This window comes from Schistocerca nitens, chromosome 1 (genome assembly GCF_023898315.1).
Source record: "Schistocerca nitens isolate TAMUIC-IGC-003100 chromosome 1, iqSchNite1.1, whole genome shotgun sequence".
NCBI classification, from domain to species: Eukaryota; Metazoa; Arthropoda; class Insecta; order Orthoptera; family Acrididae; genus Schistocerca; species Schistocerca nitens.
In genome coordinates, this window is record NC_064614.1 from 232,473,365 (window position 1) to 232,761,722 (window position 288,358).

The 288,358-nt window shown below is 40.2% G+C and overlaps 2 protein-coding genes and 1 non-coding gene across 4 annotated transcripts; 1 reads left to right on the forward strand and 2 right to left on the reverse strand.

The window, feature by feature from the left end:
* Positions 1-15,573: 15,573 nt before the first annotated feature.
* Positions 15,574-232,818, reverse strand: LOC126246235 (mitogen-activated protein kinase kinase kinase 4). Of its 2 annotated transcripts, none has more exons than XM_049948380.1 (24): positions 232,628-232,818; positions 232,195-232,401; positions 227,506-227,630; positions 196,465-196,646; positions 196,176-196,361; positions 186,965-187,125; positions 183,839-184,130; positions 172,023-172,213; positions 171,458-171,836; positions 148,363-148,623; positions 134,243-134,404; positions 126,766-126,911; positions 100,216-100,329; positions 97,361-97,541; positions 90,015-90,176; positions 84,054-84,269; positions 69,535-69,868; positions 63,254-63,424; positions 27,081-27,268; positions 26,233-26,401; positions 16,890-17,012; positions 16,628-16,734; positions 16,251-16,430; positions 15,574-16,023 (listed from the first exon to the last, which is right to left on the reverse strand). In XM_049948380.1, the coding sequence occupies exons 1-24, from the start codon at positions 232,699-232,701 to the stop codon at positions 15,940-15,942; spliced, it is 4,395 nt and encodes a 1,464-aa protein (XP_049804337.1). In that variant the 5' UTR covers positions 232,702-232,818; the 3' UTR covers positions 15,574-15,939. The 2 variants fall into 2 exon arrangements, with proteins under 2 accessions (XP_049804337.1, XP_049804336.1); XM_049948379.1 differs by having other exon boundaries at positions 232,195-232,404.
* LOC126246261 (angiopoietin-related protein 2-like) lies at positions 27,595-46,462 on the forward strand. Its single transcript, XM_049948381.1, has 9 exons — positions 27,595-27,833; positions 28,272-28,423; positions 30,032-30,225; positions 34,265-34,418; positions 38,211-38,490; positions 38,578-38,709; positions 38,791-38,923; positions 38,997-39,123; positions 45,993-46,462. The coding sequence occupies exons 1-9, from the start codon at positions 27,597-27,599 to the stop codon at positions 46,306-46,308; spliced, it is 1,725 nt and encodes a 574-aa protein (XP_049804338.1). The 5' UTR covers positions 27,595-27,596; the 3' UTR covers positions 46,309-46,462.
* Positions 232,819-256,042: 23,224 nt separating the features above from the next.
* Positions 256,043-256,117, reverse strand: Trnas-uga (transfer RNA serine (anticodon UGA)). The gene has a single exon. It is a non-coding gene; the product is annotated as a tRNA-Ser (tRNA).
* Between the last annotated feature and the right edge of the window lie 32,241 nt (positions 256,118-288,358).

Here is a 288,358-nt window from a genome sequence, read left to right on the forward strand (position 1 = left end):
TGAACAGAAGCTCTCAATCCTCTTAGTGATTTTATGTGGGGGCCAGAATTTTCTAGGATTCTTGGCAAGATCTTTTGCTAACGTATGATGGTGTATGATGAGGTTGTTGTATGCTTTGCACATTGAACTTCTTATAAACGCACAAATTTTTACGAAGTTCATTCAGATGAAACCTGGTCAGTGCATCTACCTTTGCCTTACATGTAAGGTGGCACCACATAACTGCAGATAAGGTGGCACCATCTATTTTGTAGAGAGACTGACGCATGCGCACCGTTTGATGTTGCATAGTGCCAGTATGGTTTCATGCCAAAGAAAAGGTGGTCACACAAGTTACCGTCCATTACCGAACATGCAGGCAAGTAAGTAAGAATGAGGAGTGATTCAATTTTTGGCAGTGGGAGCTGGAAGCCACGAAATGTATTGACAGACGAAGGCTGTGTATGGTGAGCACAGTCTGGATCGTTCAAGTGTTGAGGGATGGTGCAAACGATTCCTTGAGGGGCGCAAGCCACTGGAAGTTGATCCTCATCCAGGACAAGCTCATCATGTCATCACATTGGAAATGGTTGCAGAAGTGAATGCTTTAGTCTTGGACAACTTCAGAATCACTGTGGACGAGATCCATCGGTTACTGGGTATTAGCGTGGGCACTGCCCACGTCATAATGCATCAACACTTGAACTTTCGAAAAATCTGTGCACAGTGGGTTCCTCACCAATAGACCGCCAAACAGCACAGTACTCGAATGGCGCTGTCTTTGAGTCATCTGCTATATTATCATGAGGAGGAATATGGCTTTCTGTCGCATACTGTCACAGGTGACGAAACAGGGTGTCAACATTTTGAACTGGAAAGCAAGCATCAGAGCAAGCAGTGGAAACATGCAACTTCACCATCTCCAAAGATATCCAAGGCCGTGCACACCAGTTCTGTCTGGTAAGGTCATGATGTCCTTTTTTTGACCACAAGGGCTTGCTGCTCGTCGAGTGCCTGGAACAGGAACCACCATCAGTGCCCAACATTATCAAGCCACTTTACAGAACCTTACACAAGCCATTCACTCGAAACACCGAGGCATGTTGTCCACTGGCTTTATCCCCCTGCATGATAATACCCACCCACACAGGGCCAATGTGGTGAAGATGACACTGCAGCAGTTTTGGTGGGAAACTGCTGGAACATCCACCGTACAGTCCCAACCTTTCACCGTGTGACTTTCATGTGTTTTTAACTCTAAAACAAGCTATTCGCAGACATTGATTCACAACAGAAGACGAAGTATGTGACTGGGTTCAGGCCTGGATCCGACAGCAGCCTACTAGCTTCAAGCATGGAATCAACCGGTTTGTGTTACAATGGGATAAATGTACCAACAGTTTTGGTGACTATTTTTGAGTATGTGTACTGTGTATAGCTACATTTCTCTGAGTTAATAAAATTGTTACCATTACCTTACACTAGTGACCCAGTTTCATTTGAATTCCCCTTATACTAACTTTGTGCTGTTGACATTTTCTGAATTTTTGTTATTAAACCATGGTGGGGTCTTTTCTGTCTTTAATCCTCTTGTTCACCATATTGGAACTATTCTAACAACTGTTTATCTGCTCTTTGCAGCATAAAAACTCTCCTAGACTTCTTGATAGAGTTATTAACTTCAGTAACCATTATGGCTATGGTAACATTGTAACACTAATCCCCGTTTCTATACTATCAATAAAGTCAGGTGTCAGGCCTATTTGTAGCTACAAGGTCTAAAATATTTTCAATACACATATGTTGCCTCACTAGTTGCTCAAGGCAGCTTTCAGAGAAAGTGTTCACAACTTCTTCACAGGACTCTGTGTCTGTACCACCTACAACAATCCAGAAACATCCCATCCATACTCGGTAAGTTAAAGTTGCCTCTACAGCACGTTCAAGGTACTTTTAAGCTTCTGCGCAGAGACTTTCTTTGAATGCTTCTGCAATTGTTACATTACAATCGTTGTTTTTGTTGTGGTCTTCAGTCCTGAGACTGGTTTGATGCAGCTCTAGGTGGACGGAAAAAGATCCAATGATTAATTTGACTTCAACTAGAGCAGTTACTCCTGTCCAGGTAACTTCGCAGTCACATTCAGAATCAACCTCACTAATCATAACATTTTTGTCGGTGCAGTGTACACCCCCAGCTCTCCCCTCCTCTGATCTCCAACCTGTCTTTCTGATTACATTTCACTCTTAACTGAATATTTTGGAACTTTTTACTGTGGTTCTCATCCAGTTTCTGGTTCCCAGCATAATTTGAACACAACAGCTATCCTAGCGAATGATAAACGCAGGAACTTTATTAAAAATACTTCAGCAATTTACTGTTAAAATTTTGACATTCGAAGTGTGTGTACCTTGTATCTGATCACATTTTACTCTCTGCCAATTGACTGGCAAGCGTTGATCAGAGATCTTCAAACTACTGTCCATCTCCTAACAAAAGGACATGTGTGCTCCACATGTGTTCTGCAACCCAAACAGCCGCTTTCTCGTTTCAAGGCTGAATTCACACTGCTCGCAACACGATGCTGAACCAAGCTGAGCAATGACGCACAGAAATCTTGTGGCAATGGACGGGTTTGGTTTAACAATGGAACAGCCTGGTACACCTTTAGATTTCAAACGGAGCCAAGCGATGCGAAATGATGTAGTCACAAGCAGGTTTGTGTTTTGTGCGATTGTATGGAGTGGTTTCTTGCAATGGACATTGAAAGGCTCATTAATAATGTGCATTACCTCCCAGAAAAACAAACACAACAACAGGTATCCGGTATACCAAGCTTGGAATGAAGAAGCTCAAGATTGTGGAGCAGACTGTAAGTACACAATTTAAAATAAATGACTACAAAAGCATGAGAAATAAGTAACGCAAAAAAGTGTTGTGTATTATCACATCTAATTTATGTATAGATTTTATCATTATGACAAAGAAATTGATTCCTACAATAGTTACAGTATTCGATAAACTGTCATGAAATATGTTTGCATTAATGATTGTTGACATAGAGAGGCATTCAAAAACTGACACTCCTCGCTCTTCTTGAAGCACTACTGTTGTTCTGCCATTTTGATAGCATGCTGCAAAATCGTAGTTTTTGATTACAAGCTGGTGAACAAACAACTAAGGTAGGTGTCCTGCCCATCTTTATCGATTATTACATCACACAAGACACAGGTACACTGAATAATAACATCTTGTGTATTCTACAGAAGTTTCTATTTCCTTTCAGAGAAAACGTCACTTGCTGGCCATAATTCCAACACCATCGTTCTAGTCTTTGATAACCTCAAGTTAAATAACCTTTATCCCTCACTCAGTGACAGTCCAGGAAATGGACACATTAAATTTTCTAATAGGGAAAGGCTTCATCTCCAATAAACACTAATGGGGCTTGTACTGAAGTACTGGAACAGGGTGTATACATGGACAAGGAAAAAAAATTCCTGGATTTCCCGGTTGAAAATAAACTTTCTCCCGGGTGAAAATACACTTTTTCCGTGTTAAGTGACAGTATACTTTTCCTCGACACTGTAAAACTTATCAATTCTTAGAATGTTTATGGTTTTCTACACAGATGTAGAATTTCCCGGCACTTTAGAAAACGAAACCCAGGTGGGGAAAAACACATTTTGGAAAGATCTTTGAGTGCAGCAACATGTACGCTGCATTTTTTCGTTTTACGGAGGTATAAATTCGAATTCCACCAAACACAGCATGTTATTTTCCGAAGCAATGAAATCGAGATTACGGTGCGCTTTTGTAAGCAAGTGATAGCTCATGTCACGTGATCTCGCCAGCTGATGACAGCATAGGAAACGTGACGTGGTCAACCAATAGCAAAGATCAATCTTCAGTAGCGCGAACACAAAAGAAAAGTTAACGGTTTAAATTAATATACATGGTGTTGCTAGAAGAAAAACAAAGCTTTCACAAATAATATTGGTCTCTAAGATTAATAAGCTGCAAGAGAAGCTAAGCTTCCACATATAATGCTGATCTTTTTGCGCGTGTTACACTTTAAGATACATCACACAAATGTGCCAGTAAAATTTTTAATAACGACGTAAATGTCTGATCTTCTGGGCTCGAAATTCTTCTAAATGGTCGTCCTCAAAGAGTTGATTTTTAAATGAGAGTCAAACGCTCTGTGATTTAAGAAATTCATCGTACATAGTTCATCTTGCGTAGATAAAATTTACTTTGAAAGTAACACTTTTCAAACCACCATTCGCAATATTTTCCCGTGACGTGTTAGAAATTGGTTCCTTTCAAGGTCCGGTTCGTTTCAGCAGTTGCCAGAGAGCGCCAGATACTAGATAGGCGTCACTGCGCCTGCGCAGCTACGATGACGCAGGAAGCCCCCATGTTCGTACGTGTAAAACATTGAAAGATCTTGCATTATGTCATAAAAGAAACAAGACATCAAAGGATACTTCAAGAGCATCGGAATTTCGTGAACCATACTAAAATGCATAATTCAGCTTAAAGTGCGCAATCGGATGTCCAGATTCGGATGTAAATTTTCGGAGTACCAGTACTGTTCGGTTGTAGCATAATGCCATACGAGCTAGAAGATGGAAAACGTGCACTTGAAATGCAGAGCGAGCAGTTGGAACTAGCCAACAGTGTGAAATTAAACACTTCGTTTCAAATAAACTGACTGCCTCAGCGCAAAAGATTAATGAAAGTCAAATCTCTTTATCAAACCGACAAAAATAACTTCAGTGTTCTGCAAGGCGATTGATGCTTGACTGTCAGAAAGGTGGAAATCAAACCTGAAACTACTGTAATTATGCGAACGTATTTTAATTCATTTGGTAGCTCTCGGCCAAAGAAATTCGTTTTGTTTTCATTTAATGTGAGACCAATAAACGAAGAGGAAAAAGCAAAATCACTACACGTAAACACAGGTCACTTGGAAACTACCCACCTCCCCACTACAACTCAGACCGCTCTGTGCGTCAGCCCCGTATCTACGATAGTTCCTAACCGGAGCAATTTAGATAGTGGCGCCCAGCCATACATCTGTAACCAGAAGCGGGAGAAGGTACTGCTCATACGCGACTCAACTGCGCTGCGCAAGAGCCCGCCCGCAACTGCTTAAATGAATCTAACGTAAACAGCTGTCACGTCCCGCTCATCGGAGGCAATTTGTTGTTAGGAAGCACTGCATATTCTTCCTAAAGCCTTTGACACACTTTGGTTCGCAGACGCTTGTATGAGAACTGTGTTTTGTTGTTGTATATGGCGCATTTACTTTGCGACTTAGGGCTTTTTTTTTTTCTCTCGTTCATGTTTTGTTACTGCAGTATTATTCTGCAGAAGCGGGATACAGTAATATCCTTCGTTAGAATATTGGTTCTTAACAGTCAAAAATCACAAAAATTTAACTGGTAAGTTTTTCACGGTTTTTCTCCCGGACGAAAAAATTCCCGAGTTTTTCCCGGATGTCCCGGGTCGTATACACCCTGTGGAAGTTCTTTCAGTAGTAACTAGTTTTGAGGAACGTTCAAAATATTATTGTACAAATCACTTGCCCTAAATGTGCAGAAATATGATTTCTTGCTGTAACCTTCAATGTCAATTGCTATTAATCTGCAGTTAGACTCAGCTACAGCTAGTAAAGCAAGCAGGGGTGGGAGTGGGGATGAAGGGGCCGAGGGAATGTAACTGTTGTACACTGTCACAGAATCAGCGGGGCACTTAACATGAATGTGGCTGTCATCAATGGACCCCATGTAATTTGGAAAATTCCACCTGGCATACATGTGCTACGCTGTGCTGTACTCTGGTTTGAAGCTGTGGTATAGCACGAAGAGGCAGGTGTACAGGGCTGCTCAAAATTTCCCTTCTTGTGGCACACATTTCATGCATATGTTGAGCGACTGTAGTTAGACCCATCCAAAATGACTGCAACAGTGCATTGAAAGACATTCCTGACCAAAAATTAACTGATAAAGAATGAAATGAACCAAATTGAATGACAAGGATCTTTTCAGGATTTGCAATAATGTGCTAAGGACAAAAATATATTGTATTCAGTATGAAGTCTACTAAATTATTTATGCCAATATTTATGTCTGTATTTCTAGGTGAGGCGGTGAAGATTAAGTGGAAATATTTAAATGATATGTTATGCATGGAAGTGAAAAAGCCCCACATAGAATGTTCAGGAGTTGAAGGTGTGCCACTCCAGCATTCCAATGCAATTGGCCATGGTACAAGGTGCTGGTGTTCTTGACAGACTTGACTCCAAGGCAGATGAACAGCAATGCTTTCACACAGGGAAAGAACCAGATTTCAAAACAAAGACATACAATTGCCAGCGGCTGTTACCGACACACAGACTGTTTCAGATGATGAGAGCATCTCATCATCTTTTCAAGTATCTCAGACAGTTCCAAGAGCTGCATTTCAGTACCTTCAGCTTACTCTCCCCACACACAGACAACCAAAGTAAGAGGCCAAGGAAATCTGCAAACAAATTCAGAGTTGCTAAATATAGAAAAATGAAAACTAAAGATTATTGAGCAATGAATGTCAAAATAGGAATTTCAAGATGATAGTTATCATGCAGTTTTTTTTCCATTATGTGAAAATTATGACCTGAAACTCAGTTGAGAGCTAGAATTAACATGCAGTAGATTTTAGGAAGTGTTATAACATTCAATCCCTTCCACTGCACATTCTTTCATGTCACGTTATGGACCTGAAAATCCTCAAGCTGAAAGTGTTATTTCAAACCCCAAGCATATGGAAACTTTGATGCTTTACATGAACTCTTGAGAACATATTTCATCTCCTTTTCAGCTATGTTATAATTTATAAAATGTGGTGGCTATATCACAAATTGAAAATTTATGATAGTGAAAAGTGTTTTGTTGACTTAATGATGTGTACTTACCTGAGGATGACCATAAGTTTCTCTTCAGTGGTAATAGCCTTCCCGTAATTTTTGTTTTGCTTCTGTGATCTAAATGAAACAGATGACACTGTACTCACTCTGAAATAATTCTAAAATTTATCTTCAAATTATCATCATACAAATGATGAATTCTGCAACAGTCCTCTTCTTCTACTTTATTTTATGCGTCCATTCATGACTGTCTGAATTCTAAGAGCACTGTGTTTTATCAAAAATGTATTTGTTGGGTTGACGACAAATAACGTCATGCCAAGACTGTTCAGCAATTATTACCCCTCACTCGCCAGATCACGCCATCACTTTACTTTGTGGATACTGCTTCGCATTGAATCACCTGCAGTATGAATGCTCCATTGCACCACATCGTTTTGGGGAATCTGCTTCGCATCACGTTGTATTGCATGGTTGGTTGGTTGGTTAATTGGTTTGGGGAAGACCAGACAGCTTGGTCATCGGTCTCATCGGATTAGGGAAGGATGGGGAAGGAAGTCGGCCATGCCCTTTCAGAGGAACCATCCTGGCATTTGCCTGGAGTGATTTAGGGAAATCACGGAAAACCTAAATCAGGATGGCCGGACGCGGGATTGAACCGTCGTCCTTCCGAATGCGAGTCCAGTGTCTAACAACTGCACCACCTCGCTCGGTCGTTGTATTGCATGCTGTGTAAATTCTGGCTAATGCGCCCCAGACCTGTCTAGGGAAAACCTACAATTTTTCACCTAATAATGCAGGCTCACAAAGACAAGGAAACATGAAAATGGGTGCTGACATTGTTGTTGTTGTTGTTGTTGTTGTGGTCTTCAGTCCTGAGATTGGTTTGATGCATCTGTCCATGCTACTCTATCCTGTGCAAGCTGCTTCATCTCCCAGTACTTACTGCAACTTACATCCTTCTGAATCTGCTTAGTGTATTCATCTCTTGGTCTCCCTCTACGATTTTTACCCCCCACGCTGCCCTCCAATGCTAAATTTGTGATCCCTTGATGCCTCAAAACATGTCCTACCAACCGGTTGCTTCTTTTTGTCAAGTTGTGCCACAAACTCCTCTTCTCCCCAATTCTATTCAATACCTCCTCATTAGTTACGTGATCTATCCATCTAATCTTCAGCATACTTCTGTAGCACCACATTTCGAAAGCTTCTATTCTCTTCTTGTCCAAACTATTTATCGTCCATGTTTCACTTCCATACATGGCTACACTCCATACAAATACATTCAGAAACGACTTCCTGACACTTAAATCTATACTCGACGTTAACAAATTTCTCTTCTTGAGAAACGCTTTCCTTGCCATTGCCAGTCTACATTTTATATCCTCTCTACTTCGACCATCATCAGTTATTTTACTCCCTGAATAGCAAAACTCCTTTACTACTTTAAGTGTCTCATTTCCTAATCTAATTCCCTCAGCATCACCCGATTTAATTTGACTACATTCCATTATCCTCGTTTTGCTTTCGTTGATGTTCATCTTATATCCTCCTTTCAAGACACTGTCCATTCCGTTCAACTGCTCTTCCAAGTCCTTTGCTGTCTCTGACAGAATTACAATGTCATCAGCGAACCTCAAAGTTTTTATTTCTTCTCCATGAATTTTAATACCTACTCCAAATTTTTCTTTTGTTTCCTTTACTGCTTGCTCAATATACAGATTGAATAACATTGGGGAGAGGCTACAACCCTGTCTCACTCCCTTCCCAACCACTGCTTCCCTTTTATGCCCCTCGACTCTTATAACTGCAATCTGGTTTCTGTACAAATTGTAAATAGCCTTTCGCTCCCTGTATTTTACCCCTGCTACCTTCAGAATTTGAAAGAGAGTATTCCAGTTAACATTGTCAAAAGCTTTCCCTAAGTCTACAAATGCTAGAAACGTAGGTTTGCCTTTCCTTAATCTTTCTTCTAAGATAAGTCGTAGGGTCAGTATTGCCTCACGTGTTCCAACATTTCTACGGAATCCAAACTGATCTTCCCCGAGGTCCGCTTCTACCAGTTTTTCCATTCGTCTGTAAAGAATTCGCATTAGTATTTTGCAGCTGTGACTTATTAAACTGATAACTCGGTAATTTTCACATCTGTCAACACCTGCTTTCTTTGGGATTGGAATTATTATATTCTTCTTGAAGTCTGAGGATATTTCCCCCGTCTCATACATCTTGCTCACCAGATGGTAGAGTTTTGTCATGACTGGCTCTCCCAAGGCCATCAGTAGTTCTAATGGAATGTTGTCTGCTCCCGGGGCCTTGTTTCGACTCAGGTCTTTCAGTGCTCTGTCAAACTCTGCACGCAGTATCTATCTCCAATTCATTTTCATCTACATCCTCTTCCATTTCCATGATATTGTCCTTGTATAAACCCTCTATATACTACTTCCACCTTTCTGCCTTCCCTTCTTTGTTTAGAACTGGGTTTCCATCTGAGCTCTTGATATTCATACAAGTGGTTCTCTTCTCTCCAAAGGTCTCTTTAATTTTCCTGTAGGCAGTATCTATCTTACCCCTAGTGAGATAAGCCTCTAAATCCTTACATTTGTCCTCTAGCCATCCCTGCTTAGCCATTTTGCACTTCCTGTCGATCTCATTTTTGAGACATTTGTACTCCCTTTTGCCTACTTCATTTACTGCATTTTTATATTTTCTCCTTTCATCAATTAAATTCAATATTTCTTCTGTTACCCAAGGATTTCTATTAGCCCTCATCTTTTTACCTACTTGATCGTCTGCTGCCTTCACTACTTCATCCCTCAGAGCTACCCATTCTTCATCTACTGTATTTCTTTCCCCCATTCCTGTCAATTGTTCCCTTAAGCTCTCCCTGAAACTCTCTACAACCTCTGGTTGAGTCAGTTTATCCAGGTCCTATCTCCTTAAATTAGCACCTTTTTGTAGTTTCTTCAGTTTTAATCTACAGCTCATAACCAATAGATTGTGGTCAGAGTTCACATCTGCCCCTGGAAATGTCTTACAGTTTAAAACCTGGTTCCTAAATCTCTGTCTTACCATTATATAATCTATCTGATACCTTTTAGTATCTCCAGGATTCTTCCATGTATACAACCTTCTTTCATGATTTTTGAACCAAGTGTTAGCTATGATTAAGTTATGCTCTGTGCAAAATTCTACCAGACGGCTTCCTCTTTCATTTCTTCCCCCAATCCATATTCACCTACTATGTTTCCTTCTCTCCCTTTTCCTACTCTCGAATTCCAGTCACCCATGTCTATTAAATTTTCGTCTCCCTTCACTACCTGAATAATTTCTTTTATCTCATCATACATTTCATCCATTTCTTCATCATCTGCAGAGCTAGTTGGCATATAAACTTGTACTACTGTAGTAGGCATGGGCTTTGTGTCTATCTTGGCCACAATAATGCGTTCACTATGCTGTTTGTAGTAGCTTACCTGCACTCCTATTTTTTTTTATTCATTATTAAAGCTACTCCTGCATTACCCCTATTTGATTTTGTATTTATAACCCTGTATTCACCTGACCAAAAGTCTTGTTCCTCCTGCCAACGAACTTCACTAATTCCCACTATATCTAACTTTAACCTATCCATTTTCCTTTTTAAATTTTACTGACATTACTGATTCAAAATTATACGACTGTTGCTTTGCAGCTGGCACTAAAGTACACTATATAAGTTGGTTGACATTGGGTAGAGGAAAGATGTACTAAACTCAGTACTTACACTGTGAAGAGGAAATCAGTTGCTAACTTGAGAATACTTCATGGCTGTCCAAAAATAAAAATCAACATCATATTTGCTCCAGGAATATTAGTTTTGAAAGCTGAAATGTAAGAAGCATGTTTTGCCATTTGGAGAATGCTGAAACATTTTGAGACAGTTAGACACCAATAGCACTCTTCTTTTCTCGTGCACATATGGCGAAGAACAGCATTTTACTCATTTTTAGAGAGAAAAGTTATTTTTCTTTCTTTTTATATATACATTAGGGATAAAAATTTTTGATTGTCACCACAAGTATGGAACCTATGCTTTATGTTTTATTTGTAGTAGCCTTGTATAATTACTTACTTACCTCTGCATGTAAGAAATGTGTGTGTGTTTGTTTCTTTATCTGATGAAGGACTTTGTCCAACAGTTGAATAATATCTTAAACTCTGTTTTTAAATATGCCTGTCTGTTGCTCAATGCCTCATCTGTGTGTTGAACAGGAATATATCCTAATTCATACAATTACTGCTATTACATCTCAGATTTTCCATTGTTCAATTGGTCCAAAAGTCTAGAAACACCATCATAAAATCCTGATGGAGTAGCAAACAGTAAACCAAAGTTCCTATAAATGAGGAAGGTGAGGGAGGGTGGGGGGAACTTACAGGCTATGTCAACAACACAGTGGCCAAATTGAAAGCTGCTATCTTGTACTCAAATTGAAAATATCCAATGGGAAGGTGATCATATGACATATCAGACACAGCAAGAATTTCACCAGAAAAACAATGACATTGTTGTTTTGAACATAGGTTTATTCCTTCACGAGTTGCAACCAATTATGTGTGGCAGCAGTGACACATTCGGCTGTGTGAGCATTACGTACCGGAAAGGCATTAAGCCAAAGTTACACACTCCAGAGAAAAAACCAACAGTCACAGGAATGATTCGATATGCTATCCATTACCTCAGAGTGTTAACGGTATCATCTCAACAAAGTCCTGGTGAACTTTGACCAACCCATCTGGCTGAATTTGACTGCATGCATCAACTAGATACTGTACTTTCACCATAAATCACTGCTTTGACATGACACTACAGTTAAAAATCCAAAGGAGTGAAATTTAGTGAACATAGCAGCCACTCCACTGCACCACTACGCTCAATCCACTACTGGGGGAACTGCACATTCAGGTATGCCTGCACACTGTGTCAATAATGTGGCAGGGCTCCACTGTGTTGGAAGAATTCCAGAAATGTCCCCTCCTCCATTAACAGTTAAGCAAACACCTCTTCATCCAACAACCTCAGATAACTACTGGCTGTTAATGAACCTTTTAAAAAGGTTACACCACACAACACACCAGACCATCACTTTTTGGCAACCAACCATTTTAGAAGCATCAGTCCAGTGTAGATTTGTGTCTGACCAATACCTTTGATTCTGCTCGTTCACCTCACCATTGATAAAGGAACTAGCTTCATCACTGAACATACCTGATAGGGAAAACAAGAGTTTATCCACAGTAATTGTTTCACCCATTCTGCGAATTGTACACAAAGTCTGGGTCATCCTGCAATAAAATTCGCAGAATTGAGGTACAGTTAACACCACATTCTTGCGACAGGCGACGAGTGCTCCGTTGCGGACTCTTGCTAAATAGTGCCAACACACACACTGTTGTTGCTTCATTGGTGGCAGATTTTGGGCTTCCAGCTTTCAGTTTATTAGCAATGGAACCTGTTGTCCAGAATTTAGCCAAATGTTTGGCAACTGCACTGTGAGCAAAAGGTTGTATGGTTGGGTGGTGACATTTGAAATCTTCAGCAATGACCCATGTAATGTTACGCGTGTTTAGGCGAGCTGATCAGCCACCCAGTATTAATACAAGGTAAGATGTATTTGTGGTATGGCTGAACACTGCCGGGCCCAAGTCCCATGGCATGCCATAGCAGTTCCAACTTCTGGCTAGCTGATCGGTACGGATGAGTCCAGATACAAAGACTAGCAGCATCACCTGAAATGGGGAAAATCTCTTATCTGGGAATTTGGATGGCTGTTAATTGCACGGCCTTTGTGCAGCATGTGCTTCCAAAAATGGCAGCGTGTCAAAAACTCTTAAAGACGGCTAAGTTACAGTTCTTTGAGATTCGACAATAACTAACAGTCAAATGGTAGTGCAAATGTGAATACACCTGCAATCTCAGAAAAAATGAGGCACATCCAATGACACAACAATATTTCAATATCTTCAAAACTACAGGAGTTAAAATTTAACAGTGAATAGACATTTTCACAATGAACCTCTGAATTAAGAACTTTTAAATACTTTGTGCTGTTTCAACATGCAATATCTCAGATGATAGTTATAGTAAAACTATCATCTCTGTAAGCCATGTATCTTTATTTCTTGAGTTATTATGTCTTTCATATCTTTATTGCACAAATGTTTGTCAGAACATCGACTTCTCCACACTTACACATAAAATGAATGCAGTATGAATGCTTCTCATTTTGTTATATGTGTGTATTTATTTCATGAACAGTTTACTATTTATCAGAAAATTTATGTAATTGTTGATTGCATGCTATTAAAAATTATACTAATTTAAAAGTGGTCAATCACGTGTCCGTGGACAAGACAGTTGAAAAAAGAATCAAAAGATGCTTCTGTTGAGAAGGCATAAATAATTGTTTAAATAATTTTTAATGACAGTTCATTGCCATTTAACGTGAGCAAACTTTCACAAGAACACTAGCTTATTTAATTATGAACACACTTTTTTATTTGTAATTATTATGAATGGCCCGAGTGTGATCAAATATTTATAATATTTCTTTATTTAAATTTTGTTGTAATGTATTAGTTTAGTCTGGGAAATGGTCAAAGTTGAGTCAATTGATGTCTACAGCATCTATGAATGCTGTATTTTTGGTGGGGATGGTCTTCAGCCTCTGGGAAAGCTGAAGGTAGCGGGACACTACGGGAGTCCAATGAAGACTGGGACTTTTGCAGTGAAAGCTCAGGGGAGTGATTCTGGTCACTTTATGTTGAGTGCTGGAAGTAAGCAGACCTGCCTACGGTAACTTGCTTGATTCAGTTGTATAGGTGACTGATACCGGTTAGTTTTCATGTATATGTTTGATTAGAATTTAGCTTGGAGATTTTGCTATCATTCTCATAACACTTTCAGTGATAGCATTACTGCATTTGGTAAGGGTATTTTTTGTCTGTATTTTAAATGAATATCATAAGACCACTTCCTGTTTATTCATGATGTCCTTTCTTGAATAAACATTATTCAACATAATTCTTTGTTGTCTACATCAATTACAGACATTAGAATAGAACTTTTATTTTGTATTTCTGTATTTTTATTACCTTGCAGTTCTAGCCAATGCATGGACTATGACTGCAGGATCACAGCTAAATGTTGTTATTTGCATTGAACTGGCTGCAGGGTATGAAAGCAGACGTGCTCGGCTCAACCCTATGACTACATCGAGCTATTATTTTTAAACAGTACCGTGCACAGCCTGACTACCTAAGGTACAAGCATTACCAGGCAAAGTTGCAACTGGTTTGCTTGTATGGGATGCTGTCCGGAAGAGTGACTACTTAGCGGCAACTGTTAGGAATCATTGCTCCCATGCGCTTCACTCTCCTGACATCAAGATGATGATGATTTGTTCATGTGTTAATGACATTTTTGCAACCTGTAAATGAGGAAGCAACGGTTAAAATGTGAGCATGAGTAAATACTACCTAACATGTTAATGTTACCACATGTAACATGTCAGGCATGGGAATTGCACTTTGCACCATTTAGAACTCCAGTTGACGCTTATTTGGTAGGTAACACTCATTATGCTGAACTCTACCACTGCTGCAACGCATAACTGGTTATAACTATGTTCAAACAAACAATTTCATCATTTTTCTGGTGAAATTCTGTGTCCGATACATCACATGACCACCTTCCCATTGGAAATCTACATATTGGATGCAAGATGGCAGCTTTCAAGATGGTCGCCATGTTGGTGACATAGTGTGTAAGTTTTTCTCACTACTCTTTCTCATGTGCAGGGACTTTGTTTTGCTGTTTGCTAATCCATTTGGATTTTATGAGGGTGTTTGCTGAACTTTAACTTTAGACCACCATCTACATTTTTAGACATGCACAAGGACATAAAAAAAAGACAGAACTTTGTTAGGACAAATCCTTTTCTAAGCTACAATATACACCTGCCCCCCCCCCCCCTTACACACACACAGGTGGCTACATTGTGTGTCCAATATGCATTTCATTCAGGATTTATTTCTGGTTTCAGTCAACTTACAACTTAACCAATGTTAATACGTGAGACTCAGTTCTGGGACTTTGCCCCTTTAAGATCTCTGCAGGCCCACTCATATTTCTCTAGTCTAAAAACCCACAGTGTTCACCAGAACTTTCTCTTCTATTCATATAGCCAATTCCTGTGTACAGTGCATGCCTGACCCTTATATGGGGTCCCTTTAAATCTCTTCTCAATTAACTGAAGCCAAACTGAAAGGAAGGAGCGCCACACAAAAATGGCGTCAATAACCAATCAAGTGCCCACAATGTACCACAGTTAAGGTACAAATTTGTGAAAAATCAGTAGATTTTCCCGGTTACATAAAAATCATAATGTTACACAGAAAATACATTTGCTGTATGATGTAAAATGAAGCTTTAGCTCACATATATTTAAAAAGCAGCGCATTTCACATTTAACAATGTCTGTAATTGTTACTGGGTGCACTAAAGTTTTCTCCTTTTTGGACACTAGTAAACCAACAATAAGCACAAACAAATGTGAAACAAAATCATTAAAATGGTTCTCACTCATGTTCATCTACATACATTCTTTAATCTTATGGAAACCACAAACTTCCAAACATCAAATTTTATTTCTTAAAACATACAAGACTGTCTGGCAAATATAAATACACATAAACATGTACTCCAAATACATAGGACATATTTTATCACAAAATAACATTATGACTATATACACATGTTCAACTGACAACAATGTAGTACACAAAAGCAATATTAAACAAGTCATAGCATGTTTCTGAAGACAGTTCGCTACCATAAAAAGGAACTCCACAATACCACCTCTAGAAGCCCAGTAAAAATTACTGACTTTCTGGCATCTTCAACTTGATCACTCTATGAAACAATCAACCGGTACAGAAATATATTAATTTTATGTGTCAGCAGAACAGTATTCATTGTTCAGTGACAAAATGTTGCAGTTCATTCTTTTTAAAGAATCCTTGGGTTGATTTTTAAGTAATCTTCAAACATAGATGGTAATGTTGAGGACAGGTACTCTTCATCTAGGTCCACCTGCAAATTAACACAAACATAGAAGTCTTTACAACAAATGGAAACAACATACAATTAAAATTCCCCTCTCAATTATGACTGTATGTACCTGCCACCCCCACCCCCCAACAACACACACACACACACACACACACACACACACACACACACACACACACACACACTCTCTCTCTCTCTCTCTACATTTTATGTGGGTGATTACCACTGTAATATATTAAATAACTTACTCTGACAAATGTGTGATAAAGGAGCTCTTTGGCTGTTGCACGCCTCCGTGGATCATGTTGTAAACAACAGTCCACAAATTTGTGACCCTCTTCAGACAGAGTGGGAGGGGCACTTGGAGTTTCACCCATGCCAACTTTGTACATGATTTGGTAGTTGGAGTCATACTCTGGCCAAGGTCTCTGCAGAAAAAAAACCCTCAAATGCTCTTATCAAGTAATGATTGTAAAAATAATAACTTTATATGTATATAAAATTTACTGTTCGCTTACCAAGATGCTAACATTACTCAAAAACTTACAAAAATGACACTTTATGCACAATAATCAATATCTTTTTAAGAAAAGCGTCCACAAACTGAAATAATAGCTGTACTTACTTTTCCAGAAGCCATTTCAACAACAACGCATCCAAGAGACCATATATCAGCTGCCCTGCCATGGCCTCCTGTATCAGTCTTCGTGAAAACTTCAGGGGCCATGTACGCTGGAAGCAGACAAATACCCATACATAAAATACAGTGTTTACAAACAGTGAAATCTCTTGCAAGCAAAAAATAACTTCTTAAGACAAACAGTCCTAGTATTCCAGTTAAACGCTATTTAAATACTCTTCTTGATATTGGAATTAAATATACCAACCCTGAGTCCCCACAAATCCTTGAAGTTCTCCTGGCATTGTTGTATGGGCTTTAATCTTGACTGCTGAGCCAAAGTCACCCAACTTGAGATGGTTGCCACCACCAGTCAGGAATATGTTTGCACCTAATGACCAAAGATACTAATTTAATTCTTCCGCACAGCATTTTTATACACTAAATAAGTTTAGTACCCTCCTTCTGCCCAACACGTGAGAAGACCACTTTACCTTGCTTCCTGAACTGAGTTGTAATATTGTGTGTTAAATGTTATGTAACTGTTTTGCTTATCAGATCATCTGTCCACAATTTCTGAATACATTAGACCAAGCAATATTTCCATACGAGTAAATATACATCGCAATTTCATTAAAAATTACAAAATAAAAGAAAATGTCCAGCTGCTGCTAAGGAAGTGACTGTGATTCTGGGAAATATTAAAAGCAATATTTGAATCCTGGATTGTGCTTTTGCTAAGTGTTGAGGTAGCCGTCTGAAAATGTCTGTCTATATGTACAGAACATTAATTTAAAAAAATCTAGACAGACATAGTAAATCAGTGACTTGTTTGGATTTTACATGCAACAGAAAGCATAGTCATTCACAGAGGCACTTATGTTCTACAGTACATCAACAATCAGTGTTTTTGTTTTTACAAATGTAACCAATTGTAACACAAAATGTGGCATCATTTTTTTACAATCAAATTATCACATACACTTCACATGCTCTGCTTCTACTCAACTAAACTTATTAGAGGGTCCTGTAGAGGACTTTTATTGGTTATACTATTTCACGGAATCAAGTCTTTCACTTTCATGACATTTTATGGTCTGATGGCAGGCAATGGCTACCTTGAACTGATATGACCACAACAACAACAACAACCACCACCACCACCACCACCACCACCTGATCTTTGGCTATTTTGAAACATTTTGCCTACCATACATTTGTTTCTGGCCTCAATTATACCAAAAGCAGGCACTTCAGTAGCAGTTTTTCATTAAAGCTTTATAGATACATGCTGTTTTCTGAGGTCAGCCATTTCAGAGTCACAAAAACATTGAAGCACGACAGAGTAAATACGTTTTGTAAAGACAAAGGCAGAGTGTGTGGATGGCACTTAGTGATGTTTCAGTGTTCAGATAACTATTTGCTTACAACATTCAAATTTTAGCATCTTTCTGATAGCATCATGTATTCAGCTGTTCATATAGTTTCCTTCACAGAATTTGTCTACAATTTCATGAAATTATGACAATTCTTATACTTGACAAATTGTTTGCTCTTATTTAAAAATACACAATGCTGTTGAGAGTTAGGTCTGTTATTATGCTGAATGATCTGTCACTACAAATAAATATTTTTGCAGTCAGTATCCTAAGAGCACAGAAAGAAAATAAGTTGTCAAACACAAACAGCACTCTTCTACGTTTGGTAACTGTTGCTCCTCCTCCTGTAGTTTAGTAAGCCCATCTGATTCTGTTTGAGATTCACATACAGCTTTCTTTACTGAGGTTGGAATGCTAGGGATCTCAAATTGAGTGCAAAATGAAAATCATTAAGTTTAGGCACAAAAAGTTCTTTAATGAAATTTAGCAATTTTGTTTTGTAATCATTATGTTAACTGTGTTAAATAGCCAGAGTTGCCTAAATCTCTCTTGCTCTTTCTCTGATCAAGTTTCTTTAACCATGAATCTCTAGCAAATATTACAAAGAACTCCTTCCACTAGCTGCAATAAATTCTACTCTCATTTAGTTGGGCAATGACCTATTGCTGCATTCTCTTCAGATATGTGGCCATGTATGAGTGTCTGTGTTCTTAATCCATTCCTGCCTTTCCTTCTTAAATCCTCGTGCAGTATTTATTTGTCTTCTCTTTATTTACATCATGTTCCTTGGACCATAATTGTTGTAGAATGTCCAGAAGGGCTGATACTGAAGTTCTAAAAACACCATGCTGTCGAACGTGTTTGGAAAGTAATCCTCTATTTATGAGAATTATTCTAGAGGACTGCTGTAATGATAATGTTGCACGAAAAAAAAAAAAAAATAAAAATAAAAACATACACAACAAAATTTACTGTATTTTCAAAATAAATCACTTGGCTATTTAATATTAGGGTCATTCCATGTGAAGTCACCCAGGCCTTGACACCAACCATGTCAGATTTTGATGAAACTTGGTACAATTACTTCTTTTATCATCCTGAAAGCACTTGTAAAATTTTTTTGGTCTATCTCTTATAGTTTTTTTTAATAAATTTTTAAAGTTTTTAGATTTGGCGTTGTTTCAGCAGTCGGAAATTGTAACTTAACATGTCCTCACAACTAAAAAAATTTGTATATTAAAGAATACTCAAGATATCAGTATGAAATTTTGGAATAAGTTTGTGTATTATATCTAAATGTTAAAAAAAATTACCATAAAGATATATTAAAATCTTCCAAATGAAAAAAAATTTACACGTTTTTTATTTTTTTTTTAGCTAACGGATGTTTAGTTTTACAAAAACTGCAATATCTAGAGTCTCAGACCTGATAGAAAGCTCAAATTTGTTTTAAAATACTCTTAATTGTATAGGCTATTAGATAAAAGAAAAGTTATGTTGGCTTTTTAACCTGTTTAATAGTTATCTAATTTTTAAAATAATATTAATTATATTTTAAAAACAAAAAATACCAAGTGACTTAGACACCGAAAATAAGTTTTTGTCTTCTTGGAGTAGCAATGTACACTTGGATTTTGTTTTGTTACTCCTGTGTTTTGAAGTAAAAAATTATTACAGTGTTAAATAGTGCTTGGATAGTATTTTATTAAGTTTATTCGAACTCTCAGTAAGTACTGTTACTTAGTTTACAGAGATTCTTTTCCAATATCCTATAAAAGTAACCAGAACAGTAATCAGACCAAAAGTGAAATCAGTATGTCAGATATTCAAACCTGTAGTGTAGGGTTATTTAAAAAATCTGACTGTTTCCAAACAACCTACACACCTTCAAAAAAGTTACAACCAGTATCAGAATTGAGTGAGGAAGAAAAAGATTTGATCCACTTACGATCTGGAATTAATCTGTGTGAATTTAAGAATATATGTTCACACCACAGCTACTACTTTTTAAATGTTTTTGAAAATAATCAAACAACATGTGTTGACCCACTAAAAAAACACAAAAAGCCCATCAAAAAATCGTTGAGAAGTGTAGGCTTGGATCTTTCTAAACAATTACTGACAAAAAATATTAGCATAAAACCCGGACAAAAGCTTTGCTCAACATGCCGTAACTTTTGTGAGGAAAAATTAAGAGTTAAAGTCAATGAAAGTGAAACAGATGATGAAGTCATGGTTGAATTAGAATCATTGGAATCCAGAAATGAATCCCTCGTACAAACAAACATTGCTCTTGATTATTTAGGTTTAACACCGATAAAGCTTCATGGCTTGTCAGAACAAAGTAAAGGGTCTTATTTTAAAAGGAAGGTTAGCAGTATTGAAAAGACGGCAAAAAAGGCAGTTTCAAAAGCATTAAAATATGATGCACCAAGTTCTGATGATGACGAAGAAGATACAAGTGTGGTTGAGAAAGCAAAGGATTTTGATGTAATGATTTCTCTTATGAAAGAGAAGATTTCATCTGTTGGGAGGTCTAGAAAAATCCAGATTCTGACCTTGGCTCCAGATTCTTGGAGTCGAAATAAAGTGATGAAAGAATTTAATGTAAGTGAGTACATGGTGCGACAAGCTAGAAAGCTAAAATCTGAAAAGAGTATTTTGGAAACTCCTGGTCCAAAAAAAGGTAAAACTCTTTCTGAAAATACAGTAAGACTTGTAACAGATTTTTATGAAAAGGATGAAAGTTGCAGAGTGCTACCTGGAACGAAAGACAAAGTAAGTGTTCAAGAAAATGTGTACATGCAAAAAGACACATTTTGTGTAACTTGAGAGAACTCTATTATTATTTCAAATAGGAGAATCCCGAGGTAGAAGTAGGATTTTCAAAATTTTGTTTCTTGAGACCTAAATGGTGTATCCTTGCTGGTGCTGCAGGCACACACACTGTATGTGTATGCAGCATCCACCAGAATGTTTAACTATTACTGGATGCTGTGAAAATTTAAGAATCTTATAAGGACCTAATTAAGATGCTTGTGTGCAACACAGAAAACCAAAACTGCATGCTACATCATTGCAACAGCTGTCCTGCAAATACTGCACTAACAGAGTGCTTCACTGAAAAACTAAGTGAATATTATGATTTAGAAGAAGAAATTGTAATCAGTCAGTGGGTTAACACAGACAGGGCAGAAATGATCAAACAGTCTATCAGTGTTGAAGACTACATTTCTTTATTGGTTAGGTCATTGGAAAAGCTCACCCCGAACTCGTTTATAGCAAAATCCCAATCAGCAGCCTTTAAAACATTGAAAGAAGACCCACCACCCCAAACAGCAATTATTGTGATGGATTTCAGTGAAAATTATTCCTTTGTTATACAAAATGAGATCCAAAATTACCACTGGAATAGAGATGGTTGTACTCTACACCCAGTTGGAGTTTTTCTAGGAAATGAGGAAACAATGTTTTTGTTTCCAACCACTATTTTATTAGTGATGACGAAGAACGTGACACTGGTTTTGTTAACTTTGTACAAAAAGAAATTACAAAGTCGCTGTCATTACATCATACTGACATTGACTCAGTTCACTACTTTACAGATGGTTGTGCTGGGCAGTACAAAAATAGAAACAGTTTTAAAAATTTGACTGAACACTTGAGAGACTAATTTGAAGGCCCAACACTCTTTTTTTGCAACAAGTCATCGGAAGTCAATTTGTGATGGCCTAGGAGGAACTATTAAAAGAATTTTAAGGAAAGCCAGTCTACAGCTTTCAGACAAAGAACAAATAATGACAGCAATCGATGTGTATAAGTTTTGTGAAAAAAATATTGAAAACATTCATTTTCACTTTATTGACAAAAAAGAAGCTGATTTGCTATGGTTAAAACTAGAAAAACGTTTTTCAGCAACCCGAACCATTCCTGGAACAAGAAGTTTTCATAACTTCAAACCACTTCCAACAAACAACCTTGAAATTAGAAGGACTACAGATAGTGTAAAACCCTCCTTAGTCTTTTCTTTCCATTCTTCTTCTGATTGGGTTCGTGTTGAACCATCCATAAATAGCTATGTGGCTGCAAATTATGATGGTAACTGGTACTTTGGACGGGTAAAAACAATATTCAATGATGAAGAAGATGCAGAAATTCTATTTCTACATCCTTCAGGACCTGCTGCATCATTTTATTGGCCTGAAAGAGAAGATTCCTGCATAGTGCCTTTGGAGCACATAGTCTGTGTAGTAGACGCACCTCAATCAAGCGGCACTGGGAGAATGTATTACTTCAAAAAAGACTGTATCAAAAGAACTGAAAGCTCTTGGATGAAGTGGAAAAACAGTTTGAATCAGCATTAATGTTTATTAAAAAGACAAAATTACTCAAAAAATTCAATGTTTCAAGCAATCAGTTGGGTTATACATAAGTGTCGTAAGTATCTTTGTACATAATTCTAATGTAATCTACTATAATTAATAAACATGTTAAAAAGCCATCATTATTTTTGTTTTATCAAGTAGCCTATATGTTTAAGAGTAAATTAAAACAAATTTGAGCATTCTATCAGGTCTGAGACTCTAGATATTGCAATTCTTATAAAACAAAACATCCGTTAAAAAAAAAAATACATATATATTTTTTTTTCATAGAAAATATTAATATATTTTAATAGCATCATTTTTATCTTCAAATATGTATAATAAATAAACTTGCTGCAAAAATTCATGATGTTATCTAAAAGAGTTTTTAAGATAAGCAAATTTAAAGTTTTGAATACAAATTAAATTGACCATTTCCGAAGGTTCAGAAAACACAAAACATAAAAACTTTAAAAATTTATAAAAAAAAAAACTGTAAGAGATACAGCAAAAAAAATTGCAGGTGTTGTCAGGATGGTATTAGAACCATTTGAGCCAAATTTCATGAAAATCTCAGGAGGTGGGTGTAAAATTTATTTTTTATTGGGTGATTTGATATGGAATGACCCATTACTTCTTATTTAAACTCAAAGAATAATTAAAATGCTCTGTAAAATGAAGTGAATTTAACTGGTAAACTCAGCCCAATGGTTCTTAATCTGTACACACATTTCTTTTGTTTTTTTAAAAATATTATGTCAAGTATCTATATTCCAATACAAAAAGGCCTCTTTAGGATCCCTTTCATATCATACTGCGCTTCCTGTATAATAACATTTAGCAAATAATATAATATATATTTCCTAATCACCTGTCACCATCCTCACTGCTGATCACCTTTTTGTTGCTATGAAACTCAATAATTAGGTGCCTGTCAAAACACTAGTAGTTGTATTCTGATAGAATCACAAATACATTGCGTTCAACATTACTACACTTGTCTTCAACATAATTACTGCACACACATGGGCCACACACAAAATTACAAATATAAATCAATAGCAACAGCAGAGTGTACCATCACTTGATACCTAGAGTGTACCAATGAAATTCCTTTTGCAACCTCCTCTACATCATTCTCATCAATAGTGAGACACCCAGTTGCTGCTCAAGCTTTCTGTCAGCATGATGGTCACTAAATATTCAGTAATGATGAATGGATACAGGAGATGTGCCTACATTTGTAAAACTAGATCCTTTCACATATGACAACAAAACAACACAATGGTAATGACCTAGAATCTGCTTTGGCATTCTGGTGATTTTGAAAGAAAAGGAAAGTAGATTACTGTCAAACAGTCCAACAATGAACTCATTATGGTCTCACACAAAGTACATTTATTCAAATATGAATCTATGGGTGTGCTGAAAAATTGCAGCATCTTTTCTAGGACAATATAATACTGCAATAATGCACACAGCTTGGAGTTGTTGGATGTCATTTTAAGAGACAGTATCTGCAATAATTTTACCTGTGGTTTCAACTGGTCAAGGGATGTTATTAGTAATACATACCACACCAAATGCTACTATCTCATTTCACAGACATACTCATTTGGGGATAGGTCTGATGACTGTGTTGATCAGGAAAGCTGACAAATGTCTTGGCGAGTGTGTGCAAGGACATTGTTTTATTGGAAGAAAACAGCTCCCTAACAAGTTGTGAATGGCTACAGAATGGGCTTCCCCGCTTGTTCTATCTGTGAAGTTCATGCAAAGAATGATTGTTCATTGTCACTGAGCTTGAATTTCTCTGATTGTTGCCATCATAGACATTGTATGGGATATAACTCAGAGGAAGTAACATGCTAGCTGACTCTCTTCTTGAGACATGTATTCGCAGATAGACTTCATGATACACATTGCATCTTGCCGTATCTGCTACTGAAGTTGGAAGAGAACATTCCAAACAAACCTGAGACAAAACACACTATTATTCATTGTATCGTTTCTACATCCTATGTTAAACCAATCTGGTAAAATCAGACGAATCAGCAAATGAGAGTTTCATAAACTACCTCTTAATGGATGAAATAATTTTCCTTAGGATTCTTGCAATGACTCTCACTCTGGCATTTCACTTTCCCATAACTAGTTTTCTGTAGCATTCCACTTGAAACTGCTATGGATACATACAGCGTAAAATACAGCACCCACTCACATATAGCAGATAAATGTGTGGAGCACAGAAATAATTAACAGTAAACAGCATTCACACCAGCTTTCGAAGATTAGCTCCAATTCTAGTGCTAGTAAATACATACATATACACCCCCCCCCCCTCTCTCTCTCTCTCTCTCTCTCTCTCTCTCTCTCTCTCTCTCTCACACACACACACACACACACACACACACACACACACACACAAAGCGCGCACACATTATCATGGTCATGCCAAGATTACTGTCTCGCTGTGGCTACCGGAATGTACGTTTGGATGTCTGCATGGTTGTGTGTGTGAATGTGTGTAATGCCACCAGAAGAAAAGCAAGTGCTCGAAAGCTAGTGTGAAAACTATTTTCTGTTAAAGAGTTTCTGTACTTCACACACTGATCCACTATAGGTGAGTAATTGCCTTTGCCTTATTTTATGTATTGCTCCATTCAAGAATTTCCATTATTCTTACTCATCCTGATAACATACTAAGATATCTTACAGCTGAGACTGTTTCCAGCGACTGACAATGAGCTGTTCAATAGGGCCCTGCACCAACCGAGTATTGATTCACTGAAAGTCTTCCTGCACCTCACAAAAAATTTTCTGGTGGCATAACTTTTCTATAAGCAACAGCATCATCCAGACAGTCCAGAATTATCCACCATGTCATTTTATGTACTTTGAATGGATCCTTCAGTGTTCCCTAAACAAACAGAAAAATTGTAGTGTCATCTAGAATAGTACTCTCTACAGACTAATCCCTGAGTTGGTCCCATGTACTGCAACATGATACACTCCAGTAATTGTTATTTAGTTGATGGTACACCTACAAATGACCATCGCCGATGACAAGACAAAATCTAATCACTAAATACAACTGTTTGTTTTCATCCATCTGGATGAGTCTTTTGCAACATCACTGGAGGTTTGATGACGAAATGAAACAGAAGATCTGATGGTCTTGAAAGGCACAATTGAGGCCATATTCACCCTAATTTGTGCCATAGCTGCTGTTCAATCAGCAATTATGAAATGTCCAATGTGGCTATCCTAGCATGAATACGATTACAACAGTTGCTCAGAAACACGATAACAGGCACATACACTTCCTTTGACTACCAGCAGCCAAAATGCCGTACAGTGGACATTTATTGATCAACATGTTGGTCCACAGGACCATGAAATTATTTCACTGAAAAAATATTTACTGATGTTTTCTGGGATGTTTACTGTTCACCTATGATGCTGGAAATGACACAACTCTTCTGGCAACTCTAATGCAGTTCTATGGTTTAATGTTATCAAGATCCATAAATGATTTCTACAATGCCTAAAGCATAGTGCACTGAATCACTGCTTCAAATGCCTACTATCAATGCTCCATGTACATTAGGCTTTTCTACCTCACATCTTTGGAGATGTTCATTTGCATATTCCTCTAGTATATTTATGCACAACGTAAGTTTTCCCCAAGTTATTTCTTTGGCAGTAGGTAAGTGATTCTCAGTGGATCAAAACACTATTCCCGTTAATAATTATCAAATATTAAAAATGTTACACATTATATAGCCTCAATGGTAACTTGTACAGACTGAAACAAAATGTTTCGATAAAAAAAGGAAATATGGGGGAGAGAGAGAGAGAGACTTACTTTTGATATCTCTATGTACAATGCCATGATCATGTAAAGTTTTTACAGCTTGTAACAGCTGATAAGTGTAACGACGGATTAAGCCTTCAGGTAAACCATTTTCAGTAGCAGCTACTAGGCTCTCCAGAGTCCCCTCAGCACAAAACTCCATGAAAATCAGCATCTCATCCTTGAAAGAAAGTAAGTTAGTTATTTTTTATATATGAACAATACTGACAACTGTAAAATTAATAGCAACAGACACTAAATTTCAATTCTGTCCCCTTTTGATGATCGCCCCCTAAATGATGTCAAATGCAGGTAACAGTACAACACAAAACTAAACAAAGAACATTGAAAAAATGAATGCATGTACAAAATGGAGTCTATATGTTTATTCTTTTTTTACATACCTGGAAATGCTTAATTAGCAAGAGGTTCATTCACTAAGCCAATCATTAAACTGAACTACTTGCAGAATGCACATACATAATTTCCGGAAAAAAACCAAATCAATAAATGCAATGTGCCTTAGAATCTGGGGAATAATGAATAAAAAACAAGTCTCACTTACTACCACAGAGCAGCAACAATATTTACAAGCAATGGCAGAAAGTTTAATATATTCCTGAGAAACAGTGCAGATAAATTTGTTTAGTGATGTTAATTATTGAAAACAATAATAATAAGCATTCACTCTATTTTCTCTTATCTCCAGATTTTGTGGTCAGTTAAAAGTGCTATAGCACATATAGCTCAATTCCAAAACTTAAATACATCATAGGACAGGAGCAGAAGTAAAGAAAATGTCAAACCACAACCAGATGGAACAAAAAAAGCCAAATAATATTTAAGTGTATTACACTTACAATATGAATTTCCACACCATAATATCGCACAAGTCCTGGGTGTTGTATTCCTTCAAATATACGCAATTCTTCAGCAACCCGGCGAATCGTCCGATGATCATTTGGTTGCAGCTGAATTTCTTTCATAGCCATTAATTCACCAGTCTGGTTGTTAACAGCTGTATAAACCTTTCCAAATCTGCCCTGACCTAAAAAACAAGAAATGAGCATACTTGAGAATATATGTTTCTCACTCACAGAGATCTTGAGGAGTGTAAAATACAAACTGTGTTTCAGTTACCAATAATACTGGTACACTAGAGGACTTACAAAAAAGAAGAAAATTGTAACAGATAAATATGAAACTACATTGCAAGAGTACTACCACAATACAAAAACTTGAGCAGGCAGATGTTGTGTGACAAAAACAGGGAACATGAGAGCACGGCAAGTCCCATGGAAAAATAAAGAATGACCGGACAGCAAAAAACGTGTCTGCCATATGTTTCAGTAATGCATGCCGCTATATAACAGGCAATGTCACAGTACTTTCTCAGTTGTTTGATAACAGCAAAACACAAGAGCACAAATCTGCCGATGGAGATGAATGTAATCTTTTCCCTCTTGTGGTTCAGCTGCTTTATTTCTTATACATGTTCTGCTAATCATGAGACTACAACAGAAGGAAACTTAGAAACAACGGTTAAAGTGCGCAATAGACGAAAACTGCCAAGGGCACGGGACACTTTAGGAAGATTTACAAATGCGACTGAGGTGGGTTTTCATGTCAATACGTTAAATAAATCATGTAAGTACATTATTGCTTAAAGTATGAGGTCAATTATCTATCATTAGAGCAGGTCATCAGATTGAGGGCTAGTACCAGCAGACAACAACAAAAATTATGACCTTTCATTCAGGTCTTTATAGTCCATTGTTTGATTCAAGAAACGAATTCTGTCACTTCTCACTGATGCCAGAAACATATAAATAACCTACAGTAGTTATTCTTTCACTCAAATTGTATTTTGATTTGCATAAGAAATGCTTCACACTGCTGATGTAATAAATTAAGGTTAACAATAACTGACTCTCCTTGTAGAAAATGTAAATAAAAGAAGAGATTAGTTTGGTTACTGCCATTCCAACATTTCAAATATTATGTTTTGTTGCTATTACCACCTTTTTTTTCAAGACCGAACAATGTTTTAGATGTACAATGAAAATGATGCCAGTGAAAATAGTGAGAAAGAAAACAATGCGATGCAAAATACATTACTACTTCAGAGACTACAAGATCGTCTTACAGCTGTTTTGACCATGGAGGAACAGATTCTAAGGAAAACAGAAACAATTGAATACCGGTAATTCATTACATTTAATATTATTTATTAATTAAAGTTAAGTAAATTACATTCAGACATAGCATTAAGTAAAATGAATAATTGGAGCACAGACATTTACTTCAAAATAGGAGCTAATATTGTTGTAAGCTAAAAAGCTCATCTCATATCTTGTAAGTGCAAATTTTGGATCTGAAACTTGCTTTGTGAATATGGGATGAAGTTAACCCAATACTACTTTCATGTCCCACTGGTAGAACTTATTACCAGTTTGGGGAATGAATAGGAAGAGGGCAAAGTGATATACTGACAAGAGTCAGTTGTTCATTTATTCAGTCACATCCTATGTTCTGTAAGTAGAACGTGAAGCCCAAGTCTTCTGAGATACTAAATGAGTGAAACTGTATATTAACAGGCATTGCAGGTCTCTTCAGTATACTAACAACCAATTACAATTAGTGCTAATCTACTCAAAAGAACTACTTCTTGATTACTATTTCCTAACACATTATAAATCAGGATATTATGTACATTACTTGCAAAGGATATACTGTGAACAATGCCACTCTTCTTGTTACAATATTCAGCTGTCGTTTTCATCTACTACATAACTACTGATTTTACAGAACCTGTGTAATATGATGAACATTACAGCTAACTGAAACTTATATCTCCAAGCCAAATAGTCTGATAATTTTAATAAAAATGGTTGAGTATTCTCTTGCTTTATTTTTAATGATAATAAAGCAACAACAGAAACCTTCAATCAGGAAGGTCAGATGGGAATTTCAATTCCATTTTAATATGAAAATGAGTCCAGTGCTTTGGCCATTTTATTGCCAAACTCGATCACAAATGTTCTCTTTATCTGGTTAGGACAATAATTCTTCCCAAAATCTGACTTCATGTCTTGTATAGATAGGAAAAATTATTCACAATGTTTTTGTCAGAATTTCCAAAAAAAGATGCACAAACAACCCAGAGTACAACACAAGCTGAATAAGTTGTCTTGACTAGCAAAGGCATTTTTCAGAAATATTGTGCAAGAGTTCAAAATTTGTGGCATCTGTTCATCATCCTCAGTGCTTTTCTTTCTATAATGGACAAAGTTTAAAACAAATAATATATTTCAACATATTGGGAAACAAAGAAAGTCTTACTAGAGCTCCACTGCTGAACTTCACGTATGATCCAAGCAATATATTTAGCATTAAGTTAGGTAGGCAAATCTTGACAGGAATTCACTCACAATTCTTATATTTCCCTTCTACCCCTTCCTGATGATTCCAAGTTTCAGTACTTCCAATTAATAACAATTCCACATTTTTGTGTCACTCAAGATATTTCTTTTTCTATCTTCTTAGCTTCCTGGCCATAAAACATGCTATCATTTGAAGGCTAATACATAAACAGCAATAAAACTACTACAGATTTTTCTCTGATATGAAAGGTAGAAGTTGATGAGCAGCTTCACAAATTCCAGTGTCACATGTTTATCACACAATCAGTATGAAATGAACTGCCACTGATATAGCTAATTAATATATTAACACAAAATGTGATACAAAGCCTATTCCACCAGCATACATCCTTCTCTGTATTGACCCATCAGAAGACCATTTATTTCAGGCTAACAAAGCTAGAGGTGCAGATGCAGGAAAAGAGTGAAAGTGTGAAGTCAGAACTCCGGGAAGTAAGTCGAAGAGTACAACAACTTGATTGGCAGAGCAGTAAAATTGATTCAGTTCTTGAATCTATAAAAATGGATACAAGTGCCCTGAACCAAGGACAAGAACATCTGCGAGGGATGTTCTCAGAAACAAGTAAGAACCAGCATGAACATGTGTGTCAAATATATATTCTGGGCATTGGTAAGCCACATAGCATGCAGCAATTGGTAAACCATGAATAAAATAAAATATTCTTTGATTTGGTTGCTTACTATAGAGTATAGTGCTTCAACCACATGAAGGAACATGCAAAGTAAACCAGAAATACCAATGTTTTATTTACAAATCTAATGAAAATGTTATGATATTGTCAGAGTGAATGGGATATGTGAATTCAAATGGAGATGCTCCACACAAAGTACTGGATGTGATTTACATATTAGATCACTAGCCTATTTGGTACTTTCTCATATTTCTTTCAATAAAATTTTTCTGTACATGAAAAGTAAATTACTTGCTTTTACTGGAAGCACAAGTTAAAATTCTCATCTATAGGAACTTGAATTTTAACTTCTCAGATTAATCTCATGTTGACAGACCATGATCTGGAGTCATCAAAATGAATGGTACACTCATCTTAAAATACCACTTCTTTGGGAAGTACCATCAAAACTTCACAGTAATAGACCCAATTTTTGCCACCTAACAATGTTTTTCACACTCGATGATACTTAGTTTCAAATTATTTCTTCGTATCAGTAGACAAGGAGTGTCAACAACTCTGTATAATGTATTTAACAAAGAATAATAATTTCTCAGTTTATGGTGACCTTGCACAACTATGTGAAACAAAGATGTTGATATGTTCTATTAACTGAGGATCACAACACATCTCCTTGGCTGCTAGCATCTGCCCTTTTGTTCCCCCACATTATCCATGAGCATTGCCACCCAGCAGAAAGACACCTCCTTCCCCTGCCTTTTTAATCAGAGTAGGGTGTCCATGGATATTCTGGGCTACTTTATCTGCTAGGTACACAAGTTGTATAGAGTGAGGGGCACTCAGGGAATCTGAACAAACACGAAATTTACCGCTCTTGAAATGCCTCACCTGCTCCATGCCCTAAAGATCACCTATAATTCCACTTCGAAGACAGTAAAATCTTGAGGCAGTCTGATCTTGAGGATACGATGGGGAAAAAAACAACAGAGCAACCAAACTGAATCCCCCTGTTTAGACCCACCTGTAAATACAGCTACAGTGTTGTGGTGCTCAATTAAAATGTCACAAAACAATGTATTAAAAACGTAAGTAGTAGTGCAACCTCTCCTGTACACCTCAGGTCACAGGTTTTACTGAATAGAGTATCTACCAAAATTCAGTTCAAATTAGAGCAAGCCTTCTGGGAAACAGAGCACTCATAACCTGGTTGTTTTTTCTTTTCTTGTTTTACCACACCACTATCTTTTACAAATTTTATCTTGTGCTGTTTAGATTGCTTCACAGCTTTAACAATTTACTGGTTTTCTTTGATATCATGACCCTTTTGATCAGAACACTTATCTTTTAACAATATTGAGTCAAGCACATAAATTCAGTTATTTTTTTAGGATGTAATAAATTGTACTTTATTTAATACACAGGTTAATTTCAATGAATTACAAAACCTGATAATTTTCTCAAATATCTCACTGTCTTCAACTATAGTCATTGCAGCAGGTCTAATAAATGTATAAAAACTCCAAGACTTAGTATAAAAATCTAAGTAAGTGCATTGTAATTCATTCCTTAGCAGTGAATGTTATTGATACAGGTTTTTTTAATGACCAGAATGAGCAACAATCAGAGCATGCCAGATTTGATGAAAGGATGAGATAGCCAATTTAAAACAAGTTACAATAAAATACTCAGCATGGTTAAAATCACACAGATGAAATGAATTTCACCCCAATTTTACTTTTCTTGACACTGTGTATATTGCACTATCGTATAATTGAACATCATACATCATTATGGACTAGGAGGGATGGCTAGAGGACAAATGTAAGGATGTAGAGGCATATATCACTAGGGGTAAGATAGATACCGCCTACAGGAAAATTAAAGAGACCTTTGGAAAAAAGAGAACCACTTGTATGAATATCAAGAGCTCAGATGGAAATCAAGTTCTAAGCAAAGAAGGGAAAGCAGAAAGGTGGAAGGAGTATATAGAGGGTCTGTACCCGAGTTCGAGTCTTGGTCCGGCACACAGTTTTCATCTGCCAGGAAGTTTCATATCAGCGCACACTCCACTGCAGAGTGAAAATCTCATTCTTCTTCCTCGTCCTCGCTCTTGTAGTTCTTTTCCCACTCTCTCATGACCTTAGAACATAAGGCAAAGGTATATATTATATTTTCCTTCTTATCTTTCCAGAACTACCACATGCGTTGGCTGATGGCCTGCCTCTGTTTATTTGCCGTCATCTTGCTAGATTGTGATTTTTGTTGTTGGATGGGAAATTTCACAGTACTGATCAGTTCCCTTGTCCTGTATAGTGCCTTCTGTGACATTAAGTTTTCTCAAGTCCCTTTTGTATCTTCCAGCCATCCTGTGATATTTTTTAATTTGGAAATTAAGTTAATTTTTTTGTTAGCTTATTGTCATTCATTCTGTAAATATGGCCATTAATCAATCTCTTGTGATTGTTTCTATGCTTCTGTATTGATCTTCATTTCTCTTCTTCATCCAGTTGTTATCTTTGTTCTTTTGTGGTCCTAAAATTTATCTGAGTCCTTTCCTTTCTTTCTTTTCCAGTTCTTCTTATTCATCCCTTTTATTCTGATCACCCCTGCTATTCATTGTTAGGCATTAAGATCCGCAAAGTGCTTCTGGTTTCAGTATAGTTGTGTAGTGTTTAATTTTTTGCCTGGAATGATACTGACCTTTTATTAAATTGGTTTCAGGCAAGTTTGTATGCTACTTCCATTTTCTTCAATCTTTCTTTACTTGTGGTGTTATCTAACTCATTCGATTGTGTCCATTCTCCCAAATACTTAAACTTAATCACTCTTTTAATGTCTCTGTGTTGTATTTGTCTATATTTATACTTATATCTGTTGTTTTTATGTTCAATGGGTGAATTGTTTTTATCATTATCTTTGCACCTGTTTCGTCCTTAGAAATTACTGCAATATCGTTAGCAAAAGCGAGACATTTCACCTCAAATCTTCTTCTTCCTTGAAACTTCCTGGCAGATGAAAACTGTGTGCCGGACCGAGACTCGAACTCGGGACCTTGCCTTTCGCGGGCAAGTGCTCTACCCACTGAGCTACCCAAGCTTGGGTAGCTCAGTTGGTAGAGCACTTGCCCGCGAAAGGCAAGGTCCCAAGTTCGAGTCTTGGTCCGGCACACAGTTTTCATCTGCCAGGAAGTTTCATATCAGCACACACTCCACTGCAGATTGAAAATCTCATTCTTCTTCCTCGTCCTCGCTCTTGTAGTTCTTTATCCCACTCTCTCATGACCTTGTCTAAGACCAGACTGAAGAGAACTGGTGAGAGTCCGGTGTCAAACACCTATGTTAATTCTGAAGGGTTCGGAAGCTTCCCGTACAAATTCTTTCTGTTCAATTAATTGTCTAGCGATATTATCGATACATGCTTCTTCCAATGCTAGGAAATACTAAAAATGTAGACTGTGGCCACTGAACACTTAAACAGAATATTTCAGAGCCAAACACTGATTATGACGAGATCAAGAAAAACAAAGGGTATACAAAAGATTCATGAGGATAATAACAAATTGAGAACAAGAAATATGCATATTTTCATATTAGTGGCCACTGAACACTTAAACAGAGTATTTCAGAGCCAAACACTGATTATGACGAGATCAAGAAAAACAAAGGGTATACAAAAGACTCATGAGGATAATAACAAATTGAGAACAAGAAATATGCATATTTTCATATTATACGTACACTGAATTTCTCTCTTTCTCAACAGCATTCATCATATAAATTAATGGCACAGACTACATGACTGAGTGCTTACTGTTTGATGGTAATCTGTGTTTTGTTTTTTCCCCCTTCTTTTCTTTCTTTTTTTTTATTTGCTTTTCATCATACATAATTTTTAGTATTACTTCCTCAATTTCTTTCTGGGAAAATCTGAACATCCATACTAAAAATTCATATGTTATGTCAACAACAGGAAGCAGAGCAATAAATGCAGCAGAAACACGATCAGACAATCAGCTAAGCATTGTTCGAACTTCCATTCTCAGTATCCTGGGAATAGTGAAAAACTTACAGAATGTTGCTGTTAACACACAGAGAAACTTCACAACATTAATAAATGCAACAAAGTAAGTATTTTCTTTGTAATAATTACTATAGTGTGCTATAACCATCAGTTTATGGCAGATCTTCAAAATGATACACTGTTGTAACCAATTTGGAAACTTTTACCGAAAATATTCATGAAACCATACAAAAACGGCTGCCTTCTACTCATTTTATTCCATGTATTAATCCTCTTCCTAAACGTTTCTTCATTGCAGACCCATTCTCAATAAAAATTGCCTGACACATTTCATTGAACATCTAACAAAGTGTGGTCACCAGGCGTGGGATCGACTTTTGAAGCCACCTATACCACGGTGTTTAGTTATTTTCCTAGGTTTCACACCCTAAAGCTATTCACCAATGTGAGCCCTTTGATGAAAATGACTTTTGAGTGTTGCACTAGTACACGGTAGTTAACAAGTTTATTCCACGTGGCAGCACAGATAATGGTTAAGTCTTATGACTGATATGCTGAATGTGGTGGGTTCTAATCCTGTTTGATGCTTTTAAATTTTTATGTTAAATCTTTACTGAACAACAATAATTAATTTTAATTCAATTAAGTAGTTCAAATGTAATTTTATATTTCTAATCAGTTACTCTATCATTTCAATCATTATACTGACTTTTTTACTTGCTCTCCTTTTTTCTTTCTATCATTCTTTTTCATTTGGAACAATTGTGCATGTAATTTTAATTATTTTTATTTACCTACTGTAATGTTTAATAGTTTGAAAATGTCGATCCACCCACCAAACAACAAAAGGTGAAATAATATATCAGTATTTATATTTGTTGCACAATAGTAAAGAAAATTAATTTTTTGTTGTGCAATTTACTTTTCTTTCTGAGTGATAACAATCATTATGTAAACATTTAAAACATAAATTCTATTTACACTATGGACAAAATAATGCAGATGAAGATTTAAATGAAAGAAAGGATTGCATAAATAAAATGAGGAATAGAAATAGTGACGAAAGTAACATGGACAAAAATATAAAATGACAAAAACTAAAGAAATTAAAGAAAAGTTGATACAAAAAGGTAATTAACATGGGCAAAGATTATAAACAAAAATGGGTTATTGGTAGAAAAAATGAAGCAAATAAAATTAAAATGGGGATTAAAATGATGCAGCAAAGGATTAAAAATAAAAAAAAAAATAAAAATAACAAAACAACATTTGAACAAATTACATGAACAAAATATAATGATGAAAGCCATTTCAATAAACATTTATGATTAAGAATTTAAAATGCATGTCACAGGACTCAACCCATCGCTTTCAGTATGTCAGTAACATATCTTAACCACTGCACTAAGTTGTTACTCAGAACAAACCTCTTAATTACACTGAGGTGACAAAAGTCATGGGATAATGATAAGCACATATACAGATGGTGGTAGTATCACGTATACGAGATATAAAAAGGCAGTGTACTGGAGGACCTGTCAGTTGTACTTAGTGATTCACATGAAAATGTTTCCGACATGATTATGGCTGCACAACAGGAATTAACAGACCTTGAACATGGAATAGTAGTTGGAACTAGATGCATGGGACATTCCATTTTGGAAATCATTACAGAATTCAACATATTGAGATGCACAATGTCAAGGTTGTGCCGAAAATACCAGATTTTGGGCATTACTTCTCACCACGAACAATGCAGCGTCCGGTACCCTTCACTTAGCAACTGAGAGCAGCGACGTTTGCATAGAGTTGTCAGCGCTAACTAACAAACAAGCAACACTGTGTGAAAAAAACACAGAAATCAATGCAGGTCATATGATGAACTTATCCATTACGAGAGTGTAGCAAAATTTAGCATTAATGGGCTATAGCAGCAGACAACTAATGCGAGTGCCTTTGCTAAAAGCACAACATTGCCTGCAGCACCTCTCCTGGGCTTGTGACTATACTGATTGGACCCTAGATGACTGGAAAACCATGGCCTGGTCAGATGAGTCCCAATTTCAGTTGGTAAGAGACGATGGCAGGGTTTGAATGTGACACAGGCCCCATGAAGTCATGGATCCAAGTTGTCAACAACACACTGTGCAAACTGGTAGTGGCTCCATCTGAGCCAATCACTGACTGGAAACGGTTATATTCAGCTAGTTTGAGACATTTGCAGCCATTCATGAACTTCATGTTCCCAAACAACGATGGAATTTTTATGGATGACAATACATCATGTCACTGGGCCACAATTGTTCGTGATTGGTTTGAAGAACATTCTGTATAATTTAAGCAAATTGTCTGGCCACCCAGATCCCTGACATGAATCCCACGAACACTTATGGGACATATTGGTTGTTTAGTTCTTGCACAAAACCATGATCTGGCAACACTTTTGCAATTATGGACAGCTACTGAGGTAGCATGGCTCATTATTTCTGCTGGGGGCTTCCAATGACTTATTGTGTCCGTACCCATGTTGAATTGCTGCATTATGCTGGGTAAAAGGAGGTTCGACACAATATAAGGAGGTATCCCACAACTTGTCACCTCAGTGTATAATGCTGTAACATACCATGCAATTCCCCCCCCCCCCCCCCCCAATCAATTACTTGCAAACAATGGCCCACTTTGGTGAATGGCTTCAGGAGGTGATACCTGGGAAACTAAAGTACAACACAATACAGAGGGATTCACTCCCGGGAACCACTCATCCTAAAAGATGATAAGCAGTCCCCCCCTTTCTTTGCAACGAAATGAAAGTAACAAACGAGCACTAGCAACATAGGGGATGGAAGATCAGCTAATACTTATTTGCCAATAGCTAGTTACACTTGGCTGTTCTATATCAAATATTGTAAATCTTAAAAACTGTACACTTTAAGTAGCTGCTAGAAGAAGTAATGGAAACAGATATTTCAATCTGGAAGTATATCCCAGAAACAGACCAGTATTTTATAATTACGAAGAGACATGATGTTCAGGCAGTGCTTACCTTCCGGATGCACAATTACTGTACCTCCAAAAAAAAAAAACAATTGAAGCAGAAAATAATAATCATACTTTCCAGAAATACAGAGTGCTTCTTCAGCGAGAAAAGACAGATTTGTTGAGGAAGGATCACAAGGGGTGGAGGGGCCACAGGACTCTAAAATCCTACATTGAGAGGAACCCACCAGTCAACAACAGCAATTGGTGAAGTATTTTATTATGCTAATTCTTTAAGTGCAGGCTCTTGATTTTCTGACTCACTGTTGCATTAGTACACCATTACACTAATTCGCACTGTTTCTCTCTGCTTAGGCTAATTGTTATCCTCTTTGTTAATGTCACTATTCCAAATTTTCCATTGTAGTTTCTACCTCATTCCTGTTTCCACTGTATAAGGTTTAATTTTCATCTCAACTGCTTCTTACTGTACTGTGGCACGACTCTTAAGGCAGTTGCAGTTTCCTCATTTTACAACTTTAATCCCTCTTTCAGGTGTTCTATTTCTCCAACCAATAACCTAGAATGCAGCTTTGTACACTGTCTTTCTTTAGATGGTCATTTGTACAGTGAGCATCTCTATCAACACATATACCTAGATTTTTTTAAAATTTTGATGTTGTTGAATGAACTTTTCAAATCTCTTCCTATAAGCATCTTAGCTTCATTTCATTATTTTCTTCTTCTTCTTCTTCTTCTTCTTCTTCGTCTGCTGCTAGTAAATGTGCACTTAGCTAAAAAATCACTTGTCTAACAGCTTTGAAAACTAAACACCCTTTATCATCCTCAACTACTTGCTTTCCCTATACAATAGCAAAAAAACAATAGATTGTATCTAACAGTAAGATTATAATTTCAGATCATTATCTTCAATAAGCACCAAATTGGCTACAAAGCAAGATATTCATTCTGCTACCATGGAAATAAGACAGGATTCTTTTCTCTCTCCTTTGATGAGAGAACAATTTACTCCACACATGAAACTGCAAGCTGAAGAAGATGAACAACTCCCTGAAGATTGCAAAGCATTGCAGCAATATGGTAACAATATTTCTGGGGTGTATAAAATAAAGCCAAAATTATCCACAAAAGGATTCTTTGTCTACTGTGATCAAGAAACCCACAATGGAGGTTGGACAGTATGTAGCATTACCAGCAAATGTTTTTAATGAACTACTGCTATGCAATGTTTATGAATTAAAAACTAACACACTGATTCCATTCAGGTTATCCAAAATCGGTATGAAGGTTCTGTAGAGTTCTTTCGGAACTGGCATGACTATAAATATGGATTTGGGAACTTAGCTGGAGAATTCTGGCTGGGACTGGAAAAAATACATATATTATCCAATGATGTGGTAAATTAAAAATTTAGAAGTACATAATGACGTGATCAATCATGTTTTTATGGCCAGTATTAATTTGTTTGCATTTTCCAGATACATGAACTATTAATTGAAATGCACGATTTCACACTCACTAAGACGTACGCCCTCTACTCTGCATTTTCTGTTGGAACAGAACTTGAAGGCTATCCAATCTCTATACTTGGAGACTATGATGGAGATGCAGGTATCAAGACTAAGTAAGATATTGTACCTATAATCCAATATATGACAGAACTTATGGATATGAACTTTTCCAGGTGATTCACTAATTTATCACGCTGGAATGAAGTTCTCTACTTATGACATGGATCACGACAACTGGTCTGATGGAAATTGTGCTGAGTCTCACACTGGAGCTTGGTGGTATAATGGATGCGATACAAGGTGGAAATAACAGTAGCTACATTATTCCTACTACTATTATTGCTGTTTTTCTACATACAGTATCTGCCCAGCTTTTACAGTTCTTGAATTGGCTTGTTCTCAGTTGTTAGAAATTGGAATATATCCATAAGATAAGGTATATGTGTGACCAGAAATCACCCTTTGTCGTCAAATAATACTTCAGCACAGAGTCATTGTGGAATCACTATCTTAAATTTCTAATTTTGAGAGAATCAACATTCATATTATAGCAAGACACACCATTATAAATAATTCTTCATTTAAATTACAGGTGACTATTCAACTGAAACTTCCTGGTATATTAAAGCTGTGTGCTAGACCTGGACTTGAATCCAGGCCTTTGTCCTTTGCAGTCAACAGCTCTACTAAATGAGTTATCTGAGGACGACTCACGACCCATCATGCTCAGGTAGCTCAGTTGGTGAAGCGCTCACCTGCAAAAGGCAAAGGTCCTGGTTTCAAGTCACAGGCTGGAACAAACTTTTTATCTGCCGGGAAGTTTTGTATCAGCATACACTACGCTGCAGAATGAAAATTTCATTCTCACTATTCATCTGTCCACTCTGTATGGTTAGTCTTATCCTTCATAAGTACTCTGCACAAAGAAAAATTTGCTGTATCCCAATCTTTCTGAAACTATCTGAAAAACGTGCATGCATGGTACTCATTTATTTCTGTTAATAGTTCACAGTAAACTTTTACTGACAATTTTTATTTCTGACTTTCCATCACAATTATAAAATCCTTCTGTTGCTTAGCAGTTCCATTCCCAAACCTCACTGCAAGACCGAGTCTCAATTTATATTTTTTAATTGTTTCATAGAATATGTACCTTCTGCATTTATGTCAGATTCCACCCTCATTACTGTGACACTGAATTATCTCACTGGCTCTTTCTCATTTTCTATCACAATAAGTCAACCAACCAGCAACTGCTATTAATTTTGCTTCTGAGGAACTTTACATTTATATTTACCATTACAAGGGAATAACAGATGTTGCTCAGCTATATCATCAATATGAAAGTGAAAGATGATAAAGAGTTCCACGTAAACTGTTCATACAAAGGCAAAGCACTGCAACAAATGTCCCATAATTTGTCCCCCCCCCACCCTCCCCTCCACCCAATTCTCCGGTGTGCGCTTTTCTGTGAAATGTGTTTGCTTATTATATATCTGTGATATTAAATCAAAGATGTTCCCAGTCACAATAAATTCATCAATACAGGAAACTGCCAGTTGCAAATAAATAATCTTTCCTGGATAGCTTCACTTCAATTTGAACTTCTGTGAGAATAGCCTGCCTGGCGTCATACAGAGTGTTCTGAAATTTCTGTTGCAAACTTCTAGGGCTTGTAGAGGAGAGTGAGCACATAATATTTTGAATAGGAACCCTTGTCTGGAAACATTATCCAATAACACTACAGAGCATCAAGGTTATAGATTCTACCACCTGTAAGTGTATGTATGTGCAGGGCGATTCCATGACGATGTTACAAACTTTCTAGGATGAGGGTGAAGGATGAAGGATGAACGTAGCTATTTGAGATAAGGGTCCCTGTACCAGGAACAAATGAAAGTTATACGTGAAAACGATTCTGATACCTCTGACAGTTAAATATATCTACTGATATTGTTGATGCTAAGACTGTAAAGTAGGCAACTTTCAAAGGTCATAGTATGGACCAAAATAAAGAAAAAATGGCCAGTAAACATGGGCTCAGAGATGAATACAATAAGAGCTATGGGCAGTTGTTCATCTTCGCTACTGTGATACACACCTTGCTATTTAACAAGTACTCATAGCTCTTAAGGTATGTGGTTCAGAGCCCATGTTTACCAGACATCTTTTCATTGTTTTGGTCCATACTACCACCCATGAAAGTTGCTGACCCTACAATCCTAGCAACACCAGTACCAGTAAATGTATTTCACTGTCACAGGTATCAGAATGGCTTTGGCTTATAACTTTCAACTCATTCGTTTTCGGTCCAGGAACCCTTACCTCAAATTGCGCACATTTACAGACATCAGCGCCTATAACTTTGATGCTCTGTATCATTGTTAGATGATGCTTCCAGAAAAGGGTTCCTATTCTCACTCCACTTTACAAGTCCTAGACGCTTGTAATGGGAATCTTCAACCACTCTGCGCAGAGTTTACTGCTTTGTGTGTTTTATTATTTTTTCACAGGTCACACAAAAACTAAAATTTCAATCATTTATTTATGAGGGTTGCAATTTCACAGATGGCAGTGTATGACTGAAGTTGAAAAATGCAGCACTGAAATTTCTTTCAAGCAGAAAAATGAAAGTGTTCTCACATGATACCACACTAAAATATAACTTATTAATTAGCAGCTATGTGAAGATTATGATTTTGACATGTCCATAGATATGAGTGATACATAACCCATCAATCATTTTCACTGGTCACTGAACACTTGAAGTCACAAGTTCCAAAGGCAGCCTTACCATACCACCCATCATAGTTCTTGTTCTTGTAGACAGCACTGATGTAAAATACACTCCTGGAAATTGAAATAAGAACACCGTGAATTCATTGTCCCAGGAAGGGGAAACTTTATTGACACATTCCTGGGGTCAGATACATCACATGATCACACTGACAGAACCACAGGCACATAGACACAGGCAACAGAGCATGCACAATGTCGGCACTAGTACAGTGTATATCCACCTTTCGCAGCAATGCAGGCTGCTATTCTCCCATGGAGACGATCGTTGAGATGCTGGATGTAGTCCTGTGGAACGGCTTGCCATGCCATTTCCACCTGGCGCCTCAGTTGGACCAGCGTTCGTGCTGGACGTGCAGACCGCGTGAGACGACGCTTCATCCAGTCCCAAACATGCTCAATGGGGGACAGATCCGGAGATCTTGCTGGCCAGGGTAGGTGACTTACACCTTCTAGAGCACGTTGGGTGGCACGGGATACATGCGGACGTGCATTGTCCTGTTGGAACAGCAAGTTCCCTTGCCGGTCTAGGAATGGTAGAACGATGGGTTCGATGACGGTTTGGATGTACCGTGCACTATTCAGTGTCCCCTCGACGATCACCAGTGGTGTACGGCCAGTGTAGGAGATCGCTCCCCACACCATGATGCCGGGTGTTGGCCCTGTGTGCCTCGGTCGTATGCAGTCCTGATTGTGGCGCTCACCTGCACGGCGCCAAACACGCATACGACCATCAGCACCAAGGCAGAAGCGACTCTCATCGCTGAAGACGACACGTCTCCATTCGTCCCTCCATTCACGCCTGTCGCGACACCACTGGAGGTGGGCTGCACGATGTTGGGGCGTGAGCGGAAGACGGCCTAACGGTGTGCGGGACCATAGCCCAGCTTCATGGAGACGGTTGCGAATGGTCCTCGCCGATACCCCAGGAGCAACAGTGTCCCTAATTTGCTGGGAAGTGGCGGTGCGGTCCCCTACGGCACTGCGTAGGATCCTACGGTCTTGGCGTGCATCCGTGCGTCGCTGCGGTCCGGTCCCAGGTCGACGGGCACGTGCACCTTCCGCCGACCACTGGCGACAACATCGATGTACTGTGGAGACCTCACGCCCCACGTGTTGAGCAATTCGGCGGTACGTCCACCCGGCCTCCTGCATGCCCACTATACGCCCTCGCTCAAAGTCCGTCAACTGCACATACGGTTCACGTCCATGCTGTCGCGGCATGCTACCAGTGTTAAAGACTGCGATGGAGCTCCGTATGCCACGGCAAACTGGCTGACACTGACGGCGGCGGTGCACAAATGCTGCGCAGCTAGCGCCATTCGACGGCCAACACCGCGGTTCCTGGTGTGTCCGCTGTGCCGTGCGTGTGATCATTGCTTGTACAGCCCTCTCGCAGTGTCCGGAGCAAGTATGGTGGGTCTGACACACCGGTGTCAATGTGTTCTTTTTTCCATTTCCAGGAGTGTATGACCTATGCATCCTGTCAGTATCACAATAAAGTATAGTTGCAGCACTGATAAATCATACGTATAATGGGAAGTGTTAACTGTGAGGGCACAAACATGTCCTCTATTTTTTCATGCAGATATTGCCCCGAATGTTAGATTCATACAACAAATATCATGAGAATGAACTGTGACAGACAAGTGCCAGTTTCTGAGCATATTACGGAACACAGTAGCTGGTAAACATCAATCTAAGACCATCCCACCAAAGGCAGAAGATAAACCCAAAGCATTTCTGCCATTCTGCAGAGCGATCTCAAGTGAGACTGGGCACATACAATGTAAACTTAGAATTAGAATAGTATTCTGAACTTTGTGGAAAACTAAGGATTTGCTGCATCCATTCCATCCTTTAAACCCTCAAAATATATAAACACCAAAGAAAACAGCACAGGTCCATCTTAAAGGATAAAAATGACAACATTTACAATATCATCATCTGTGTCTTAATCCCCCCCTCCGCACTCACAAAACCTGCACTCTACTCTTCATATTTACCATAAATAATTAGATACACTACCCTGACATTCCCCAAATTAACAATGGATTGACGTCATTTACAAATATACCAACACACCAATAACTTTTACACCCTATCAGCTCAAAACTATGTATATATCAATTAATGGCACAAAAAATGAAAACAATCAATTTTTGACAAAATAATGTAATTAGATAGATAAAAAAATCTACTTACCAAGTGGCGGCAGAATACACACATAAAAGGAGGTTATGATTAGGCAAGCTTTCAGAACCAGTGGCTCCTCCTTCAGACAGAAGGGTCGAAGGGGAAAGAAGACTGGTGAAGGAAAAGGAATGGAGAGGTCTACAAAAAGGGGTATATTTTGGGAAAGTCACCCAGAACTGCAGGTCAGGAGAGACTTACCAGAGGCGATGAAGAAAAGTCTGTCTGTCTCATCGTCTCTGGTAAGTCTCCCCTGACCTGCCATTCTGGATGACCTTCCTGAAACCTTCCACGTTTCCTAGACCTCTCCATTCCTTTTCCTTCACCTCTCTTCCTTCCCCTTCAACCCTTCTGCCTGAAGAAGGAGCCACTGCCACCGAAAACTTGCCTAATTAGAACCTTTTATGTGTGTGTTCTGCCGCCACTTGTTGAGTAGATTTTTTAATCTATGTAATTACATTTTTTAGAGGGAAACATTCCACGTGGGAAAAATATATCTAAAAACACAGATGATGTGACTTACCGAACAAAAGTGCTGGCAGGTCGATAGACACACAAAAAAACACAAACATACACACGACCTGCCAGCACTTTCGTTCGGTAAGTCACATCATCTGTGTTTTTAGATATAATTACATTTTTTTGTCAATTAAAGGTATAAGTATTATATCTATCTCCATATTTTAAAGCATAAGCAATGTGCTACTCCAACCTTTGCTGAATTATAACATGTAACAGATATAATCTAAATAACCTCCAGATCTGAAAAACTTTACTCTCCTTCAATCTTTCCTTCCTTTCAACATTTGTATTTGAAAACTCTCTCTCTCTCTCCTCCTCCTCCTCCTCCTCCTCCCCCCCCCCCCCCCATTTTATAATTTCCATGAATTAATTTAGTTATTTGCATGTTTCTGTGGATATTTTCCAAATGAATAATAACTTGCCTAAATCACAAAACTCATAGATCTTGCCTCAATAAAACAATCTGTTTGTGCCCTATGCCATCCTGATACTACATCTATCTCTTTGTATTGTTAAGAGTGTAAGTATATCTTAATGCATATCTTTAACACAGTACCAATGTATAACTTCAGCATTTACTTAATTATAACAAATAACAGATGCCAGTTTAACAATCTCACAACTCTAGCACATACGAAACTTAGCTCTCTTTCTTGCAATCCTTTTATCTTCTATCTCTGAGTCCCAGCCAAAATTGTTATTTATGTATAATTTTACCACAGTTGGGAACATAATTGATCCACTTAAGTTTCATAACATGTCACCCGATTACATACACGAGAACAAAAGCTAAGCTATATAAACTGGACAGGAAAGGACTCCTACTACTTGAAATATTTACTCCAAGCTATGTAATCAATAACTCGTCCACAGATCTCCACAATGCTTTGCATCTTACTGTAAAATAATAAAGTTGTTTACTATAAGTTATTTGTACTTTGAAAGATTGCTTCTGTTTTTGATGTATGTTCTTTCGACCTAGTAGTTTCCAGACACCATCTTTGTTTACATAACTTAACAGTTTATATGTGATGTAGTAGAACAGAGAAAGGAGCTTGTGACCACTTGAAGCATTCCACTTACATTTACGTTTTAGTCAAAAACCTCCCCAAAACCGTGTCCTGAAATAGTGTTTTGTTTCTCCACTAGACAGTGCCAGTGTCAGAGGTTATACCAAAAACAGAACACAACATAGATGTCATATTAACACATACAAATCCACCTGATGGTGGACGTTTAAATCCTTGAAATGTGTTGTGGATATAAACAAACAGTGACTGGAAAGTAAACTTCTTATTTCATTCAATATCAATAACACTCAAATTAAAATGTGAACATTTTAAGTTAAACTGACTTATCTTCCCTTCAGTGTTTGTAAAACTTAGAATTTTTTTACTGTTTCCCTTTTGTTATATGCTGGAAAACGATTTTTAAAAATTTCAAAGTCAGAGATTCATCTGCACCCTCCCTTTCTTTAATGTCAATTTTAGTCCAGTTGCTGGTAACTAACAACTCCCATCTTAACTATATTTAGAATACATATACATACAATTTATTATATTTTATTGATATTTTATACTAATGATAACAACAACAACAACAACAATAATAATAATAATAATAGTATAATAGTAATAATAATGCTTTTCTTTCATTAGCAATCTGAATGGGCGTTATCTTGGTGGTGAAGTGCAAAGCACTCATGAATACCAAGGAATGTACTGGTATGACTGGCATGGCCCAAGCTACTCACTGATGAAGACACGAATCTCAATTAGACCAAATCCAAAAGCATACATTTATGTGAAAAATAATGGAACACAATCACAGCACAAAAAACCTAAAAATAGAAAGCATGGATCACAAGGAGAAAAGCTGAAGATAACAGAATCTAATGCAGCTAATGAAACTGAATCTCTGGATGAAAACAGTCATCATTCAACTAGCAAAATATCTGACCAAGAATCAAAATGAATAAAATAAAACTCAGTCTACTCTGACCAAGTGTAACATTCCAGTTCAATAACTGGATCGTTAATGGGATAATGAAATGTATTGTAGCTTGCAAAACTGAAATAAAGAAACCATAAACACGCAAAAGCCTACCAAAACAGAAACCAATTGCTAACTTCGTGATTCTTTGACTTTACTAGTTCTTTAGCTGTTTTATAGTTTTCACTAGGCAGAAGTACTGCACCTCATTCTTTTTTACTTGTAGTACATGTTTTATGATTACTTAAATTTCAAGGAAATATTTTTTTCATTCTTTACATAACTATTAAACAATGGAAAATCCAAGACGGAATGTAACAATATTATGAGAAGGAAAGTTGCTACTCACCATATAGCGGAGATGCTGAGTCACAGATAGGCACAACAAAAAGATTTTCACACTTAAAGCTTTCAGCCCAAGGCCTTTGTCAACAATAGGCAAATGTATGCGCGCACACGAGCAGGCGCAGGCACACAGAAGCAAACGCAACTCACACACATGACTGCACTCCCAGGCAACTGAAACCACACTGCGAGCAGCAGCACCAGTGCATGATGGGAGTGGCGACTGGGTGGGGGAAAGGAGGAGGCTGGGGCGGGGAAGGAGAGGGATAGTATGGTGGGACTGGCGGACAGTGAAGTGCTGCAAGTTGGGCGACGGGCAGGGGAGAGATGGACAGAGGGGGGATTATTTATTATTTATTTTTTTCTATTTCTCTCTATATCTCTCCTTTTCTGCTACCCCCCCCCCCCTCCCCACCTCTCCCCTGCCTACCGCCCAACCCGCAGCACTTCATTGTCTGCCATCCGCCATCCCCAGCATACTAACCCTCCCCTCCCCTCCCCACCCCAGCCTAGACCTTTCCCCCATCCAGTCGCCACTCCCATCATGCACTGGTGCTGCTGCTCACAGTGTGGTTTCAGTTGCCTAGGACTGCAGTCGTGTGCGAGAGTTGTGTTTGTGTGAGTGTGTGTATGTGTTTGTGTATGTGTGTCTACTGTTGACAAAGGCCACTGGCCGAAAGCTTTAAGTGTGAAAATTTTTTTGTTGTGCCTATCTGCAACTCAGCATCTCTGCTATATGGTGAGTAACAGCCTTCCTTATCACAATATTGTTTAAGTAACTATTGTTATACATTCTTTAACCCTTCGGTGGGCATGCCTTTCATACTTCCATGAGTTGGCGCATTGTAGCTTTTACACCACAATTAGTGTTACATTTTTAACCTAAGGAAAAATAATCTTTATATAATCGCCAGTTACATTTTATTGGAGAAAACACAACATAACATAACATTACATGGCTCTATAAAAATAATCTTTTATTTATTTGTTGCCTTCACAATTGTATATTATTGTCATTGCAATTTATAACAAGCTGATATTCTTTACTGCCTTCATGTTCTTTTAATTATATCACTTAATTGCACTGATTCATGTGAAAAGAAAGTAACAAGGGAACATGTTATGAAATAATGGAGCATTCATAAACTCCCACTTGTGTTAATGCTTGTGAATAAATTAGTCAACTTCCATCTGCAGCTCACTTTCACATTTCACACATTTTGTATCTGTGACACTATGTTTCTTGCATTTCATACATACTGTTTTGGTTCTGTTGTTTCTATGTCTGCCACATATGTAACAAATTCCAGGTTTTGTTGGCTCCTTGGTCTTCTCTTCTTTGTGCCTATACTCGGTCAAGAAGGTGTGAATATCCTTAGGAAGTGTCTCAAGTAACGCTTGTTGATTCAAATGTTCTTCCATTAGGTCCAGAGCAAGATGTTTCAAAAAAATTTGTCTTCTTTCTTTATTACTAGGATTGTTGAATTTGAAAATAATGTTTGCATTTATCCCAGCAATTTCTAGATGTCTGTAGAAAAGTTCAAATAGCCATCGTCGTGTTATTCTGGAAGTACTGTAGGATGAGCACATCTGATCTACAGTGTCAACTCCTCCTTTGGTAGTATTATAGTCCAAATTCACTCTAGATTTCTTAGTCTCTTGATTCATTTCATTTGTGCCGTGCATTGTCGATAAAAAAAAAATCACAACTTCACTCTTTCTAGGAACAGTCGAGACCATAAAATACCATCTTGAAAACCGAAGAGGCATGACTGAACTTCTCGGGTTTTATTTGCATAGAATTCTTGAGGTAAATGCATCAATTTCTTTTTCCGTAATTTCAGCACTGGCTTTTGGACCTGACAAAACTTTTAGAATGTTCTTGGCCTTTGTTTTTAGAAGAAGAAGGAAGCGGTTCACTTATCCAAATAGTTTCTTTATTTTTTCCTATATGAAATCGGTAATCATCTGACAATTCTTGTAATTCTTCTTCTGACAATTCTTGCAATACTTTCTCTTAGTCTTCAGGGCATACAATTAGACGGTGGCTTTTGAGACCAAATGAAACACATGTTTTTATGAAAGTAATATACTGTAATAAATCAGTATCCAAGACTGTAAAAAGTAATGAAAATTGCATACGGGAACTTTGTTTCGATTCAAATATTCATTATATGCTAATATAAAAGAAAGATTTCCTTGAGGCGAAAGATAAACACAAGTACAGAAAATACTTACATCACAAGGCATGTAGCGGCGAAGGCCGCAAGCACAACATTCACGTTTCAAACAACAATAGCGACCAAACTACTGAAAGCACGAATTGCGCAAATGTAGTACTTGGTGACATCTGTTGAGAATAACAAATACATATCTGGACACGGACGCAACTGTAACACTATCTGTGATACTAACAGAAAACCACATCTTGTGGTTAACTGCTGGAGGCGCGCCCACCAAAGGGTTAACAGAGGGGAAAATGAAAATGTCTTTTTTTTTTATTTTTGCCGTGAGGATCAGAAACATGGGAAAAAAATCTGAACTTAAACAGAAAGTAGCATATAGTTTTAGTGTGCTCAGATTGCTGTGCCTGCACAGGGTACCACACAGGTATGTATTGTAAGATAAGTATAATTGTAAGGAGGAGTTGTTTATAATCTTGCCAAACTGAACAATTCTGCAAGAGAAAAACAGTTACATGGTTGATAAGTGAAAACTGTTAAATAGATTCTAGACTGAACCTCAGTCAGGAGATGAGATACACTGAAGCCACTGAAATGTTGTATGAAAAGACATCAATAAAAAAAATCTGATTTCTGCAATTTATTTTATTGAAATGACAGTAAGGATATAGAAGAATTCATGGCCAACAGGTAGGAACATCTGACATGGAAAGTGTGTTACTGTCATAATGCAAATAAAGTTTTTCTGCCCTATGTGGTGTAACACAGGAAAGAGTAGAAAACCCTCCTCCTATCACACAGCTGAAGAGGGTACAGTATTAAGAAAAAACACACCAACATAACTGTCATCTTTCTGAAGCCATATAGATCACTTAATCACTTATTGACACACAACAAAACATTGCTTAAAATTTATTTATTTCCTTCTCACCTATTTGAAAACTAAGCTGATTATTTAAATATAATTAGACAAGGTACACTTTCACAGCTAGTGTTTACTTCAGTTAAAACTTCCACAGTGATCAGGCATGGTTGATGTAAGGAGGTATATGGAAGGGTATAAACACCTACATTATTCTGCAATCGTTACCTCCCTGACAGTAATATAATTAGCAAACAAGGAAAAATTGCCTATGTTGAATAATGAATTATCATGAAATTCCTGCACAAAAAAGCCCTGAAATCAAGAAAGACATTGGTCTGAATTCAAGCACACAGCTTTGGAATCTTATCCCAATACTAGAAGGGAAGCACAATCTATTTTACAGATATGGTTCAGTCTTCTTTGCATAATCTGTACACAATTTTACAGATATCTCATCAGTTTCAATTGTCTTTTTTTTTGTTGCATATTTTAACTGATTTTATCTGTCAGTTCAGCGTTAATATGATGATTGAAAGGACAAACCATATTACGTACGATCTTCTGCAATGAAACAATTGTGTGTGTGTGTGTGGGGGGGGGGGGGGGGGGAGCAGGTCACTCAGGCCCCAGGTTGAGAGGGGACTCAACTACCGTGCTGACAAAGGCTTGCTATTACATCTGATGCATTTGCCACAGTAGCAGCATATGAGAAAATTTAAAATTGCTGTTATATAACTAAATAAAACAGTGTTTACAAAATGCACACAGTGCCCCAATCAGCATAGATTTCAGAGTATCTAGTCATTACCAATGTGACAGTCATATTCGAAGGGGGGCGGGGCAGGGGGTTATAAATAAATAAAGAAAAATATAACAAAAGCCTGTAGAACACAACAGACTCGTGCTGATAATCATCATTAAGAATGACTACAGAATAGGAACCATTGTCTACTGAATTCAACTCATTTGTTCTGAAACACAAAAATTGTACATAAGCAAGGGCAGGAAAACTAGTTATATTTTTAGCTTATTTCATAGTTATTTTTTGTAAAATGCATGCCAGTCATTCAGACAATCATCTTCAATTGACGATTTATATGAGTATGATGTACAGCAAAAATAATGAGAAGGCAGAAATGTTACTTGTCTAAGGAGAGCATAAGTTAGCAGAACAGTAATTGCAATAATGTGAGAAAGTAGGTTTCTCTCTAGAGTTTCTCCACCTGAGTGGCGTTATGCCTGATTTCAAACATAATCAAAAAAAGTAACGATTATGAAGTTTTTAATCACGGACTGCACTTACTGTGCACAGCATAATGTTTAAAAGTTCTGCAGTACTGTACTCCTCATACCTTTACCCTGAACAAGAAAGCATTATTGCAATTTCTGTTCTGATAACTTACATTCTTCATGGATGGGCAGCAGATCTACCTTCTGTTCATTTTTACACAGTCTACTCTTCCCCATCGATGCGCAAGTCGCTTAAGTGGCATCACATCAAAAGACTTGCACCCGGCGTAGGGTCTACCCGACGGGAGGCCCTAGTCACACGAAATTTCCATTTTTTACTCTTCAACTGAAGATGGTTAACTGAATGACTACTGTGCATATTCCTTGTGTTTCCATTTGTTTATTGTCAGCTTCAGCAACTGGATGAATTATGTTGTTCTGGCTACCTGCACCTTGTGCTAGTACAGAGGAGTCAAAGTCAGTTTTGTGTCAGTTTTTTAACAACGTCATGTTTACATGAATGTTGCCTTGTGGTACATTTCTGAGCAGGTTGAAGAAGGAAGTTGATAAAAAAAATAGGATGCTATTTTTTTTTAAAAAAAAGAGACACCCTACTGTCCATATTTTGTAATTAATCAGGTTACAAGAGAGGAAATTACGATGATAGCTAAACAATTGCTTGACACATTTTTTATTTGCTCCTGGACAAAAAGTTATTTGGAGTGGTCAAGATAAATGAGACAATCTGTGTACTGTGAAAACTGCCACTCTGAGTGTACATTCGAACATGGAAGCCAAATTGCCTTCAGTACAACAGCAGACTTTTGACAATGTCCATATTTTCCACTGGCATGAAAAGCTGCTATTTAACTAAATTCTGAAGGAATTTGTATTGTTACTGAATGTCTACACTACAGGGACCTGTCATTCCACGTATACATAACAAGCTCTTTGCCAGGCCATCATCATCCTAAAGTTGAAACTAGAACCTACTGCTGTAAACACAGATCTTCATGTATCTGTGACCATAAGAGTTGACAGCCTAATTCAAAGATGCCACCCAACACTTTTCACAAGCACAATGCATTTTGCTGTTTCCTTCACCTCTACCTAAGAACTTCTCTTCATGCTTTTCATCAGTCTGCTAGTTTCATCACTAAAAATTCCTTTGCCCATAATTATGAATCTGCCTTCAAACTATTTTAAACAGGAAAAAGAGTTAACAGTTTTACCCGAAGATGTCTTATTTCCCAATACTTTTTTTACAGTAAACTGTATCAAACACAATTTATTTTGGAGAGGGCTTTTATTTTCCACATCAATTAAACTGCATATTTTCCTAAGACATAAACATGACAACTGCTGAAAACAGCATTTCAGTTTCAAAAACACACAAAGCGACATGGCACCTGGTTAGTTTGCTCCTATCAACCAATCACCACAGAACAAGTGACATCATGCAAATGTGTTTCTGGGGGTACAAGAGAACACTCCGAATGTTTACCACAATATTTACTCAATATTTTTCTATTATTTTGTGATATGAAATCTATGGTGGCAGCGTAATTTGTAGCATGGCCTGAGTAACTGAATGAAGCAAAACAATGATTTATGTGATTGATAAAGCTAAAGTGTTGTACTTGGTGGCTTTTGTATTTGCACTTAGCATACTATGAAAATATGCAGTTTAATTAATGTACCACATTAAAGATATTAAAGATTTTTCTAAAACAAGATGTTGTTTCTATGATGGCGGCAAGTATAGATGTACATGATGTTACTGCTAAACTAAATTACAGAGATATAGTTAAAAAGATCACTTGTCTGAAGTGCAAAGATGAACTTAAAATGTATAGTGAACGTATTTCAAGTTTACAATCAGTAATCTTAGGATTAAGAAGAGAAAATGACAGCCTAAGGCATGGAAATATGGAGCTTAGGTCGAAACAGAGAATGAGTGTACTGCCGAAAGTTAGTAACTATTAGTCAATGGAATGGAAGACAGTGAACGGCAAATGTAAAGCACAAGGCAAAAAAATGTCACCTACAGTGAGTAAACCAAGTTTCGAGTGTGAAAACAATTTTAATATCCTTTATTCCGAAAACTGTAGTAAAGTGACTGGATCGAAATATGAGGTAAATTCGAGTGTCTCTATGGAAAACGTTACAAAAAGTAATCTTCACAGCAAAAAAAGTGAAAACTCACGCAAAACAGTTAGATTTGCCCTACCTGTGCCTCACCTCTTACCACAAACCAATAGTGATACATGTGAAAGTGTGAAATGTGGTGAAAACGAATTTCATAAACTATGCGGTGGAGAAACAAACAAAAAAATGGTAAAAAATACAATCGTCAAACCGTTGAAAAAAAGGTGCAATGTTATCTTATTAACAGACAGCCACGGCAGAAATTTGGCGAGTGTTTTACAGGACAATTATAAAGATATCCAAGCAATAGGAATAGTGAAACCATGTGCAAGTACGAAATCTGTTACTGATGTCGACCTGTAGGGAAACAAGTAAGAGGAGAATGAATATGTAGTGTGTATAGCTGGTGCCAATGACATCGCAAGAAATGAAGAACAAAACTGCCTAGAAAGCCTGGAAAACTTCGGAGAAGCAAATGAATCACGAAACACCATTATTACAACGCTGCCTCACAGGTATGATCTCATGTACAATTCGTGTGTAAATAAGTTGATTTGAAAAACAAACATTAAAATGAAACAAATGTGTGCCCATTTTGGCAAAGCTAAAATATTAGATATAGGCAAACTGAAAAGAAGCCTACAATACCAGACGTGGTATGAACCTAAATTTTGAAGGCAAAAAATTCTTGTGGGACAAAGTATGGGAAATTATCAAAGAGAAAGACGATTTAAACAGAATTCTCAGTCACAAAGTAGACAATGATGTTTTTTTTTTTTTAGAGGAAAGCATAATAAATTAACCCTTGCATATCAGAATGTCCAGTATGTAACTAATAAAACAGAGCAGCTGAGTATTTACCTAAATGAAACTAAGCCACATCTCTTCCTAGCGAGTGAATTGGGATGCAAGGAAGAGGAAGCATATGGTTACAGGCTAAAAAATTACGAATTTATAAACTTGTGCTGCAGAAAGACACACAAAAGTGGTGGGGTAGGTAGGCATTTATAGTAGAAATGGTGCAAAATGTGAAAAAGTTAAATGGATAGATGATCTGAGTACTGAAATGGTATTTGAGGTTGCAGCAGTAAACCTGAAGTATGGAAACAACAGCTTATTATAGCAGCACTGTATAGGTCACCTGGAAGTAACACAGAAGAGTTTCTAAATTACCTAGAGGACTTGCTGGAGGGGACAGCAATGTATAAAAAACATTTGTTGCTTGTTGGAGACATCAACATAGACTCATTAAATAATAATGTTAACTATTTGCGCTATATGGATTATTACAGTGTTATAACTTTAAACAAATGAACTCAGAACCTACAAGAGTCACTGCAAATATGAAGACATGTATTGACCATGTTCTCACAAATGTAGGAAAAGAGAAAGTAAATGTTAACACCTTAGAAAACTACATTTGTGATCACAGAGCCCTTACTATGGAAATTGATGTTGGGAACATTGATGTAACTGAAAGTGATACATTTATATATAAAAGAAAATTTAATTATTCTAAACTTAAGATGGCATTAGGGAATGAAAAATGGGCACCAGTGTACAATGCAACTGAAGTGAATGAAAAATGGGAATATTTCTATAAGTTATTCAGTAACACTTTAAATGAAACCTGTCCTTTAGTTAAAAAAGTAAATAAAGCCGAGAATCTCCTTTCTGAAATTATTGAACTGAGGGAGAAAATGAAAGATTGCTATATACTTTTTAGAGATACTAAACTACAATATTTCTCAACAAAATACAAACTGCTCAGAAAAATATACAAAGAGTCCTTGACTAACCTAAAAGCACAGAAATATACCTCTGAAATAAGGAACTCTAGCTGTATCAGTAAAACTGCCTGGAAAATAATGCATAAAGAAAGTCGGAAACAGAATTCTTATGGACACAGCAACATAACATTAAAAGAAAATGGTGAAGAAATAAATGACCCAAAAGAAGTGTGTGAGAAATTTATACAAAAGTTCAGTACAGTTGGTACAAATGAAGTTCATGTCAAGCCACAAAATTTTAGTCTTGGAAAATCTAGCCAGCCCTTTTATATCCACGGCATTACTGAGAGGGTCGTCCTAGCAATCATATCAGCACTTTGACCAAAAATGTCTTGTGGCTGGAATGATATTTTTCACCTAAACTGCTAAAGGAATGCAGGGATGAATTAGTGAAACCCCTGACTCACTTGATAAATACCTCCCTCAGAAATGGAGTATTCCCTGACCTTTTGAAAATTACTAAAATTATACCAGTGCATAAAAAGGGATTAAAAACGGACACTAAAAACTACAGGCCAATATCATTAACGTCAGAACTAGGCAAATTGTTAGAGAGAGTAATACTAAATCAAGTTGAATCATATTTCACCAAACACAATCTGTTAAACAACCTACAACATGGATTCAGAAATGGAAATCTACTACAACAGCAGTAGCATCTTTTATACATGAAATATTACATAAGCTGGACAAAAGTGACAAGGTAATAGGTACTTTCCTACGTATGAGTAAAGCCTTTGATACTGTGAATCATACCATTCTTCTGTGTAAGCTAGAAGAGTTCGGGTTGAGAGGACTAGCCTTGAAACTACTTCCCTCCTATTTGAAAGACAGGAAACAGTGTGTAAAGCTAACTTATCAAAATAATGAGCGGCTCCTAACAACCAAATCAAACTTCAGGACACTTCAATATGACATGCCTCAAGGAAGCATACTAGGGCCTTTTCTGTTCCTTATATATGTAAATAACTTATTTGAACCTCAAAATTGCATGGTTGTAAGCTATGCCGATGACATATCCTTCATCAGCTGTGGCAGTGATATGCAGTCTGCAGCTAACAGTAGCGAGATCAGTTTTAATACTCTGTCCACATACCTTACAGCAAACAAGCTTCTTGTAAATAAAGACAAAACGCCAATAATGAAGTTCATCCACAGTTATAATGCTGCCATAACTGATACTGTATTTACATCTCCATTGGGTCTTGCATATGCAAATTCACTTAAATTTTTGGGCATCGTTGTTGATGAACACTTATCATGGAAAGACCATGTAGATAATATTTGCAAGAAAATCAGTAGAAATGTGTATCTACTGAAACGGGTCTCAGCCTTCTTGGACCATGATACTTTAAGGCAAATATATTTTGGGTTAATTCATCTGCACCTTCAGTATGGTATTGAGATATGGGGTGGGGCATCAGCAGTTCATATAGATAGTCTTTTTAGATTACAAAAAAAGGCAGTAAGAATGGTAGCCAAGGTAAAGAAGAGAGAGCCTTGTAGAGACATCTTTAGAAAATATAAAATTCTTACAGTGTACTCCATGTATATACTGCAGACAGTCATGTTCGTGAAACAAAATCCTGAATTTAATATGAGAAACAGTAATATACACAACTATGATACACGGGGAAGGGAAAATTTTCATAGAATTGTGACCAATAAAAAGGCAATGGACCACAGCCCACACAGAATGGGAGCAATTTTCTACAATGCACTACCCTGTGAACTCAAGAAAGTAAATCTAAATATGCTAAACAGAAGACTGAAGCAATTATTAATAGAGAAGTGTTGTTACTCTATAGAGGACTTAAAGTTGTAGTGCCATCTTGGAAAACAGTGTATATAGACAATGTATGAAAGAATGTAATTATACACTGTATTATGCGTACTGTACCATTATAAATATAAGCTAAATTGTGTTACACTATAGAGGAATCTACTTGTAGTGCCCTTTTGAAAAATAATGTGTACAGACATGTGTCTGATCCATATGTTGTTATGAAAGAATGTAAATATTTTACTGTATATGTGTAATGTAATCTAAATTTTACCGACAATGTCCGAAAACTTTTTGTTATAGGAACAGAAAATAAATAAATAAAAAATAAATAAATGTGTTACACAAAAGAATCAGGAAATTTTACTTCAGCAGAAAGAGCTGTTACCAGCTGACCCACATCTAGGCATTAGCTTTTAATCACAAAATGAATGGCCAGTTTAAGGTTATATAGGTATCTAAGTGCTGAGGACAAATATCAAGATCCAATTTCAACATTAACAGTTATCAATATCAGTAAAATCCTTCACATTTATTAAATTTTTCCATTTGAATGTGAAAACAATGTCAATTTTAACTGTAATTTGTAGAAACTGTTGATTTGTGTTACATCAGTATGAACCGTCGATTTTGAATTATTTTTTGTGCTATCTTTTACGTAAAATTCTCCAGTCCCTACACACAAGGTTTTGCAGGGCTTCCAAGATCAAAACAGACTGCTTGATCACCATTCCCATTTGAACCAGATCCCAGCTCCATTACTGACAATATGCAAACATGATATTCCAGCTTTTCAATACACAACCTCTGGACCTGTTGAAATAAAAAAGCCATAGGAATTGCTAGAGGAACATTCAGTCTCCACCTTTTCTCTCAGCCTTTTCAACCCCATTCTCAGAATTTTTTATTGGCTATTGTTTGACTCCTTATTGCCTTATCATTGAATGTGTTCTCTGACCAGTTTCGTTCGCTGATTTTCATTTGATAGTGTTCTGTATGGCAACACTATAAATATCTTTGAAATGCTTCTCCTGTTCTATTTTGCAGATACTCAAAACATAAAAATCCCAACATTTCACATACTTCTAGGTATGAACAATACCTGTGATAATAATAACTGTGTTGTATAGCCCATCAGTAAGCCTCCGATTTCCCCAATTGTGCCCATTTCCTTTAAATGCATGAAATGATCAGAATACTTCATCTGCTTTCTCAAATTACAAATGCTCATGAACTATGGATAGCAGCATAAACCATTTTTTTAATGGGGTGTTCTCCTAAGCATCTGCTCCACATGTCCCACCATAGTTGAACAGAAAAAAGCTTAAGGTCACCTGGACGTCATAAGGGCCCAACAAATGGTTTCTTTTCTTTTTATAAATGTCTATGATTCTTCCCAGTTCTAAAAATATATACATTATGGATAGTGCTTCATCATTTTTATGTTTAAGTGCCTTTCTGCAGATGCCGTGCACAAATGCCTAGCTGTCACACTACTGTCAAACACAAAACATTGCCTACAATGTCTCATTATTTTATTTTTTCATTGCTATTCCCAAAGCAACTCATTTGTGTAATATTCTTGAAGAACATATCGACTGTCCTATGAGCAAGGATTTATTGCAATCGATCTTTCTGTCGATAAAAGTAGATTACTTGAGTTCACTTATGTTTTTCGCATGCATTCATGCTGTAAACTTGTCATCGTAACTGCGTGTTTCAACCATTTTACATTGTGAAATGCCAAAAACGAAGGTGTTTTATTGCACTCTTAAATTTAATGGTAATTAACATAAGCACATTGTTGGAAATCATAAAAATGAAGAAATTGTTATGCCGCAGAGAAGCAAAAGTACACCAGTGAGAGCTTCCGGCAAGCTTTAAGAATTGCTTTTTTCAATTGCTAAATGTAAACACTGTAACAGTGAAGAATCCCTTACATCTAGTGAGAACATACATAAGAGAAAAGGCCTAACCAGCAAAATTGGAGCAGAGTATCAAGTGTGCTAAGTAATGAAATGTGCAATAACATCTTCTGTAACATGCACAAAATATAGTGAAGTGAATTTTTGCCTTGCTTATGCCATGGCATCTATTGCGAAGGGAACAAAAGCAGCCCAGATATTTTGTGGTATCCTGGATCTCCCGCTGCCACCATTCACATTTCAGAGCTATTATAAACATTAGAAGAACACCCTAATTGAAGTCACTGAAACATCTAGGCAGAATATCGCAAGAGAAACTGTTATTTGACAATCTACAGATACTGAGGCTACTTTGGATGGCACCTTGTGCTAGAGATTCCACATATCACTGAATGGAGTTGTCACAGTTTTGTCTGTAGATACAAGCAAGGTGCTGGACTATGAATGTCTTACAAAACACTGACAAGGTTATGCCAATAAAAATCAAGGTTACACCAATAAAATAAATGAACACAAATATGACAAAAACTTTGAAGGTTACAGTGGCAGTATGGAAAGCTAGGGAGAAGTCTGTTTTTAGTAGGTCAATTGTTATACATGGTGTGCAATATATTCCTTATCTTGGTAATGGTGACTCTAAAGGATTTAATACTGTTGTGACTGCTATTGTGGCTGCTACACCATATGGTGTAACTGAAATTTAAGGACCGGGATGTATATGACACGTGCAGAAGAGAATGGAGGACATAGGAAACTCTGCAAGGACATGATAGGGGGAAAAAACTCTCTGTTGGTAAAGCAAATACCACCAAGGGAGACTCACTGAATCATGACCAGAAAACCTCACAGAATACTATGGTCTAGCGATCGGCAGAAACAACCGAAATGTCAGTGAGATGAGAAAAGCAATTTGGGCAAGAGCCATCTGATTGCATTACATTATCTTGTTCTCACCTTATTCGATTTAACTATGTGGCTCATTGAACAACAGAGACATTTCTAACTCACTTTGGGCTTTAAGTTAAAAATCACCCAGTCGCAGTTGTATATTCCAGGGTAGACAGCTTCCACAGTACACTTTTAACAGGCATTCAGACTTGATCCTATTCAACATTATTAAATGTGGTCCTTAGTCCTGGTGGGTGGAAAAATGTAACATGCACATCTTGGTTTTGACAATCAATATTATCAACTCTGGCAATCCACCGCTGTTCGCCATAAACACAAGTCACTGAGTTCTTATTTTGAAGTGTCATTGGTACAATTTTTCCACATTGATGATGCTCACTATCAGAGGAGGTATAAAACAATGAAAAGATCAAGTGCCTTTTGTCTTCCGATAAGTGTTGAACCTTTCCTCCAAGTATCTGGTGTAGAGTTCTTGTATTTCCTCACAATTTACAATCTGGTTCTCATAGGTCTGCTGCAGAATAGCTTCTTATCAGAGAAGTAGATCAGTTCATTTATGGAAGGGTGGTGCTGTTTTATGTAGTTTGTTAACTGTTGTTGAATAGCATGCACTGCTGTAGCATTGTGTTCAAGAAGTCACTTGCGACACAAAAACTGTGACCCTTTACTAATCTTGATCTTTATAATAGAGCACAAATTGATGAACAGTGGCCTGTTTCTTTACCCAGTGGTACCATTGTACAACACAGGAATAGGTTTTACAAAAGTCGGAAAGAACTAAGCATTCATCAACTGCGAACGTTTGCTTCTTGTCCTTCAGAAATTTACTCTGAGCTTTGGGAATAAAATGATGCATTTTCAGGTTTTCAAGGTTAGCTACTAACACTTCAGAAAACTCGTTTGCATTCTATATTGTCAGTCACCAAATCTTCTTCTTCTGATTCTTAAAACATGTCATGTAAAAGTTTGTTTGCCTGGACAGTCTTGACATTTTCCCATGATCATAAATTGTGACTGTCAATATTGCAAACTACAACTTCCAATAGGCCTTTATTGTCAATTCTAAGATTGACCTCATCTGCCATCAACTTTACGTTCTGGTGATACAAACAAAAGCAAACATTATGGGTGCCACAGGCCCCTACAACAATACCCCATTTCGGTCTCAGCTCACAAAAGTTTGACCTTCCAATTTTAACGTCAGGATTTTCTTGTCGGGATTCTATGACTAGTTCATTTAAATTAAACAGTATTAATCTTTTTTGTCGCTGAACCTTACTACCATTTTCTTTCAAAAAAAAAAAAAAAAAAAAAAAAACCAATCTTTTTAGAAAGGTATCTAACAGCTGCTATTTCATCTTCATAAAACCTAATAACCTTTTTGATCGTGTTTTTATCTACGAAATTAGATGCATTTTTCTTTTGTAATGCAAGTAAAATTCCATGCTCATTTACAAACTGCCTTGTTAATTTAAGCAAACGTTCTGACACACTAAATTCATAACTAAGTTTTGCTTGACTCAAAGAATTTGGTAGTAGCCTGATAATTTTAACTTTATTCTCTCTGTTTGAAATACAACATTTCGTGTATAGTTTTTCTATCAAATCATCATATTCAGTCATAGAATTGTTAGAACTTCCATTTGGTTTAGTGCAACTTTTCTTTTGAAATGAAACTCCCAAATTCTTTTTGCCACTTTCCCAATTTTTGCATTCACTGCAAAACATCTTTTTTCTTCACTCAGTTTTACAATTTCACTAACAGGTGACACATACAGGGTTTTACAAGCTAAATTTACTTTCTTTTATAGTTTCTGATGAGTCACAGAATTCTTTACCTGAACTATCACAATCCCTTTCTTTGTTGATCACAAATATCTTAGAGTAACATATTGGACACAATGACTTTCCTGGTATTATATTGATAAAAGGGCTTTTATTTTTAGAATAATGATCAAATGTTATTTCTCTTTGACGTTCAGATATAGGGTTCTTTTTTCTTAAAGGGTCCAAGCAAGACTGGCCAAAAATGTGATGACATTTCTTTAAGTATTTAATTTCCTCATACTTGCAAGTTGAATTAACCTCTGAGTCATCTCTTAAGTAAAACAGCACTTTTTCTTCTTCAGTTAAAATACTTTCTTTAGCAAACACTCCATACGAACTTCTACAGCAAGCTTCATTAATAAGAACACCAATAGAACACCGTGACTCCACTGTTAAACTGCACACTTCACTTCAAGAGCTCACTGGCAACCGAGTGTGAGTGAACAGATGTTGGTGGAGGGGGATATACAACACACAGACTTGTACAGGCTTGTCTGTGAGCCTGTAAAGACTTGCAGGTGCTGTCTGCCAGCCTGCTGAAACTTTCTGCAGATGACTGTTCCAACAAATGATCATTTGCTGCTTGAATTTCATGTGTTTTTTCATGTGTTTAAATTATAAATTGATACACTTTACTCCATTAGTTCAGATACTCTAGATATTATGAAATATATTTCTTACTCATATTTGCGATTTTTTTTTTTCATAACTTCCCACTAAATTTCAAAGTTTAAATTTTTACTGGAGTTTGATATCATAAAGGTCTATTAGTGTGTAATTTTTATATTTTTATCCCATCCCTTAATGAAGCTTTTCACTATGGATACACCATAAAAAGTAACTATACTATGTATGCAATAAAGTGTGAAAAATTACACCTCCTCTGAAAAAGTACTGTTAAAAAACTGAATATTTTAAAAATTTATGAGCAATAACTTTGAGGAATACATTCAGCTAGGTAATCAAGGTTTTAATTTCCAGTCTAGTTTGTGCTGAACTGAGTGGTTCTGTTTGAAAGGTCTGGGGGCAACATGTTACTTTTTAAAAAAAAAAAGAGAGAGAGAGAGAGAGAGAGAGAGAGAGAGAGAGAGATGAAAAAAAATGAAAGAAAAAAAACTTTGCAGCCTGAAACAAAAATTGCTGGTGTTTCTGAATAATAAACAACAAAAAATTTTAAAAGTGGTTTTGAGCCCACTGAACATTAGGAAATTCAACCTGCAAATATCAAATTTTTCTGAGGATTTTGAGCAACCAATTATTTTGTTTTCCTGGGCCACTTGGTATGGAATCACCAAATACACAACACAACAAATTGGTAAATAATCTTGATTTACTGTTTCAACAAAATAATAATTAAAAGAATAAAATTTGTTTGGATCTTTTACTTTAAATAGTGTCGAAGTATAGCGTACCTAAAAGAAAAATTACACGTAATTCAGTCCTTAGGATAAAAATCAATATTCACTCCACGCTGTATTCCACAGTTTTGAAATTTTTTTTCACAAAGAGGTTGCAACATACTAATTATTTGGTTAAAGTTTCATTCCAATATGTACTCAAGTTTTTGAGTTATTTAATTTCAAAATATTAGTACAAACTATTGGCCACGATATCCAGGTCCCCATAAGTCACCCCACTCCTCCAATTACCTTATTATCATAATAAATTAAAAGCACCAGTTTGCTTTTGTTCTACAATATTACTTTTATTGTTAACCGGTTTTCGGCTTACCTTATTATCCCTCACATTTTCACATAGTATCAATAGCACAACAATTTTGCATGTAAACAAAGCGTTAATACAATAAAAAAATGATAAGTCACTGAACAACTTAACTATTTTTTTTAAAAAAAATCACTTGTTGCATGAATTCCATCACAGTTTACAATGAAATATGAAACAAAAAATAATCAGTTCCTTACCAATTTTAATCCCTCTCTGCCAACTAAACGTAACACTGCGTGCTTTAATATGAATTTTATCTTCATACTCAACATCACTCACAGAACCTATGAGCTCCTTATTTCTTAACTTTTCATCCATATCTCTTTCTAGTTTCCTCACAGCATCATAAACTCTTCGGATTCGTGGCACTGTAAGAGAAAACTTAGTAATGAAGAAGTGGTACTTGTTTACACAAAGGCATAAGAATTTTTTACCTCAACAGTCATGAGGAAAATGGCACAATTACTGCTCATATTAAAATTTTGAACATGAAAAACAAATTCATTTAAAAAATTTTAAATCATAATTTTTTTTAGCATACTATTATTAAAGTGATATTTTTCCACACAGTTATTCTGTCTTAATTTTTCATACCCCTCAACAGACAAAATGCTATTCTACAAAAGTTATATGACTCTTCAAACAATTTACTCTCCTAAATTAGCACTATTAAGTGACAATTTCTTCGTTCAAACTAGCCTTTTTAGGAGCAGAGTTAGGTCAATAAGCAATGTCAAAACAGTAAAGAAGGCAAAAGTCAAAGAGTATGTCAATTGGAATTATAATTAAGCAGCTCACTATAATACAGAAATTACCTTGAAATTAAGCATTCCAAAAAGCAGAGCTTTAGTATCACATATAAAGTGTAATAATTAACACTTAGGAGACAAAAGTTACAAGTGTAGGTAACTGGGCTGCTTCATAAATGTTATAAAAAGATAAACGAAGGTGGATAAAAAAAGTGAAGATCTGGAAAGACGAAGAATTAAACCAAAATAATTTTCTTTGCTCTATACATTGACACACTGTTCGCGTGGATACTTGTCTTGCTGTAAATAAGCCCGACTTAAGGTACGCAATGTGACTGTTCAATCCTATACAGCCAAGAGAACAACATGTCTGTCTTCTCGAGTGCTAGTCATGTGGGACCATTGAGATTCTGCACTGGGATTGAGAATGGCCCTCTTGAACCAAACTATTCAATATTTTCATGGAAGTAGCGTGATCCCAACCATCACATCCAGCAAAATTGCAAAAGGTGTAGCCTCTATAGGCCACAATCCTGTCACTGTTGAATTTAGATGAGGAATAACACTACCTCACACACAATCAACATTCCAATGCAATGTCTGAATGAGAAACCCATAGCTCTGGCTCTGAGCACTATGGGACTTAACTTCTGAGGTCATCAGTCCCCTAGAACTTAGAACTACTTAAACCTAACTAACCTAAGGACATTACACACATCCATGCCCGAGGCAGGATTCGAACCTGCGACCGTAGCGGTCGCGCGATTCCGGACTGTAGCGCCTAGAACCGCTCGGCCACCACGGCCGGAAATATACAGTGTGTACATGGTGTCACTCCTACTTTGCTCATCAGATTATTATAAAATGCTACCGGTAATCATTTGCATGTAGAAAAGTATGTAGTACATTCATGCCAAATTAACTTTTGTTGCATGATGTCTTCATAGTATTGCAATTATAATGTGCAACAGTATACAAAAACTTTTGTTACCCTTGCTCTATTTGCTTTTTAATTGGTCTAAATAATGTGGGCTTTATTCCCCAAATACACAACAAATTTAGGCCATTCTCTCTATCAGATGGACATGTGCAATGATTTTAAGAAAATATATTTCTTCTTGGACACAACAGTGGAGAATGAAGTAGGAATGTAGCGACCATCTGCCCTTATGTAGTGTTGTTTTGCATGCACTTTGGACATGTGTTTACAAACACTGCACTGTCAAATATTTTGTGGCACACACTAGTGGCAGTGTGCTTTATAAATGTGTTTTAGTTTTGTTTATTCTTTGATTTGTGCTTTCTATGTTGTTGTAGCTTCTGTGCCTAGTTATTAGTGCATGTGGTTGTTTGTGGGAAGAGACCAAACAGCGAGGTCATCGGTCTCATCAGATTTGCAAAGGATGGGGAAGGAAGTAGGCCGTGCCCTTTCAAAGGAACCATCGCAGCATTTGCCTGGAGCGATTTAGGGAAATCACGGAAAACCTAAATCAGGATGGCCGGACGCGGGATTGAACCGTCGTCCTCCCAAACGCGAGTCCAGTGTGCTACCACTGCGCCACCTCGCTCGGTGTTATTAGTGCATACTGACAGGGTAACTTTGATGTATTGTTCCTGGCAGATTAACTTTAAGTTGAGAGTTGTATTCTCACAAGCTGTAATATTTATTCATTGATTCTCCTGTGACCACACTGAATAAAGCCTGTAGCCCAGTTTTCCTGTGCTGAGATATATGCAGGCTTACAGATTCTTGCAATTTCAATGATTTTCAAGCACCACGAAAACAAATTTTTCCTGAGGTTTCTGCAGCTCCAACACTTCTGTGTACTATTCTCTACACAGTTCTCTTCCCTACACATGCTTCTGTAGTTCATTCCCGAGTCTCCAAAATGTTAAAAATGGAAGTATCGCTTTCAGACTCACATTTGAAGAAGTTATAAATGCGAGACATAAAACTCCTCAACTGCTTGTGAATCATCTGCATCTACATCTACATCTACTCTGCAATTCACAATTACCAGTAAGTGCCTGGCAGAGCACTCGTAGAACCATCTTCAAGCTATTTCTCTACCATTCCCCTCTTGAACAGCATGAAGGAAACAAGAAAGCTTTAATCTTTGTATGCAAGCTCGAATTTCTCTTATTTCATTATGATGATCATTCCTCCCTATGTAGGCGGGCACCAACAAGGTATTTTCACATTCTTGAGGAGAAAGTTGGTGACTGGAATTTCATGAGAGAATCCTACCACAAGGAAAAACTCCTTTGTTTTGATGATTGCCACCCCAGCTCCTGTATCACATATATGGCAGTCTCTCTCCTATGTCGCGAAAATATGAAATAAGCTGCCCTTCTTTGACCTTTTTTGATTAATCCTATCTGCTGTGGATCCCATACTTGATAGCAATACTCTAGAAGGGGGCAGAAAAGCATAGTGTAAATGGTCTCTTTAGTAGATGTGTTGAATTTTCTATGTGTTCTACCAATAAACCACAGTCTTTGGATTGCTTTCCACACAACATTATCCATGTGATAGATGCATTCTAAGTTATTCGTGCCTGTAATCCCTAAGTATTTAGTTGAATTTACAGCCTAAGAATCATGTACTTTATCCTGTAAACCAAATTTAGTGGATTCCTTTTAGTACTCATGTGGATGACTTCAGACTTTTTATTACTTAGAGCCAATTGCCACTTTTCTCACCATGCAGATATCTTGTCTAAGCCATTTTGTAATTTGTTTTAATCTCTGATGACTTTATAAGACAGTAAATCACAGCATCATCTGCAAACAGTCAAAGAGGGCAGCTCAGATTGTCTTCTAAATTGTTTACTAAATCAGGAACAGAGGAGCACCTACACCACTTCTTTGCAAACGCCAGATATCACTTCTGTTTTACTCGATTTTCCATCGATTATTAAATACAGTGATCTTTATGACAGGAAATCCTGAATCCAGTCACACAACTAAGATGATACTGTGTAGGCACACAATTTAATTTAAATTTTCTTGGAGGAACTTCACTTTATTGCTGTCACATGATATTTTCATTTGGAAATCACACCAAACCGTTTACAGATACACATTCACAGCTATACTGCTAGAAGAAAGTAACATCAACATCTGAACGAATAATTCGGTAGCTCTGTGAATGAAACTGCACTGTCGCAAATTACGAAAACAGTGCAGCACGTGGAAGAGAGATTCTCACAGTCTAGTTTGTAACTTGCGGTTAGCTGCTCGGAAAGAGAACGAATTTTACTGGCTGCTAGCAGTTAATGGTAGGGGAAGCGCAAAATGGCTGAAAATAGGTCTGCCTTACTACATGACACGAACTATAGTGTTTAGTTGTGCAGATGCTTCCAGTGTGGTCAAGAAAGTCTGACTAATAAAGAATGAAGTGACAGACCTTATCTCTACGAAGAACTGTGAATCGCAAGTAAAGGGAAGGTATTGATGCTCATAGACTTACTTTAAAACTTGTTCTATTAATTCATACCATTCATTGATGTTTATATGCAGTAAATGCAAACAGCAAAATGTTATCAGCCAATTGGATATGGTTCATGCATCTTGCATTACTACATATTCCTTGCTGGTTTTTGCAGTTCCAAAAATCTGAAAGATTCATTTTGTATTCATGGTGTCCTGTAGCTTTTATGACTTTAATGAATGACATTGTATGTATATAATAAAGGAAATTCTTGTATGTATATACTTAGACAAGGCTGCTTGCTTTAGTTTTTATTTATATAGGTCAGGCTACATGCCCTACTGAAGTGGTCACACAGGAGATACACAATACATAATACTATGTTTTATCTTGAATATGTAGTTTTAATCTTGGAAACATTCATAATTTCAGGTTAGGCTACCAAGTACTTAACTATAATTTACACTCGCACCCTCACAGAATTTCCATAAATTCTTTGGCAATTTTAATTTTTAGCTGGTTTTTAGCATGCTCTCGTTTAGTTACAATACCTACTTCAGTCGGAAGTTGTTGAGTTACAGATGAGGCAGCAAGATGTACATTACCAGCAATATATTTTGTTGTCAAAATGTACATACTCTGCATAATGTGGGTACTTTTTTCTATGACTTAGATGATGTGTATATTTACTTTATTTTATTATCTGATTGCTTCAACTATTGAACATAAAATACAATTACTATAACTTAAAATGATTACCTGCAAATACCACATTTATGCAATAAATGCTCAAAATGATGTCCGTCAACCTGAATGCATTTGGCAATACGTGTAATGACATTCCTCTCAACAGCAAGTAGTCTGCCTTCCGTAATGTTCGCACACGCGTGGACAATGCGCTGACGCCTGTTGTCAGGCATTGTCGGTGGATCACGATAGCAAATATCCATCAACTTTCCCCACAGAAAGAAATCCGGGGACGTCAGATCTGGTGAACCTGCGGGCCATGGTATGGCGCTTCAACGACCAATCCACCTGTCATGAAATATGCTATTCAATACCGCTTCAACCGCACGCGAGCTGTGTGCCGGACATCCTTCATGTTGGAAGCACATCGCCATTCTGTCATGCAGTGAAACATCTTGTAGTGACATCGGTAGAAAATTATGTAGGAAATCAGCATACATTGCACCATTTAGATTGCCATCGATAAAATGGGGGCCAATTATCCTTCCTCCCATAATGCCGCACCATACATTAACCCGCCAAGGTCGCTGATGTTCCACTTGTCGCAGCCATCGCGGATTTTCCATTGCCCAACAGTGCATATTACGCCGGTTTACATTACCGCTGTTAGTGAATGACGCTTCATCGCTAAATAGAGTGCGTGCAAAAAAATCTGTCATCGTCCTGTGATTTCTCTTGTGCCCAGTGGCAGAACTGTACACAACGTTCAAAGTCGTCGCCATGCAATTCCTGGTGCATAGAAATATGGTACGGGTGCAATTGATGTTGATGCAGCATTCTCAACACCGATGCTTTTGAGATTCCCAATTCTCGCGCAATTTTCCTGCTACTGATGTGCAGATTAGCCGCAACAGCAGCTAAAACACCTACTTGGGCATCATCATTTGTTGCAGGTTGTGGTTGACGTTTCACATTCGGCTGAACACGTCCCGTTTCCTTAAATAAATATCCCAGCAAATGGTCCGGACACTTGGATGATGTCGTCCAGGATACCGAGCAGCATACATAGCACACACCCATTGGGCATTTTGATCACAATAGCCATACATCTACACGATATCGACTTTTTCCGCAATTGGTAAACGGTCCATTTTAACACGGGTAATGTATCACGAAGCAGGATACCGTCCGCACTGGTGGAATGTTACGTAATACCACGTACTTATATGTTTGTGACTATTACAGTGCCATCTATTACAAAGCGAAAAAAGTATCCTAACCTGACACTGTCATCCATCTGGTGAAATCTGAAGCAAATGTTGTTTCTGGCAAATATCCACATCACTGAGAAGTAAATACTAGGTCAAAATGCATACTGAAAGATCCGTGGTCGACTACGATTCAATCCCTCATAGATCCAGGCACACTATTTTACCTCTAGACCACTAGGTCCGACAATATATTCTTGTCTGTTATAGGCATCGTTTAAAAGATGAAGCTGCCTGTATTTTACAGTGCCTCCTCACTTGAATATGCATACTTCTACCTTTTAACTTACATTCATTCACCCTCGCTAATATTTATTCCTCAATAGTAATAGTATTATTACCTCCAGATGGGATATTTACTGTCACTGCCGTTTTGCTATTCACAGCATCAGTCTCATCCACTGGAGCACTGACACAGGCTGAGATTGACCTCTGTGCATGAGGAAATGGCGGTGTTACACTTGTGTCTTGTAAGGAACGAGATGATCGATAAGATGGTGACTTAGTTCGTGCTGGGGAACTTCCACGAGAACGAGGAAACTGTCCATCAAAAGAGGCACGTGGCAAATGTCCATACAATGGATTATGTTGCTGATTCAATGAACATTTCTCATTGTTTGTCACTGCCGTGCCTATTACATGTGATATGCACCCATCAATGCTTCTCTTCAGATCCTGAAATACAAAGAATTGACTCAGGAAATATGTAAATGCAATGGAAATAATGTTGAACTCACAAAGTGATACACAATTTATCTTAAACAAATGTCAGGCACCATTATACAATGTTACTGAACTTCAGTTATAATACCGGAAAATTGTGTTGATGCAAAATATCCAATGAAACTACAGTTTAAAAAGGAGGAGGAGGAGTAGGAGGAGGAGGAGGAGATGTAGTAGTGTTGGCTTCTGAAGATAATGTAATTTTTATCTGTTACCTTAAAAAAAATCAACCAAATGAAAAAATTTAGATCAATTTGTATGCAATTAATGCAAGACAGAAGTTCATGATTTACAGTACAATAAAGGCATTAAAATAAAATGTAATTTGCAATGTTAGTCGAAAGAATGGCCCTACACATAATAATCTACATTGCATGTCCTCATTTCCTGCTTATAGCCATTAACTTACTGTTTTTCTAAGAGATCTATGCAGACTGTTACTTCATAGCAGAATCGGTTAAATATCACACTAGGAATCCAATGGTGTAATCCACTGATTCATACCAAAAATTCCCCTTGTGGTTCCCTGCAGTTCACTCGTAGTGCAAGTTGAGAATACTTTAAAAATTCCCAAATTTTCTAAAGCTCATTGGTAGCAATGCCACTACAGACTGATCAAAAGTTCAAATAAAAACTCTGTATGGCTGAATGGAGATTAAAAAGAAACCTCTCAAATGATTGTCCAGTGATTTAAACAATGCTCAACCTCTCTCAGTAATTTTACAGAACAATTAATACAGAAATCATTTGCAACACAATTATAGTTTCAGGAAGAATCTATGCAGAGCAAATAATATAAGAATTGGTGAAAATGTATGGAAAATACTCTATGTTAACTGAGTAACAAAAAGGACAGATACTTTAAGAAAGAATGTGATGACAATGCTCCATGGGTTCACTGCAAAACTACTTCAGTTATAAGTATCAGCTTACTGAAACTTACCAATACCCCAGAGCAATATTTAGCTACAATTCTGTGTAATATCATGCACTTACTTTGAAACAATCTATATGTAATTATTATTAACACATTATTATGTCAATGATATTTCCAGTACATACAATACATTTTCTTAAACAATCTTTAACAGCAACTCTGTACTGCTGATTAATTCATCAATTATCTTCTACTGCAATATAATCCTACAAAGATCGTTTTTACCACCGTAGTGCTTTACTAGGCATGGTCCTGTAGGAGATGGTGAGTTGTTGCCTTCATCAAACCTTTGAAGTGACTTACACAGCCAGTTGTAGGGGCCTACAGCTTAACATGGATTCCAAACCACAGTGCAACTTGGCATTTCTCAAAAGATGGTAGCCTTTTGATTTCTCTTTTATTCATAGTCTTGACATCGGTCTACTGACTGGTTTGATGTGGCCCGCCACGAATTCCTTTCCTGTGCTAACCTCTTCATCTCAGAGTAGCACTTGCAACCTACGTCCTCAATTATTTGCTTGACGTATTCCAATCTCTGTCTTCCTCTACAGTTTTTGCCCTCTACAGCTCCCTCTAGTACCATGGAAGTCATTCACTCATGTCTTAGCAGATGTCCTATCATCCTGTCCCTTCTCCTTATCAGTGTTTTCCACATATTCCTTTCCTCTCCGATTCTGCATAGAACCTCCTCATTCCTTACCTTATCAGTCCACCTAATTTTCAACATTCGTCTATAGCACCACATCTCAAATGCTTCGATTCTCTTCTGTTCCGGTTTTCCCACAGTCCATGTTTCACTACCATACAATGCTGTACTCCAGACGTACATCCTCAGAAATTTCTTCCTCAAATTAAGGCCGGTATTTGATATTAGTAGACTTCTCTCGGCCAGAAATGCCTTTTTTGCCATAGCGAGTCTGCTGTTGATGTCCTCCTTGCTCCTTCCGTCATTGGTTATTTTACTGCCTAGGTAGCAGAATTCCTTAACTTCACTGACTTCATGACCATCAATCCTGATGTTAAGTTTCTCGCTGTTCTCATTTCTACTACTTCTCATTACCTTCATCTTTCTCCGATTTACTCTCAAACCATACTGTGTACTCATTAGACTGTTCATTCCGTTCAGCAGATCATTTAATTCTTCTTCACTTTCACTCAGGATAGCAATGTCATCAGCGAATCGTATCATTGATATCCTTTCACCTTGTATTTTAATTCCACTCCTGAACCTTTCTTTTATTTCCATCATTGCTTCCTCGATGTACAGATTGAAGAGTAGGGGCGAAAGGCTACAGCCTTGTCTTACACCCTTCTTAATACGAGCACTTCGTTCTTGATCATCCACTCTTATTATTCCCTCTTGGTTGTCTCTCCCTATAGCTTACCCCTACTTTTTTCTGAATCTCGAACAGCTTGCACCATTTTATATTGTCGAGCGCTTTTTCCAGGTCGACAAATCCTACGAAAGTGTCTTGATTTTTCTTTAGCCTTGCTTCCATTATTAGCCGTAACGTCAGAATTGCCTCTCTCGTCTCTTTACTTTTCCTAAAGCCAAACTGATCGTCACCTAGCGCATTCTCAATTTTCTTTTCCATTCTTCTGTATATTATTCTTGTAAGTAGCTTCGATGCATGAGCTGTTAAGCTGATTGTGCGATAATTCTCGCACTTGTCAGCTCTTGCCGTCTTCGGAATTGTGTGAATGATGCTTTTCCGAAAGTCAGATGGTATGTCGCCAGACTCATATATTCTACACACCAACATGAATAGTCGTTTTGTTGCCACTTCCCCCAATGATTTTAGAAATTCTGATGGAATGTTATCTATACCTTCTGCCTTATTTGACCGCAAGTCCCCCAAAGCTCTTTTAAATTCCGATTCTAATACTGGATCCCCTATCTCTTCTAAATCGACTCCTGTTTCTTCTTCTATCAAATCAGCCAAATATTCACCCTCATAGAGGCTTTCAATGTATTCTTTCCACCTATCTGCTCTCTCCTCTGCATTTAACAGTGGAATTCCCGTTGCACTCTTAATGTTACCACCGTTGCTTTTAATGTCACCAAAGGTTGTTTTGACTTTCCTGTATGCTGAGTCTGTCCTTCCGACAATCATATCTTTTTCGATGTCTTCACATTTTTCCTGCAGCCATTTCATCTTAGCTTCCCTGCACTTCCTATTTATTTCATTCCTCAGCGACTTGTATTTCTGTATTCCTGATTTTCCCGGAACATGTTTGTACTTCCGCCTTTCATCAATCAACTGAAGTATTTCTTCTGTTACCCATGGTTTCTTCGCAGCTACCTTCTTTGTACCTATGTTTTCCTTCCCAACTTCTGTGATGGCCCTTTTTAGAGATGCCCATTCCTCTTCAACTGTACTGCCTACTGTGCTATTCCTTACTGCTGTATCTATAGCATTAGAGAACTTCAAACATATCTCGTCATTCCTTAGTACTTCCGTATCCCACTTCATTGCGTATTGATTCTTCCTGACTAATGTCTTGAACTTTAGCCTACTCTTCATCACTGCTATATTGTGATCTGAGTCTATATCTGCTCCTGGGTACGCTTTACAGTCCAGTATCTGATTTCGGAATCTCTGTCTGACCATGATGTAATCTAATTGAAATCTTCCCGTATCTCCCGGCCTTTTCCAAGTATACCTCCTCCTCTTGTGATTCTTGAACAGGGTATTCGCTATTACTAGCTGAAACTTGTTACAGAACTCAATTAGTCTTTCTCCTCTTTCATTCCTTGTCCCAAGCCCATATTCTCCTGTAACCTTTTCTTCTACTCCTTCCCCTACAACTGCATTCCAGTTGCCCATGACTATTAGATTTTCGTCCCCCTTTACATACTGCATTAGCCTTTCAATATCCTCATACACTTTCTCTATCTGTTCATCTTCAGCTTGCGACGTCGGCATGTATAATTGAACTATCATTGTCGGTGTTGGTCTGCTGTCGATTCTGATTAGAACAAACCGGTCACTGAACTGTTCACAGTAACACACCCTCTGCCCTACCTTCCTATTCATAATGAATCCTACACCTGTTATACCATTTTCTGCTGCTGTTGATATTACCCGATACTCATCTGACCAGAAATCCTTGTCTTCCTTCCACTTCACTTCACTGACCCCTACTATATCTAGATTGAGCCTTTGCATTTCCCTTTTCAGATTTTCTAGTTTCCCTACCACGTTCAAGCTTCTGACATTCCATGCCCCGACTCGTAGAACATTATCCTTTCATTGATTATTCAATCTTTTTCTCATGGTAACCTCCCCCTTGGCAATCCCCTCCCGGATATCCGAATGGGGGACTATTCCGGAATCTTTTGCCAATGGAGAGATCATCATGACACTTCTTCAATTACAGGCCACATGTCCTGTGGATACACGTTACGTGTCTTTAATGCAGTGGTTTCCATTGCCTTCTGCATCCTCATGTCGTTGATCATTGCTGATTCTTCCGCCTTTAGGGGCAATTTCCCACCCCTAGGACAAGAGAGTGCCCTGAACCTCTATCCGCTCCTCCTCCCTCTTTGACAAGGCCGTTGGCAGAATGAGGCTGACTTCTTATGCCGGAAGTCTTCGTCCGCCAATGCTGATTATTTATCAAAATTTAGGCAGTGGCAGGGATCGAACCCGGGACCGAAGACGTTTTTGATTATGAATCAAAGATGCTACCCCTAGACCAAACTTAAAGGAATACTTAACTAACACCATCTTTAAAAAAATCAAAATAAAATTTCTGATGTTGTGCGTATTTTATTTTCAAGCAGGGCAGAAAGAGGGTGGGGGGGGAAGTGGGGGGGGGAAGTGAGGGGGGAAAGTGAGGGGGGAAAGTGAGGGGGGAAAGTGAGGGGGGAAAGTGAGGGGGGAAAGTGAGGGGGGAAAGTGAGGGGGGAAAGTGAGGGGGGAAAGTGAGGGGGGAAAGTGAGGGGGGAAAGTGAGGGGGGAAAGTGAGGGGGGAAAGTGAGGGGGGAAAGTGAGGGGGGAAAGTGAGGGGGGAAAGTGAGGGGGGAAAGTGAGGGGGGAAAGTGAGGGGGGGAGAGAAAAGTGAGAGGGGGGAGAGAAAAGGGAGAGGGGGGAGAGAAAAGGGAGAGGGGGGAGAGAAAAGGGAGAGGGGGGAGAGAAAAGGGAGAGGGGGGAGAGAAAAGGGAGAGAGAAAAGGGAGAGGGGGGAGAGAAAAGGGAGAGAGAAAAGGGAGAGGGGGGAGAGAAAAGGGAGAGAGAAAAGGGAGAGGGGGGAGAGAAAAGGGAGAGGGGGGAGAGAAAAGGGAGAGGGGGGAGAGAAAAGGGAGAGAGAAAAGGGAGAGGGGGGAGAGAAAAGGGAGAGGGGGGAGAGAAAAGGGAGAGGGGGGAGAGAAAAGGGAGAGGGGGGAGAGAAAAGGGAGGGGGGGAGAGAAAAGGGAGGGGGGGAGAGAAAAGGGAGAGGGGGGAGAGAAAAGGGAGAGGGGGAGAGAAAAGGGAGAGGGGGAGAGAAAAGGGAGAGGGGGAGAGAAAAGGGAGAGGGGGAGAGAAAAGGGAGAGGGGGAGAGAGAGGGGGGGAGAAAAGGGAGAGAAAACGGAGAGGGGGGAGAAAAGGGAGAGAAAACGGAGAGGGGGGAGAAAAGGGAGAGGGGGGAGAAAAGGGAGAGGGGGGAGAAAAGGGAGAGGGGGGAGAAGAGGGAGAGGGGGAGAAGAGGGAGAGAAAAGGGAGAGAGGGAGAGAAAAGGGAGAGAGGGAGAGAACAGGGAGAGAGGGAGAGAAAAGGGAGAGAGGGAGAGAACAGGGAGAGAGGCAGAAAAGGGAGACGGAGAGGGGGGAGAGGGAGAGGGGGAAAGGGATAGGGAGAGGGGGGAGAGAAGGGCAGAGAGGGGGAGAGTGGGACAGACAGAGAGAGGGGGAGGGGAGGGAGGGAGGGAGGGAGGGACGGAGGGAGGGAGGGACGGAGGGAGGGAGGGAGGGACGGAGGGAGGGAGGGAGGGACGGAGGGAGGGAGGGAGGGTGAGAGGGAGAGAGGTAGGGAGAGAGAGAGAGAGAGGCCTACATTTGATATTAATGTGCAACAACCACTCACAGACGGCAGGTGGCAGCACTAGTAGTGGATGGGATTAAAGCATGTTGAAGGACATGGAAAACGGTGCAGTCGTCATTATGTGAAAACAGTGCAATATATCTAAAGTCCGAAAGTGCTTGACCATTGGCTTTTGAGTTAAGAGTGGAACCATCCACTATCCACAACTGGTGCCCAGGCAATTGTGATGCACTATGGGCCATAGATGACAGGAGTGAATGACGGCTGCTGTGAACTGCAACTTGCAACTGGTGATCAACAGATCACCCAAATGAACCAAGGGGCTACTAGGAGTCTCCCCTCAATGCCGGATTAGCAAATATTGCTGCGTGTGGGCCTCTGCTGCAGGTGCATGGTCCATAGCACCAAGCTGACTGCAGTTTATCACCAAAACAGGCTGGAACTTGCACACCAATACCACAACTGGACATCTCCTGAACGGTGACAGATGGCCTTGTCGGATGAATCACATTTTATACTGTTGGGGTTTGCAACGTGAAATGTCTCACAGCAAACAACCTGGAACAATCGTCAAAAGGGTTCAGGAACAACAGCATACTATGGGTGATCTCGTCATTGTGGCAGACATTATGATCAACATAAGTATGACTCTATCCTTGGGGACCATGTCCACCCCTACACACAATTTGTTTTTTGGGTCAATCCATAGCAAGTGGTCCAAGAAAAAAATAATTGGTTGCTTGACCATCTCAGAAAAATTTTATATTTGCTGGGCGAATTAACCAATGTTTAGTAGTCACAAAAATATTTTTTTAAAAAATTCATTGATTATTATTTTGAAATTGCGGACATAATTGTTCCAGGCCGCATGCGTTTTTACATATTTGCAAGCATCTACATTTTTTTACAATTATTCAGTAGTGGATTGTCCTAAGCCTTTTAGACAAAATGCATTTAGTTCACCACACTCTGGGCTACAAATTAACATCATTATCACTTAGCTGAATGTATTCTTTAATATATGTTTAACAGTTTGAAGTTATCAGCCACAAATTAAAAAAAACTCAATTTTTGAACAGTAGTTTTCCAAAGGAAGATTAATTTCTCAGCTTTAATATTTTTTCTGCAATTACACTCTATAGTATAGTTACTTTTTATAGAATATCAATGGTGAGAAGCTAACAATTAAAAAATACACTATTTTAAAAAATGATTTTTTTTTAAATTTTTCCCTATTGTGGCCTGTAATATCTTTGATGGGGGACCAGATAAAAATCTGAACATTTCACAGTTAACAGACCTTTATGATATCAAACTTCAGTATAAATTACAACTTTGAGATTCAATTGGAAGTTATGGAAAAAAATTACAAACACGAGTCAAAAATATATTTTTTAACATCTGCTATATCTAGGCTTAGGGAATAAAATGTATCAGTTACAGTACATAATTTAATCATATCTATGCTCACTTACTTTTCTTATTGAAAATAAGCCTACTAATTACATTATATTGTTCTCATGTTATTTGTTTTTAGTACATCACTCACTGAACATTTGAGAAATTTGTTCACTCAGTTTGGGTGTTAGATTATAAGTTTGCCCAGTCGCAGTTGTAAATTCCATGGGAGACAGCTTCCTTAGTACATTTTTAAGTGGCATCCAAACTTGATCCTTCTCAATTTTTTAAAAGATGTCCTTGGTCCTGGAGGGTGATAAAATACAACATGCACATCTTGGTTTTGACAGTCAATATTAGCAACTCCGCCAATCCTCCACTGTTCATCGTAAACACAGGCGCAGTTGATGTGATCTTACACTTCAGTAAGTTGTGTGAATGGGGTACAAAACAATGAAAAGATTGAATGCCTTTAATCTGCTGACAAGTGTTGTACCTTTCCTTCAAGACACTGTCATAGACTTCTTGTATTTCCTCACATTGTACGAAAACATAGGTAATTCCTTTGATATGTTTTTTACAGAATTCGAACATTTCTGGAGGTGTTATGATTGTCATCGGCCCACTGCAAACTTGCTTTTATGACAGCTCGCTTTGTTGTACCCTCGACACCATCACAAGCATTCTTCCCATGGCATGAAGTGTAAAAGTGCCAGTCTACATCAAACCCAAAATCTTCTTTATAAAGGAGATGTTAATAAATTTTTGTTTTTATATTGACTTGCAGGCCCATCCGAAAAGTAAATCAGTTTTTTTAATGGAAGGGTGGTTCTGTTTAATGTAGTTTGTTAATTTTAGTTGAAAAATGTACACTGCTGTAGTGTTGTGTTCAAGGTAGTCACTTACGACACAAAAGCTGTGGCTCATTAGTTTATCTTAATCTTTACAACAGAATGCAAATGTATGAACTGTGGCCTGTTTGTTTACCCAGTGGTGCCGTTTTACTTCATCTTGAACAACAAAGGAATAAAAGTCAGCAAGAACTAAGCATTCATCAGCTGCCAAGGTTTGCTTTCTGTCTTTAAAAAATTTACTTTGAGCTTTTCCAATAAAATGAGGCATTTTCAAATTTTCAAGGTTAGCCACCAACAGTTGAAAAAACTCTTCTCGTGATTTTATGACTGTCACTATTTCAGTTCTGTCTTGTCACCCATTGTTTGTATTTTATACTGTCAGGCATTAAATTGACTTCTTCGGATTCTTCAAACATGTCAAGTAAGGCCTGTTTGCCTGGACAATCTTCACATCATACAATTGTAATTGTCAATATTGCATACCACAACTTCCGAAAGGTCTTTATAGTCAACTCTTAGCTTGGCCCCATCTATCATCAACTTTATGTTCTCATGATACAAACACAAACATTATGGGTGCCAGATGTCCCTGCAACAATACACCATCTTGGTCTCAACTCGCAAAACTTTGATCTTCCAATTTTAATGTGAGGATTTTCTTTTTTAAATTCAGTGAATAGTTCATTTAAATTACACAATATTAACCTTTTCTGTCTTTGAATCTTAGAAGCATTTTCTTTCACAGAAACACAGTCTCTTTTGCCGGACATCAAACGGCTGTTACTGTCATCATCATAGTACTTAGTAACTTTATTGATTGTTTTTTCATCTACCAAATTAGATGCACTTTTCTTTTGTAATGCTGGTAAAATTCCCTGTTCTTTTACTGATTGCCTTGTTAACTTAACAAGACATTCTTGCACATTAGATTCATCACTAACTTTTGCTCTACTCCAAGAATTTGGCAGTAAACTGATAATTTTATCCTCTTTGTTTGAAGTACTGCATTTAGTTTTAAGTTTTTCTATCAAATCATAATATTTGGTTGGTGAAGTTTTAGAACTTCCATCTGTTTTAGTACAAATTTTATTTTGAAATGAAACTTCCGAATTATTTTTGACTGTAGTTGCCAATTTCTCAATTTTTGTATTCAAGGCACTTGGTCTTTTATCTCGACTTAATTTTCTAATTTTACTAGCAGCCGATATACTCAGGATTTTACAAGCTGTATCTACTTTTTTAACGGTTGCTGATAAGTCACAAAATTCTGTATCTCAGGTTTCACTATCCATTCTCTTGTGAATTACAAATACCTTAGAATAACATGTTCGACACAATGCTTTTCCTGGTATGAATGTTATTTCTCGCAGGCCTTTTGTTATCGGTTTCATCGGTTTCTTATGTTTCTCAAAAGGGTCCACACAAGACTAACCAAAAAGGTGATGAAATTTTTTAAGTATTTCATTTCATGGTACTTGCATATTGATTTGACCTCTGGGCCGACTAATAAGTAAAACAACACTTTTTCTTCTTCGCTGTAATCTTCGATTAAAGTAATGTCTTCAGGATACACTCCATACACACTTTTATGACATGCTTCATTAATAATAACACCAACAGAACACTGAGACACCATTTTTCAACTGCACGCTTCAAGAACATCTAGCTAAATAAGTGTGAGTAGACAATTGTTGGTGTAAGGGGGAAGGCAACAATCAGACTTGTATAGGCATGCAGATGCAATTGATAGCCTGCTAAAACAATTACCACAGCATTGTTTCGACAAATAATCATTAGCTGGTGTAATGTGGTGTGTTACATTATGCAATTGGTATACTTTATTTGATTAGCCTTCCAGATAACACAGATGTCAAAAAACATATTTTTGACTCGTCTGATCAATTACTGTACTGTAATTTAAAAAATCCATTTTTTAAAACAGTGTATTTTTTTAAGTGTAAGCTGCTCACCATTGATGCTCAATAAAAAGTAACTGTACTATACAGTGTAATAGCAGAAAAAATATTAAAGTTGAGAAATTCATCTTTCTTTGGAAAACTACTGTTCAAAAATTGAGTTTTTTTAATTTGTGGCTGATAACTTTAAACAATTAAAAATATATTAAAGAATACATTCAGCTAAGTGATAATGATGTTAATTTGTAGTCCAGAGTGCATTGAACTAAATGCATTTTATCTGAAAGGCTTAGGACTATCCGCTACTGAATAATTGTAAAAAAGTAGATGCTTGCAAATACGCAAAAACGCATGCAGCCTGGAACGAATATGGCCACCATTTCAAAATAATAAACCATAATTTTTTTTAAAAAATATTTTTGTGACTACTAAACATTGGGGAATTCACCCAGCAATTATAAAATTTTTCTGAGATGGTCAAGCAACCGGTACTGGACCAGTTGGTATGGATTGCCCCTTTCCTGAGCCTGATGACATCCACAACCAGAACAACGCAACATGTCACACAGCTTACAGTGTACATGTGTGATTCGAAGAGTACTAGTAGTAGTTTATCATACTCCTCTGGCCACCAAACTCCTTGGATATAAATCCAATCGAGAATCTGTGGGACCTCCTCGATCAGGCTGTTCACACCATGGATGCTCAACCAAGAAACCTACTGGAGGTGACCATGGCACCAGAGTTGGCATGGTTCCATATCTCTGTCGGTACCTTCCAGAACCTCACTGACACACTTACTGTACATCTCACAGTGAACAGTGCTGCAAAAAATAGTTATTCAGGTTTCTGATAGGTGGTGCCATTAATGTGACTGGACAGTTGGTCACCTAAACAACACAGTTAATCTAAAATATATCTTTTGGTGAGTTTAGATGAGAATTGCTATTTTATCATTTCAGAAAGAATGAAACACATTTATTATACAATAATGTTTAGTCGAAACACTTCTGCCAAGGAAAGACAAAAAGAAAATTTACGAAGTTATGTGCAAAGTTAGACAGTATATCATATCCTGTTGCATCTTTCTCGGCTTAAGGGCTTGGATGAATGTGACAATGGAATAATAAAACCTCTTCTTCTATATACATACTAAATCATTTCAAGAATTAAAGTGTTGAGAATGCTTACTAATAATTTCCATTTATGTAACTTTACATTACATTAATGAACCATGGACCTTGCCGTTAGTGAGAAGGCTTGCGTGCCTAGCGATACACACAGCGTTACCGTACGTGCAACCACAGTGTAGGGGTAACTGTTGAGAGGTCAGAAAAACATGTGGTTCCTGAAGAGGGGTAGCAGCCTTTTCAATAGTTGTAGGGGCAAGAGACTCGATGATTGACTGATCTGGCCTTGTAACATCAGCCAAAACAGCCTTGCTGTGCTGGTACTGTGAACGGCTGAAAGCAAGGGAAAACTACAACTGTAACTTTTCCCAAGGACATGCAGCTTTACTGTATGGTTAAATGATGATGGTTTCCTCTTGGGTAAAATATTCTGGAGGTAAAATAGTCCCTCATTCAGCTCCCCTGGCAGGCACTAATCAAGAGGACGTCGTTATCAGGAGAAAGAAAACTGGCATTCTACGGATCGGAGCATGGAATATCAGATCCCTTAATTGGGCAGGTAGGTTAGAAAATTTAAAAAAGGAAATGGATAGGTTACAGTTAGATATAGTAGGAATTGGTGAAGTTCAGTGGCAGGAAGAACAAGATTGCCGGCCAGGTGAATACAGGGTTATAAACACAAAATCAAATAGGGGTAATGCAGAAGTTGGTTTAATAATGAATAATAAAAAAAAAAAATAGGAATGTGGATAAGCTACTATGAACACTGTAGTGAATGCATTACCGTAGCCAAGATACACATGAAGCCCATGCATACCACAGTAGTACAGGTTTATATGCCAAATAGCTTCACAGATGATCAAGAGATTGAAGAAATGTATGATGTGTTAAAAGAAATTATTCAGATAGTTAAGGGAGATAAAAATTTAGTAGTCATCGGGGACTGGAATTCGATAGTAGGAAAAGGAAGAGAAGGAAAAGTAGTAGGTGAATACGGACTGGGGGTAAGGAATGAAAGAGGAAGCCACCTGGTAGAATTTTGCACAGGGCATAACGTAATCATTGCTAACACTTCGTATATGTGGAAGAGGCCTGGAGACACTGGAAGGTTTCAGATAGATTATATAATGGTAAGACAGAGATTTAGGAACCAGGTTTTAAATTTTAAGACATTTCCAGGGGCAGATGTGGGCACTGACCACAATTTATTGGTTATTGTAGATTAAAACTGAAGAAACGGCAAAAGTGGGAATTTAAGGAGGTGGGACCTGGATAAGCTGAAAGAACCAGAGGTTGTAGAGAGCTTCAGAGAGAGCATTAAGGAACGATTGACAAGAACAGGGGGAATAAATACAGTAGAAAAAGAATGGATAGCTTTGAGAGATGAAACAGTGGAGGCAGCAGAGGATCAAGCAGGTAAAAAGGAGAGGGCTACAAATCCTTGGGTGACAGAAGGGATACTGAATTTAATCAATGAAAGGAGAAAATATAAAAATGCAGTAAATGAAGCAATATAATAATTCCAAGCCCAAAGGAAGCAGGTGTTGACAAGTGTGAAATTACCCAAGTATCAGTTTAATAAGTCATGATTGCAAAATAATAACAAAAATTCTTTACAAAGAAATGGAAAAACTGGTAGAAGCCGACCTCGGGAAAGATCAGTTTGAATTCCATACAAATGTCGGAACACGTGAGGCAATGCTGACCCTACAACTTATCTTAGATGATAGATTGAGGAAAGGCAAACCTACATTTCTAGCATTTGTAGACTTAGATAAGGCTTTTGAAAATGTTGACTGGAATACACTCTTTCAAATTCTGAGGGTGGCAGGGGTCAAATACAGGGAGCGAAAGGCTATTTAAAATTTGTACAGAATGCAGGTAGCAATTATACGAGTTGAGGGGCATGAAAGAGAAGCAATGGTTGAGAAGGGAGTGAGGCAGGGTTGTAGCCTGTCCTCAATGTTATTCAATCAGTATAGTGAGCAAGCAGTAAATGAAACAAAAGAAAAATTTGGATTAGGAATTAAAATCCATGGAGAAGAAATAAAAACTTTGAGGTTTGCTGACGACATTGTAATTCTGTCAGAGACAGTAAGGGACCTGGAAGAGCAGTTGAATGGAATGGACAGTGTGTTGAAAGGAGCAGATGAACATCAACAAGAGTAAAACGAGGATAATGGAATGTGGTCGAATTAAATCAGGTGATGCTGAGAGAATTAGATTAGGAAATGACACACTCAGAGTAGTAGATGAGTTTTGATATTTGGGGAACAAAATAACAGATGATAGTCAAACCAGAGAGGATATAAAATGTAGACTGGCTATGGCAAGGATAGCATTTCTCAAGAAGAGACATTTGTTAACACTGAGTATAGATTTAAGTGTCAGGAAGTCTTTTCTGAAAGTATTTGTGTGGAGTGTAGCCATGTATGGAAGTGGAACATGGACGATAAATACTGTAGACAAGAAGAGAACAGAAGCTTGCAAAATGTGGTGCTACAGAAGACTGCTGAAGATTAGACGGGTAGATCATGTAACTAATGAGGTGGTACTGAATAGAATTGGGGAGAAGAGGAATTTGTGGCACAACTTGACTAGAAGAAGGTACCAGTTGATAGAACACATTCTGAGGCATCAAGGGATCACCAATTTAGTACTGGAGGGAAGCGTGGAGGGTAAAAATCATAGGAGATCAAGAGATGACTACGCTAAGCAGATTCAGAAGGATGTAGGTTGCAGTAGCTACTTGGAGATGAAGAAGCTTGCACAAGATAGAGTAGCATGGAGAGCTGCATCAAACCAGTCTCTGGACTGAAGATCACAACAGCAACCACAACAACAAAGACATTAATAATAGTAGTACAGAAATACTCACATCAAAATCATTGTCAGAAAGATATTGTGTGTTTTCAGGTTCACATACAGTCATCAAAAAATCAAGACCCTGGTTTGCCCACCGTGGTCGAAGGCCTCTTCCTCTTTCACACCGTTCTCTAACAAACTTCATCCACTGCTGGGCAAAACAGATCAGGCCATGTGATAGTTCTGTTCTCACTTCACCTGTTACTAAACGACAGACTTCTTTGTGATACTGAAAGACAAATAGTAAAACAGTTACAATTAATTTTTGAAGTGATTAGAGGAAAAGGGCAAATATCAGGTACTGGAACTTAAGCTCCTCACAGCAAACAAGCAACTGTGTTGATGTTCTTCATGATAAGCAGCCAGATTTCATTTTCCCGACGAGACAATACTTCGATGTCCCAACTGGTCACCATCTTTCAGTGAGATTGCAGGTTCACAATCATGCCAGCATGATTGAGCACCTGCAATCCCACCTGAAGTGGCGGCCAGTTGGACCGTCAAAATATGGTGTCGTCAGGGTAATGAAGTATGGTGGCGTACCTGTGAAAAGCAGCAACATTTACTATGCCAGAAAAATCTGTGTATCCACAAGCAACTGTGTTAATTGAATTATGTTTTATTTTTTCCTTTTGGTTAATATGTGCAAACATCATTTTAAAATAAACAAAAAATACAAAATTTGAAACCAATTACATAATGAGGTCATTTAAAGGGATCTGTCTGGTGAAATAATGTTCATCTAGCTCTACACATTTATAGTGTTCTAATCATGTATATCGGATCACTGAATACATGCTAACCACAACAGTGGAAGAACCACTGAATTTTGGTAAACAGTAAAATGGTCTTAAAGTTTCAGTAATCTACATGCAGTAAAAAAAATTAGCCTTTTAACGTAACATATGTAATAGGTTTCACATGAGTCTCAACAGTAGAACATCCTTTATTTTATTGTTTTAAGAAACATACCAATACTAGGCTTCAGAAGTTTTTATATTTATAACATATTACTGGTTAGATTTACTTACAACCCGTAATATATTTTAAATATAAAAGCTCACCACATATAGGAGCTAAAGAAAACTGTTAATTTGCACAGGCCAACTGCAGCATTCAAACTGCGTCGATGTTTTAATGACTTATAACTGAAGATTAAACATGTATTATGGCAACTGAAGATGGGTGAAATCTCAAAAAGCATATTGGTATAATAAAAAAATACATAAAAAAGTGGTTGGTTGCTGTATTTCTTAAATTAATATAATCGACAGCTATGGAGTTCAACAATCAATAAAACTGATAAATTATCCTTTCATTTTTTAAATGTACACTGTGGTGTAACATTTTAGTAACAAAAAGAGTAAAAATCCTAAAAAATTTATAGATTCACTTCCATAATTCTGCAAAGGTAGTACATTAAATTTAAAGGACAAGCATCTTTCTGCTACAGGCGTGTGTTACTTCAAAGTGGAACTTGGAACTCTTATAATAACCAGAAAATTATTAAAAAAGAAGTTATGACTATCATTTTGTATTTTTCCCTTAAGTAAAGAAATTATGGTACAGAATCAAACAACATCTTGTATGTGCAATAGTGATGATATTACAAAACAACTCTCCTCCTCATATCTACTTCTGAAATATCAGTGTTTCCTAAATAACCTGTTTGACGTAAGGAAGTGTTAGAGTGAGCTTAGTGCCCCTTATCAGGTATTATAAAGAGAACACCAGCTCAGATTTGGGAGACTGGTAGGAGGAATCAACAAGGACCTTTCTGAAAGAACCATCCTGGCATTCACCTGCAATAATGTAGGGACATCAACAAAAATCTACCATGTTTACCCAAGTACAAGACAACCCTGAATATAAGAAACCTGCATCCCCCCTCCCCTGCTCTCTCTCTCTCTCTCTCTCTCTCTCTCTCTCTCCCTCTCATTTTTTTAAGAGGCTCCTTGAGAAAACTTTACTTTTTTTTACTGACAAATTATCTGCCTAAAAAGATAACATTATACCTATTCTAAATTTATGTCATTTGTTGATTCTCTACATTTTGGTAATACGAGGACAAATACAATAAACAAAAAGAAATGGTTTGCATTAATCTGTGGACCGTTTTCTTTTCTATCTTTTTTGCTTGCTAAGCCCTTTGTTTGTACTATCACTATCCTAACACTGCTGTGAAATTTATATCTTCATTGTCACAAATAATTAGCTGTTTTTACAAATATATTGCAATGTCTGAGGTTGTGATTACTGTGGGACGTGAGAACACAGCTGTTTTTATCTGAATGCATATGGTGAAACCCCACTTTTACACTTTTCCAGGGACTCAAAAAAAAAAAAAAAAAAAAAGTGTAACACATGGGAAAATGTAAAATGTGGGAAATAACATTTTAAGATGTAAAAGTTAGGTATAGGATGCCTCCTTGCATTTTTGCACTTCATGTACATAAAAGGCATCAAAATACTTGTCAAGGACTTTATTATTACTGGACAAAGGTTTATTATCAAATAATAACCGCTGATGAAACGGAAACTGATAACTGTCTGTCTGACTCAATTTCATACGTCATATTCGATGTTTTTGGCAAGCTTGCAGCTGCCATTTAATATCTAAATAATGAAACATTGCACAATTATGTATTTTTTCATGCTTAGCTTGATGTGTTTCGAGAATCTCTCTTACAATGTCTCTTACTGCCAAACATATTGTATGCCAGCTGTTCTCTCTCATTAGCTGTATGGGAATGAAACGAGCATGTGGCATTGTTGGCCGGGAGGCCCCATCCGGCGAAGTTCAGCTGCTGAGTGCAAGTCTTATTAAAGTCGACGCCACATTGGGCAACTTGCGTGCTAGTGATGGGGATGAAATGATGATGAGGACAACACAACACCCAGTTCACGAGAGGAGAAAATCTCCAACCTGGCCAGGAATCAAACCCGGGCCCGCTGCATGAGAGGCAAACATGTTACCACTCAGCTAAGCAGGTGGACAGCTGTATGGAACTAGCAGGTAACACACACCCTTTTTCTCCTGTCATGTGTCACGGTGAGCACTGACACCACTGCAGCACGAAACAGTTTAGTACACCACCACTATCTAGGCTTTTACTGTCTCCTGCAGAAATAAATACTATTGTTGAGCATTTGTCCAATTTTAAAGTCAATGCAGTTCTGACTACAAATGGAGTCAGGTAAACTGCAGTTTAAGCATGATAGATGTTCCTACAATGCCAAAGCACACAGTATAGATTCCTATATTTGACAGCGTAATTTAATTTGCTGCCCACTCACTACTCCCCATCCTGCACTTACCCTAGTTCTCAGCCACAGTAGTATCACTATTACCCCTCTGTAGTGCTGTGCTCGACCTACTGTGAAACACAGGTTGCAGTATCTTTTAGGGTGCAAGTGATAAGTAACAGCAGCAGCTAATGCATAAAAAAAAAAGACTGCAATCATGATTCAGTCCAATTCTCAAACTTTTGCTCGTCCTGTGAACTACTGATGGCTGTTAGTACTATCTACATGATGGGTCCCCGCTGTAATTTTTTCTTCCACCAACAATTATAGTCAGTTTAACATGATTTATTTCTTCTGTTAGATATTTCATTCAGGATTAATTTTACCTCTTGCTTCACCTTAATGTCACCATCATGTTCTGATTACAAGCAGGCAACATTTTAATCCAGTATTCTAATACTGTGAACAGCGACTGAATTTCTCATTCGCAGTCCACTTCGTAACTCATTGCAGTCTCTCATAATCAAATAAAATATTGATACAGAATCAAGTAATGGTTTTTGAAGGACAACATCTTTACTTTTCAATCTTATCTTTACTTAAAGCATTTATCAGATGCCCAGTATGGTATCCACACATGTTCGAAACCATTGCAGCACAAAACAATTTTGGTACACCACCGGCCCCTGTCTTAAGAGCTTGTAAGATAATAGAATTTAATACTATTTCCTTCTGTGTTTCACAAAACTGTCATATTTTTTAAGCAGGAGAGAGAGCTGTAGTGGCTAGTTCATAGTTCCTCACATATCCTTTGCACCAACACCACCTAGAAGTGTCATGTGATTGATTGAGCAACGTCGATATTGTTTTGAGCACAACAGTATATTGGGAAATCATGAGCCTGTTCAAACTTGGCTATCATTTGTCCATCCCTGCCCTTCCAAATTCCTCAAAATTATTCTGCTTGTGACCTCAATAGTCAAAGCTTCATCTGTAAATGTAAGAGCATTCCTAAACAGTCTATTAACCAATGTAAAAATATTGATATCTGCAGCAATAGTTCAATCTGTGAATATTAGATGACATTGTATTTTTTCAAAGGACTAATTTGGGAAAATACTTCCTCTTATAATCAAAAACAATTAATTATTGACAATATACTGTAATTGAAAGGATAAAATAAATCTACTCACTAAGCAGTGGCTGGGGACACACACATAAAACAAGAATTTCTCACCAGAGAAGTGGCCTACATGATGCGAAAAAATGATTGGAAAAAAAAATCGTTAGAGAGAGTCGTGAAAAAAGACAAAATCTTACAAAACCTGGAAAACATACAAGAAAGTGCAAACTACTTTTCTTGGCCAAGAAAGTAATGTAGGAAATGGCAGAAAAAGTTGATCATATTGGTTTGGTGGAAAACAAATGCATAAAAATGTGAAAAAATGTATAAACAAGGTAAGTGGAGGGTGGGAAAGAAAATAGCTGTCAAATATACAAATTAATTGACAAGAAGCAATTGGGAGAACATCCTGCAGTGTAGTGAACCATAAACAAATCGTTATAGGAAAATTTGTAAAAGTAAATAACAATGGACCGATCTATGTCCAATGAAATCAGTACTAGAAAATATGCAGGGGTGAAGTGTTGATTAATCTGGATGGTAGAGATAAATAAATGAACGGACTAGCACAAAGGAGTAGAAAACAGATGACAGTTTGACCAAGACAGATGATAACAAAGACTGACAAAAGGGTTACATAAGGAGGAACACTACTGAGAAAACTTAGAGAAGCAGCAATTGAAGCTGACTGCTGAATGATTCTACTGCCGTCTACATACATTGTGCCTATGGGTCACAAAGATAAAGATACTAGAAATTAGGGCTCATATGGAGGCTTGCAGACAGTCATTTTTTCCTCACTATATTTGCGAGTGGTACAGGGAAGGAAATGATAAGTATTGGTACAGGGTGCCCTCCGCCACGCACCATATGGTGGCTTGCAGAGTATCGATGTAGATGTAGATGTAGGTGACCATATGGGCTAATACAACAACGAAAATAATCAATTTTTGACAATACAATGTAATTGGACAGATGTCTGTTCAGTTCTTTATGAACTGTTTGTGTTAATCTATTAATGCCACACTGATGAAGTGCTGACATAGTTATGTTGTTACAGATCTTTGTTATATATTCCTTGCTACGGGCTTTGCTACCCTTGGAACAGAATATTCTGAGGTCAATATAGTCACTAAGCAAATAACTGTTTCACTTTTCAGCGACTAACTACTGGGACATTCTTGCTTTGCAGAACACATAAATCAAGTTTTCTTTCACATTTAACGATGTTAAAGGTTGCAAACACAATTCTAATCCCAGGCTTTACAGTCTGTTCTTTTGCAGATATCATTACATAAAGGTCCTGAAATGTTGTTTTAAATTAAAAATGAAACATGTATCAAGAACACACTTCTCAGCCACAAAACATTATTAATCATAAATTTTCAAATCATTACTACATTATCCTTTAAATACCTGTTCACTGGTATCATTCAGCAAGGTGTATGCAATTGACATTTACTGAAGTAATAATATGTAGTGAAAGGTAACCAACAGAAGACGCACTGAAGTGCAATAAACATTATTGAAGTTTGTGATTCTTACTACTTCAAAGAAAATAAAAATTGTTTATGATATGCATTCAACCAAATGAAGATTGCTTACCTCAAATCCAAATTTGTACCCAAAATGTAAGACTTCCCTTGAGCGATTCAGAACTTGTAACCGGTCACATTCCTCAAGGTCAGTCATGTCATGAGCATCACAAGTATCTTCCACAAGTCGTATAGTAGTAGTAATGTCAGAACAGAGGGAAACAGCACGTGCCTACAAAATCCGCAGTTTTGTTTATATTTCAGCTGTAAAATAACATTACAACATCTATCTCCACACAATTACACAGTACAAATCAATATACAGACTACATTATGGAACAAGTTGCCTCTCTGTTTAATTCAAGCTGAGAAAACATATAATTGTAACCAATAGAAAAAAAAAATGTGCGTTTTGGATCATGTGAATAATAATTGTGACTATAGTAATAGTTCTATGATTTATTCAACATAATTGCATGTGAAACAACTTCTGATCACTTTAACAAGTACAGGACACAAGTATGTCAACTGTTTCAATACCTTCATCACTAACCTGTACCATTTTCTTACTGGCACATTGATTTTATTGTCCTTTTTTTGGTCTTACTGTGCTTAATACTGTCATACAAGCGCTTTTCAACATTTCAACCTTGGCTAATGATGGCCTGGAAATCTAACGTGTTTCAGATAAGATTCATTTATGCATAATTGCAGTTTAATGATATGAAAGCTTCTTCCAAAGCTGCAGGTAATCGTTCTAGTGAACTCAAGTCATCGTTCCTAGCTCCTTTCTCAACTCTGAATTTTTCATTTTCTTGATGCAATCGCAAACCACATTACTGTGTGTGGTGGAGGGCACTTTGTCTACCACTGTCACTTCCCTTTTTCCTGTTCCAGTCATGTATGGTTTGCGGGAAGAACAATTGCTGGCAAGCTTCCATGTGGGATTGAATATCCTTAATTTAATCTTCATGGTCTTTATGCAGTACATACATAGGAGGAAGCAAAATACTGGCTGACTCTTCTAGGAACATGTACACTCAGAATTTTAACACAGATCATACCATGCTGCAGAACATCTCTCTTGCAATATCTGCCACTGGAGTTGACAGAGCATTTCCGCGACGCTTTTGCACTTACTAAATGAACCTGTAATAAAATGTGTTGCTCTTCTTTGAATCGTCTCTAATGCCTCTGTCAATCCTATCTAGTACAAATCCCAGATTGATGAGCAGTATTCACGTATTGGTCAAACGAGTGTTTTGTGAGCTACTTCCTTTGCTGATGGGCTGTTTTTCCTGATGATTCTTCTAATGAATCCCAATCTAGCATCTGCCTTACCAGTGATCAATTTTATGAGGTTGCTCCACTTCAAACTGCTCCATACGCATACTCCTAGATGTTTTAGGGAAGTAACTGCTTTCAGTGATTGTTCTAGATGCACATGACCATGTAATATTGGGTCTCTTTTTCTCTATGTATCTGCAATATGTTACATATTCTGATTAAACAAAATTATAAACGTTCTCTACCTAAATTGTTAGCATACATCTATTTGAAACTTATACCATTTACTGACTGTCTACCTTTTTAATACAAGGAGAAATAAAATAAACAAAATGAAACTTTTTACATTAATTTTTAGCTTCACTGCCTTCTTTGTTTACTTAGACTGTCATCTGTGGTATCACTATTTTTCATCCTCATCATCGTTATTATCCTAACAAGACAGCTATGAATCTTATATCTTCATTGTCACAAATATTTGGCTGTTTCTCCCAAATATGTTGCGATTTATGAGGTTGCGATTCTGGTGGGGCTCGAGAACACGGCTGTTGCGTCCCCCCCTCGAAAACATAGTGATTTTGAATTTTGCTTTTTTACTGATGTGATAATGATACATCATCTCTTGCTTCCTAACATATTGTCTGCCTGCCACTCTCTCGTTGGCTGTGTGGAACCAGTAGCCAATACACCTCCAATTGTTCCTGTCAAACATCACGATGATTGTCAACAACATTGCTGCATGAAACATGTAAGCATGCCACTGGCCCCAATCTAGACTTTTAGCACATGCTGCAGAAATGTCTACTACTGTTGAATATTTGTCAAATTTTAAAGTAAATTTTATTCTGAATGCAAATGGATTCAGACAAAATTCAGCTTAATGCCATAGATGTTCATAAAAAGCCAAAGTACGCAGCAGTAGACATTCCCATGGTTGGCAAGATGAAGTAATTTCTGCTCACTCACAGCCAAGCTTGTTTCACTGTGCACTATGCAATGTTCAATAGTGCTGCTCTTGAGCAACAGTGAAACATCCTGGAGAGTGCACATCATTTGTAATAACAGCAACTAATGCATAAATAAAATACTGTTTAGAATCAAGTAAGGTTTCTGAAGGAGATTTTCGCCTTTGAATGCTACCTATAATTAAAAAGCAGCCTAAATGTATGTATATGGTATCCATATATATGAGAACTTTTATTACAAACCTGTTCAAAAACAACAAAAGTTTGTACATTGATACAATTTAATGTTATTTCCTCTGGTGCTTAAAAAAATTGACAATTTTTAAGCAGAGCATTAGACTGTTGCAGTCACTAGTAGACAGTTTCTCGCATATCCCTTGTGGTAGTGTTCACAGAATTGGTTGAGCAAGGCTTATTAGGAAATCTCAAGCCTATTTGAACGGAAGTATTGTTTGCTATGCTCTACCCTACGGGACGGTTCAAAATAAATTTGTATGGAATTTTAATAGTCGAAGCTTCATCTGTACATGTAAGACAATCCCTAAACTAATCTATTCAACAATTTAAAAATGTTGATCTCAGCAGTAATTGTGTAATCTGTGAATATAAGATGACCCAATATTTTTTGAATGTTGAATCTGGTAAAAAAATCTCCTCTTAAAATCAGATAAATACATTACCACTTCCTGCACCAAGGGTCAATCCTCTGCAGACCTTCCTGGACCTTGCCACAATTTCTTATCATTGCAGTTTCTCTGATTGTGCCAGGGTTGGCACTGTTCCAATGTAAGACCTAACTTGGCAACACTTCCACTGTCTGAAATTTATGAGATTGCTGCCAGAAAGAGGGTTTATCTGTGGGCCACTAAGGATGAAGTTGATGATGACAGTAGAGATTGAGAGGAGAAAGAGGACACTTGTGATGGCTTTGCTGATAAACAGATGTCTGCAGCTGGTTTGGTTAATGCCCTGAAGTTTATGCTCTGCAAGATTGTATATCGGATGTTGGTATCCTGCTGGGCCTGTGGGATGGAAGAGTGCGCATTTGTGGTGTATGCAGCGAGCCTGGGCTGTGCTTGTTCTTCATGTTAAAAAGCAATGTGTACAATGATGACTAAAATTAAAACAACAAACAGAGATTTTGCAAGGTTTATTTTGAAACAAAATAGTATAAACAGGTGAGAGTAAAGTAGAAACAATGTACAGAACACACAATGTAAACAACTGCAATATTCATAACGGTAGACAAAAATGTTCATTTTTTTCCAAATTAACAGATTTGCACACACATTCCAACAATTGGTTAATGTGTTCAGTATGGGGTGTGACCATCTTTGGGAGTAATACAGGCCTGCTGTGAATACCACCAATCTCAGGTTGAGGCAATAATGCCCATTCTTCCTGGAGAGCTGCTCACAAGTCTTGTAGAGTGGTCGTGGATGCTGAAGTGATGCAACCTGTCTTCCTAGTGCAACCCAGACATGCTCTATTTGATTCAAAATGTGAGAGCAAGCACGTCGGGCCATATGTGCAATATCTTCCGTTTCCAAGAAAACATCAACGGCTCTTCCCCTATGAGGTCAATCGTTATCGTCCATCAACACAAAGTCTGGGCCCGCACCAGCTCACAACAACCAGACGTAAGGTCGCAAGATCTCATCACGATACCGGACAGCAATCAAATCTCCGATTCATCCATACAATTTCATGAAGAGGTGTTAATGTGGTCAACATAATCTCTGCACACAACATTAGAGATACTCCTCGATATCAGTCTCTTTCCATAATGTTTGGGGCCCAAAATCATGTTCCACTTTCCCTTCAGGTGCAAAAGTGTCAAGAATCGCTCTTCAGACCCAATCAGGACTCGTCTATGAGTAGAACATTGGCCCACTGTTCGACTGCCCAGGTGGCACATTGACGACTCCACTCTATACATTCCCTTCTGTGAAGATGCATCAGAGGTACACATACGGCAGGCCTCGAACAATAAAGGCCACTCTGCCAAAACCTTCTGGCTTTGTCTTGATACAAAACATCCAGTGGATGCTTCAAGGTCAGATGCCAATTGCCTTGCAGTGCTAAGGCAGTACCATCGTGCCCTTACATCCAAATAACGGTCCTTTCTTTCTGACCTCATACATGGTCAGCCCTGCCCTGGTATTTGGGGTACTGTTTCAGTCTCTATAAATTGTTGCCGCATCCGAGAAACAACAGCATGGTTCACATTAAGCTATCGGGCCTCATCAGTTTGCGACTGTTCTGCCTCCATTCTTCTTATTGCCCTCCACTGCAGGGAGTCTGGTAGGTGCCTTCTTTGTGACATACTGCACTGTCAGTGACTGTATACACAGTGATTGTGGATGTGGTACTACCTGATAAACATCACCCCATTTGACAGGTGCCCTGATGTCATCGTTGATATGGTTGTCCATTGATCGGAGTGCCATTTTCCGTGCAGAAGACGATTGTACAGACATCTGCTGATAGTTTGTATGATTATAATGTGAATTAGACACAGGACGGGGAAATAGTGTTTTGTTGCTTTAATTTTGGACATCAGTGTAGTTGCTGAATTCTGTATTGGATGGTCGTGAGCTGTATGGTACTTAGCTGTGTTCCTGTATTAAAGCTCACACAGTGTTTCTTAGGACACTGATATTTCTGCTTGCTCTTTTTTTTTCCAGAATCCATGTTGTACTCATGTCATTAACTAGCAGTTACTAGGCTGTGTACTGGTATTTACACCGGTCAGCAGTTGTAGTAAAAGGAAGAAGTGCTGAAATGCCTTGGTGTTAAGAACAGTGATCGCTGGCTATTAATTACAGTCTGTTGCAGATTCAATTCCCTTTCCATGTATTACTTGAAAGAATCGGTACACTAAATGGCTGCCACATGTGGGAAGGAAAGTGGCGCTGGTGCAGCACACAGCGAACAAAGGAAGCTAACACTGATTATGCATTATACTATTGTAAATGTAAGGTATCTATTATAACAACATTTTCTAATGTTAGTTGGAAGTGTTGAGAGATAATTTTCCTTACGATTGCTGGAAAAGTCTTTAAGCAGCTTCATTCCCTACATCTGCATAATAATATGCCGAAGACAGCCACAGGATGAAAGTTCATATTATATGGATGCATGGTGTTGTCTGTTCTTTTGCACATGCATGAAAGAAAAACACTATGTGGAATCTGCAGCTATGATACAGTATATGTAAACTGATGGTGGAGGGGGAAGAAAGGAAAGGGACTATAGATGCCAGCTGCATCGGGACTATACGTGGAATCGGCAGCATTGAGTGAAAATGTGTGCTGGATTGGGAATCGAACACATGGTCTCTTGCTTACTAGAGATCTGCATTAACCACTGTGCCACCCAGACACAGAGTTTATCGCAATTGCGTAGACTATCTCGGTATGCTTCTCAGCCGACCAACGTTCCCACCTTGTGCCACCTACCCACGGCCCGTGTCCACGTCATCCACAATCGCTACTGAGAGATTCTTGCAGGGGTCACATATAAATGTGCATCCACACTGAAGAAGGTAGATTAGCTGCCCATCCAGGCAAATCAATTACATGAAATTGTGGAGTCTGTTCCTTCAGACATGTTATTTGAAGAACTGTTTCGTTAAGTGATTCTCAAGCATGAAGACTCAAGTTTTTTAAATAATGCTGGTTTGGTCTTAAATTCATATTTATTGAACTGTGAGCCCATATAAATTGGTTTTGGCAAGCGGCGGTGGATTAGTGTTAAATTTAATAACAGTTTTATTAAATGTTTTATGTAAAATGTATGACCCAAGCACAATCAATCTCTAAGTACTTTTAATCCTGACACTCCACTAATATGCAACAGTACACATCATCATCATCATCATCATCATCCACAAGAAGCCTCATGGAACTTCCAAGGTTAATTACTACGTCATTCATACAAACTGCAAAAATTAATTGTCCTATAACTTTTATGTCTGAAGACTTCCCCCTTGCTAGAAGCTATTCAATCCAATCACAGTTTTTGTTGTGTCAAGTGCTTTCTCATAACTGATAAAAACTCCACAGGAAGCAAAAACTGATTTTTGGTGCTTCTTTTAATACCTTTGTTGACAACCTGTAAATAGTACATTGTGTTGCACCACCTTCAGAGGCCAGCTAGGTATTTTCCAGTTTAAAGTCTTTTTCGATACAATCAGTAAAGATTTTTGTAAAAATCCTATATATCACAAAGGATTAATAAGCTGGCAATTCATATCTTCCCCATTCTCTTTCCTGTGGATTACAACAAATACTGCATTGTTCCAAATATTTGGTATTGCCTTCTTTGTAAAAACTCTTGAGAAAAATTTTACACATTTTGCTTTCACCATCACTCCCCCTACTCTTATCACTTCTACTGATTTTCTTTCTCTTTGCACCTGCCAAATGGCTTTTCTTACTTCTTCTGGTAGTATCTTTTACAGTCTTGTCCTCCTCCTACGGTAACTAAACATGAAAATTTGATGCATGGGACAAGCACATAAAATTATCATAAACTGAACACATGCACTTAATGTACATAAAGAATAAATAAATGGATTTCAGAACTATTAGTGGCTGCATTCAAAAACTTTTCAAAGAAAGAAACAGAGAGAGAGAGAGAGAGAGAGAGAGAGAGAGAGAGAGGGGGGGGGGGGGGGGGGGGAGATTCATTCTGTTAATGTAATTGTTGCTCTTACATTTTGAAAGGCAAGAGAAAGAACACAGATGTGAGCTTTATATCAAAGAGAAAGGTGCTTGGACAACTCAGATGGTATGGCACTAAATTGGAGAGGACATCTGGTCACATACACAGGCTTTATCTCTCATTTCTGATCACATTTGACTACAGGAAGTGAACAATTGTGTTAAGGAAATGACACATATGATGAAGTGCCACTTTTCTACATGCTGTGTTTACTTACAGTTACTTGGTTAAAACATGAGGCTCTTGATGATTCCTATACTTCGGGTGTGGCACTAGATACAGTAATGTACGTTAATGAAGAAGTAGGATTAGATAAATCATAAGACACGAAAAAATAATTAAAAACTTATCAAAAAAAAAAAAGATCCACATTTCATATCATTTAACAGCTGCCAAGGCTACTAGTTACAGTGGTGGGAGAGTATCTAATACAAACCTTAAGTTCCTGCAGCGAACCAGCAACAATAACGCTGCATGAAGGGTGGATGCTGCTCAGGAACTCAGGGTTTTCTAGGTCTTTCCTCAATGTTTTTGCAAATGCCAGTGCCTTTAATGCCCTATCACGTGCTTCAGTGTAAAGGAACTGGATTTCCCTGCAGACGGACAGTGCTGTTTGCCTGTGCAAATGTGCATAAATAAATTTTAATTATTTCTATTTTGAATACATGACAAATAAAACAATCAGTGCATCAACACATTCAACACATACCGCCACACAAGAAGAAATAAATAGGTAAGGAAGAATTACATAAAATTTCTTCAAGATGAAAATACTTTATTGCTTAAAATATTATTGTGAACATACAGTGTGTTTTTTTCTTAAGTATTCCTTTAGAAATATGAGCGCTTGTTCATTTTCAATACTATGACACACATCTCTTCTACCACAAACTCTTTGCTTTTCATATTTTGGGAGGAGGTTGTATGGACCAAAAAAGAAATAAATTTTTAATGAACATGGGCTCCAGAATGCGTACCTTAAGAGCTAAGAGCACTTGTTCACTAGAAGAGATGTCTTCACGTTACCGAAAATGAACAAGTGCTCATAGCTCTTCAAGTATGTGTTTTAGACCCCATGTTTACCAAACTTTTTTCCTTTCTTCTCCCAAAACATGCAAAGCAATGACCTTACAGCAGAAGAGATCTGTTTCATAGTACTGAATATGAACAATTGCTCATACCTCTTAAAGTACGCATTTTATAGCCCACGTTTACTAGACATTTTTCTTATTTTTGTACAAGGAACCTGTCACAAAAGGTTGTTGGTGCTTGCTTATTATGGTCCCATTGTTAATTTCTCATAACGCGTATGCGGCAACCGCACATGCTATGATGCTTGTGCTGTGGCAGGTAGGGATGATGATGACTGCATGGTTATCAGCACCCATCTGTTTCACTGTCCAGTCTCACAACTTTCCCGAATGATGATGATGATGAAATGATGAGGACAACACACACACACACACACACACACACACACACACACACACACACAGCAGTCTCTGGGTGGAGAAAATCCATAATCGAGATGGGAATCTAATGTGGCAACCTGTGATCCAGAGGCAGCAACATTAGCCACTAGGCCATGAACTGCAGATGCGGCACGTATGGCTCTACTGCCACTGAAGAGAGTGGTCTTTGGCATTGGGTGCAATTCTGCATTACTCCTTATATAAAACTGAAAAGCATATTCTGATACTAGGTTCCACTGAAAATGTTTGTCATCACGAATCCATCAACATCAATGGTGTGAATTTCAAAATTAACTGGCATGACACTGAGTTTTCAAAGGAGTGAAATGATTACTTTATGGGGTTTATCAACACATAATAAATTTACCATGGACAACACCACCTGCTCTTCAGCAAAGAGTTTAAGAGACCTCGAATATGCATTGATGGTACACCAACCCACACAGCATTATTCAGTCACAAAGAATGAGCTATTACACTATTAAGTAACCAAGCCATGTTTAACAAATTACAGATGAGACATTACATCCAATAAAGCAACGTGCTGTCGACTGTAGATAAGGTGATCAGTTTATAATGAAAACTGTATCAACTTCAGTCATCATCATAATTCTGCTAATTAAATGAATGCTAATTTCTGCAGCAATTTATTTCCTTCTGCAGAGTGGAAAATCTTACTGAAGGAAGCATCTTTCTGTGGAACACAGTGTTTACATCTACTGTATAAGGAGAAAATTGTGAAAAAAGTACAGCGCTCTACTCCAAAGTATCAATTGTGAGGACGCTCCAAGAAATAGCAAGATACTGGGCATCCCCACTATGTAGACTGATTTCAAGCTACTTAATAATACCATATCATTTTATTCAGTATCATGTATCAGTGTTCTAATACTGCAAGTCAAAAGGAAGCTGCTACTGAACGATCTGTGACTGCTTACAATGAGTTATGTGATACAAAGTCCTGTCACCTGTGAGGTCTGAGATGTTATTCAAATTTCAAGGATGGAAGTTGAAACAGGCACAAATTTACCATCTGCTTAAAGAAGTGTATGGTGAAACAGAAATGATTTGAAGAAATGAGAGAAAATAGTGTGAAATGCACAACAAATGAATAAATATGCATCATAAAACTCAATCTAGAAGTCCATTGCTCATCACAGATGATCTGAAGAATCATCAAGAAGTTCATAGACTTCCGGGGATGTAGTTTTGCAATTTGTGAAATGAATGAAATGAGGAATTATAGTACAGTCTCCTTCAGTGAAAACATCTATGTAAGAAGCAATTCAGTATTTCAGCTTTCGTCCTCTGCTTCAGAGTCCAAGTATGACCTTTAAGTGTAAATGATATTTCTGTTGAGCATTCACTCAGTGAATGAGTCTATATAACTAAATACACACCTCATGAGGGAGTATATGTATGTTAATAGAAGGCAGTTCGGATTTTTAATGTAGTCTACAAATAACAATTACACTTTTATCTTTTCACATTTTGTGTGCAATGCTACGAAGAAACACTTGGGAAATCATTCTCTACGGCTGATAGAATCCTTTCAGATTGTGATAAATTTTTCTTTAGCTGATGGCTAAGTATAATTACCTAAAAAGATACCAAATTTTCAAGTGACGTTGACAGTAATTTCAGGTACACATCATGAATTGTAAAACAAACACATTTATGTAAATAAATTCATAATGTGCACTTGAGTATTTACTCGAGTAATAATAGAGTAAATACTAATTAAGCCACGTGTCATGAATGTCTTTAAATGTTTGACAACTGCAAACAGTCAGCTAGTAAAAATATCAAACTGACTTACTTCACTGAAATGTCCTCATCTGATTCATCCCCATTGTGAATTATTTTTGTCAGTTCTTTTACTCTCGTAGTGAGATATTCTCCAACAGCTTCCAACATCCCCCTTGCAATGCGACTGAAAATTAAATTGCAATATTTCCTTTAAATCTGTGTAACTGCAGAGTAAACAGGGGAATAACTATCAATTAATAAATATCTGAAACTGTGCGTCACACAATACTAACATTGCACATAAATCTTATTTACAAACTGAAAATAAATATGACCAACAGATCATATCAAATCAATGTAAAATGTGCGTAACTAATCATGTGTAATACAAAGTTGAACTCTCTCCACATATAAACAAAACATTTATTTTATTTCTTATCTGTAAATCCATTTTCCTGAAGTAACTGAAATCAAAAACATATGGCAGCACATTAGTGAAGTTCACAGCTAAATTTTGGCACAATACTCCAATAAAACAGTATAAGACACAACAAATGTACATGGAGGTAAAATGAAAATATTGTGTGACATTGTTAGTTGTGGAGTTCTACTGCTCTAATCAGCATCTTTTCACTGTCGAGTGTGTGTGTGTGTGTGTGTGTGTGTGTGTGTGTGTGTGTGTGTGTGTGTGAAGTGTAACTTTTTTATGGTTAAACGTCTGAAGTACATGACAATTGTAGCATCACTTTTGTGTTGTTGATCAGGAAGAGTGAGGAAAAACTCATGCTGCCATGTAAGTTGCTGTCCTTTAGTAGCAATGGGAAAAAAGGGAGGGGGCATTGTCACCTGTAAGGTCTCCATCTGACTAAAGCATCACACTGAACAGTGACACATGCTGACACTTCAAGAGACACTGCAAAGAGATTTGTGATTCAAAACTGTACATTGGTGCACTGGTGGCAATCATGGTACAGCATTCTCTCTCTTTCTCTTACTAACAAATATGTGTGATGAAATCATTTTAATCACCAGGATTCAGAAAGGCTCCTGGTAAAATTGGCTCCAGGTCAACTGACACAGTATTAGTTAGTTAAAGAGTTAGCTAGCTTGGCAACACGAGCATGTACATTTTGGTCATCAACCATAAAACACTCTGATGTCCCTCATTTAATCATCCCCAGTATCACTGAATTTTATGGAAGTATTTTTTCAGTGTCTTTAGTTTGCATCATAAGGTACAATTGTACCAGTACAATTTTCTCCTTTTCCTACTCCAGTCATGGTTGATATGCGGGATGAAACACTGCTGGTACCACACTGTATGGGCCCAAATCTCTCTAATTTTAGTGTTGTGGTCACTACATGAGACAACATGGTATCTTTCTTGACTTTTTCTGGAATGTGGATTCTCTGAATTTTGTGAGTAAGGCTCTCTGTTTTGCAAAATGTCTTCCTTTAATGTCTCCAACTGTTATTTGTTTGGCATTGCTGTGATACTTCCACATTAAATAAAAAACTAAGTAAATACATCAAATAGCTTTTCTTTGAACCTTTTCTATTGCTTTCATTAAGAGCCTAGACTGATGAAATTTACTCAGGAATTGGTTGAATGAGAGTTTCGTAAGCAACCTCATTCATGCATGTATTGTGTTACCATAGTACTTCCTTAGAAGTATTATAATAGATCTAAGCCTAACACCTACCTTCCCTACAGCATGGTGTTCCACCTTAAAGTCACTGCAGGTAGATACTATCAGGTACTTGAAAGTTCTCACTGGTTCCAGTGACAGTATGGATCACTCAGTCAAACAATATCAGATCTTTTCACTCATTTAAGCGGATTGCATTACATTTATTCACGATTTGAGTTAGTTGGATATCTCTGTCCTACGTGCTGATTAAATTGAAGTCTCGTTGCATTTTGGAGCAAATTTCTAGCTATGTCTCCTCTCAGTATATGACTGTACGATCACCAAATCACCTGACAGAGCTACAAATGTTATCCATTACATCATTTATAAATCGTGAACAGCAATGGCTGCATCACACTACCTTCAAGTACACTTGACATTCTGAGCCTCAGACTATGCCTCCCCATTTACAACAACATAATGCCTAATGAAACTTCCTGCTGAATTAGTATTTGAACTGGGGACACCTTTTAACAGGCACATGTGAATAAGCTATTCAAGTACTGTTCACCACCTGCACTCACAGACTTATTTTTGCCAGCACCTTCTTTCCAATTTTTCCTGTATATCACTCCTGGAAGAAAAGATTGTCTGAAGAATTGGTTCAGCAACAGTCCATGAGAATAAATTTTCATTCTGAAGCAGGATGTGCACTGATTTGAAACTTTCTAACAGATTAAACCAGTGTGCTGGGCCAAGATTCAAACTTGGATGGGTTGGGAGTGCACTTGGATGGCTCAGGAAGTAGATCATTTGCCTACGTGATGCAGAGATCATTGGATCGAGTCCCCGTCTGTCTCAAAGTTTTAATCTACCAGGAAGTTTCAAATTGCTTCAATCCTTAACAGGTATGCTCATCAGTGAAAATCAGTTTCTGACATTCAATTTTCATCTTCTGGTAGTTACATTGCTTGTAAATGTACAGGGTGGCGCAGATGGATCGGGTGGTTTTGAAGTGGACTGTACGTCTGGAGGGGGGGAGCCAGGTGTTCGGCGACTTCGTCCTGTGGTGGGGGGGGGACGGGAAGTTTCAGTTGCAGGCTGGCAGTCAGTCGCGATGGCTACGTGGTCCGTTGAGCATCGTGTTTTCGCAGTGGAAGAGTTCATACGCAATAACGAGTCAATTGTTGCTGTGACGCGTGCCTTTCGCCGGCGTTTCAACATCCCACCTCGCGGTAGTGTTCCTAAGCAAGATACGATATTGAGTTGGGTGCATAATTTCCGCACTACTGGTTCATGTGCTCCAAAATGGACGCCTAGACCGCCAACAATAACAACGCCTGAGAACGTGGAGCGTGTGAGACGCGATGTCACTGCGAGCCCACGTCGATCAACGAGACGTCGTGCTCAAGCTCTTGGAATGTCACGTCGGAGCCTTCAAAGGATTCTTAACGAAGAACTGAAATTCCACCCCTATAAAATCCTGTTGGTACAGAAGATTCTCCCAACAGACCATCTTCAAAGGCTTCAGTTTAGCCAACAGATGTTGGAGTTATTGGAAGATGTAAACCTGATTATCATGATGTCTGACGAGGCTCACTTTCACATTAACGGATACGTAAACAAGCAAAATTGCCATTACTGGGCCGACACTAACCCAAGAGATCTACACCAACGGCCTCTCCATAGTGACAAAGTGACGGTTTGGTGTGGGGTTTCTAAGGTAGGGATAATTGGTCCTTACTTTTTTGAAAATGAAAGGGAGCAGGCGGTTACTGTTAATTCGCAGCGTTATGTGAACATGATTGAAGATTTTCTTCTCCCACAACTTGAAGAGAACAATTACGACATGGGCAATATGTGGTTCCAACAAGACGGGGCAACTGCACATACCGCTAGGATATCAATGCAAGCTGTACGCGCTCTGTTCCCTGGCCGTTTGATTTCCCGTAATGGAGATGTCCATTGGCCCCCTCGCTCGCCAGACCTCACGGTATGTGACTTTTTCTTATGGGGCTATTTAAAAGCAAGGGTCTACATGAACAAACCCCGGACCATTCAGGAGTTGAAGGCAGCAATTCACACCGAAATCACATCAATTCCTGGTGATGTGCTTGAGCGGGCAATGCGGAACGTTAAGGACCGACTCCAAGAATGCGTCGCTCGAGAAGGAGGGCATTTGATGGATGTAATTTTTAAAAACTAACATTACTATTTTTTTGTTAATAAACTTCCATTGTAACTACACGTTTTGCACTTTATTTCAATCCAATACCTTTACAATTGACAGTTTGACAAGTATTTTAAAACCACCCGATCCATCTGCGCCACCCTGTACAATGGATGAATTGAAAGGATATCTTTAACTAGGGCAGTGTGGATAAATTTGGATTTGGGTCTGGAAAGTAAGCCTTTTGACACAAAGGACATATTTGGAGCAGAGGGGCACCTGGAGGAGATACGTACAATAGCATGTGAGTCAAGATTGTGATCTATGGGTATGAGTATTGTTCTGAGTGGGCCTTCCTGAACTGCTGAAACGTGACTATGTCTAATGTAGCACAATGCACAATGAAAGCATCCCCAGGTAATATGCTTCAAAATAAGTAAATCTATTTCACATGGTGAAGAAAGAGATATTTTGTCACACTGTTGTAAGTACTGGGGCTAAAACTGTCATCCATCTACACTATGTTCAAAATTTTGACCTTTGCAAGTAATTTTGACTTCACAAATACGAAGAAATGGCTCAACAGGAGGACATTCACACTAACAAGATCACAATTTAAGTAAGTACGTCTTCTGCAGACTTCAAGAAATTTTCAATGTTTTGAAACTTAAATACACCATAAAAAGCCAAATAAAGTATACTGAGGTAAAAGGAAACTATTTTATGAAACGAAGAGGCTTCTGACAATTTTTTGATCCAGTAGTCATTTATTTTTCTGTCTTATTTCACAAAGGATTTTCAGTTTTGTTGTGGTCTTCAGTCTAAAGACTATTTTGTTGCAGCTCCCCAGCTACTCTACCCTGCACAAGCCTCTTCACCTTCAAATAAGTACATGAATCTATATCCATTCATTTGATCCTGCTTACTAAATTCATCTCTTGGTCTCCGTCTACATTTTTTACCCTCTGAACATCCCTCAAATACTAAATTGATGATACCTTACCTTGATGTCTCAGAATGTGTCCTATCAACCGATCCCTTCTTTTAGCGAAGTTGGGTCAGAACTTTCCATTTTCCTCAAAATTATTCAGTACCTTCTCATTACTGATCTACCCATCTCATCTCCAGCATTTTTCTGTTACACTACGTTTCAAAAGCTTATGTTATCTTCTTTTCTAAACTGCTTATCGTCCACATTTTACTTCCATACACTTCCAGACTATTACCTTCAGAAAAAAGCTTTCTAACAATTAAATCTATATTAAATGTTAATAAATTTTTCTTCTTCCAAAATCCTTGTCTTGCCATTGCCACTCTACATTTTATATCCTCTCTACTACTACCATCATCAATTATTTTGCTGTCCAAGTACAAAAACTTGTCTACTACAACCAGTGTCTCTTTTCCTAATCTAATTCCCTCAGCATTGCCTAATTTAATTCTACCACATTCCGTTATCTTGGTTTGCTTTTGTTGATGTGAATCTTATGTCCTCCTTTCAAGAGACTGTGCATTCCATTCAACTGCTCTTCCTTTAACCGATAGGATTACGTGTAACTGACAAACCTCGAAGTTTTTATTTCTTATCATTGAACTTTGAATTCCTACTCCAAAATTTTCTTTGGTTACCCTTAATTTTGAAGTTATGCACTTACTTACAATTGTGGTGTCAACTGTGTTTCAGTGGACTATTATTTAATATATTTAATTTTTCTTTCATAAGGATTTGGGTTTGGTTGTTTTTATTTTATTTCATATGAGATGACTGAGCATTTCATCTGATTGGCATTCATCTTCTATGTATCACAGACTGACAGACTGGCCACTGTTGCGCTTGCTGCATGAGCCCAGGATGTTGGGGTACAAGATCCACAACACTGCATAGGTGCAGTTCTTTGTTTCTTTTTTCTTTTAATAATAATGATTGTTATTGAGTTTATTGGGAGAGGTTTGCTTCGAAGTGTTGTGTTGACCACTGTATAACTCAGATGAAGAAATTCATATTATATTAGCAAAAAACTGGACTGTATTTTTATGAAATAAAAAAAGACATAATTAAATTTTTTTCACTTACAATTAGCTCCCCGTTCTAAAAAACAGGTCACTGAATCTGCTACTGAGAAAACGACAGGGAAAGGGAGGGGGTGGGAGAGAGGGAGGGAGCGAGAGAAAGAGAAAGAGAAAGAGAAAGAGAGAGAGAGAACAACTATATCCTGCAACTAAACAGAAGACTAAGGAAATGGGAGGTTAACCAAAAAGAAATGAGCACTCAAGAAAAGTAATGTTTTGGAATTAATAGTGTTCCATCATAATAGTCTAAATAGCCTACATTAGAACAACTGGAACTGATGTATTTTGGAGACTGATATTTATGGCAGCAATGGATGCCACCAAGTGCCTCATCCATTCCCTCATTGTATTTACTACGTTTTGCAGTCACGAACCGTCACTGCAGTTGCCAAGTGATACTAGCACCGACGCTGCTCTTGCCCAGTTCTGCCACTGCCTACTGTCACTGCAGAAGCAGACAATGACAACAACAACAACAACAACAACAACAACAACGACAACAACAAGCCATAAGGTGATTATAATGGTAAAAGAAGCCAAAATAAACCACTGGTGAGCCAGTGTTTGAAATTTTATCAGTGAAAGAATATCAAGAACAGACAAAATTACCTATTTCTTGTTAAAAATTAACAGTTCAAATAATAGTAAACATGGAAGAGTTTTTGAACATATTTTCAGTTCAAGTATAATGATTTCCTCGAGACAGAGAATCTTAAGCTCACACATCAGCAAGGGTTCAGAAAGCAACGCTCCTGCGAAACTCGGCTTACCCTTTTCTCACATGATACATTGCAAAGCATGGATGAAGGGCAACAGGTATTCCATACTCCTAGATTTCCCTGAAAGTGTACGGGGTTTGTATAAAAAGTAATGAGACTGATTTTTTTCTGATGTGACTGTACTTTGCAGCGTGCACACCCCGGAGGGATTTGTGGTGAGGGATGTCTGACCAAAAATGCGCGGCGTGCCTGTCGCCAGCGGGCTCTTGTCTCACCAGCATCGTGCATTGAGTGGGCATGTTGCAAAGTCGTCGGTCTTGGCACAACATGCAGCAAACGATCAACCAATTTTACGCCATCAAGTTTTGTGTTAAACTAGGAAAATTGGGTATTGAAACATTGGACATGTGTTGGCAAGCCTAAGGTGGTGATTGCCTATCAAAAGACCAGGTTTTCAGGTGGGTGAGGAGCTTTGAAGAGGGCCGGGACAGTGTTGAGGATGAGGACTGTTCCAGACGCCCGTAAACCAGCAAAACTGATGAAAACATCGACCGTGTGCACTTTTAATTGAACACTTACTGTCAGATGAATGTCAGGATGATAGCAGAAGACCTCAGACCTGATGAAATGACAGTGCACATCATCATCGCCAAAGAATTGTCGATGAGGAAGATCTGTGCCAAGATGGTTCCGAAGATTTTGTAAGACGTTCAGAAGCAAGCACATGTGCACGCCTGCCAAGACCATCTCCAGAGCCTTGAAGCTGATCCGGAATTTTTAGATGTTCTCACCAGAGACGAAACCTGTGTGTTTCAGTACAACCTGGAGACAAAGCGTATGAGTGTCGAATGGCATACTGCAGCATCCTCACGTCCAAAAAAGGCTCACATGTGCAAATTGAAGGTGAAAGCCGCGTTTTTTGACATCAAGGGCATAGTTCATCATGAATTTGTGGCCCAAGGCCAAACTGTCGACAATGCTTTTTATTGCAAAGTGCCCAAGAGATTGAAAGACAGGATCCAAAGCATGAGGCCAGCCATTGTCGATTAATGGAAGCTGCATCATGACACCTGCTTCATGGTGGCCAGCTACCTGGCCAAGAAAGGGATTCCAACGATTCCCCAGCCCCCCTACAGTCCTGATGTGGCCACACCAGATTTTATTTTGTTCACCAAACTAAAAACTTTCCCGAAGGGACACCGTCATGGGACCCTGGAGGAGGTCCAAGCCGCCACAGTGAGGACTTTGAAGGCCATCCCAAACTCAGTGCTCACGGCAGCGTTTGAAGAGTGGAAATCTCGCATGCAGCAGGTTGTTGACTCTCAAGGGTCATACATTGAGGAGTACTGAGTGGCTGTGGCGATATCTACAATAAATTTTGATTCACAAGCTCAGTCTCATTACTTTATATAAACTCTGTACAACACGGTGTCCCACTGCAGACTGTTAAAGAAGGTACGATCATAAGGAATAGATTCCCATCCATATGAGAGGCTTGAAGAGTTCTTAAGTAACAGAACCCAGTGTGTTGTCCTCTACAGCAAGTGTTCATCAGAGACAAAGGTATCGTCAGGAGTCCTCCAGGAAAGTGTAATAGAACCACTCTTGTTCTCTAAATAAAAAAATGATCTGACGGTAGGGTGATCAGCAATTTGAGGCTGTTTGCTGATGATGCTACGGTGCACGGGAGGTGTCAAAGATGAGTGACTGTAGAAGAATACAAGATGACTTTGACAAAGTTTCTAGATGATGTGATGAATGGCAGCTTGCTTTCAACCTACATCTACACCTACATGGATACTCTGCAAATCGCATTTAAGTGCCTGGCAGAGGGTTCATTGAACCACCTTCACAATTGTCTATTATTCCTCACAATTGTCTATTATTCCTATCTCGTATAGCATGTGGGTAGAACCAACACCTATGCTTTCCATATGAATTCTTATTTCCCTTATTTTATCATGGTGACAAGGTCGGCAAGAAGGTCGGCATCAACAAAATATTTTCGCATTTGGGGGATAAAGTTAGTGATCCAAATTTTGTGAGAAGATTCCTCTGCAGCAAAAATAGCCTTTGTTTTAATGATGTCCATCCCAAATCCTGTATCATTTCAGTGACACTATCTCCCCTATTTCACAATAACAAAAAACATGCTGCCCTTCTTTGAACTTTTTTGATGTACTCTGTCAATCCTAGGTGGTAAGGATCCCACACCACAAAGCAGTATTCTATAAGAGGATGGACAAGTGTAGTGTAGGCATTCTCCTTAGTAGATCTGTTACATTTTCTAAGTGTCCTGCCAATAAAACGCAGTCTGGTTAGCCTTCCCCACAACATTTTCTGTATGGTCCTTCCAACTTAAGTTGTTCGTAATTGTAACTCCTAGATATTTAGTTGAATTTATGGCCTTTAGATTTGACTGATTTATCATGTGTAACTGAAGTTTAATGGATTCCTTTTAGCACTCATGTGGATGACCTCACACTTTTCGTTATTTAGGGACAAAGTGCCAATTTTCGGACTATACAGATATCGTTTCTAAATCATTTTGCAATATGTTTTGATCTTCTGATGACTTCACTATTCGATAAGCGACAGCATCATCTGTAAATAATGTAAGACGGCTGCTCAGATTGTTTCCCAAATCATTCACATACATAAGGAACTGCATAGGACCTATAACACTACCTTGGGGAATGCCAGAAATCACTTCTGTTTCACTCTATGACTCTCCATAAATTACTACGAACTGTAACCTCTCTGACAAGAAATCACAAATCCAGTCACATAACTGTGACGATATTCCATAAGCACGCAATTTCACTAAAATCTGCTTGTGTGGTACAGTGTCAAAAGCCTTCCGAAAATCCAGAACTACAGAATCAATTTGAAATCCCTTGTCAATAGCACTCAACACTTCATGCGAATAAAGAGCTAGTTGTGTTTCACGAGAACGATGTTTCCTAAATCCGTGTTGACTGTGTGTCAGCAGATCGTTTTCTTCGAGATAATTCATAATGTGTGAACACAATATATGTTCCAAAATCCTGCTGCATATCAACATTAATGATCTGGGCTTGTAATTTAGTGGATTAATCCAACTACCTTTCTTGAATATTGGTGTGACCTATGCAACTTTCTAGTCTTCGGGTACGGATCTTTCATCGAGTCAACAGTTGTATACGATTGTTAAGTATGGAGTTACGGCATCAGCGTGCTCTGAAAGGAACCTAAATGGTATATGGTCTGGACCAGAGACTTGCTTTTATTAAGTGCTTTAAGTTGCTTCCCTACTCCATGGATACCTAGTTCTACGTCACTCATGTTGGCAGCTGTTCTTGATTTGAATTCTGGAATAATTACTTCATCTTCTTTTGTGAAGGCATTTGGGAAGGCTGTGTTTAGTCACTCTGCTTTGGCAGCACTGTCTTTGATAGTATCTCCATTGCTATCGTGCAGGGAAGGCATTGATTGTGTGTTGCTGCTAGCATACTTCATATGCGACCAGAAACTCTTAGGATTTTCTGCCAGGTTTCGGGACAAAGTTTTGTTGTGGAAATTATTATAAGTATCTCACATTGACGACCATGTGAGATTTCAAGCTTCTGTAAAAGATCGCCAGTCTTGGAGATTTTGCATCTGTCTAAATTTGGCATGCTTTTTTTGTTTTTTCTACAACAGTGTTCTGACATGTTTCGTGTACCAAGGAGGATCATCAGAAAAATGTAAATTAATGCAGGTGAGCAAGAAAACAATCCTGTATTTTTCGAATACAGCATTAGTAGAGTGTTGCTCGACACAGTTCCATCGATTAAATATCTAGGTGTAATTATGCAAAGCTTTACGAAATGAAATTAGCACGTCGGAACTGTAACAGGGAAGGCAAATGGTTGACTTCAGTTCACTGGGAGAATTTTAGAAAGAAGGATTCATTTGTAAAGGGTATGGTACATAAAACATTAGCGTGACCTATTCTTGAGTACTACTCAAAAGACGTAAAGAAAGACATTGACACGATTCACAGGCTGGCTGCTAGACTTGTTACTGGTAGGTTGAATGAACAGGTTAGTATTATGGAGATGCTTCATGAATTCACATGCGAATCCCTAAAGGGCGTTATTTTCTCGGAACAATGCTGAGAAAATTTATAGAAACTTAATCTGAATATGAGTGTAGAATGATTCTAGTGCTGCTGATTTACAAACTGCACAAGAATAATGAAGACAAAAAAAAAACTGAGGCTTGTATGGGTACATATAGACAGTCATTTTTTCCTCGCTTTATTTGTGAATGTAACAAGAAAGGAAATGACTACAAGTGGTATGCCACACTCTCCACCATGCACCATGCAGTGGCTTGTGGGGTATATATGTAGATGGCCAGTAATGACTTAGATGATATTAAAAAATTGATAGTAGGTTTTAATGAGGAATTACACATACAGATATCAAATCAAACCAAGAATTAAATCTCAGAATGGACAATTTAAATAAAGAACTAAATCATCAAAACAGAAAGTTAGATAATTTCATCAGCTGCCTTTGTAGCTTCTACCAACGCAATACATAACACACAGAACTGCTGAATTAAATCTTAATATGACAAATGACTGTAAGATTATATTGCCAGGTTGAAAATAATAAAAAAAAAAAACAATTAAAATGAGATATTAATATGATTAATGATCCATTAAATAATTTAAAATTAACATTAGAAGAAGAACTGATTAAAAATTACAGATGTTTTAATGAGGAGTTTAACAATGATTTATAAGTATAATGAAATGAAGTCATGGAAATTGTTCATTAAGTGTCACCTGATGTAAATGCCCAAAGAAAATTACTGGGAGATAGTTACATGGATATAGCAACTGAGTTAAGGAAAAACTGACAGGAATTCAAAAGTATAAAGAAACAGGCAAACTGTAATAGTAACTTGGTTACTGAACTGAAAGAAACATTCCCAACAAAATACCACTGGGGCAATGGGTGCAGTACATTCAATATGTACAGAGTATTGAACATACTGAGATTAGGTTAGAGGAAATTATTAGGCAGATGGCAGAGATGGTTAACCATACAAGTTTTAAAGGTACTTAAAGGACTGCTAGTAAAGATAATGGGAATAGAGACTGTAAAGCAGTGAGGGAACAGAATTTCTGCATAGTTAAATATGAGATATTTCCCCCATAGGCCACAGTTAAACAGTCTGCTGTACCATTGTTTTAATGCTCCTATGGGTAACTGTGTCATTTATTAATGTTATGTTACAGTGTTGGTTTCAAATAGTGCACAGCTCCACAATTTGGCATAGGATTTGCTCAGTTAGTGCAGATATTTGTTGGTGTTGTGTTGCTATATGTTTGAGGTACTCATTGGGCAGTGTACAGCAGTTGAGAGTTCACCGGCAGATGCTTTTTACATCACAGCAAGCACGTCACCACCTTTACAACATTGTACAGACACTGAAGAGGCCCTACATAAAAGATAGGAAAGAGAATGACCATGGAAAATAGCACACACACACACACACACACACACACACACACACACACACACACACACACACACACACTCTCTCTAAAAGAGCCTCATATATGGAGCAGTTAGATTGTTGTAATGAAATAACAGAAACTCCACATAGAAATATCAACAACGTAGAAAATGACAGATTGCTACTCACCATAAAGAAGACACATCAAGTTGCAGACAGACACAATTAAAAGACACTTACATACACACAAGCAAGCAAGCACACCTCACGCACACACGACTGCCAACTCCAGCATTTCTGGCCAGAGAAAACGGGAATAGTAAGCAAAACTGGTTGCTATGTACAGTAAAGAAACAAAAAACTGACAAGCTATACAAGGAGTTCAAATAAAAAAGGAGAAGAGAAACTGGGGAGGGATTTAACGAAGGCGAAGGATGTACAAACAGAATTGTTGAAGTTATGGACAGGAAAACTCTTTGTGCATCAACAATGGGCTTGGTCCACGGTAGTGCATAATGCAGAGCAAATCAAGAGGTATATTGGAGAAATGCAAACAACACCAAGTGTCACGGAACAGTCGCCAGTTGTAGATCCTAACGATTATAGCTACAGCTATACTTTTGTAAGCTGTTGACAGTGAGTTCTTGTAGTAAAACTAGTGCAAGATATAATAACTTTGGGTCTCTCCATTATTTGTTGCCAGAGGCCATTACCTGCTAACTGTTCCAAGTTTTTTCCATTGTGATAAGAGAGAAGGGAAAATGCTTTGTAGGACAAATAGTAATGAAACCATGGCAGCATCTAACCTCTCACAGCCAGTGACTGATAATACTTAATTCTCATAAAATTCCATCGTATGAAATATTTGTTCCCATGTGATAAGCCCAGTCTTATCTGAAATAAGTAACCCATCACTAACTCGAGGCATTTTTCCATAGAGACTGAAATATGCCATTGTTAAACCCCTATTAAAGAAAGACGACAAAAGTAAATAGCTACCAATCTGTTTCACTACTGGCATCACCCCCCAAAATTTTTGAGCAGATGATGTATTCCAGAATAGTGTCTCACCTCAACAACAACAGTATCCTTAGCAAATCAGTTTGGGTTTCAGAAAGGTTGCTCTACTGAGAATGCCATTTACAAGTTCACTCGCCTGATTTTACAAGCACTAAATAATAAAATACTGCCAGCTGGTATTTTCTGTGACCCCTCTCAGACATTTAACTGTGTGAATCATAGTATTCTCCTAGGTAAACTGACATTTTATGGGATTGGTGGTACAACCAACCAACGGATAATGTCATACTTAACCAAAAAAATGCAGAACGTTGCACTCAGTAATTCAAGCAATGTAGTCCAGGGACATATTTCTGACTGGGGAAAAATCACGTGTGCAGATTCCCAAGGTTCAATCTTACGTCCACTATTGTTCCTTCTTTTTCCAATTTTCTCATGTACATAAATGATCTTCTGTCTAGTATACAACATGCAGAATTATTTCTTTTTACACATGTCACTAGTATCATAATCAGTCCAAGTACGCACATACAGTAAAAGAAGAAACGGTAAAAGATATTCTTAAAAGTACATTGACTAGTTTTCTGCGAATGGTCTCACCCTAAATTTTAAAAAGCTACAACATATTCAGTTCTGCACACCTAGAGGTACTACACTGATAGTAAGTGTAACACATGGTGATGAAATAACAAATATGGTGGAAACTTCAAAGTTTTTAGGGGGCCATGCTGATGAGAATTTAAGTTGGAAGAAACATATTTTGGAACTCTTGAAAAAACTTTGTTCAGCGACACTTGCACTTAAAATCATTGCAAACCTCAAGGAGAGACATATTAGTTACGTCGACATATTTTGCATATTTTCATTCAATAATGTCATATTCTGGGGTAACTCATCTTTAAGAAAGAAAATCTTCATTGCACAAAAACGTGCTGTGAGAATAATATGTGGTGCTCACCCATGATCATCTTGTAGACATGTGTTTAAGAAGTTGGGCATTCTGACTACTGCTTCCCTGTATATTTATTCCCCTCATGAAGTTTGTTGAAAATAAAACACTACAGTTCGAAAGGAACAATGAGCACATAATTACAATACCAGAAGGAAAAACGACATTCATTACTCCACATTAGGGTTGTCTTCAGCGCAAAAGGGAGTACACAATGCTGCAACAAAATTTTTTTATCACCTACCCAGTGACAAAAAATTTCTGACAGATAGAAAAAGTAGTGGGTAGGAATCATTAACTTACATCTGTATATCTCTTTTTCTTTTTGTAAAACATCACAATTTAGGAATGTTCAGAAGGTAACCATATGTACAAATTAATTTGTGATGTGAATGTAAAATGACTCATTCCACACCACTACAATCTATGTGCAAAAGAATCCATGGAACATGTAATTAACTAATCAACCTGATGGTCCATTAAGTTTTTGCAGATAGTAACATTTTGTGTAATTTTTATGCTGGGAACTTTTATAGTGACAGGTTTGGTAATGGCTTGGAATTATATTTGTTGTTTGTGTACAGGTTAATCCAATTTGCCTCTATTATAGTAAGCTTTCTACGTAGAATCCACTTGTAAGGATCTGGGACGATCTACATACTTGACTCAAAACTGTCAATGAGGAGTATCATCTTGTTGAAGTAAGGTGTCTAACAGTTCTCCAGTACTTTTCTATTGAGGACACTATTGTTTTCCATATGATCTGTTCCTGAAAGGGCATAAATATTTTATTGGGCATAGAAGCATCTGGAAATGCTCAATAAAGAGACCTCCCACGTTCCTGAACAGATACACAATGCATTTTCCAAAGTAATTAACACAAAACATATTTAACAACATAAACACTTTCTATTACTGTCCCAGTCTAGTATTTTTCAACCTACAACTGGCATTGTCATGGAAATATAACAAACTTTATGTGGTTGGAAAGTGATATCTTAGTCAGTGACAAAATATTTTAGCACATTATCCAAGAGGATACAATACACTCCGTCAGAATGTTATTAAGTTTCTGGCAGGGTGTACTTCTGATTCAAGCTAACATACTAGCTTAAAAACAGCTTTGTAGATGATGTCTACACAGACATGACACAGTGTTTGCAATACTGGGTGAAAATTCTGTTTAATATAAAATTTTATATTTGATGAGGAATTGTCTAGAGACTTTTATGTTCCAGATGCTAACAAAATTGCTTCGCTAAAACATTATCTTCTTATGGAAGGCATTTTCGGGTTTGATTTGTAGGAGCTGCAGGGTTTCTTTGGTATTTCTAGACCACGGCAATGTGGTTTTGGGGACTGAATCACACAAGTGGAAGATTGTCATAACCAATCTGTTCCTGTCCATTCGTTTGAGGTGTCCATAAAGTCTCACATATCTTTTGCAGATTGAGTTTTTTTTTTTTTTTTGACACAGACTTCCTTGTTGGATATTTTTGGCAGATGCCATTCTTATAATTGGATACCATGACTGCTCTAATCATTCTCCACTCTTTTTTCTCGAGCTCTTTGAGAAGATCTCTATTTGCATTTAGGTACAGGGTTTCAGCTGCATACATAGCTAGTAGCTTCAAAACATTCCCAAGTGATGTATCTTAGTATTTTGTGAAAGACATTTTTTGTTGTAGATTGTGTACAGCATTTGGTAGGCTATTTCAAGCTTATGTATTCGTTCTGTAACTGCTAAAACGTCCGGTCCATTTTTCATAAAATTTCACACAGTAACTTAATTTTTTTTGATTCTGCTGATGTCTTTATATTCAATCTGAAGTTTAGCTGGAATATCTTTGATGTTAGTCATTACTCCTATTTTTTCAAATGATGCCTGCAGGCCACCAATTCATTAAGAATCTTTAACAGAACTTCACTAGCTATAGAATCATAGGCTTTCTTGAAGTTCACAAAACTTGCTAAGTACTGCTTTGACCTTAATGCAAAATATCTCGTGTCTGATGATGCTTTTGTGGTTAAGGATCTATTCAGCTGTTGAACAACCTTCCCTGAAGCTGCTTGGTATTCTGCTTTTTGATGGCCGAGTAGGGCTTCTAAATGCTCCAGGATGACAAAAAGTGAGAGAATTTTGTAGATTATATAGCAGGGATATTACCCTATAGTAGTAACTGGTGTTTTTCATGCTGCCTTTCTTATGCACTGGATGGATTAGGACTATTTTACAATCTTTGGCTGGGATTTCTTCAAAACAACATTTTTCATTTGCTGTTGTAAGATTTCAACTGGTTCCTCAGGGGCACATTTCCTCAGGGGCACAGTTCTGAACTACTGAGTCGTCTCCAGGCACTTTGTTGTTTCCGAAACGGACAACATGGTGCTTTATTTCATCTTTGTTAAGCAGTTTCTTCAAGTAATCTGCTATGTTACAATTTTCTTCATTTGAAAATGTCAGTGTACCACCATTTTGCTGAAAGCATAGAGATGGTGGCTTATAGCCCACGATTTCTTCTTAAAGGTTCTATAATACACTTATGTTTCATTTCTCATAAAGTTTTGGTCTATCTTTTCAAGAAGTGTTTTTCCATATTTACATTTCTCAGTTCTGAACACACTAGCAGGCTGGGGCCATTCGATTTTGTAAGCTTCCTAGTCAGATTTGGTTCTTTTTTAACTTCACATGAATCAAGCAAGCGCTGTCAGCTACTGGGGTTGATCCACTCCATATCACAGACTGGCCATAGTTGCGCCAAAAGATGTTTAGAGACGAGCTCCGCAACACCGCATAGACACAGTTCCTTGTTTTTATTAATAATTACAGGTAATAATTTTTTACTAATAAATATTGTTATTTGTGTGTGTGTGTGTGTGTGTGTGTGTGTGTGTGTGTAAGGGAGGGGGGAGGTTTTATTAGAAAATGTAAATTAGCTCCATTGAGTAGTGTATAGCTCAGATGAAGAAATTAATTTATTATTAGTATATGCAAATAAGCCTATTAGGGCTATGCAAAGTAATTACAGAGGTGGACATCCGCCTTCCTTTGTACCCATATTTCTTTCATTCTCTGCCTGTGGGTTTCCTTTCTCTCTCTAAGTCATGTTGTTCCAGTATTCTACTTAGGTTTTTCCTCTTGTTTGACTTGCCATTTGCAAATTTTGGAGAAAAAGATTTCGCAGTTTTGAACAACTTGTGGTGTAATTCAAGTCAATTTCAGATCAGTTTTGATCTCGCCAATCCATTTCATAGTGCTCATTTTGGTTTTACTCCCGTTATCAAAGAATTCTACTATTTATTTTGTATTTTTGTATGGATTCATTCATTTAATGTTATTCTAGATATTTATGTAATGTCTGATTTCCCTGAGTGCCTCTGAAACGATATTGTTCTACATGTAATGAACTTAGAATTGTTTACTTTTTATCACTGTTTTCAATAGCTGTTTTCCTGTTCAAAATTAGTGTTTTTGATTCTGGCATAACTAGCGTATTGTAATGTCTTAGTTTTGTGTGCTTGGAGATACACTTCTTGTTGCAAGTATTTTGTGCAAAACGGCTTGCAGTTTCCACTTTTGGCACTTAATGTTGTTTGCTTTTTTATTCCATTTTCCTGATATGTTTAAGTTGTGAAATATGTTTAATTTTGCCATATTTCATTTCCATAAATTTCCTTTTCTTTCTGGAGGTCACATATTCTATCCTTTCAAAAGTTATTTGGAGACCAACTTTTACTGCAGTTCCTTTAAGGCGTTCTATCTGATTATGGGCTGAATATCACATGTTAAGACTAGGCAATCTACAGACAACTTGCCTCACCCTGAAGTGACTTGACTCCTCGTTAATTCTGAGGATTGATTTCTATTTTAGATCTTTCTTGCATCACTTTCTCAAGGATACAGTTGAAATATATAATGTATTAGCAAAAATTGGAGTTATTTTTACATAACAGTGGTGAAAAGGAGATCATAAGATTTTTAATGTATCATCAGTATTCTGACTGATTCGATGAGGCCTGCCAGACACGATTGGCCAAGTGATTCATGCATGCACAGGTGTGTAATAGTGCTGTCTACAGGGAAGCCTATAGTAGCTGTGCTGCACATGAGTAAGCAGAGCGGTACCTGTCAGTGCATTTGCCTAATGGTGCAGTAATGGAACAGCCTACTCTGTGGTTTCTGCTATCACGATTGAAGTCATTCCCTGATGTCTTAACACATGTACTGCCATCCTGTCCCATCTTCTTCTTGTTATTCTCCACATCTTCCTTTTGTCTCCAATTCCGCAGAGAACCTTGTCATTTGTTACCTTAAAAGTCCACTTAATTTTGACATACTTCTATAGCACCCCATCTCAAACTCTCTGATTCTCTTCTTTTCCAGTTTTCCTACCATCCATGACTCACTTCCATACAGTTCTGGGTTCCAAATGTACATTTTAAAAATTCCTTCCAAATGAAGGCTGATATAAAATACTTGTAGAGATTTTTTGCCAGGAACGCTCTCTTCACATGTGCCAATCAGCTTTTCATGTCCTTGTTTCGTCTGTCGTGTTTTATTTTGCTTCCAAGATAGCAGAATCCCTTCACTTCATCTACTTCTCGCTCACCAATTTTGATATTAGGTTTTGCACTCGTGCCATTTCTGCTAACCCTCATTACTTTCGCCTCTTTTTGGTTTACCCACACACTATATTTTTTACTCATTAGATGGTTCATTCCATTTAACAGGTCCTGCAATTCTTCACTTGTCATCAGCAAATCTTATCATTGATATCCTTTCACTCCGAATTTTAATATGACTCCTGAATCTTTCTCTTCAGTCCATCATTGCTTTTTCAATGTTCAGGTTGAACTGTAGTGGCAAAAGACTGTTTCCCTGTTTTAGACCCTTTTTCATCCAAACACTTCTTTCTTGGTCCTCCATTCTTATGGTTCCCTCTTGGTTTCTGTACCTACTGTATATTACCCATCTTTACCTATAACGTACATCTATTTTCCTGATCGAACATCTTACACAACTGTACATGGTTGAATGAGGTTGACAAATCCTATGAAAGTGTCTTCACTGTTCTTAAGCCTTGCTCTCATTATCAATCACAGCATCAGAATTCTCTCACTAGTGTTGTTACCTTTCCAAAAGCCGAACTGCTCATCATCTAACAGGGCCTTAATTTTCTTCCCCATTTTTCTGTATATGATTCTCGTCAGCAACTTGGCTGCATGAACTGTTAAGCACACTGAACAATAGTTTTCACACGTATCTGCACTTTCTGTCTTCAAAAATGTGTGGATGACACTTTAAGTAAGTCTGAGGGTTTAGCTTCTAAAAAACCAAGCTGAATAGTTGTCTGGTTGTCACTTCCCCCAATGGTTTTAGAAATTCCAAAGGACTGTTAGCTATGCCTTCTGCCTTATTTGATCTCAAGTCTTCCAAAGCATTGTTACCAAGGTGTATATACAGACAAGGAAAAAATATTCCCGGATTTTTCCTAGTTAAAAATACACTTTTTACCAGTGAAAATAAGCTTTTTCAATGGTAAATGAAAAACAAAAATGGAAAGATCTTTGATGTGCAGCGACATATACGCTGCATAATTTTTTTTTGTTTTGTTTATTACAGTAAGCTGCATATTTTCACATTACAAAAGTATAAATTTAAATTCCACCAAACAACACACTGGTTTCTGAAGCACTGAAATCAAGATTGCGTTCAGCTTTTGTAAGCCAATCATGGCTCGTGTAAAATGACTTCACCACCCAATGATAGCAGATATTCAGAGCATAGGACATGTCATGTAGTCAGCCAGTATCAATGTCACTGCAGTGTGAACTCACAAATTGGAAAAGTTAATGGTTTAAATTAATAGACATAGTGTAGCTTGAAGAAAAGCCAAGCTTTCGCATATAATACTGGTCTCAAAGATTGATAAGCGACAAGAAAATCTATAATATTGGTCTTTTTGTGGATGTTACATTTCAAGACACATGACACAAATGTGACAATATAATTTTAAATAATGACGTAAATGTCTGGTCTTCTGGGCTCAAAATTTTTCTATGTGGCTGGTCGGTTGGTTGGTTGGTTTAGAAGAGGGGGAAAGGGACCAAACTACGAGGTCATCAGTCCCTCGTTCCTAATAAAACAATGCCACAAGTGTGAAAATAAAACAGACGAGGTATACAACACAAAACAGAAATAAAGAAAAACTGCAAGAACTAAGGAAAGGCAACGAACACTAAAAGAAACAAAAGAGGACAAGAAAACAACAGAGAGATGCAAGAAACAGATAGAAGAGAATAAAACAAGGAAGCAGATTACAGTGGCTGGCCGACCTCAAAAATAAAAAGGAAAAGCCAACCACCCTGCATTACATTAAAACCTCCACCATAAAAGCACTAGGGTGGAGGACAGAGAGGGACAAAGGACATGCGCTAAAACTCAGATCGAATAATAAAACCCACCCTCACGGATGAAATGTGAAACCAAATCAGCTGATGAGGTGTTGTCTGCTAAAATCAATGATAATGAGTCCGGCAACTGAAGATGAAGTCGCAGGGCAGCCAAAGGACAGAGCAGAAGAATATGGGTCACTGTCAACTGGGTGCCACACTGACACTGAGGTGAGTCTTCACAGAGCAGGAGGTAGCCGTGGGTCGCCCAGGCATGGCCAATGCGGAGCCAGCACGGAACCACGGAGTCCCTGCGAGAGGCCGTCATCGAGGACTTCCACACATTTGTGGTCCCCTTAATGGCTCTTAGTTTGTTGTGCATGCCGATATTTTGCCATTCCGTCTCCCAAAGCCAAACACCTTGCAGCGTAATAACGAACGCAGGTCAGTTGCAAGGATGCCCATCTCCAGAACCACAGATATTCAGATTTATATTATGACATGTTTGATATACCTGCCATCATTGGCGATAATGTGGCGCAGATGAATAGCGAAATTCTGCAAGACCCGCTGATGCTGTCGATGACCTCCTGAATGGCTGCTTTCAGCTCAGCAAAGGTTTTGGGGTTATTGCTATACAACTTGTCTTTAACATAGCTCCACAAAAAGGAGTCACATGTATTCAGATCCAGGCAGCAGCTGGGGCATACAGACTTAAAACTGGCCAAAACTGGGTCTCATTCGGATCTCCAGAATCACACACATATATAGTGAGTAAGGTAACTATGGGTATGGCTGGGGAAATGCCCACCAACTCTATAACAACTCCGAACTGCTTCAACAAGCCTTACAACATAATAATTGGAAGTAGGGAGCAGTGGGAGAGAACAGTTCGGCATCGTACGGGGGACATCGTTTGGTTCACAGATGGGCCGAAAACAGATCAAGGCGTTGGGGCAGGGTTGTACGGGGTTCAGCCAAGACTGGAGAGCAGCATCTCTCTAGGGAAACTGGCCTCTGTATTCCAAGCCGAAATTACTGCAATCAGGGCATGTGTGGAGGAGAATATGAGTAGGTGCTACAATGACCGTAGCATCTACATCTATTCAGACAGCCAGGCAGCCCTGAAATCATTGGCAGCTCCTGCAACAAGATCTAAGATTGTTGCAGATTGCCATAGGGCTCTTGTGGCGCAAGGGGGAAGCAATAGGGTGTACGTAGTGTGGATCCCTGGCCACTCAGGGATCTGTGGCAATGAACAAGCCAATCGATTGGCTAGGATGGGGGCAACAACTCCATTTACTGGACCAGAACCGTCTTGACAATCACCAAGGCTATGATCAAATTAGAACTACAGAACTGGCTTAGGAAACAGCACATAGGATATTGGACCAAGGACCATAAACAAAAACATGGTAAGTTAATGATGCACAAGCCATGTTTTAAAAGAAGCTCTGTAATCCTGGGATTGAACAGGAAAGAGATCAAACTCATGCCTGGGCTGATGACCAGCCATGGGAACTTCAAAAAACACCTACACATAATGGGTATAATAGAAGAGGACCCTGCTCTACTCTACTCTACTCTACATTTATACTCTTTGCCTTTACAAATGTCTGCTTGTGTCTGTGTATGTGCAAATGGATATGTGTGTGTGCGAGTGTATACCTGTCCTTTTTTCCCCCCAAGGTAAGTCTTTCCGCTCCCGGGATTGGAATGACTCCTTACCCTCTCCCTTAAAACCCACATCCTTTCATCTTTCCTTCTCCTTCCTTCTTTCCTGACGAAGCAATCGTTGGTTGTGAAAGCTAGAATTTTGTGTGTATGTTTGTGTTTGTTTGTGTGTCTGTCGACCTGCCAGCACTTTCATTTGGTAAGTCACATCATCTTTGTTTTTAGATATATTTTTCCTATGTGGAATGTTTCCCTCTATATATATATATATATATATATATATATATATATATATATATATATAATAGAGGGAAACATTCCACGTGGGAAAAATTATATATAAAAACAAGGATGAGGTGACTTACCGAACAAAAGCGCTGGCAGGTCGATAGACACACAAACATACACACAAAATTCTAGCTTTCGCAACCAACAGTTGCCTCGTCAGGAAAGAGGGAAGGAGAGGGAAAGATGAAAGGATGTGGGTTTTAAGGGAGAGGGTAAGGAGTCATTCCAATCCCGGGAGCGGAAAGACTTACCTTGGGGGGAAAAAAGGACAGGTATACACTCGCACACACACACATATCCATCCACACATACAGACACAAGCAGACATGTTTAAAGACCAAACATGGGATTAAACATGTCTGCTTGTGTCTGTATGTGTGGATGGATATGTGTGTGTGTGCGCGCGAGTGTATACCTGTCCTTTTTTCCCCCTAAGGTAAGTCTTTCCGCTCCCGGGATTGGAATGACTCCTTACCCTCTCCCTTAAAACCCACTACCTTTCATCTTTCCCTCTCCTTCCCTCTTTCCTGACGAGGCAACTGTTGGTTGCGAAAGCTAGAATTTTGTGTGTATGTTTGTGTGTCTATCGACCTGCCAGCTCTTTCGTTCGGTAAGTCACCTCATCCTTATATATATATATATATATATATATATATATATATATATATATATATATATATATGTGTGTGTGTGTGAGAGAGAGAGAGAGAGAGAGAGAGAGAGAGAGAGAGAGAGAGAGAGAGAATCATTAAAACTATGAGGCTGTTTTTATCTGTAGATGAGAGTCATAGTGACGCAATAAATGTATTACATAGCACAGCATAGCATGAATGTAATTCAAGTGGAAGTACATAAGGGTAAAGACATGGTACTATGAACTTCAGCAATAGAAATAATTAGCTTCCCTAGGTTTCATCATGCAAACAACACTGAAACTTTACCATCTGAACACCTGTTAATATTTATGACTGAGCCCTACTTCATTTATCAACTAAGCAATGATATTGGCTATGACTGACAGATGACTGAACCAATCAGTGACTATTAGCTACTGTTGTTGTTGTTGTGGTCTTCAGTCCTGAGACTGGTTTGATGCAGCTCTCCATGCTACCCTATCCTATGCAAGTTTCTTCATCTCCCAGTACCTACTGCAACCTACATCCTTCTGAATCTGCTTAGTGTATTCATCTCTTGGTCTCCCTCTACGATTTTTACCCTCCACGCTGCCTTCCAATGCTAAATTTGTGATCCCTTGATGCCTCAGAACATGTCCTACCAATCGGTCCCTTCTTCTCGTCAAGTTGTGCCACAAACTCCTCTTCTCCCCAATTCTATTCAATACCTCCTCATTAGTTATGTGATCCACCCATCTAATCTTCAGCATTCTTCTGTAGCACTACATTTCAAAAGCTTCTATTCTCTTCCTGTCCAAACTATTTATCGTCCATGTTTCACTTCCATACATGGCTACGCTCCATACAAATACTTTCAGATGTTAGCTATTGCAAATTAAAATTATTTTTTTGTACTGTGAAATATGTTGTTTGAAACAATGCCCCTCCCGTATAAATAAATATGTACATACATGAGTGCAACTGTTTAATACTGAAGTTATTTAAACCACTCCATACAGTTTATGTCCACCATTAACCTTAATGGCACTGTAGTAAATATAACTGAATTGGTGAGTTGGAAAAGGGGTTGCATCTCACAAACTAAATTTTTCAGGATACACAAAAATCTGCTTTACTACACAATGGATTCAAGCAAGGTGTGTGGAGTTGCTGTGTAGCAGTTGGCCCCAGGCTGAAACAATATACACAATCATAACATACATTAGCCATCAATTGTGGTCAGTAACCCTGTTGGAGTGTACTGGAGGTGACCCTTTTCCAACCCTGATGATGCTGATTAGGCAACTAGCATTCAGTTCGTTGTGAAGCATTATGTTCTGCAAGTTTATATTATTTATCTTCATTATAACAATGAAAGACTATGTTGTGATCATAAAAGTTTATTCCTAATGTATCAGGTTTATTCATAACGTACCTAATAAATACAACCACAAACAAAATACAGCACAGCAACACTGGTGCATATACTTCCTCTTTATCTTCTCCATCCTTCACTGGGTACTGGCAGATACTATTGTGAAATGATTCCTTCTTGGCAAGTATTCACAGTAGAATTTTCATTACAGTGTCTAGTTTCTCCTTTTTTATTGGAACAGGTCTACCACACGCTTGTTTACTAAATATGGCCCCACTAACTCAGTGCACATATAATGAGCACGTCTGCTTGTGGGATATGAGTCCTTGCTATACCAAATGATGCATGCAGATAAATAGATGATTTGTCACTCATAATTTTAAAAAAGAAGAAACAAGTGGACATGACCCCTGTGACATCGCGGGTTAATGCACGATAACAATTATTTCAATAAGATAAATTGCAGTACAGCCCACAGTATTGCAGCCGGAGGCTGTGAACGAGACCGCAAGTTGTGTCCTACCTATGAGTCATATACACCTGCTGCTACTGCAGTGTGAGAACGGCTACTGTGTCACTTCGAGCGACTGTATATTCATGCCACCTATGAACCTAAATAAATGATATTAAATATTATTCAATTATTTTCAAAATCGGTACACTACCTTTTGTCATTCAGGAGAAGATAGTATAAAAATTTCAACATTGTAACTATCATAGTTTCGGAGAAAAAAAATTGCTAAAAAAGTAAAAAACCGGCACTTAGGGAACTAAATTCAGTTATTGGTGTAGTTGGGAAACATAAACAGAACTCTCAATGTGCAGAATTAATTAATTGGGATTTTCATATTATAACTTTAATTATTTTTCATTTTCGTAATATAAAAATCAGACAAAATTATTATTTATGTCTAATATTGTTGTTGGAATAAATGTGAGTAAATGAGAGTATGTACATGGGACATTCATCAGATTTAAATTTGCATGATATACCGTCTTAAGTAACCTAAAAGAGTGACATAAGCCTGTCATGGGAAAATGATCCTAGGGAATTTACCCACTTTGCTGATGACGTATGTCTAGGTGTGATTGCTATTGTAACATTGTAACACAGCAGCCAGAAAATCAGCTGGGGTAAAATCAGTAACTACAGAATATTTCCAGAATTATTGCCTTTTCGTTTTCATTTATTAAACATTACTTTAATATTTGTACGTCAGAATGACGTAAATGCGTCTGTGTATAAGGATTGGTGCAGGCCAGTTTTGGCACGAGTATGATCATAAGCGAGCATTCTGATTGGTAGCGAGTATGAACAACCGATCAGAATTGGGACAGTTCCCGCTCATTACCTGATAGTTATACTGGGAGTGAGGCTGAAAGAAGGGAGTCACTCGTTAGCTCTGAATGCGGACGGTCATGTTACTAGTGAGAGTCAAAATAGCGTGTAAAATGAAGAAATATTTGGCTTCTTGCATCCAGATTGTGTGGCCGTAATAGCAGTTGCATTTGCAGACACTTTTGTGGAGTTTGGAAGTTTTGGAATTGTTTTGTTGGAAAGATATTCGCGTGTGAAAATTTGGCCTTCATAGTATCCGCGTGGCATGTTTCAGTATTCAACCACTGAGCAATTTTGGCGAGAAATTTCTTTTTTAGAAATCCACAAGAAGGACCGAATGTAATAACTCAAATTAGTGGTGAAATTAATGACTGTGAAAACATTGTTTAGTTCGGATAAGGTCTGGACAGATTTCTGGCTGCTATGCGTATGAAATGTGTGTATGAATTGTGAACTGAATAGTACCATTTCTTTGGCTATAAGGACAAAATAAAAATTTTTGTGTGGAAATTTTGGAAATCATTTTCCAGATGCTAACCATTTTCTTACTGCTCAATAAAATTGAATGACTGTTTATCTACAGATCTTTCTTTCATTACTAGAGTTGTGCGGCCTCAGTAATTGTAGATATTAGATAGTGTTTTTTATCAATGCTGCTTTTACATCATCTTGTAAGTATCTAAGTTGCCAAGTGAAGGGACATCGAGCAGACGCCGATCTGAGGTAGGTGAATTTTAACTTGCAGCCTGCACAGACAAACCCAGCCCCGCCACACCCCTTTTCCAACTCACCAACCCAGTATTTTGTATTAACTTTTTTCTTTTTACAACTACTCAGCTTCTTAACAATATTAGAACACCAAGTTAATAGAATTATGCATCTCACCAGAAGCTAGTACTTGCTGCACCCTCTCCACATGGAATATAAGGACACATTTTTTTAATAAAAAGCCACTCTTCTTCAAGAAGATTCTTTTGGAACTGCTCATGCTGGACCATAGGCACCCATTTTTGCAGATATTCCAAATACAGCTACAAAATAACGAAACAGGAACATTAATACCACTGTAACATCGTGTTTGAGATTTATGCTTTTCAGAAAGTCAGGTGAACAATAATGATAAAATAATTTTTCTCTGTTCAGAGGAATATTTCATGGAATTGTCGAGGTATTGTGTGGTTACATGGCTTTAATGTGCCATTCCATTTATGTATAGTGTACTACACACAACTGACAAGATTACGAGACAGAATTGCTGACCAGTACTTACCTCCAGGAAGTGAAACCTCAGTATTGTCAGTAGGAACATAGGTATAAAAATGCACAACACCACAATACTATCCTAGCTTTCAGAACTAGTAGGAAGGGCAGTGATCTTTGCCTTTCCTTACCAGATCCCTCATCCTGGAGTCTGTATAACCTGCCATTCTTTTTTAACCGTCCCCATCTTATCCCAATGTATGAACAATTAGTTCCGAAAGCTAGGATATTGTCATGTATTTTTGTACGTGCCTATTGGTAGTACTGATATTTTTCCTCTTGAAGGTAAGCAGTTGCCAGCAATACAGTCTCATAATTTTATAGTTTTCTAGAGTGAATTTTCCTTTTGATACTATGTACAACGTTAGGTAAAAGAATAAAGGCAGTTACCGTATTGCAAAAAGGATGAACATGACACATCAACAAACATACATAACTGTCATGATGTCCTTGCAATAAATGTATCACAATTTTTTATCAGACTACAGATCTAATTTCCTTATGAGACATCAAACTGGGATACTAGCTTTTCCACCAAGTGTTTCAGTGGACTGGAAGCATCTAGTCATAGGATGTACTTGGGCAGGTCAGAGGCTACATAGCAGTGTCCGGGTTGTGAAAGTTGTAATTTGCTGTGTTCACTTCAGCTAACAAATGCTATTGCAGACAGATTATATATATAAAGAAAGATGATGAGACTTACCAAACAAAAGCGCTGGCAGGTCGATAGACACACAAACAAACACAAACATACACACAAAATTCTAGCTTTCGCAACAAACGGTTGCTTCGTCAGGAAAGAGGGAAGGAGAGGGAAAGATGAAAGGAAGTGGGTTTTAAGGGAGAGGGTAAGGAGTCATTCCAATCCCGGGAGCGGAAAGACTTACCTTAGGGGGAAAAAAGGACGGGTATACACTCGCACACACACACATATCCATCCACATATACACAGACACAAGCAGACATTTGTAAAGGCAAAGAGTTTGGGCAGAGATGTCAGTCGAGGCGGAAGTACAGAGGCAAAGGTGATGCTGAAAGACAGGTGAGGTACGAGCGGCGGCAAATAGAAATTAGAAATTAGCGGAGATTGAGGCCTGACGGATAGCGAGAAGAGAGGATATGCTGAAGAGCAAGTTCCCTCCTCCGGAGTTCTGACAGGTTGGTGTTAGTGGGAAGTATCCAGATAACCCGGACGGTGTAACACTGTGCCAAGATGTGCTGGCCGTGCACCAAGGCATGTTTAGCCACAGGGTGATCCTCATTACCAACAAACACTGTCTGCCTGTGTCCATTAATGCGAATGGACAGTTTGTTGCTGGTCATTCCCACATAGAAGGCTTCACAGTGTAGGCAGGTCAGTTGGTAAATCAAGTGGGTGCTTTCACACGTGGCTCTGCCTTTGATCGTGTACAGCTTCCGGGTTACAGGACTGGAGCAGGTGGTGGTGGGAGGGTGCATGGGACAGGTTTTACACCGGGGGCGGTTACAAGGGTAGGAGCCAGAGGGTAGGGAAGGTGGTTTGGGGATTTCATAGGGATGAACTAAGAGGTTACGAAAGTTAGGTGGACAGCGGAAAGACACTCTAGGTGGAGTGGGGAGGATTTCATGAAGGATGGATCTCATTTCAGGGCAGGATTTGAGGAAGTCGTATCCCTGCTGGAGAGCCACATTCAGAATCTGATCCAGTCCCGGAAAGTATCCTGTCACAAGTGGGGCACTTTTGGGGTTCTTCTGTGGAAGGTTCCGGGTTTGAGGAGATGAGGAAGTGGCTCTGGTTATTTGCTTCTGTACCAGGTCGGGAGGGTAGTTACGGGATGCGAAAGCTGTTTTCAGGTTGTTGGTGTAATGGTTCAAGGATTCCGGACTGGAGCAGATTCGTTTGCCACGAAGACCTAGGCTGTAGGGAAGGGACCGTTTGATGTGGAATGGGTGGCAGCTGTCATAATGGAGGTACTGTTGCTTGTTGATGGGTTTGATGTGGACGGACGTGTGAAGCTGGCCATTGGACAGGTGGAGGTCAACGTCAAGGAAAGTGGCATGGGATTTAGAGTAGGACCAGGTGAATCTGATGGAACCAATATATATATTTTCAATATATATATATGTCTGCTTGTGAAATGTCTGCTTGTGTCTGTATATGTGTGGATGGATATGTGTGTGTGTGCGAGTGTATATCCGTCCTTTTTTCCCCCTAAGGTAAGTCTTTCCGCTCCCGGGATTGGAATGACTCCTTACCCTCTCCCTTAAAACCCACATCCTTTCGGCTTTCCCTCTCCTTCCCTCTTTCCTGATGAGGCAACAGTTTGTTGCGAAAGCTTGAATTTTGTGTGTATGTTTGTGTTCGTTTGTGTGTCTGTCGACCTGCCAGCACTTTCATTTGGTAAGTCACATCATCTTTGTTTTTATATATATATATATATATATATATATATATATATATACACACACCATTCTGGAAGCTATGTTATGCCATGATAAAGACATTAGCCATGGCACAGTTTTAATCACAGAGATGCCTGTTCAGATTTAACAATAGGAGAAATCTGTTGTTCAGAACACTCAATTACATGTTCATGACGAATTGTCTCACGCCATTTAACAGTCAAATCCTGTGTATTAATGAACGGTTAGACTTACAGAAACTACTAATTGGAGTTACTCTACACCAAAATGGAACGGCACAGAAAAGCGAGCAACATTAATATTGCCATTACTATATTTCTCTCTCCTAATGTCTATTCAGTGGTAAGGGATATTCGTTTTCATTATTCGGCAAATTTATTTTATTTAACTTAATGGCCAGATGCTCTTCCTGCCATAAAAGTCCTCAAAGGACTTAAAGAAGGGAAGGCTTTTGCATCACCCGTCTCTGAATCATACTGTATAAGCTTTGTTCTATGTATTAATGTACATTAACTGTTTGTGTACTGTATTTTCTGAAGTGGGGATTTAGGACCAGCCCAACATTTGTCCAAACAAGAGTGAAACAACCTAAAATCCACACTCGGGCTTGCCAGTGCTACGGACCAATGGTAGGACATTAATATGCTGGACAGATTCAATGCGAGTCTGGATCACTACCGTATAGCAAGTTAGCATGCCGCATGTTAGGCTATACAAGCAGCTTTTGTTTTTGGCTTGTATTAAGGATCTAAATAACATGGAAACAACTTTGTTCTTCAGGAACTATACTCATTGCCTTTTAAAGAAACATACGATTTCCATTTGCTTTGTAGTAATAAAACTATTATCAACAAAAAATACATAAATTAACTTAATTTTAATCATAAGTGATAAGCTAAACATACATCAAGAGTATGAAACTATTTAGATACAATTTCTTCCAGCACAATAGAAAGGGACATTCACAGACTGGCCTGTGCTCATCTTTGGACCAACCCAGCCATAAAAATACAGAGTTGTTCTGCTTCTGTAACTTCTTCATGTACTCTGCTTGAAACATTCACCAAGCACCTACCAACAGTACTAGGGTAGTTTGTAATGTATTCTCAGGGACAGATGAACAAACATCTTTTCTAAATTATTATTTGCTATCAATGCATAACTTATGAATTAAATAAACAAACAAACAATGAAATGGTTGATGTTTCTGATGTGGTGGCAAATCCCCTTCAAAATCTGACAACAACAAGTTCTAGTGTTCAAATGTTCACATCTCCCTTTGTGAAAGGTAGCAGTGAGGTGGTGTTGTAGCATTCAGTGAGATAAAAGCATACAGAGAGTATCAGAAGTTCAATAAAGACTGAATAACAGGGTATTTTCTGCAGGTTTTGGCAATAAATCTAGGTGAGTAATTTGCCAAGAAAGCTTCACAATTTTCAAAGAGCACAATCACAATGAAAGTTCGATACAAAAAGTTTCAGGCTTAGCAGTTAACTTTCCAAAGACACAAGGATGCAAATTCATTCCACATAATGGTGAAGCTGAAGAAGTAACTTAACATTTTTTGAAAAATACAGCCAAAACTATCATATGACAAAAAAGCTAGTTTTGTTGTTGCATACAATAATGCAAAAGAGAACAGGCATCTCCAGGCAGTGAGTTCAATAAATGCCTGCTGGATGTGGTCGAATTTGTCTGTCTAGAGAGCCTAAATAAGTTTGAAAGTATCTGTTTATCAAGTGGGTAAAAGTGATAAACTGATGACACAGAACACACTGTATGATCCAAAAGTTTATGCATACGTGTGAAAAATTTGGCTGGTTTCTCTTGCAGTGGATAAAGTACCATAACTGACATTGTGTAGCTGCTCTATTTTGTCCATGTTCTTTAGTGGAAACTTCAGTATAAGCTAGTTAGTGCTTTTATACACCACTAAAGCAAATGATTTAGTTTTGAAAGTTAAAGGATGTGTCGAGAAACTCAGCTCTCTGTGGGGAAAGTTGAGCAGCATTACTACAGATGGATCTCCAAATTCAGCTGGCAAGAATGTTGGGTTTGGACCAGAATTCATGCAACTGTTGTAAAATATCTTTGGGCCAGAAAATCACATTGATTCCTTGTATTCCAGGAGGCACAGTATAAGTAGGTACTGAATCGTCTTGTAGAAACAGTCACCCCAGGAGAAATTATGCAAACACCAAGTAATCACTTCTAGACTCAATAAGGGCCTCAATTTGGCAGGGGAGGGTGTCTACACATTTCTTCTGAATATTTCATATCCAACTGAAACCACTCATTGATCCATATCCCATAGAGCCACCAAGTAGAGTGGATTGAGTGGATGTTGATCGGTACTTTTCACCTGCTTTGCAAAATAACTCCAGACATTTTCTATTGAATGATGATTGGGTAAGTCAGTTAGCCAGTTAAGGTGTGATACGGTGTCTGAGAGTCTGTCGACTCGGAAAAATATGCATGCAGACCAGTGAACACACCTTTTATCATCTGTGAAGAAGGGTGTTTCACAGTGTACTTATTATGAAGCTGTAGAAATGACTCAGTCTCTGAGAAAGTTTAAGAAACGTAATGGTACATATTCGCACTGACTTGAGTGAGTGCGCCCCCTGAAACATAGCAGAACCCTCCAGACTGAACCTCACCCTTCACACAAAGCAGGTTAAACACCTCATTCATTCGCCGTTGCATTCAAAGCTTTGATCATTTGAAAAGAGGCAAAAACATGACTCATCGGACCACACTACAAGCATCTAGTCTGGAAAGCTGCTATGTATTTTCTGTGTTGTTTGGGCCGCTGAAGATGTACAGCTCCATGTGCCACATGATCAACAGTCTTGTGCAAGTATCTGAATCCAAACAAACTTTGCATGCAGTTCTTTATGCAGCGTTCATACAGAAACTGATTGAATGGACCTTCATTCATTGAAAGCAGCAGTTCCTGTTGGGTTTAAAAACAACTGTCACTGACAAGTTGTGACATTTGTCTCCGGTCCCTGTCGTTTAGGACCTTTTCACAACCACCCTTCTTATACTGCAAGTAGCACACGATTTCTTGTAGACAGATTGGACAGACCAGATTGATACAACAACAAATCAGGTGACTTTATTCATGGTGTGGTCATGAGCATGTCCAAACACAATAGCTCATTTCTGCCATTCTGTAACATCTCCATGTTGACCCACACTATTGTGCTGATTCCATATAACTGACTGGTATATTCACACTTCACTGCCCCAACTCACAGCAGCAGTGGAGAGTCACATGACTGCCCAGTACCACTTTTACACCATCTACAGTGCTCATGACATTTGTGCTCTTTTAAGGTAATGACTGGTGACCATATTACTCATAAGCATTTATAGAATTTTTAAGAACACTGATATAAAATAGTTTGTAGTTATTAGTATCATCCTAGTTATTAGCATCATCCTTATTCCCCTACTTGTACATTGAAAGCATCATACATATTTTGACTTTCCCTGGAAACATTAGCTCTCCGAAAGGACAGTTTTGTCATATCTACCAATGATGTGACCATTTGTTAACTTACAAGCTATTTTATGTAATATAATGTAATTGGATCGATAAAAAAATCTACTCACTAAGGGCAGCAGGAGAACACACATATATAAGAAAAGGTTTTACTTATCAAGCTTCCGAAGCCAATGGCTCCTTCTTCTGGCAGAAGGGTTGAAGGGGAAAGAAGAGGGGTGAAGGGAAATGTAACTGGAGAGGTTTAGGAAAAAGAGTCCAAAACTTTGGGTCAGGGGAGACTTACCAGACGGGATGAGAAAGAAAGACTAATTCTGTCTTTCCTTCTCATCCTGTCCAGTAAGTCTCCCCTGACCCAGGGTTCTGGGTTAATTTTCTGAATTCTACCTCTTTTCCTAAACCTCTCCAGTTCCTTTCCCTTCAACCACCTTCCTTCCCCTTCTAGTCTTCTGCTGGAAGAAAGAGCCACTAGCTCCAGAAGCCTGCATAAGTAACCTTTTCTTATGTATGTGAGTTCACCTGCTGCCACTTGTTGATTAGATTTTTTTTTTCTAAGCTATATTATGTGATATCCCAGCTGATTTCTAAATCTTTAGTTTCTGTATAGCTTTTCTTAATTCCTCTTCTGGCACAGGTTTCACAAACATGAACTTGTGATTCTGTTGATACCTTAGTGCCTTTCTTTTTTTGTCTTAAGTCTGTGCCACATATATATAATTACCAGTGAGTACTTCTGCTAGTTTTTTACCAACTGCAACCACTGTGTTCTCTATTTTCACTGACTTGATCTGGTTTTTTTGTTTAATCCACGTTTTTCTTTGAGCAATGATTATTTTTTCAGCTACTTGTATCTACTTTTCTGGCTTTGTTATAGTGCTGTTAACTTCTCATGCTTTTGTCTCTCGCTTTAGTGTCCTGTAGTTCTTTCGTTCACAGTTTTCATATTGGAGAAGACAAGAGTCAAACCAGTGTCAGAAAAAAAGCTTGGTAAGGTTTCAGCTTTTAAAAATAGAATGAAAATGTAACAACAATAATGACTGAACTCAAGATACATGTTAATACAACAATTCACAGAGCAAAGTTTGAAACCAACAAACACAACATCATAGAGTACTGAAGATGCAGACCACTTCACTATATGAAAGAAGCGTTCAGTGAAATAAGAACATAAGTATGTTAAAAGCTTACCTCTAACACCATCTTCACACTTCGGTCAAATTCTTTGACACCTTCTTCAAAGCCTTCAATAATGTCCTTTTCACAATCCCAAAGAACAGCATGAACAAGTGACAAATACCTCTGCCTATGGAGAACAGCTATTCGGATACCCTCCTTCATTTCACGCATTAACTGTAAATCATAATATGTATAGACATATATATTTAACACGCAAGTACATGCGAGCATACAGTGCAGTTTTCTATAAAGTAGAAAAATGACACGCAAGAAGTAGAAAATGAAATGTAGAAAGTAAAAAACCATGAACATATACACGACTAACACAAACCAGGCATAATATTGCATTAGGAGAACACAGTGCATATCTTGTAATTGAATTTTTGTGTTACATATTTCAAATTCAGGTCACACAAATGGTATCATTACCATTTTCAACTTCTCAGCAAGGGATGATGATGGTCTGTTGAAAAAGAAAGAAAAGCGGGTAGTAAAATACTAGGACACTAAATTACAAAACCAAAGTAACTCCTACATAGGATTACACACTCTTGAATATGTTACATAGTAACTCACCTAAGAACAACTGAACAGGCTGCAAGAGATGCAAACAATGTAAACATACAGGGCGATTCGGTGATGATGTTGCAAAATTTCCGGAATGATTGACACAAGTAAATGTATCAATTTGAGGTAAGGCACCCTAGTTTAGAAACAACCAAGTCAAAAGTTATATGCAAAAATTATTCTGGTATCTCTGACAATGAAATACACATACTGGTACTGTTGTTGCTAAGACTGTAGGGTAGGCAACATTTGGATGTGGTAGAATGGTCCAAAGCAAGAACAAAATGTCTAGTATACATCGGCTCTAAAATGTATACCTTTAAAGAGCTTGAGCACTTTTTCATTAGAAGATACATGTTTCACGATTCCAAAGATGAAGAAGTGCTCACAGCTCTTCAGGTATGTATTTTAGAGCCTATACTTAATGGAATTCTTTTCTTGTCTTGTTCCACACTAACTCCTGCAAAAATATGGAAACCAAAAAGCTTGCAATAGAAGAGATGGTTTCACAGAGTCGAAGATGAACAAGTATTCATTGCTCTTCAGGTATGCATTTAGAGTCTTATGTTTACTAGACCTTTTTCCTTGTTTTGGTCCGGACTACCACCTCTGAAGGTTGTCTATGCTTCAATATTAGCAACAACAGTCCCACTGCATGCATATACTGTCAAAACGATTTTCGCTTATAACGTTCGACACTGTCATTTGTGGATCAGGGTCCCTACCTCAAACTGATACATTTACCCTTCTCCATCATCCCTGAAAATTTATAACATTACCACGAAATCAGCCTGTATCTGTGTTCTGATTGTTGGGACTGAAGTCTACAGTTATCTAAGTAACAGTTTACAGTTGGTAACTTTGAAACCAAAGGTATAAGGTAAGTATTGAATCTACTTCACTCTAAAATAAAATTGACATCATCCATTCGTTAGAGCTTACTACATGGAAACAGAGTATCAGACAAAGTTTTGATGTCTTAACATACGTTAATCTGTTCAGGTGCCATCATTGATCAGAAGCCATTGCAACCGCCTGGCTAACATCTCGATCCAGACCAGCATCAGTCACGGCAGTGTTTCCCTACTACTCACAAGTCGGCAAAGCGTCAATTTTGCAACCCAATGAGATGATACTTTAATGTGACCAATGAGAGGCGAGAAAAGAGACAATGAATTTCTAGTCTCAAAGTTGAAACCATTTCCTTCACTGTAAAATATATATATATATATATATATATATATATATATATATATATATATATATATATATAAAAAAAAGCGCTGGCAGGTCGATAGACACACAAACAAACACAAACATACACACAAAATTCTGGCTTTCGCAACAAACAGTTGCTTCGTCAGGAAAGAGGGAAGGAGAGGGAAAGATGAAAGGAAGTGGGTTTTAAGGGAGGGGGTAAGGAGTCATTCCAATCCCGGGAGCGGAAAGACTTACCTTAGGGGGAAAAAAGGACGGGTATCTTTTAGATATATTTTTTCCACGTGGAATGTTTCCCTCTGTTATATATATATATATATATATATATATATATATATATATATATATATATATATATATATATATATAGAGGGAAATATTCCACGTGGGAAAAATATATCTAAAAACAAAGATGATGTGACTTACCGAACGAAAGCGCTGGCAGGTCGATAGACACACAAACAAACACAAACACACACACAATATTCAAGCTTTCGCAACAAACTGTTGCCTCATCAGGAAAGAGGGAAAGACGAAAGGATGTGGGTTTTAGGGGAGAGGGTAAGGAGTCATTCCAATCCCGGGAGCGGAGACTTACCTTGGGGGAAAAAAGGACGGGCATACACTCGCACACACACACATATCCATCCACACATATACAGACACAAGCAGACATCTCGTAAGCAGACATACACTCCTGGAAATTGAAATAAAAAACACCGTGAATTCATTGTCCCAGGAAGGGGAAACTTTATTGACACATTCCTGGGGTCAGATACTTCACATGATCACACTGACAGAACCACAGGCACATAGACACAGGCAACAGAGCATGCACAATGTCGGCACTAGTGCTGTGTATATCCACCTTTCGCAGCAATGCAGGCTGCTATTCTCCCATGGAGACGATCGTAGAGATGCTGGATGTAGTCCTGTGGAACGGCTTGCCATGCCATTTCCACCTGGCGCCTCAGTTGGACCAGCGTTCGTGCTGGACGTGCAGACCGCGTGAGACGACGCTTCATCCAGTCCCAAACATGCTCAATGGGGGACAGATCCGGAGATCTTGCTGGCCAGGGTAGTTGACTTACACCTTCTAGAGCACGTTGGGTGGCACGGGATACATGCGGACGTGCATTGTCCTGTTGGAACAGCAAGTTCCCTTGCCGGTCTAGGAATGGTAGAACGATGGGTTCGATGACGGTTTGGATGTACCGTGCACTATTCAGTGTCCCCTCGACGATCACCAGTCGTGTACGGCCAGTGTAGGAGATCGCTCCCCACACCATGATGCCGGGTGTTGGCCCTGTGTGCCTCGGTCGTATGCAGTCCTGATTGTGGCGCTCACCTGCACGGCGCCAAACACGCATACGACCATCATTGGCACCAAGGCAGAAGCGACTCTCATCGCTGAAGACGACACGTCTCCATTCGTCCCTCCATTCACACCTGTCGCGACACCACTGGAGGCGGGCTGCACGATGGGGCGTGAGCGGAATACGGCCTAACGGTGTGCGGGACCGTAGCCCAGCTTCATGGAGACGGTTGCGAATGGTCCTCGCCGATACACCAGGAGCAACAGTGTCCCTAATTTGCTGGGAAGTGGCGGTGCGGTCCCCTACGGCACTGCGTAGGATCCTACGGTCTTGGCGTGCATCCGTGCGTCGCTGCGGTCCGGTCCCAGGTCGACGGGCACGTGCACCTTCCGCCGACCACTGGCGACAACATCGATGTACTGTGGAGACCTCACGCCCCACGTGTTGAGCAATTCGGCGGTACGTCCACCCGGCCTCCCGCATGCCCACTACACGCCCTCGGTCAAAGTCCGTCAACTGCACATACGGTTCACGTCCACGCTGTCGCGGCATGCTACCAGTGTTAAAGACTGCGATGGAGCTCCGTATGCCACGGCAAACTGGCTGACACTGACGGCGGCGGTGCACAAATGCTGCGCAGCTAGCGCCATTCGACGGCCAAAACCGCGGTTCCTGGTGTGTCCGCTGTGCCGTGCGTGTGATCATTGCTTGTACAGCCCTCTCGCAGTGTCCAGAGCAAGTATGGTTGGTCTGACACACCGGTGTCAATGTGTTCTTTTTTCCATTTCCAGGAGTGTATTTAAAGACAAAGAGTATCTTTGTCTTTAAATATGTCTGCTTGTGAGATGTCTGCTTGTGTCTGTATATGTGTGGATGGATATGTGTGTGTGTGTGCGAGTGTATACCCGTCCTTTTTTCCCCCAAGGTAAGTCTTTCCGCTCCCGGGATTGGAATGACTCCTTACCCTCTCCCCTAAAACCCACATCCTTTCGTCTTTCCCTCTCCTTCCCTCTTTCCTGATGAGGGAACAGTTTGTTGCGAAAGCTTGAATTTTGTGTGTGTGTTTGTGTGTCTATCGACCTGCCTTCGACAGACACACAAACAAACACAAACATACACACAAAATTCAAGCTTTCGCAACAAACTGTTGCCTCATCAGGAAAGAGGGAAGGAGAGGGAAAGACGAAAGGAAGTGGGTTTTAAGGGAGAGGGTAAGAAGTCATTCCAATCCCGGGAGCGGAAAGACTTACCTTAGGGGGAAAAAAGGACGGGTATACACTCGCACACACACACACATATCCATCCACACATATACAGACACAAGCAGACATATTTAAAGACAAAGAGTTTGGGCAGAGATGTCAGTCGAGACAGAAGTGCAGAGGCAAAGATGTTGTTGAATGACAGGTGAGGTATGAGTGACGGCAACTTGAAATTAGCGGAGATTGAGGCCTGGTGGATAACGAGAAGAGAGGATATATTGAAGAGCAAGTTCCCATCTCCGGAGCTCAGATAGGTTGGTGTTAGTGGGAAGTATCCAGATAACCCGGACGGTGTAACACTGCGCCAAGATGTGCTGGCCGTGCACCAAGGCATGTTTAGCCACCGGGTGATCCTCATTACCAACAAACACTGTCTGCCTGTGTCCATTCATGCGAATGGACAGTTTGTTGCTGGTCATTCCCACATAGAATGCATCACAGTGTAGGCAGGTCAGTTGGTAGATCACGTGGGTGCTTTCACACGTGGCTCTGCCTTTGATCGTGCACACCTTCCGGGTTACAGGACTGGAGTAGGTGGTGGTGGGAGGGTGCATGGGACAGGTTTTACACCGGGGGCGGTTACAAGGGTAGGAGCCAGAGGGTAGGGAAGGTGGTTTGGGGATTTCATAGGGATGAACTAACAGGTTACAAAGGTTAGGTGGACGGCGGAAAGACACTCTTGGTGGAGTGGGGAGGATTTCATGAAGGATGGATCTCATTTCAGGGCAGGATTTGAGGAAGTCGTATCCCTGCTGGAGAGCCACATTCAGAATCTGATCCAGTCCCGGAAAGTATCCTGTCACAAGTGGGGCTCTTTTGTGGTTCTTCTGTGGGAGGTTCTGGGTTTGAGAGGATGAGGAAGTGGCTCTGATGGAACCAAAGGAGTTGAGGTTGGAGAGGAAATTCTGGAGTTCTTCTTCACTGTGAGTCCAGATCATGAAGATGTCATCAATAAATCTGTACCAAACTTTGGGTTGGCAGGCCTGGGTAACCAAGAAGGCTTCCTCTAAGCGACCCATGAATAGGTTCGCGTACGAAGGGGCCATCCTGGTACCCATGGCTGTTCCCTTTAATTGTTGGTATGTCTGGTCTTCAAAAGTGAAGAAGTTGTGGGTCAGGTTGGAGCTGGCTAAGGTAATGAGGAAAGAGGTTTTAGGTAGGGTGGCAGGTGATCGGCGTGAAAGGAAGTGCTCCATCGCAGCGAGGCCCTGGACGTGCGGGATATTTGTGTATAAGGAAGTGGCATCAATGTTTACAAGGATGGTTTCTGGGGGTAACGGATTGGGTAAGGATTCCAGGCGTTCGAGAAAGTGGTTGGTGTTTTTGATGAAGGATGGGAGACTGCATGTAATGGGTTGAAGGTGTTGATCTACGTAGGCAGAGATACGTTCTGTGGGGGCTTGGTAACCAGCTACAATGGGGCGGCCGGGATGATTGGGTTTGTGAATTTTAGGTGTATACCTGTCCTTTTTTCCCCCTAAGGTATGTCTTTCCGCTCCCGGGATTGGAATGACTCCTTACCCTCTCCCTTAAAACCCACATCCTTTCATCTTTCCCTCTCCTTCCCTCTTTCCTGATGAGGCAACCGTTGGTTGCGAAAGCTAGAATTTTGTGTGTATGTTTGTGTTTGTTTGTGTGTTTATCGACCTGCCAGCGCTTTCGTTCGGTAAGTCACCTCATCTTTGTTTTTATATATAATTTTTCCCACGTGGAATGTTTCCCTCTATTATATTGATATCATTAATTTGAATCCAACAATTGCGTTTGTTATTGTCACATTTCGAAATCTTTTCTGTCGTCTTATTTTCCTCTTTCTGTTTTTGCCAGTAGTTTCACTTTGTTTTCACCTTCTCCTTTTTTACCGTAATCTGCAATACTATTTTACCCGCCTATATATACTCTATAATACATAACCCACTTTCAAACCATAACCAAAAAAATTTTTTTGCCGCTTTCAGCACTACCGCCGCTATAATATCCACCGTTTCTAGCTCACAAACAGTTCCTTTCACCTTTTAAACAACCATTTCGGCCAGTCCTAATAATTTTCGCTTTATTTCCATTTCCGTTTTTCCCACATCACTTATAATTTTTAGCCGCTTCCCACAGGTTTTAACGTCATTATTTCTTCGCCAGACAATTGTCAGCCTTATTTTCATAATCTGCCACCACAAAACCACTCCTTTTAATATACTACACGCAGTTTTTTCGAAATTTTCCCGAATTTCTCCGTCCTTTAACGTGTTTCGGCGGCAACACAACCACCTAACCTTTATGCACATCGCTGTCTACCAAACCGAGTCCAACATAGCCCAGCTGTAACCAACACCTTTTCGCCTTTTTTCATTCCAGACCTCCACTTACTTTCCAGTTCACCTTTATCTCTCGCCATATATTTTTACTTTCATTTTCATTTCACCTCATGTTACACTTTCCACCTTCTAATACCACGTCACCCTCACAACATCACCACTACGACCCCATTAAGTTTTATTTACATTCCCTCCGCAGACATGCCTTCGCCCTAGCCAGATTACGCTCCCATATTCTATTTTCTCAGGCTTGTCTGACATTTGGCATTACCCCCAAAGGCCTCACACTTAAAGTTCCCATCTCTGGCTGCAACCCTTCCTTCCATCAGTCCCTATACCAGTTCCAAACTGAACAATCCATTGCCCTCACCCACCTACACATCAACTCAGCCAATGAGCACACCCACCAACTCCTATCCTTAATAAAAGTCCTTAATCTTTCCTCTCCCACATCCACACCGGCTGTTCAGAGCATCCTCCTACAGGCCAACCGTAAATTAGAGCAGCATGCCACCCTCCACCTCAAAAAACTATCCAATCTCCTGGTTTCCCACCTCTGGAAAGGCAACTCACTCACCCTTCACAACCTTTCCAGCAAACCTCAACCTCCTCTCATTGCACACAAACCCAGTCTCTCCCATCTACTCAATCTCCCACTTCCAGCTCCACTCCCTCCAAAACCTCAAAATTCCGATCAACACAATCTGGAACCACAACACCCTAATTCAGTAGTTAACCTTTCCTCCAAACCTCTCTCCCAATCCGAAACCTCTGTCCTATCCAAAGGCCTCACCTTCAGCCCCACTCCCAGATTCAACCAAACAGCCCTCGTCAAAGATTTACTGTCCTACACCCGTACTCTCTGCTGGAAATATCACTTTGCCACGAAGAAAAATGATCCTAATCCTACTCCTAATGATCCAACTCCCCAAGACACCATCCAAATTGAACCCTGCCTGGAACAGTTCCGTCCTCCGTCACAGCGGGACCCACCTCCTCTTCCTCAAAATCACCCTCTCCAAACCTTCCAGGAATTTCTGACTTCCAGCCTTGCATCTCAATCCTTCTTAAAAAACCTTATCCTACACCCAACATCACCACTGCTGAAGCCCAGGCTATCCGTGATCTGAAGGCTGACCGATCCATCGTCATTCTTCCGGCGGACAAGGGTTCCACGACCGTGGTACTTGATCGTCGGGAGTATGTGGCTGAGGGACTGCGTCAGCTTTCAGACAACACCACATACAAAGTTTGCCAAGGTAACCCCATTCCTGATGTCCAGGCGGAGCTTCAAGGAATCCTCAGAACCTTAGGCCCCCTGCAAAACCTTTCACCTGACTCCATCAACCTCCTGACCCCACCGACACCCCGCACCCCTACCTTCTTCCTAAAATCCACAAACCCAATCATTCCGGCCGCCCCATTGTAGCTGGTTACCAAGCCCCCACAGAACGAATCTCTGCCTACGTAGATCAACACCTTCAACCCATTACATGCAGTCTCCCATCCTTCATCAAAGACACCAACCACTTTCTGGAACGCCTGGAATCCTTACCCAATCTGTTACCCCCGGAAACCATCCTTGCAACCATTGATGCCACTTCCTTATACACAAATATTCCGCACGTCCAGGGCCTCGCTACGATGGAGCATTTCCTTTCACGCCGATCACCTGCCACCCTACCTAAAACCTCCTTCCTCATTACCTTAGCCAGCTTCATCCTGACCCACAACTTCTTCACTTTTGAAGGCCAGACATACCAACAATTAAAGGGAACAGCCATGGGTACCAGGATGGCCCCCTCGTACGCCAACCTATTCATGGGTCGCTTAGAGGAAGCCTTCTTGGTTACCCAGGTCTGCCAACCCAAAGTTTGGTACAGATTTATTGATGACATCTTCATGATCTGGACTCACAGTGAAGAAGAACTCCAGAATTTCCTCTCCAACCTCAACTCCTTTGGCTCCATCAGATTCACCTGGTCCTACTCCAAATCCCATGCCACTTTCCTTGACGTTGACCTCCACCTGTCCAATGGCCAGCTTCACACGTCCGTCCACATCAAACCCACCAACAAGCAACAGTACCTCCATTATGACAGCTGCCACCCATTCCACATCAAACGGTCCCTTCCCTACAGCCTAGGTCTTCGTGGCAAACGAATCTGCTCCAGTCCGGAATCCCTGAAACATTACACCAACAACCTGACAACAGCTTTCGCATCCCGCAACTACCCTCCCGGCCTGGTACAGAAGCAAATAACCAGAGCCACTTCCTCATCCCCCCAAACCCAGAATCCCCCACAGAAGAACCACAAAAGTGCCCCACTTGTGACAGGATACTTTCCGGGACTGGACCAGACTCTGAATGTGGCTCTCCAGCAGGGATACGACTTCCTCAAATCCTGCCCTGAGATGAGATCCATCCTTCATGAAATCCTCTCCACTCCACCAAGAGTGTCTTTCCGCCGTCCACCTAACCTTCGTAACCTGTTAGTTCATCCCTATGAAATCCCCAAACCACCTTCCTTACCCTCTGGCTCCTATCCTTGTAACCGCCCCCGGTGCAAAACCTGTCCCATGCACCCTCCCACCACCACCTACTCCAGTCCTGTAACCCGGAAGGTGTACACGATCAAAGGCAGAGCCACATGTGAAAGCACCCACGTGATTTACCAACTGACATGCCTACACTGTGATGCATTCTATGTGGGAATGACCAGCAACAAACTGTCCATTCGCATGAATGGACACAGGCAGACAGTGTTTGTTGGTAATGAGGATCACCCGGTGGCTAAACATGCCTTGGTGCACGGCCAGCACATCTTGGCACAGTGTTACACCGTCCGGGTTATCTGGATACTTCCCACCAACACCAACCTATCCGAACTCCGGAGATGGGAACTTGCCCTTCAGTATATCCTCTCTTCTCGTTATCCGCCAGGCCTCAATCTCCGCTAATTCCTAATTTCAAGTTGCCGCCACTCATACCTCACCTGTCATTCAACAACTTCTTTGCCTCTACACGTCCACCTCGACTGACATCTCTGCCCAAACTCTTTGTCTTTAAATATGTCTGCTTGTGTCTGTATGTGTGGATGGATATGTGTGTGTGTGTGCGAGTGTATACCTGTCCTTTTTTCCCCCTAAGGTATGTCTTTCCGCTCCCGGGATTGGAATGACTCCTTACCCTCTCCCTTAAAACCCACATCCTTTCATCTTTCCCTCTCCTTCCCTCTTTCCTGATGAGGCAACCGTTGGTTGCGAAAGCTAGAATTTTGTGTGTATGTTTGTGTGTCTATCGACCTGCCAGCGCTTTCGTTCGGTAAGTCACCTCATCTTTGTTTTTATATATAATTTTTCCCACGTGGAATTATATATATATATATATATATATATATATATATATATATATATATATATATCTAAAAAGAAAGATGATGAGACTTACCAAACAAAAGCGCTGGCAGGTCGATAGACACACAAACAAACACAAATATACACACAAAATTCAAGCTTTCGCAACAAACTGTTGCCTCATCAGGAAAGAGGGAAGGAGAGGGAAAGACGAAAGGATGTGGGTTTTAAGGGAGAGGGTAAGGAGTCATTCCAATCCCGGGAGCGGAAAGACTTACCTTAGGGGGAAAAAAGGACAGGTATACACTCGCACAAGGAACATAGAATAAAACACTCGCACACACACACATATCCATCCACACATGTGTGGATGGATATGTGTGTGTGTGCGAGTGTTTTATTCTATGTTCCTTGTGCGAGTGTATACCTGTCCTTTTTTCCCCCTAAGGTAAGTCTTTCCGCTCCCGGGATTGGAATGACTCCTTACCCTCTCCCTTAAAACCCACATCCTTTCGTCTTTCCCTCTCCTTCCCTCTTTCCTGATGAGGCAACAGTTTGTTGCGAAAGCTTGAATTTTGTGTGTATATTTGTGTTTGTTTGTGTGTCTATCGACCTGCCAGCGCTTTTGTTTGGTAAGTCTCATCATCTTTCTTTTTAGATATATTTTTTCCACGTGGAATGTTTCCCTCTGTTATATATATATATATACATTTGGATACGTCATGAATTCATGAATTACAAGGTTGTGGTAGGATGGAATGTGACAGTAGTGATGCCAATGAAGGTTAAAGCTGAACTACTTGTTTGTGGTAATAGACTGATCTGCTGCTTAGACTAATGCCTCATTTAGGTTGGAATACAGTTTCGTTTGTAAAAATTAATTAATAATTTTTGTTGTCACATGTATTTGTTTCTTCCAAATATGCCACCAACTACAAGGATGTGATGAGGTTGAACCTAATAGCACAACTTAAATTAAAGTAATAATCTTGGTTGTCAAACTATTTGCTTGGTTTTTTTTCCCCCTGAATATGTTACGATTACAGACAGACTGACATGGGAATATGACACTATTGCTTAGAAATGCATTGTGCGTCTGCTGCTCTCTCATTGGTTGCATAGACAAAGCAACTGTCTTACCATCTTTCCTTTCCATCATACTTCACAGTGAAAGCTAAATAACTTTGCTACACCAAACAGGTAAGTACACCACTGGCCCTGATCTAGACTTTTACCAGGAACTGTTGACCCTGCAGTTTAGTCCCTTTACTCTCCAAACCAACCAACCAACCTAGACTTTTACCCACCCCGCTTAATATACGTGGACATATTTAGTTCATGATACACAGATTACAAAGTCTACCCCTAAATTAAGAACCTGATATATTAAAACAGGTAGGTGGGTCTATCAGTTATGAAGGAACGAGTGTCATTAAAATGCATGGGAAATTATGAAGTGGATGAGTAGTGTAGACGACAAATGTCAAGCACAAAAAATTGTTGCACTGACTTGCAGAGGAAAATCATTTGAAGAGATTGTTCATTCTTTCACTAAGAATAAAACGAGAGCAATCTTCTGTAAAGACCATCAGCTTCAGCATAAAATATGCCATAAGAAAAGAGTAGATCATAATGAACACTCAAACTCAAACTCAGGTGTATAAGATAACACATGTTGCCTGTCCAACATTTTACACAGAATAAACACACAGATCTTTTAATATGCACTTTCGACAACATTGTAATATAAGATGTAATAATATAGCGATCAGTACTCATTTAAAAAAGAAGAAAAAATAGCAGATTAAAATAGGAAGCAAAGATAACCATCTATATATCTGTCATTACATTCCTAAAGGACGGCATCTGCATACACTTTAAAAAAAAATAATAAAAATTTCAATTTCTTAAACTGTCACATCACTTCCAAACAAACAAAATAATTCACATAACAAAGCCTATTTTGAAGTATTTCTTGATCTGTTAAGATGCTGGGTGACCAACGAGAACTGGACATCTTTGAAATGATTAGTATGACACCCCCGCATAGAGATGGAGTGTGGGAACCTTCAGCAGTGTTCTTGCTATCAGATGCCTTTTCAGTAGTGATGCTGAAGTGGACAGTACAGCACTGCCTGTTTAAGTATGACATACATGTACAATATGCTGGGTATGTCTTAGCAGTGTAGAGCCGTTGCAACTGTGGATGCTGAGATACCATTTCTAACCGCAATATGATTCTCAGGTGGGTTATTGGTCTTAGGCCACCAGGAAGTATTACACAGAACCCATGTGGTTCTAAGAAGCCTGCAATGACACCAGAGAACATCAAGATAGTGAGAGAGGTGTCGATTCAAACCCCAGAGTGGCCTGCACAACGATATGCACAAGGTAAGTTTAAGTCGTGAATTGCTGCACACTATTTTGAAGAATAATGTAACATCTCATCCAGACAAGATGAGTACTGAGCAGCAGCTGAAGGGTACATATTATGAGCAATGAGAGGACTTTGTCATTCAAATGCAAATGCTGCTTGAAGACAGTGAAATTACAATAATTATCAAGAGTGATGAGGCTCATTTTCATTTGATTGGGAGGTTAATAAGTAACATTTCCATTACTGGGCTTCTGAGAATCCATGCATCATTCATAAGACACCACTCTCTTCAGAGCATGTAATGATACGGTGTGTGATTAGCAATTTTGACATCACTGGACCACCATTTTTTTTTTTAATAAAAATGGTGCCACTGTGACAGACAACACTGCACATTACATTTACTTACTTAACACTTTCTTGCATCCACAGCTGTGACAGCAACATCTACAAAACAAGAATAATGTTTATTCTCATCAAGACGGCACCACAGTGCATTTTACAAATGTGGATCTACGGACATGATTCATCGCATCTTTCCAGGGAGAGTAGTTCCCCATTTCAGAGACATCATATGACTTCCAAGATCCCCCAATACAGCACTTGCAGGTTCTTTTTGTGGGGATGCCTCAATTCTCTTGTGTATTCCCACAAACTCTGCACCTTGACTGGTTTGAAGGACGCAATCATGCAAGAAGTAGAGGTAACTGATCATGAAATGTTGGCCCGTGCTTACACGGATTTACAACACAGACTTGAAACCTACAATCAAGAAAGTGGACACCACCTGCCAGACATTATCTTCCATTCATAATATGCATTTCAAATGACATGTAGTTACAAAGATGCTATTGTAGTAAATTCACTTTTGCGCTACAAATTAAGCGTGTATTGTTCATTTCAAAAATGTCTAATTCCTGTGACTCACCCTGTCCCTGGTTTTTGCCTTTCTCCTTTTTTGGGCATCCTTTACTGCTGGTTCCCAATTGTTTAACAGTAGCTGGATTTGTCAGTTCTTTCAGACTGGTTGGTTAGTATACTCGTGCAACCATCAGTGATCAATTTGCCACTTGCGAATCACATCAGTAGGTAAGCGTCATTACACTTCTTGTGTATGTCTTGCTTACATACACCAGTAGTTAGATGATTTTTAAAAATAGTTTTCACTTTGATAAGGCTCTACTTCACAATCAGTGATTGAAAAGCTACCAGCTTTACACTGTTATGTACTGACTCACATATGAAAGAATCAGAATGCAAATGTGTTTACACTGTTAGCGCCTCTCCTGGAATGTTCAGTTGTACTTTGACAAGTTACTATGTAACTTATTCAAGTGCATGTGGTCGCCTATAGAAGTTAGTTTAATTTCATAATTTAGTTTCCTAAACATATTTTGCTACCCCCTTTTCCGTGATCATCTGATGATGACTTTCTAAAAAAAAAAAGGGGGGGGTGGGAATTGTCTGAACAAAGGTTCGAGTATTTCATAGACAAATTTAGAATTTCCTCACTATTGTCCTTACAGCAAATATTTAAATTTACATTTACTTAGATTTTTTACATAAACTGTTTATTTTTGTTTTAGCCATGTCCTGTAAACACAATTACTTGTTTACCTATGTTTCCTTGGTCAAAGGCAGGCTGATCACAACTATAGTTGTTAACCATAGCGGTTAATCAACATAATTTATGTAGAATGCATACAATTCAAAAACCACTTACCTGTCGAATACACAAAGCAGAAGGGTTTTCTGGTTTCTGTTCAAGTCGCATACGTAAAAATTCATGAATGATTTCCAAAGGAATTCGAGACAAGAAAAGAAATGCAGAACGGTATGAAGGTAAATGCAAACTGCGTGCTTCTGCGCTCCAGTACCCATAGCGAGACAGTTCTTCTTGTTCATGTTCTGGTAACTCAAAAGATGTGCCTTTGAAAGGACACGAATTTTGAGGATTAATAAGTGTGCTACTGGATTCTGCACCCTGTATAAACATAAAAAGAAAATGTATTAATTATAACATCAACTTTGACTTACATAACAAATTGCAAAAACCAAGCGTATCATCACACTTAAATAAATAAGTGGCAAAGGTGTTTTTATACCATGCAACAGCAGTTCACTATTAATGTGTTATGTGCATGACACATTATAGATAATATCAACAGTTCTTTCAAATGGTGCTGAGAACCACAATACAAACTGAAAAACAACAACATAAACCGATCTTTTTTGTCATGGGGACAAACGATCCTCCTTACTTATACAGGGTGAATTAGATGCCCCTACCCAATCGTTTTACGCAACCCACGCTATGTCTGTAACAGGAACAGCATCCAGACAGGCGACAGCCGTGTAATCAATATTAGTTCCCTTTCAGAGCTCTGGGCGACTGTTAGTAAATAGAACCACACCATAAAAAATACAACTGAGGAGTGGTCATGAATTACACAGTATTTTTTTACCAAGATATACCTTACTTTTGCCACACTTATCCCATTGTCTCCAATCTTTCTTTGTGTAACTGGTGGTGTAGTCATAAAGGTTTTGGAAGTCTCTAACTTTATTCTGAAATGTTCCTTATACAGCGACAATGAAATTAATAGTAGATATCAAAATGGGAAGCATGGAAGTAACAACTTTCTGGTATATAACCTCAAAACCATTTACGTATGATTAAGTACTATAAACATAATATACTTACAGAGACATCCAAAACCTGACTGATTATAGTGTCAATTACACAAAGGAAGATCGGAGGAATTTGTATATTTATGGCAGAAATAAGGTAATTGGTCCAAAAATACTGAATAACTCATGGCCAATTCTCACCTGTATTTTTAACAGTACGATCCTGTTTCTGACAGTTGCTCAAAGCTCTGAGAGGGCACTTACATTGACCACATAGCCGGCACCATTTGGATACCGTTCCTGATACAGACATAGAGTGGGTTGCATAAAATGAATCAGTAGAGGCAGCTGAGTCATCCTGTATAAAAGCTTACTTACGTTTAAAACATAGCCTGAAAATAGGAATAAACTCCAAAAAACAGTGCAATGTAATAATAATAGTAAAAATGTTGACTAAATGAGAACTATGGCAATGGAAGGAGAATATTCCTGCTCACTGATTTTCAGAACCTTTATAAATATACCATTTTTTCAATGGATTCATGCACACTTTGTGAACATGAAGCAAGACTTGTGGTAAGATGTTTGTGTTCACACACAAGTAGTCTTTAGACTCAAATAATGTGTAGTGACAGTGGATGAAATATTAAAAATTGTTACAGCTATCAACTGATTGTGAATATGTGGCAATGCCACAAAACAAACCACAGCCTGGTTGTCTCTGCTGAAGGCAATCTCTTGAAAGGAACAGTGTTAGCCACTTGACGGTATCTATAGATAGGGATGGGAAAATTTTGTGTGGATGATAAAGTGGAAAATAACATTCAATCTGCAGTTTATAGCAACATAACACAGAACTGGTAGTTTTTGTGAAACGTCATGGAATGACATATTTTTTCCCCTTTCCATGTAAAATGGTAAATCTGAGGTCAGCAATTTATTAATATTGGTAACTAAGAGTTACTGAATGTTAAAATTATAATGTACCTCGATGGATAAAAAAAATCTACTCACACACATATAAGAATAATTAAAAGTTTGCATGCTTCCGGAGCCACTGGCTCCAAAAGCTTGCACACTTTTAATAACTTTTATACATGTATTTTCCTGCCACCACTTGGTGAGTAGACTTTTTTGTCTATTCAATTACACTGCATTTTCAAAATGATTATTTTCTTTGAATGCTGAAATTGTATTTTGACTTTTTCTCAATTCTGAGAACTATATTCTTAAAATTACAGTGGATTTTCCACATGAAATCCATGGTTCTAGATGTGACGACAAAGAACTACATTCCAGTAGCAATTTTAGTCATCAACATGAATGTACCTGACTATTTTGCACAGCATACTGTACAAACAAATGGTGCAATGCATTAATTGAACTAGATATTTTCATTATATGCAAAATAAAGAACACCACATATGGCATCTTAGTTTTGCAAAAACTTAAATTAACATGGTATCTGATACCTTTCAATCTAACCTAGGCCCTGGTCCACACAATAGGTCACGCTGTCACCCCATACTTCATTCACAAAATTAAAAAAAGATGAATAAAAAGTGAAGTAAGTATTATCAGTGGTTTGTTTTACCACCCAAAACACGTTTGCATGACATCAAATTTCCTATGGTGTAATTGGGTGACAGAAGCAAACTGGACAGGCGTGATGTTGATTTGCGTGGTTGTGAAGCTGGAGTTCCACATTTAGTGATTTTCGAATATGCAGTTTAATTGATGCACCATGTTAAAGATATCTCCAATCCACATCAGTTTTGGTATGATTTGTTGTGCAAAAATATTGAGAAATCTGACGTTGCTGGATAAAATATTACATTTATTCGAAGTTAAGTTTCCTTCATTACAGGGGAATATGAATTTTTGGTTATAAAACTGGAAACTTTTTGAGAAATATGAAGGGATGAATACTTCAGGCAGAGGTGGAGGGTCGCTGAAATGCACTGGGTTGTTCTTTCAAATTATTCTAACAACTACTGCTGCCACAGATCCATTTATTAAGTCAGTCAGTTAGTAACATGTTCTATAGATCATTTTGCATGATAGATTGTAATGATGTCGAACAAGCCCTTATACATTCACATCGCAAACTAATCTGTACATAAAAAAAGAAGAAACAATATGTAGATTAGATGTGAGTTAGTAATTCCAACCCACCACCTTTTTCACATTGCAATAATAGAAAATCTTCTACAGAATAGGAGGAGTTGTCACGAAGAAACTTTCTCAATTCATTATAATATATATATATATATATATATATATATATATATATATATATATATATATATATATCATTCTTTCATTCCACATACAACACACAGAATTAGTTCTTTTCCAGATGACACTAGCAGATGTCCAAACACACATACAGAAACAGAAGAAATGATAAATAAACTTCTTAGAAGTATCACTGACTGGTTTTCTGCAAATGGTCTCACCCTCAATTTTAAAAAGACACAACATAATCGATTCTGCACATCTGGAAGTACCACACCAATGATAAGTGTAACACATAGTGAGGAAATAATAAATAGGGTGAACACCTGAAAATTATTAGGTGCCCCTACTGATAAGTCTTTAAATTGGAAATAGAAGGAACAGTAGTGGACATAAGACTGAACCTTGGGGGACCCCAAACATGATTTCTCTCCAGTCAGAATAATGTCCCTGGACTACATTGCTTGAGTTATTACGTAGAATTGTTTGTAATCTTTTGGTTAGATATAAGATTATCCATTGGTTGGCTATACCATTAATCCCATAAAACATCAATTTATTTACTAGGAGAATACTGTGATTCAAACAGTCAAATGCCTTAGAGAGAGTGCAGAAAATATCAACTGGAACTATTTTATTATTTAGTGCTTGTAAAATATGGTGAGTGAATGTGTAAATGGCATTCTCAGTAGAGCAACCCTTCTGAAAACAAACTGTGAATTGCTAAGAATACTATTGTTGCTAAAGTGAGATACTATTCTAGAATACATAATCTTCTCAAAAATTTTGGAGAATGATGTCAGCAGTGAAATAGATCAGTAGTTATTTACGTCTCTCTTATCACCTTTCTTAAATAGGGTTTAACAATGGCATTTATCAGTCTCTCTGGAAAAATGCCTTTAGTTAGTCATGCATCACATATTTCAAGACTGGGCTTATTACATGGGAACAAATTTTTAGTATTCTACTGGAAACACCATCAAGACCAAGTGAGGTTTCATCTTTTGAGAGAAAGTATAAGTTTCTTAATTTCAGAAGGAAAGTTGGTGAAATTCCATTTTCAACACTCTACTGTGATTTTGCTCAAACTGTTTGTCCCTATGAGTGCTGCTGGGTTGTTCTGTGGCTCGTTGTCCTATATCTCACTTCACTACATTCCATGTTGCCGTAAGTTTGTTATTGGATGTGCTGATTTCTGACATTATGTGCATGTTCTTTGATTTTTTAATAACCTTTCTTGGTAATTTCGAGTATTTTTGTAGTGTTCAACTACTGCAGAGGCCCTACATGTTCTTGCCAAAAGATATATTTTCCTTTTCCTTTCACAAGATACTGTAATCTCTCCAGTGATCCATGGATTTTTACCTGGCTGTTTAGTGTCCTTTCTGACTAGCTTATGCTGAAAGCTATTTTCAAATAATGATATGAATTTATCACGGAATAGATTAAATTTTATGTGAGCATTTGGTTCATTATAAATTACCTCCCATGTCATATTCTATAAATTATTCTTAAAAACATTTGCCCTGAAGTCATCAATTATTCTAAATGATTTCCACTGAGGAGTATCCATATTTAGGCACTATGTTATGTATTCTAACTAACTGTGCATCATCGTCAGAGAGACCTTTTTTACTAGATAAACAGTTATTTTCTTACTTTGAGCTTCATCAAAGAAAATGTTATCAATTAGGGTCCTACTGTCCTTATCCACCAATGTTATAAAGTTAATTACTGAGACCAAATTGTAGGATCCAAATACAGTTTCCATATTTTTCCCATCAGTTTCCTTCAAAAAATCTACACTGAAGTCACCAGAGACTTGCTGCATATGACAGATAGGACAGTAAGGAAGCCAGATTATCTAAACAGTTCAAAATTTCCCAGTGGAGAACTATGTACAGCTACAAATAAAAGTGAACTTTCTTAGTATTAATTCACAAGCACACACTTCTATGTGTTTAGCACTACAAAATCTATTTGTCTCAATGTTTCTGAGCTTGTTTTCTGTCTTAATATATGTAGCAACACCTTTTTTCCTATATTATTTCTGCAAGAGTACACTGCAATGTGTAATCTTTCATAAGTAACTTATCTAACCCTGTGATTACATAGTGCTCAGTCAGGCACATGATGTATATCTTTTCAGAGCTCTCTAAATTTTCGAAACAGACAAGAAGCTCTTGTATCTTATTACTCATTCATCTAATATTTTGATAAAATAAGCTACCCTTATTTTTCTGTGCGTTATTAAGCATTTTGTGAGGCTCTTCTGATATTTTCATTTCTTTCAAATCAGGGTGCCTGAATCACACAGCTCACAGCAGTATTTGCCCAGGGCTGGTCAAGGTGCTGCAGGACCTCCACAAAACTCACATGTGTGTGTATAGTTGCTACTCCTATTTCATCCAGGTCACACCTAAAGTGATAATTACTGTTCTTAGCCAGGCTATTCCCTGCTCCACCAATTATAAGAACCTGATTTCCTTGCCAAAGCCTTTGCACGAAATACCCACACCCTCTGTCACCTGGCTACTGCTAACTAGCTCTTGGCTTCACAATGCTTGTGACATGGCACCCTGTGTCTAATTTGTCCTCTATCATCTGGCCTATACCCCTCCCATGACTACTACCTAGCAGCAAGACTTTTTTCCCTACTCTCTTTCAGAACCAAACTACATTGAGTTTCTTTGCTAGAAGTCTGCTGCAGCCTACTGTGATGTACACCTGGAAGAGGCTCTGTTAACAGCTCTAGATTATTGTTTCATCTATAGGTTGAAAATGAACTCTATTAACCCCTTAATATATTGACTTTTTCAAATTAGGTTTCAAAAAAATAATACTTTTTATTAATGAAAAACATCCTATAAAGAATGAAGTTACATGTAGACACATGAAGATAGCTTTTAAAGCTCAAAACGATGAGTTACAAAATTTTGAAGATCAGCAATGATAAAATCCGAAGTATACTCATGCACTGGACTTTGACTAAAATATCATCAAATTTGATATTTTTAATTTCTGTGTAGCTATGAAGTCCAACCATGTACTTCACAATGGTTTCCTGTGAACATTAATCTTGGAGGAGCTGGCTAGAGCACAGTGAATGTATTTATCCCATACCATTGGCAAGCACTTGTCACTCAACTGATTAACAGTCTCATCACTTTCAGTCTCTAATGAAGTAATATTAGATTCTTCTTCACTTTGTGAGGTGCTAAATTTAACGTCAAACCCAGGACCACTATAGCCATCCTTTTCAGAAAGCACTGCCCAGTCAAAAATACAGGAAAATGGCTAAAAACATGTTATTTTGTTGTCAAATATCCAAAGCTGCACACAGTATAGACAATATCTAATAACGATCACCTCAACCAAAACATGTCAGCCATGTTACAAATGAAGGGCCAGATGTGCTCAAGCAGATGAACACTTATCAGTGCTGAAACGGATATAAATGGGGTTTTATTTTTTTGAAGGTCTGTTCTTAAGTTGTCCAAGTATACCTGGGATTTTAAGTTTGTGTCAAAATAATGAAAACAAAATAACTTCGGGTTTTGTGTTAAGTGTTTAAGGCCTACATGGTAAAGCAGGGATAGCCAAGATTTCGGCTCATGGGCCATGCCTGGGCCCGAGCGCCAAGTGCTCAGCCCTGCTGCACGCTTTTCCCACTGCCACGCCACACTGTCTCAGTGCAAGGAGGGGAAAGAGGGGAAACTGCAAACACACCACATTTAAATGGCAGTGTATTCGCACTACATATGACTTTGTTTTACATATCGCATTTCTCAAAATCATAGATCACAAACAAAACAAATTTTCAGTGTTAGTTAATTATTCTTGATGCCCTGAAGACCCAATATAATTTTAACTGGTACAAACATTTGGTATTGGGACAGACACAATTTCACAGAGTTTTGCACTCAAGTTGCCAAGAAATCTTGATTTATTTAGTTTCATAATTGAAAAATTTGTTTCACACAAATATGTCGATCGAAATAGTAGCACTTTTGCACCCTTATCGAGACTTGGAAACTCTACTTGAGGACGCAATCTAGACATCCTGGACAGTTTTAATGTAAAAAGATTTGTCACTAAAACCAAAATTATCCAACTGGTCAATCAAAGACATCCGCATATGCATAGGGGTACTTCCAACTGAAATGGCAAACAGTCTCGAAAACAGCATTCAAGCAGGCATATGGTTGACAGTGTTCTGAAAAGCTTATGAAACTATTGTAATTCTTTCAGGGCCACAATGAATTCTTCAAACCTCTGATTTTCTATGCCAGTGAGCTTAGGGAACTGGACTGTGTTTGTCAAAATGTGTCCCTTCTACAACACAATTTTCTTTTTGAATGCATCCCCATCAAATCATACAGAAGTTACCTAGCAATGTCTTACTGTGCTCAGTGGGCACTCAAGTCCACTTAAAATGCGAATTCTGCAAACCATTATGGATGTTTTAATTTTCATTCCTGTATTTCTTTTCCCTTCGTAACTTCAACAACAGTGAGTTTTAAATCAAAAAATTTTTCCAGCCATGCCCCTCGACTTAACCAACCAACTTTGCAGTAATATATGATGCTTCCATACACTTACTTCATTTCCACTGCAAACGGTTGCAACTGAGAATGGAATAATGCATGCGACTTCAGAAATTTTACTATTCGTAGCATGAATCTCTTCATAATTTTTTGCTCTTTCATTGCCAACTATATCTTTAAATTCTTTCTGCATGGTATAGTAATGTTGTTTCATAGCAAATATGCAGTACCCGTCGTTTATGCGAATTCAGAATTCTCATCCATTTCTTCTATCATTCCCATTCATTTTAAAGGATTGTGATGGCAGAATGCTACATCGTGTCTTTTTGTGCAAACAGCCACTGAAGCTGTGAATGTCCTTCATACAATGAACGAACAGCAAAGGGTAAACAACGCTGATACCACAATTCTGCTAAACTCGGAGAGCTGTACTGCCAAACTCAAGAGAGTTGCACAGGCCGAAAAATGCCACACTGCAATGCTAAATGAAATGTCGTGCTTTCCCAGGTGCTTCTGGGAAGGACCAAGCAAAGCCAAGTAATAGGCAGGGCCTTGGCCCGCACAAGACCTGCACACGGTGCACGTGTGAAGTTTGGCACGTCATGGCCAGCCTTGTGGTAAAGCGTACTATGTGTACCTAAAATGGCAGGTTTGAGTCATGAAAGATATTCTTTAGGGACACAATTCCTTTCATAATTTAGTGGAGAAGCAACTTCAGATACCACTAGGATAGAGGACCTTGTCAAATGTGATTTTGTGTTGAAGGCAATTTGTCTTCTGTTTTCAAATTTAGACCCCATTATACTGAAGTACAGATGGGTCTGAAGAGAAGTCTCAAGAGAACTTTGCATTTATTACAATGCTCATTTTTTAAAAACTTTCAATAGTGTACAGTTGTCAAGTTACTTTTTTCTTTAATTGATTAGATTTAATACGTACAATAAAAATGAATTATTTAATGAAGTAAATAAATATGATGTGAATAATTATAACGCAATTCAGAGGGATATTTTCACTTTCAACATAACACTGAAAAACAACAAAGAAAGACAAAATAGCAATATACAGTGCTTCAAAAATAAGTCATAAGAAAAGAATACCAAAATTGATAAAAAGTAACAACATAACTGTAATAAAATAACACCAAAATTGTTCATACAATAAAACAATTTTTTCCTGTCCCTGTCTACAGACAATTTCTCAGTTAATGTATGAAATTATTTGTGTCAATTCTTGATACAGATGTGAAAGCTCTTAAGTGCTCCCCCCCTCCCCCAACACACACACACACACACACACACACACACACACACACACACACACACACTCTTCGCCTACATTTCCTTTACCAGTTTTTACTTCTTCCACTTTACGTTCATTAGCAATTCCAACTTCTCACATCTTTGACTATCATTTTATACTGATATTTAGCTCTTGATTCCAACCCCCCCCCCCCCCCCCCCCCCCCCCCGTCTTATCCTAATATGTGACTCTAGACACAGAACTCTACTTAAGTTTTACACCCAATCCTAGAAACCTCCTCTCCCTTCCTCCTCCCAATGGTTAGTCTATTATATGTAAGATTAAGGAAACTTTATTAGCATTGAGCAAAAATGTTACTATTTTTAGTGGCTCAGTTCTCCTTAAATTTTAACGTTCCTTTTGCTTTTAAATAAACTAAAATCAATGTAATATTACTGGTGAATTGCTTTTACTGTTAAAGCATGAACTTTTTGCAATTACCTCCCCAAATTGTATATCCAGAAAAAAGGCGACTAATGGAGTCCTGCAACTCAAGGGAAAAAATAGCCAAACAGTGGAGGGATAAAAAAAAGTTTTGTTGCGATTTTAAACTGCAAGTGGGTGTGTACATTAGTGTCACTTCATTCCCGGGCATAAAGAATCAGTTGTACATATGGAGAAATGAGGCATAGAAATAAAGTTGGTTTGTAACATGAGAAAACAGATAGTACTTGATGAAAAACAAGGGCATACACTTTTACTGAAAGCTGGTTGGTTTTATTCAGGATTCCATATATCACATTATTCCCCACTCTTTTAGCTACAAAACACCATTTTTCACCATAATCTATGGTGGAGGTCCTTTATGCCTGCATGATACCACTCTACTGGTCAACATCAGAGCAACGTCTTCCTGCATCCATAGCGTCCCCATCGTCCATGTACTGCTTCCCATAGAGCGCATCCTCCGTTGGGCCACACTGATGGAAGTCAGAAGGCAAGAGATCCGGGCTGTAGGGTAGATGAGGAAGAATGGTCCAATGCAGTTTTGTGAGCTTCTCTTGGGTGCACAGACATGTGTTAGAACATGCATTGTCACGGGAGAGGAGGAGGAGGGGGAGAAGGAGGGGGAGGGGGAGGGGGGAGGGGGAAGAGGAGGGGGGAGGAGGAGGAGGGGATGGGGGGAGGAGGAGGGGGAGGAGGCGGGGGAGGAGCGGGAGGAGGCGGGGGAGGAGGAGCGGGAGGAGGCGGGGGAGGAGGAGCGGGAGGAGGCGGGGGAGGAGGAGCGGGAGGAGGCGGGGAGGAGGAGCGGGAGGAGGCGGGGGAGGAGGAGCGGGAGGAGGCGGGGGAGGAGGAGCGGGAGGAGGCGGGGGAGGAGGAGCGGGAGGAGGCGGGGGAGGAGGAGCGGGAGGAGGCGGGGAGGAGGAGCGGGAGGAGGCGGGGGAGGAGGAGCGGGAGGAGGCGGGGGAGGAGGAGTGGGAGGAGGCGGGGGAGGAGGAGCGGGAGGAGGCGGGGGAGGAGAGCGGGAGAAGGCGGGGGAGGAGGAGCGGGAGAAGGCGGGGGAGGAGAGCGGGAGAAGGCGGGGGAGGAGAGCGGGAGAAGGCGGGGGAGGAGAAGCGGGAGAAGGCGGGGGAGGAGGAGGCGGGGGAGGAGGAGGAGTGGGAGAAGGAGGAGTGGGAGAAGGAGGAGGAGGAGGAGCGGGAGGAGGAGGAGGAGTGGGAGGAGGAGGGGGGAGGCGTAGGAGGAGGCGGAGGGAGAGGGGGAGGGAGAGGGGGAGGGAGAGGGGGAGGGAGAGGGGGAGGGAGAGGGGGAGGGAGAGGGGGGGAGAGGGGGAGAGAGGAGGGGAGGGAGAGAGAGGAGGGGGAGGGAGAGGGGGAGAGAGAGGAGGGGGAGGGAGAGAGAGGAGGGGGAGGGAGAGGGGGAGAGAGAGGAGGGGGAGGGAGAGGGGAGAGAGAGGAGGGGGAGGGAGAGGGAGAGGAGGGGGAGGGAGAGGAGGGGGAGGGAGCGGGGGAGAGAGAGGAGGAGAAGGAGGGGGAGGGAGAGGGGGAGAGAGAGGGAGAGGGGAAGAGAGAGGGGGAGGGAGAGGGGGAGAGAGGGGGAGGGAGAGGGAAGAGGGGGGTGGGAGAGGGGAAGAGATGGGGAGGGAGAGGAGGAGGAGAGAGGGGGAGGGAGAGGAGGAGGGGGAGAGAGGGGGAGGGAGAGGAGGAGGGGGAGAGAGAGGGGAAGAGAGAGGGGGAGGGAGAGGAGGAGGGAGAGGAGGAGGGGGAGGGAGAGGAGGAGGGGGAGGGGGAGGGGGAGGGGGAGGGAGAGGAGGAGGGGGAGGGAGAGGAGGAGGGGAGGGAGAGAGGAGAGGGGAGGGAGATGAGGAGGGGGAGGGAGAGGAGGAGGGGGAGGGAGGAGGAGGGGAGGGAGGAGGAGGGGGAGGAGGAGGAGGGGAGGGAGGAGGAGGGGGAGGGAGATGAGGAGGAGGGGAGGGAGGAGGGGGGAAAGGGGGAGGGAGGAGGGGGAGGGAGGAGGGGGAGGGAGAGGGGGAGAGAGGAGGGGTGAGGGAGAGGGAGGGGGAGAGGAGGGGGTGGGAAAGGGGGAGGGGGGAGGGAGAGGGGTGAGAGGAGGGGGGAGGGAGAGGGGGTGAGGAGGGGGATGGAGAGGGGGAGAGAGGAGGGGGGAGGGAGAGGGGGGAGGGAGAGGGGAGAGTGGAGGGGAGGGAGAGGGGGAGAGAGGAGGGGGGAGGGAGAGAGGAGGGGGGGCGACAGGGGGAGAGAGGAGGAGGGAGAGGAGGAGGGGGAGGGGGAGAGAGGAGGAGGGGAGAGGAGGAGGGGGAGGGAGAGAGAGGAAGAGGAGGGGAGGGAGATGAAGAGGGGAAGGAGGGGGTGAGGGGGAGAGATGAGGAGGGGGAGGGAGAGGGGGGAGAGGAGGAGGGGGAGGGAGAGGGGAGAGGAGGAGGGGGGAGGGAGAGGGGGAGAGGAGGAGGGGGGAGGGAGAGGGGGAGATAGTAGGAGGGGGAGGGAGAGGAGAAGGGGGAGGGAAAGGAGAAGGGGGGAGGGAGATAGTAGGAGGGGGAGGGAGAGGAGAAGGGGGGGGAAAGGAGAAGGGGGGAGGGAGAGGAGAAGGGGGAGGGAGAGGGGGAGAGGAGAAGGGGGAGAGGGAGGAGGAGGGGGAGGGAGAAGAGGAGGGGGAGTGAGAAGTGGGGAGGGAGAAGAGGAGGGGAGTGAGAAGTGGGGAGGGAGAGGAGGGGGAGTGAGAAGTGGGGAGGGAGAGGAGGGGGAGAGGGAGGAGGAGGGGGGAGAAGGGGGGAGGGAGAGCAGGAGGAGGGGAGGGAGAGGAGGAGTGGTATAGAGGGAGGGAGAGGAGGGGGAAGAGGGGGAGGGGGAAGAGATGGTGGGGAGGGGAGATGTGGAGGGGAGGGGAGAGGTGGAGGGGAGGGGAAAGGTGGAGGGGAGGGGAGGGGAAAGGTGGAGGGGAGGGGAAAGGTGGAGAGGAGGGGAAAGGTGGAGGGGAGGGGAAAGGAGGAGGGGATGGGAGGGGAGGGGAAAGGTGGAGGGGAAAGGTGGAGGGGAAAGGTGGAGGGGAAAGGTGGAGGGGAGGGGAAAGGTGGAGGGGAGGGGAAAGGTGGAGGGGAGGGGAGAGGTGGAGGGGCGGGGAGAGGTGGAGGGAAGGGGAAAGGTGGAGGGGTGGGAGATGTGGAGGGGCGGGGAGAGGTGGAGGGGCGGGGAGAGGTGGAGGGGCGGGAAGAGGTGGAGGGGCGGGAAGAGGTGGAGGGGCGGGGAGAGGTGGAGGGGCAGGGAGAGGTGGAGGGGAGAGGTGGGGGAGAGGTGGGGGGAGGGGAGCGGAGGAGGGAAGGAGGGGTGGGGAGGGGAGAGGAGGAGGGGAGGGGGCGGAGGAGGGGATGGAGGGGACGGGGAGGGGAGAGGTGTAGGGGAGAGGAGGTGATGGGGGAGGAGAAGGGGATGTGAGAGGAGGAGGGGATGGGAGATGAGGAAGGGATAGGAGAGGAGGAGGGGATAGGAGAGGAGGAGGGGAGGTGGGAGGAGGGGAGGGGACGGGAAGGGCAGGGGAGAGGCGGGGTGGGGAGAGGAGGGGATAGGAGGAGGGGAGAGAAGGGGAAGGGAGAGGAGGAGGGGCGGGGAGAGGAGGAGGCGAGAAGAGGAGGAGGAGGGGAGAGGAGGACGGGCGGGGAGAGGAGGGGAGAAAACTAGGGACGAGGAGGAGGGGAGAGGAGGAGGGAGGGGGAGGGGAGAGGATGAGGGGAGCGGGGAGGAGGGGGAGGAGGAGGGGGAGGGGGAGGGCGTGGAGGAGGGGGAGGAGGAGGGGGAGGAGGAGGGGGAGGGTGAGGAGGAGGGGGAGAAGGGCAGGAGGGGGGAGGAGTAGTTCATTTGCATTTTTGTGCAAAACATGTGCTAACATTGTTTCTTCAGATTCCTGAGGGTAACACAATAAGATTATTGCACATGAGGGAGACCATAAAACAGAATATCCCCTTCAGTGCCCCAGAAGACTACCGTCATGACTTTACCAGCTGAGGATGTGGCTTTAAACATTTTCTTCAGAAGAGAGGTGGTGTGGTGTCACTCCACAAATTGCTGTTTTGTTTCTGATTAGATGTTTCATCACCTGTGACCGAGGTTCAACAATAAATTGTCAAGCTCAATCCCGCAATGTGGAAGCAACTCTGAAAAGACAGTCTTTCATTACTCTTTGTGGTCTTCTGTTAGGCAGTGAGGGACCAGTGGGTACATACATTTGAATATCCACACTGGTGGATGTGTGTGTCAACACTACCGACGGAGCTGAGCAGCGAGGTGTTTGATTGTGATCCACTGATCACATCAAATGAGAGTGTTTGCATATTCCAGCACAGCAGGAGTCAGAGCTGTGTACAGCTGGCTGGAATGCAGGAGATCATACAGGTTTCCGCGACCTTGTTGTGACGACGACACTTCACCCAATGACTCACCATGATTTTGTTCACTGCCAGGCTTCCATAGAAATTCTGCAAGTGCTTATGAATATCTGCGATGCTCTTGTTTCTTGTCAAATGAAACCCAATGACAGCTCTCTGCTTGAAATGCACCACCATTAAAGAGGCCACTCTGAAGGCTTCGTATGGTGCCACCACCTATCAGAAGTTCATGTAACTACAGGGACTGAAGTGGGAACATTTCCTGGTGTCTTACAGATAGTTCCACGTTTTTTCAACCAAAATAGGCTGGGGAAAAAAAGTGTTGCATTACTTATTGAACAACCCTCTTATATTTCCTCACGATTAAAGGCAGGATATTTTCTATTTATTGGCCTATTTTGGTGTTATTTTTAGTCAATTACAATGTTATTTTCTGAAAGCTTGTTTCTCAAGTGCATTTTTTAATTGATTTCAGAGTTATATTTCCAATAAAAATATATATCTATGAAATACATTACTTTATTGTCATTGCATATTTAATTAATTTCCATTATTGGAAAAAACAAACTACATATTAAATCTATTAAATCTAATGAAAAAGAAAGCTGCTACTCACCATATAGTGGAGATGCTGAGTTGCAGATAGGCACAACAAAACGACTGTCACAAATTAGCTTTTGGCCAGTCCGGCCTTAATCAAAAATAAGACCACACACACACACACACACACACACACACATGGCTGCAGTCTCTGGCAACTGAAGCCACACTGTGAGCAACAACACCAGTGCATGACTGGAGTGCCGACTGGGTGGGGGTAAGGAGGAGGCTGAGGCAGGGGGGAAGGGATAGTGGGGGGGGGGGGGGAGGCAGTGAAGTTCTGCTGGGGAGCGTGCAGTGATGCGGTGGAGAGAGGGTAGGGCAGCTATGAACAGTTGGGAGGTTAGACGGGGCAGATGGTATTGTGGAATGAGGTCTGTATTGCTGGAATGGTAACTGGGAAGGGGTTGAATGATGATTGAGGACAACGGCTAACAAAGGTTGAGGCCAGGAGGGTTATGGGAACATAGGATACACCGCAATGGAAGTTCCCATCTGTGCAATTCAGAAAAGATGGTGTTGGTGGGAAGGACCCATATGGCACAGGCTGTGAAGCTGACATTGAAATGAAGGATGTTACGTTGAGCAGCGTGCTCTGCAACAGGGTTGTCCACTTGTTTATTGGCCACAGTTTGTAGGTGGCCATTCATGTGGACAGACAGCTTGTTGGTTGTCATGCCCACATAAAATGCAGCACAGTGGTTGCAGCTGAGCTAGTAGATCACATGACTCGTTTCACAGCTAGCCCTGCCTTTGATGGGATAGGTGATGTTTGTGACTGGACTGGAGTAGGTGGTGGTGGTGGGAGGATGTATGGGACAGGTCTTGCATCTAGGTCTGTTACAGGGATATGAGCCATGAGGTAAGGGGTTGGGAGCAAGGGTTGTGTAGGAATGGAGGAGTATGTTGTGCAGGTTCGGTGGACTGCAGAATACCATTGTGGGATGGATGGAAAGGATAGTGGACAAGACATTTCTCATTTCAGGGCACAACGAGAGGTAGTCAAAACCCTAGCGGAGCTTGTAATTCAGCTGCTCTAGTCCTGGGTGGTACCGAGTTACGAGGGGAATGCTGCTCTGTGGCCAGACGATGAGACTTTGGGAGGTGGTGAGAGACTGGGAGGATACAGCACGAGAGATTTGTTTTTGTACAAGGTTGGGAGGATAACTACAATCTGTAATGGCTCCAGTGTGACCCTCGGTATATCTCAAGAGGGACCTCTCGTCACTGCAGATGCAACATCCACGATTGGCTAGGCTGCATGGAAGGGACTTCTTGATATGGAACAGGTGCTCCCCAGCAGCACTTCACTGTCCCGCACCCCAACCTGCTATCCCTCATCCTCCCTACCCCAGCCTCCTCCTTACCCCCACCCAGTCACATCTCCCATAATGCACTGGTGCTGCTGCTTGCAGTGTGGCTTCAGTTGCCAAGTTGCCAGAGACTGCAGTCGTGTGTGTGTGTGTGTGTGTGTGTGTGTGTGTGTGTGTGTCGTCCATGTTCGATGAAGGTCATACTGGCCGAAAGCTAATTTGTGACTTTTTTTTTTGTGCCTCTCTGCGACTCAGCATCTCCACTATATGGTGACTAGCAACTTTATTTTTAATAACATTGTTACATTCCATCCAGGATTTTCCATTGTTTGAGCTATTAAATCTATTCATTTAAAAAACAATTAACTTTGTAACAAACAATTATGAAAGTTTTCAAAAGAAGCAACTGTTATAACTTCACAGTTCTCTTTCAATGTATTATGCTGCTGAACTTTCAACATTTCACTTAAGGGTTATGCAACACTTCAGAATATCTATATCGCAGATGCTTGCTATTCGAGGTATACATACCAGGATCTTTGCCATGTGATCATTAATACATCTACATCCATACCCTGGAAACAACTGTTAAATCATGGAGGAGGAGAAAGAGTAGGACGAGGAGATTAGTATTTAATGTCCGTCAACAACGAGGTCATTGGATATGAAGCACAAACTCAGATTACGGAAGGAAATTGGCAATGCCCTTCCAAAGGAACCATCCCAGCATTTGCCTGAAGTTGTCTTAGGAAAACATGGAAAACCTAAATCAGGATGACCGGATACAGGTTTGAACCATTTTTGTCTCGAATGCAAGTACAGTGTGCTAACCATGGCACCACCTCGCTCGCTTTTAAATCATGGAAGGGTACTTTGTACAATAGCACTTATTAGAGCCTTTTCCCTTTCCATTCACATGAGGACAGCGGAAAGAATGATTAAACTCCATTGGGTGCACCGTGATAAATCGTCTAATCTTACCTTTGCAATCCCTACGACGGTGATAAGTAGGGGGCCATATTATATTCCTAGATTCATCATTTAATACTGGCTCTTGAAACTATGTAAGTAGGCTTTCATGAGACAATTTGCATCTATCTGGAAGAGCCTGCCAGTTCGAGTTTCTTAGCATCTCTGTGACACTCTTAGGTGTGTCAAACAAACACATGACTATTCTTACTGCACTTCTTTGTGTACATCCAATATCCATGCTAGACCAATTAGATACAGGTCCCGCACCTGTGAGCAATATTGTAGGATGAGTCACATGAATATTTTGAAACCAATTTCCTTCAGAGACTGACTGTATTTCCTAGTTTTCTGCCAACAGATCTAACTCTGCCATACTAACAAGCCTATGTGACTCTTGCAGATTTTATAGCAATAGGATACTATGTTTTTCATTTTGAAAAGTACAAAGTTTCACATTTATTAACATTTAAAGCAGGCTGCCAATCTTTACGCCACACTGAAATCTTGTCCAAGACGTGACTGAACATATGTAGTTTTCTTTGAACAGTATTTCATTATAGAAAACTGCAACATCTGAGGTTACTATCACTGTTTTCTGAAAGGTCATTAATATACAATATGTACACAAACAGTCCCAGCACACTTCCATTCGGCTTGTCTTAACTTATTTCTTCACCTGTCAATAACCATCCATCCAAGATACCACGCTGCATTCCTTCCACCAACAAATCGTCAAAAGTAGCCACAAATTTCACTTGATACCTCATATGATCATACATCTGGTAATAAACGTAGGTGTGGTAATGAGTCGGAGGCTTTTTGGAAGTCAAGAAATATAACATCTATGAGACTGCCTTAATCCATGGTTTTCAGGTGACTCATTACATCTAAGCTCACAATATGTTACAAGATTCTGCAACAAATGGATATCAAGAATATTGGATGACAGTATTGTGAATTACTTCTGCTACCTTTCTTGTGCAGTAGTATGTGATCTATGCTTTCTTCCAATCACAAGGCACTGTCTTTTGTTCTAGGGACCTACAGTATCTTATGGTTAAAAGAGTAGCTAATTCATCTGAAAATTTGGTGTAGAAACTGGTTTTCATCGAACCCCAGAGCTTTATTTAATTTAAATGATTTCAAGCTGTTCTCAACCCCACTGACACTAATATCTATTTTGCTCAACTAGAGCAAGAATTAAATGGGAACAATACTCCTGGATTTTCCTTCATAAACGAACATTTGGAAACACATTTAAGGTGTTTTTGCTTTTGCTTTGCCACTCTCAATTCCAGTTGCCTGTCTTGTCCACAAATGTATGAACAACTACTTTGGTGTCACTACCTGCCCTAACATATGAATGTAATTTCCTTGGGTGCTGTGAGAGATCTTTAAATAATATTTTGCTACAGTAGTCATTGCATTCTTCTCCACTACCCTTTTGACAGCAAAACACATTTCATTCAGATCTCCCTACCTATAACTCTATGCTTTATATTACACTTATCATGCTGTAGTCTCTGTTTCTTTAGAAGTTTCTTTACAGTGACTGGAAACCCTGAGCAGTACAATCAGTAATGAACTGTTCTATTTGGTACATATCTATATACTGCATATTCAACTATTCTTTTAAATTGATCCACAGTTCCTCTATATTTCCCTCTGTTGAACTAAATGAAATTCCTCATCAAAGTATGACATTACTGCATCTTTATCTAGTCTGCTGAACATATAAATCTTTCTGTTTTAGCTGCTCTTTGTACTTTGGTAGTCACTGTTGCTAAAACTAAATCACAGTTACTGATAACAGTTTCAATGTGAGCATCCTCAAAGATGTAATGTCTACCTCTTTAGATCCTATTTATTTCTATCGTGAGCAGGTTTCTGAACTATCCATCTTAAGTAGTTTTCAGAGAACACATTTAGCAATGTTTTGCAGAATGTATTGTCACATACATCACCTACAAAACTGTAACCACAACAAATGATTACTCTATGATTACAGTCACCTCCAATGCTGGAAGTACAACTGGGGAACTTGTACACTGTCTAATAATTGTGCTTGGGTCTGGTGGCTGATAGAAAGATCCACTTATAATTGTATGTCCATTATACAGAGCCTTGCCCAAGCAATCTTGCATACAGTTTCCATTTCTATCTCAGTGAATTTGAGTTTCTTGTCTACTGTGACAAACAGACCACCTCCACTATAGCTCATGCACGATACGATGGCTAATGCGCAGAGACCAATTTTCGTCCAAAGTGCTGGGTGAGTTCATTCGTTTGTTTGTTCGGAAGGGGAGGCTGACAGTGTCTGAAACCTTTCGGCCGTTCGGCGATTATAGAATCTAGATGCAGGCCTGCAATCTTTCTCAAATGATTTTACAGAAATTATTCGGTAAAGAAAATTCATTTTGCTTTACTTATAGCTTTATATGTCAGGTTGATGATGACATGCCCATCATCACGTTAATGGTCACAGTTATTGTGATATTTAAGTGAAAGTAAGACACTGCATGAATATGAAAAAGTTTGCAATGAAAAGCAGATGTCGCTACGATTTTGTGTTTGGTGCATACTACATAATATTTAGCAGCATATGGAATTTAGCTAATGTATTGAATTTTTCATTAGACTTGGGTGGAGGTCTCCCTCCCACCAATCTTGAGAAATTTGATCTGACGTAGCACACTCATTTGTGATTGCGGCGTGCCAGTTATAAAGCCAGAGTGAAATATCCAAAGCATTCCTCATATTTCATAAATTTTTTTCAGATATCGAAATGAGATTTTGGCAAATGATAGGATGCAAAGAGGACAGTATTTTGCTGTAAGGGTCTTATGCAAAATTTCATTATCTACCATGTTATTTCACTAACTACAGACTTTTTCGATGAAAGTATGCAATTTTTAAGGGCCACCAATAGCTGGTGAAACAAGAAATACTAAGGGTTTTGGAACAACATAACTGAAAACATTACAAATTTATTTTGTACCACAAAAGTGCTATTTCATAAGTCACATTAGTACTCTACCTTAACTATGTTCCTACAAACCCCAAAGCCAAAATCTCCATTCATCAATGTCTACCTCTTCCGCTCCCTATATAATTTGGTAGCCCCACATCACTAAAGTTTGAGAAATGATTTCTTCCTTTTATCTAGTAGTAGTAGTAAGTAGTAGTAGACACAGTCTAACTCAGTTAATCATCTTAAATGAAAGCTTTCAAATAAAAGCGCATTAATTTGGCAAAAGAATGGGATGAGTTTGTTAAAATAAAAAACATCAGTAAGTAAATGAAGTAGTCACCAAGAATATTGAGCCAAGGGATACATACACAGCAAGACAGACTGAAAGAAAATCAGTGTGAAAACAAGGAATCCACACTGCTGCTTATTAAAGTTCCAACACCAGATACGATGGAAAATAACAAAATTTTACATACTGTGTGAATACAGTATGGCATGAAGAATACATGATTACATTTATAGGTGATTTGAGGATATACAGGTGTAAAATGTAGGATACCGAGCTGCCTCTTCTGGCAGCAAAAATAGTTCGTAAAAGGCGTGAGTCGATCTGAGCTTGAAAGAAAGATACAGACATGTATGACATTCCATACTGCTCAACATTCCACCAGAGTTCATCAATCACAGAGGTCGGCAAGTGGTGATATATGTCAGTCTCTCAGCAATGCATGACCATACGTTTTTAATAGGAGAGAGATCTGGAGAATGTGCTGGCAAGGTAGGTCCAGATGGCACAGGCATCACGCAGTCTTGCTTTTGCTTGTTGAAAGATATGCCACAAAGCCTTCTACAAGGGGAGACACCCACAGGCCTTAAGACATCAGAAATTTAACATCTGCTGTTCAAATTAGCAGCTATGCAAACCTGAGGTGATATGAGTTGTGTATCTAGTGCCGCCTGATACAATCGCAAAGTATTAGGCACATATCACGAAGTTCAATCTGACAACATTTGTTCTCTTCGGATGCTCCACAAAAAGATACAGACACTGTGATGCTTTATGCAGAACTGGGACTAACTCCTTTCTCTGCTGCCATGTCCAGGGAAGCTGCAAGAATGGTTGCCATGTTAACAGGCTGTTGAGCTCCAGACAGCATCACACTGTTGTGTGCGTACTTGTCTTGCTCCACCAAGCTCATTTCCTGATCAAGGTATACACGCCACAATCCTGCCCATATCAAAACGGTACATGTTGACAGATGTTTCTCCTTCTTACATAGAGCATAACACAACATTCTCACCAACAACCAATACTCAAACGTGATTTCTGAAAGAGAAATCCCAATGTACAGATAACATTATTCCTGCTTACTTCATGTGGCTTGTGCTGAAATGTTTTAATCATTTGCATATCCTGACACATCATGCCACTGTGTCATTTGTTAGATGTTGCCTTCATGCTGTTACAATTTTATTGGCTGGCAGTGTACACGAAGAAACACTGTATATAACAAAATTAACAATATTTGCAATTTATTTGGCGTATCATTGAAAGGGTGCAGATTAATTGTAAGTCACTCCATCTCACTGTCACACATCTCTCACTTATCGCTTTTCTTATTACATACCAAAGAAGAAATGTTTTGCCCTGAAGATCAAGATTTAGTTGGTCTTTTTCTATTTTATTATTAACCACATTTTTTATAATTAATATGTCATGGATATGTTGCACTTACGTCTGTTTCAAATTTTCATACCCTCCTTATTTCTGACTACTGCATAAATTATTCATTTCCTTTGTTCAAGAGCACTTACACAGTTGCATCATATCCTATTCACAATGCAAATACACTCCTGGAAATTGAAATAAGAACACCGTGAATTCATTGTCCCAGGAAGGGGAAACTTTATTGACACATTCCTGGGGTCAGATACATCACATGATCACACTGACAGAACCACAGGCACATAGACACAGGCAACAGAGCATGCACAATGTCGGCACTAGTACAGTGTATATCCACCTTTCGCAGCAATGCAGGCTGCTATTCTCCCATGGAGACGATCGTTGAGATGCTGGATGTAGTCCTGTGGAACGGCTTGCCATGCCATTTCCACCTGGTGCCTCAGTTGGACCAGCGTTCGTGCTGGACGTGCAGACCGCATGAGACGACGCTTCATCTAGTCCCAAACATGCTCAATGGGGGACAGATCCGGAGATCTTGCTGGCCAGGGTAGTTGACTTACACCTTCTAGAGCACGTTGGGTGGCACGGGATACATGCGGACGTGCATTGTCCTGTTGGAACAGCAAGTTCCCTTGCCGGTCTAGGAATGGTAGAACGATGGGTACAATGACGGTTTGGATGTACCGTGCACTATTCAGTGTCCCCTCGACGATCACCAGTGGTGTACGGCCAGTGTAGGAGATCGCTCCCCACACCATGATGCCGGGTGTTGGCCCTGTGTGCCTCGGTCGTATGCAGTCCTGATTGTGGCGCTCACCTGCACGGCGCCAAACACGCATACGACCATCATTGGCACCAAGGCAGAAGCGACTCTCATCGCTGAAGACGACACGTCTCCATTCGTCCCTCCATTCACGCCTGTCGCGACACCACTGGAGGCAGGCTGCACGATGTTGGGGCGTGAGCGGAAGACGGCCTAACGGTGTGCGGGACCGTAGCCCAGCTTCATGGAGACGGTTGCGAATGGTCCTCGCCGATACCCCAGGAGCAACAGTGTCCCTAATTTGCTGGGAAGTGGCGGTGCGGTCCCCTACGGCACTGCGTAGGATCCTACGGTCTTGGCGTGCATCCGTGCGTCGCTGCGGTCCGGTCCCAGGTCGACGGGCACGTGCACCTTCCGCCGACCACTGGCGACAACATCGATGTACTGTGGAGACCTCACGCCCCACGTGTTGAGCAATTCGGAGGTACGTCCACCCGGCCTCCCGCATGCCCACTATACGCCCTCGCTCAAAGTCCGTCAACTGCACATACGGTTCACGTCCACGCTGTCGCGGCATGCTACCAGTGTTAAAGACTGCAATGGAGCTCCGTATGCCACGGCAAACTGGCTGACACTGACGGCGGCGGTGCACAAATGCTGCGCAGCTAGCGCCATTCGACGGCCAACACCGCGGTTCCTGGTGTGTCCGCTGTGCCGTGCGTGTGATCATTGCCTGTACAGCCCTCTCGCAGTGTCCGGAGCAAGTATGGTGGGTCTGACACACCGGTGTCAATGTGTTCTTTTTTCCATTTCCAGGAGTGTATTCCAAAAATAGAAAGCTCTTGCATATGATTGTATGCTTACGTGTAACACAAATGAAGAAAGATGCATATGATTATACGCTATCGTGTAACACAAATGCAAAAAGAAAAAGATAATAACATATTAAACTACCTTATCTTGTGACTCTACTTCATGTTTCTTATCTCTTTCAACTGGTTTGCAAAGTGTTGCTTTTGATTTGATGAGGATATGCCGATGCAATTTTTCCACAAAATTTAAGGATTTTCTCAGACCTTTTGTCTTCAACATGTCTTCAATGTATTTACGGTATGGATTTATTGGCGACGGTTTTTTGCTGTGTGTCGCAGGATACGATTTGTTAATTGAACTTGAATAATATTCCATTACATTTTCCTCCTCATCACACGAGTTTGTTGAACCATGAGATGATATATTTGAATTATTTGAATCTGATGGACTGCTAGTTTCGGCATCAAATTGAATCCTGTTTTTGTTCTTGGGGATCACCTTCCTTGGAGGTGATGTGGACCTGCAAAACACAGCCCAGACTAACAAGTGTATTTAATAAAATGAGCACTATATCTACTGGTTACTAAAGATTACCATAGTAAAAAGTTCTGTGAATATTAAAACCTTCTAGCATAAAAATTTGAAGTCAAAATAATAAAAACAACACTAAATAATAACAAAAAACAATAATAATAATCAGAATTACCTAGTATTTTGCTCTTGTGAGGTGCTGGGCTCTTCACTTGCAGATGTGTCAGTAGCTATGCCTGATGTATTATCATCTTCACCAACATGAGGCCAGTTTATGCCTTTGGACTCTAATCGTAACAACAGTTTGCCCAGAATTATTAATACTAGACGCTGATGTTTAGTCATGTTGTACCAAAGACACATGGCCTGCAAAAAGAAAAAAAGTAATATAAATGCATGGGGAAAATATCATCAACTATCAGGCTACATTCTATCGAGAGAAATCATTAACCACTAGAAGTAGTTTCAGTAGTAGTTGTTGTAATGTGCTTCCTGTTTGTTTTAGAAAACTCAGTGGTGTTATTAATGCCAACCCAATAAGAACTGCTTGTCGAAGTATTTAAAAAAAAAAAAATAGTAAAGTAAAAAGGATAAAGTTAAACACTGATGAAACATGAAAATTAAAAGTTACATATATGTCAAAGTCCTACTGATCAGGCGGTTATGATGCAATGCATTTGTTGTCAACAGCATAATTAGTAATTCTTTCTTTAATAAAGTGATCAAATTTCCAGTCAAACCATTTAATGGCTTCTGATCAGCATACAGACCACAGTTGTTAAAATGTGATGCGCTGTTACAGTTGACAAACCTTCATCACACTCTGATGATTCTTTCTGATAAAGAGTGAAGCACTAGCTGTAAAAGCAGTACCCTATGTATAAGCAAGTTAGTACTTCATTATTTTGACTAATTGGCTGAAAAGGTGTATACAGTGGTTGGTTGTCAGTTCAAATAAAGCAAAGATTGTTTTCATTATTTTTCAAGAGGAATTGACTGCTGGCGCTGATATATTGTCCTTAAAATATGAGGTCAAGTTGCTGAAGTTTCCTTGTTTGTCCACTACCTTACAAAACTTCATTCTCCTCAACAAAGTGGTTCGACAAAGCATTGCCAATACCATAGCAGAAGTACAAATTCCAAAGTAAAGAATGAATACGAATAGGCAGACATCACCATAAGCCCCTTTCATGAAATAGATGAAGTGTGTTGTATTTTCATCGAGCATCATATGCTTTCTCAAAGTCATAAAACAAACAGAAATCTTATACCTCACATGGTACTGATGTATGAATGGTGTAAATGTTTCGTCAACAGCAGCTGTTCAGTTCGTTTGTGCCACAATCAATAGTTAAGTTAATGATTACTTCTTTCCCAAGGTAAGTCAACAATTTAGTTTATCTCGATAAGCTGAAAAACATTTTAATTCACAGACTGATGGGAATGATCAAGAATGCTATATACACACACACATCCATCAAGACAGCATACTGCAGCAGTAACTTTAAAAGGTCTGTTATTTCCTTTCTGGGCAATTCCCCAGTCAGTGGAAATGTCACACTGAGCCCACTAAATGGTTACCTCGTTCACCAGCTGACACCTTTTTATTTTACTTCAAGAGATTCAGTAAATAAAAAGATTTCACACCTCCCTTACTGCCTACAATCACTGTATCCAAAACAAGAACAAGAATTACAGTTCAGGGCATTAAGCCCAATACCCAACAACCAGTTTAATAAGAAACCAAATTTAGATGGACTATATCAAAAATGGAAGTTGCTACTCACCATAGAGCGGAGATGCTGAGCCGCGATATGCACAATAAAAAAATTCACACAATCATAGCTTTTGGCCATTAAGGCCTCTGTCAGCAGTAGACACACACACACATGCACGCACGTGCACGCAAGCACGCGCGCGCCCCTGCGTGCGCACGCGTAGCGCACGCGTGTGCTCACGCGCGCGCGCCCCCCTGCGTGCGCGCGTGTGTGCAACTTGCACACACATCTGCAGTCTCAGACAGCTGAAACTGCACTGCGAGCAGCAGCACCAGCACATGATGGGAGTGGCGACTGGGTGGGGGTAAGGAGGAGACTGGGGCAGGGAGGGGGAGGGATAGTATGGTGGGAGTGGCAGACAGTTAAGTGTTGCAGTTTAGACGGAGGGTAGGAGAAAAGGTGCGGAGGGGGGAGGGGGTAAGTAGCGAAAAGGAGAGAAACAAAAATAAAAATAAAAGAAATTAAAAGACTGGGTGTGGAGGTGAAATGACGGCTGTGTAGTGCTGGAATGGGAACAGGGAGGGGGCTGGACAGGTGAGGACAGTGACTAACAAAGGTTGAGGCCAGGAGGGTTACGGGAACATAGGATGTATTGCAGGGAAAGTTCCCACCTGCGCAATTCAGAAAAGCTGGTGTTGGTGAGAAGGATCCATATGGCACAGGCTGTGAAGCAGTCATTGAGATGAGGGGATCATGTTCGGCAGCGTGTTCACCTACAGGGTGGTCCACTTGTTTTTTGGCCACAGTTTGTCGGTGGCCGTTCATGCGGGCAGACAGCTTGTTGGTTGTCATGCCTACATGCCTACATGCCTACATAGAATGCAGCACAGTGGTTGCAGATTAGCTTGTAGATCACATGACTGGTTTCACAGGTAGCACTGCCTTTGATGTGATAGGTAATGTTAGTGACCGGACTGAAGTAGGTGGTGGTAGGTGGATGTATGGGACAGGTCTCACATCTAGGTCTATTATAGGGGTATGAGCCACGAGGTAAGGGATTGGGAGCAAGGGTTGTGTAAGGATGGACAAGTATATTGTGTAGGTTCGGTGGACGGCGGAATACCACGGCAGGAGGGGTGGGAAGAATAGTGGGTAGGACATTTCTCATTTCAGGGCACAATGAGAGGTAATCGAAAGCCTGGCAGAGAATGTAATTCAGTTGCTCCAGTCACAGATGGTACTGAGTTACAAGGGGAATGCCCCTCTGTGGTCAGACTGGGGGATTTTGGGAGGTGGTGGGAGACTGGAAAGATAAGGCACGGGAGATTTGTTTTTCTACAAGGATGGGAGAATAATTATGGTCAGTGAAGGCTTCAGCGAGACCCTTGGTATATTTAGAGAGGGACTGCTCGTCACTGCAGATGCGATGACCACAGGTGGCTAGGCTGTACGGAAGGGACTTCTTGGTATGAAATGGGTGGTAGCTGTCGAAGTGGAGGTATTGCTAGTGGTTAGTAGGTTTGATATGGACGGAGGTACTGATGCAGCCATGTCTGAAGCAGAGGTCAACATCTAGGAAGGTGGCTTGTTGGATTGAGTAGGACCAGGTGAAGCAAATGGGGGAGAAGTTGTTGAGGTTCTGGAGGAATGTGAATAAGGTGTTGTCACCTTCAATCCAGACAGCAAAGATGTCATCAATGAATCTGAACCAGGTGAGGGGTTTAGGATTCTGGGTTTTTAGGAATGATTCCTCTAGGGGGCCCATGAATAGGTTAGCACAGCATGGTGCCATGCGGGTGTCCATAGCTGTACCGCAGATTTGTGGTAATGCCTTCAAAGGAGAAGTAATTGTGGATAAGGATATAGTTGGTCATGGAGACTAGGAAGGAGGTTGTTGGTTTGGAATCCATAGGGCGTCTGGAAAGGTAGTGTTCGATAGTAGTAAGGCCATGGGCATTAGGAATGTTAGTGTACAGGGAGGTGGCATCAATAGTGATGAGCAGGGCACTTTGTGGTAAAGGGAGAGGAACTGTGGAGAGTCGATCGAGAAAATGGTTGGTATCTTTTATATAGGAGGATAGGTTCCGGGTAATAGGTTGAAGGTGTTGGTCTACGAGAGCAGACATTCTCTCAGTCGGGGTACAGTAATCGGCCACAATGGGGCATCCTGGGTGGTTGGGTTTATGGACTTTAGGAAGCATGTAGAAGGTGGGAGTGTGGGGAGTGGTAGAGGTAAGTAGAGATATGGACCCTGGGGAGAGGTTCGAGGATGGGCCTAAGGATTTGAGTAGTAACTGCAGATCCTGCTGGATTGCTGAAATGGGATCACTGTGGCATGGTTTGTAGATGGAAGTATCTGACAGCTGATGGAGTTCTTCTGCCACGTAATCCTTGCAGTTCAAAACTACTGTGGTGGAGCCATTGTCTGCAGGTAGGATTATAAGATCGGGATCAGTTTTTAGATGGTGGACTGTGGTTCTTTCTGCGGATGTAAGGTTAGTATGCATGTTGAGGGATTTGGGGAATGATGGTGAGGCAAGGTTCGAGGATAAGAAATTCTGGAAAGTTAACAGGGGGTGGTTTCTACATCTACATCTACATTTATACCCTGCAAGCCACCCAACGGTGTGTGGCGGAGGGCACTTAACGTGCCACTGTCATTACCTCCCTTTCCTGTTCCAGTCGCGTATGGTTCGCGGGAAGAACGACTGTCCGAAAGCCTCCGTGTGCGCTCTAATCTCTCTAATTTTACATTCGTGATCTCCTCGGGAGGTATAAGTAGGGGGAAGCAATATATTCGATACCTCATCCAGAAACGCACCCTCTCGAAACCTGGTGAGCAAGCTACACCGCGATGCAGAGCGCCTCTCTTGCAGAGTCTGCCACTTGAGTTTATTAAACATCTCCGTAACGATATCACGGTTACGAAATAACCCTGTGACGAAACACGTCGCTCTTCTTTGGATCTTCTCTATCTCCTCCGTCAACCCGATCTGGTACGGATCCCACACTGATGAGCAATACTCAAGTATAGGTCGAAGAGTGTTTTGTAAGCCACCTCCTTTGTTGATGGACTACATTTTCTAAGCACTCTCCCAATGAATCTCAACCTGGTACCCGCCTTACCAACAATTAATTTTATATGATCATTCCACTTCAAATCGTTCCGCACGCATACTCCCAGATATTTTACAGAAGTAACTGCTACCAGTGTTTGTTCCGCTATCATATAATCATACAATAAAGGATCCTTCTTTCTATGTATTCGCAATACATTACATTTGTCTATGTTAAAGGACAGTTGCCACTCCCTGCACCAAGTGCCTATCCGCTGCAGATCTTCCTGCATTTCGCTACAATTTTCTAATGCTGCAACTTCTCTGTATACTACAGCATCATCCGCGAAAAGCCGCATGTACCTTCCGACACTATCTACTAGGTCATTTACATATATTTTGAAAAGCAATGGTCCCACAACACTCGCCTGTGGCAAGCCAGAGGTTAATTTAACGTATGAAGACGTCTCTCCATTGAGAACAAAATGCTGTGTTCTGTTTGCTAAAAACTCTTCAATCCAGCCACACAGCTGGTCTGATACTCCGTAGGCTCTTACTTTGTTTATCAGGCGACAGTGCGGAACTGTATCGAACGCCTTCCGGAACTCAAGAAAAATAGCATCTACCTGGGAGCCTGTATCTAATATTTTCTGGGTCTCATGAACAAATAAAGCGAGTTGGGTCTCACACGATCGCTGTTTCCGGAATCCATGTTGATTCCTACAGAGTAGATTCTGGGATTCCAGAAACGACATGATACACGATCAAAAAACATGTTCTAAAATTCTACAACAGATCGACGTCAGAGATATAGGTCTATAGTTTTGCGCATCTGCTCGATGACCCTTCTTGAAGACTGGGACTACCTGTGCTCTTTTCCAATCATTTGGAACCTTCCGTTCCTCTAGAGACTTGTGGTACACGGCTGTTAGAAGGGGGGCAAGTTCTTTCGCGTACTCTATGTAGAATCAAATTGGTATCCCATCAGGTCCAGTGGACTTTCCTCTGTTGAGTGATTCCAGTTGCTTTTCTATTCCTTGGACACTTATTTCGATGTCAGTCATTTTTTCGTTTGTGCGAGGATTTAGAGAAGGAACTGCAGTGCGGTCTTCCTCTGTGAAACAGCTTTGGAAAAAGGTGTTTAGTATTTCAGCTTTACGCGTGTCATCCTCTGTTTCAATGCCATCATCATTCCGGAGTGTCTGGATATGCTGTTTCGAGCCACTTACTGATTTAACGTAAGACCAGAACTTCCTAGGATTTTCTGTCAAGTCGGTACATAGAATTTTACTTTCGAATTTACTGAACGCTTCACACATAGCCCTCCTTACGCTAACTTTGACATCGTTTAGCTTCTGTTTGTCTGAGAGGTTTTGGCTGCGTTTAAACTTGGAGTGAAGCTCTCTTTGCTTTCGCAGTAGTTTCCTAACTTTGTTGTTGTACCACGGTGGGTTTTTCCTGTCCCCCACAGTTTTACTCGGCACGTACCTGTCTAAAACGCATTTTACGATTGCCTTGAACTTTTTCCATAAACACTCAACATTGTCAGTGTCAGAACAGAAATTTTCGTTTTGATCTGTTAGGTAGTCTGAAATCTGCCTTCTATTACTCTTGCTAAACAGATAAACCTTCCTCCCTTTTTTTGTATTCCTATTAACTTCCATATTCAGGGATGCTGCAACGACCTTATGATCACTGATTCCCTGTTTTGCACATACAGAGTCGAAAAGTTCGGGTCTGTTTGTTATCAGTAGGTCCAAGATGTTATCTCCACGAGTCGGTTCTCTGTTTAATTGCTCGAGGTAATTTTCGGATAGTGCACTCAGTATAATGTCACTTGATGCTCTGTCCCTACCACCCGTCCTAAACATCTGAGTGTCCCAGTCTATATCTGGTAAATTGAAATCTCCACCTAAGACTATAACATGCTGAGAAAATTTATGTGAAATGTATTCCAAATTTTCTCTCAGTTGTTCTGCCACTAATGCTGCTGAGTCGGGAGGTCGGTAAAAGGAGCCAATTATTAACCTAGCTCGGTTGTTGAGTGTAACCTCCACCCATAATAATTCACAGGAACTATCCACTTCTACTTCACTACAGGATAAACTACTACTAACAGCGACGAACACTCCACCACCGGTTGCATGCAATCTATCCTTTCTAAACACTGTCTGTACCTTTGTAAAAATTTCGGCAGAATTTATCTCTGGCTTCAGCCAGCTTTCTGTACCTATAGCGATTTCAGCTTCGGTGCTTTCTATCAGCGCTTGAAGTTCTGGTACTTTACCAACGCAGCTTCGACAGTTGACAATTACAATACCGATTGCTGCTTGATCGCCGCATGTCCTGACTTTGCCCCGCACCCGTTGAGGCTGTTGCCCTTTCTGTACTTGCCCAAGGCCATCTAACCTAAAAAACCGCCCAGCCCACAGTTGGATGGAGGAGTGAACTGAGTTAGGCAAGGTTCAATGTTGGCCTTTGGTTGAGTCTGATTGGATGGGTTGGTGGCAAAAAAGTGTTTCCACTGTAGGGACTGGGAGAAGGTCTTTAACTAGTCCTGCATGGTTGAATTTGAGAGCGGGGCAAAAGGTGAGGCCTTTGGAAAGGACTGATATTTCTGTGGGACTAAGGCTTCCGGAGTAAAGGTTCATGACTGTGTTGCGGGTCTGTTTAGGATTTGAGTTGTGTGTAGTGGTGGGAGGGAGTTTCGGAGGGTGGGGTAAGTGTAGTAGGTCTGCGAGACAAGGTTTGTCAGCTATGAGGGGGTGTGGGGGAGGTTTAGAGGTTGTTGTAGAAGTGGTGGACAGTGGTACTCCAAGGCGGGAGTAGGAAGTGAGCAGGATGGAGAGCTTTTTGTGGTGGCGCTGTGCATGTTGCTCAAGTTCCTGCATGACAGCAACAATGCAGGAACAGTATGTGGGACTGGGATCTGGCTAGAGATAAGGAAACTTTTCTGTATTGACACAGATGGAAGGAGCAAGGACTCATGGTGGTGCAAAAATGCGAAAAAATACGTAATAAAGTAGAATTACATCCGAAAAATTACGCAAAAATACACCCAAATACGTGTGAAAAGTACGAAACAGATGCACAGGGGGAAAAAAGGAGATGAAATCTGAGGAAGACGACGATAGTGGAAGGCGAAAACACACTAAAATTGGCGAGAAGTCACAAAGGTCAAAGTAGAGAACAACTAATCATTAATAAATATAAGTATATTACTGTGGTTAGCAGTAATATACTTACTTCGTTAGCCACTGTCCTCACCCATCCAGCCCCCTCCCTGTTCCCATTCCAGTACTACACAGCCATCATTTCACCGCCACACCCAGTCTTTTAGATGGACTATATGCAGATATGAATGGAAGTCAAAGAAAATTTTAACACATGTAAGATAAGAACTTGATGAAATTTGCTAAAGAATAGTATCAAAATCAGCTTTGTGACTCTTAATAAGAAATTTAGTTTTTTTTTTATATAAAGTATAATGTTTAATGGAATATTTGATGAAAGACAAAAATTTTACTACTCGCCCTGATGAACACAACTATCTACAGTCTCACAAACAACATTGACGATTGGTTTTTTTAGTGTTGCACGGGTGCTCCTGTATTCAATGTATTGCATTCCATCCTATTCCACCAACGCACCCAGTCCTTTTACTTCTCTCCTTTTTCCACTACTTCTCCTCTCCCCCTCCATCCATCTAACCACCCAACTGCACTTAGTTGCCCTACCCTCTCTCCACCTCATCCCTGCAAAATACCCAGCAGCACTTCACTGTCCACCACCCCTACCCTGCTATTCCTCTGTCTCCCTGCCCCAGCATCCACATTACCCCCACCATGTTGCCTCTTGTAAAAGAATTATATTAAAAAAATTTTATGGATATATAAACACTAGTTCAACTACCAGAGTTTAATGCGTAAAGCATTTGCTGAACAAAAGAAGCTTTACGCTCTTCGTTTATTATTTTTAGAATAAGTTACGTTTCGCTGTCATCCTGTCCTAGTGTTAAGAAGTGTTATGCCATTTCTTACTGATAACATTGGGTTAAATAATGAAAGTGATTCTGAAGCAGAGTGATTTCGTATTTTGTGATACCATGAGCCCCAGCTCCTGAAATTCTGGAAAATTGTTACTGTTATTTTAATTTTATGCAGAGAATTTAGATGGAGGCGATGATCTTCACGGCGACGCTGCTCAACAATAGAGGTACGTGAATGTGTTCATCTTTTTCCTTTCGTGGCCGCTACCGTCAATTTCAATATATTTGCCGCGACATTCAGAACCTGCAGTCTTTCTTTTCATTTAATTTCGAAGTCCACGCATTTACGTTCTAAGATGAACAAATGCATTTCACTGTAATTCTTTTTATCCAGGCCACGGGGGATGATTACACTCAAAATGTACCTGCCTCTATCCCGTTCGTTATGTTCGCATACATTTGAGTGTGTACAAGTGTAATTATATTTCCTACACAGTATATGCTTTTTATTTATTTATTTATTTATTTATTATTTATTTTTTCACCACTCATTCACGAATGTACGTGTCCTCTTATTTGATGTAGTCAGTCAGCTGTATTCTTTAATAACATTATTTGTAATATTCAGTGGCTTAGTTTCCACAATTGATCTTTGCCTGTGTCGAAACAGCGCTTCATGCGAAATATTTTTATGTGACATCCACAATAACTTTTACTTCAAAATTTCGACGACCGACTGAATAAAGATTTTTCTAACAACAACAATAGCAAAACATAATAATATAAGAGGACACGTTACACTCTCCATCATGCACTGCTGCTGCTGCTTATAGTCTGATTTCAGCTGCCAGAGACTGTGGTCAGTGTGTGTGTGTGTGTGTGTGTGTGTGTGTGTGTGTGTGTGTGTGTGGTCTATTTTTGACAAAGGTCTTGTTGGCCAAAGCCTTATTCTGTGAATATCTTTTTGTTGTGCCTATCTGCAAGTCAGCATCTCTGCTATATGGTGAGTAGCACCTATCCTTTTCCAAGGTGTGTGTTATATGAGAGAGAGAGAGAGAGAGAGAGAGAGAGAGAGAGAATAAGAGAAAAGGCAAGAATCTATGGAGAAGATAGTATAGTGTAATATACAGATTACCTAACCGACAAAAGCAAATTTGAAGATAGTCAACTTCCTTATTTTAAGATCATTTACAGGAAAAAGTTGAATGTATTGGACATCCCATCATTTCCAGTTACGTTATAATAGATTTTCTGAAATAGTGTCTGAAATCAAATTTTAAAAGAGGTGGAATGAAGACGACGATCATAAAAGAAGGTCAGTCTTGAAAGAAGAAGAATATGATCTAAAATATGGAAGTTGAATGTGTTTAAATTTGCTTTTGTCACTTAGGTATTTTGTATGTCATCACATCATACTATCTTCTCTCTAGCTTCCTGCCATTGGTTGCCTCATGTGCTATTCCTCTTTATTTAGATGTACCTGATAATGCTATTCTAACTTTGTGAAACTGGTAGTATTATTAAAGGATCATACAACTGTTGTTAGTATTTTCAAGAATGACCAGTTCAGTCCATAGATCCTTCCAGTGTTGCACATCAAATCATTCATTACATTTAATGCACTTACTTTAATGATCCTTGGCTGCAGTAGCCAGTAGAGCCTCACATCCTTAAAACTAAATGAAAATAAGAAATTGTTGAACATTGGGGTTTATTATCCTGTTGACATCAATGTCATAATAGATGGTGAAATTTATACATGGAAATATTATAGCACCTTTATCTCACAAGCTCAGAGGCCACAATTCCGATTGGTGTGTCATCATTACAAGGCTAAAGGAATAATGGCAAATCATCGAGTTCTTTGTTGTGGTGGCTACTCTATTTATAATAATGGCAAATAGAATGATGCTTAAGCACACCATCGTATCTTAAATAAATGTGAGATATTTTCCCAACTCAATAACTGAAAGATTGTAATGCAAGGAAAGTTTGCAGTAAGAGCTACAAACCTTATCTTGTATATTTACACTAAAACACTATCCAACATCATTTCAATTAGTTTTTCTATGTGAAGTCATTCTCAGATCACTCATATTTGATGTGTAGCTTCCTATACATGTTTCAAGTAATTCCAAAAATTCTTACCTCTCAGAATTCAAACTCTACCTTTTTTTGAGCCCAGTAAGTCAAGGCCACTGAAATTTTGCGACAAAAATGCAAAGGTTTTCATCATTTTTGAGGCGATGGCTTTTACTGAATAATCAAGCTACATCCCTGAGAGTTAGTACACCAGTTTAAATCAGGCTGTTGTAGATCAAGAGCCCATTCATAGACAACTAGTCACTGGAGTGCAGCTGAGCAAATGCTGGCAGACACGCAGCCGGGTCATAATCTACATTATAGTATTACCATGGTCAAATGTCCACATGCAGAGATGGCCAAGTGGCTAATGCACATGCATAACACATGCAGTAGCAGAACTTGGTGGGTACCCTATACCACCTGTGACTGCCTGCAGGTGAGCTGAGGGCACTTGCAGATGTCCGTACCCTATGTGGCAACATGTCATATTACAACTAATGAAGCTGAGATCATTTACGTATATCTGCCTGTGTCTGTATATGTGCGGATGGATGTGTGTGTGTGTGTGTGTGTGCGACTGTATACCTGTCCTTTTTTCTCCCTAAGGTAAATCTTTCCACTCCCGGGATTGGAATGACTCCTTACCCTCTCCCTTAAAACCCACATCCTTTCGTCTTCCCCTCTCCTTCCCTCTTTCCTGATGAAGCAACCTTGGGTTGCGAAAGCTTGAAATTTGTGTGCGTGTTTTTTATTGTGTCTATCTACCAGCGCTTTCCCATTTGGTAAGTAACAGCATCTTTATATATATTGGATTCAGTCGATGGGTTTCATCACTAATATCCAGAACAGAGTATGAGTATAGGAATTTTGTATATTACACGCCACCATTTCTTTTACACTTATGTTTTCAAAAGGCTTCAGAAATTGAACAGTAACATCACAAATTACAGTACACCTCACTTATAATTTATAATGGCAGTTCAAATATATCCATATACTTTAATATTGCTGCACTTACATAATTCAGCTTCATAATGTAAATGAGTGGCAGAGAGATTATAGAATAAGAAACAAACAAAAACCATCCCCTCTCTTTGGGATATCGTTATAGTGACTAAAAAAATCAAGGAAAGAAAAACAATACCTTGACTCTTCCTACAAATTCTGAGCTCTTGTACAGTGGGTACTGCGCTCCTACAGCCTTGCAGGATGGGTACAGTGACTCAGCAACTTCTAACCTATTCAGAAGTTCTTCGACTTCCTTCAGAGCTGCATTTTGGTTCTCTGTGCAGACTTTACAAAATACTGACAAACATCCAGTGCAGACTTGTACATCTGATTTGGGTTGTGATGTATTATCTGTCCCATCCGAGCTGACACCACTGTCACTAGCTTGCGTTGACATTTTATTGGGTAGCTTAGCTTTTTTTTGAAACCTGTAAAATTAGAAAATAATATTTCGTTACTACTACTATATCTACATCTATTAATGGGAGAAAAATTATTAATGGAGGATCCTGGAAAAGACACAAATTATGGAAGGAATAAAAGTCACCACTAAACTTATGGTTGTGGAAATGAAGTTGAAGTACACATATGAGTGAGAATAGGAGGGAGGGAGGGAGGGAGGGAGAGGGAGAGGGAGAGGGAGTGAGCGAGTGTGTGTGTGTGTGTGTGTGTGTGTGTGTGTGTGTGTGTAAAGCTCAGCAATGTTTCCAGTCTCGTTTATGTCCCTATCAGCCACTCAACTTGTTCCTTCATTTACAACAGAAAGTAGAAACGATGTTTTGACTGAATAATGAGAAAGGTTTATTAGCTGATTTTAAAATAAAAGTATTTTCCTAACTGCATACAAAAGTGAATAAAGTTTTATGAATCTGGCGTTCTTTAATACAGAGGAAAGAAAAGTGAGAAGAGTTTATAAAGAACCCCCCACAGTAGGATGTAATGAAAACACATAATAGACAAAAACTGGTAACAGAGTGCAACAGATATCATCTCACATTTTCTGTTCTGTAATCTCTTCTCAGAATTACTGTTGAATTTCAAGTTGGTACATAGTTCTTTCACGCATCTTTATTTGACATTAAGTAATTAAAATTCACTTTCTAATACTCGTGTCTGCCTTTAAAACTCAACCACAGAAATCACATGAGACTTTGTGGGAGCAAATAATATTAGGGACCTGATCATACACTGATGGAGAAAAATGGCAACATTCAACAAAAACTATTCTATGTTGTTGTTGCTGCGGTCTTCAGTCCAGAGACTGGTTTGATGTAGCTCTCCATGCTACTCTATCCTGTGCAAGCTTCTTCATCTCCCAGTACCTACTGCAACCTTCATCCTTCTGAATCTGTTTAGTGTATTCATCTCTTGGTCTCCCTCTACAATTTTTACCCTCTGTGCTATAGTAATGAAATTTTGGGAATACATTTGTATAGGTAAAAAATTTAAGTGATTAATATTGCAAGATCACAGGTTAATGTGAGTGCGAGATAAGCCATTGAAAATGTGAAATGCTGGTACATTAATAACCGGCGTAACTTCCAGAATGTCGAATGCAAGCATGCAAATGTGTATGCATTCTGTTGTACATGTGCCAGATGTCATATTATGGGACAGAGTTCCATGGCTATTACAATGGTCAGTCAATACAGAGATGATTCATGCTGGTTGTGGAAGGTGCTAGAGTTGCCTTCCAATGAAGTCTCATATGTGCTCTACTGGAGACAGATCTGGTGATCGAGCAGGCCAAGGTAATATTTGACACTCTGCAGAGAACATTGTCTTATGACAGCAGTATGTGGGAAAGCATTATCCTAATGAAAAACACTCCCGGGAATGCTGTTCATGTATGGCAGCACAACAGGTGGAATCACCCAGAATGATGTACAAATTTGCAGTCAGGGTGCGTGGGATAAACACAAGAGTGCTCCCGTTGTCATATGAAATTATATCCCATAACTCCAAGTGTAGGTCCAGTGAGTCTATCATGCAGACAGGTTGGTTGCAGGACCTAAAGGCCTCTTCCTAATCAACACAAGGCCATCACTGGCACTGAAGCAGAATCAACTTTCATCAGAAAATGCAACAGACATCCACCCTCACTTGACAGCACTGAAGTCACAAATGGCTATGGTTTGGGTCAACTGGTTTATAACAGTTCATTGAGTTACTGTGGAGTCAACTGTAGCTCAAACTGCTGCCACAGATACAGTAAAATGCACCAGAGCTATATGTCCAACACGATGATTTTTCCTTTCCGTAGTGTCGTCCGGAGCCTGGTCGTCTCGCAACCATACATTCACATGACCACTGTAGCAAGAAATCGCGTACAGTGGCTACATTCCTGCAAAGTCTTTCTGCATAATTGCAGAAGGAACATCCAGCTTCTTGTAGCCCTAGTATGTGACCTCATTCAAACTCTACAAGGTGCTGATAATGATGACTTTGTTGCTTAAAGAATTCTTGACTAACATATACTCACCACACGCAATCCCAAAGGTAACTAATGCCTATGAGCATTACAGAGTGTATTTAAAGCAAACCTAATTTGCATCATCGCAGTGGTGTTACTAGCACAACTCTTATCTGTATAGACACCATCTTTCAGTCAGTCATAGAAACAAGCCTACCTACTTTTGTTTGTATTGCACAACTCTTCTTGGCATCGTGTTTTTCTTCCCACCCCCCCCCCCCCCCGCCCCCTCCCAAAAAAAATAAAAATAATAGTAAAAAATAAAATTAAATAAATAAAATTCTTTGAGTGTATTTGCTCAATTCAAAAAAGCCTACAGGAAGAGGGGGGGGGGGGGGGGGAGACACATAGTAAAACCCCGAATGTAAGCATTGTGCAATAACTACTGAGTTTGACAGCAGTTGTTCCACAACGAAATTGACAAGTTCACAAATTTTCATGGTATGATGACTGTCATTTATCTGGTTGGACAGTTAGTTGCAGGTCATGACTGTCTAGACCACTGTGTGAGGCATACAACAAAGTTGAAATATGCTACGAGTGTTTTCAATAGTGGCTCTTCCTACATTTAGTCAGTCAAATACCATTATGGTTGGAAGGAGTTTGGGGAAGGACATTTCTCAATTCAGCAAATGATGTAATGTACTAAATAATTTGTTGAGCATTTTTATACTTTACCAAAATGTGCACAGTTTCTACTTTTCACACTGAAAAATGTACTGTACTTATATTTAAATATTTTATGATTTCACAGAATAACATTCATTACATAAAAATAAACAAAATTACCGGTAATTCATAATATCATCTAGCAACTGCTGAACACCTTCTCTTGCATGACAAAGATATTTATCTTGCTCTGTGGGTGTCCTGTCTGCATGCCAGGCCTGCAGTTCAAGCCATATAAGATCTTTCAACTCATTCTGCCATAAATGTTCTTCCTTGCTGAGCTGAAAAAGAGATTATTAAAATGTACACTTTAAATGAATTAGATTGCAAATAAATCAGAATAATTATGTAAGTTGTGTAGCATAAGGGCTAGTTCAAAGTTCCGTAACAACTTAATATTGGTAATCCAAGATTAAACGGTTTTAGCTAAAACAATGGCAAGTAGGCACATGAAGTTGTTCCTTGTTTAGAATCTACTTGAGCAGCTGCCCTGCTCACTTTTATACATTTTTCCAAAAAAACTAAGTCATTCATTTCCCTCTCATGATTGATTTTACATATCTATTCCAGGCTAGATCACTACCCACCAAATACGAAGTGGCAATGAGCAAGTTTGGAATGTAAAAAAAGGACAAGTGAACCAAGAAACATGTCCCTCTCCAGAGAGAGAGAGACAGACAGACAGACTCACACCCCTGCAGCATGACAGGGCATTAAGGAAAAACCAGAGTGAGTGACAGCTGGTAATTGTCCTTTTGTACATGATTGTTTGCTAATCAATGCCTCTTCTATTTTGAGGGTACTAGTCCTGGCGTTTCCACCAATATACAACTGTTTTGTAATGTTGCCTTAGATTTTTTAAATTAATGTGACTCTGGTGTGAGCTGCACCATCACTGTTCTAATTAAATCCTATTGGATACGTTCTTCCCTGGCTCATGTACATTAACCTCAGTTAATTCCCTTTTAAAACAATACTCCAAGTGGATTTTCCATCTGAGCCATTCCGCATTTCCTTAAGCTATTCAACAGTTGAACTATCCCATACACAATTGCACTTTCAGGAAAAACTTTTATGTGCTGTTCAAAATATATGCAATGTTGTTGACATACAAGGTGAACCAGAACACAATCAACAAACCCCTTCAGAGGTTGTTCACAGATACCTTCTCAATATTTTGGTATAAGAAACCCACAGTTTCTTGCAGTTCATTACAGAGGAATAATGTCATTAGGATTTATTCAGTTTGTTACCACAATCACCCTTGCTTCTGTGAAAATACCTTCACAACAGTGAAGACCTGTGTTATGCAATCACCAAAATGTACAACACACAACACAGGGTAATGAAGAACCAGCAGACGAAAAACATACACTTTTATCACAGTGTGATGAAACAGTTATGTCAATGTACTATACAGCACATAAACACAGAACTGTTCCCTCGCAGATATTGTTGAAAATTTTGACCATCATGATCGTGACAGAGTACGGTGATATTACACACTCAAGAACTGCAGGAATTTGGTGTACAGCTGCGATACTCCTAGCAACCATGTCTGTGCGAGTATTGATCATAGCATAGTAAACTAGGCTCTCCACATGCCGCAGGAGGAGGAGACCTACAGTGTCTGGTTTGGTGACTGAACTTGGCCGTGGAACAGGACCACCATGACCAATCCATTGTTGAACAAACTGCAAGCGAATGGAAATAAGACACACAGTGCCTATTGTTGATATTTGCACTGTAGTGCACTATTTCCAGTACACTAGAGATACAAATCTAACTGGAACAAGAAACCAAACGAAATGCATAATTCTGTCATGAGCCACTGAGACCATGAGTCATTAAAGCAAAACACTCAGAATGTACCATGGACCTTACCATTGGTGGGGAGGCTTGTGTGCCTCAGCGATACAGATAGCCGTACAGTAAGTGCAACCACAACCGAGGGGTATCTGTTGAGAGGCCAGACAAACGTATGGTTCCTGAAGAGGGGCAGCAGCCTTTTCAGTAGTTGCAGGGGCAACAGTCTGGAGGACTGACTGATCTGGCCTTGTAACACTAACCAAAACGGCCTTTCTGCGCTGGTACTGCGAACTGCTGAAAGCAAGGGGGAAACTACAGCCGTAATTTTTCCCGAGGGCATGCAGCTTTACTGTATGGTTAAACGATGATGACGTCCTCTTGGGTAAAATATTCCGGGGGTAAAATAGTCCCCCATTCGGATCTCCGGGTGGGGACTACTCAGGGGGACATCGTTATCAGGAGAAAGAAAACTGGCGTTCTACGGATCGGAGCATGGAATGTCAGATCCCTAAATCGGGCTGGTAGGTTAGAAAATTTAAAAAGGGAAATGGATAGATTAAAGTTAGATACAGTGGGAATTAGTGAAGTTCGGTGGCAGGAGGAATAAGACTTCTGGTCAGGTGAATACAGGGTTATAAATACAAAATCAAATAGGGGTAATGCAGGAATGAATAAAAACAAAATAGGGGTGCAGATAAGCTACTACAAACAGCATAGTGAACGCATTATTGTGGCCAAGCCTACCACAGTTGTACAAGTTTATATTCCAACTAGATCTGCAGATGACGAAGAGATTGATGAAATGTATGATGAGATAAAAGAAATTATTCAGATAGTGAAGGGAGACGAAAATTTACTAGTCATGGGTGACTGGAATTCGGTAGCAGGAAAAGGAAGAGAAGGAAACGTAGTAGGTGAATATGGAATGGGGGTAAGAAATGAAAGAGGAAGCCGCCTGGTAGAATTTTGCACAGAGCATAACTTAATCAAAGCTAACACTTCGTTCAAGAATCATAAAAGAAGGTTGTATACATGGAAGAGGACTGGAGATACTCAAAGGTTTCAGATAAACTATATAATGGTAAGACAGAGATTTAAGAACCAGGTTTTATATTGTAAGACATTTCCAGGGGCAGATGTGGACTGTGGCCACAATCTATTGGATATGAATTGTAGATTAAAACTGAAGAAACTGCAAAAAGGTGGGAATTTAAGGAGATGAGACCTGGATAAACTGACTAAACCAGAGGTTGTACGGAGTTTCAGGGAGAGCTTAAGGGAACAATTGACAAGAATGGGGGAAAGAAATACAGTGGAAGAAGAATGGTAGCTTTGAGGGATGATGTTCAGTCCCAATGGGGCACTGTTAAGTGGGGCGTTCCCCAAGGGTCGGTGCTGGGGCCACTGCTGTTTCTTATTTATATAAATGATATGCCTTCTAGTATTACAGGTGATTCAAAAATATTTCTGTTTGCTGATGACACCAGCTTGGTAGTGAAGGATCTTGTGTGTAATATTGAAACAGTATCAAATAATGTAGTTCATGAAATAAGTACGTGGCTTGTGGAAAACAATTTGATGCTAAATCACAGTAAGACTCAGTTTTTACAGTTTCTAACTCACAATTCAACAAGAACCGATATTTTGATCAGACAGAATGGGCATATTATAAGCGAGACGGAACAGTTCAAGTTCCTAGGCGTTCAGATAGATAGTAAGCTGTTGTGGAAAGCCCATGTCCAGGATCTTGTTCAGAAACTAAATGCTGCTTTATTTACCATTAGAACAGTATCTGAAATAAGTGACACTTCAACACGAAAAGTAGTCTACTTCGCATATTTTCATACACTTATGTCGTATGGTATTATTTTTTGGGGTAATTCTTCTGATTCAAAAAGGGTATTTTTGGCTCAAAAACGGGCTGTTCGAGCTATATGTGGTGTAAGTTCAAGAACCTCTTGTCAAGCCCTATTCAATAGTCTGGGAATTCTGACATTGCCCTCACAGTATATATTTTCATTAATGTCGTTTGTTGTTAGCAATATTAGCCTATTCCCAAGAGTTAGCAGCTTTCACTCAGTTAATACTAGACAGAAATCCGATCTGCATGTGGAATGCACTTCCTTGACTCTTGTGCAGAAAGGAGTGCAGCATTCTGCTGCATCCATTTTCAATAAGCTACCACAAGAACTCAAAAATCTTAGCAGTAGCCCAAACTCTTTTAAGTCTAAACTGAAAAGTTTCCTCATGGATCACTCCTTCTATTCTGTCGAGGAACTCGTGGAAGAGCTAAAAAATTAAGCAAATTCCAGTGTTACATTGTTGATTTTCTTTATTTAAACTTACGACTTGTCACCTGAATATGTTTTTTTATATTTCATTTTATCTGTTTCTAATATCGTGTTATAATTTCATGTATTGACTCGTTCCATGACCATGGAGACTTCTCCTTAATTTGGTCCCATGGAACAATAAATAAATAAATAAATAAATAAAAAGGCAGCAGAGGATCAAGTAGGTAAAAAGACGAGGGCTAGTAGAAATCCTTGGGTGACAGAAGAAATATTGAATTTAATTGACGAAAGGAGAAAATATAAAAATATAAAAAAGGAATCCAAACATCTCAAAAATGAGATCGACAGGAAGTGCAAAATGGCTAATCAGGCATGGCTAGAGCACAAATGTAAGGGTGTAGAGGCTTATCTCACTAGGGGTAAGATATTAAAAATACCTTTGGAGAAAAGAGAACCACTTGCATGAATATCAAGAGCTCAGATGGAAACCCAGTTCTAAGCAAAGAAGAGAAAGCAGAAAGGTGGAAGGAGTATATAGAGGGCCTATACAAGGGCGATGCACTTGAGGGCAATGTTATAGAAATGGAAGAGGATGTAGATGAAGATGAAATGGGAGATATGATACTGCGTGAAGAATTTGATAGAGCATTGAAAGACCTAAGTCGAAACAAGGCCCCGGGAGTATACAACATTCCATTAGAACTACTGACAGCCTTGGGAGAGCCAGTCCTGACAAAACTCTACCATCTGGTGAGCAAAATGTATGAGACAGGCGAAATACCCCCAGACTTCAAGAAGAATATAATAATTCCAATCCCAAAGAAAGCAGGTGTTGACAGATGCGAAAATTACTGAACTAACAGTTTAATAAGTCACGGCTGCAAAATACTAACGCGAATTCTTTACAGACAAATGGGAAAACTGGTAGAAGCCGACCTCAGCGAAGATCAGTTTGGATTCCATAGAAAAATGGGAACATGTGAGACAATACCGACCCTATGACTTATTTTAGAAGCTAGATTAAGAAAAGGCAAATCTACGTTTCTAGCATTTGTAGACTTAGAGAAAGCTTTTGACAATGTTGACTGGAATACTATCTTTCAGATTCTGAAGGTGGCAGGGGTAAAATACAGGGAGCAAAAGGCTATTTACAATTTGTACAGAAACCAGATGGCAGCTATAAGAGTCGAGGGACATGAAAGGGAAGCAGTGGTTGGGAAGGGAGTGAGACATGGTTGTAGCCTCTCCCCGATGTTGATCAATCTGTATATTGAGCAAGCAGTAAAGGGGAAAAAAAATATTGGAGTAGGTATTAAAATCCATGGAGAAGAAATAAAAACTTTGAGGTTCGCCGATGACATTGTAATTCTGTCAGAGACAGCAAAGGACTTGGAAGAGCAGTTGAACGGAATGGACAGTGTCTTGAAAGGAGGATATAAGATGAACATCAACAAAAGCAAAACGAGGATAATGGAATGTAGTCGAATTAAGTCGGGTGATGCTGAGGGAATTAGATTAGGAAATGAGACACTTAAAGTAGTAAAGGAGTTTTGCTATTTGGGGAGCAAAATAACTGACGATGGTCGAAGTAGAGAGGATTTACAATGTAGACTGGCAATGGCCAGGAAAACGTTTCTGAAGAAGAGAAATTTGTTAACATCGAGTATAGATTTAAATGTCAGGAAGTCGTTTCTGAAAGTATTTGTATGGAGTGTAGCCATGTATGGAAGTGAAACGTGGACGATAAATAGTTTAGACAAGAAGAGAATAGAAGCTTTCGAAATGTGGTGCTACAGAAGAATGCTGAAGATTAGATGGGTAGATCACATAACTAATGAGGAAGTATTGAATAGGATTGGGGAGAAGAGAAGTTGGTGGCCCAACTTGACCAGAAGAAGGGACCGGTTGGTCGGACATGTTCTGAGGCATCAAGGGACCACCACTTTAGTATAGGAGGGCAGTGTGGAGGGTAAAAATCGTAGAGGGAGACCAAGAGATGAATATACTAAGCAGATTCAGAAGGTTGTAGGCTGCAGTACGTACTGGGAGATGAAGAAGCTTGCACAGGATAGAGCAGCATGGAGAGCTGCATCAAACCAGTCTCAGGACTGAAGAGCACAACAACAACAACAGAGAAGTCTTGGCTGCACAATCATCTATTTGTCATCACTTCATACACTTCACTACCATCAGAATGCGTTATACAAAAAATCAACAAAGTAGTTAAATGAAAATTGAAAAATCAATAATAAAAGTTAATGTATGAGGGTATTTCGGAAAGTAAAGATACGCCATACGCCAGAGGAACAGAAGAGTTTTGGCGAGCAATTTGGCACCACTGGTGTTAACCTTGAACCGTTAGGTTTCTCCTCGCGGTCGTTCGGCAGTTGAACGTTGGTTCTGGTTGGAGTAGGTCGTGTTTAAAATGGCTGCGCCAATTCAGAATCCCGCCAAATGCGAAGTGCGCTCCATCATACGTTTTCTTCATGCAAAAGGTCAGCGACCAGCGGATATTCACAAAGAAATTGTTTGTGTTTATGGGAACATTATGAATCGACAAAATGTAACGAAATGGTGTCGTCATTTCTCTGAAGGTAGAACCGATGTTCATGACAAACAAAGAACAGGTCGGCCATCTGTGATCTCTGATGCCCTTCTTCGAAGAACGGAGGAAGCAATTCGTGTGAATAGACATCTCACACTGAAAGAATTGCATCAGATCATACCGGACGTGTCAATGACAACTCTTTATGATGTTGTGACTGTCGAGTTAGGGTACAGGAAATTGTGCGTGCGCTGGGCTCTAGAACTGTTAACGGAAGAACACAAAAAGAAAAGGATGGGCTTTGCACACGGCTTCCTCACACGCTATGCTGAAGCAGGTGATGAGTTCCTTGATTACATTGTGACAGGTGACGAGACATGGGTTTATCACCATACACCTGAATCCCAGCAACAATGAATGCAATGGCGCCATTCGAATTCACCAAGAGTCAAGAAATGCAAAACATCGATTTCAGCTAAGAAAATCATGGCTTCTGTTTTTTGGGACAGACAAGGCATTCTTCTGGTGGAATTTATGCCTCTTGGAACGACAATTAATGCTGCTGCATATTGCCAGACTTTGAAACGTCTTCGAAGGGCAATTCAAAACAAACGCAGGGGAATGCTGACAAGTGGAGTCTGCTTGCTTCATGACAACGCTCGGCCTCACACAGTGCTCATAACCAAAGCACTACTCAAACAATTCAAATCAGACATATTGGACCATCCGCCATACAGCGCGGACCTTGCACCCACCGACTTCCACGACTTCCATTACCTGAAGTCACATCTTGGTGGAAAATCATTCCACGACGATGAAGAGATCAGAAATGAAGTTGAAATGTGGTTCCGACAACAGGCAGCAACCTTCTATGACTGTGGGATACAAAAGCTTGTGCACTGACTTAACAAATGTTTGGATTACAGGGGTGATTATGTCGAAAAATAACAAATAATCCAGTTAATAAGATGTAACTGACGTTTTCTAAATAAATGTTCTATTTAAGGACTGCGAGCCATTGTATCTTTACTTTTCAAAATGCCCTCGTATATGACCGCAGGAACTCACATCAACTTTAAGAAATTAAAACATCAAAAATTCCAGCTTTCATGGTCATTCCACAAAGAGTACAATAAATAATTTGATATTCCAGCCTGCATGGAATGAAGAAGTGCTATATGGGATTAGTGAGGTGCGAGAACCAGAAGGAAAGCCACAAGATGACAGTAACATGACATGAATATTGCATATATCACATTGTACAAAGTTGTTTTGTGATTGCTCTGATCTATACACATTTTACAATTTGTGCCAAAAATATAACACATGAAAAAATCTGCCATCTAGCCCTGAAGACTGCATCAGCTGTCCGGTCATCCTCTACCAACAGCATCATCTAGTCATGATAAGGAGGGGTATGGGGTCAGGACACTGCTCTCCCAGCTGTCCTCAGTTTTCCAAACCTTGGAACAACTACTTCCCGTTCAAGTAGCTCCTCAGTTGGCCTCATGAAGGTGCAAACATCATGCTCCAATCCTCTTACCAAGTAAAAATCCTTCGCACTACAAAGAGTGAAACCTAGATCTTCCATACGGCAGTCAGATCAGTTGACTACTCAGTTACAAAAGCAGTCATTTTGTGCTGAATTTTTGTAACTGCAGTGTGCCATAGCTTCCGATAACCATGAATGCATTGAAACATCTAGCATCATGACAAACGATTGTGCAAAAAAGGCTTGCCAGTAAATAGCTAAGTGATGAGAAAGTATTATACAACACAAGGAAAAGGAAGAGAAGTGGAGCAGGAAGCTAAGAAGAAAGAGCAAATGCCTGAGCTAGTTTGCACTACAGATAGGGAAAAACTTCATAAAACTGGGCAACATGCTTCAAAGATATGACAAACAGGAATTAGAAAGATAAAATAATAATCAAGGGTAAATAAATTACAAATTTTATGAAAGCATACAAAAATGTGAAGTCAACAAATCAAGGAATGGTATAAGAACAAGATAGTACGAGACGGATTGATGAGAAGCAGTGTAGAGGAACTACCTTAAGTTCAGATTTTAGACTGTACTTTAGGAACAGTGCCCTTTTGACAGTTCAGTGGAGGTAGCTTTTTTCCTGAGGGATAGGAGATAATGGGGGATGGGGGTTATTCCACAAGTGTATGGGATGTTATCCAACACGCCTCATCAATGACCAACCTTACCTGGGAGACACTTTGCTATTACTTCAGCCTACTTACATATGAATCAAATATCACAGAGTGTCTAGCATTCATAGGTAAAAAAATAGTAAAGGACTTTTTGCTGTGGAATGTGTGGCACCTGTCTAAGATATAATGTTACTTACTGACAGTGGGCAAATTTTCTTATGAATACTCAGAGAGACAAAGACTTATATCAAGTTAACTAGTTTTAAATGAGAGACTCATGCAAAATGGATTTAGTGGACCATGTTACGACTCTAGACAAGTGATGAGAGTTTACCTTTGCAGTGGGTACAGACAGATAACATCTCAGCTAGCCGATTTCAATCCAAAACCAACTTCACTGTAAATCTTGGATATCCAGCTGCAAAACTTTTCATTTGTCACAAACCAAGTTTTCAACAGTCTCCTCTAATGCTGCCTGGATGTATCCTGTCTTCCAACAGTACATTATTTTAGTAAAATAACTAACCTGTCTTCGTGGATTTTTATCAGTCTGTTTGTCAGAGTTTCCCATTCGAATAAGAAGAGAGAATGTATTATAGAATTCAACTCTATTCTGAGGATAATCTGCCCTTGGTTTGTCATCTTTTTGCATGAACTTCGAACATGCAACCAACTTTGAAGTCAAGCTGAGGAAACGGTTGCATGATTCAACCTGTAATACAAAGACAACAAAAATTCAGTAAAAAGCAATAATGCATAAATGTATCAGTGTGGTGACACATTCCAAATGATGAATAAAGTTATCTTAAACTTACTTTTATAGCAGGCTGTGGTAGTGCAACAGGCATACTCTCTGCTCTGTCTTCAGACATTTCTCCTGCAGGTGCTGCAGCAAGACCAATTTCAGTGTGATCAAGCTTCATATCTCTCTCAGAACCTCTCAGCAATTTCATAGAACGTTTACTCCGTTTGCCTCCTTCATACTTCTGAGACACATCTAGAAAAGGAAGTCATTAACTGAAGAGAATGTATAACAGAAAAAATCTCGTTAATGAAGCTGTGACTATAACCCATTTCCAATACACTAGAGGAAACTCTTCTAATTACGAGTTCTGCTATTGACTCAAATGAATGTAAATGTCCATAGAGATTCTGGTATGTGGTAAGTCATCTTGAAGCTTAGGAGACATATCCTCAAAGCTCAGTTCAAATTGCACTTTTGAAGAAAAAAAGAGTACCATAAAACTGCTCAGTGTTATTCTTCTTCCACTGCAATCCCTTGCTGAAACAAGCTGTTCAACAGCTGCAGCAAGACTGAAGAGTGGCTGAGAATGAAAACATAACATGTTCATCTCCCAGTCCACAGTAGACGCAGTTAATGTAGTACAATGGTTAAAGCACTGGATTCACATTAAGGATAAACCTAAATTTAAGTTATCTGTGGTTTTCCTAAATCAGTCAACAACTGCTTTTTTGGAAAGACTAAGGTCCATCCTTGTCCAAGTCAAGTTTGCCCTTCATGTCTAACAAGTTCAACATTTCTCACGGCTGTCAAAATCCTAAACTTCAATTCTACCATACTCATCTTTATCTTAAGCAAGAACTAGGAAGTTAGGCATACAACAACACAACTGTTAAAAATGTTTTCATTTTGCTTTTACATAGCTATTAGTTTACATGCAACAATAAGAGATGCTATACCACAACTGCATCACAAATTAAACTGAATCAAGTATAGATGAGCTGATTACCTGCAGTGCTATAACACAAGGTGAAGATACTCTGCACAGTGACTGTAAAGAAGGGACAATGGCAACGCTCATTGGGAACCAGTTTGGCGAAGTTACATAGAATAACAGACCTAGCTTAATATGAAAAAGTGAAGGAAGAAAGATTAGGATTAACAGGTCATTGCTGACTTGGCCATCATAGACAGAGCACACAGATGGGACAAGGGCAGGGAATGAAACTGGCCATGTGCTTTTGAACAGAGCCCTACTGCCACTTGTCATTACTGATTTAGAGGAACCAAAAAATGGATTGCCAAACAAAGCCTATAAAACAGGGTTAATTGCATGTAACTTTGTTTGATAAAGTTAGTTGCACACTACAGAGATCATTTGAACAATTCTTTTATTGAAATGACGTGGAGAAAGTCAGTTTACAGGATATGTATACACAAGACTCATAGAGTCTATGTGATTGCCGTAAGCTTAGTGACAACAGTGCATCCCAATTTAAGTTATACAATATAGCACTGAAGATGGTCACTCAGTGACAGAAAATCGATTTTGCAATAGTAAAAAATATACGACCAATGCTGTCTCTTTTTTCAAGTATACCTGTTATCTGGTCGTAGTGCACAAATGACAACATGGAGTCGCCAATCAATAAGATTAGCGTTAACGTTAATGAACACATTGTTATTTTTAGTTCTACTCATGCAACTTTTTTTTACTAGCTACCAGTTTTTAAGTAGAAATTCATCAACAGACTAGTAGGCATTGTCCAGGAGACAAAATTTTAAATTAGATTTAAAATTTGCTTTGCAACCTGTCAGACATTTTATTTTTTTGGACAACTGATAAAAAAATTTTGTTAATGCATATTAAACTCCATTCTGAACCACTAACAGCTTTAACTATGGGTAATAAAGGTCACTTTTCCCTCTAGTGTTGTAAATATGGATATCATTGTTGTTCTCAGCTTGTGATGGATTACTCATGACGAATTTCATTAGCAAACCTATGTATTGTGATGGCAGTTAAAATGCCTAGGCCATTGAAGAGGTACCTATGTGATGTGAACACCACAAATTACATTAAATCAACTATAAGTGAGCTGATTACCTGCAGTGCTATAACACAAGGTGAAGATTCTCGGCACAGTAAATGTAAAGAAGGAACAATTTCTTTTTACGTGACGATTTACCCCAGAAAATTACTCCGTAGAACATTATTGATGGGAAATATGCAAAATATGTCAGGAGGTTGATACATTTGTTCCCAAAATTAGAAATTACATGTCGAGTGAAAGTACCTGAACTTAATTATTTGATAAGTTCACTAATATGCATCTTCCAGTTCAAATTTTCACCAATATATACGAGGTGCTATTCAAAATTTTCGAGACTGGTGCTGCCATCTGTTGAAAACCTTACCTTTGGACTAATGGTCGCTATCACCCTCGAAGTAGCTCCCATCCGCATGTACACACCAGTCCCAGCGCTTCTGCCACTGGTGAAACGTTTTCTGGAAGTCCTGTTCTTTGAGGGTGTTTATCACTGCCAGCGATGCTTCAGGAATCCTCTCTAGAATTTCAAACCGACAGCCTTTCAACTTCAGTTTCAGTTTTGGGAATAGGGCAAAGTTGCAAGGTGCCAAAATCTGGCAAGTACGGTGGGTGGGGTACAACCACCATGTTGTTTTTTGCCAAAAAGGTCCTGGTGAGCAAGGACATGTGACAGGGTGCATTGTCGTGATGCAGCAGCCAGTTCCCTTGACGCCAAAGTTCAGGCCTTCGTTGCCACACGTTTTCACGGAGCCGTCGCAAAACGTCACAGTAGTACTCGGAATTCACTGTTTGGTAGGGTGGGACGAATTTTTTGTGCACAATTCCCTTGGTATCAAAGAAAACGATGATCATGCTCTTCACCTGTCTCGCTTTTTTGGGTCTTGGAAAGCCCAGGCTCTTCCACTGGGACGATTGTTGCTTTGTCTCTGGGTCATAACCGTAAATCCAGTTGAACCACTGCAAGGGTCTCCGTAGCACTTTCACGAGATTAGCGCAGAATTTGATACACACGCGCTGTTCTATTCGTGGACCCATCGTAAAATCACCACACACTAAACACAGAGTATTACGGAAATCACTGTGGACACGCAACACGTCCTCCCAGCTGAATGCCACTCTGCACACTGACTCATCAGATATGCAGCTCTCACCACCTAGCAGTGCAAAGCTCTACTACTCCTACTTTCCAGATGGCAGCACCAGTCCCAAAAATTTTGGATTCGACCTCATATACCCTATTTACAGACTCTTGCTCATGTGCTACATCAACTGTTGGTTCAACTATTTCTTGTACAGAACTGAATGCAGTTTTTTTCCCTTTTTTCAAAATTTAGGAAGTGTCCATTTTCTGAGAACCACTTAATAATTATTCAGAAAATATCATTTACTGACTCTTCTGCTACTTTCACTCCAATGGGATTTACTATAACACTAGTATTGTCTGCAAAAAGTAGCAATTGTGTTTGTTGACTGCTAAGCAGAAGGTCATTCACATATTTAAGCAATACAAATGCAGCCAGAATTGAATCCCATGGGACTCCCTTACTGATATTTTTTCCCCCAATCACGAAAATTTTCTACCTTTCTAACATTGTCTGAATCAGCACAATCTTTTGCATTCTGTTTGTTCAGTATGATTCACACCAGCTGTGTGAAAAGCCATCAATTCCATAAAACTTGAGTTTTTCTGAAGAAAGTGACAAGATCTACACAATCAAACACCTTGGAAAGATCACAAATAATACCAGCCGGCAATATATTATTATTTAAGGCTTGTTCCATTTAATGAGTGAATGTATAAGTAACATTCTCAGTCAAGCAACACTTCTGGCAACCAAAGTGTGATATGCTAAGTAAATTGTTTCCACTTAAGTGTGCGACTACTCTCAAGTAAATTACTTTTTCGAATATTTTGGAAAAACATGTCAGTAAGGAAAGTGACAATTGTTTACATCTGTCTAGTCACCTTTCTTATGAAATGGTTTAATAATTGCACATTTTAACCTGTCTGCAAAAATCGCCTGTACCTGTGATGCATTGCACATATCACTAAGCACATTATTTATTAAGTTGGAAAAACTCTTCAGAATTCTGTTTGAAATTCCATTACCAAGCCCGCATGAGCTTTCATTTTTTAGAATTTTTATAACTGTATCAATTTTAGTGAGGGCTGCTGGTGCTATTGCTAGTTGCTTAAATGTTTGTGGAATGACCTTTTTAATATGTTCTCCTGCTTCTTCAAGTTAACCATTTAATTCTACACTTGCTGCTATGTTTAGAAAGTGATTGTTTAAGATATTGCAGCTTGTGAATTATCAGTCACAACTGGTCATTTAGTTTAATTGTAAAAAAATCTTGCAGATGGACTGGATGTCCTATCTCCCACTTGACAATGTTCCATATAGTTTTCATCTTATTACCTGCATTATTTATTTCTGCAGGAGATTACATAATTTCTCTCTTTCTTTTACATGAGGTTTTAATTCCCTTAGTTAATCATGCCTTCACACACACACACACACACACACACACACACACAATCAATGTTAAAATGAAAAATTACAAACTAAGTATAATTAAAATGGAATCTTATGTGTTAATCAGATACAGTGGTCCCACATTGGCCTAATGCAATATTAGATTTAACATTGTATCCTCAAACACTTATTACAGCTGGATACATTTGTTATCCTCATCATCTTTGCCCAAACCACTCTACTTTGGGTGTGAGCCTGCAGCAGGTTCCCTGTCTGCTACAACCATGCAGCTGTGCAAGTAAGTCACTGCTCGATTACTAGTTATTCTTTATAGTTCTTTTATTTCTATTAATACCGGCAATTAAACCTAGTACCACAGAATACAAATATACCTTTTGTACAGAATGTAAACATAAAATTCCACTTAAGGGGCTCCGGAAAGGCTCAAAATCATGAAAAGTTCAATTTTTACTTTTTTGCTTTTTCTGAATCTGCAGACTATTACCTTTTAATAGATATATAATTTATTCAATTCCGAAGACTACAACTATTTTTAAATTTTTTTTGAAATGTGTTCTACATGGGCGTGACCCACTGTGGCGCTGTTAAACTGCTGTCAAATGGTGTTATTATTAACGTCCGTGTTCATCAGGTACATTTTAGTGATGTGAGATAAAGTATGTGTTGTGGCTAACCTGTGATGGTTAAATATATATCGCTGGTGTGATTGTCGATTGTTTCATGTTTATTTACTCTGTCGTTATCTCGAAAATATTCGTAATTAATTCTGTTTCTTGAGTCTCTGTTTTGTTGAAGTATAATAATGAGTAAAACTAAAGTTATTAGAAATCCTCTGAAGGCTTTTAAGAAAAGGAGAAATGTTGGAAAGCCAAAGGTATGTGTTATTACTGTAAACAATAAAGACGATAACCAAGTGAGTGAACCTAACCTCTCAAGTACACCTGCCCATAGCAGTCAAAGTGGGAAAGAAAATACTTCACAGAAGAAGCTTGGTTCAATGAGTGAAAACTATGAATGTTTTATGGGCGAATCGGATGTGAATGAAATATTTGATATGTCGGTTCTCAAAGGAATTTTTTCAAACTGTGTAAGATGTATTCATTGTAGTGAAGTTGGTCTGGAACTCTCCATAATAAAGCATGTAGGACTTGCTAGTGAAATACAACTGAAATGTGATAAGTGTTCATACATGACCACCTTTTGGAACAGTGTTGCAGTAACTGCAACTGAAGAAAATGGTAGCAAAATCTACGAACACAACAACGAGCAATGCTTGCTTTAGACAAGGAACGCCTTCGGGCTGCAGACAGGGCTGTAAAGAGTCTATAAATACAAGCAAGAGTAAACAGGAGGAGGAACAAGAGGAAGCTGGAGGAGGAGTTTGCAGAGGATGAAGATAATCCATCCTATGGACCTGGAATGCACTAAAAAGTTAATCCAATCTTTGCCGCTCGATTCCCAAAACTTTTATTTTCTCATACTAATTACATGTTTTCTAAGGATCTTCCAAACATATTTGTTTCAAACTTTCAGTAAATGTTACACAGTACCTTCTGCATAATTTAACACAGCCTTTTTCCAAAAAAAACTGTATATTTTTTAATATATAAATAAAAAGTTGCAAAAAAATGTTGTGAATTTTCATTACAATTGAAAAAAAATCATCTTTAATAACTGAACTAAAATTTTGTAAAATCCCCGTGTTAAGTTGTAGCCCATATTCCAATAAATAATCTGTAAAAAGTTCAACTTCCTACCTCAAATACTTTGTGAGGAAAGATGTAATTTATAAGAGTTATTTTAACGTTGCAAGTATAGGGCGTTCCGGAGCCCCTTAAATCGGACTTTGTTTGTAATAAAAAAAGTAAACAGCTATTTTCTGTGAAAATTGGGCATTGCATGAAAACAGAATCCCATCTGTACATTACAAAAATGAAACTGCTAATATACACCAAGACACCAGAGAGAATGCACATGACCCCACTTGGTGTATGTAAAAATCCTTTCTTCTTGAGCGTGTCCTGGTAATATCTGCTCCGCCTACATATCCACTGACAAGGCATATCTCCAAACACATCCATAACACACACAGCCTCTCATGAAGTAGCAAGAGCCAAAAACTAAATATCTTAATCAACAGTATATCCTAAACTGAGCACATTTACAAAAAGAGTTACAAGAAAACACTTAAGGGGACATTGTATGTGAAATTTGTTGAAATTTGACATTTTCTGTTTTCTACTCCATAATGTACTTTGGACTTTCTGAGCATTTTGATATTAATACATTAAAATCAGACAATTGTGAGACCTTAAAATAATGTTTTGAATGTTGATGTGTCACTGTCAAATTTTGCGCCTATGCATATACTGCCACAGTTGAGCAGTCATATCTTGGGAACTACACAGTCTAAAAGACTGTGAATTGCTTTGTTTTTCCTACTGCTACATCTCAGAAGTTGGCATTACGAATAAACCTAAAAACCAAGCTGGGTAACACAAAACTGTCTGATGGCAAGACAATAAAATGTGCTGGAAGAATAACAGACAAAGTAATTGATAAATTACAGGAATATTATGGGAAGGCCATTAGAGATATCTGTGACAATTTAGAGAAGACGAAAAGAGTTCTGTGGAGCACTTTCTCTCATCGAATATCAACCAATGAAAAGCCGTGTCATGCTTTCTGTCCACCTCCACCAAACGCTTGTTGTAAATATAGGCAAGCTGAATTTTCCGGCACCCTGCATGAGTTTACACAAAACATTCTCTTCTTTTGGCAGTAATGGAGGCAATCAAACCTATTTACAGAGATTTGGCACATCCTGAGCTACTAATAGAAGTGTTTACATGGGACGACCCAGAATATAAATGAGTCCTTCAATAATGTTATGTGGTGCTCTGTGCCTAAAAATGTATGTTGGCCTTATGGCTCCAAAGTTAGCAATGTCTGATGCTGTAATAGCTTTTAATGGTGGGAACTATGAAAGACTTAAGGTTCTGGAGAAGTTAGGGGTAAGATTTGGACAGAACACAGCTAAAGGACTGCCGGAAATGGATGAGCTTCGTGTACTTGAAGCAGAATTATCTGCTCAGCAAATGACAAAAGACCCAAGAAAGAAACGGAGGAGGCAAGCGCTGGACTGTTGTGACACTGAAGAAGACACAGACGATGGGCCAGGGCAATTGTAGTGCATAAAAGACGCAGAAATGTAAGTTTTTATACGAATTTGTAATAAAAAAGTTTTAAACCTCAATATCTACATTTTTTGCAATATGACTCGTTTTCTATAAAAGTACTAATGGTAGAGACGAAATTTTCACAGCAAGCCAAGTGTGAGATTCAACACATATGGAACTAGAATAATTAAAATACCCCGAGTTGTTTTGTTTTTATGTTCATTTATTTACAAAATTTTGTCAAAAAATTGATTGTTTGGAAAAGAAAGATAACATGCCCCACAGTACAATTTAGTAATAATTCTAGTCCAGTGTATCTAGAAAGGTGCATTCAATAATTATGGAAAATTGTAAGTTGATGTCTTAAATAAAAGTTTCCGAGATAATGGGTCAAAAATTTGATAATTTAACACTGGCAGCATAGGACATGCAATGTCCGCTTAATCAGCAGTTTTTCAAACAATGGAAAATACAGGATGGAATAACAACAATCAAATAGAAAAATAAAAGGGACACACAAACACACACACACACACAAAGGAAGACATGGAGCGGGGGTGGGCAGAGAGGGGGAGGGGAGAGAGAGAGGGGGGAGGGGGAAGAGGCGGAAGAGGGGGGGAGAGGGGGGAGAGGGGGGGAGAGAGTGGGAGAGGGGGGGAAGAGAGGGGGAGAGAGAGAGAGAGAGAGAGAGAGAGAGAGAGAGAGAGAGAGTGTGTGTGTGTGTGTGTGTGTGTGTGTGAGGAAGTACTTTGTCCAATAAACTTAGTCTACTAGTCTACCTGAAATGTGCCCTTCTGCCACTGCCACTCTGCACCACCTCCATGTGGTTAGTAGCAATCTATTCTACTTCACTGTTAACATTTGTGAACATAAGAAACTGAAATAAGAATTCAAACTACATGCTGCTGAAATTATTTTCAAGCCATAGATGTAAAATAATCCACAAAAGTTCATTGAAGTTTCAGTATTTAAATAGCACTAAGCTCCATTCAAAAGTGAAGATTTTAATCAGTCAGTGAGTTCATAATGAAAATAATTAACAATGAACTACTTATCTTCATGGTACTCTGTAATAATCTTGCTTGGCACACTTACTTAGTTTGCAAGCATTACTTTTACAGTCATAAATGATGATGATTATCTTGACAATAATTCTGTTATAGTTCAGTTCAGTGCTACGTTCTTCAAGCCAAATTCAAACTCACAAATAAATTAATGCCTCCCAAATGTCACATTGTGGCACTGTTAGCCATCTCACATAGAAGACATGTTCCCTTGCGCTCCACAATTTAAATTGTTTTAGTAAGGTATTATGATGCTACAATGTTCATCTTCGGCATGCTAGTGCAGAAGGTGTCACAAAACCAGTTAATTTCTAAATCTATGCATTCCGCATGTTTGTTTACTTTATTTATGTATAAAAGCCAACTACTGGTATTTCCTTTGTATCAGAGTAAAATCATGTCTCAGATAAATCTGCTTAAAAAATCTGGGTCCTATAACTACACGTAAAATTTATACACGGTTTTCACGTTAACTGCATTAAAACTCATGCACATGTTGTGATATATTGTGTATTTTCAAACAATATGTATATCTGGGCGACTCATTTACCATGGTGGAAAGCCTATTCACACAGCCATTGAGGGAATAGGGTGCAATCAACTGCATATTGAGGACTGTGTTAGAACAAACAATGCCTGTTGTTTGGGCTCCAAGGACACGCTTAAATCATTCCAGTGTCAGACAGAGAAGGTTGACAATACTAGTCTTGCTCACACAGTTTCAAAGTAGTTCACAATCTGCATCATTATCTACAGAATTGATGGTAGGCCCCATGGTTCTTAGTTCAGTGGAACGCTTAAACCGGAGACTTCGAAGGTTCTGTGAGAAGATAGGCTGCGACTTCCTACATTTGTGTCAAAGGGTTGAGACCTGTAGAGCCATCCTAAATGGGAATAGTGTCCATTAAACATCGTAAGTGTATATGAAGAATTCACAGCGAAGTCTCAGAGTTTAAAGCAATCATAAAAAGCAATGGAGTTCACATAACACTAGGTACAGAAAGCTGGTTAAAACTGAAATTGATAACAGTGAGTTTTCTAGGGAGAATTTAAGTTTGTATCAAAAGGAGAGGCCAATGGAAAATAGAGGTCAATTTTTTAAAATAGGCAAGAAACTAAAAATTCACCACAACAGAAACTGATAATACATGCCAGATTGAGCAAGTCTCCATGTTAAGGATGAACATAAACTTATAACTGGATCTTTCTATCAGTCATCAGATACACACACAGATTTAACTGAAAACTTAAGTGAAAATTTCACTTGGCTAGTTAGTTCCACATTCCATGGATCATTTGCACAATAAATCACAACAATGTGAAAAGAACCATCTTACATTCACATTGCAAATTAATTTGTAAATATGGTTACAGGCTGAACATTTATAATTTTTTTTAAATTAATTATACAGATGTGAGTTAGTAATTCCTACCTATCACCTTGTACACATCACAATAACAGAAATTTTCTATGGAATAGAAGGAGCTGTCAAGGAGAAGCTTTATCAGATTGTTTTGAAATTTTACTTTGCTTTCAGTCAGACATTTTATATAACTGGGTAAGTTACCACAAATTTTAGTCATGGCATTGTGCACCTTAATCTAGAGTAATAAATGTCATTTTTCTCTCTGGTATTGTAATTATGTACATTAATTATGTACATCATTGTTCCTTTTGAGCTGCAGGGGATTATTTACAACAAACTTCACGAGGGAATAAATATACTGTGAGGCAGTAGTCAGATTGCCCAACTTCTTAAACAAATGTCTACAAGATGATCGTGGGTGAGCACCACATATTAATCTCACAGCATGTTTTTGTGCAGTGAAGACTTCCTTTCTTAAAGATGAGTTACCCCGGAATATGATGTTATTGAATGAAAATATGCAAAATATGTCAACTCATTGATTTGTCTCACCCCCCACATTTGCAATGATTCTAAGTGCAAATGTTGCTTAACTATGTTGTTTTAGGAGTTCCAGAATGTGCTTTCTGCAGTTTAAATTCTTGTCAATATGGACACCAACGAATTTTGAAGTTCCCACCCTATATATCATTTCCTCACCATGTGTTACATTTATCACTGGTGTAGTACCTTCAGGTATGTAGAACTGAATACTTAAAACTTTAAAATTGAGGGTCAGACCATTCACAGAAAACCAGTCAATAATACTTTTAAAAATATTGTTTACCATTTCCTCTGTTGTTGCATGTATTCTTGGACTGATTACAATACTAATGTCATCAACAAATGTAACTAATTCATATGCTTTTTTTGACAGATCATTTGTATACAGAGTGTTTCAAGATGAACATACTGGTTTCAAGGCATTGTAGCCTTTATTACGTTCAACTTACAATCGTAAATGTTACACCAATTGAAAGAGAAACTCAAACAGTTTTGTTTGTATACCTGCACACAATGGGAAGAGCATGGAATAACAGAGTGACTGAAAAATGTGTTGAACAAGTGCGAGTCTTTCACTCTTTCACACATAGCTTCAAGAAATATCTCCGCAGAAAGTTTATGTGCCTTTCTTTTTTTGGTGAATCAACTGTAACTGATGTTTCTTATCTTGATGTGCTACAGCTATGACCTGTGCCTCAATGGGAAAAAAGCTGAACAACACATCTTTATTTGGGAGCAAGACGGAGTGCTACCTCACTGGCATAACTCAGTACGTCATTGGTTAAACGACGTTGTATCCGACTGGTGGATTGGGCGCAAGGGGCCGGTTGACACAGCGTTTTATGCACGACTTCCATGTTCACACACGATCATGTGTACTAGCTGATCTGTCCGACTTTAGAAACAGTGTTATTTCAACAGTTAATCCTGACACATTGATCAAGGTTTCGGCACAACTTGCCTATCGACTTGATGTGTGATCGGCGTTCACACTGAATAATTGTAAGAAAAACTGTTTGTGTTTCTCTTTCATTTGGTGTATTATTTATAATTGTAAGGTGAATGTAATATGTGCTACAAAGCCTTAAAACCTGTATATTCATTTTGAAACACCCTGTACACAGTAGTTTAGGGACTATCAGAAGCACTTTTTTCTTCGAAAAATTGCCTTCATAATTCTGGTGATTCTTTTACTACAAATTAATATAAAAATGTCCAGTGTTTGATTTAAAAGCCTGCCAGTCTTAAAAATGGCCATATATTCGATGCAGCAGGAAACCTATCTCTCTCTGGTAACATGTGATCCAACTGGCAGCAGCACTGCACCGATGCGATGAACACGAGTTGTCAGGATTCACAAGCTTACCAACACTGTCTCCATCCCACCCCGCCATCAAAAACCCAGGACACTATCTGGCCTACAATGTGTCACTGCAGTCCACGGTGCCCGTGAACTTGAACTGAAAGTAAGAAGGCTGTGTCTACTGTATCTCCCAACTGCAGCAACAGGTTCCAAACTCATAAGAGATTCTATTTCAGTCAGCAGCAGTCTGCTCAACTCAAGTGTTCACACGCTCACAGCAGTGTTAACCCTGGGCTGACCACAGTGCTTTAGGACCTCTACAAAACTCACATTTCTGTGTGTAGTTGCTATACCTATTTCATCCAGTTTACTCCTAATGCTGTAATTACCATCTTTAGCCAGGCTGTTTCCTGCTCCCCTTACTACAATAGCCTTGATTCTCCTTGCTAAAATCTTCACACTAATTCCCTACTTCTTCTGTCACCAGGTTGAGGCATGCACTTGGTTTCACAATTCTTGTGGCTTGGTACCCTGTTCCAAATTTGTGCAGTACCATTTGGCCAAGACCCCTCCAATGGGTACTACCTAGCAGGCAGGCCTTTTCCTTCCTACTATCTTTTCGTACCAACCTACACCTAGTTTCTTTGCTAGTAGTCTGCTGTACCCATCTGGACCTCCAGCTGGATGAGGCTCTTCCCATCCTATATCAAGTAACAAGTCAAATTTATTTCATACTGTAAGCCCAGGTATAGATGGAGGAGCTAAAGAGCTGTTCCCTGAGCCCACAGTTCCATGGGAGAACCTTGTTGAACTCCCCATTCAGTTCACTACTACAGTCACCAAAATGCAATTCCAACTCACAGTCCACACATACCACTCCCTGACTAGCCTGTGACAACACCCACACTTACTACACACCACAACACAGATCAAATGCTTAAAAATAGAATTAAACCACTTAACACACTTTACAATACACAAATATTTGTTATTTATGAGCACCAAAAATTAGGTCTACAGGTTATCACTTCAAGTCTATGATATAATGTAAAAAAATTAATTATTTCTGCTTACAAGAAGAACTCAGCACTCACTCAACTGCAATGTCTATTTTATTAACTTATTCACAACAGAATGCAACTTTAATGTAAGCACAGCGTATGTAAACACGCTACTAGTGCAAAAATTTCTAAATAAAACAATTTAAAATTCATGCTACTTTCCAGAAATATGAACTTAATAATGAATAGGCACGCTCTACTTAAATTGCCGGAAAGAAAAACAGGACTATTAAACAGGATTCTCTAAGTTAACTACGCCAAAATGTAAAAAAAATATGATTACACACCTACCTTACCACCTTTTTGTGTTTTTGGCATAATACATAAAAGTGATACCTTCAATAGTAAGCTTAAAAAACAAGCAAATACACATACTAATTGAGTAATTTGCACTAAATTCTCCATTACTACAATCTAAATAACATATCTTTACAAGGGTGCAAAAACTTGGCATGTCACATCTGGCATATGGCTGCCAACTGCTGTAGTACGAAGTTCCCCATCGTACTGTTATTCCTGTAGAAAACTTTAATCATCCAACAATCAGTTGGGATAATTACAGTTTTGTAAGGGATGGGTGTGATATGACATCATGCCAAACAGTACTACCTAGAATAGATACTTCAGAAGCCCACTCATGGTAGAAATATATTGGATCTAATGGAAACAAATAGCCATATATTTGTTAAAAGACATATTAAATGTTTCCACATCGGCTGTTGTTGACAAGTATTCACTTTGTTACATCTTCAATGGTTGGCCAATTTGCAACTGCACCCTACAAAGGAACAGTGCCAAGATACAGCAGATGTATGTCTGGCTTACTGGTGTGCAAAGAATAATGGTGTACAACATGTCACTTTTTTGCTATTGGAAAGAACTCATCACTTTTTATAAATATATATTTATTTTTGTTATTTATCATGTAAATTTTTATGCTTATGTGCCATCTGGCGGAGCCGTTTGTTACAATAACAATTCAGACTCTAAATGCGAGCTCCCTTTAGTTGTGAAATGTCGCTTTCCAATTAATGTAAGCCTACATACATACATAGTTATGTAGTCACTGGTTTACTTATGTAGTTATGTACAACCTGGCAAAGTAATATTTCTAATTATTTTACACCCAAACAGCAATGAAGAGTTTCTCCTTTCCTTGGATTTTGCTCCACTCTGCAAATGCATTTGATGATTTGTCACTCTGTTTGTTCTTGACTTGCATTTTACAATTCTAGCCTTCAAATATATACTTATAACAACGTACAGTACATTAAGTCTGACACATTCATCTATGCATGGATGCACTGATTCAAACTGCTGTAACTGTTTCTCATGTGGACAGAAGTGACAATTGATATTTAACAACAAACGTGAGCACATACAGTGATGTATAATGTGGCATTAGTTTTGAAGATTACTTTACTGCACTCAGTAAGAATTCTGGTTTCAATTTTACTACTTGCAAGTTAAGAGCTCACTCTCAGATTGGCTGTGTTTGCCATTTTATAATCGGATAATTTTACTATATATTGATATTCGTAAGTTCAATTTAGGCTGTCCATTGTAAAATATTATTTTTTCTATGTCAGTAAACCAAATATGTACTTGCTGTATTTTTTTTTCCGTGTCTTTGCAGGCTGTACTTGAAAATGTCCTGTAAGGTCGAAATTGGACAATTGTGCAAGATGTAATAAAGTTAATATTTGTCAACAAACCTTTAAAATGTCTTTTTTTAAAGAGCTCCACACTGAAACTTTTATCAATGAGCATAGTGCTGTTTTAGCAATGATTAACAAAGTACAAAGGGCAACTAAAACAATTGAAAAGATTTAGGTATTCAGTGAACAAGTTAAAGATCTGTGGTGTAATATCTCAATGATGGATTTCAAACATTTACCTCAGGACAGGAGTTTGTAGAAGAAACGTGGCACAAGTTTAGAAGAACAGTTGACCTTACACTGGACAGATAAATACCTATCAGAACAGTTCATGATGGAAGAGACTCTCCATAGTATACAGTCACCGCAAAGAAATTCCTACTGAAACAAAGACTACTGCAAAATTGGTGTACAACAACAATGATGATGATGATGTCCCATACTCCTTGACAGAGCGTAGGGGAATGATGCGGGAGACCCACAGTGCCGGACTAGCCAAGGTCCTAGAGGAGGCGGTTTGCCATTGCCTTCCTCTGACCATAATGGGGTTGAATGATGATGAAGACAACACCATAACACCCAGTCATTTCGAGGCAGGTGAAAATCCCTGAGCCCACTGGGAATCAAACCCGGAACCCCATGCTTGGGAAGCGAGAATGCTACCGCGAGACCACGGGCTGCGGACAGTGTACAACAAAGGACAGTGTTATACATGGAGAAAGGCTTCTGACAAGACAGACTGGAAAGATACCCAATGTTGCTTGTCTTGGTTTGCGTGCAGATGGGAGGCTGCTCTGATGCTTGACGGGAGCCTGACACGCATGTTGCCAGAGCATATCAGTGGCGGCACGATCCAAGTGCTCCTGCCAAGATCTGCCAGCGTCTGGACATGTCAGAAGTGTCGTTAGCAGATTGCATAAAAACAGTCATCATGACGCATCTTGCATGTGTGGAGTATAAAGAACTAAATGTACAGCAACTCATGATAAACCAAATTAAAGAGCTCCATGGGATGATTATTTTGATATATGCACTGGTGTGGACGTGCAGTATTTAATTAGTTCATGAATGGAGAAGGAATCTGGAACAACTCTTTGAACTAACATTTATACTAGTTAAGCCACACAGAAGATTGACTTACCGGAAGAAATCATTTGGCAAAGCAAACCAAAGGTGGATAGGAGAGAAGTAGAGAGGAGAGAAGACTAGTAGGTGTGTTGATGGGATAGAAAGCACGTATAGTGCTGGAGTGTGAGCAGATAAGGGCATAAGTAGGTGGAGAACAGTGACTAGTGAAGGCTGAGGACAAGGGGGTTAAAAAAACAAAGGATATGTTGCAGGGTAAGTTCCCACCTGCAAAATTCAAAAAAACTGATGTTTGTAGAAGAATGCAAATGGTGCAGGTTGTGAAGCAGTCACTAAAATGAAGTAGCTTGTGTTCGGGGCATGTTCAGCAATTGGGTGGGCCAGCTGTTTCTTGGCCACAGTGTGGCAGTGGCCATTCATTTGGACAGGCAGTTAGTTTGTAGTCACACCCACACAGAAAGCAACACAGTGGTTGCAGCTTACTTGGTAGATTACATGGCTGCTTTCACAGGCAGTCCTGCCTTCTGATGGTGTAGGAGATAGTTGTGACAGGACTGGAGTAGGTAGTTGTGGAAGGATGCATAGGACAGGTCATGCCTCTTGGTCTATTGCAGGGATATGAGCCACGAAGCAAGGGGTTGGGGGCATGGTGTAGGGATGGACAAGGAAACTTTACAGTTTCCGTGAGTAGCAGAATTCCGTTGTGGGAGGGATGAGAATGGTATCAAGCATTTCAGTGTATGACAAGAGGTAGTTGAAATCCTGGTGGAGAATCTACATCTACATGGATACTCCGCAAATCGCACTTAAGTCCCTGTCAGAGGGTTCATCAATCCACCTTCACAATAATTCCACTCTTAAACAGCATTCGGGAAAAACAAATACCTACATCTTTATGGGTGAGCTCCGATTTCCCTTACTTTATTATGATGATCGTTTCTCCCTGTGTAGGTTGGTACCAACAAAATATTTTTGCATTCAGAGGAGAAAGTTGGTGATTGAAATTTCAAGAGAAGATTCCACCACAATTAGAAACGACTGTTTTAATGATGCCCATTCCAAATCCTGCATCATGTCTGTGACACACTCTCCCCTATTTCTCATAATACAAAACATGCTGCTCTTTTTCGAACTTTCTCAGTGCACTCCGTTAACCCTACCTGGGAAGGATCCCACATCATGCAGCAGCACTCCAAAAGAGGACAGACACAAGCAAAGTGTAGGCAGTCTAGTAGACCTGTTGCATCTTCTAAGTGTTCAGCGAATAAAACTAAGTCTTTGGTTCACTTTACCCGTAACATTTTCTGTGTGTTCTTTTCAATTTAAGTTATTCATAATTGTGATTCGTAAGTATTTAGTTTTCAAATCTCTTTCCTTCTCATCCCATACAATAAGTCTCCCCTGGCCTGCGGTTCTGGGTGTTTTCCTGAAATCTACCCCTTTTCCTATACCTCTCCAGTCCTTTTCCTTCACCCTTCAACCCTTCTGCCCGAAGAAGGAGCCACTGGCTCCGAAAGCTTTCCAATCACAACTGTCTTTTATGCGTGTGTTCTGCTGCTGCTTGGTGAGTAGATTTTTTTATCTATCCAATTAAATAAGTATTTAGTTGAATTTACAGCCTTTAGATTTGATTGATTTATTGTGTACCCAAAGTTTAAGGGATCAAACAATGGAAAATCCAGGATGGAATATAACAATATTATACCTTTTTGTTGTGCCTATCTGCAACTCAGCATCTCTGCAATATTGTTACAAAGGGATTCCTACTAGCACTCACATGGACGACCTCATGCTTTTCATTATTTAGGGTCAATTGCCAAGTTTCCCACCACCCAGATACCTTTTCTAAATCATTTTGCAATTTCTTTTGATTTTCTGATGACTTAACTAGGATGATAGCAACAGCGTGACCTGCAAACAACCTAAGACTGCTGCTCAGATTGTCTCCTAAATTGTTTATATAGATCAGGAACAGCAGAGAGCTTATAACACAAGCTTGTGAAATGCCAGAAATCGTTTCTGTTTTACTTGATGACTTTCCGTCAATTACTTCCAACTGTGACCTCTCTGACAGGAATCACGAAACCAGTCGCATAACAGATGATATTCCATAAGCACACAATTTAATTACATGCCGCTTGTGAGGCATGGTGTCTAAAGACTTTTGGAAATCTAGAAATACCGAATCAATGTGAAATCTCTTGTCAATAGCACTCAACACTTTGCGTGAGTAAAGAGCTGATTGTGTTTCACAAGAGCAATGTTTCCTACATTCGTGTTGACTATATGTGTCAGTACACCATTCTCTTCGAGTAATTCATAACATTCAAACACAATGTACAATGTGATAGAAAGTCCTGCTGCACATCGATGTTAATGATATGGGCCTGTAATTTAGTGGATTACTCCGATTACCTTTCTTGAATATTGGTGTGACCTGTGCAGCTTTCCAGTCTTTAGGCAAGGATATTTCGTCGAGCGAGTAGTTGTACATGGTAGTTAAATATACTCTAGTAGGAATGTAACTGGTATAGAGTCTGGACCAGAAATCTTGTTTTCATAATGTGGTTTAAGTTGCTTCCCTACTCTGAAGAAAGTAATTCTACACTGAAGCGCCAAAGAAATTGGTATAGGCATACATATTCAAATACAGAGATACTTAAACAAGCAGAATACAGTGCTGCGGTCGGCAAAGCCTATATAAGGCAACAAGTGTCTGGCGTAATCGTTAGATTCGTTATTTCTGCTACAATGGCAGATTATCAAGATTTTAGTGAGTTTGACCATGGTGTTATAGTCGGCACACAGGCAATGGGGCACAGCATCTCCGAGGTAGCAATGAAATGGGGATTTTCTCGCACGACCATTTCACGAGTGAACTGTGTATATCAGGAATCCAGTAAAACATCAAATCTCTGAGACCACTGCAGCTGGAAAAAAATCTTGCAAGAACAGGGCCAACAACGACTAAAGAGAATCATTCAACATGACAGAAGTGCAACCCTTTCGCAAATTGCTGCAGATTTCAATGCTGGGCCATCAACAAGTGTCAGCATGTCAACAATTAAACGAAAGATCATCAATACAGGCTTTCAGAGCCAAGGCCCACTCGTGTACCCTTGATGACTGCATGACACAAAGATTTACGCCTCACCTGGGCCTGTCAACACTGACATTGGACTGTTGATGACTGAAAATATGTTGCCTGGTCAGACAAGTTTCATTTCAAATTGCATCAAGTGGATGGATGTGTAAAGGTATGGATTGGTTGGTTTGTGGGATTAAAGGGACCAGACTGAGATGGTCATCGGTCCCTTTTTCCAAAAAAAAAAAAAAAAACTGCCCAAAGAGAATAAAAAAAACAAACAGCAGGAAAGACGTCAGACGACACAGGACGGGAAAGACTCCGACAGAGATCAGACAAAACAAAGTAAAACACACAGAGTGTGACGGTGGTTGGCCGACCATAGAGAAAAAAAGAGGAAAAGCCAACCACCAAGAACACATTAAAAACTCAGTTTAAAATCAGAGGCTAAAAGCCAGAATCAACGCTAAAAAAAAAAAAAAACCACTCAGATTAAACTATAAAAACCCCCTGCCCGAATGAAACGCAAAACTAAGTCCACCATGGCAGAGTCATCTAGTAAAAGGGCAGGGAGCGTGTCAGGCAGTGCGAACGTCTGCCTGAGCACAGCTAAAAACGGACACTCCAATAAAATGTGCACCACAGATAAAACGGAGCCGCAGCGACACAGAGGTGGGTCCTCACGGCGCAATAAGTGGCCGTGTGTCAGCCGAGTGTGCCCAATGCGCAGCCGGCAGAGGACAACAGACTCCTGGCGGGAGACCTGAATGGACGACCGCCACACAGTCGTCAACGCCTTGATACAACGGAGTTTGTTCGGTACGGGCAGGTTGCGCCATTCAGCGTCCCATAAAACGAAAATTTTGCGGCGTAATAGTGCCCGCAAATCAGTCGCCGGGAGGCCAATCTCCAGAGGTGGTTGACTGGTGGCCTCTTTCGCCAGGCGGTCAACATTCTCATTCCCGGGGATCCCAACATGGCCTGGGGTCCAAACAAAGACCACAGAGCGGCCGCAAAGGTCAAGAGTAGACAGGGACTCCTGGATAGCCATCACTAGACGGGAACGAGGGAAACACTGGTCGAGAGCTCGTAAACTGCTCAGGGAGTCGCTACAGATAACAAAGGACTCACCTGAGCAGGAGCGGATAAACTCTAGTGCTCGAAAGATGGCGACCAGCTCAGCAGTGTAAACGCTGCAGCCAGCCGCCAAGGAACGTTGTTCGGACTGGTCCCCTAGAGTGAGCGCATAACCAACACGACCAGCAACCATCGAACCGTCAGTGTAAACAATTCCAGAGCCCTGATACGTGGCCAGGATGGAAGAAAAGCGGCGGCGGAAGGCCTCTGGAGGGACTGAGTCCTTCGGGCCCTGTGCCAAGTCGAGCCGAAGGTAAGAGCGAGGAACATACCATGGGGGTGTACGCAAAGTGGCCCGGAAAGGAGGTGGAACAGGGAAAAATCCAAGCCCGGAGAGAAGCTCCTTAACGCGCACGGCGATCGGACAACCCGACCGGGGCCGACGCTCTGGCAGATGGACGACTGACTGCGGGAACAGCACACGGTAATTTGGATGTCCGGGCAAGCTAAAAACATGGGCAGCATAAGCAGCCAGTAATTGTTGGCGTCGGAAGCGCAGTGGAGGGACACCTGCCTCCACTAGTAAGCTGTCCACAGGGCTGGTGCGGAAAGCACCAGTGGCAAGGCGTATCCCGCTGTGGAGAATTGGGTCCAGCACCCGCAACGCAGACGGGGATGCTGATCCATACGCCAGGCACCCATAATCCAGACAGGACTGGATTAACGCCTGGTAGAGCCGTAACAGGGTAGAGCGGTCGGCACCCCAGCGGGTGTGGCTCAAACATCGCAGTGCATTGAGATGCCGCCAACACGCCTGTTTGAGCTGCCGGATATGAGGCAGCCAAGTCAACTGGGCATCGAAAACTACCCCCAAAAACCTGTGTGATTCCACCACCGAAAGAAGTTCGCCATTAAGAGAAAGCTGCGGCTCCGGGTGGACAGTACGTCGCCGGCAGAAATGCATAACGCAGGTCTTGGCTGCCGAAAACTGGAACCCATGTGCTACAGCCCAAGACTGCGCCTTACGGATAGCGCCCTGTAGCTGACGTTCAACAGCTGCAATGCCAGTAGAGCTGTAGTAAAGGCAGAAGTCGTCAGCATACAGGGAAGCGGAGACAGAATTTCCCACGGCCGCAGCAAGCCCGTTAATGGCTATTAAAAACAGACAGACACTTAAAACAGAACCCTGTGGCACACCGTTCTCCTGGACATGGGAGGAACTATACGAGGCCGCGACTTGCACGCGGAAGGTACGACACGACAGAAAATTGCGGATAAAAATCGGCAGAGGACCCCGAAGACCCCATCCATTAAGCGTAGAAAGGATGTGATGACGCCATGTCGTATCGTACGCCTTCCGCATGTCGAAAAAGACAGTGACCAGGTGCTGACGGCGGGCAAAGGCAGTACGGATGGCCAACTCCAGGCTCACCAGATTGTCGGTGGCGGAGCGGCCTTTACGGAACCCACCCTGAGACGGAGCCAGAAGGCCCCGAGACTCCAGTACCCAATGCAAGCGCCGGCTCACCATCCGTTCAAGCAACTTGCAAAGAACGTTGGTGAGGCTAATGGGACGGTAGCTGTCCACCTCCAGAGGGGTCTTTCCAGGTTTCAAAACGGGGATGACAATGCCTTCCCGCCATTGCGACGGAAACTCCCCCTCGACCCAAAGACGGTTGTAAAGATTGAGAAGGTGCCGCTGGCAGTCCACTGAAAGGTGTTTCAGCATCTGACAGTGGATGCCATCTGGCCCAGGAGCGGTATCAGGGCAAGCAGCTAGGGCACTGCGAAATTCCCACTCACTAAATGGAGCATTGTAAGATTCGGGGTGGTTGGTGCGAAACGAAAGGCTCCGACGTTCCATCCGCTCTTTAATGGAGCGGAAGGCCTGGGGGTAATTCGCAGAAGCGGCACTCATAGCAAAATGCTCTGCTAAGCGATTTGCAATGACGTCGGAGTCAGTACAAACTGCTCCATTCAGTGAGAGCGCAGGGACGCTGACAGGTGGCCGATAGCCGTAGACGCGTCGAATCTTGGCCCAGACCTGCGATGGAGTGACATGGAGGCCAATGGTGGACACATACCGCTCCCAGCACTCCTCCTTGCCTTGGCGTATAAGGAGGCGGGCCCGCGCACGGAGCCGTTTGAAGGCGATAAGGTGGTCTATGGAGGGATGTCGCTTGTGACGCTGGAGCGCCCGCCGGCGATCTTTAATCGCTTCAGCGATCTCAGGCGACCACCAAGGCACAGCCTTCCGCCGAGGGGACCCAGAGGAATGGGGAATGGCAGATTCGGCGGCAGTAACGATGCCGGTGGTGACCGATTGAACCACCGCATCAATGTCATCAGTAGAGAGAGGCTCAAAAGCGGCAGTGGAGGAGAACAAGTCCCAGTCAGCCTTATTCATGGCCCATCTGCTAGGGCGCCCAGAAGAGTGACGCTGTGGTAGTGACAAAAAGAGCGGAAAGTGGTCACTACCACACAGGTCGTCATGCACACTCCACTGGACAGACGGTAAGAGGCTATGGCTACAGATTGAAAGGTCAATGGCGGAGTAGGTGCCATGCGCCACACTGAAGTGTGTGAAGGCACCATCATTTAACAGCGAGAGATCGAGCTGCGACAATAAATGCTCAACGATGGCGCCTCGACCTGTGGCCACTGACCCACCCCACAGAGGGTTATGGGCGTTGAAGTCGCCCAATAGCAAGAAAGGTGGCGGCAATTGGGCGACCAGTGCAGCCAGGACATGCTGCGAGACATCACCATCCGGTGGAATTTAAAGACTGCAGACGGTAACAGCCTGTGGCGTCCACACGCGTACAGCGACAGCCTCTAAAGGCATCTGGAGAGGGACAGACTCGCTGTGCAGAGTGTGAAGGACAGACATGCAGACGCCACCAGACACCCTTTCATAAGCTGCTCGGTTCTTATAATAACCCCGATAGCCACGGAGGGCGGGGGTTCGCATTGCTGGAAACCAAGTTTCCTGGAGAGCAATGCAAGAAGAAAGGGTGAAGGCTGATAAGTTGACGGAGCTCAGCTAGATAGTGGAAGAAACCGCTGCAGTTCCACTGGAGGATGGTATTGGCCATGGCTGGGAAAGGCGTGACGGGACTGGGAAGGCAGATTACGCCGCCGGGTCACCTGCTGCCTCCGATTGAGCACCCGCGCTAGTGCTATTCATGGCGTCTGAGGGACCGGCGAGATCGAGGTCCTCAGCGGACGCCAGAATCTCCACCCCGTCCTCAGACGCAGAGCTGGAAGGTTGCGGTGGGGTGGCTGCCACCGCGAGTTCCTTGGGCTTAGAGCTCTTCTTCTTTGGTTTCTCACGCTGCTCCTTGGGTTTAACTGGCTGGGAGGGCTTCACCGATTCAGTCTCCGGGACTGAGGAGGATCGGGAAGCCCTTCGACCAGCTGATTGTGGACACTTACGCCACTGTCGGTCGTCAGCCTTCCCGCTGGTGGAAACCTGGGAAGGGAGGGACCCAAGGGACCCCTTGCGAGCGTGAGAAGCCGAAGAAGTTGGACACTTCTCCGGCTTAGAAGCAGGGACGGACGTCCCTGATGGGGGGGATGGTGTCGCTCCTGAGGTAGGTGGCGCAGGAGCAACCCGGTGGGTAGAGCCCCCCACTGGCAAGGGGGCAGCAGGAGTTGTACCACTCAGCGATCCGGCCGGAAGTCGCGAAACTGATGGGGCGAGCACAGGTGTTGTAGCAGCGGCATAGGAAGATGTCATTCTCACTGGATGTAATCGGTCGTATTTCCTTTTGGCCTCAGTATAAGTCAGTCGGTCCAGGGTCTTATATTCCATGATTTTGCGCTCTTTCTGGAATATTCTGCAGTCTGGCGAGCAAGGTGAATGGTGCTCCCCGCAGTTGATGCAGATGGGAGGCGGGGCACATGGAGTATCAGGATGAGATGGGCGCCGAAATCTCGACATGTGAGGCTGGAAGTGCAGCGGGAAGACATATGGCCGAAGTACCAGCACTTGAAGCACCGCATCGGGGGAGGGATATAGGGCTTGACGTCACATCGGTAGACCATCACCTTGACCTTTTCGGGTAAAACATCACCTTCGAAGGCCAAGATGAAGGCACCGGTAGCAACCTGATTGTCCCTCGGACCCCGATGAACGCGCCGGACGAAATGAACACCTCTACGTTCTAAGTTGGCGCACAGCTCGTCATCAGACTGCAAAAGGAGGTCCCTATGGAAAATAACACCCTGGACCATATTTAAACTCTTATGTGGTGTAATAGTAACGTTAACATCCCCCAACTTGTCACAAGCAAGTAACCTGCGTGACTGGGCGGAGGATGCCGTTTGTATCAGTACTGACCCAGAGTGCATTTTAGACAAGCCCTCCACCTCCCCAAACTTGTCCTCTAAATGCTCGACGAAGAACTGAGGCTTTGTGGAGAGAAAAGACGCCCCATCAGCTCTCGTGCAAACTAAGAATCGGGGCGAATAACTGTTACCTCCATCCTGAGACTTACGCTCTTCCCACGGCGTGGCCATGGAGGGGAACGTTTTTGGATCGTACTTCTGAGCATTAAATTGAGCCCGAGAATGCTTAGAGACTGCTGGCGGCTGGCCGCCAGCGAGAGATGATGTACCACGCTTCATTGCGGGTCATCCGCCCTGATGCCACCTACTCTGACCAAGGGCCCTCCCCACGGGCGCCACCCAGCCACAGCAAAGGCCACCTGGCAGGATGGCCGTTGCCGGGAGTCCCGATACCCCAGGAGGATAGGCATCTACTCCTTGGCATACGTGGGGAGTTAACGGCGCAGGCATCAGTAGAGCGATCCCTGTGTTGTCAGGGGGCTACAACCAAGAGGGTACATGGCGGCCCCACCACAACGGACTGGCTACCGTGCTGGATCTTAGGTGCAAAACTGTCCAAGGTCGTCGTCGCAGTTAAAAGAAACACTGCAGAGTGCAGCGTGGTAATCGCCCAAGAGATCGAAAACGAGCGGGACACCAATGCAACGACGAGAAAGCCGGCTAAAGATCTAATTGCACAACGGATACAGTGCACCATGTAAGGCGCCCTTCCCCAATTGGCTCGCTCTTCGGAAGAATTTAGAAAGATGGAGGTCAAACCCGAGGGGGGACCATCACATAAGGCCGAAACATTTGAGACTCCTTTTAGTCGCCTCTTACGACAGGCAGGAATACCGCGGGGGGTGGGGGTGGGGGGGTAAAGGTATGGAGATAACCTCATGAATCCATGGACCCTAAATGTCAGCAGGGGACTGTTCAAGCTGTTGGAGGCTCTGTAATGGTGTGTAGTGTGTGCAGTTGGAGTGATATGGGACCCCTAATATGTCTAGACATGATTCTGACAGGTGACATTTACATAAGCAGCTTGTCTGATCACCTGCATCCATTCAGGTTCATTCTGCATTCAGACTGACTTGGGCAATTCCAGCATGCCAATGCCACACCCCATAAGCCCAGAATTGCTACTGAGTCAAGCAAATTTTTATCTGCTTTTTTGAATGGATATATTTTTCGTTTAGTTTTGTAGCATTTGGGAGTTATGGCATTCAGTCTCTCTACGACAACCCTGTGTTCACTAATCCCTGTATCCGTTTTGATGCTCATTATTTGCTCTGGATACTTTGTTGCTAAGACGTAAAGTGTGTTTTCACAACTGTTCACTATTCGAGTGGGCTCATGAGCTAACATCTCAAAATAAATTTTCAGAGAACGCGTCTACCACAATTCCAGATGATGTTTTATGCCTATCTCTATATATAAATATGTACTTTGGCCAACATTTCAAGGGTAAATTGAAGTCACCACCAACTATAATTGTATGAGTCAGGTATGTGTTAGAAATAAGACAAGTTTTTGTTGAACCTTTCAGCAGTTGTATCATCTAAGTTGGGAGGTCAATAAAAGTATCCCATTATTATTTTATTCTGGTTGCCAAGAATAACCTCTACCCATACTAACTTACAGAGATTATCTACTGCAATATCGCTACATGATAAACTACTTCTGACAGCAACAATATGCCACTGTCAACTGTATTTAATCTATCCTTTCTGAACACCGTTGAAGGTCCTTCACAAAAATTTCTCCTTAACTTATCTCCGGCGTTTAGCCAGCTTTAAGTACTTATAATGATTTGGACATCAGTGCTTTCTATCACCACCTGGAGCTATGGTACTTCCCCAACATAACAATTTGCAACTGTTATACCGATGGTTCTTCAATCTGCACTTGTTGAAACTGAAGCACTTTTTTGTTTTTCCCTGAGACCCTCTAGCCTAAAAAGACGCAGCCCTCACTATCTGTGTAGCTGGCTCTTTCACACAATGGACTTCTGACCTATTTAGCACAATTTGAAACCCCACCACCCTACGGTGCAAGTTGTGGAATCTGCAGCCTACGTGGTTGCAAAACTGTCTGAGGCCCTGATTCAGACCCTCCACTCGGCTCTGTACCAGAGGTCTGCAATCGGTTCTGGCAACTATGCTGCAAAGGGTGAGCTCTACTTTCATCTAATATTCAAGACTGGCAGCCTTCACCACTTCTGATAGCCATCCGAAACCAAAGAGAATCTCTTCCAATCCAAAGTGAAACACATCACTGGTGCTGACGTGAGCCACCAACTGCAGTTGGCTGCACCCTGTGCTCTTCATGGCAGGCCAAAGGACCCCTTTGTACACCTGGAATGACTCTACCCTGTATGGACACAGAGTGCACATTGGCTTTTTTCCCCTTCATTAGCAGCCACGTCCCTAAGGGGCTCCAAAATGAACCTAACATTGGATCTCCCAGATCCTGCAGGCTGACAGGTGTCCTCTAAAACAGGACAAGAGACTGCATCTAGCTGAGGGACAGTGTCAGCCACAGACAGCACCTGGAACCTGTTTGTCAGACTAACCTGGGAGGCTTTATATTTGACCACCTGGGGAGTCTTTCACAAACTGCCATGCCCGAGGTGAACGCCCACTCGACCATGGGTGAGTAGTAACTGGGCTGGCCAATGGTGCGGACCAACTGGCACACTCGTGGGTCATGCTAGATGTCCATCGGATCCCCAAAGCCCGTCTATGACAGTGATGCCCATCTACTGTAGCCTCAAACTGCATTACCGAAGCCAACACAGCCTGGAGCTGACAGCGAAATGTCACCAACTCAGCTTACATCTGCATACAGCAATCACAGTCCCTAACCACACGAAAGACAATGGAAAAAACCACTATGCAGACAAACGACTATCAACATGTGCTTCAAAACTCTTCTGTAGTCACTGATGAAAATGCAAGTACTGTGTCTAATAAGTAAGATTTACATGGAGAGATTCCAAAAAGAACTACAAATCATACAGGTGAGACTCAATAATTCGCTCCTGATCAGGAACTTTTAACATGTCAACAAGTTAGTTTACTTTCCGACACAAACTAAAATGCAAAAAGTGTAAATATTAAATTAATATGCATAAATTCAAAAACTACACCACCAAAGCACACAGATGAAACTAGATAATTTGCTCCTGGCTAGGAACTTGTAAAATATCACAAAATTGGTTACTTCTCTGTTGCTGCTCTATTTTTCCCAGCAGCTGCTGTCTGACTCAGTTACTCCAGTCTGAGGTGGTACTGAGTCATAAGGGGAGTGCTCCTTTGTGGCCTGACAGTGTGCATGTGGGAGATTGTAGGTGACTGGAGAGACAAGGCATAGGAGATATGTTTCTGCAAAAAATTGGAAGATCATTTCAGTCTATGAAAGCCTCGGCATATGTGGATGGAGCTACTGATGTAGCCATCATTAAGGTGGAGGCAAAATTGAGGAAGGTGGTTTGCTGGGTTGAGCAGGACCATATGATGCACATGGAGAAAGTGTTGAGGTTCTGGAGAAATGTGGATAGGGTGTCCTCACCCTCAGTCCAGATCACAAAGATAACATCAATGAATCTGAACCAGGTGAGGGGTTTGCAATTCTGGGTGGTTAGGAAGGTGTCTTCTAGATGGCCCATTAACAGGTTGGCATAGGATGGTACCACGCAGTTGCTTATCGGTGTACCACAGATTTCTTTGTCGGTGATGCCTTCAATGGGGAATTAACTGTTTTCTGAGAATATAGTTGGTCATGATGGCCAGGAGGGAGCTTGTAGGTCTGGAATCCACTAGCCACTGAGAAAGACAGCGTTCAACAGCGGTAAGGCCATGGGCATTGGGGATGTTACTGCAGAGGGAGGTAGCATCGACATTGAAAAGCAAGGTGCAGGATGTTAAAGGGAAAAACATTGTGGAGAGTCAGTGGAGGTAGGTGTCTTTTATATAGGAAAGTAGGTTAGAAGTAACAGGTGTGTTGGTCCACAAGAACACAAGAGTGTCCAGTGTCCTTGGGGGGGGGGGGGGGGGGGGGCACAATAATCAGACACAATGGGCCATCTTGGATGGTTGGATTTATGGAGTTTAGAAAGCCTGTAGAAGCTAGGGATATGGAGAAGGGTGGGTACGAGAAAGGGAACAGCCTCAGGGAAGAGGTTCTGGGATGGAACTAAGAATTTGAGGGACTGGATATCCTGCTCGAATTCTGGAGTGGGGTCACTGTGACATGGATTTGTAGGTGGGCGTATCTGACAGTTGGTGGAATCCCCCTTCCTTGCAGTTCATAACCACAGCGGTGCAGTCTTTGTAGTCAGATAGGACTGTTAGGTCAGGGTAAGTTTTTAGGTGATAGACTGTGGTTTCCAGGGTGAGGGATTTTGGGAAATCACACTTACACCTTCAGAAAGAACTGCAATTCTACCTGATGGCAATGACTCCACCACTATGGTACAAAATGCAGGGATAATCTTGCAGAGGGACTCCCCAGCTGTCAGATATATACATTTACAAACCCTCCCACAGTGACCCCATTGCAGAGTTCCAGCAGGATCTCCATTCCCTCCTCAAATTCTTAGTCTGTACCTGGAGCTCTCCCCTGAGACTCACTTTCTTCTCATTCCCACCATTCCCCACAGTCCTATCTTCAACATGCTTTTTGAAGACCATAAGCTCATCTACTCACAACACCCCATTTGTTGCTGTTAACTGTACCCACAGAGAGATTTTCAGACCCCTCATCTGGCTAAGATTCATTGACGACAACTTCGTGATCTGGACCAAGGGTGAGGACATCCTACTCACATTTCTTAAGAACCTCAACACTCATTCATTTCACCAGGTCACCCAACAAGCAGTTTCCTCTATGATGACCTTCACCTCTGTAACTCCATCCTGGGTCAGTGTGCTGGACATGTTTGAAGAGGCAGGATCTGTGTCACTCTGGGCAGTGGTACAGCAGCTTAATTTCGGTCTTAGAAATTTCTGTGTCTGCTGACACTTGAATTATGAATTATTTCGCTGTGAGTTGGGAATTTAAATCTGGCAGGACACTGTGGAGTTAGAATTTTATGCACCTGTGGACACTTACACTTTTAATTACTTTGTTGTGAATCAAGACCTTAACTCTGGCACACCTACGAAGAGATACGAATTCTATTTACTTACATTTATAATGATTTGCAAACCACTTTATGGGGTCTCGAGTCATATTAGGTTGAAGTAAAGACAGCAATTAGCTGTCCATTATTGAATGCGTGGAATTCATTAGTAAAGTGTGGTACATTCTAATAGTTAATATCATTGTTGGATGACACTATTGATGTGTCATACCTATAAACCAAAACTGAGTCACAAATCAATGAGCCACAAACCAAATCAATCAACTCCAACAAATACTTCGCTGTAACAATTTGTAGGGATATGAAATGAAACAATCACATAGGCCTGGTAGTATGGCAGGCTGGTTCATTGGTAGAATACTAGGAAATAACAATCAGTGTCAGAAGGAGACTGGTAACAAAATGTTTGTGTGACCCATCCTAAAACCTAGGACTAATAGGGGATACTGAATGTACACAAAGAAGGGCAGTAAGAATATTCAAGTCTGTTTGACCAACGGGAGAGCATCATGGATAGGCTAAGAATGTCATAGGGATCACAATGACAAGATTAAACTAATTACAGCACAACAGGGCATTTAGCAATAATTCTCCTTGTGCTCCATTCGTAGTGGAATGGAAGGAACCTTTAATGATTGGGGCAATGGGAAGTGCCCTCTGTCATGCACTTCAAAGTGGTTAGCAAAGTAAATGTAGATGTAAAATTGTACTTCAATTTGTTACAGTCACAAATTACATCAATTGCTGATACATACGGAGAGGAAAAAAATCATTTTATGGCCAATTTCAGGGTTATTTTATTGCCAGATCAGATGTTATTGTTTTCCAGATTCTGTATTACCTTTTTTGCCAGCTTCATCATTACCTTTTTTTATCAAATTCGGTGTCACATTTGTGCCAAATTTGGGGTCCGCATTTTTGCCATTTTTCTTGCTAAATTTTGTGCGTTCTACTGATTTTGGGGTTTGTCAATTCTGCTGCTTTTGTCAATTTTGTATTTTTCTCTTTTTAGGTTTATTTTTTTCCAAATTCACAGTAATTTTTTGCCGAATTTGGAGTTACCTTTCTTGCCAAGTTCAGTCTTACCCTTTTCGCCAAACTATATATATATATATTTTCCAAATTCAGTATTACTTTTACGTCATATTCATTGTTTGTCACTGAACTCTATGAAATTATTTTGCTAAATTCGTTCTTTCTTGACAGTTTTGGTGTTTTTTTTTGGTCTTATTTCTCCAATTTGGTGCTGTTTTTTGCCAACTGTGCTGCTTAAGTGTGACATCACATCATAGCAACAAGGGAAATGAACACACATTTTAAGATTATACATGACACGCAGCCTTGAGAAAATAAGAAAGTCAAAATGCAATTTCAACATTCAATAACTAGCAATTTCGAAAACTGGTGGACTGCCATACTCATATTTAGAACCTTTTTTTATACACGAAATTGACAAATCTTGCAATATTGCATAAAAATCACTGATTTCAGAATATTTTGCAAGACCCACTGATTTTGTGATATTTCATTAAAAATAGCCTATTTCATGTTATTTTTTGCATTATCATGAAATTTTCTTGTACCTACTACATAATTATTTAATGCCATAAGAGATTGTTGCATCAGTTAAACTTTGATAACATCAAATATCACAATTCATGACTTACCATACTCTTGATTTGGAGACTGTCCATCCTCGCATTTCTCCAACAGCTGACAAAAGAGTACTGCATCTAAAGTATTCCGTCTTCTAAGTTTTGAATTGAAAGAGGAACTGTTGTTTTTTGTATCACTATAAGAAGATAGATTTAATGAACTTCACACATCAAAATACAATTTTATTAGTCTTATAGATCATTGATATTCTTATAAGTATTATTAAGTTAAATGAACATTCAGTACAGAGCTATGAAAGATAAAAGCTATCCAATTCTATCTAAATAACAGTTCAGACACTCTTTCTCAGCGTTCTTAGCAGTTAGGACGATACAGAGGAATGTTTGATATGAGTGACCAGTGACATAAGAAACATATGACAAACACTGTAAACAATATAGTGACTACAACATTTTGTTATTGACAATTTTTTTCAAACAGGTTGAGATATAGGTATAGCTCAGTCTCTTACCATAACTGTGTTTTTTTTTTAAGTATTCATTTATTAACTTTGCCAACTCGCAACCTAACTGTTACCTTCCAATCTAACCTACAGATTGATCTAGGCTACTGATCAGTGTCTCACCACAACCAGTTTTTCTTGATCTTTTTTTGTTTCCAAACTCATTGGCTTTGCCAATTAACAATAAGACTGTGAAAACATGCACAAAAAGGTGACGGTAGCTATTAACATAACATCACTGGCCAAAGCCAACGACTCACATCAAACACTTCTCTTGCCCCAGTTAGGATATCAAATACTTTTTTTTTTTTAATGTAGGCCTACTGTTAGATATGAACTCAATAAGAAGAAACAAAAAGGAATTAAATCATTCAATGCTAACAAACAAATAAATGCACTTAGGGTTGATATAAATTACTTTTCTATACAACTGTCACAGAATTCCATACACGTGTTCAATAACAACAGCTGTCAGTCTATTGTACAAACTGTGAACTTTTTCCCATTTTCTTCTTTTCTGTAATGTTATGAAAAGCAATATCTTCAGTAACTTGAATAAATGTCTATCATTCTGGTGTGAAATAGGGGTAGTTGGGTGCAAATTTACCATTGGCATCCCTGAAACATCCAAACTGTCAGAGTTGTTATACTCCGGCTGAACACTTGAAGAGAAACTCACCACTCCCTGTAAAACTCGTTTAATGTCAGCACATACTGTAGTGCCAACTCTCATGTGATTCTGCTTTGCTCTAACATCTAATAACCAATACTTCAACTATCTGAGCATAGCAAGAATTTTGCTATCTTTCTTTCTGTAGTACTTGCTTGTAATCTGTTGCTGTTATTGGTAGTTAACAATGAAAAAGAGCCTCCAAAATGAAACTATAAAAAAAAGCAAAGTTTCCAGAAAAACCACACAAGTGTGAAGCAAACAATCAGAGGAAAAAGAAAGGTTTGGATCTGAGGTAGATAAGAATTCTGCAAAAACACCACCCCTGTCTACAAGTCAAGACACAAAGATCTGAAGAAGACATGAAAAAACAAACAACTGTATGCAAGCAATTGGTAACAATATACACTTCTGAAATAGCTTTTGGGAAGTTGAAAAATCTGTAATGAAAAATAGAGAAACTATAGTAGGAAATGGATCATTTTGACAGTGACAGGAAAACTGAAATTATACGGAAAAAAAAGGGAAATGATAGAATCTACGGTAATTTCCAAGAATGATTGCCTATCGAATTCGCTGGGTCCAAACGATAAATATCGAACGTGCGATCGGAAATCGATCATGCGACTGAGGTGGCAGGTGTTATGAGTACGTTTACGTTGGTCACTACAGCAACAACAAAAGAAGAGCGTTACAAAAATACTTGTAATTGTAAAGGACATGACTTACCTTACTTGTCGTCGGTGTTGTGGTCATGTGAAAGTCCATTACGGTGGTTTGGATGGACAATTTGGAAGAGTTGAACCATGTATTCTTCCTGATACTAGTTCATTTTCCACACAGTCCGCAGTGAAATTGTAACGGTATTTCAGCATCGAAACTGTTCATATGAAGTTTTACACACTTCACACCACCACAGTCCCTTCTTTCCTCGTCCGGTAGTACTCCATATTTGTGACGAAAAGTTGAACAAGTTTCTACACTGGATAAACATGGAATTAGATTTTTCCATGTGAGAGAATCCGCCGAAGAAACGTCAAGAACACCAGACATCCCACACACAAACGACATAAATAGTCTAGGTTTCCTTAGCAATTCATAAGCAATTTGCGGAGGTATGTAATTTCGAGCAACTAATGGAACGACGGAAAACAAATAAAAATGACGATCACAAATAATTGATCACTACACCCACCACCGGAATCGGATGATCAATTTACGATCGCATGTTCAATATGTATCCCTTGGACCCCGCAACTTCGATAGGCAATCATTCCTGGAAATTACCGAATCTACACTGGCTTTGATGCGATACATAACTATGTTGCTCCACGTAGTGTCATTCATACTCAAATGAACACAAAACAGAATTATGACAACATTTATTTTGCTTCTATATACATTTTGGAATGTGGATTCTGGTGACAGACTGATCTGTAGCACAGCTTGAAGTCTACACTTAGTTGGAAGATGACAGTTTTGTTTTAAGTTGAGACACCAATGAATGTGAACACGAAATCCCAGATTGTAAAAAATGTGAGCTGGGACAAAATCCACTGTTATGACATAACTATATGTTGCATACCCAAAGGTCATGAGAGTAACATTGATTCTTGTCATGATGAGTATTTTACGCATATTGTATTTTTACAAGTGGTTTATGTCCACCATTTCAAGATGCCACGGGTCAAAAAAGATAGGGGTAACTGTAGATTTAGTATCTAAGAAAAGATGAAAACATATCAGATCATTTAACAACAGTTAGTTGTGATGGTAGCCAGGGGAGGGAAGAGAATTAAATGAAGGGGGCAAAAACAAAAAAAGCAAATCATTTTCAGTGCTTGAGAGACTGGCAGGAACCTTGCACATCAGAACATTTCTGAATTGGTGGCAGTGGGAGAAATCACCACATTACCCACAATGTAAACAGAATCAACATAACAGCTACTGTATCACAGAGCACGCAATGCAACATGGTACCTAATGCATTACTAACATTCATTAATTCAGAATTAAATTTACATGATTTTTTTTCCACAGATATGATGTAACTTAGCAGCAACCAGTAAAAACATATATTCTGTACCTCTGATCTACTTACAATATTTATAAATCACACCCAATCCATTTTCCTTTCTGAAAAAGACTGATCATTTGCTAAAAGTAAGCGGGTAACACACTCGAGAAAATACTACAGGCAAACAGGATCTTTAATTATAAATATTACTTATTTAAAGAACAATAATGCAGTAAAAACATGGGATTTGTCACAGTATGTAAATATTAGGATGCGGCCACATTACTGAGACAATATTTAAGACTAATGAAAATCAAAAGGGGGTAGGTAGGACATGTAACCCAGGTGAAGGGGTAGCTCATGAACCTACAATGTTCTTTCTTGGATATCAAAGGACAAGAAAACACTGAGAAGTTGTCCTCTGGAACAACATTAGAAAACGAAGACTTTGATACAGCAAACAGTCCTAACCAGTAATAGTAAACATATGAACATGGATAGCCCTTAAACTTCCCAGCAGATTAAAACTGTGTGCCAAGACCAGGACTTTAACTTGGGGGCTTCACCTTTTGCGAGCAACTGTTCTACAAACTGAGCTACCTGAGTGCAACTCATGACCCATCCTCGCAGCTTTACTTCTGCCAGTAACTAGTTGCCAACCTTCCAAACTTCACAGTTTCTACTGTGAAACATCCAGGAGATGATGTACTGGAGGAAGTAAAGCTGTGAAAAATGGTCATTAGTAATCGGGTAGCTCAGCTAGTAGAGCACTTGCCTCTGAAAGGCAAAGGTCCAAGATCTTAACCATGGTCTGCACACAATTTTAATCTGTCAGGATGTTTGATGTAAATGCTCACTCCACTGCTGAGTGGAAATTGTGCTATGGATAAGGCTAGATATAACATGCAAGTTGTGCTCTGACAAACAGTACATCAAGACCAATGTGTTAGGCCTATAACAAATTCAGTAAATTCGTGAGTGAAATTGATATTTTGTGTGCTAAAAATGCATTGTCATCATGACAAATAATCTATTATAACAAATAATAGGAGCAACAGTATTAATGTGTATACATTTGTGAAGCACTAATGTAAGACTTCCAAATAAGACTTCTTAAGGCACCATATACTTTGTTAATCTTTTACCCGAAATACATTACAAGTTGTAGCACATATTACACAAGAATGTTTGGTAACTGATACTTTTGTTGCAACCACGCAGACAGGCAATCAATTATTTGTCTAAAACGTTACAGAAGTGTAACAGTCATGTAGAAGTAGACCCGATTGGCGAAAACTAACCAAAACACGTTCCAGCAACATACTTTGTAATGATCAAAATGTCGCCACATATAAGAGCAAGGGCTGTTATTCTATTTTACATTGTTTTTGTTCATAACCAACACGAAACCATCCCGTGTATGTTCAGAAAGCTTGTTGGGTGACTATATACAAACACATTTCAGAAATACAAAACATGACTTCAAGGCACAAGTTTCTAACTGTATTGGCATTTGATATTTATTAAATTTGGAAAGTAATTGTACAAACCATGCTTCTTCTCTCACACGTTGTTTTCTTTCTTTCAGTCTTCTTGATATCCGTGTCCGAGGCGGTGTGGTTGAATATTGATCGTAATCATTTAATATGTCGTCCTCTTGATTACCGAAAGCGTCAAAGCTCCCTTCGTAACTTTCTATATTGACAGATGGGGATTGTTCGGGATACTGATCGTCTTTTTCTCCTTCAGTAAACGTCCTGCTAAAAGTGTTAACTATGAGTAAACAACGATGACACACACATTTATTTAATGTATGATTGCCGGTAAATTTTACATACTGCACATGTCCCTATGCAACAGATGCCCTAACAAACCCTTATCATATTACTCCTTTCATTTGTCTTAACGGCATCACTATAAACACATTGCATAACGATGACAACATCTAATGTCAACAAATTTAAAGAAACAAAACCAACATACCCTTCATCTTCTGAGCTATCTGGACTAAAATTAATATTTATCCCGACTCTTTTCTTCCAGTCATCGTCTGCCATAGATAAACTAGTAATGCAAACGATTCACAAGCAATACACACTTTCAACTCACTGTTATTGCAAAAAAAAATCACATCAATACCATCCACACACACTTTTACCGAAAGCCCACCACAACTCAATGCTAATTGCTTGCAAAGATGAAAACACTGAGATAGCATAGCAAGTGGACACACACACACACAAGTTAGTCGGCTGAGCTTCATATACTATACTATCTATAAATGTAATTCTTCATGGTGAAATTTTTTCAGACATAAATATTCTGTCGGCAAGAGTAGAAATTAATACCGATAGAAATAGTCACCAGTACATGTCTCAATATGGTAATTCTTAGTTATTTATGAAATAACCTGATGCATCATCAGAATTTTGTACTCCCAGACAAAATGAGATAATGATTAACTGGAAATTTTATTTTACAACTTTTTAACCGTACCTATGCTAGGACAACTTTTGGGTCATATACCATGACATATAATCTAACCTCATCCAAAAAATTTCCATCACAATTGTGGGAACCACATACCATGCTTTAGATAGCAGTTTTAAACATGCATCGAGACGGCAAACAAGAAACAGACAACTAAGAAGATAATAAACGATAAAAAACTGAAGAATTCAAGAGGTTTATGCGAAATACAGAACGGTAAAGGCGTACACAACACACATGGCATTAATTAAAAACAGAAGGTATTCGGTGCAGGGCTGTAACGATGGGGTGATGAGATATACCCCTGCCAAAGATTTGCGCACAGAGGCAGCACAAAAATTGACCGAAAAAACAAGAAGGAAGGTCGAACACTCGTGTTCCCTTGTCTTTTGCCTATGAGAAGAAGCCTTCCGTCGGTCCACGGCTGTTGTTGTGTCGATTCGTACAAGTAGCATATTATAGAAAAGACTCCTATCAAACATAGTCTTTCGCTGACATGGTTTATGTCTCATCGGTGCGCTTGTTCACATTTACACACAGTTGTCACTTACATGGTCTGTTCACGTTCAACAATGAAGGTCTTATCGTTAAGCCTGGTCTACAGGTAACGTATTGATCATGCCAGACTTTTCAAATGAAACGTTACATGTGGACAGAAGTTCTGCAGTCTTGCATGAACTGAATGAAGTTTGACAAAGTCGTAAAAAAATTATGGGTTGGAGTTTTGTGTGCACGCAAGAATACCAACACGTTTGTGACTTTAGATGCAAGTCATTCGCTCAAAATTAACTCGATTGCCGGTCTGCTCTTGGTGACGCTAGAGTTCCAACTTTTTTTGTTAGTGTAAAATTGTTAAGCTCTCGTAGCTACTTGATGACAAATTTTGGATTCTGTCTCTGATTCTTTAGAAGACAGTTCTTTGATCATTCAGTTTTTTCAGTGTGTGTAATGGTGAAAGAAAAAGAGAGACTTACGATATTGTACTCCGAATTTTTCATGGAGTTCATACAGCTGTTCACACTTTTAAATCACTGCTATTTGTCCTTATTGACATTAACACTGGCATGGCCTTAAATGTGACATTCATGATTGTGCTTCAGTTGAAATACTAATAGCCTCAAGACTGAGTGCCGCATGCCACATGTCCAGAAGTTGTCTGAGTGGAAACACGCCTTTTAATTACAGCAACACAGACAAGAAAAACCAGAAATATCTCAATTTAATTATTAAATACAAGAAAGTGGATCCTGAAGAAACAAAAAAGTTGGTCACCAAAAAGATTAACTTGTTTCGAAGGATTTGCCACAAAGAAAGCGAGAAAATAAAGCGTCCATGAAATATGCAGTGGGAATGCAAGAAAGGTAAAAACCTTCTTTGTGGTACTCTGATTTACTTGTCTTCTTGAATGTCAAGGACCAACACCCAAGAAGATCGTAGTGAAACCTAGAAGATTCGGCAAAGTGTAAGTAATAAGAATCACTTTTAATTTTCGTGGCCAACAACCATAATTTATTGCATCCCTCATACAAACTTAAACAATCTGAGTTATTACATGCACTTTTTTTGGAACATTATAAAGTAGTGAAGTTCTATGGTATTTTTAGCAAAAGAAAATAATGTACTGTGCAGTTACAAGACACTGGAGACAAAAGTAATTTCAGCAGTGATTTTTTTCTAATTAGTGTCAAGATGGTTGAAGCACAATACTTATACTTTTATAATATGACATGTAAATACATTCGTGAACAGAACGGTTTTAAGCACATTTCAATCTACACAATGACCTTGCCTTGTCAGGGTACTGATCATTCATTGGTGAAGTCTATTTTTAAAATGTCCTTCACTTATCTTGTACTTTCTAGAACTATACCACGTCTACCAAGTTGAAGATTATGCATAATTTTGGGGTTACATCTCTCTCCTAATAACTCAGAACTATCGACTATATTTTTTGCATCGAGTATAACAGATGATAAACAGTTTGAGAACATGGTCCTCTTAACATTGCGAATACACACCAAGCTATCACTATGACTTCAATATGTTTTGCATCTAATATAATAGCAGATTGCAAAATTCGAAAACGAGATGCCATCATTCCAAATGATTACACATAGAGCTCTGGAGAAACTATTTAAAAATTGGAGTGTGCCAGTTTAAACTGTTTCTATGATACGGTTAATCAAATCACATACTAAATTTTTTATCACTGACAAACTCTGTGGAAGTACTTGATTACTACTTCTAACTTTCTCTGCTTTAGGAATCTTGAGGCGACAGTGTGTCAATTTATAATGAAACTTTGTGTTTGTATTGACCTCTCCATCTGAAATTGAACCAATTGTTCCAACATCACAGTACACAAATTCAAAATTAGTGTCATTAATATTGTCATGAGTACAATGCTGTGGATGTTTTTTTATAATTGAAATAGTACAATCCTATATACCCTGGTGGTATGAGTGTCGCATGCTTCTTGTCGACTGCACCAACACGATGAGGAAAAGTACCATTTCATGTTGAATACTTCAGTTATGTCTGCCTATCATTAGAAAGAACAGAACAAAGATGGATGAGTCAAACAATAGTGAAAGTTAAACACGTTTTATGTCCAGAATGAGATTTTCACTCTGCAGGGGAGTGTGCGCTGATATGAAACTTCCTGGCAGATTAAAACTGTGTGCCCGACCGAGACTCGAACTCGGGACCTTTGCCTTTTGCGGGCAAGTGCTCTACCATCTGAGTTACCGAAGCACGACTCACGCCCGGTACTTACAGCTTTACTTCTGCCAGTATCTCGTCTCCTGCGAAAGGAGAGCTTCTGTAAAGTTTGGAAGGTAGGAGACGAGATACTGGCAGAAGTAAAGCTGTGAGTACTGGCCGTGAGTCGTGCTTCGGTAGCTCAGATGGTAGAGCACTTGCCCGCGAAAGGCAAAGGTTCCGAGTTCGAGTTTCAGTCGGGCACACAGTTTTAATCTGCCAGGAAGTTTCATATCAGCGCACACTCCACTGCAGAGTGAAAATTTCATTCTGGAAACATCCCTCAGGCTGTGGCTAAGCCATGTCTCCGCAGTATCCTTTCTTTCAGGAGTGCTAGTTCTGCAAGGTTCGCAGGAGAGCTTCTGTAAAGTTTGGAAGGTAGGAGACGAGATACTGGCAGAAGTAAAGCTGTGAGTACCGGGCGTGAGTCGTGCTTCGGTAGCTCAGTTGGTAGAGCACTTGCCCGCGAAAGGCAAAGGTCCCGAGTTCGAGTCTCGGTCGGGCACACAGTTTTAATCTGTCAGGAAATTTCACGTTTTATGTCATACATAAAAATAAATTGATTTGTTTTACTTTATTTAGGAGAAAGGTGAACAAGAACTGGTAAATGAAGAGGCATTGTAAACAGAGGTTGTATTCCAAACTTATCTAACAACATAAGAAAGAAGTGTGGAAACTACAAGAAAAACTGTATTAAGTTGTGATACACCACCGTCAAGTGACCAGTCTTTCATCAAGAGGAAGAGAAACCGGTTTAAATGCAATGAGCCAGCTACAGACGTACTGAGACTAGCTGAAGAGAAATCGAAATCCATTCGTCCTGAAGACGAATTTTATGCTTTTGGGGAAAATATAGCGCATAAATTATGTGATCTTAAAGGATATCAACAAATATCTGGATGAAAGTTCATAAATGATATTATATTTTAAGCTGCACTGAAAGTGTTAACAAAGGATTTTACAGTTGTTAATTGTGCTGATTCTTGTGGGGCACAGAGGTTAATGTAACAGAATTTTCTCTGTAATCGTCAGGCAAGTCTTCCAAATAGCACACTGGGTAATCCACATTGCAATCATCCAGTTCAACTTATTACTCGTTCAAAAAGTAATACAATAGATATAGATAATTCCTCAAGGTTATCTAAGTGCCTATGTAATTTTGAGGCTCATGCCTAAAATTGTGCAAATCCTAATCTAGCTATAAAATATTTTCTGCATATTTTATTACTCTGTTTAGTTTAATTTCGCTAACAGCTGATTGTTATTTAAAATTTACTGAACATTGTGAGGTGTTGATACAATAATATTTTTGTCTATCTCCATATATTTTAATTTTTCTATATTCTTTCAGAGGTTGAAACATTCATATATTTTACTTACTTACTTTTGAATACTCCTTTTTCAGAATGTCGTATACAGCTTCACAGGGTTCTGAGGTACGATGGGGTCATGCATTACTACCCAGTAAACAGATTTTAAGACTGAAATCCCTGAGATTTGACACAATGGAAAATAATTTGTAATCAGGTTGAACGTCGCCAGTTGATGGTTGCATGGTTATTGGTGTCCACAATATGTATAACTCAGCACAAAAAACGAAAATCAGTCAACACTACATGCCGAGTTCAGTGGGACGTGTAATGCATAAGATATTAAAACCACCATCAAATTCAATTAATTGTGGGGGGCTGTGTCTGACTGGTGCAGGCATTATGACAACATCATTGCTAGAGTACCAAAGACTGAATCATCCATTGTATGGATTGCAAGAAAAATTCCACACAAGATACAAAGAATGATCGGTACAGATATCTGAGTGATGTACTGCATAATACAGAACCAAAGCAATGACAGAACGTGATGAGTGTTTGGTCATTAATGTCCACTAACGATGTCCTGTCGACTCCTGTGTTCCAAATGTCTCACATGAACTAAAATCACAGAGAAGTGAAGAGGCTTTAAAATCACAGAGAAATGAAGAAGCTTAAAATATGATTGAAAGCCAGAACAATTTTTGACATTGAACTATATTAAGCAAACTTATATAAGATTTTCATAGGAATCTTTACTAGAGCACAGCAGAATGGCTGCAGTATCTTACCAAAATAAAACATGAAGAATGACTCTAACAACATCATTCAAAACATCAGCAGAACAAAACTAGTGGATGAACTAAATTAGTCCAACGTTTACATATATCTTGTAGACAAGATTTTTTACAATTGATACAGCAAAATAAGGGAGTAAATTCAAATTAACTGCACAGATGCATCGTTTACATAGTTATTGTATGAGCATTCTGTGTGTCCAAATTCTGATAGATAAAATGTAGTAGTACAGCTGCTCATAGTTTATTTCGAAATTATAGTTGCAAATTCAAGATTCTTATAGATCCTGCCAGTCGCTAAAATCCCTAATGTTGTGTCAAGTCTCTTGTGTGAGCTGACAACTGGCCTCATGCAACTCTATTCTTTTTCTGTTTCTGGGGTGACAGGTGTTAACAATTTAACTTACCTTTCTGTTTCCATAGCTAAGTAATTGTGCGAATCCTCTGGTTCCCACTGTAGATCCTGGAGAATATTCACACGTAGGAGAATGTCCCTCTCTTTGGTAACCATTCCCGGGACCTTCGTGAATGATGTGTAGACTTTGTTTTCTTCTTCAGTTTGAGAGCACATAGTGCAGCAATGGTCAACAGGGATGTACTGAAGCCATGGCGAGACAGACTCCTGCCAAGGGCGCAGGCACAGAGGGGGCGTCAAATCTCACTAGTTAAAGAAATGCTCTTTAAAAATCAACCAACATAGGTATGGAATTTCTCCTGTCCCATTGTGTTCCTATCTTTTGCCTACAAGAAGGTCTTCTTCCCTCAGCCGGGGCCTGTCATCACAGTGTCATTTCTACAATGTCAATTCATCCAGAACAAATGACTTCTACTGAACAGACATGTACTGGTGGCATGGATTATGTGACAACACTACACTTATTTCCACAGCTGTCGCCACCACAACCCGCTCATTTTCAATAGTGGAGCTCTTGCTGTATCTTCGCAACAGAATTGTAGCATATGAAACATTGGAAAGCTGAAGAAAATATGCTACAGTGTTTGACTGAAGGCATCTGATTTTCGCCAACTAAGAACTGGAGCAAAACTTTTCGCACCAGAGCAATGTAATGTATTTAACAGAATAATATGTGCAATGGAAAACAGAACTCACATATATAAAACATATCACTTGATTTTAATTTCCCGTGAGGAAACGCCTTAAATGAAAGCCCTGTGTCTTATCTTGAAAAATGCGAAGCTTATATGGTTGCCAAATGTTGTAGAGATATTGATACAGCATAATTAATTAAAGTAACAGCTGCTTTCAATTTCTAGGTGAAAGAGTAGCTTCAGAACATTGAAATAGATTTCCATTTGGCTATTTTGAAGGTTCTTCAAAGTATGTGCTAAGAGGTGTTATCTGAACACATAGAAGTCAGGAAGAGGGGACAAGAGGTGACATTTGCCCACTGGAATCTAGAGTACAGAGCTTGTATTGATATACGGAATGGATAACCATCAATTCTGTTGGATATAACAATTTTTTGTCAACTAGAAAATTTAGTTCTTATGGCATGGCGTGTCTCGAAACTCACCATCTCATCAATATATACGATACTGTAGTGCCTCGATTGTTAAGAAGAGCGATGCAATGGAAGTTTGGGTCTGGTGGTGGGTCGTTAAATGTACAGGAATTACATAATCAGTGTACAAGTACAGGTTGTATTAGGGAATGACAATACATGGAATTTTGGATCTGGGCATGTGTCGTCCACTCGTAGCTAAAGTGGTTATGATGACCACTTGTGTAAAGTAGGAAATTCGGATTAGTGTCCCGACACAGATTTTCATTGTCGTCATCCCCTTTTATAGCTGACGGTTGTTTGTATTCGCAACTATAAATACATTTCAGACATTTAATCCATATGTACAATAAAAGTAAGTGTGGTGTTCTGTGCATGCGACCAAAACTTTGCAGACGAATTTTTCAGCTCCATGGGGTTATATCGCATGGTAGCCCTCCACCCATGAAAAAGGTTTTGTTTGAAACTGTAGAGTTTGTGTATGAAGATATGGGTGTGAAAAGAGGGCATCACACCAACAGACTGCTTATGAAACATGCAACAGCTTGGAATCGAGTGCTGAAGTGGCAGAGACTGGCCAGAATGTTTCTTAGAATATACCAGAAGATTCATGAATCAGGTTGCCCTCCATGGGCTAGGAGCACGCAACGACTGTGGCTATATTGGGTTAGATAGAGCAGCAATCAGTCGTAGAATTAATTCTATGACTGATTGCTGCTCTATCTAACCCAAGATTCATGAATGTTCTAAATCTCCGAGGTAATATGGAATTAATGGGCAATGCATTTGTTAGACATTCTGGGGCATTTTCACCAAATGCTTCCACTTGTTTCAAAATCAACTTCAGCAGATGAATCAATGCAAGTCTGAAGAAACCATTTCTGTGGTCTTGTGTGAAGAAAATAAATCAAGAACCAATATGAGAGCTCAACTTGCCAATGATGAAGAAGTGAATCATTTTGTTGAAAAACTCTTGCAAATTAATGAAGACAGTTGCCCAATTTATTGTATAATTGTCAAATTGAAATTCCAAATGATTTATGTTAGACTGTCAACAACCCAAATAAATTAACAGATAAATTTTTTGAACATTATTCAAAACTACTCAAGTTGGTTGTTTGAAAAAGCCATTTTATTAGTAAGAAATAAAGTAGTTGACAATAAAATTAAAAATTCTAATAATATAATTGAAACAAAAGTAATATCAATAAAAGGTACAGGAAAAATAGAATTTACTGTGGGGATTTCGCTCAAATGTACTGAACCGTCGTTTCAATTCAAAACACTGCTATTACCAGTAAGGTTAGCATTTAGTGTCGCTATAAATAATGCACAAAAACAAAACTTAACATTTTGTGGCATTAATTTGATAAAATCATGATTTTTATCACAGTCAGCTATATGTGGTTTGCTCTATCTTTTCACCCAATAACAACATAACAAATGTTGTTCATAAGTGAGTATTTCAAGAGAATAAGTTAATTAAGTATGAAGTATAGTTAATAAAGCAAAGTTTTCTTCCACCATATTAAATACAATTGTATTGAGAATATGACGATTGGTATAGCTTTATAATAACTGTATTTAAATCTTGATTTTTTTGGATATATACATTGAAGAGGCAAAGAAACTGGCACACTGCTTAATATTGTCTAGGGCTCCCACAAGCACGCAGAAGTGCTGCAATATGACGTGGCATGGACTCAACTAATGTCTATAAATCTGGAAGAGTATGAGCAAATGGAGATCTCTTCTGAACAGCACATTGCAAGGCATCCCAGACAGGCTCAATAATATTCAAGTCTGGGGAGATCGGTGGCCACCGGAAGCGTTTAAACTCAGAAGAGTGTTCCTGGAACCACTCTGTAGCAATTCTGGACGTGTGGGATGTCGCATTGGCCTGCTGGAAGTTGCCAAGTCCCTCTGAATGCACAGTGGATACGAAAGGATGCAGGTGATCAGAAAGGATGCTTACATTCATGTCACCTGTCAGACTCGTATCTAGACATGTCAGAGGTCCCATATCACACCAGCTACACACACCCCACACCATCACAGAGACTCTACCAGCTTGAACAGTCCCCTATTGACATGCAGGGTCCACAGAGTCATGAGGTTGTTTCCATACCTGTACACATCCATCTGCTTGATGCGATTTGAAACGAGACTCGTCCGACTAGGCAACATTTTCAGTCATCAACAGTCCAATGTCAGTGTTAACAGGGCCAGGTGAGGCGTAAAACTTTGTATCATGCAGTCATCAAGGGAACACGAGTGCGTCATTGGCCCCAAATGTATATTTCAAGAGAAAAAGGCCAAGGCGTATCTATGTTCTCAAGCTCTTACCGATATTTTTGAATGTTTACGAATGTTGTCAGATATGCTGAAATACACTCGAATTTTATAGATTTTAGAATGTTCTAGAAAGTCTCAGATTTCTTTTTAATAATCTCGAATGTCCTGGAAAGTTCTCAGTGTCCTATAAAGAAGTGATTGGCAGAGTACTTTGTTTCAAATTAGGGTACTGTTTGAATACTTTAGTGGATTTAAGAGTCATGGACAGTATTTCTGAGTATTCAAGAGTACTTTTTAGTGGCCCATTCTACATTTTTACGATTATTTGAACATTCATTTTTATTATGTTCTCTTGTAATCTAGAATGTTTGCAGAAAACAAACGGAATAATAACCATAAGAATCAGACCTCTTCCAGCTAGTTTACATGAGAAATGGAAATTTTACAGCCTTGCTCTCAGCCCTTTGGGAAAATTTCTGTGGATGCACATGTCCAATCATCTAAATAGCTTTGCCAGGGACTATAGTATCTTGGGTGAAAGAGGAATGTTACTTTAACATCTTATCAATAGGATAATGCACAGCTGTTAAACTTGACTTCAAGAAATTAATCAATGAGTTTTCTGTACTAAAAACGAAGAAATGCAAAGTGGTATTATACTAAATAGATAGTTTTTTAAAGGGATAGTATCTCAACTTTTAATTAGGCCTTGTTTCTTCTATTTACATTGTATAATGTACTAGTACATTGTTTTATACATATCATATTATTAACAACACTATGGTATTAAATAATCACTCTGTTTGAATAATCATCTCATCATTCATAAATTCCTCAAATGAACAGTAGCATTTTTCAACTAGGATGGCATATAACTTTCTCTTCATCAACCTGTCTCCATGCTCAGTATATCTCTATCCTTGAGTTTATTGTAAACTTTCGTTCCCGTGTGCTGGGGTGTCTGTTGGTAGAGTTTTAAGTAATATTTTGGAAGCATGAAATTTAAATTGTATCTAGTGTTGGCATACATTTGAAATGGGTTTCTTTAGTTAGCTCAGTTTTACTGTGTAAAATGAAGGTATGACAAACATGTTCAATGTGTTGATCGAAACTGTTTTTAGATTCTTGAATAATGAGCAACAGGATGTTCTTGGAGGGGCAGGATTTGTGGCATGTAGCTTGAATTCCCCCCAAGTATTAAAGCACGTCTAATTATGGGTTCAAAGTATCTGTAGTACAGTATTCCCCAGCTGTTTATATCTGTTACACCAGATAATATATGCACTGCAAAAGTAAGGCTGTTTAGTTTAGTAGCTAAATACTTGCTTGACAGCTTAAATTTTTGCCCAAGATTGGTCCCAAGAATTTGATAGGCTGAGCTATATTCATAACTTGATTTTTATACACAATATGGGTGTTAATTATTTTTGATTATTTGGTTTAAAATTCGTGTAAACATGGTCTTTGAAATGTTAAATGTAAGGCTATTTTGTTGAAACCACGTACCTAGGTTGTTTAGTTATTACTCCATCCAAAATATCTCTCATATTTTCTTTTTCAATAAGTACTGAAGTAGCATCAGAAAACATGGCTGGTTGGGCATTGCTACTGACAGGTAAATCATTTGTGTAAAAGAGAAACAAGATTGCCCGTAATATTGAGCCTTGAGGACTCCTTGTGAAATTATATCCTGCTGAGAAGCATAATTTATGGTACTATATCTTATTAGTATATTTTGTTTCCTGTTTGTCAGAGAAGATCTGAGTCGATGCAGAGCCTTTTGTCTGATGCCATATCTGTCTAGTTTACAAAGCAGCATCGAGTGTCCCACCAAATAAAATGCCTTTGTAACTTCACAGAAGAGACCTGCCAGTTTGTTACTTTTGTCCAAAGATGAGCTGTGTTTTACGATGAATTCATTAATTGTGTTCATGGTACTTTTTCCTGTTCATAAAAACCATACCGTTTTTGAGACTAACATCATCTTTCATAATAAAATTTGTTATCTGGTCTGCAACTATTTTTTCAAATACTTTGGACAACACTAGGAGGGTAGAGATAAGATGATAATTTCCCATTTGATCCATTTTGTGTAGTGGTTTTATCTCTACATACTTAAGTACACCAGGTAAGCTGGCCAGCTCAAATAACTGATTATTAAAGATGAGGGTGTGCTGCTTTATTATACACAAACTTAATTACATTTATGGATGACTGAACCCACTGTGCAGCATTTTTAAAGGGCAAAATAGCATTTTTTACATCACTGGTTAAGACTTTAGTAAATGTTACAAGGCGCTCTTAATGGTGGTCAAGGAAAAATAAATTTACACTGATATCATAAAAAAATCACTTGTACATAGGATTTAACAACATTTGTGAGAAGTTTATTAAAGCATTGAGATATCTGAACAGGATTCAAAATGGTATTGGTGTTTTGTTTAATTTTTTAAGTTTCCTGGTGGCTAACTGTTTTACCTAATTTGGTTTTAATAACAGACCATACTACCTTAGACTTATCGTAATATCGTAAAATGAATTTATCTTTTGATATTCTTGTGGCAGTTTTAACATTTTTAAATACAACTTTGCACTGTCTCACATAGTTAATAAAGTCAGAGTTTTTTATTGTATTTCAGCTCTCATGCAGCTCTCGTTTTGTAGCACTAGATATTTTTAAGCCTCAAACAATCCAGTTTAGTTTACTTTTGACTTTTCGGTGCCAGATCCTAGGTGTGAATGATTCACAGAACAACTATAGAAAACTTTTTACAAATTTGACACACTCTTATCTATGGACCATTTTACTTCATCTATTTCATCACAGAACATGTTGAAGTAAGTTTTACAAAAGTGTCTTTTCATATAATATTTCTTAATATTTGGTTTATTTATTTCAGGCAGTTGAATAAACAAAGCAGAATGGCCAGAAATTCCACAGCCAAACAGCTCTTGTTTTCATTAACAAGTATGTAACTCGTTAAAGTATTGTCTATAAAATTAGCTAAATGTCCTTTTTCTCACGTGAATACACAAAAGTTAAATTTAAAATTAGAGTTATGAATTAAGTCAGTAAACTGTTTAGAGCTATTGTCATGACTTATCACATTTACATTAAAGTCAGCTGCTAAGATAATATTTTTCTTCCTTTCTTCTTAAGTTTATCGAGAATACGGTGGAGTTTGGAGAAGAAAGTATTAGTTATTATACTTCCTGGAATTCTGTAAATTGTCATTTCTTTTAGTTAAACTGAACAGCTTTCAAAAGAACACTCCTCATTTAAGTAATCAAAATATGTCTTTATCTCATATGTTAAGCAGGCATCAAGAAGTATGCACAAGCCTCCATCGATCTCTCTCTTTTGCAAAAGCTGCAAGCTACACCGAAATATACGCCCTCGCTCAAAGTCCGTCAACTGCACATACGGTTCACGTCCACGCTGTCGCGGCATGCTACCAGTGTTAAAGACTGCGATGGAGCTCCGTATGCCACGGCAAACTGGCTGACACTGACGGCGGCGGTGCACAAATGCTGCGCAGCTAGCGCCATTCGACGGCCAACACCGCGGTTCCTGGTGTGTCCGCTGTGCCGTGCGTGTGATCATTGCTTGTACAGCCCTCTCGCAGTGTCCGGAGCAAGTATGGTGGGTCTGACACACCGGTGTCAATGTGTTCTTTTTTCCATTTCCAGGAGTGTATTTCAAATCCATTTCAGCTTGATTATATGGCCTCACAGGGTGTAAATAAGTTTTTCTTTTGTAGCTTTTTCACAAAGTATTTTCTCTTTATTTTGGTGCAAACACCAATGTTATTCGAGTTGATCACTGTCACTTGTACTTATACACGAATTTACTTACACTTTTCAGCCAATGTTTTTTATTAAAGTACGACACGGCCGACATATATCATCAATCACTGCATTGTACTCCTCGCACAAAGAACTCTTCTATACACGATTTTGCCATTATATCTGGAAGGCACGATTTTTACATCTTCAATGGCCGCCCTCTTGATTCACATGTATGTTCTGTCACGTGTAAGTGCCTAATAAACGACAGTGTAGAAATGAGGCAACAGTTTGCGAATCGAATGCAGCCATTTGCAAGGACGAATATGAATAGATGTGCCTTTATTTGCATATACATTATGAGAGGAACTGTGGCTGTTCTCCATCCAAATATATACTTTGGCTGAAGCATCTTGCTGAGGCCATATTGGATTTAACAAGCTCGTATTTGATGTGTTTTATATTGCAACTGCATTATAGCTAACATCATAATAATACTTTATTTGATATGAAGGCCAATTCACACTAGCTGTTATGGCAACATCACATTGTGAGTTAACGGGCGAATTGTGGCGCCCTGAAAATACTCTACGTTTGAAGTTGGCATGGTTGCATGGGTCGCTCGGCGGGCGAAGGCCACTTGGCAGGCCGACCACGTGGTGCCTGACGTTGACCGAAGCAAGCGGGGTCCAGCCCGATCGCGTGGCTGGGAATTCCATGTTGATGCTGTCATGAGGACGATGCTTTGGGTCGACGAAGGAGATGTCCTTGCCAGGAGTACGAAAGATGGCGGACTTGGTGAAACCATAATAGCAGACATTTCACAGTTTGTATAGAAATTAATAGTAGCCCAATGTATGATGATACCTCAAAATAACATGTACATTACCATTATTTGCACGACGATTCTGATGGTGTAATCAGATTTTTAATATCTTTATTAGTTTAAAGTTTGGTATCTGACAGTATACAAGTAACAGCCAGCAACGAATTTCCAAAATCACAAAGCTTCATCCGATTTCGTCGATCCACGTGTCTTTAGAAAGCTACTAGTGTAAACCTAAATTGGTGTGAATTACAGGCATGTCACTTGAATAGTGCATGAGTTATTGAAGATCAAAGTAGCCGATTACTATCGATCATGTCAGGCCATAAGTACTCCACAGTTACACGAACAAACGGTAGCAGCATGCTTATAAATAATTTAGTCATCTATGTCTTTGTTTATATCTGATATATATTATTAATAGAGAAATTGATTAAATATTTATTGTGTTTTAGAAAGCACATAGACATTAGGCTACTGGTCTACCTTTTGTTGCTATTGCTTGATATATGTCTATTTAATTTGTTTATGTATTTAATCATGTATGTTAGAGCATGTTTATGGTCCAGTCATACGAATATTTATTTAATTTCAAGTTATTTAAATGTAAATCCAGTATTTCGAAACTGTTTCATTAAGTTTGTGAATGTGCATTGGCTTGAAGACATGGCAGGAGCGCTCTAGCTAATCACAGCGCTCGTGAATGGGGATACTGGATGAAAGTGGGAGAGGAGCATCGTTTCAGGAGAGGACACGAGCAGTTCGGGGGAGTACGGAACAGGACACTGGAAGTGCTGGACGTGACGGGGCAACGGACACAGAGTTGGCAGAAAGACTTGGACAGTGTGGAGCGGTTTGCACGTGGTCGCGGAAGATAGAAATATTTCATAGTGCTGACTTGTGCACTTACGAGATTTCCATGGCTTCTACAGTGAAAAGTTGGTATGCATTTAGAAGTGAATATCTCATGAGCTATGTTGTTGTTCATAACTAATTATGTGCAGTAGGAATCTATTGTTTCCCTGTTATTCAACTTATATTTTATTTGCATCGACACCAATAAGTGTTTTGCAGAAATATATCACATTCTCAAAAGTACTTCTACTATCGTACTCATCATTTAAAGTCATTAAGATAATACCTTTCATTTAATTGCAATCTTTCATTTATAGGTATCTACTTTACATTCGCAATTGCTAAATGATAGGAACCTTTGACCATTCGATCCATGTGTATATTAATATTGTATACTGTAGACTCAACAATATTTGGCTTGTAATTCGACAACTATGTATCCCAGCCCCTAGAAACGAAACCAGGTAAAACTTTTAATGTTTCAACTCTGAGTTGGAGGGTATGTAGTGGAGGGGCACACCACAGCACCATTTCATCATTATATTTTTAGAAAGCCAGCAACATCACGGCACCATCACATCATGGTGTATTCACACTGTCCTTCATGTCATGGCACATCAAGTCAATGATCTTTGTAGGATGATTTTCAGTTATTTTCACTCACAAAGTGCACATACACACGTGTGGTAGCATATATACATAGATATTTGAGTCCACGTTTGTTTGAGAATGACGTTTACTGGACTCAGATGGCTTGCAGCTTCCAGGGAGAGCTTGTATGTTAGAGAATGAAGACAGAAGTGCAAAACAATAAAAAAAAATGTAGGTCTGAAAAATATCATTATGTGGCATAGAAAGGGACTTCCACACATTATACAAGGAGCTCAAGGAAGAGGAATCTTCATCTTATATTTCAGGAAGTCGAAGCACCATAATTTTTATTTGTTATGTCAAACTGCACCCAGAATTACTAACAGAAAGGCAATGTTACAGGTTGTCATTACATACTATGAAAAATTGGTTGTTTAAGGTTAGGTTTCATTGTTAGTCCAGTGCCAGTTCTTGTGCTACAGCAATGTTGCTATTGTTGTGGTCTTCAGTCCAAATACTGCTTTGAAGCAGCTCTCCATGCTACTCTATCCTGTGCAAGCTTCTTCATCTCCGAGTAACTACCGCAACCTAACTACCTAAATCTGGTAACTGTATCAATGTCTTGGTCTACTTTACGATTTTTACCCTCCACACTTACCTTCAATACTAAATTTTTTACCCCTTGATGCCTCAAAACGTGTCCTACCAACTGATCCCTTCTTCTAGTCAAGATGTGCCACAAATTCCTCTTCTCCCCAATTCTATTCAGTACCTCCTCTATACTCACGTGATCTACCCATCTAATCTTTGGCATTCTTCTGTAGCACCACATTTCGAAAGCTTCTATTCTCTTCTTATCTAAACTATTCATTGTCCATGTTTCACTTTCATGCATGGCTACACTCTACACAAATACTTTCAGAAAAGACTTCCTGACACTTAAATCTACACTCGACGTTAAGAAATTTCTCTTCTTTAGAAACGCTATTCTTTCCATTGCCAGTCTGCATTTTATATCCTCTCTACTTCAACCATCATCAGTTATTTTGCTCCCCAAATAGCTAAAACTCATCTACTACTTTAAGTGTCTCATTTCCTAATCTAATTCCCTCAGCGTCACCTGATTTAATTCGACCGCACTCCATTATCCTCGTTTTGCTTTTGTTGATGTTCATTTATATCCTCCTTTCAAGACACTGTCCATTCCATTCAACTGTTCTTCCAAGTCCTTTGCCATCTCTGACAGAATTACAATGTCATCAGCAAACCTCAAAGTTTTCATTTTTTCTCCATGGATTTTAATTCCTACTCCAAATTTTTCTTTTGTTTCCTTTATTGCTTGCTCAGTGTACTGATTGAATAACATCGGGGATAAGCTACAGCCCTCTCTCACTCCCTTCTCAACCACTGCTTCTCTTTCATGCCCTTCAACTCTTATAACTGCTACCTGGATTCTGTACAAATTTTAAATAGCTCCCTGTGTTTGACCCCTGCCACCTTCAGAATTTGAAAGAGAGTATGCCAGTCAACATTGTCAAAAGGCTTCTCTAAGTCCACAAATGCTAGAAACGTAGGTTTGCCTGTCCTTAACCTATCTTCTAAAATAAGTTGTAGGATCAGTATTACCTCATGTGTTCCAACATTTCTATGGAATCGAAACTGATCTTCCCTGAGGTCGGCTTCTACCAGTTTTTTCATTCATGTATAAAGAATTTGTGTTAGTATTCTGCAACCATGACTTATTAAACCGACAGTTCGGTAATTTCCACACCTCTCAACACCTGCATTCTTTGGGATTCGAATTATATTGTTGTTGATGTCTGCAGGTATTGCACCTGTCTCATTCACTTGGCTCACCAGATGGTAGAGTTTTGTCAGGACTTGCTCTCACATCAGTCGTTCTAATGGAATGTTGTCTACTCCTGGAGTTTTATTTCGAGTTAGGTCTTTCAGTGTTCTGTAAAATTCTTCACACAGTATCATATGTCATATTTCATCTATGTCCTCTTCCATTTCCATAATATTGCTCTCAAGTACATCACCCTTGTATATACCCTGTACATACTGTTTCCGCCTTTCTGCTTTCTCTTCTTTTTTTAGAACTGGTTTTCCATCTGGGCTCTTGATATTCAGACAGGTGGTTCTTTTTTCTCCACAGGTCTCTTTAATCTTCCTGTAGGCAGTATCTGTCTTACCCCTAGTGATATATGTCTACATCATTACATTTGTCCTCTAGCCATCCCTGCTTAGCCATTTTGCACTTCCTGTCGATCTCATTTTTGAGACATTTGTATTCCTTTTTGCCTGCTTCATTTACTGCATTTTTATATTTCCTCCTTTCATCAGTCAAATTCCTTCTGTTAACTGAGGATTTCTACAAGCCGTAGCATTTTTACCTACTTGATCATCTGCTGTCTTCACTATTTCATCTCTCAAAGCTATCCATTCTTCTTCTACATTATTTCCTCCTCCCCTTCTTATCAATCGTTCCCTAATGCTCTCAACCTCTACAACCTCTGTTTCTTTCAGTTTGTCCAGGTCCCATCTCCCTAAATTCCCACCTCTTCGCACCAGTTAAATTCCTTCTGTTAGCTAAGGATTTCTACGAGCCCTAGCATTTTTACCTACTTTTAGTCTACAGTTCATAACCAATAAATTGTAGTCAGAGTCCACATTTGCCCCTGGAAATGTCTTACAATTTAAAACCAGGTTCCTAAATCTCTGTCTTACCATTCGAGTATCTCCAGGCCTCTTCCATGTATTCAACCTTATTTTATGATTCTTGAAGCAAATGTTAACTATGATTAAGTTAGGCTCTGTGCAAAAATTGTACCAGGCGGCTTCCTCTTTCTTTTCTTACCCCATTCCATATTCACCTACTACGTTTCCTTCTCTTCCTTTTCCTACTATCGAATTCCAGTTACCCATGACTATCAATTTTTCATCTCCCTCCACCATCTGAATAATTTCTTTTATCGCATCATACACTTCTTCAGTCTCTTCATCATCTGCAGAGCTGGTTGGAATATAAACTTGTACTACTGTTGTAGGTGTGGACTTTGTATCTATCTTGGCTACAATAATGCGTTCACTATGCTGTTTATAATAGCTTATCTGCACTCCTATTTTTTTATTCATTATTAAACCTAATCTTGCGTTACCCCTATTTTATTTCATATTTATAACCCTGTATTCATTTGACCAGAAGTCTTGTTCCTCCTGCCACCGAACTTCACTATTTCCCACTATATCTAATTTAACCTATCCATTTCCTTTTTTAAAAATTTTCTAATCTATCTGCCCGATTAATGGGTCTGACATTCCACGCTCTGATCCCTAGGACGCCAGTTTTCTTTCTCCTGGTAACAGTGTCTTCCTGAGTAGTCCTCACCCAGAGATGCGAATGGGGCAGTATTGTACCTCCAGGATATTTTACCCAAGAGGACGCTGTCATCATTTAACCATACGGTAAAGCTGCACACTCTCAGGAAAAATTATGGCTGTAGTTTCCCCTTGCTTTCAGCTATTTGCAGTACCAGCACAGAAAGGCCATTTTGGTTAATGTTCCAAGGCCACATCAGTCATTCATCCAGATTGTAGCCTCTGCAACTACAGAAAAGGCTGATGCCCTCTTCAGGAATCACATATTTGTCTGGCCTCTCAACAGGTACTCCTCCTTTGTGGTTGAATCTATGGGTCGGCTGTCTGTATTGCTGAGGCACGCAAGCCTCTCCTCCAATGGCAAGGTCCACATCTCCCTCAATACCTTTCCCTTCAAGATTTATAGGTTTACTTTATGTCTTGTTTTTGGCGTTTAATAGTTCAAGTATATTATTTGTACTGGAGTTAGCTACCATATGGCATACATTTCATTTAAAATATTAAATACCATACCGGTATGTATAAAAATCCACTTTATAAATGTAGTAGAGGGCAAATAATTTAGTACACTCATGTCATACGATTCAGACTGCTGCCTCACTGCGTAAATTAATCTAGCATCATTCATTATATGTGCTGGCGTAAGCCATCGCCAGCACACCGGTCGGCAAAGATGAAGCGAAAGTCGATTAGTAGGCGCTGGAACAAGTGCCCCTATCATGAGAGAGGCCAGAGACACAACCACAAGCATCTCGCCGCCAACGCCCTCTCAGCAGCGTGTATTTAGGCTCCGCCGCTGATTCTCACTCAATCATTCAGTTTGGCGTCTGTCAGTTACTCGCAGAGTGGGTTTAGATCATCAGAGGCTACGACAGTGCATGGCAAGCAGATTAGTGACTATAGTAGGACCATTACTGATGAGCTCGTACCACAAACATGGACTCTATTCAAGTTAAGTAAATTTTCAAGTTCATGTAAATAAAGTATCGTATTAACCCATGTGTGCATTTGTGTCATAGATGGCATAGTACAAGACTCTACAGTGGCGACAAAGACAGTATATTATAGAAGTGGGCCAAACGGCTACTCTGGAGTAACCGTTATCACAGTTCCAGTTATTCTTTGATAACCGTTATTGTTAATGGTTACTAATAACTGCCAAGTTATTTTTCGCTAACGAATACCGAATACTCCGAGGAGCTACAGTTAAATAACGACATAGTTGGAATCCATCAGTTTAGTTATCAGTATAACTGCGAGTAGTGTGAAATGGCAGGAATGTCGTATGAATCGTGTCATAACCTCAGGTTATTAACTCCGGGTACATTTTAGTTGATGTTAGAACGATTATTAGTGTTTCATATTATATGTTTGTAGGTTATCGGTCGCTATTAGAAATATTATCTTCGCAGCTGCAACAGAAAGTTGCGGAACTTCGCCACAGCACTGTTTAAGTAAAATGTTAACAACGTGCGTTTTTAAGTATGAAGTAATATGTAAAGTGAGTACTGTAGGTTAAATTCGAAGCTTATTTCCTTGTGCTGCTCACATAATAGAATAAAGTGCACAGCCTTGTAATACAACAAAAAATCTACGTAATGTGACAGATTCATTTACTCCTGTGCTGTAAAAGATAGTCCTATTGGGGAAAGTGTGAGTACGCTAATCCAAGTTTTATGTGAGATTTGGAAACTGCTCGATTTCTCCAGCTACAGCAGGTTTATAACATATGAAGACATGTAGATCGAAAAGGTTGACAGTGTTACATTTCTGGGACTACAACTCGATAATAAATTTAGTTGGGAAGGGCATACCACATTTTTTTACTCTTATTATTTCATAAGGGAGCACATTCTGTGGTAACTGATAAAACGTAGCAAAAGTTTTTCACATGTAAAAGCGTGTAATAAAAATCGTTTGTGGTATAAATTCAAAAACATCATGTAGGAACCTGTTCAAGGAACTTTGTATTCTAACCACTGCTTCCTAGTATATTTATTCCTTAATGAAATTTGTTACAAGTATTTCCAACCAATAGCTCAATACATAATATCAGTACTAGAAATAGGAACAGCAATCTACATAAAGTCCTAAAATCACTTACCTTGGTCTAAAAGGGATCCAATATTCAGGAACATGCATTTTCAATAAACTGCCAGCAAGTCAGCAACCATTAAAAACTTGGTTTCAGATAAAGCACAGTTTACAGTGTGTTTGAAAGACTTCATGATACAGAAGTGTCTGATTCCACCCATCATCAATATGCCGGAAATGGCTATTTTAAGTGTGTCTATGACGTCACTACATACACATGGCAACAAACACGAAGATACATATAGATAATAAAATAACATCTCCCACCAAAAATATAATCAAACCAACGGGACAACTGCGGGAAGTTGGGGGTTTTAGGGTGAGGACAAGCTAGTAAAAAACACACCATGTTCCCAAAACAAAAAGAAAAAAAAAATTACAGCATTCTGCTACACCAACAAAAATCTGCAGGAATCGGACACTTCCCTTGAACACTATAAGTCAACCATAGGTGACCATACCAAAACACCAATACCCACAACTAAAAGCACGAAAATTGGAATCGGACATTTCCCTTGACCTACATAGGTAAAAATCAGATGACGATACCAAAACATCAACACGTACAACTATGAAAATGGGAATCGGTCATTTCCGGTGACCTATATAGGTCCACCACAGCTACTGATGCCAAAAAACCAAAAGTCCACGAATCAAATCATCCCTACATAAATTAAATCACATTCAATACTCCATAAATACACAAAACATCACAGCTAGGAAAAAAAATTAATTACCACCAGCAAATTCCGGCACTGCAAACTAGATCGGCTAGACCCCCCCCCCCCCCACACACACACACACAAAAACCAGCTCATAAACACCGTGCCGTAATGACATTCACACACCACAACACCTTTTTACGTCGAAGTTCACGGGTGGAATCGGACGCTTCCATTGACCCCTCCTTCTACTCTGTAGATGAATATCGTAACAGAGACTGATAGACCAGCGTAGGTAAAAATTCTGCTATATTTCAGATTTGACAGCACTTGGTTGCAACAGTCGAGATCGGGTATTCTGTGTAAGATGAATTTATTAAAAGTGCGTAACTGTTTTATTCTGATAGTGTATCAATTCTGTAAATATTAGCAGTTACTGTAATATATTCACATATTTTGACAATCTCCTGACAAATGATGAGGATAATAATTATTATATTCAACTGTATTATGTTATACTTCCCGACATGTTACTTGTCATTCCCAATGGCCAGCGGCTATTTCCGAAGAAGTACGTGAATATTTGTTTGCTCCAGTAACTATCGTCTCTGAAATATCACCGGGGCCTAAGACTGGAGTCACTGTGTCAGGAACACAGACACACAGTTATTCCGTTACCAACTTCCAGGTTATCTGTAATGGTAGCCCGATAACTGCCAGAGAGCGAGAACTGTGAGCCAATACCGATAACTGCCAGAAGAAAATACCGATCTCTGACAGTTATTTCGATAGTCGCTCGAATTCCTTATGGTACCTCTCTTTATACTACCCGTCCAAGCTAAATTAACATATGAGGCGGTGGCTTAAGGGAACGACCGTACTTGTTAATGCCTGTACTGCATCTCCTATCAGCCACCGCTCGGACATTAACTTTATTTAATTGTTTGTGCTAAAAGTAACGAAGACGCACGATATAGTACACAGTTCTTATCAACAGATGGCGCGCAGTCTCACAGTTATTCTCATGGCCTATAGAATGCCTTCCAAATGGTCTACCCTCTCCGTAGTTCCTAGCCAGATCTCCGATGTGATGACGGGAAAGCGTAGTACGATCTTCGGTCAACAGATGGCGCGAGGCACTGTTGACATTAGACAGTTATTGAAATAACTGCCTGTATCAGAGGAACGGTTATCGCAGTAACCGTTACTTCTCAGTAACCGGTTATTTCTATCAGTTACGTTATTTTGTGCCACCTCTAGTATATTATGAATTTTAACAAACGAAATAACGAAATGAAACAATTTAAAAACAAATAACGAATAAAAAACAATTGATATGAATCAGTAAAACAACAACGAAAAAATATGGGTACCTGTGCACAGCTGTATGTGGGAGGGAATGAGCTTCGGGGTCACATGATCAACAATAGTCAGGTGGCGTCAGCGACCAAAACTTTCTTGCTGAGAAACCTTGAGAGTGCTGTGAGGGGAATGATAGTGTGGATGCTGTTATTTGAACTGCATTGCAGAATGTTTTGACAAGTTGGGGCATGACATGATGTGATAGACAGTGTGAATTGGCCTTTAAAAGTTAGATAATCAGTTTTTGGCGCTTAAGGTTTCAGGAGACCTACGACACAGGACAATGCTGCAGATTGTACGATATCACTGTTGTGTAATGGGTAACATCTTGTTTAGTGGGTGAAGAAGTACACTAGCAAATACAATAATTTTCGTTCATATACTGTTATTGGCGAATATTTTACTATTTACCTCTACGTTTTTGAGATCTTCTGGTACTTGTCATTGTCAGTAATTTACAAATTAAGCATGAAACACGGAAATGCGAGCGAATATTCATAACACACTGATTATCTGATGAAAAGAAACCACCTTCATTGTCAGAATAAAAAATATAAAAAAGACTGACACATGCGAGAAAGAATTAAAAGGTGGCTTCCAGAATGAGATTTTCACTCTGCAGCGGAGTGTGTGCTGACATGAAACTTCCTGGCAGATTAAAACTGTGTGCCGGACCGAGACTCGAACTCGGGACCTTTGCCTTTCACGGGCAACTGCTCTACCAACTGAGCTACCCAAGCACGACCCAGGCCCCGTCCTCACAGCTCTACTTCTGCCAGTACCTCGTCTCCTACCTTCCAAACATTACAGAACCTCTTCTGCGAACCTTGCAGGACTAGCACTCCTGAAAGAAAGGATATTGCGGAGACATGGCTTAGCCACAGCCTGGGCATGTTTCCAGAATGAGATTTTCACTCTGCAGCGGAGTGTGCACTGATATGAAACTTCCTGGAAGATTAAAACTGTGTGCCGGACCGAGACTCGAACTCGGGACCTTTGCCTTTCGCGGGCAACTGCTCTACCAACTGAGCTACCCAAGCACGACTCACGCCCCTTCCTCACAGCTCTACTTCTGCCAGTACCTCGTCTCCTACCTTCCAAACTTTACAGAGCTCAGTTGGTTTTCAATTTCGGTTCCTATTTAATATTTCGTGGTGCATACTCTGCACCTGTCTTTTGTGATTACTTTTTAGTTTTTCAGCTATTTTTATGTGGCATAATTTTCCTTTGCACAATTTTATCATATTTTTCCTTCAGCTAACTTGGACTTGAATAATTGTAATCTAGAATATAATTTGGATCTAGCCATTTATTTTCCCACTTCCTTTATCAACAAGTTTCTGGAGTCCTTATCGAAGTCGTTTTGCAAGCTTTCTATAAGAAATTGTAAGTGAGAAGACTGACTATATTGCTTTCAAAAACTTTCTCCTCGTGTAACACATACTTTCAGTATCGTATTCAATTGCTCAGCAAAACTGACTGTTGATTAGCCCTGTGTTGCACATGTGAACAGTGTTGCAAAATAAAAATTTTAAAATTCATGAAATGCAAAATTTTAAATAAAGAGAACGAATCTGATTAAATGCCAAAAGAAATTAATTGTGCACTCAATGAAAACTGTATAACTAGACCTCAGTACCGAAATAGATTAGATTAGATTAGATTTACATTATGAATATTGCATGATGTTAAGTGCAATGTTTGACTTGGAATAACCACAATAATAAGATACTGTTCTACTCACAAGAAATTAGCTATTTGAAATTACCACTACTGGTCACTGAAAATAAATTTTCTTGTTAACACAACATCTCACAATCCCGACAACCAATGTTTGCTCAGGAATGCAAGGTGATATCTGTCCTGAAATAAAAGTGACTTGCATCTTGCTCAGCATGCTATTTTTGTGTCTAAATACTGACGTTCTTGAAAGCAAACACAAATCAGCAGATGTAGCAGGTAAAGGAAACTAATCTGCTCTATTTTTTCCCTTGCTTGTCAGAAATAAAGTGTTGCTGTGTGTACTGTAAGGAGCAATGCACACATGACAAAATTTTAAAGCTTTACTATGCATCACAGAGGTGGGTTTTTTGAGAAAAATACAGCTAACAAAAGAAGAGTCAAACAACTACAATATTCTTTCATTATAAAAACTACAAACATACCTTTGAAATTCCTCTAAAATCTTGTCCATCAATATAAGTTTTCATCTCCATAATAAAGTATTACAGATATTTTATCCCAGATTTATGAACAGATCTCTTTCCCCTGAAAAACTCAACTGCTCGCTACTCTGCCACAAATAAGAATTCCCCAGGGCTGCACAACTGACTGACAAGCAAGCCAAAACAGGTAAAACTAAACATAGAGTCAGTGATTTTATTCACAACTCATGCAAAGCGCTCATAGGCCTTTGCCCCAGTAGAGTTAAGGTGGATTATTTACAACAGCAGAAAACAGTTTCCTAATGCAAACACAGCATTGCCCTGTAAATGGCGTCTTCAATATGGGAGAGCTACACAAGCGTCAATGAGCGGTCTAGTTATTTTTAGTAAGTCTTTGGTCACACCGCATCGAGACATCCATCTAGGTGGTATTGCTTCTACGCATGAGCATAGACTATAAACATCTATGGAGTGAGCGTGTGGATGTGCAGAACGAGAATTCTGTCTACAATATGTCCTGGTGCTCGAGGTAGACGATTTTGGGACAGCTCATCTTAGCTGGTATAGAGCTAGGTATTTCGAGTGTTATTACTTCGCTCCTACACATAGACCACATTCAGAAGTACACTGAAGCTTTGTATACGAGTTTTACAAACATCTATATTGCTTTCAAAAACTTTCTCCTCGTGTAACACATACTTTCAGTATCGTATTCAATTGCTCAGCAAAACTGACTGTTGGTTAGCCCTGTGTTGCACATGTGAACAGTGTTGCAAAATAAAAATTTTAAAATTCATGAAATGCAAAATTTTAAATAAAGAGAATGAATCTGATTAAATGCAAATACATGAAGTTCCCTTAAAGATGTGAAGAGCAAAGTATCGTGTTTCTTCGTCATGGTATTGCAGCTCAGATTCCACTTCATTTACATTCATTCATTAACAGGATCAGAAGTGACATCCAACAATATTTTTTTAGGCTTTCTATTGCACTTATTCATATTGTCAAATCTCTGCTCTAATTAATTATGTTACAATGACACCATAAATAGTGCCTAAGTGTCACGAAAACAATGCATTTGGGACTATGAAACTGTTACACTAAACATGGTTAGCGATTTGCACCACCTATTTGTTCATTATTATTAACAATTTTTCATTATTTATTTTCCTGATTTTTATAAACAAGTAAATTATCTTTAACACTTTTTCGCCATGTATCAGAAAAGTAAAATCATACACTATACACAAAAAACTACAAAATACAAGTTTCACAAGCTGCGACATTGTCGCGAAAGAACAGTGACCCGTATATGTAATAAGTTTCCTTTAATTTATGTCTATGTTCACAAACATTTAGTTAACAGATTACCGGTTTTGGTCTTTAATAACCATCATCAGATCTGCAGCAAAAATGGGAAAAACATAAATACACTTGCAAGCTGTATACAGCTTTAGAACAATACATAGCCCATAATGAAGGTAGTACTGACAAAATTTACATTTGCGCACTTTAAATATGAAGAGGCATACCTGTTCCATAAAAACAAAGTCCTAATGTACTCCTGCCATAGTGGCATCGTCAAATGTTAAATGCGGAATTAGCACCAGCATCGTCAAATACATATAAATAACATCACATGCACGAGTCATGTTGTCAGTAGTACTACTGTTTAAAACAAGCTGCCGTACAGTAGCCACAAGATGTTTGTGTTGTAAGGTCACCAGATGTCACTAATGTCGGCATACACTAGTTTTCAATAATTAATTGAAACAGCGAAAATAAAGGGGGGATACAATAGTTGAAGTCTGTAATAAGCTTATAACGTATAAAAGGCATTACAGTAATAAAAAGCAATACAAAGAAGAACATGACAAAAGTAATATTGTTAAAAAAAGGAAGAGTTAAAAAACAGTGGTTGACATGTGCTCTAGTGCCAGTATTCTAGATAACAACAGAAATATTAAACACCTTTGATAGTGTACTCGGTAATATTAAACAACCATAAAACAAATCGCTAAAGGAGCCACAAATGAAAGAAAACATAGTGCTGAACATAATCAGCGCCCTCTGTTAGTGCTAACGCCAGAATTCCGCACAGGCGGGAAGTAGTTGGAGGAACGAGACCGGCAGAGGGCCCCTCATACCATGCATAACTTCGTTGCAAGAAAAGAATAATAAAATTCCTTAACAGTGGATGATCCACATTATCTGATTAATGTAGTCTACTAAATGAATGAGAAGGAACAAGAACATTCTAGAGTCATGTGTAAAATGTATGAAAACGAAGTAAATATGTGATGCACTCAATACTAGGTGAACTTATCAACACACTATATGTAACAGAGGCGTGCAGTGATTAGATCCGGCCGTACGTGGGGTCTGGACCTCTCCACCATCCTCCACACCTATAAGTCCCTCATCCGCCCTATCCTTTGTTATGCCCATCCGGCTTGGATCTCCACCCCCCCTACCTTTTATAAATCCCTCCAAATCCTTGAACGTCATGCTCTCCACCTCGCCTATCGCATCCGTCTTCCCTCCCCCACGCAGATCCTGTACGATCTCATCCCCTTCCCCCACCTCCTCCTTTTCCTTGAAAGGATACAGATCCTGTACACCTCCCGCAAACTCGATCCTCCTCACCCGCTCGTCTCCCCGATCCTCTCCCACCCCCGCCCGCTGCCGCGCCTATATTCGCACGTCCCACCCAGTCTCCATCTCTCCACCCTCCTTACCCTCTCCCAAGGTGGCTTCCGCCAGCTCCCCCTCCCTGATGATGTCCTCCTCCCCTCCATCTACCCCTCCTATCAACTTTCACCCTGCCCCACCCCCCACTTCCGGTGTCCTTTCCTTTAGGCACCCTCCCTCCCTTCTCTTCCCTTCCCTTCTCTTTCCTTTTCCCACATCCCCTCCCTCCACCCCTCTTCCCCGAGGCTTCCCCTCCCCCTTCCTCCCTCCCCCTTTTTTCCCCTGCCCGTGGCATCTCTGCTCTCCCCTCTCGCTCTCCCACTCCCCTTCCTCCTCCTCCTCCTCTCTTGGCAGGTCCCCGGACTCGCACACGCATAGTGAACATTCGCGCGCCGGAGATCATCGACATTAGTACCTCGTGTGTGTGCTTCGTTTTGTGTTTCGTGCATTTACAACTCCACTATTCACCTGTGCCGTCGCCGTTCTCCGTGTTTTGTGCGCCGTGTCCACAAGTGTTAGTGTGTTTATCGTCCAACGTGAACAGCTTCATGTTTATTGTTTTTTTTGTATTTCCATTTTTTGCCCGCCGTTTTTTGTATTGTCTGTATCACCTCTATGTCATGTTATTGTTCCACTTAAGGCTGAAGAGCAGCGTAATGTGCTGCTGCCAGCCCGCCTGTATAGGTGATTAAAATTACAATAAAGGAAAAAAAAAGCAGTGATTAGAGTGAAACATTGTCAAATAAAGCAAAGTAGGCACTGGACACAAAGTCATTTTGCCAGTTAAGCAGTTTTGTTGGTTCTCTATTTTTTGCTTTATAAATTTCAAGTGCTTCTAACAAATTAAGAGCACGGCCTTTTTCCACTCTGTGTAGAATACGCATACAACTCTCAATGTTCCCTATGGGATGACCAGTTTCAGATAAATGGTGTCCCAAAGCCGTTTTGTTTCGTGGCTGTGAGTGTTCTTTAAACCTTAATTTAAAAGAGCAGCTTGTTTGACCAATGTAATATTTGTCACAGTTACTGCAGTCAATCCTGTATACTCCAGAGCCATCAAATTTATCATAGTTCCCTTCAGTTTATGTTTTATTCGTGGTTTTAGGGTGTTATTAACCTGAAAGCCACATCTGACTTCAGACTTTTTAAAACATTTTTCTATTTGCAGGGACATTTTTCCATTAAATTGTATAGGAATGGTTTTCATTCTATCTTTGCAGGATCTCTTTTGTGTATGGGTTTGTGTGTGTGCCTGCTGTTTGTTAAACATTTCTTTAGCCTACTGTAGGGGCGCGTGATGTCATTTATAGAAAAGCCGTTAGCTACCGCGATTTGCTTTAAAATGCTAAGTTCTTTACATATTTCGTTTTCATCCAAAGGTAGATGGAAGAGCAGGTGAACCATGGAAGTGAAGAAAGCTTTTTTGTATCAGGATGGATGGCATGAACTGGCATTGATGATACTGTCTGTAGTAGTTGGTTTCATAAAAATCGAAAACTTATGTTTGTTATTAACTTTCTTAATAGTGAGATCAAGGTAGTTAATGGCGCCATCTTCTTCTATTTCAGTGGTAAAATTTATTTTGGGGTGCATGCTACCTATTGCTTGGGCAAATGTGTTGAGCTCACTGGTGTCACCTTCTATCAGTAATAAAATGTCATCGACATACCGTTGTAATAAATCGTTTTATCTTTTAGTTGTGGATGCTTGGCAAAAATTTTTCATTCAAAATCATTGATAAAAATGTCTGCTAAAGTGCCAGCTAGGCTATTACCCATCCCAAGCCCATCCTTTTGATAGTAAATTTTGTCATTAAAGGTAAAAAAATTGTAAGCTAAGATAAAATCTAGGAGTTCAATTAGGTCTGTACACTCTGCAGTACTAATCTTGTTGTGGGAGTGGAGATAGCGTCTAATAATGTCAATGGTTTCTTTGAACTGGGACATTACTGTAAATATTTTTAACATCCAAGGATGCTAATGTCGCATTATTTGGTATATGTATATCCTTAATTACATACGCTAGCTCAACATTGCTCTCAACCCAAAATAATTATTGAACGTCTAAACTGATTTAAGTTTATTATTAAGGAACTTATTTAATTTATAGCATGGTGATGACGTATTGTTAACAATCGGACGAACCGCATTTCCATCTTTGAGGATCTTAAGTTGTGATCTCAGTTGGGGAAGTTTGACATTCATTATTTTGAGTGATTTCTTTTCATACTCGTTAAGAAGAAACTGAGATCTGTCAATCTTTAGTCCGCAAATGATTCTGAAACTTATCAGTTGGGTCTTTGTGAATTAAAGAAACTATTGACATTATTAGACGCAACATCCTCTCCCACAACAAGAGTAGTACTGCTGAGTGTACAGAACTAATTGAACTCCTAGATTTTGTCTTAGCTCACAATTTTTTTATCTTTAATGACAAAATTTATTATCAAAAGGATGGGCTTGGGATGGGTAATGGCCTAGCTGACACTTTAGCAGACATTTTTATCAATGATTTAGAATGTAAATTTTTTGCCAAGCATCCACAACTAAAAGATTAAACGATTTATTACAAACGGTATGTCGATGACATTTTATTACTGATAGAAGGTGACACCAGTGAGCTCAACACATTTGCCCAAGCAATAGGTAGCATGCACCCCAAAATAACTTTTACCACTGAAATAGAAGAAGATGGCGCCATTAACTACCTTGATCTCACTATTAAGAAAGTTAATAACAAACATAAGTTTTCGATTTTTAGGAAACCAACTTCTACAGACAGTATCATCAATGCCAGTTCATGCCATCCTCCCCGATACAAAAAAGCTTTCTTCACTTCCATGGTTCACCGGCTCTTCCATCTACCTTTGGATGAAAACGAAATACGTAAAGAACTTAGCATTTTAAAGCAAATCGCGGTAGCTAACGGCTTTTCTATAAATGACGTCACGTGGCCCTACAGTAGGCTAGAGAACGTTTAACAAACAGCAGGCACACACACACACACACACACACACACAAAAGAGATCCTGCAAAGATAGAATGAAAACCATTCCTATACAATTTAATGGAAAAATGTCCCTGCAAATAGAAAAAGTTGTAAAAAGTCTGAAGTCAGATGTGGCTTTCAGGTTAATAACACCCTAAAACTACGAATAAAACACAAACTGAAAGGGAACTATGATAAATTTGATGGCTCTGGAGTATACAGGATTGACTGCAGTAACTGTGACAAATATTAAATCAGTCAAACAGGCCGCTCTTTTAAATTAAGTTTTAAAGAACACTCACAGCCACGAAACAAAACGACTTTGGGACAGCATTTATCTGAAACTGGTCATTCCATAGGGAGCATTTAGAGTTGTATGCGTATTCTTCAAGAGTGGAGAAAGGCCGTGCTCTTAATTTGTTAGAGGTACTTGAAATTTATAAAGCAAAAAATAGAGAACCAACAAAACTGCTTAACTGACAAAATGACTTTGTGCCCAATGCCTAATTTGCTTTATTTGATAATGCTATACTCTAATCACATTTTTTTTTCATCATTGAGTTTCGATTCCCCCCGAAGGGGGCGGGCTGGCAGCAGCTTAGTATGCCGCTCTTCGGCCTGCAGACTTTGTTTTAAAAAGATGAAGATAATAAAGAATAAAAACAGGCGATAAAATCGGAGACTTAAATGGTAACATGGTGAAAAATCGTGGAACTTAAAACATAGAACAAAGGGATGATGATGCTAAAAAAATAAATATGAAGCAGACAGGTAAAATAATAGGCAGACTATTAAAAAGCACGGCGACAGTCTGGTTTCTGTTCGCAAAAGACATAAAATTCACACCCAGCGACAGCATGGTTTCTCTTCACAACACTGTGAAAAGACGAACAACACGGAACATTCACTTGAAACACTGCACTAAAAATTGGCAAATATGACAGACCACAGCCGAGAGCAGTTGGGAGGAAACAGGACAGACGATGGGAAAAAACGAAGGGGGGAGGGGGGAAAGGAGCCGATGGAGTATGAGGCCCCATAAGAGGTGTGGGGGTGCTGGGAAGACGCGACAGGGAGTGGGGAAGGTGGAGGAGGGGAATACAAAAGGACTCGGGGGTGAGAAGGGAGGTAGGAAGAGGTTAGGCGGGGAGAAAACAGGATGGAAGGGGGGGAAGAGGGAGCCCAGGGAAAGGACAGAGGAAAGGAGGGGAGGAGAATCAGAGTTGATAGGAGAGATAAATGGAGGGAGAGAGGGCATCATCCGGGAGGGGGAGTTGATGAAAGCCTCGTTGGGAAAGGAGATGAAGGGTGTAGATATGGATGGTAGGGGGGACACAACAGTGAAGGCATGGCAGGTGGCGGGACAGGAGAGGAGAGGAGCAACCAGATGGTGAGGAGGATCAAGGTGGCGGGTGGTGTAGAGTATGCGGATATGTTGGAGGAACAGGAGTAGATGTGGGAAAGGAATGAGGTCATGGAGGATATGTGTGGGGGACAGGAGGCGTATACGGAAGGTGAGGTGGAGTGCGTGACACTCAAGGATCTGGAGGGACTTACAGAATTTGGAGGGGCAGATATCCAGGCGGGACTGGCATAACAGAGGATCGGACGGATTAAGGATTTGTAGGTGTGGAGGATGGTAGAGGGGTGCAAACCCCAGGTCCTGCCAGAGATTAGTTTGAGGAGTCGGAGGCGGTTGTGGGGTTTGGATTGGATGGAGCAGAGATGAGGGATCCAGGTGAGGTGACGGTCAATGTTGAGGCCAAGATAGGTGAGGGTGGGGGGAGAGGTGGACAGGATGGGCGCAGACAGTAAGGAAGAAATCCAGGAGCTGGAAGGAGCGAGTGGTACGATCTACGATGATTGCCTGGGTATTGGAAGGTTTGATTTTCAGGAGCCACTGGGTACACCATGTGGCAAAAAGGTCAAGGTGACTCTGGAGAAGGCGTTGGGACCGTTGGAGGGTAGGAGCGAGGGCAGGAAAGCGGTGTCATCAGCATACTGCAAGAGGTGTACTGGAGGGGAGGGTGGTTGGGGATATCTGCCGTGTACAGGTGGTAGAGGAGAGGGTAGAGGACAGAGCCCTGGGGCACACCTGCAGAGAGGTAGAAGGTGTGGGAATTGGCATGATGGATGGTAAAATAGGAGGGGCGGCAGGAGAGGAAGGAGGCCATCAGACAGATGTACTTGACAGGAAGGGCGTAGATTTGGAGTTTAAATAGGAGACCGGGATGGAAGACACGGTCGTAGGCCTTTTCGAGGTCGACGGGGACAAAAATAGCCGAGCGGCGGGAGTTAAGCTGGAGGGAGAGGAGATGAGTGAGATATAGGAGTTGGTCATCGGCAGAGAATGAAGGTCGAAAGCCACATTGGGTGTTGGGGAGGAGGTGGTTTCGGTGGAGGTGGTGATGGATGCGCCATATGAGGATGGATTCCAAGAGCTTGCTGAACACTGATGTGAGACAGATAGGACGACAGGAAGAGGCATCAGATGGAGGCTTGTTGGGTTTGGAGAACATCAGGATATGGGAGGTTTTCCACAGGTTGGGGGAGAAGCCGGTGGCAAGGATGACGGTGTAGAGGATGGCAAGGACTGAAAGGAAGGAGGGTGGGCAGTGTTTGAGGTGGCGGTAGGTAACGCAGTCGTGGCCGGGAGCAGTGTTGCGTTTAGTGCGGAGTGTGAGGCTGATGTCCTGTGTAGTCATGGGAGTGTTAAGTTCAGATGGTGGTGTGTGGCCCAAGTTCTGGAAGCTAGGAGCAAGGGGAGGAACAGAGGTATCCGTACGGTCGATGATGTCAGGGGAGAGGGAATAATCAAATTGGGAATCATCTGGTATCGAAAAAGCATCGAAGAGGTGAGATGCAAAGTGGTTGACCTTACAGAGGTTGTCGGCAAAGGGACAGTCATCAAGGAGGAGAGGGTACTGGTGGGTGGGGTTGTTGCCAGTAAGGCGGTGGAAAGCAGACCAATACTTGGAAGAGTTTATTGGGAGTGTGGTGTTGAGTTGCGTACATGTCTGGAGCCATGCGCGGCGTTTCTTCGCAGTAAGCAGGTTGCAGATGTGTCATTGTAATTACCTGTGGCAGGTAAGTGTGTCCCAGTCACTAGTGCGGAGAAAAGAGCGGTAGAGGCGGCGGGTCTCTCGAAGGAGAAGGACAACCTGTGGTGGCAGGGCAGGGCGGTGAGGGTGGATGGCTTTAGTGGGGATATGGGTGGCGACGGCGTCAGACAAGGTCTGGTGCAGGAAGGCAGCAGTGCGAGAGATGTCGTCAGGAGATTGGCGGGTACGGTCGTGGCCTTCAACCTGGGAGTGAATGGAGTCCCAGTAGGCATCCCAGTTGGCATGTGAGTAATCATGGACAAGTTTAGGAGGGGTGTCGGGGCGAGGAGTGGGGTGGGGATGGCGACCACTAGAAACAGTGAGAACAGGAGCATGGTCACTGCCAATGAGGTCAAGGACATCTGCGTTGATGCGCCCAAGGAGGTTGGGAGAGGCAAGGACCACATCGAGAGTGGTGTTAGATTCGGGTCGGGTGTGCTGGGGGAGGGGAACCAGGTCTCCCTGGAGGGTGGTGATAAACCGATGCCACCGCTGGAGGTCGGCAGGATCACAGGTGTGGATAGTGAGGTCGGCGGAAATCATTTAGGTGGAGAAGGTGTGGTCAATGTGGGCCAGGAAATCATACGGGATGGGGGTGCGAGGGCGGACATAAATGGTGGCACAGGTGACAGTACAGGTAGGGAAGAAGAAGCTGAGGGTGAGATGTTCGGCAGGATTGTTAAGGAGAGGTTGGAGCCGGACAGGGAGGTGCTTGAGGTGGCCTATAGCAACTCCACCATGTACCAGAGGGTACGGGTTATCGGTGTGGTGAAGGGTGTAAGGAGCTGTGGAGATGGAGATACGGGGTTGAAGAAAGGTTTCATTTACGATGAAGGCATCCACGCGGTGCTGATGGAGGGTGTGGAGGAAGAGGATTTTGTGGGTGGGCAGGGAGCGAATATCGTGGTACAGGATACTGTAGTGTTGTTGTACCATGGGAGGGGACAGTTAGACGAGGGTGGTGAGGGGGGTGAAGTTGAAGTGGGCCTGGTTGTGGGGGTAGGTGACATAGGTGGTAAGATGGAAGATGGAACGGGCACTGAGGGCGATTTGGGAAAGGGTGTGGGAGCGCTGGAAGGGGTGGATGTTTTGGAGCACAATGGTGATGAAGCAGATGATGTCGTCTGCAGTAGGTGGAGGGCGGAGGGCGGAGCGAGTTGTTGGGGTGGATGGGGTCATCAACAGAATGGACAGGGACGGTGAGCTCAGGGGTAACTGGAGGAGGTTTCGCTTTATACTTCGAGGAGTAGGTAGGATGTGGTTCATACAGAAGTTGCAGGAGGGGGGAGAGGAGAGGTTGGGGCAGTTCTTGAGGAAGTGGGAAGCTTTGCAGTGGGGACCAGTAGGGGGGTTCTTGCAGACAGAAGTAACATGGTCATTGTACGTGAGGCAGTATTGGCAGCGGTAGGATTGGACTGGGGAATGGGAGGAGTCCACCTTATGACGGCGATTGTAGATGAGGGCTCCCTTGGTGAGGAGGCGGTCAATGGAGGAGGACGATTCAGTGAATATCTGCATTAGATAAGTCGGCTCGGCATCATTAAAGATGCGACGGACCGAGCGGATTTCCATGTTGGGCCGGGAGTGGAGTTCCACCAACACCTCAGCCTCTGCGACCACAGGGTTAAGCTTAGTGATCACAGCGGTGAAGGTTGGCGGACATCGGGAAGGTTGAGGCTGGCAAGGAGAGGACGGGGTGTGGTAGAGGGTGAGGGTTGCACGTTGGCCAAATTGGATACATGGGATGTGGGATAGGAGATCGGTGTGAGAGAAATCATTGGGGGATTTAATGAGGACCAAGTCCTTGCGAGGAATAAGAAGGGAGACAGGGGCATTGGGGTAGTATTTACAGAAGGCCAGGGTGAGGGTGCGGGCATCAAGGAATTGAGGTCAGGATTGGAGAGGAAAAAGGTGTGGATGGCAGGGGTGGCAGGAGTGGGGGTCGGTGTCACGTCTATGGGGGTGGGTGGGTCACGGGGATCAGGAGTTTTCTTTGAGGAGATTGTAGGGGAAGGGTTAACATTAGGGCGCTTGGAAGGTTTTGCGGTCATGACAGGGTGGAAAGGGGGCTGGGGGATGGGTTGCAGGAGGAGATGGCGGGCGGCAGTAGCGCCCTGAGGACTGGATGATGCAGAGGGAGGGGGATTGGGTGGCACAGAGACTGTGGAACGGCGAGCCGAATTCCGTGCTAGCTTGGAGCCTGTCGGAGGTGGTGCAGGAAATGGCGGAAAGTCTGCAGATGTCGATGGGGCGACAGAGACAGGGGAGGGAGAGTTGGGGGTAGTTACAGCCGAAAATGGAGTGGGATGGACAGGGAGGGAAGGAAGGACGGGAGTGGGGGTGGAGGATGAGTTCCATGTGATGGTGGTTGGAGCAGCAGAGGGAGAGGTGAAAAAGATAGTGGTGGTGGGTTGGGACATGGTGGTGGCACGCGAGTGGGCGGGGCGACGACGGCGACGGCGGCGGCGGCGTCGGCGGCGAGCACCGGCAGGCGACGAGCACCGGCAGGCGGCGGCGGTGGTGGCGGCGGCGAGGACCGGACGGCTGACAGCAGTGACGGCGTGCAGACGGGCGACAACATGACAGGAACGGTTGGGGCTCTTCCATGTCGAAGATACACCCTGAGAGTAGCCCAGGCAGTGTGAGTCCTCGATCAGGAAGTGAGGGAATCCAACCCTCAAATGGTCTAATCATTTTTTTTCTTTATTGAATTTCGATTCCCCCCGAAGGGGGCAAGCTGACAGCAGCTTAGTATGCCACTCTTCGGCCTACAGACTTTGTTTTAAAAAGATGAAGATAGTAAAGAATAAAAAACGGGCGATAAAATCAGAGACTTAAATTGTAACATGGCGAAAAAATAGTGGATCTTAAAACATAGAACAAAGGGATGATGATGGTAATAAAATAAATATGAAGCAGACAGGTAAAATAATAGGCAGACTATTAAAAAGCACGGCGACAGTCTGGTTTCTGTTCGCAAAAGACATAAAATTCACACCCAGCGACAGCATGGTTTCTCTTCACAACACTGTGAAAAGACGAACAACATGGAACATTCACTTAAAACACTGCACTAAAAATTGGCAAATATGACAGCCCACAGCCGAGAGCAGGTGGGGGGAAACGGGACAGATGATGGGAAAATAAAAAGGGGGAAGGAGAGAAAAAACGAAGGGGGGAGGGGGGAAAGGAGCCAATGGAAGATGAGCACCCATCAGAGGGGTGGGAAATGCTGGGCAGACACGACAGGGAGTGGGGAAGGTAGGGAGTGGAATACAAAAGGACTGGGGGGGAAAGGGAGGTAGGGAGAGGTTATGTGGGGAGAAAACAGGATGGAAAGTGGGAGAGGGAGCCCAGGGAAAGGACAGAGGAATGGAGGGGGGGTTGAGGATAGGAGGGATAAATGGAGGGAGAGAGGGGATCATCCGGGAGGGGGAATTGATGGAAACCACCTTAGAAAAGGAGATGAAGGGTGTATAGATGGAGGGTAGGGGGGACACAACAGTGAAGGCGTGGCAGGGGGCGGGACAGGAGAGGAGAGGAGCAACCAGGGGTGAGGGGGATCGAGGCGGCGGGAGGTGCAGAGTATGGGGATATGTTCAAGGAATAGGAGTAGATGGGGGAAAGGAATGAGGTCATAGAGTATCCATGTGGGGGAAGGGAGGCATATATGGAAGGTGAGGCGGAGTGCATGACGCTCAAGGATCTGGAGGGACTTATAGAATTTGGAGGGGCAGATATCCAGGCGGGACTGGCATAACAGAGGATGGGACGGATTAAGGATTTTTAGGTGTGGAGGATGGTAGATGGGTGCAAACCCCAAGTCCAGCGAGAGAGGAGTTTGAGGAGTCGGAGGTGGTTGTGGGCTTTGGATTGGATGGAGTAGAGATGAGGGATCCAGATGAGGTGATGGTCAATGGTGAGGCCAAGGTAGGTGAGGGTGGGTGAGAGGCGGACAGGACAGGCGCAGACAGTAAGGAAGAAATCCAGGAGCTGGAAGGAGCGAGTGGTACGACCTACGATGATTGCCTGGGTGTTGGAAGGACTGATTTTCAGGAGCCACTGGGTACACCATGCGGCAAAAAGGTCAAGGTGATTCTGGAGAAGGCATTGGGACCGTTGGAGGGCAGGAGCGAGGGCGAGGAATGCGGTGTCATCAGCATACTGCAAGAGGTGTACTGGAGGGGAGGGTGGTTGGGGATATCTGCCGTGTACAGGTGGTAGAGGAGAGGGTAGAGGACAGAGCCCTGGGGCACACCTGCAGAGGGGTAGAAGGTGTGGGAATTGGCATGATGGGAGGTAACGTAAGAGGGGCGGCGGGAGAGGTAGGAGGCCATCAGACGGATGTACTTGACAGGAAGGGCGTAGGTTTGGAGTTTAAACAGGAGACTTGGATACCAGACACGGTCATAGGCCTTTTCGCAGTCGAGGGAGACAAAAATTGCGGAGCGACGGGAGTTAAGCTGGAGGGAGAGGAGATGAGTGAGACATAGGAGTTGGTCATCGGCAGAGAAGGATGGTCGAAAGCCACATTGGGTGTTGGCGAGGAGGTGGTTTCGGTGGAGGTGGTGATGGATGCCCCGGATAAGGGGTCTAATTACCGCACGCCTCTGTTATATAGAGTGTGTTGATAAGTTCACCTACTATTGAGTGTATCACATATTTACTTCGTTTTCATACATTTTTCGCATGAATCTAGTATGTTCTTGTTCCTCCTCTATTCATTTAATAGACTACATTAATCAGATAATGTGAATCATCCACTTTTACGGAATTTTATCATTCTTTTATTGCAACGAAGTAGTGCAGGGTACAAGGGGCCCTCTGCTGGTCACGTTCCTCCAACCACTTCCCGCCTGTGCGGAATTCTGACGTTAGCGCTAACACAGGGCGCTGATTATGTACAGCACTATGTTTTCTTTCATTTGTGGCTCCTTTAGCGATTTGTTTTATGGTTGTTTAATATTACCGAGTACACTATCAAAGGTGTTTAATATTTCTGTTGTTATCTAGAATACTGGCACTAGAGCACATGTCAGCCACTGTTTTTTAACTCTTCCTTTTTTTAACAATATTACTTTTGTCATGTTCTTCTTTGTATTGCTTTTTATTACTGTAATGCCTTTTATACGTTATAAGCTTATTACAGACTTCAACTATTGTATCCCCCCTTTATTTTCGCTGTTTCAATTAATTATTGAAAACTAGTGTATGCCGACATTAGTGACATCTGGTGACCTTACAACACAAACATCTTGTGGCTACTGTACGGCAGCTTGTTTTAAACAGTAGTACTACTGACAACATGACTCGTGCGTGTGATGTTATTTATATGTATTTGACGATGCTGGTGCTGATTCCGCATTTAACATTTGACGATGCCACTATGGCTGCAGTACATTAGGACTTTGTTTTTATGGAACAGGTATGTCTCTTGATATTTAAAGCGCACAAATGTAAATTTTTTCAGTATTACCTTTCATTGTTGTTGTTTGGTCTTCAGTCCTGTGACTGGTTTGATGCAGCTCTCCATGCTACTCTATCCTGTGCAAGCTTCTTCATCCCACAGTAATCACTGCAACTTACATCCTTCTGAATCTAGTTAGTGTATTCATCTCTTGGTCTCCCTCTACGATTTTTACCCTCCACACTGCGTTCCAATGCTAAATTTGTGACCCCTTGATGCCTCAGAACATGTCCTACTAACCGGTCCCTTCCTCTTGTCAAGTTGTGCCACAAAGTCCTCTTCTCCCCAATTCTGTTCAATACCTCTTCATTAGTTATGTGATCTACCCATCTAATCTTCAGCATTCTTCTGTAGCACCACATTTCGAGAGCTTCTATTCTCTTCTTGTCCAAACTACTTATCGTCCACGTTTCACTTCAATACATGGCTACACTCCATGCAAATACTTTCAGAAACGACTTCCTGACACTTAAATCTATACTCAATGTTAACAAATTTCTCTTCTTCAGAAATCCTTTCCTTGCCATTGCCAGTCTACATTTATATCCTTTCTACTTCGACCATCATCAGTTATTTTGCTCCCCAAAGAGTAAAACTCCTTTACTTCTTTAAGTGTCTCATTTCCTAATCTAATTCCCTCAGCATCACCCAACTTAATTCGACTACATTCCATTATCCTCGTTTTTTTCTTGATGATGTTCATCTTGTATCCTCCTTTCAAGACACTGTCCATTCCGTTCAACTGCTCTTCCAAGTCCTTTGCTGTCTCTGACATAATTACAATGTCATCGGCGAACCTCAAAGTTTTTATTTCTTCTCCATGGATTTCAATACCTACTCCGAATTTTTCTTTTGTTTTCATTATGGTCTAGGTATTGTTCTTAAGCTGTATACAGTTTGCGAGTGTATTTATGTTTTTCCTATTTTTGCTGCAGATCTGATGATGGTCATTAAAGGCCGAAACCGGTAATCTGTTAACTAAAAGTTTGTGACCATAGACATAAATTAAAGGAAACTTAAAAAATACAAGAGCAATGCTCGAATTTTGGAGTAATAAAAGAAATGACAGCCAACAATATTTTTGTAGGTTTTCTATTGTACTTATTCACATTGTCGAATTTGTTCTAATTAATTACTCTATAATGACACTGTGTCGGAAACTGTCTCACGCAGAAGTACTTAGATACACACAAAGATTTGAGAATCCGCATAAACTGGAGGAAATTAATCAGACTGTCATGTATAAATTTTATCTGCATATTAAGATAGCTCAAATATGTGTACACAGACTGGCAGTTTACTCAAACACACTTGCAATTGATCTAGCTCTTGAGTCATAAACACACGTCCATAAAATCTCAGAAATTATCTCTACAATACAAGACTTTATAATATCATACCTCGACATTTTTCAACATGATAAAAAGCGCCTCAGGTCAAATGGATATCTACTGCGTTCTTTAAAAATAAGAGCCCCATTTTTTATTACATATTCATGAAGTACGTAAAGAAATATGAATGTTTTAGTTGGACTGGCAGGTGTTGCGGAAGTATGGTATATCACAGAAGATCTTAAACATCATAAAAGATCTATATGATGGCTACAAATGTTGTGTACTCCACAAGGGAAATATGACAGAGACCATAAAAGTAACAACTGGAGTTCGGCAGGGTTGCGTTTTGTCACCAACACTTTTTCTACTTGTTCTAGACTCTGATATGAGAAGAGTCAGAGCAGGCAGGAGACGAGGAATCCAGTGGGGGATCGATGAACGTCTGGAGGATTTGGATTTTGCAGACGACATAGTTGTATTAGCTCAAAGGCTGACTGACATGCAAGCTAAATTAAAGTTGCTGAAAGAAGAAGCAGAGACTGCTGGCCTCCAGATAAATACAGGCAAAACAAAGGAAATGAAAGTAAATTCAGGGAACATGGAGGTGCCACTGTTAATAGGTGAGCAGCGGGTGGAGACTGTCAACTCATTCCTGTATCTGGGTAGTATAGTGACGGAAGATGATGGAGCCGGAGATGACGTGAAAAACCGCATTAAAAAGGCAAAAGCTGTAGTTGTATCCAATATGGAAAAATAGAAATATCACATATAAAACAAAAATCCGCATTTTTAACACAAATATGAAGGCTGCCCTCCAGTACGCCAGTGAAAGCTGGAAAATGGATAAAAAGATAAAATCCCAGTTACAAAGCTTCATAAATAGAAGTCTTCGACGCATCATGAATATCTGGTGGCCAGAAAAAATATGTAATGAGGGGCTCTGGCGAATAACAAACCAGATACCTATAGAAGACCAGATACGAGAGAGAAAGTGGGGTTGGTTGGGCACACCTTAAGAAAACCAGATGGAGCCATCGAGAAAAAGGCATTGGAAGGGAATCCCCAGGGAACAAGAAAGAGAGGAAGACCAAGGGGCACCTGGAAGAGGACAGTGGAAGGGGAAGCAAAAAGAGTTGGCAAGACCTGGGCAGAATTGAGGCAAATGGCCAAAGAAAGAGACGGATGGCGAGTTCTGGATGCCCTAAGCTCCCCCAGGGGCCAAAGGAATTAAGTCAAGTTTCATGCTACTACAAGGAGAACGTGTGACTAAAAATCAGAAGTACGTTTGGAATTCGGCTAAAATCGGAAAGCAATTACGTCTGTTGCTCGTCTTAGCTGACAAATTTACGAAAGTAGTGTTAAGCATTCATTGCAGCTAAATGTATAAAGTAGTGCTCTTAGGTTCTGCCTAACTACACCATCGCAAATTGCGACATATGCGAAATTGAAGTAGATACTTACTGTGAGTTAGTATGGGCAGAGGTCATTGTTGGCAACCAGAATAATATAATAATTGGATCCTTTTACCGACCTTCCAATTCAGATGATACAGTTGCTGAAAGGTTCGAAGAAATCTTGAGTTTGATTTCAAACACGTACCCGACTCATACGATAATAGTTGGTGGTGACTTTAATTTACCCTCGATATGTTGGCGGAAATACATGTTTAATTCCGGAGGTACGCGTAAAAAATCATCCGAAATTGTGCTAGACGCATTCTCTGAAAATTATTTCGAGCAGTTAGTTCATGGTCGGCCGGTGTGGCCGTGCGGTTCTAGGCGCTTCAGTCTGGAACCACGTGACCGCTACGGTCGCAGGTTCGAATCCTGCCTTGGGCATGGATGTGTGTGCTGTCCCTAGGTTAGTTAGGTTTAAGTAGTTCTAAGTTCTAGGGGACTGATGACCACAGATGGTAAGTCCCATAGTGCTCAGTGCCATTTTTTAGCCAGTTAGTTCATGAGACCACGCGAATAGTAAATGGTTGTGAAAACACATTTGATCTCTTAGCAACAAATAATCCTGAGTTCATTACGAGCATCAAAACCGATTCAGCGATAATGAACACAGGGTTGTCGTAGCGGGATTGAATATTGTAATCCCCAAGTCCCCGAAAAATATACCTATTCAAAAAAGCATATAAAAATTCACTTGGAGCCTTCCTGAGAAACGATCTCACTCATTCCAAATTAATAATATAAGTGTAGACCAGATGTGGGTTAGATTCAAAGAAGTGGTACCGGCAGCAATTGAGAGATTTATACCAAATAAATTAACAAACGACGGAGCTGATCCTCCTTGGTACACAAAACAGGTTAGAACACTGTTGCAGAAACAACGAAACAAGCATTCCAAATTTAAACAGACGCAAAATCTCCAAGATTGGCGATCTTTTACAGAAGCTCGAAATTTAGCGCGGACTTCAGTACGAGATGCCTACAACAGTTTCCACAACGAAACGTTGTCTCGAAAACTGGCAGAAAAACCAAAGAGATTCTAGTCGTATGTGAAGTATGTTAGCGGCAAGAAACAATCTATGCCTTCTCTGCGCGATAGCAATGGAGATACTATCGAAGACAGTGCTGCCAAAGCAGAGTTACCAAACACAGTCTTCCGAAATGCCTTCACAAAAGAAGACGCAGTAAATATTCCACAATTCGAATCAAGAACAGCTGCCAACATGAATAACATAGAAGTAAATATCCTCGGAGTAGTGGAGCAACTTAAATCACTTAATAAAAGCAAGTCTTCTGGTCCAGACTGTATATACCAATTAGGTTCCTTTCGAAGTATGCTGATGCATTAGCTCCATACTTAACAATCATGTACAACCGTTTGCTCGACGAAAGATCCATACCCAAAGCCTGGAAAGTTGCACAGGTCTCACCAATATTCAAGAAAGGTAGTATGAGTAATCCACTAAATCACAGGCCCATATCGTTAACGTCGATATGTAGCAGGATTTTAGAATATATATTGTGATCGAACATTATGAATTACCTCGAAGAAAATGTCTGTTGACACAAAGTAAACATGGGTTTAGAAAACATCACTCCTAAGAAACACAACTAACTCTTTATTCACATGAAGTGTTGAGTGCTATTGACAAGGGATTTCAGATAGATTCAGTATTTCTGGATTTCCAGAAGACTTTTGAGACTGTACCACACAAGCGGCTCGTATTGAAATTGCGTGCATATAGAATATCATCTCAGTTATGTGACTGGATTTATGATTTCCTGTCAGAGAGGTCACAGTTCGTAGTAACTGACGGAAAGTCATTGAGTAAAACAGAAGTGATTTCTGGCGTTCCCCAAGGTAGTGTCATATACTCTTTGCTGTTTCTTATCTATATAAACGATTTGGGAGACAATCTGAGCAGCTGTCTTCGGTTGTTTGCAGATGACGCTGTCGTTCATCGACTAATAAAGTCATCAGAAGATCAAAACAAACTGCAAAACGATTTAGAAAAAATATCTGAATGGTGCGAAAAGTGCCAGTTGACCCTGAATAACGAGAAGTGTGAGGTCATCCACATGTGTGCTAAAAGGAACTCGTTAAACTTCGGTTACACGATAAATCATTCTAATCTGAAAGCCGTAAATTCAACAAAATACCTAGGTATTACAATTACAAACAACTTAAATTGGAAGGAACACATAGAAAATATTGTGGAGAAGGCTAACCAAAGACTGCGTTTTATTGGCAGGACACTTAGAAAATGTAACAGACCTACTAAGGAGACTGCCTACACTACGCTTGTCCGTCCTCTTTTAGAATACTGCTGCGTGGTGTGGGATCCTTACCAGACAGGACTGACAGAGTACATCGAAAAAGTTCAAAGAAAGGCAGCGCGTTTTGTATTATCGCGAAATATGGGAGAGAGTGTCACAGAAATGATACAGGATTTGGACTGGAAATCGTTAAAAGAAAGGCGTTTTTCGTTGCGACGGAATCTTCTCACGAAATTCCAATCACCAACTTTCTCCTCCGAATACGAAAATATTTTGTTGACACCGACCTACATAGGGAGGAACGATCACCACGATAAAATAAGGGAAATCAGAGCTCTTATGGAAAGATATAGGTGTTCATTCTTTCCACGCGCTGTAAGAGATTGGAATAATAGAGAATTGTGAACTTGGTTCGATGAACCCTCTGTCAGGCACTTAAATGTGATTTGCAGATTATCCATGTAGATGTAGATGTAGAATAAAAAGCCAAATATTTGGGACAGGCAAGAGTGCTTATATCATTGCTGTTTGTTGTACTAACAAAAATTTAAATTGTGCTCTTAGGCTCCTGCCTAACCGCACTCTTAGGAATCGTGGTGTATTCAGTAAAGAAGTCCAATATTCGAAAAGGAATATATCATTGCTGGTTGTTTCACTAACAGCAATTTCATCTTTCGTTTTTCAGTCAGACTAAAGCAACAAAATGGAAGGAACTCACTACTGAGAGATCACATTTTTATATGTAAATAACATCGAATATTGCAGAATATACTTACGTTACATGAATAAGAAACTCTCAGAACTTGTCACAGATGAGGGGAGGAAAAGAAAAGGATTTGCGTATACACAGTTTCGAATCTGTTGCCTTTTTCATTGCAACAGTATGTATCTAATCTCTAACTACATCATCACAACTACAATTTACTGCAAGAATGTTTTAAAATTGTTGGTAGAAGGCATAGTAAACTACTACAGACAATGCGTTATTTCCCTAATTAACTATAACTAATCACACATAGAGAGAAAACCTTCATTGCACCTTTGTCTTAAAATGCATACGGTCATAATACGAAAGTTATAACACTAAAACAACCTAAATATGATGAACCCGATATGGTGTCTGAAACGTAGCTAGTGAGGGCAGACACATGACCACTTTCGGATGTTAGCCAACTGTCACACATACATCTGATTTTTAGTCGTTTGTAAGGAGAGCGATCTCTCTGTAGTTACATACATCTGATCTGTCACCTCTTTTGTGGAGTGGATTGATGAGTGCTGTAATAAAACTGATTATGATGAGATAAATGTACTAACCTATCCTGGATCATATGAAGTTAACGATACCACACCGAAGAGATGAAAACCAAAAATCCACTATTACACAGCTATGCAAAAATGTTTAAATGTCAATGTTTATAAATACTTAACGTAATTACAATGATGATTATGGACTTCTCATAAAAGGTAGACAATTAATTATATTTTATTTATGAAATGTATGTTCCAAAGATTGTTTTGCATAAATAGATCGATATCTGGTAGTAATATCTTTGCTACATGTCGTTAAGGCCCGTCCACACGCAACGATCTGTCTGCGCAAATATCTGCGCCAATCACATCTGCGCAGACAGATTGTTGCGTGTGGACCTTCGACCATAGATACTAGATGGTCGAAGGTGTGGACAGAAGATTTGCACCAACCTGAGGTGTGTGCAAACCTGGAAGTTTGAGTTGGAGGTTTGAGCGAAACCTCTCAAATCTGTGGGTTCAAACCACATCTGCGCAGACAGGTTGGAGCGTGTGGACAGGAGATCGCCGCAAATCTGGCGCGAAACAGCTGTTTGCTCAGTCTACTGTTTGTATTTGTGCGCACAGGGCATTAAAATGGCTGATGCTCGTCAGTGTTCTCGAGACTTTGTAAGTGAATTCATTGAAATATATAGAAACCACCCATGCTTTTGGAACAGCATCTAGAGGGTTGGATCCCCTCCTTCGAAAGCGTCAGATTGCAAAGCCTGGGCTACTCTCAGGGTGGAATCTCCGTCTTCGAAGATTGTGTTTGTTTGTCTGTCTGTCTGTCTGTCTGCCCGCCCGCTGCTTGCTGCTATCGCTGTTCGTTCGTCCGTCCGTCCGCCTGCCTGCTCGCTGTCCATCGCCGTCGTCGTAACCCCCGCCGCCGCTGCCGCCGCCTGCTGTTCGTCCGTCTGTTCGCCGCCGCCGCCGCCGCCGCCGCCGCCGCCGCCTGCTGCACGTCCGTCTGTCCGTCGCCGTTCGGCTGCAATGAGTACTCCCACCTCCACCGTCATATACACCTCCCCCTCTCCCACAGTCACTTCCTGGAGTGCCGCCCCTGGCCTCCCTCCTTTCACCTCCCCTTCCCTTCCCCCACTTACCCATCCCCCTATCTCCTCCCCTGCTGTATACCCACACCTCTACACCCTTCCTCCAGCCTCTACACCCTCAACAGCTCCCACTACTACCCCCGCCCTCACGTACGCCTCTGTTGTCGCCTCTGCTGCCGCCCCTCAGTTGGTTGGTTTCCCCTCTCTCACCGACCCCGTCGCTTCATCTTCTGCATCTCCCACACGCATCACGTCGCGCCGAGCCACCATCGCCACCACTGAACCAGCTGCTTCTCCCGGTGCCTCCACTACGCCACAGGGATCTGCCACCCGCCACCTCCCTCTCCTCCCCATCCCTCTCCCCTCCTCCCAGCCTCCAGTCTCCAAAAAACCCCAAAAGCGCGTCCTTACCGACTCTGCTCCCGCCACTTCCCACAAAAAATCAACACCACCTCCCCCTCCCCCTGCCGTCACCATGGACACCACCTCTCCTCCTGCCACCCATCCCTTGGCCCCCACCCTACACACCTTTGTCCTGTCAACTCCCGATCCTAAGTTCCTCGACGCTTGTACCCTCACCAAGGAAATACGAAAGTACTTACCTGGTGCTCCCATCTCCCAACTCATTCCCCGCAGGGACTCAGTCCTTATCAAGTCCCCGTCCCCATCCTTTCACACAGACCTCCTGCGAAAACTCCCACGAGTTACGTTTGGCCCCCACGCCTCTCTGACACCCTTCCTTTCCGCTTCCACTCCTCGTCAGCCCCAGCCTCCCCGTCGCCCCCCCACCTACACCGCTGTGATCACCAAGCTCAGCCCGGTGATCACAGAGGATGAAGTGTTGGTAGAACTGAACTCCCACCCGGACTTGGAAATCCGCTCTGCCCGCCGTATCCACAATGCCTCTGGTCCCACCTACCTCATACGGGTATTCTCTGAGTCCGCCCCATCCATAGACCATCTCCTCACCCAGGGTGCCCTGATATACCAGCGTCGCCACCCTGTTGAATCCTCCAAATCCCCTCCCCAATCCTACCGTTGCCAGCGGTGCCTGATGTACAATGACCACCTGACTCCCACCTGCAAATACCCCCCCCCCCACCTGTCCCCATTGCAAGGCCTCCCACTTTCTTAAGAACTGCCCCAACCTCGATGCTCCTCCTTCCTGTAATACCTGCAATGGCCCCCATCCCACATACTCCCACAAGTGTAAAGCTAAACCCCCTCCAGCCACCCCTGAACTTACAGTCCCAGTTCGTCCCGTCGATCCCCCTGTCCATCCCAACAATTCCCTCCGTCCACCCCCCACAGCCGAGGACGTCATCTGGTTCATTACCGTTGTACTCCAAAACATTCACCCTTTTCAGCGCCCCCACACCTTCCAACAAATATCCCTTGCTGCTCGCTCTGTTTTCCACCTGAACACCTTCGCCACTTACTCCCACAACCAAGCCCACTTCACCTTCACCCGCCTCAACACCCTAGTTTAAGTCTCTTCTCTTCCCTCTCATCCCCCCCTCCTTCCCGTCATGGCGTGGCACGAGTCTCGCATCCTCTTCCAGAACATTCGCTCCTTCCGCTCCAACAAATACCTCCTCATGCACACCCTCTCCCACCACCGGGTCAACACCTTCCTCTTGAACGAAACCTTTCTCCAGCCTCACCATTCTATCCGCACCTCCCCCTATATCCTCCACCGCACTGACGCTCCTGGTCCTCGTGTGCAAGGTGGAGTCGCGATTGGCCACCTTAAGCATATCCCTGTCCGGCCACAACCTCTCCTCAATGACCCCACTGAACACCTTATCCTTAGCGTCTTCTTCCCCTCCCTCACCATTACCTGTACCACCATCTATGTCCGCTCCACTGCTCCTCTTCCTTATGACTTCATCTCACACATTGACCACACTTTCTCCACCTATGTGATTGCCGCCGACCTCAACATCCATAGCCGCACTCCTGCTGCCCTTCGGCAGTGGCATCAGTTCCTCTCCACAATCCAAGGTGACCTTGTTCCCCTTCCCCAGCACACCCGACCCGAAAGTAACACCACCCCCGATTTTGTCATTGCCTCCGCCAACCTCCTTGGGCGTATCACTGTCGCCGTCCTTGACCCCACAGGTAGCAATCACCTCCCTGTCCTTCTCACCATAACGTCTGCTCACCGCCCCCCTCCGGCTCCGCACCCTGCACCCCCTCCCAAGGTCGTCCATGACTATCGCCGTGCCAACTGGGATGCCTACCGGGATTCCATCTCCACCCAGGTCGAAAGCCACTCTCTTACCTATCGCCATCCTGACGACATCATCCACGCCTCGTCCTTCTTTCAGCAGGTAATTACTGACGCCGTGGAGGCCCATGTTCCTACTAAAACCATCCAACCACACCGTCCCACTCTCCCTCTGCGGGCTGTCCTCCTCCGTGAATCCCGCCGCCTCTATCGCTCCTTCCTGCGCACTCATGACAGGGATACACTCCAATGCCACCGTCAAATACAGCGACACGTACGGAACCTTATTACAGCAACGAAACGCCGAGACTGGCGCCAGACCTGCACACATCTCAACGCCACCCTCCCTATCAACTCCTCCAAGTACTGGTCTGCCTTCCATCGTCTTACTGGTTCCCTTTCTGCTCCCCACTACCCCCTTCTCTATAACGACCGCCCCCTTCCTGACAACCTCAGTAAGGCCAACCACTTCGCTTCCCACCTTTCCGAGGTCTTCTTCATCCCCGATGATCCCCACTTTGATTATTCTCTTTTCCCCACGGTCATGGAACGTGCCGATACCTCGGTCGCTCCACTTGCTCCTAGTCTCCAGTACTTGGGGCAGTTGCCCCCCTCCGACGTAAACACTCCCATCACAGCACAAGACATTTAACTTATCCTCCGGTCCAAACGCAACATGGCCCCTGGTCACGACTGTGTCACCTACCGTCACCTTCGCGAAAGCCCCTATTCCTTCCTGACTGTCCTCGCCCATCTCTATAATGTCGTCCTCTCTACTGGCTTCTACCCTGACCTGTGGAAGACCTCCCGCGTCCTCTTATTCCTCAAACCCAACAAACCCCCTTCTGCCGCCTCTTCCTATCGCCCCATCTGCCTCACCTCCGTCTTCAGTAAGGTCTTTGAATCCATCCTCTCCCACCGTATCCATCAGCACCTTGCTCAACACCACCTCCTCCCCCTTACCCAGTGTGGCTTCCGACCCTCCTTCTCTGCTGACGACCAACTCCTCAACCTTGTTCACCTTCTGTCCCTCCAGCTCAACTCCCGTCGCTCCGCCATTTTTGTTTCCCTTGACCTCCAAAATGCCTATGACCGTGTATGGCATCCCGGTGTCCTCTTTAAACTCCAAACCTATGCCCTGCCTATCAATTTTGTCTGTCTGGTCGCTTCCTTCCTCTCGCACCGTCCTTCCTATGTCACCCTCCACAACACCAACTCCCATATCTTTTATCCCACAGCTGGCGTCCCCCAGGGTTCTGTCCTCTCCCCTCTCCTTTATCTCTTGTATACAGCTGATATGCCCAAGCCACCCCCACCAGTCCACCTTCTCCAGTATGCTGATGACACCGCCTTCCTGGCTCTCTATCCTACCCTTCAACGGTCTCAACATACCCTCCAAACCCACCTTAACCAGTTCACCACTTGGTGTAACCAGTGGTTCCTCCGTCTCAACCCCTCCAAAACCCAGGCAATCATCATAGGCCGCACCACTCGCTCCTTTCGCCTCGATGATTTCTACCTCACCCTTTATGGTCGTCCTATCCAACTCACCCCCACCCTGAAATACCTTGGCCTCACCCTTGACCGACACCTCACCTGGACCCCTCATCTCCTGACCATGCAGCAGAAAGCCCATTCCCGCCTCCGCCTTCTGAAACTCCTGTCTGGCCGGACATGGGGATTGCATCCGTCTACCATCCTCCACACCTACAAATCCCTCATCCGTCCTATCCTCTGTTATGCCAGCGTTGCCTGGATCTCCACCCCCACCCGCTTTTACAAGGCCCTCCAAATCCTTGAACGCCATGCGCTCTGCCTTGCCTTCCGTATCCGCCTTCCTTCCCCCACACGGCTCCTGTATGAACTGATCCCCTTCCCCCACCTCCTCATGTTCCTCCAACATCTCCGCATCCTTTACATTGTTCGCAGGCTTCATCCCCCCCACCCTCTGGTTTCCTCCTTCCTCTCCACCCCCCACCCGTTGCCGCGCCTCTATCGCTGTATCCTCTCCACCTCCACACCCTCCATCTCCTTCATCAGGGCAATTTCCAACGCCTCCCCCTCCCAGATGACGAACTTCGCCGTGACATCTACCCTTCCTTCCAACTCTAACCTGGCCTTGTTCCCCCCCCTCCCCAGGGCCCCCTTTTCCTCTTTCCTCCTTCTCCCAGAGCGGATTTTCCTCCGTCCCCCCCTCCCCTGAGACCCTGCACCCCATACTTGCCTCTCTCCTTCCCACATCCCTCCCTACCTGGGCCTCTTCCGCGCGCCCCCCGCTCACCTCCCCCATCTCTTCCCCTCCCTCCCTTCTTCAGGTCTCCCTCATCTCCTAGCGCCTGGCAGATCCTCTGTATTAATCATCATCAGTGTGCCACATCAGTGTTGTGTTTAGTGCTGTTTCTCGTGTGCGTCAAGAGGTGTGATTTTAATTGTGTCCTGCCTTGAGGTTCGCCGTCAGTGTTATGTTATGTGCTATGCCATCCGTCGCTACCTTTATGCTCCAGTCATACTGTGGCTTGTGTTGTTTTAACTGTCGCAGTGTGTGGCTTATTGTGTGTGCTACTTTTAAACAGTTTTTTATCTCCATTTTACAGTCAACCCGTTTTTTGTCTATTTCCTTCCATAATCTTCCCCCTTTTTTATATCTATGTTCACCTTATTCTCTCCTTTGCTGTTTTTAAATGTCTTCTATTGTTTTGTTCTATGTCTTTCGGCTGAAGAGCAGCGCCTATGCTGCTGCCAGCCCGCCCCGATGGAGAATTGAAATACAATAAAGGAAAAAAAAAAGCTTTTGGAAGATTAAAGTAAAGAATATAGTGACCGAGACAAAAAGACAGCAGCATACAATGCACTAATTGAAAAATTGCAGGTATTATTTCACTCAACTCTTGTTTCGATATTGCAGTTGAAAATTCCAAATCCTTGTAGCTCCTTCCTGTTGCTAGGAATCTTTATGTTACCGTCAGCCGTTCATGAGGAGAAATTGCCCTTCTCTATACAAGTATTTTTTCTCATAATATGAGAGGTTACAAGCTTTAAGAGATAATTATAAGTTTCGACATCCATCCGCAAATAATTTCGCCAGTCGATAGGTTCGCCCTGCAACTCTCGCAATGAATTTACGTGAGAAAACTGCTTTTGCTTTAGCAGCCACTGTCTACACCATTTTGACCGCTTTCTCTGTTTCCTGTGGTTGGTCTGAATGTTTTTTGCAACACAAGTTGTGAACACAGACCACAACAGAACTTCCTCCATTTCTGTATTTCAAAATAACTGAATTAAATTTTTGACGTTTACGGGGAGAGTAGTCGCTTGCCACTGATATTTCTTTTCTACACCGACAGATGGCGGGCGAGTAGTAGATTGGGGTTTGTGTCGTGTGAACACACCACATTTGCAGCGATCTTTTGCTTGTACAGACATCTGCGCCGATGTCTGCGCAGACAGATCGTTGCGTGTGGTCAGGGCTTTAGAGATAAACAGGGTGAGCACAAAGTCTTGCCCTAATTATAAAAATTTGTAACAGAATAACCGTTTGACATAATAAGTTACATTTGATGCCGTTACATAGGTTAGTGTTACTAGTTGTTGTGACCAATAGATGACAGTAGTGCTCTACAACACCGACGCGGTCTGTTAGGTCACGCTAGTCGCTGGCGAAATGGTGTTGAAGCAGGAGAAAGCGCAATGTGTGCTTTGGTTTCACGAAACGAAATCGCCCATCAGTGTTCAGCGTAAATTTCGGGCTTCTTACGGACGCAGTCCTCCTGATGTTAAATAAATAAAGCGATGGTATGCAAAGTTTAACGAAAAAGGCAGCATTGAAGATCGTCCTCGAAGTGGCAGGCCTCATGTGTGTGATGCAACTGTTGATCGTGTTCGGCAATCTTTTTAACGGAGTCCGTAAATCAACTCGTCAAGCATCACGCGAACTCCAAATACTGCAAGCAAGTGTGGAGAAGATTCTTCATGAAAGGCTTAGGTTGCTTGCTTACAATGTGCAAATCGTGCTGGCCTTGCAACCGAATGAGTTGCTGACATGTGCTGAATTTGTAACTGAGATTCTCAACATGATTGATGGCGCTAACGATTACTTAAATTGTATATGCTTTACCGATGAGTACACCTTTCATGTCAGTGGAATGTTAAATAGGCGTAATATGCGTATATGGGGTTCAGAGTCTTCACATGCTACTGTACAGTTAGAGCTAGACAGCGGAAAAGTGAATGTTTGGTGCGACCTCATGCATAACAATGATTTTGGACCGTTTTTCTTTGTGGAAAAATCCATTATCGCTAACATTTACTTAGACGTTTTGAAACAGTTCATTGCTCCACAGTCAGAAGAATATCAACCATGGATAATTTTCCAGCAAGATGGAGCACTGGGCTTTGATAGTGCATGATTTCCTGGATGAAACATTTCCGGATCGTTGGACTGGAAGGAACGGTCCAACATCCTGGCCACCCCATTCTACAGATATTACGCCCCTTGACTTTTTTTTTTTTTGGCGCTATATCAAAGACAGAATCTTCATCACACCAGTTGCTGACGTCGACGAACTGAAGGCTAGGATACAAGCAACTGTGACAGAACATATGTTACGAAACACCTAGCGGGAACTGGAATACTGTCTCGACATTCTCTGAGCTACGAAGGGATCACACGCTGAGGTTTACTAACGTAAGTGGTCTTAAAAAATACTAGTAACACTAACCTGTGTAACGGCATTAAATGTAAATTGTTATGTCAAACGGTTATTCTGGAATAAACTGTTATAATCAGGGCAAGACTTTGTGCTCACCTTCTATATTTGTTCTTTTGCGCTATTGGTTGTATGAGTATGAAGTGCGAGGATGGAGAACGTGTTTTACTGATTTGTATTTGTGAAGTGAAAGGACTGTAAATGTATGTGTAGTTCTGCAGAAAGTCCACAGAATTCATATTATTATTGGAGCATCAACCCAATCATTGTCTAGACGATTGTAAAAAGATAAACCACAAAAAGGAAATGCACAATGCAAACAAAGAAGAACTTCAAAAAAGATGAGTATTTTTATTATTAACAGAGCTGGTTATTTAAATTCGTCTGCCCCTGTCACTAGCTACTGTGAGTCACTATCTCAGCATGTCAAGTGCTGTGAAAATGTGATTGGACACGAGTTACTAACTTACTCCAAACATTAATAAACCAACTTTGGGCAACAAGAGGATGGAGGTGGCCAGAGTGTGTATTTCCAGTTGTCTGCTGATTTTTCTGTGTATTATATATAAATTCTTCAAATGTGTTTGTCCCTATGAGCTTCAATACTCTGCAATGATGGCAACTTCCCCAAATATCTTGTTGCTTCTGAGTGTAACAATATGTTTGTAGATTTTATTTTTGGAGGATGGTTGTGATTCTGGTTGTGTGTATACCTCCCTGGGAGATTATGAAAGTGGTCCCAGACAGCTGTATACATCAGGGAAGTATCAAAATTGCCCCCAACAATTGTTGTGATTTGTCAGATCGAGTTTGCCTTCCTACTTCCTGAAGCATAGATTCTGTGGTGTGTATCCCTGGATCTTCTGACTGAATGCTCTGTAAAAGCCGTTTTGTGGTGTCCAATAAAGTTATTTTCAACAATTTAATATTGTTCTCTCACGAGTATCCTCCTTGTTTGTCTCTTATTGTTGCCACCTGCTATCTGATCTCGAAAATGTGTTGTGGGGTAATAATTTACTGTTAAATTTCTGGAAAACTTTCTTTTGTCCTTCCAAATTGCCTTCATGTGCTTAGTCCCACCCGGGTAGTTTGAAATTCTTCTGTGTGTTATGTTTTTTGGCTTTCTGCATAATCTAGGTTTGGAACTGCTCCCATTCCTATTCTATATTAGTTTCTTGGATCATCGTCGTGTAAATTTCCTGAATGTGCTTTTTTGGGGGAATTTTAACTCTGATGTAGATAAGATAGTGATCCACATGTTTACACATCTGTGGATTTGTACATTGTGAAATTCTTCCTGAGAAAAGTATATTAGAGCAATATGATAAATTTGATACTCATCAAGTAGTTACATGGGTTATGTCCAGGTCTTTTGCTTTCCAAAATTTTTGTTCAGGGAGGTCGACATGATTTTCAAATATTTTTGTTGACACAATGTAATCGATCTGGCACCATTCCTGTGGGTGAATTTATGTCCGGGAAAATTACTAATAGTTTTTTGATATACTTTATCTCTGCTAAGTTGCTCAATGACACATGTAATAAGATTCTTATATTGGTTCTTTATTATGCAGCATACTAAAACTAATGGGCAGTATCTCCATAAACAATACAATATAGTTTTACTTCCTGTTAGAAATTTTGTAATACTTGTAACCTCCTCACAATAATTTAAAATCATTAATATAAATAAATATCATCATTCAGTGTAACCTGCCCACAAAATTCTTTCTGATTTAATCTAAGCTCAAAATTCATTCACATTTAGCGTAACCTCAAAACAGAAAATATTAACATAAATAATATTCACGTTTAGTGTAAGCTCAAAACAGAAAAATTCCTAAACCTCTCAACAATAAAATTATAATTACGTCGTTCACATTCAGTGTAACGTCCCAATAAAAAAAAAATTCAGCAACCTGGTAATAATACAATGTAACTAACCTCTCAATTAAACTGTAGCTCACTTATGACTTTTCAATAATTCACTGTGAATTTAACCTGGTAAATTTTGGACGACAGCAGTGCTGCGTCATGGCCCTGAAAGATCATTCTGAATAAAAAAGGAAAAATTCTTACCTCCATGAAATCGCCGGATATATCTGCTCTTACAATAAATTTTTCTGGCACAGCTCTGTGCAATGCTGGCTGACCTATCTGTCATTTATGAAAGGAAGCAACTGATTTTTCTATTGCAATAATCGGGATGATCATGGATGGGAGA

Coding starts and splice junctions, on each gene's coding strand:
- LOC126246235 (XM_049948379.1), bottom strand. CDS start 232,701: ATGGCAGACGATGACTGGAAGAAAAGAGTCGGGATAAATATTAATTTT. Junction 227,631..232,194: donor CGTGTGAGAGAAGAAGCATG/GTTTGTACAATT, acceptor ATCTTCTTATAG/TGATACAAAAAACAACAGTT. Junction 134,405..148,362: donor CTGCTTTGTGTATTCGACAG/GTAAGTGGTTTT, acceptor TATGATTTACAG/TTAATGCGTGAAATGAAGGA.
- LOC126246261 (XM_049948381.1), top strand. CDS start 27,597: ATGTCACAGTACTTTCTCAGTTGTTTGATAACAGCAAAACACAAGAGC. Junction 27,834..28,271: donor GATTTACAAATGCGACTGAG/GTGGGTTTTCAT, acceptor ACAATGTTTTAG/ATGTACAATGAAAATGATGC. Junction 34,419..38,210: donor ACATTAATAAATGCAACAAA/GTAAGTATTTTC, acceptor TTATAATTTCAG/ATCATTATCTTCAATAAGCA.